The sequence below is a fragment of the Prosopis cineraria genome, unplaced genomic scaffold (genome assembly GCF_029017545.1).
Source record: "Prosopis cineraria cultivar Desert tree isolate PC_DT_omini unplaced genomic scaffold, ASM2901754v1 PC2, whole genome shotgun sequence".
NCBI lineage: Eukaryota > Viridiplantae > Streptophyta > Magnoliopsida > Fabales > Fabaceae > Prosopis > Prosopis cineraria.
This window is the reverse complement of record NW_026555333.1, coordinates 7,622,773-7,863,880: the sequence shown is the minus strand read 5'-3', so window position 1 is coordinate 7,863,880 and position 241,108 is coordinate 7,622,773. Positions and strand designations below refer to the sequence as shown.

At 33.6% G+C, this 241,108-nt stretch overlaps 19 protein-coding genes and 4 pseudogenes across 32 annotated transcripts; 12 read left to right on the top strand and 11 right to left on the bottom strand.

Moving 5' to 3' along the window:
- Nucleotides 1–9,954: 9,954 nt before the first annotated feature.
- On the bottom strand, nucleotides 9,955–10,954 carry LOC129303974 (protein PPLZ02-like). The gene is made up of 2 exons (XM_054943582.1): nucleotides 10,757–10,954; nucleotides 9,955–10,649 (listed from the first exon to the last, which is right to left on the bottom strand). The coding sequence occupies exons 1-2, from the start codon at nucleotides 10,837–10,839 to the stop codon at nucleotides 10,184–10,186; spliced, it is 549 nt and encodes a 182-aa protein (XP_054799557.1). The 5' UTR covers nucleotides 10,840–10,954; the 3' UTR covers nucleotides 9,955–10,183.
- A 5,675-nt stretch (nucleotides 10,955–16,629) lies between these two features.
- On the top strand, nucleotides 16,630–17,298 carry LOC129302378 (60S ribosomal protein L39). Its single transcript, XM_054941211.1, has 3 exons — nucleotides 16,630–16,773; nucleotides 16,863–16,966; nucleotides 17,051–17,298. Exons 1-3 carry the CDS (start codon nucleotides 16,771–16,773, stop codon nucleotides 17,097–17,099), a joined length of 156 nt encoding a protein of 51 aa, XP_054797186.1. The 5' UTR covers nucleotides 16,630–16,770; the 3' UTR covers nucleotides 17,100–17,298.
- Nucleotides 17,299–20,311: 3,013 nt separating this feature from the next.
- On the bottom strand, nucleotides 20,312–32,873 carry LOC129302377 (probable receptor-like protein kinase At1g80640; annotated as a pseudogene).
- A 2,752-nt stretch (nucleotides 32,874–35,625) lies between these two features.
- Nucleotides 35,626–41,817, bottom strand: LOC129303209 (aberrant root formation protein 4). Of its 3 annotated transcripts, none has more exons than XM_054942357.1 (14): nucleotides 41,314–41,815; nucleotides 40,629–40,805; nucleotides 40,224–40,373; nucleotides 39,715–39,787; nucleotides 38,040–38,209; nucleotides 37,876–37,935; nucleotides 37,607–37,757; nucleotides 37,412–37,471; nucleotides 37,049–37,320; nucleotides 36,857–36,928; nucleotides 36,610–36,687; nucleotides 36,325–36,516; nucleotides 36,078–36,129; nucleotides 35,626–35,949 (listed from the first exon to the last, which is right to left on the bottom strand). In XM_054942357.1, the coding sequence occupies exons 1-14, from the start codon at nucleotides 41,389–41,391 to the stop codon at nucleotides 35,729–35,731; spliced, it is 1,806 nt and encodes a 601-aa protein (XP_054798332.1). In that variant the 5' UTR covers nucleotides 41,392–41,815; the 3' UTR covers nucleotides 35,626–35,728. The 3 variants fall into 3 exon arrangements, with proteins under 3 accessions (XP_054798332.1, XP_054798333.1, XP_054798334.1); XM_054942359.1 differs by having other exon boundaries at nucleotides 35,812–35,949; nucleotides 36,333–36,516; nucleotides 41,314–41,817; XM_054942358.1 differs by lacking the exon at nucleotides 37,412–37,471.
- Nucleotides 41,818–42,516: 699 nt separating this feature from the next.
- LOC129303208 (trafficking protein particle complex II-specific subunit 120 homolog) lies at nucleotides 42,517–50,430 on the top strand. Its single transcript, XM_054942356.1, has 10 exons — nucleotides 42,517–42,990; nucleotides 43,116–43,322; nucleotides 43,457–43,639; nucleotides 44,366–44,469; nucleotides 44,605–44,664; nucleotides 44,998–45,286; nucleotides 46,451–46,746; nucleotides 47,639–48,516; nucleotides 48,923–49,882; nucleotides 49,966–50,430. The coding sequence occupies exons 1-10, from the start codon at nucleotides 42,580–42,582 to the stop codon at nucleotides 50,184–50,186; spliced, it is 3,609 nt and encodes a 1,202-aa protein (XP_054798331.1). The 5' UTR covers nucleotides 42,517–42,579; the 3' UTR covers nucleotides 50,187–50,430.
- Nucleotides 50,431–78,593: 28,163 nt separating this feature from the next.
- LOC129303573 (homeobox protein knotted-1-like 3) lies at nucleotides 78,594–82,587 on the top strand. 2 transcript variants are annotated; one of them, XM_054942971.1, is made up of 6 exons: nucleotides 78,594–79,745; nucleotides 80,528–80,648; nucleotides 81,212–81,402; nucleotides 81,508–81,639; nucleotides 81,860–81,996; nucleotides 82,072–82,587. In XM_054942971.1, the coding sequence occupies exons 1-6, from the start codon at nucleotides 78,975–78,977 to the stop codon at nucleotides 82,109–82,111; spliced, it is 1,392 nt and encodes a 463-aa protein (XP_054798946.1). In that variant the 5' UTR covers nucleotides 78,594–78,974; the 3' UTR covers nucleotides 82,112–82,587. The 2 variants fall into 2 exon arrangements, with proteins under 2 accessions (XP_054798946.1, XP_054798947.1); XM_054942972.1 differs by having other exon boundaries at nucleotides 78,596–79,745; nucleotides 82,080–82,587.
- Nucleotides 82,588–88,159: 5,572 nt separating this feature from the next.
- On the bottom strand, nucleotides 88,160–89,017 carry LOC129298667 (uncharacterized). Its single transcript, XM_054937089.1, has one exon. The coding sequence runs from the start codon at nucleotides 88,731–88,733 to the stop codon at nucleotides 88,392–88,394; it is 342 nt and encodes a 113-aa protein (XP_054793064.1). The 5' UTR covers nucleotides 88,734–89,017; the 3' UTR covers nucleotides 88,160–88,391.
- Nucleotides 89,018–98,976: 9,959 nt separating this feature from the next.
- LOC129303740 (uncharacterized) lies at nucleotides 98,977–106,578 on the top strand. The gene is made up of 18 exons (XM_054943245.1): nucleotides 98,977–99,135; nucleotides 99,209–99,395; nucleotides 99,495–99,657; nucleotides 100,342–100,478; nucleotides 100,718–100,821; nucleotides 100,968–101,063; nucleotides 101,501–101,594; nucleotides 102,445–102,565; nucleotides 102,643–102,842; nucleotides 103,549–103,640; nucleotides 103,718–103,773; nucleotides 104,153–104,242; nucleotides 104,437–104,536; nucleotides 104,811–104,915; nucleotides 105,001–105,073; nucleotides 105,521–105,684; nucleotides 106,020–106,062; nucleotides 106,278–106,578. The coding sequence occupies exons 1-18, from the start codon at nucleotides 99,133–99,135 to the stop codon at nucleotides 106,337–106,339; spliced, it is 1,890 nt and encodes a 629-aa protein (XP_054799220.1). The 5' UTR covers nucleotides 98,977–99,132; the 3' UTR covers nucleotides 106,340–106,578.
- Nucleotides 106,579–108,006: 1,428 nt separating this feature from the next.
- On the bottom strand, nucleotides 108,007–109,789 carry LOC129303741 (uncharacterized). Its single transcript, XM_054943246.1, has 4 exons — nucleotides 109,743–109,789; nucleotides 109,522–109,648; nucleotides 109,040–109,149; nucleotides 108,007–108,901 (listed from the first exon to the last, which is right to left on the bottom strand). The coding sequence occupies exons 1-4, from the start codon at nucleotides 109,784–109,786 to the stop codon at nucleotides 108,877–108,879; spliced, it is 306 nt and encodes a 101-aa protein (XP_054799221.1). The 5' UTR covers nucleotides 109,787–109,789; the 3' UTR covers nucleotides 108,007–108,876.
- A 650-nt stretch (nucleotides 109,790–110,439) lies between these two features.
- On the top strand, nucleotides 110,440–114,457 carry LOC129303553 (uncharacterized). The gene is made up of 9 exons (XM_054942932.1): nucleotides 110,440–110,788; nucleotides 111,037–111,281; nucleotides 112,282–112,463; nucleotides 112,545–112,829; nucleotides 112,915–112,973; nucleotides 113,055–113,091; nucleotides 113,194–113,265; nucleotides 113,392–113,716; nucleotides 113,806–114,457. Exons 1-9 carry the CDS (start codon nucleotides 110,665–110,667, stop codon nucleotides 114,226–114,228), a joined length of 1,752 nt encoding a protein of 583 aa, XP_054798907.1. The 5' UTR covers nucleotides 110,440–110,664; the 3' UTR covers nucleotides 114,229–114,457.
- Nucleotides 114,458–123,663: 9,206 nt separating this feature from the next.
- On the top strand, nucleotides 123,664–124,747 carry LOC129303995 (uncharacterized). The gene has a single exon (XM_054943606.1). It carries the CDS (start codon nucleotides 123,788–123,790, stop codon nucleotides 124,442–124,444), a length of 657 nt encoding a protein of 218 aa, XP_054799581.1. The 5' UTR covers nucleotides 123,664–123,787; the 3' UTR covers nucleotides 124,445–124,747.
- A 3,761-nt stretch (nucleotides 124,748–128,508) lies between these two features.
- On the top strand, nucleotides 128,509–132,688 carry LOC129303520 (protein PHOX1-like). Its single transcript, XM_054942896.1, is given in 5 exon segments — nucleotides 128,509–130,197; nucleotides 130,200–130,841; nucleotides 130,844–131,068; nucleotides 131,155–131,394; nucleotides 132,348–132,688. Coding segments are annotated over 4 exon segments (2,106 nt in total). The 5' UTR covers nucleotides 128,509–129,107; the 3' UTR covers nucleotides 131,304–131,394; nucleotides 132,348–132,688.
- A 6,741-nt stretch (nucleotides 132,689–139,429) lies between these two features.
- LOC129301854 (uncharacterized) lies at nucleotides 139,430–141,043 on the top strand. The gene is made up of 8 exons (XM_054940466.1): nucleotides 139,430–139,499; nucleotides 139,616–139,700; nucleotides 139,792–139,860; nucleotides 139,947–140,059; nucleotides 140,168–140,279; nucleotides 140,376–140,519; nucleotides 140,620–140,794; nucleotides 140,906–141,043. Exons 1-8 carry the CDS (start codon nucleotides 139,448–139,450, stop codon nucleotides 141,041–141,043), a joined length of 888 nt encoding a protein of 295 aa, XP_054796441.1. The 5' UTR covers nucleotides 139,430–139,447.
- Nucleotides 141,044–142,922: 1,879 nt separating this feature from the next.
- LOC129299493 (protein TOPLESS-like) lies at nucleotides 142,923–150,110 on the bottom strand. 4 transcript variants are annotated; one of them, XM_054937966.1, is made up of 24 exons: nucleotides 149,846–150,110; nucleotides 149,075–149,208; nucleotides 148,804–148,983; nucleotides 148,542–148,655; nucleotides 148,320–148,454; nucleotides 148,001–148,170; nucleotides 147,839–147,909; nucleotides 147,632–147,746; nucleotides 147,415–147,524; nucleotides 147,255–147,324; nucleotides 147,074–147,147; nucleotides 146,890–146,985; nucleotides 146,724–146,819; nucleotides 146,489–146,616; nucleotides 146,160–146,394; nucleotides 145,810–145,971; nucleotides 145,345–145,491; nucleotides 144,900–144,995; nucleotides 144,584–144,766; nucleotides 144,359–144,487; nucleotides 144,163–144,258; nucleotides 143,800–143,988; nucleotides 143,553–143,716; nucleotides 142,923–143,399 (listed from the first exon to the last, which is right to left on the bottom strand). In XM_054937966.1, exons 2-24 carry the CDS (start codon nucleotides 149,152–149,154, stop codon nucleotides 143,222–143,224), a joined length of 3,018 nt encoding a protein of 1,005 aa, XP_054793941.1. In that variant the 5' UTR covers nucleotides 149,155–149,208; nucleotides 149,846–150,110; the 3' UTR covers nucleotides 142,923–143,221. The 4 variants fall into 4 exon arrangements, with proteins under 4 accessions (XP_054793941.1, XP_054793953.1, XP_054793949.1 ...); XM_054937978.1 differs by having other exon boundaries at nucleotides 148,864–148,983; XM_054937974.1 differs by lacking the exon at nucleotides 149,846–150,110 and adding an exon at nucleotides 149,611–149,780.
- A 14,513-nt stretch (nucleotides 150,111–164,623) lies between these two features.
- On the top strand, nucleotides 164,624–174,168 carry LOC129303751 (topless-related protein 1-like). Its single transcript, XM_054943264.1, has 25 exons — nucleotides 164,624–164,744; nucleotides 165,322–165,431; nucleotides 165,564–165,743; nucleotides 165,885–165,998; nucleotides 166,094–166,252; nucleotides 166,512–166,689; nucleotides 166,819–166,942; nucleotides 167,030–167,100; nucleotides 167,191–167,341; nucleotides 167,469–167,578; nucleotides 167,672–167,741; nucleotides 167,831–167,904; nucleotides 167,981–168,076; nucleotides 168,151–168,246; nucleotides 168,338–168,465; nucleotides 168,559–168,793; nucleotides 168,882–168,998; nucleotides 169,161–169,304; nucleotides 171,727–171,837; nucleotides 171,924–172,103; nucleotides 172,460–172,588; nucleotides 172,667–172,762; nucleotides 172,933–173,130; nucleotides 173,450–173,619; nucleotides 173,713–174,168. The coding sequence occupies exons 2-25, from the start codon at nucleotides 165,349–165,351 to the stop codon at nucleotides 173,900–173,902; spliced, it is 3,204 nt and encodes a 1,067-aa protein (XP_054799239.1). The 5' UTR covers nucleotides 164,624–164,744; nucleotides 165,322–165,348; the 3' UTR covers nucleotides 173,903–174,168.
- Nucleotides 174,169–175,199: 1,031 nt separating this feature from the next.
- LOC129303486 (ER membrane protein complex subunit 7 homolog) lies at nucleotides 175,200–178,576 on the bottom strand. Of its 2 annotated transcripts, XR_008591502.1 has the most exons (8): nucleotides 178,338–178,576; nucleotides 178,156–178,199; nucleotides 176,797–176,905; nucleotides 176,586–176,649; nucleotides 176,367–176,483; nucleotides 176,154–176,262; nucleotides 175,926–176,084; nucleotides 175,200–175,549 (listed from the first exon to the last, which is right to left on the bottom strand). XR_008591502.1 is itself a non-coding variant. In XM_054942833.1 (7 exons), the coding sequence occupies exons 1-7, from the start codon at nucleotides 178,418–178,420 to the stop codon at nucleotides 175,455–175,457; spliced, it is 621 nt and encodes a 206-aa protein (XP_054798808.1). In that variant the 5' UTR covers nucleotides 178,421–178,576; the 3' UTR covers nucleotides 175,200–175,454. The 2 variants fall into 2 exon arrangements, 1 of the variants encoding a protein (XP_054798808.1); XM_054942833.1 differs by lacking the exon at nucleotides 175,926–176,084.
- Nucleotides 178,577–183,751: 5,175 nt separating this feature from the next.
- Nucleotides 183,752–188,398, bottom strand: LOC129303341 (uncharacterized vacuolar membrane protein YML018C). Its single transcript, XM_054942604.1, has 8 exons — nucleotides 187,952–188,398; nucleotides 186,657–187,040; nucleotides 185,467–185,681; nucleotides 184,905–184,975; nucleotides 184,712–184,813; nucleotides 184,504–184,621; nucleotides 184,284–184,419; nucleotides 183,752–184,109 (listed from the first exon to the last, which is right to left on the bottom strand). The coding sequence occupies exons 1-8, from the start codon at nucleotides 188,030–188,032 to the stop codon at nucleotides 184,047–184,049; spliced, it is 1,170 nt and encodes a 389-aa protein (XP_054798579.1). The 5' UTR covers nucleotides 188,033–188,398; the 3' UTR covers nucleotides 183,752–184,046.
- A 2,763-nt stretch (nucleotides 188,399–191,161) lies between these two features.
- LOC129298209 (synaptotagmin-4-like) lies at nucleotides 191,162–198,267 on the bottom strand. 2 transcript variants are annotated; one of them, XM_054936605.1, is made up of 13 exons: nucleotides 198,008–198,267; nucleotides 197,802–197,904; nucleotides 197,629–197,681; nucleotides 197,372–197,492; nucleotides 197,081–197,208; nucleotides 196,003–196,104; nucleotides 195,785–195,859; nucleotides 195,141–195,220; nucleotides 192,973–193,123; nucleotides 192,659–192,889; nucleotides 191,990–192,259; nucleotides 191,619–191,755; nucleotides 191,162–191,446 (listed from the first exon to the last, which is right to left on the bottom strand). In XM_054936605.1, the coding sequence occupies exons 1-13, from the start codon at nucleotides 198,110–198,112 to the stop codon at nucleotides 191,422–191,424; spliced, it is 1,581 nt and encodes a 526-aa protein (XP_054792580.1). In that variant the 5' UTR covers nucleotides 198,113–198,267; the 3' UTR covers nucleotides 191,162–191,421. The 2 variants fall into 2 exon arrangements, with proteins under 2 accessions (XP_054792580.1, XP_054792574.1); XM_054936599.1 differs by having other exon boundaries at nucleotides 191,642–191,755.
- Nucleotides 198,268–202,026: 3,759 nt separating this feature from the next.
- LOC129302101 (probable sucrose-phosphate synthase 1) lies at nucleotides 202,027–208,478 on the top strand (annotated as a pseudogene).
- A 5,068-nt stretch (nucleotides 208,479–213,546) lies between these two features.
- Nucleotides 213,547–217,003, top strand: LOC129297935 (probable glycosyltransferase At5g25310). Its single transcript, XM_054936282.1, has 4 exons — nucleotides 213,547–213,800; nucleotides 214,041–214,219; nucleotides 215,554–215,905; nucleotides 216,073–217,003. The coding sequence occupies exons 1-4, from the start codon at nucleotides 213,555–213,557 to the stop codon at nucleotides 216,736–216,738; spliced, it is 1,443 nt and encodes a 480-aa protein (XP_054792257.1). The 5' UTR covers nucleotides 213,547–213,554; the 3' UTR covers nucleotides 216,739–217,003.
- A 1,632-nt stretch (nucleotides 217,004–218,635) lies between these two features.
- Nucleotides 218,636–221,664, bottom strand: LOC129303513 (ACT domain-containing protein ACR2). 6 transcript variants are annotated; one of them, XM_054942880.1, is made up of 8 exons: nucleotides 221,508–221,664; nucleotides 220,858–221,007; nucleotides 220,703–220,778; nucleotides 220,461–220,575; nucleotides 220,312–220,379; nucleotides 219,411–220,076; nucleotides 219,219–219,323; nucleotides 218,636–219,069 (listed from the first exon to the last, which is right to left on the bottom strand). In XM_054942880.1, exons 2-8 carry the CDS (start codon nucleotides 220,926–220,928, stop codon nucleotides 218,722–218,724), a joined length of 1,449 nt encoding a protein of 482 aa, XP_054798855.1. In that variant the 5' UTR covers nucleotides 220,929–221,007; nucleotides 221,508–221,664; the 3' UTR covers nucleotides 218,636–218,721. The 6 variants fall into 6 exon arrangements, with proteins under 6 accessions (XP_054798855.1, XP_054798858.1, XP_054798857.1 ...); XM_054942883.1 differs by having other exon boundaries at nucleotides 220,703–220,754; XM_054942882.1 differs by having other exon boundaries at nucleotides 220,858–220,929; nucleotides 221,508–221,662.
- Nucleotides 221,665–224,989: 3,325 nt separating this feature from the next.
- Nucleotides 224,990–232,817, bottom strand: LOC129302107 (uncharacterized; annotated as a pseudogene).
- A 265-nt stretch (nucleotides 232,818–233,082) lies between these two features.
- Nucleotides 233,083–234,114, top strand: LOC129301819 (14 kDa proline-rich protein DC2.15-like; annotated as a pseudogene).
- Nucleotides 234,115–241,108: the final 6,994 nt, after the last annotated feature.

Here is a 241,108-nt window from a genome sequence, read left to right as displayed (position 1 = left end):
CATAAATAGGATAAGAGGAAGTATCAATGTAAATAAATACTATATGATATACCTTCTCGTTGTTCTATTGAAAATTTCATATTACACTAATATTTCATTTGTAGAGAAAAATCAAATCAAATCATATTATTGTAATTATAGTAAATAATAAAAACATTGTAGTTTACGAATTAAGAGTATTGTACATCCAATGTTAAACACTAAAAAGTGAAAAAGATCAGATCATCCTGCCATGTATTTGCATCAAGGGAGGTGAACACTCATACCGTAGGTGTAGGAATTCATACTTGACTATTAGAAATAATTGAAACTCTGATGTAAAAGACAGCTTTCATGAAGATATATTTCAACCATTTATTTGTATACTTAGAAGTTGTTGGATTATAAAGCACGAGAGTAATAGGGTTGTGATTTTGTGCCAACATCTCTAACAATCATTTGATTGAATTAATGATTTCTATTGTATAATGGGAGGCATTAACTAGACTAGATGATTTGGGACATTCACCCAATTCAAATATGTAGAGAAGAGATGTTTATGAAATTACATCACCAGTCTTGGTGTTAAAGTGGTCCTTTCAAAATTAACTTTTGTAAATCCAGTTCAAAGACAAGTGGCTTGAAAGAATTCCATGATCAACAAGTTGACAAATCCATTAGAAAGTGTAAATAACTCACTAAATTTAAGCATCAAATCCAGTAAGTATAGCAGTTAAATTATTGAATCTTTCGAACAACATAGCTTGCTTACTTGAAGTATCGTTAGTTTTTTTTTAATCATCCAAGGGATCCCCATAATCAATCATTGTCAAATTTTTAAGTAAGATATATATTATTCATTCAAGCCAAAAAAATATGATATGCGTCTGAACAACAAATTTTATGAATTATGAGTGCTTTTAAAAAAAATGACAGAAGTATATGTCAAATTAATGCCAACAAACTATTTATAGGGGAATATATATACGAGGAGGAGGAATGCTGGGGAGTTTAAACTAGTCAGATTAAGGAAATGAATGAAAATTACGTAATATCTGCCCAATCAACAAAATTGTGTTTTGGTGAGGTGGTTTGATACCTCTGTGCCATGAGATAACAAGTTAACAACACGACCTTCTTTAAAGCTAGTCCGTAACTCACAAATTAAAGTGGCCCTCCTTAATCCGGAAAAGCTATCGCTTATTGACATTCCACACCACCGCGCCCAAACCAACTCAACAGCAATATAGCAATACCAATTCCGCAGTTCTATTCGTACACAAGTATCGTTGCTGTTTCTTTAGTCAGTTGGATTTACAATATCAAGTTACAGGTAAGCCCGTGCTTCGTTTTCAACTCCAATGACGAGCGCTAGTTTGGAGTTATGAATAGCCTTGTCAAAGAAGAACTCTTTTACAGCGTTGTTTCGTCTGGGACTTGGACACTGCACGTACGGTAAATTATTGTTTTAAGGTGGGAGCGACTTGGATTCAATTCACTTGTTCGAAGATGTGGCTGCATTCTGTACTTTTAAAATGGGAATGGAATGTCCGTGTCGCGTTTTATTCAGATAGATAACAGGTGTTTCGATAAGAACATAAGTCAAAGTAAACGACGGAAATATTAAAAAGGAATTCACACACTGAATTCGTACGGACAAAAAAGACCAGGAGACAAATACTGAAAGCGAGTACCTTAGACAAGTGGAAGGCTGGAAGCGATGAGCGCGACATGGCATTTGGAATTGGATCGAAGTGAAGATTTTCTGCCCGCGTCTATAGCCTTTAATTTAATAAATCTCAATTTCATTATTGTTATTCTCGCGTTTCCAAAGCCCATGTTAAAATAGTCAAATTAAACGAACTCGGCTTCCATTAGGGAGAACTAAATGCAGTGGGCCTGGAACTGGTAATTTGGGCCGAGGCATATCCCGTCTTAGAAGCACTGGGTCACGGGGCCGAAACGGTGGGAGAATAAAGTTGAAGGGCTGTCTGTCTGGTGCTTCTCAAGGCAATGGCTGTACCCTGCACTCGTGGCCCTCAACGATTTGCGAAGCATCGTGTGCGTGTCGTCTCTGGGTAGAGTCGGGAATAAGGGTTGAGTCTGGAGGGTCAGGCCTGAAAATCCTGTTTAAATAAGGGTTCGGGCTTTAAAAATAAATTTTTTTAAAATAATCGGGCTTGAGGGCTTGACCCTGATAAGCCCTGTAAAATAGGGCTCGGGCCTGGGCTGCCCTTTAAGCCCTGTTATATTATTTTTATTATTATTATTTTAGTAAAACACGTATTTGAAATCAATGACCTGCTCACCTGATCCTACACACATTATATTATTATTAATTTTAATTTATTCTAAAATTAATTTAATCTAATTTAATAAATATCAGTGTATAGTATAAAATTTATGATATTTTTTATTTTTTTATAATTATTATGTTTGTATATTTATAAAAAAAATGAACTATTTTTTAAATGAAGATTTAAATTTTATTACTAGACTTCTAATGAATGTTATTTAATTTTTAAAAAATTATGATGATTTTAATTTTTTTAATTTTAAAATATTTTAATTTATTTATAATGTTTAATTTTATTTTAATTTTTTTATTTTTAAGAAAGGGCTTACGGGCCTGGCCCTGAGCCCTGAGTATAAGGGTTGGGCTTGAGAAATGGGGGTCAAAATAGAAAACCGGGCTTTAGGGCTCAGGCCCTAAAGGGCCGAGCCCATAAGGGCCAAGCCCTTAAGGGCCGAGCCCGCCCGTATTCCCAGCTATATCTCTGGGTTCTCGGTCCTTTCCCAATTCATCATTCTTTATCAAGGTGCGTAAAACCGAATCGATCATTAAACCGATCATGATATTGAATCACGGGTTAGTGGTTCAATCGGAGTTAAACCGGAGGTTGAATCGGTGGCAAACCGGTCATGATTAAAATAATACAATTTAAATAAAAAGACATTAATTATAAAAATATTTAACCAAATCCAACTATTCAAAAGTCTAACGATAATAAAATACTATATTTTAAAACTTAACATGCTTTGCTTCTAATTTTTCATTTTTTGACTTCAATTTCACTTTTTTTGTTATCTTATTTCTAAATTCAGAATTCTGAAAAATTAAAAATGAAAAAAAAATGATGTCGTTTTGGGGGTAAAAGTCTAAAAATATAATAACCCGGTTAACCCAGTCAACCCACCGGGTTATCCGAGTTATACCAGATTGAATACGAATTGACCGGGTTACACCAGTTCACTCCCTCATCAAATTAAGAATAAACCTAAATAAGATAAGGGATCAGGTCACTAATTTCTGGGTTGACTCGGCCGGTACAGTTTTTAATAACATGTTGTTTATCCTCGTACTTGATTGTTGAAATGATATGTCCTTTCAACTCCGCTAGCTTCGCAGACCTGAAGACGCTCGAGACCGGGGTGCAGATTCTGCGGAAGGCTGACCGATGGTCCAAGTAAACGCATATACGTAAGATATCAATTTAACTTCACATGTAAATGAATAACAGGGAAGAACCCTTGAGCGCTCATGAAGTCTTGACTCTTGACATTTCTCATCACTTGACCGCTTGTCCAACGGGCTAATATAATTCACAAAACATCCCCCCAGTCTGCTTCCGGGATCCTTCACGGCACCGCAATTTTCCCCTCGCAAATATATAAATTATTACACTCTTCTAACCTAATTATAATAAACCAAACTAACATCTTCTTCCCCCTACAAAAACGAAAAAACTGGGTTCTAGAAGTGAGGTTAGAATTCTGGAATTCGGGGATCTGAAACCGCAGTAGACAAAGATATAGAAAAACGTCTTCGGCCGGAAGAAAGGAGGAGGAAAAACTCTTCGGGAAACTCGACATTGATGAAAACCTGTTATGTGTGACTAGAGAAATCCGATTCCGTACTTGCACTTATGCTAGAAATTGATGTTCTGATGGAATTATTCGACGTAAGTCTTAGAAAATTCGTGTATTAAGTCATGTGATATCTAGTATTACCACACCATGTTAGAACACTGCAGGTCCTATTCAAGGAAATGTTAAATTTTAACTGTATAAATTCAAGCAATTTAAGGGTTTCAAAAGAAGGAGAGGTGGGCTGCTAGGCTGAACTCATATGAAAAAGACGTGAAAAGTCAACCCAAGACATTCACACCATAATACGCAGTCACCCGAGTCTAGCCAGGACGGGCTTCCACTAAACATCACCCATAAATGGGCCTTATTGGGCTCACAATCAAACCCAATCAAAATCTACTAATTTAAACCCAAGGGTTGTAAGAGATTGAGAAGCGCGACCAGATTCACTCGCTCTATCTTTCTCGCAGTCCCAAATGTCATAAAACTTTAGGCGACAGGGATATGTATGAAAAATCAGCATCTATAAGTGTCCATAGGACGCTGCAACAAACAAACGGTGCGTGGCTTATTGGTGTGGTTAGGACCATGTGGAGGAAAGAGTGGGAAGCACATGCAGGGCAGCACGAGCATGTGGAGGAAGGCAATTAAGGACCAATAGCGCACAAAAATGGAGACATGTTATCTACTCCTAAACCTACAACGTACCAAACGTTATGGACTCAAATAACCCAACCACTTTCGCTGGATTCTCCTCCCCTGATGCCTCCACAAGTATCATCTCCCACGTACGTACTCATCTATCTATTATTTATTCAAAAATAAAAAAGTTTCTCTTTTGCCCCAAAAGTATTTTCGCTTTTCATTTCACGACCCCACCAGCCTTTGCCTTTGTCCAATTTCTATCACTTCCCGACAGGGCCCTTTTTCTGCCTTTTGGATTCATGCAAGATCCACCAGATCCCACGCATCCTCTTTCATATTCTCGTTTTGTTTGTTTAGGCGTCAGAATTAGCTAGCTTGTGTGTGTTACATGTACACTTGCACTGTCTCTCCTCCCAGACCCAAACATTAATTTCAAACCGGAGATTCTATACACCATGATTGAGCACGCCATCATTGGTTTTGACCACTTTTTCTCCTAACCAACACCCTCATCTTTGACTCCTCGCTAATTCCTTTTCACTGTTGCTGACTCCGTGGAAAGGCCTTTTTGATGAAGCCTTAGCCTCGAGGCGTAATATCAAATTAACGCATCTTTTCTCATCGAAAGCTGCTGGCCATGACCTCCTTTTGTTGGTCCAGTATGAATAAATTCCCTCTACGATCGCCTCATCTTGTGCGTTCTTGTCTTTCGCGTGCTTTTTTAAGCCCAATAACTAGACAAAGCACCGGCACTAGATTACCGAGACAACAGACACCGCGAGAGTTAATTATAAGCTAGCTTGAATGGATCTTCTCTGTAATAACAATTATTCTGAATGATCTATGCTGTGACAGAGTCACTATTTGTGTGAAGAAGAACATGTACCGAGTATCAGCGCTCTCGTTGGCTCTAACTTATATATGACATATATATGTAAATCAGTAGAGATTAATTGACTGTGCCGACACTAATCATCGTCATTTAGGAACTACAGGCAAACGAGATAAAAAGTACAAGGAATATGCTCCTTCGTGGATAAGACAGCCACAATCGTTTCCTTTTCTTTTCTTTTCTTTTTTCTTAAATAATGTTTCAGATGGAGCGAACAGGACAGGAGAATGAAAGTGTAGGATAATGATTGAACCAAACATCTTCAACTGTGTTTAACCTAGAAAGATGCACTTCAGTCTTAAAACTAGAGAAATTAAACTACTCATCAGGTGAAAAGCGGTAACAATGATACAAGTCAAAATGCCAAACAAAGTGAACATCTTATCAACGCATCAGCTCGTTCTTCAGGGTAATTAGCCCGGCCAATAAATTTAGGGCAATTCCTGTAAAACAGACATAACCCGTTCTTCTTACTAGTTTTACCCTTGCTTTTTTTTTGGGGGGGGGGGGTTTACCCTTGCTTTTGTTTGTGTGTGTGTGAGAGAGAGAGAGAGAGAGAGAGAGAGAGAGAGAGAGAGAGGGTCAGCGGATAAAGTGAAAATTTTTGTGATGTTGGAGCTGGCATGTGTGTGTCTGATGGAGGAATTAATAATATATAGGTGGTGTAAAAGTTCAAGGGATTAATGATGGAAATTAAAACTCACTAACATGACATGATTTAACCAACTTTGAGGGGATGGAAAGTAAAAAAAAAAAAAAAACAAGTAAAGAGAGACTAAAAAGAACTGTATCATATGGTGGTTGTGGGGAACAAAATCAATTCCGAGTAACAGAAGAACAATGATGAAGTTTTACCGATAGGGATGGGTCACCAAAACACACTTCCACTCAGGCACCCAACTCTGCTACCTGCGCCTAACAATGATAACAAGATTAAAAACAATAATTATTGTTTAACAACAATGAAGATGTAGTGTGCATTGCATACAATTAATTTACAGTAATTGTTGGACAGAAATATATAAAAATTAATTTTCTATGAAAATATGTTTTATTTTGATTTATAAAATACCGGTACTTCAGAAAAAGTACACTGCACATATTGGATATGCAGTATGATAATTGTTCCATGCCTCTGTATGTGCATTGATTTGTACCACTTTGCATGGATCTATGTCAACTCAAATTTTGACAGCAAAATAAGACCTTTTGGGGTTTTACTCGAGGTAAGATAGAAGAAAGGGTTTCAAAGGTTTTTACAGTATTTATATAAAAAATTTTTTAAATATATTAGATACGTCATGTCATTTATAATCTATTTAATTAAAATATTTTAAATAGTTTAAATAAAATCTTATGTAATGTTATTTTAAATGCATATTTAATTTTTTTTTACTTTCTCTTTTTACCATCATTAATGTCAAAATTAATTTATATTTAATATTATATAAATATCATGTTTTTATTAAATAAATTACAAACAATGTAGCGTACTTAATCTATCTAAGAATTTATATTATATTATTTTTACGTTAAAAAGAAAGAATATAAATTTTATTTAATTTGCCAGTTGTAGCAAACATTATTTGCAAACATCAACATGGTTTGTTTAACATTTATTATGCTATAATTTTTTATTACTCAATACATTTTTCCTTCTGATGAGTTAATGTGTTAATTATACATGTAAATATTTCCACCTATACATATATGCTGTGTATCTGTATTCTAAATTTTTTAAGAAAATGATCATATTTTAACTATCATATATTCATATTTGATAAAAATACAAATATTATATATCCATATTTTAATGGAGGATCTTTAATTTTAATAAAAAATTAAAATTTAAATAAAATATAACATAATAATTTTTTTGTTGGCTAAAGTATACATTTAGTCCTTTAATTTTACACAATATTTTACTTTAATTTCTTAAATCTATAAAATATCTTTTTAGTTCTATAACCCTAATATTGTTAGTTTCATCTTAACAAATTTTTACATTGAACTTTTAAATATTGATAAAGTATTCTCAAATGTTGATATATTAAATTTATTTTTTTAAAAAAAATAATGACTGACACAAAAAATAATTATTTCAAATTAATAATGTTAGGATTGAAAGATTAAAAAAATACTTTATAAAATTAAAGGACCAAATTGAGACATAGTATATGTTAAAGGATTAAAAGTATATTTTAACCTTTTTTTTTTTGTTTAAGGAAAAGTTTGTGATTCACAAATATATATATATATATATATACAGTAAAAATAAAAAACTATATAAATGTATTAGCATTATATAGGTTTTGAATTTGGGAGAATGTTCAGAGAGGTTCAATTAATTCAAATTTATCTCAAGTGTCAAATTTAAAAATTTGTAAGTTTGACTTTTAATTTTATAATTTTATTATAATGAATTTATAACTTGTATTTTAAATTTTAATAGAGAAAATAAATTTTTTCATTTTTAACTATATTAAAATTTAAAAAATAAGTTATAAATTTATCACAATGAAATTATAAAATTAAGATATGGACTTATAAAATTTTAGAGTTTAGTACTTAAAATTTAATTTAAATTAATTGATCATCTTGACACCTAGCTATCATTCTTCCTTTGAATGACACTAATAATTGTTTAAATATGAACAGACCTTACCTTCTTTAAACATGCTGGTCTAAAATTTCAAAGATCCAATCTGAATAAAAAAAAAAAAAATGCTTGACCATTATTGAAATTGATGGCTACACCACCCTACCCATAATATCCTAGTAAATGGGATAACAGACAATAATTTTTAGATGAAAATTGACGCATAATTAGTTTATAATTTTTCCTAATAGTTTATTCTCCTGGATCCATCGGACAGTCATTGGGACAGTCAATAATAAGGTGAAAGCCATAATTATTTCGGAGAATTGTAGATTCGACAGGAATCTCGAATTGCATCATAATGGTGCTGAACTGAATAATATCTGAACTTGATAACGAAGCTGACACACAACTCTAAAACATGATTAGGTACTGGATAAACGCTAACAGCCACTCAAAGCTAAAGAAAAATCATCCCCACAATGGAAGAAGTCCCCAAAAATGGTAAAGAAAATAACAATTTTACTGCAGATTAAAAACTTGCAATAGATGCAGATATGCCCAGAAAACGACATGTTCGCTTTCCATTTACGAGAAAAAGAAAAAAATCCTCATTAGTTGAGCCCATTTATTAATCATGAATCTGTTTTCACACTCCGATGACATTGCCTCCCACTGAGGAAGATTACTAGAAATTGATTCAGTGATCCTGATAACGCCCTCGTTTTCACGTTTGCGTTCCATAAGTCCCAAAGATTCTGTTAAGAATTTTATGACCTCGCTTTCTTCTTTACAAAAAGGCAATAAGCTCATTTATTTCAGAATTCAGAGTGAATTTTTGTTGGGTCTGTTAAAAATAGAAAAAAGAAAAAAAGAACTGGGGACCATGAATATTTCTCAGAAAGAAGCTGTGAATTTCAGAAACATAATTGGGTTTGCCGCGTCCCGGAGGCCCGGGGGGGGGGGGGAGTGAAAGAGAGGAGGTTGAAAGATGAACATAGAAAGCCTTTTGGAGATTAAAATGGTAAATGGGCCCTCCAAGAAATCATTAGAACTTCCACTCAATCTCATTCAGCGTCCATTTTCTTTGGCAGTAGCAGCGATCCCTAACAAAAAGACATTCAATTTTTTAAAAGTATTCATTCCTTTTTTCCCCATGAATGATGGCCTCCAAGCACACACTATATCTATTCTGTAGCAAGTTCAAATTTTGTTGTTTCATGTGTATACTATGCCCCACGAAATTGTTATTCAGAATTAAACATGATACTTCCTCCCACTGCTCTTCACAGAGTTTTCATGTTCTTCGTCATTCCACAATGCCTATAAGAATAAATTTGTATCATCATTGACTGGTACAATTATACGTTTCACTACTCAAAAAAAAAAAAAAAAATTTTCGTTTCACTCAATTGACTCAGCCCCATATATCTGAACATAAAATGAAATTCAGTTGGTGGAGAGCTGCATAAGTAACATATTTAGATGGCGTTTCTGTTTACCAGAAGTACAGAGTCAGGCAAATCATTAACCAAGTACCACTAGGAACTGGCCATGACTTTGAATAAATCATAACCAAGTCGCAGGATGAGCGAATCTCGAAGTAGAGACTTTGGTGGGGGTTAAAACAGAGGAGGTCATTTAAATCGGGATTCTGAAGAAAAATATTAGATCACCTCAGGTGTTCAAGTGGTCAGTTTTGTATATTTTTGTGTCACAATACAAAACTAACTCGCACTTTTTTTTCTTTTTAAATTTTAACTGAATTCAAATTTTATAACTTGTGTCAGAATGAAGAGCAATCTGAGTGCCTAAAATTCTACAATGTTAGAAAAAAATGGATGTGGCCAGTTTTCTGAAAAGCTGTGCCTTTTGACAAATTTTGCCCATACGCTTCAGAGGAAAGACAGACTAATTCGCAAGTTGCATTGCAGCCGAGGCCACGATCTCAGAACAGAGGCACGACACATAATAAAGACAGTGGCTTGATAACATTACAACATCGTCGATAATGATCTGCTGTACACATAGGATTATCTAATGAGTCACTTAGAAGGTATATCTAGGACCAGAGGACGAGCCACATTACTAAAGTAGACAGAACAGGGAAGAGAAGGTTGAGAAAAATGGGTTAAATTAGCAAAATGAGCAGTGCATTGCGCAATTAAGAATGTGAGCCAGCACAACGCTGAAACTCTCTAGTCCATCACAGAGCAGCAGAGCTCAACAGAACCGTAATAAAGCAATTCCTCTATCATCTGCTCAATGTGATCTTCTTCAAGAGGTTTGAATTGCTGTGCAGTTTCCACCTTCACCTTCTTCTTCATAACCCAATTGGCCTCTGATTCTTGCTCTTCTTGGGCTCTCTTGTGTGGCAACACTGTGTCAGCAGAACTGCTTGTGGAAACGTCAACATGTGGCGAAGAAGCCACTCTCTGAGGCTCTGGTAATGAGGGTCTAGTCATCTGCAGAGAAGCCACATAGCACCTATGAAGTTTCGCCGTCAAAGTGGCCGAGAGAAGCTTGGAAGACGACTGAGACGCATTGGGGTTATACGGGAAGTTGGTTCTCGCTCTGGGCCCACACATTAGCCTCGCTGCTTCATCGTAGGCTCTGGCCGCATCTTCTGCAGTTTCGAAAGTACCAAGCCAAATCCTAGTCTTCCTGCACACAGACAAGAAAGATTCAACATCAGCATTGAAGCAAAGCATGAGAGACGAGCGTGCATGGACATGGAACCTAAGACACGCACATGACGAAGGTTCACTTACAATAGAGGGTGGCGAATTTCAGACACCCAAGAGCCCCAATGCCTTTGTCGGACGCCTCGGTATCTCTGTTGTGGCCTGCCCATGTTGGAGAACAAGGAGCGTACTCTGTTCAGGAAGCGTTTGAGAGAGTGTCTGAGAGAGAATTAAGAGGTCTTACGTCTGTGTGGTGCCGCAGGGAGGAGGAGGGGACGGTAGGTTTTTGTAGTTGGATTCTTTCACGGACATCAAGACCCTTTTTTCTAATCCATCTGGCTCCCAATTTAAGCACAGGGGACCCACAAAGGATTTTCAGGGGTTTTACACTTTTTTTCTTCCTTTACTTATTCGCCCCCAGTTGTCCATATTGTAATTTGCAAGTCATGATTATTGAATAAGTATATCCAATGACGTTTCAACTGGCCCGATTTGATTTCACATGTCTCTCCAACTATGATGGCTACTTTTGCTTGTTTATATATGTAATATAATTTATTACACCTTATTTTTGTCCTAGAAATATCTAAAATACACGACCCTTTCCTACCCATAGATTCTTCTCATGTGAATGGGGAGCAGTAGGAGATAACGACTAGATTGTAGTCCTGTCTGTTTATGAACCTTGAACTTCAAAATCTTTGAAATACATATATTAAGCTCCTGTTGCCCTAATGAAAACGATTTATATGCGATTTAATTGGAACATTTTGTGTCATTTTTCTATATCAAATTTTAGACCCTGGTTGGAACCATCCGGAGACAACAGATACAAGGACCATACTTTGCATGATGTATTTGAGAGAGATAGAGAGATTTTCTGGCAAGAAAACAAAAACAGAGAGGGGTATTAGTGGTAAAACATATATAGTAATATGGATAAAAATGGTTTAGCATTAAATACCCAAAAAAAAAAATTGTTTAGCATTAAAGTTGGTGCATCAGTATTGTGCGGTGAGGAAAATCTTATGATTGGGTCAATCCCAAGTTGAGACTGCATCAATTAAAGATCAAAGATTCTCAGACCACCATAATTAGGCTATATCATATCTTTTGATGGGTGGGGGCATGAGATGTTCTGTTCGCCCCATACACTCGAAGTCTCTGTCCTCAGGACGAACTCTATAGAAACAATTATCAAATGGGGTGTTTCCTTCGATTTAAAGCAAATTGCTGAAAAATAATATGAAGTAGCATGAAGTTGAGAGATGTGTTTTGAATTAGGGTTGATTTGTGGGGTTCTGCGAATATTGTGTGGAGAGTTGAACACTTAGGATGGTTGACAGGGAAACAAAAGCATATGGTACCTGGTATGTGTGAAGACATGAATAGTTTACAAGGTCTTTGGTAAGTGATGGGCCATCTTCTACTCACTATTCCCCCACATGTTAACACTACTATCTCCATCATACATATCACAGATTAATAATGCAACACTTATCTTAAAAAGAAAAAAAAAATCTTACACCATATGTTTATATAAGCAGGGGCAATATTATAGATGTGTGTATGTATGTGAGTATTAATCTTATATATAATGTGTTGTAGAGCCAACCTTGGGATTCATTCATATGTACCGTAGCCAGGGCTGATTTTGGTCTGTCCCACAATCTGTGTGTCCCATGTGCAAACGGCTACATTTGAATAAAAACATGGAGGCTGTCTAAATAGGATCTGCTTTCCGTGCCCATCACATTCGCGTGCTCATCAAACCACGAAGTTAATCTTAACCTTTCATTTTATCTCAAAATAATCTTCACCATTAATTTTGAATTAATTTTAAATATTTTAAATATTATAGTTTTGAAAATATAAATTATAAAAAATTGTTAGTAAATCTTGAGCATCTAAATATATCTAGATAATTAATTTATAAAAATTATAAAAATTTTAATATTACATTAGATCATTCAGATTATTTATGAACAATCTATAATATATTTGAATAATCAATTTATAAAAGATATAAAAAATTCATATTAAATTGAACTATTCAGATGAAATCTAACTAACAAGATTGATTATCAACAGACTTATTAAAAATTTGATCCTTTTTATGCATTTTTATTTTGATAAATAAAAAATGAAAATAAAAATTTAAATTTGGATTGTCTAGATTCTGTCACGAGTTATGTACATGTAATGAGCATTGAGAGCCGTTCAAATTTAATATTAAAAATGTTTATAATTTTTATTTTCACAAATATAATATTTAAAATATTTTAAAAATTAATTTAAAATCAAATTTTAAAACAAAATGAAAGGTCAAGATCAGCCTTGTGGGCTGATGAGAACGGAATGCGGCTCCGTCTAAATGCCACGTGTAACCAACATCATCGGATGATGGTCAGTAATGGAACTGTTCAATTTTTCAGATGAACAACAACTTTTCAAGAGCACTACCATTGGAGCTTCACAGGCACGAAGTGTGAGAAGGGGAGGCAGGAAATCTTTAATCTGGTTCTTTTAACTTTTGTCCCCGCGGCCCCGGGGGTGGGGGGCTGGGCTTGCGGTGAAATACACAGTCATATGAGGAGTAAAATGTAAAAGAGTGTGACATTTTCTTATTTGGGGGAGTGTTGCATGCCTACCTTTTTTTTTTTTTTTGGTTTAGGCCGAAAGAAAAGAACAAGGTAACATGATAAGCAAGAAGAAAAGAAGAGACGTGAAGAAGGAATAGAAGGGGCACAAGAGAAGAAAGAAGCATGCAGCATGTATGTATGTGGAGGATTGAGGGATTTGGATTTTAGTGTCTTTATAGTTTATACATATCTATCTTTGATTTATGTCTTGATTTCCAGCTAACAAGATTGAAGTAATATGCAGAAAAGGTCAGAAAGTGAAGGAGATATGTGGAAAAAGAGAGACGGGACCCACCCATTTATATACGCGTGAAGTGGGTCCAAGAACATAACATGGGTGACGATGGAGAACAAAAGGAAACCAGGAAGCAAAGCTTGTGTATTTGTTTAATGAATGGAATTGGGATAGTGTCATATCATGCTGAGATATATATATATATATATATATATATAAAGGGATCAGGGAGCGAAAGAAAACCTGAGCCTTCACGGTTTTGTGGGCTTTTGATGAGTCGTTTTGTCTGTGTCTGTCATGCACACACTCTCTGTCTTTCCATCACATGCAAACTTTGGCTAACACATAGCGTGCTCCATCCATTGAATTCAACCTTCTCAACCAAATAATAGTTATAATAATATTAGTCAGCTGCGTGCTTTCGGGAGATAACCCTAACATGCCATTTTCCTCCATTTAATATTCTTTCTAATAAATAAAATTGGTAGCTTGTCTTTTTCTGTGGGTTCAGTAGTTCTAACTCGTAACTTTATACACGCACATATACACGATGTATATGTAATGTAAATTAACATTCCCTGTTGTCTTGCATTTGTTTTTCTAGTCTTCCTTGCACGTATGTTACCTATAACTGGGAAAATGAGAGAGAGGAAACGGTGAGGGAAGAGGAGGTAGTGGGCAAATGAAAGTCAAAGAGAGAATAAATGAGGAAGATCAAGTTGGAAGAAGCAAAAGCAAGATGATGGTCAGTTTGGGAGTGAATATCAGCGTCCAGCGACGCGGTTTTGTTGCTATCACAAAGCTCAGCAAAAGATGGCGATGTGACTGCCTTCACTAATTACTCCCCCTTCCCCGCACTCTCTGGGATTTTGTCTCTCCACCACCCCAAAACTGAATATATCTATATATTCCAAATTCTCATTCCCTTGATGGGTTCTCATCGGGGACGGGTAAAAACTATAAAGTAATTTGAAAAATCAAGAAAAAATTCACATGCACGGTTTAATGTTGATTCCAAAGTATTGAATGAGATCTTATTCAAGGGAAATCATGTGATATATCTAACTGTCACAAGAATTGAAGTTGCATGTATCAGCTGCTTTTCATGAACAGAGCCATAATATGAATTTCAAGGTTTGTCCCCTTTTTTGGTATTATTGCTCTCAAATGACAGGCCATGGTAAATTCCAAGCATGTGCCTCTTCCTATTTTGCCTCCACCAATGAGGATTTGATAATAAGAAAAAAAGGTATCCTATTGTTCTTTACCAAACATTATGGGAGTCTAACAGCTCCACTACATTTGTTCACTGCTTCTATATTTGATATGTTTATGGTGGAATGTAATTCTATATTTTGAACCCCGGTTGATGTCACCAACTTCTCTTTAATATATGACTAAATCAAGCTTAATCATAGCAGGATCCACCTTTTGTGTGTCTATTTTTCCCATAGCCTTGCTTGAAATCACTTCGAGGGATCTCAAGTAAATAATTTTGGTCTGTCCATCTCTTAAACAAGCTACTGATCATACACTACAAACTTCCAGGAATGTCTTTTACTCAATCAGCCTGTGGAAACAAACAGAGAGGAACGCATGAGGTTTTTGATTTATTGGTGAGGATAGGGAAGCACATGCTTGGTGCTACAAACTTCCAAGATTTGGAGGGTAAGCAAGCCAACAACCACACACCCCCATGTGCTTGGGCTTTTGAAATTAATTTTGTACATAATGGTATATCCAAGTATAACGCGCGCGCGCGCTCTTCTGTTTTCTTCTACTCGAGTTCCACAGGTCAAAACCATTATCACGACATTAACTACAAACCACTACATTCCTTTCTTTCTTTTTCCTCAATCGTATGGGTTACACTACACGGCATTGGAACGCTGATGAGTAATGACTAATTCTGGCAGGTGACAGGTTGTAACTCAGTACTACTATGTGGCTTAGGAGATGGGGCAATTATATTGTTTGAATTTAGGCCTATCTGCGCGCGATAATTAAGGAACCTTAACACTCGCAAGTCGTTGTTTGGGGAGAGGAGAGCACCACAAAAAAAAAAAAAAAACTATTGTCATGTGACTGAATTGATGTGCGGAAAAGGACTGGTCTTACCCGCTAACTTATGTGGCCAATAGTTTTGCGTTCCATGGTTGCACCTTTCAACGGGCTTTTGAATATGAATTATAGGAGTGACACTTTGTCGCAAGCTGAGGATTTGAGTCGACTCACTCGTATTAAAAATACATCCATACTAGTAATACTGAAATATTACCAGCAACAAGAAAGTATATAAGTGCTATAGGATTTGCTTTGAAGACCAAAATGACGGCCATAACATGATTTCTTTCGACGTTGTGAGATATATTTCCTTTTGCTATGAACAATAGCACAAGATATTGTATTTGAGATAAATCAGATGAGTCGAAATAGGCTTGACCAATCAAGCTGACTCGTTTAATTCATCATTTGTCTTACCTGATTTCAGCTCATGAGTTGAATGATTTAAACATTTAAGATAGGCTTCAGATGTAATCTGAAGAAAAGATATCATTAATTTGATATCCTTCTTCAGCTGGTTGATGTCACTTTCTCAATTGTTAAAAATCGAGAAATTTATTTGAACGTTGAATTTAATTTTTTCACATGGTAGTTTTGATTTGAAAGATATTTATCAGTATGCTATTTTTTGTAATTTAAATGAGTCACCTAATAAATTGGATTGAAATTTTAAAATGGATAACCTTTTTAATTTTTAAAAGATAAATAGATATATTTAAGTTTAACCCAACAATCTCACAAGTCACAAACTTACAAGTTTCCCACATCCCCCCCCCCCCCCCAAAAAATTTATTCAATTAGCTCCGTTGGAAATTTTGTTGGGTGAGCTCCAGAAGCCTGCAAAATCAGGCTCCGCTCTAGTAATTGGCCCAACATAACGAGGCCTGTGAGGCTCATACTCTCATACACTTTACATTTCCCTTTGTTGCAGAGCCCATTGATTTTACATGTATTACATTACCATTTAATTAGGCCTGGCCCAATATAAATTGGTCCCCCTTCCATTTGTCAGTGTTGAGTTTAAAGGTAGGCCCATTTGGCACCAACAGATCCACTCTTTAAAAGGCGGCCATCTGATAAAAAGGCAAGTTAGGGTTTTCGTGTTCGGTGGTAGCTCCCTTCACCTCCCGGCGCCGAGAATCTCTGCAGACGAAGCTAGGATGGTAAGGATTGTAATCTCATTGTCGTGGCATCATAATCGTATTGTGTGATGGTTTTTTTATCTTCTTACTGGGTTTGAATCATGCGACAGCCGTCCCACAAGACCTTTAGAATTAAGAAGAAGCTGGCCAAGAAGATGAGGCAGAACAGGCCTATTCCCTACTGGATCCGGATGAGGACCGACAACACCATCAGGTTATTATCGATCTTTTTCTGATTTCCTATTGTGCCGTCTCAATTCTTTCCTTGTTTCTTACTGTGACAAGTTTTCTTCTCCAGGTACAACGCTAAGCGTCGACACTGGCGCCGCACCAAGCTTGGATTCTGAGCTGCTTGCCTGCGCTCTGCCCTCCATTCTTTGGGTGGTTTATTTTATTTTTCTTTTTTCTGATTTTGTTAGGCTTTAGTTTTTAAACAATGATTCGTAATATGTTGTTTTGCATCTCTTTCTAAAGGATTAGTATGTTATAGATGGCTGATTTGGTCTGCCGCCAATATATTTTTCGGTAATTTGGATATTCTTCATATATGGTCTTCTCTGACTGTAATTTTGTTTTACGAATCGTAGTTCGCTGTCACCTTTGTGCTTTGTCGTTTGAATCGAACCTCTAAGCAAGGTTGTCTGTACGATGATGAGCACGCTGCCCTACTATTGTGTTTGCTTGATATTGGCGGTTTTTTTTTTAGCCAAAAAGGTTTTGGTTGTCAGCCGAGTCTTCTATTTTACGATCTCGCCGCAATTTTCGGTGGCTTCCCTAGTCCCTACTCCTTTGCTCTTCTGCTTGTGTGGAAGCCCAGAAAGAATGTATTCAATCCATTACCCGTGAAAAGGGAAAAATAATTTCTTTTTTCCGCCCCTCTACCAGATTGTCATTCCAGCTAGCAAACACTCGAGCTTATGCACGACACGACAGAAGAATTCTATCAAAGCACTATTGTTGACAATTACTGGATCCTGATAGAACTGCAAGGGGTTGTGTTTCGATGTGTATCTAGCGAACCCTTTTTCAAAAGTCCTTGATTGCTGGATTTTGTGGTGGATAAGAAATTCATGATAACTCTAGTAACTCTGTTAGAGCGTAGCTTTGGGAAATTTGTTTTTTTGTCAACGGAAAGAAGCACGGATTTGGCTATTTGGGTTGATTCTTTGTTGTTTTTTCTCTCTACGCTTTTTCTCCTATTGCATTCCAAAACAAAAAACGCTATAATTGTTATGAGATTTTTCATGGTTTAGGCAGCCACATCTTTTGTGTTATTTTACCGACCAAAACGATGAACGTATTCCCGTACTTAGGCTTTGAGTCTAGGATGACTTTAGCTTGAGAATTGACCAGGGCAGTTGTGGGGTGCACTTGCATGCACAATGCAGTAGAAGTTGAGTATGGCCGGGAATTTCTTACGAGTTACAATGGTTTATTTTAATGGTGATAAATTTAACATTATGTTTAGGCAATTATCACCGAAGAATGGGACATGGTGATGTCTCTTGCAGAAGATATCATGGCTTCCCTTCATTCTAGGATGAGTTTTGAAATTATGATGACAATGACATTATGATGACAGGTGTGTTTGGATATCCACAAATAATCAATTATGGAGCCTTGAATCAAGGTTTTGAAAAATTATCCAGATACCCCATCTTTTTCTATACCTTCAAACTCCATTTTGATAAAAGCTATTTTTTTCTTCATTTGAGAATCAATTTTTACTATTTGAGCATTACCCCCCCCCCCAAAAAATCTTCTCCCTCTCTACATGTGCCCTGCTGCTGCAGCCTGTGCACCCTGATTCCCTCCCAATTAAATTACTATTTCTTTTTTTAATCTTTTTTTAAATATAAAAAGAAATGGCCTGGCTTATGTAATTTTTTTAAGTAAGTGGTAGTTAATTTGAATTGATTTTATCACATTAATTTTATCATTATCACAGTAAATGTTTTATGGTAATTTGTACATTTATAGTTGATTTTGAAATATTATTCAAATATCTTCAATTTTATTAAAGTTAAAATTAATTTCAAAAAATATTATTCAAACATTATCTGGTTCTGTTAATTGATTTTTTGTATAATCAGATTTTCTATCCAAAGACACCCAATATCTGTGTCTATGTCATGACCATTGGCAATGCGGTTAAATTAGACATGTATATTTAAAAGTGACTCTTACATGCATATTCATAAGCAGAAGTTCCATTGGGGATTTCTTAAATCCTTGGATTAAATTGAGCTTAACTAGAGAATCCGTCTTTGATGAGTCTCCTTGTTTATGTGGGCGAGAAAGACAATGGTAAAAATAACCTTGTCAAGAGAAACGTCACATAAGACGAAATATTAGTACATGGCTGTACTTAGTATTTACTATTGGGTACTTTTTCATCCATGCGCATTTGCCTGGTTACTGGATGTTTTTCTACGTCATGGTTGGTTATCCACGTATCTAGGAAAACGTGAAATTATCTTTAGTGAGTACATTGTAGGGTTTATCATAGAATGAGCTCTCCGTTTGGTATGAAGGATTGGAGATGGGGCTGGCATTAACGTTGGCGAATATTAGTTTTTTATGTTTGGTATGGAGCATTGAAAAATTTAATTCTAATTTCAATCTCATTTACATAGAATTAAATTACTCAATATCACCATCTCCTAATATTGAGAAATCAATTTTAGGATTGATTTTTTCTAGACCAACTTACTCTCATCCTCACACTCTCTCTCTTGTCTCTCTACCCTCACCACCAACTCAATCCCTCATCGTTCTCTCACTCAATTGTTGAGTCTGTCATGGTTGTCCCTAGCATTGGCACCGTTCTCCACCATTGACAAGTTTGTCTTCCTCCCTTCTCCCTTCATTTACCTCATGCCGTTCTCCCTTTGTCTTCCTTCGTCTCCCTTCATCTTCCACCATCGATGCTGTTCTCCCTTTGTTTTCCTCCCTTCTTCCCCTGTTTACCTCTTGTTGTCCTCCACCACTAGTTCTAATCTACTTGCCTTCTTGCCTCCGAATTTGTGTTGAATAGCGTTGCTGCATTTACCTTTGAATCTTCAATATCCATCACGAACGAGAACTGTTGCTACATTTGCTCCTAGTTTCATGTCATTGAATAGGGTGATTGATGGTAAGTGGAGGTTGGGGTCATGAGCGACAAAGAGAAGATGGGTTTTGGCAAAATTTTTTTATTAATTATAAAGAGTATTGTAGTCTTTTTATAATTTATGTTTAATTATAAAATAAAATGGAGAAAAACATTCCCTACAATTATTATTTCATATCAAATATAATTTTAAAGCTTCAATTTCACTCTCACTCCCAATTTTAATCCCATCCCAATCTCTTCAATTTCAGGCCCGTGCCAAACAAGGCCCATAGTTTTATTCAAATTTGAATCCTCCCTTTGGTTACTTTTGGAATAGATGAATACATTCATCTTCATTAATGAGTGACCTTCCCTTGAATGAGCAGTTGTTCTAAGTGATGTTTTTTCATACATTATTTAACTGCTCCAATTTTGATTGAGATTTTTTAACAAGAGAAACCGGCATTTTCTTTTGATTCAGTGGACTGACCTTTCATGAGAAGAAAATTAGAGTGAAGTTTATCTCCATCCAAATATACAACATTCTACAAAATGATCCCTCTATACAATGACAATCTATTTTTCCTCCGAGGTTTTTATGTTGTATGAAACTAGAACGAATTTCTTTACATGTGTCATGAACAAATCGATGCTGTTGTGGCCCCAATCAGACCGGCCTTTGCTCCTAAATGAGTGGAGCTCGTTGAGTTATTATAAGTTGGGACGGGTCAGTGAAGTCAATGGTTGACAATAACCAACATTGGGACGACAGCATTTGCAAACAAGGGGGCCGGAATGAAGTCAATGAAGTACATGGTTGAGTCTGAGGGTCCCTCCAAGCTCCACCGGAACCAGAGGGACGAGGGAGTGCAACACATCTGTTATCAGTGGCCTGTAACTTGGCTCTGGTTGCACGCACAGCACCGCCACAGCAGCAACCTACAATACACAATCACAACCTTCTGCCTCAACCAACCCTTCACTGTTACCTCCACTCTCATTATACCAGTGCAAGTTCGTCCAATGGGTTGAAAAATTTTACATGGTATACTTACTTTGGAATATTTAGTTCAAAGTAACCAGAAAGACCAGAAATGATCAGAAAATGGTTCGGAGACATGTTTCAGATTGAAAACCTGGGATAAATGCTTGAGGTCCATAGCGTCCTTGATCAGAGGATCTACTATGTTTGGAAGCTTTAATCTGTCGGTGAGCTGTGGCATGGCCTGCAATATTGTCATCGCCCAATGTGTCTGTCAATTTCCCGTTGAAATTGAACTCAATCGAATTTTCATAGAATCAAGCGCAAAAAAACTCATACCCATGTGACAATAGATTGGCAATGAGATGGTGACAGTTTTTCCACCGGTTTCCTTCCCAACAGTAGCTCCAGAAGCACAACCCCAAATGCATACACATCACTTTTATCAGTCAACTTACCTGTCCAATGCACCAAAAAATAAAAAAGGTCAATCTCGCCGAGAAATATTCCAACATTTACTATTTAATGTTCTCAATAATTGACAGTTGCTTCACAAACAATCGAAGTCTGGGAAATCTGCTGACGTTTCTAATCCGAGATGTAACATCCCAATTTAAATTTTAATAGTTAATTTAGGTTAATAGAAATTTTTTTTTAAAAAAAATATAATATTTAGAGGTAAGAAAATTAGTAGAAAATGATTATTAAATCTAATTTAGGATATAATTCTAAATAAAAAAAAATTTAAAAAAAAAAATAAATTTATTAAAAAAAATTAATTAAAAAAATTAATTATTAAATTATTATTATAATAAAAAAAAAAGGGAAAAAGGTATGCCAAAACAAAAAAAAAAAAAAAGGAAGAAGAAGAGAAAACGAATTTGCTTTCGGCACCGCATGAATAGTAAGTATAAAATAATAATAAAAAAAAAGGGGGGAAGAGAGAGAAAGAAGAAATAATAATAAAAAAAATGTGTGGGACCCACTGAATTTTTATAAAAACTCACCTTCCTTCATTTCCTCATTCATTCTGCGCGCGAGCTGAGGCGGAGAGAAGCGAGTTTCCGGTGCGAAATATCTAAATTTTTAAGGTAAGAGTTTTTAATAGGATATTTAGGGTGTGATTTTAAGCTTTTCAAGACTAAGTAAGTGTTCTAAAAATTTTTCTTAGTCATCCTTCTTATTTAGTTTCTGAGTTTGTAGTGGTAGAAAATTTAAGATCTGGAAGAGGGATGAATTTATGTTGAATAAATATGATTTTTGAGGTTGTCAGTAGTATAATAAATGTTCTAGAGTATAAATTTATTGATGATCTTTGAATCTGTGGCTTATGGATCAAATTCTAAACTAGATCTGAAAATATATGTTGATTTATTGAGGTTTAGATGATTATTTGGGATGAGAAATGAATTATTATGGTTATAGGATTATGATTCTAAGCTAGAGACTCAATTTTTAATTTTTGGGTATTTTAGGTACGAATTTATAAAATAAAAAGAAAATTTTGATAATAGAAATTAGTTTAAAATTTGATTTTTAGATTATTAATGTTTATTGATAATTAAAAGAGGAGTTAAAAATTTTACTTAATAGTATTAACTATAGATTTGTATTAAGATTGAGATTAGAAATTATGTTATATTTTTAATTCTATTATTAGAATTATTTTATTAGTTTCAAAAATTGAAACTAATATTTATAAATAATATGTTATTTGTAGATTGTATTACTGGTGAAGATTGTGGAGAGAGAGAAATTTTAAGGAATAATTTATTGAAAAAGCCACAAGGTAACCATGCTTTTAATTTGTGATTAGTGTTACTTCTTGTTAATTGGGTGATTATTGAGAAAATTATGAATTTTGTAATATTGTATAATTGTGCAATATTATTATGAATTTGTTTAATTATTGTGGGAGGTGTTGGGAGACTTGCTATTGTTGTTGTATTTATGTGCCACGTGGTACGCCCCTATTGGAGCTCAATAGGTGGTTTGTAAGGGCTCGGGCTAATCTACCTTTGGCCGGGTAATTTAGTACCGAGTGAGGGCTACGGCTCGAGGTTAATGGAGGGATATAAGGATGGTTGTTTGTGTTTATTATAATATTTCTTATATTTGTTGGAATTATATTATTTTTAATTCTCACTTAGTAAGCACACACTTAACTGTTTGTATACACTATCATAAATTGGCTTTGGTTACTGGGACTTTTGAGTCTCATTATGTGGTTAACAATTTTCAGGAGAAGAGCCACGAGTGACACGTAGAGGAGTCCCAGAGGCTTAGTGGTATAGATCCACTGTCTCTTTTGGATATTTAATTTATGATTTATAATGTGTTATATTGCCAATATTAGGACTTTTTTATGTTTATTGTCAATTATATGAATATATAAATGTAATCATGCCTTTCAAACTATTTCTATTTTTGGTACAATTTGGATGACTGTAATTTTAATATTTGGTTTACTTTGGATTGGTTAAAATGGCATGATTATAAGGTCAAATAACTGGCTTGTGTTGAAAATTGATTAAATTGCTTATTTTACTTGTTGGGAGTATAAGGATGGACAAATGTAATTTAGTTTACTTGTTGGGAGTATAAGGATGGACAAATGTGATTTAGCCTAATGGCATGTGGGAGGTAAAAATTTATCTGAAATGTTATAGTGTGTGAGTTGAAGCCAATTATAAAATATTTTATATCAAAATTATTGATATAAAAATGTGTTGGGTGGCTGTAACCCAACTATGGTTGAGTTAAATTATTTAAAAAAAAAAAATTTGGTGTGTTACAAATTTTGGTATCAGAGCTACATGTTTCAAATTCTTATAAATTATGAAATTGTTATACATTAACCTAGTTTATTGGCAATATACATTAGTAAATCATAATACTTCTCCATTATTTTTCTTGTCTTGAGATTAGTGTTAATTTAATTATGTGACTTCCATCCTTTAGGAGGGGAGAGATGGTGTCCAAAACTAGGAGAGGTGGCGAAATTACCGGTGATTCTATAGAGCCAATAGGAAATGACATACCTTCACTGCCACAACTGGAGTCCACACAGCAACAAATTGGGCAAGGCGAGCCCATACAGTCACAACTAAGGCAGGATGAGCCAACTATGAGGCAAATGATGGATCTACTATATAATCTTAGTGACCGTATGAAGAGACAAGAAGAAGAGTTGGCCGCTTTAAGACAATATAAGGAGAATGATAACCGAGAGGGAAATGGCCAACAAGAAGGAAGCCATACCAAGGTATTCAATGCGAGCCAATCTGCTGATGAAGGCTTACCTCCCTATTCTCACCATGAGACTAGTCCGAAGAATGTGAGTCTCCACTCTGAGCAACAGACATCCACGATCACAAAGATCTGGAGTACTTTTCGTAAGTTTAATCCTCCTACTTTCGATGGGAATCTTAAGCCGGCGGTAGTTGAAGAATGGATAGATCAATTGGAGAGTATTTTTCGTATGGTTGTGTGCACTTCTAATCAAAAGGTGCAGCTGGCAATATTCCTACTACAGAAGAGTGCTAAGAAATGGTGGGAAACATCAGGACCGAAGGATGATTCCTCTCTTACTTGGGAAGATTTTAAAGCCATATTGTTCGAGAATTATTTTCCTACTGCACTGAGAGCAGAAAAGGAGGCTGAGTTTCATGCATTCCGTCAGGGTGATTTAGATGAGGATGAATTTATTGAACAATTCTCAGAATTATCTAAATACTCTACTTACCTCCAGAAACATGAAGACACGGAGTGGATGGCTGAACGATTACTAGAGAAGGCGAGGCCTGATCTAAGGGAACAGTTAGCCCCTTTTGAGATCAAGACATTCAGTGAGATGTGCAATAAGCTTCGAATAGTTTCTCGGAGGAAGAGAGAGGCTAGATTAGAAGCTGATAGAGAGAGGAGGAAAGAACCTCATGGGAAGCCCCCTATCCACACCCGACCCATTGGTGGAGTAGAGAAGAGGAGCAGTCAAATCTTTGGAGGTTTTAGAAATCAGAAGAAGAAGGGCTACTATCATAAGGGCCAGAGCTACAGAGGGAATCAGAGTGGAAGTCAAGGGTCCTATAGGAGCCCAGCTACCTTTAATCCTACTCCTAGTGCTGCTAGTAATCAAGCATGCAGTAAGTGTGGGAAGTTTCATTCTGGTGATTGTTGGGTTTGTTACATCTGTCAGAAGCCTGGTCATATTGCTAGATTCTGCTATCAAAACCAAAATAGGGGTAATGATCAGAGACCTACAGTACCAGCACGAGTGTATGCCCTCTCTGGGCCAGAGGCTGCTAACAACCCTAATGCTATCCGAGGTATAATCCGAATCCTTGATAATGATGTTTGTGCTTTGTTTGATTCGGGTGCTACACACTCTTTTGTGTCTGATGAATGTATGAAAAGATGTAAATTGCCTGTGTGTACCTTACCTTTTGATGTGAAGATTTCTACTCCTGCTGGTTTGACTGTAAGGACTGCTAAGGCATGTCTAAATGTAGAGGTTGAGTATGAGGGTCGAAAGACCACCATAGACCTCATTTGTTTGTCTTTGTCTGGGATTGATGTTATTGTGGGGATGGATTGGTTGTCTGCAAATGGAGCTGTACTTGATTGTCAGAAAAAGAGTGTGTCACTCTCAGCTCTTACTGTAACCCCTGTAGAGTCCCAAAGTCCTATGTTGTTGTCTGCAGCTCAAGTAGAACAGTGTATAAGAAAGGGCTGTCAAGCTTTTATGATTTTCTTCTCAATCAAGGCAGAGATTGAAGAAGGTGTAGATCAGATTCCAGTAGTAAGAGAATTCCCTGACGTCTTTCCTACTGAAGTAATCGGTTTGCCTCCAGAACGAGAGGTTGAGTTCTCGATTGAACTCGCACCTGGTACGGGGCCTATTTCTAAGGCACCCTATAGGATGTCTCCATCGGAGTTAGCTGAATTGAAGAGACAAATTGAAGAGTTGTTAGAGAAGGGGTTTATCAGACCGAGTGTATCACCATGGGGGTCACCGGTACTGTTTGTGAAAAAGAAAGATGGAAGCCTTAGATTGTGTATTGATTATAGACATCTTAAAATTGTTTTGGAGATATTAAGAGAGCACAAGCTTTATGCCAAGTTGAGCAAATGTGATTTTTGGCTTAAAGAAGTTAAATTCTTAGGCCATGTTGTTTCAGAAGAAGGGGTAGCAGTGGACCCTAGTAAGATAGATGCAGTGATGAAATGGGAGCAACCTCGAAGTGTGACAGAGATTAGGAGTTTCTTGGGTCTTGCAGGCTACTATCGTCGTTTCATTAAGGGTTTTTCACAAATTGCAATGCCCTTGACTAAGTTGACCAGGAAAGATGCTCCATTTATTTGGACGAACGAGTGTGAAGTTGCCTTCCAGGAGCTGAAAAAGAGGTTGACCACCACACCGGTGCTCACCTTACCTGTTCCAACTGCTCCTTATACCTTATATACTGATGCTTCTAAGAAAGGTTTAGGTTGTGTATTGATGCAGGAGGATCGAGTAGTGGCTTATGCCTCTCGACAGTTGAGACCTCATGAGGAAAATTACCCTACTCATGACTTGGAGCTTGCTGCTGTGGTATTTGCTTTGAAGATTTGGAGGCACTATCTTTATGGTTCTTCTTTTGAGGTCTTCAGTGATCATAAAAGTTTAAAATATTTGTTTGATCAAAAGGAGCTCAACATGAGACAGCGCAGATGGATTGAGTTTTTGAAGGATTATGACTTTGAGTTGAAGTATCATCCAGGGAAAGCTAACGTAGTCGCCGACGCTCTGAGCAGGAAGCTTGTACATACTGCTCACATGATGGTCAGAGAACATGAATTATGGAGTAGTTTTCATGCAGTAAATGTAGAAGTAGTCGAAAATCGTTTGGCTGCTCTACATATTACTGAATTTGAGAATAATTTTTGGGAAGAAATTAGAATTGCGCAACAGAAGGATGATTATTTGAATAAGATTAGGGTAGAGATTGGGGCTGAAAAGGCTGAACATTTTGATGTGTCCGATGATGATGTCGTAAGATATAAAGGTAGAGTGTGTGTGCCTAATGATACTCGATTGAAAAATATCCTACTTGAGGAGGCTCATCAGAGTAAATATACCATTCACCCAGGAGCAACTAAGATGTATCATGACTTAAGACGTGGTTGGTGGTGGCCAAGGATGAAGAGAGATGTAACTGAACATGTAACTCGTTGTTTGACTTGTCAGAAAGTCAAAATTGAGCATCAGAAACCAGCCGGGATGCTACAGTCTCTTGATATTCCAGAGTGGAAATGGGACAGCATTTCTATGGACTTCATTACAGGATTGCCTAGAACATCTTCTGGTCATGACACTATATGGGTAATCGTAGATCGACTCACCAAATCAGCTCATTTTCTGGCTACTAATATCAAGTATTCTCTCGAAAAATTAACTGAAATCTACATAAGAGAAGTGGTGAGATTGCATGGAGTGCCGACAAATATTGTATCTGATCGTGATCCGAGATTCACATCAAACTTTTGGAAGTCATTACAGGAAGCCATGGGTACTCGTCTGAGTTTTAGCACTGCTTACCACCCCCAGACCGATGGGCAAACAGAACGAACTATACAAACTCTTGAAGACATGTTAAGAGCGTGTGCCATTGAGCTTAGAGGTAATTGGGATAGTCACTTGTCATTAGCTGAATTTGCCTACAATAATAGTTTTCATTCTAGCATTCAGATGGCACCTTATGAGGCATTGTATGGAAGAAAATGTAGATCGCCACTGTGTTGGACAGAATTAAGTGAGAGAACTGTTTTGGGGCCAGACATTGTTGATGAGACTACCCAAAAGATTGCTTTAATCAAGCAAAAATTACTCACAGCTCAAAGTAGACAAAAGAGTTATGCGGATAAGAGGAGAAGACCGCTTGAGTTTGAAGTAGGTGACCATGTATTTTTGAAAATCTCTCCAGTAACTGGTGTTGGAAGAGCTATTAAGGCTAAGAAGTTGACACCAAGGTTTATGGGGCCTTTTGAGATCTTAAAACGAGTTGGACCAGTAGCATACCAAGTAGCATTACCACCCCAAATTGCTGGAATACACAACGTATTCCATGTGTCACAACTGAAAAAGTATCAACCAGATCCTTCCCATATAATTGAACCCGAGGAAATTGAACTCAGGGAGAATTTAACATTCAAAGCTGAACCAGAAAGGATTGTGGATTATAAGGACAAGCAATTAAGAAACAAGACCATTAGATTGGTTAAAGTAATCTGGAAGAGCACAACTCCAGGTGATGCTACGTGGGAGACCGAGGACAGTATGCGACGTGATTATCCTCGTCTTTTTGATTAAGTGAGTAGTTAATAGTTATTAATTTTAAATTTTGAGGACAAAATTTCTAAAAGGAGGGGAGAATTGTAACATCCCAATTTAAATTTTAATAGTTAATTTAGGTTAATAGAAATTTTTTTTTAAAAAAAAAATATAATATTTAGAGGTAAGAAAATTAGTAGAAAATGATTATTAAATCTAATTTAGGATATAATTCTAAATAAAAAAAAATTAAAAAAAAAATAAATTTATTAAAAAAAATTAATTAAAAAAATTAATTATTAAATTATTATTATAATAAAAAAAAAAGGGAAAAAGGTATGCCAAAACAAAAAAAAAAAAAAAAGAAGAAGAGAAAACGAATTTGCTTTCGGCACCGCATGAATAGTAAGTATAAAATAATAATAAAAAAAAAGGGGGGAAGAGAGAGAAGAAGAAATAATAATAAAAAAAATGTGTGGGACCCACTGAATTTTTATAAAAACTCACCTTCCTTCATTTCCTCATTCATTCTGCGCGCGAGCTGAGGCGGAGAGAAGCGAGTTTCCGGTGCGAAATATCTAAATTTTTAAGGTAAGAGTTTTTAATAGGATATTTAGGGTGTGATTTTAAGCTTTTCAAGACTAAGTAAGTGTTCTAAAAATTTTTCTTAGTCATCCTTCTTATTTAGTTTCTGAGTTTGTAGTGGTAGAAAATTTAAGATCTGGAAGAGGGATGAATTTATGTTGAATAAATATGATTTTTGAGGTTGTCAGTAGTATAATAAATGTTCTAGAGTATAAATTTATTGATGATCTTTAAATCTGTGGCTTATGGATCAAATTCTAAACTAGATCTGAAAATATATGTTGATTTATTGAGGTTTAGATGATTATTTGGGATGAGAAATGAATTATTATGGTTATAGGATTATGATTCTAAGCTAGAGACTCAATTTTTAATTTTTGGGTATTTTAGGTACGAATTTATAAAATAAAAAGAAAATTTTGATAATAGAAATTAGTTTAAAATTTGATTTTTAGATTATTAATGTTTATTGATAATTAAAAGAGGAGTTAAAAATTTTACTTAATAGTATTAACTATAGATTTGTATTAAGATTGAGATTAGAAATTATGTTATATTTTTAATTCTATTATTAGAATTATTTTATTAGTTTCAAAAATTGAAACTAATATTTATAAATAATATGTTATTTGTAGATTGTATTACTGGTGAAGATTGTGGAGAGAGAGAAATTTTAAGGAATAATTTATTGAAAAAGCCACAAGGTAACCATGCTTTTAATTTGTGATTAGTGTTACTTCTTGTTAATTGGGTGATTATTGAGAAAATTATGAATTTTGTAATATTGTATAATTGTGCAATATTATTATGAATTTGTTTAATTATTGTGGGAGGTGTTGGGAGACTTGCTATTGTTGTTGTATTTATGTGCCACGTGGTACGCCCCTATTGGAGCTCAATAGGTGGTTTGTAAGGGCTCGGGCTAATCTACCTTTGGCCGGGTAATTTAGTACCGAGTGAGGGCTACGGCTCGAGGTTAATGGAGGAATATAAGGATGGTTGTTTGTGTTTATTATAATATTTCTTATATTTGTTGGAATTATATTATTTTTAATTCTCACTTAGTAAGCACACACTTAACTGTTTGTATACACTATCATAAATTGGCTTTGGTTACTGGGACTTTTGAGTCTCATTATGTGGTTAACAATTTTCAGGAGAAGAGCCACGAGTGACACGTAGAGGAGTCCCAGAGGCTTAGTGGTATAGATCCACTGTCTCTTTTGGATATTTAATTTATGATTTATAATGTGTTATATTGCCAATATTAGGACTTTTTTATGTTTATTGTCAATTATATGAATATATAAATGTAATCATGCCTTTCAAACTATTTCTATTTTTGGTACAATTTGGATGACTGTAATTTTAATATTTGGTTTACTTTGGATTGGTTAAAATGACATGATTATAAGGTCAAATAACTGGCTTGTGTTGAAAATTGATTAAATTGCTTATTTTACTTGTTGGGAGTATAAGGATGGACAAATGTAATTTAGTTTACTTGTTGGGAGTATAAGGATGGACAAATGTGATTTAGCCTAATGGCATGTGGGAGGTAAAAATTTATCTGAAATGTTATAGTGTGTGAGTTGAAGCCAATTATAAAATATTTTATATCAAAATTATTGATATAAAAATGTGTTGGGTGGCTGTAACCCAACTATGATTGAGTTAAATTATTTAAAAAAAAAAATTTGGTGTGTTACACGAGACACAGGATTCACAAAAATCAATTCCATTTTACTTGTCATGAATCCTGACAAATTAGTTGATCTCAGATTTTGGATGCTACTCCCATCATATTCTTATCAATAAATGACAAGAAGCAAGAGGAGGGAACAAGGCATTTGACACATGAGGTGGTGACCTGCCAATCTAACTCGCCATCGAATTAAATAATATAAAGTGGGGAGGTAGATGGCCAAGAAGAGCACCAGATCCACACAGGGACAGGGCAGATCATATGTTTCAAACCCATCCAAATCTCATGGCATCATTTAACTCCTTGAAGGCTCCAAAACTCCAAAAGAAACAATATCTTGGATCTGGCTTTTGCAACGTTGTCGGACAGATCAACGCATATGTCGTAAAACGATAACAATTACTGAGTGAAGCTGGCGAGCTTACCATCTAGGAGATACTCAGGGGCAACGTACCCCACTGTGCCTGACAGCTTTATGTTGCTCTTGCTTTGGGACCCATCCATTATGGCCAGCCCAAAATCAGAAAGCTGAATCCACCAGAAAGGAAGCTTTGGTTAGTTAGATACGAATACGATCAAATATCGTATGATTTTAAAATGATTAGTGATGAGAAGTTAGGTGCTCCAAAATGGTTTTACCTTAGCATTGAAGTTCGCGTCTAAAAGAATATTAGATGATTTCAGGTCTCTATGGATCACTGGAGGTTTACGGTGCTCATGAAGATATTCCAATCCCCTGGTCAACAGTCCTTAAATATGTTAAAAGATGTAGGAAACAGAGGACATTAAAATATCAGAAAATGAATGATAGAGGTTCACCTTGCTGTGTCGAGCAATTTTCATTCTCATATGCCAGGTCAATGCCGCACCATGAGAGGGTCCTTCAACGTGAGCAAAACTTGGAAAATTACAATCTCAATATTATTCTAATCCGTTTACTACAGGGGAAATAAAGCACCAGAACATGCATTCTTTTGCGTTACCGTGTAACTGAGCTTCCAGGGATCCATTTTGCATCAATTCATAGACAATGAACCTCTTGTCATCATTTTCGCTACAACCCAGTATAGAAATTATATTTGGATGCCGAATTTCACTCAACAAATTCACCTCGTTCTGCAATTTCATCTTACTAGTAAATACAAGAGAGAGAGAGAGAGAGAAGAAGAGGAAGAAGAGAAGCAATTATTAGCCGACATTAATTACCTCGAATTCTCTTCCAGCACGTTGAGTTTCACAGTGTAGTTTCTTGACGGCAACATCCAGATTATCATCCAACCGAGCCTGGTAAACACATCCAAATCCGCCCTGCCCCAAGATGTTACTTTCCCGGAAATTGTCGGTCGCTTTTTCTATTTGCTTATAATCAATGATCGGAAGAGACCCTTTTTTCCCAACCATTTTTACGGAACTGAATTTACTTAAAAATGGAGCAAGCGCAAGCCCTTTCTCGGCATCTGGAATCGAAACAGCACACAGAAGAAAAATCCCAGACATATCACGAAGCTATAAAATGTTGAAGTTTCCTATTTTTCTAACACCCACAATTGTGAATAAACAGTACTACCTGAGTTGGGAACGCTTTTCCTATTGGATTTGGGTAGATGCTTCCTACTATAAATCCAGAAGCATAAGAAGCACAGAATTACTACAACCAGTGCTGTACTAACAACGGCGAGCGCTATTACCATCTTAATGTGTAAATCCATCTGGTGTTCTTTATTCTCCACCTGAATACCTGGATGATATGGGACGTATAATGCAGGAAGCATCGTCAAAATGGAAGGAATCTCACAAATTAAACCATTCGGATTTAGCAAGTCGAGAGACCTTCGGCAGATGGGTGAGATCCAAACAAGAAAGTAAATGTTAAAAAGAGAGAGAGAGACTGTAAACGCGGAATCTACGAAATAGTTTGAGCATTAAATTGTGGAGGTTGTTTTCAAAATTCAAATTTGAAAGGAAGTCAAGAGAGTAGAATGAGAAGTGAACCTGGGGAGGAAGCGGCGTTGGAAGCAGGAAGTGGACGATTAGTCAGGAGAGGAAGTGCGGGAGCAGGAGGATCTGCTACAGCATAAACAGAAATGGGTTCGTGAACAAGAAGGTTATCATTGTGTCTGGTGAGTCCTAATGTAACCACAAATCAAGATAGAGAGATGTGTATGTGGAGAGGAGGGAACGACATATGAGAGAGACGCACACAGTCAGAGAGAGTTTCTGCAAGGCATCTGAAAAGGAAGCCGTTTTGTATCTTCTAGGCTTGACCTGCTTTTTCCTTTTTTTTAATTCATGTTTCCTTTTTGCACTATTTTTTTCCTTCCTTCCTTCGTCTCCCTCTCTCTCTCTCAAAAAAAAAAAAAAATTGTTTGGGTGCGGCGTGCTGTTCTGAAACCTCACTTTCTGGTTTTCTAGGCAGAAGGAAAAGTAGGGGACAACAATGGACTGATGAGAACGCAACAATCTATGGACTTTTGCCCCCCTTTTTTCTCACTTTTTATTATATAAATGCATCGCCCTCCCCAGTAAATAAACAATGAAAAAGACAATCCTAGCATTGACAGTTGAACTTATCAATTAAGTATTATTGAACTCTGATGGCACAAAATAAACTAAATCGCTCTTTCTTCTCGGAGAGCGGCGGCATGTTAATGATCTCTAAATATATTTAGTGCATCTCGTATTAGATACAATAATTGATGGGCTAATGGGGAAATTATTTTTTATAACCAGAAATTATTAACTCGTCGTAATGATGCGTGTGAACATGAAGAAGTCGACAGCGTGATAATCTAGCAGGTGTGTCTTTTTTTCTCATTTAACTTGGCGGGGAAGCTCCAATAGTTGGATAAGATTTCATAATTATTGATATGCCTGTCATGAATCATAAATGGTGATTTCAAAGGGAAATAAGCCAGGAATAATCTGCCAAAAAAGGCTTCCATCAGGTCGGATGAGATGATTAACTAGTACTAATTAGGGATTAGTAGGAGGTCGACGAGTGGAGTAGATACTTGATATTTCAGTCACCCAATGACGCACGGTTCCTTCCGCAATGCTTTTTGTTGTGTGTATGCCTCGAAAGGAGAAGGAAAAAGTGGTCCGCAGGGAGGGGCTTATCATATATGTGGAGAAAATGGCAGTTAGTCACGTGTTAGGTGGATTATGGATCTGAACTTTGAAAATCTGCCTAATCAGCCCCAAATCTCCAAGTTGTATGATTCATTTCCCACGTCATTACTGATTCTAAGAATTACTACATGCATATTATGCAGCGCTCCGTTCACTGTGTACTGTTTAGGATCTGCAATTCTGAACGGCATCATTGGGCAACATGCAACAATGAATTTGAGATTGGGGCAGCGTTTTAGTAAACGATCACTTACTTTACCCAAAGCTTCTGCGGCTCAGGTGATTATGCTTCCCGCCTCTAACTTCTGTTTGCCTGCTTCCCTCTCGTCCTTCGACTTTCTTAACGTAATAAGATGTTTACTTTGTTGCAGCTTTAGCCATAATAGAATGGAACAGAACCATTATTAATGAAATATAGTGAGATGAAATGTAATAGAACGGAATATTTTATTAAAAGAATAAATAATTCTATTTAATAATTTTTTAAGAATTATTATAAAAGTAATATATTTAAATCAGTTATAATTATGTTTTTCTAATTTTAAAGTGAGAAAAAGTGAAAGAATAAGGGCGAGAATTAAGGAGGATGAGGTAATTTTGTAATAATGATAAATCATCTCAAATTGAGGTTAGGGCAAAGTAAGTTTATGATGGCTAAGAATGGTGTTTTGAATAGTAATTGTAAGCCACTTTACGCCATTTTTAAAAATTCTCCTAAATAGTTGTAAAAAAAAATTTACCCATCCCATCTCATTTCATTTCATCCAGAAGAAAATCTCAAACATTGCATTAGTTTTTGTAACACAAGTTTAATATAGATCAAGAGTTTTTGGCATCAAGTAAGAATTAATTCACTGGAAAGTGTTATAAGCAGGAAAAAAAGGAGTTCAAAATAAGACGATGATTCTTACTTGATGCCAGAAAATGACATGGTTGAATTTAGCAGCCATGATTCCTTGAAAAGTGAGGATTTCCTGTTCCTCTCCTCTCTCTTTCTGGAAAACGTTACAAATTAGGAATATCAATTTCGAATTAGCTGAATAAGAGACGTTAAACACCCGCTCAGCGATACCATCATAATTAAATTGGGTCTTAAGTTTTGATGGGAAATTATGAACTGCTTATAAAACATAAAGATGATGGCAGGAGTAATACTTAATCTTGCTCGAATCACATGAACATTTAGCACTCATGTTATAATTGATGACAAGATGGGCATTAGGAAAGCAATGAATGGGGAAGGAAATGGAAGGGTTGGGGCTTAAATTATTGTTGTGATGGAGCATGTGTAGAGCAGCAATAATAGAAAGGAGCGGCTTGGGCTTGTCCTTTCAACTATTATTACTATTATCATTTCACAATTAATTTACTTGCCTCTTTTTGGTGAGCCTTGCCGTTGCTTAGTACAGTTCCATTACTAGTCCGTTTCGCAAAATATGTCTTCCTTGAGAAATTTCTGTTTCATATCAAAAATCTTTTTAAAAATTGAAGAGAATTTGCTATATGGTGTAACCGGTATCATTAATTATTGATTGAGGATACTTTGGAAGTTTTAAAAATATTGTAGCGTCATCCCATTGTAATATTTGACTAACGTTAGCCAGCCTTCGGTTGAAAAATTATGATTAGACTAGAGAGTAATTTTATCTCAGGAGTTTGCCTAAAAGAACAAATAGTATTCTAAATTTTTTAATCCACGCAATGATTTTTAATTATTAACTTTCAAACTAAAAGAATGATCTCACAACTTGTTATATCCCAAAATTATAAAAATATTTTCAATTGAATTATATTGAATACTTCTGAATCAAAATCCAGACTAGTCTAAAGTTGCCCATGGGAATGTCTGAACATATCCATATTTGCTCATAGTTAAGCCAACTCAAATAAAGACCTACTGATACATATTTGGGCCTGCTCATAGGCAAAATAAGAGCAAGTCTGAACCTTGCTTTGGGGAAAGTCAAGGAAGGGCAAAAGTGACTTAATAAATGAATGGATTATTGGCCTAGGTTATTAGGATTCTAAGCGGACACGACCAGTTCACACTAAACCGAAACACGCACACAAACAACGAAGCAGAATTCAAATAAATGTCATGGCTGTAGTGCATCTGCCAGGAAAATTACAAGTTCAGCAAATCTTTCAAAATGGACATCAAATATTACAACTCTATGAGGATTGCTTTAGCTTTTCTTCCACAAGCTCAATACAGCGGTACAAAACCAACTCAAGTGGATTCAGGGTGCATACAGTGTCAACTGCAAGCTGATCATAGTCGTTTGTATTCTCCGACATTATGCCTGCCACTAAGGTGCGTAAGGGAAGCAGCCACTGGCTGTAGGCTTTCTGCAGACTGCTCCTGGACACAACTCCAGTGTGGTTTGTGTTCCCTGTTTCATGTACACACAACCAACACTATTAGACAATGGCATTATTAGACTTTTAAATTACTTAGAAGATTTAACTCTGCCACCAAAAAATTACACTTCAAACTAATCAATGCTTTGATTCGACCTACCTGTAGATTCAGTCATCAATACAAATCTGTATAGGTTGAGGGCTGACAAAACCTGGGGGATGCACGAATTTCAGTAATTTATAACACTTTGATATTATTTTAAATTCCGAAAAAGAAATGAGACAAATAAGGATGGCCTTCTCAAACAGGTGCAGTCGAAACTATCAGGGTTGAAATATTTATAAAAAATATCTACCAAATAAAAAAAAAAAATCAACCACCAGAACCCATCAAAAACTAAGAATACCGCATCACCCTGCTCAGGGAGGGAAGGAGGTCCTCCCTGTGGTGGTCTCAGAACCAACTCCACCAACTCAAGGACACTAGGAGTCCAAAATGATGTATTTGGACGTGCTTTGCCTTCAGTTTTTTCTGTTGGTGTGGTATGGCAGACTTCCATGTGCATTTCCTTCCTGACTAGGTCAATGAGAATGGCAATCTCCAGAAAACCACCGGCCAGCATAGATTTAAACATTAGACAGTCATTTAAGTAAAGAACAAAAAGTTCAACAAAGTTGTTTTGGAGAGTTACCATGGAGGAAGAGTTAGTGACTCTAATCAACGCTTGCAAAATGTCAAACCTTTGAGAAATGTGAATATCATCAAGTACCTGGCTTTGAGTGGCACAAAAATAATGGCACTCAAGATCTCTTTAGAAAGATGTGCTTAAAGATTAAGAAATACCACATTTCTTTCTTATGAAGAATACACATCTCATATTTCATGGAAATTATCCACACATTCAACTTAAAAGGCAGGGTATAATGTCAGAAACTCACCCTTTTTAACAAATCAAAGGCTTTCTTCCTATAATCTGTGTCTGGGGCACACATGATAACCATTACGATAGCCTGCACAATAGTGTTTGATCATCAGAGATGAAATATATCAGGATTTTCTTTTTCTCATAGAGAAAGGAGTAAAAGTAAGCATTGGTACACAAAATCGACTCAGGAGTCTAAGTGAACCACCTGCAGGGCTGAGAAAACATTAGGCATATAAGTTGACCACTCATAAAGTTCGTCATCATGCTTGTCAGGTACATGTCCATCAATGACACAAAGCAAGAAGTTGATGGTATGTCTCTTCAACTCCCATGGCAGATTTACAAAGGAAAGTGCATGCTTTAATGTTCCTAATGCCTCCCACCTTTTGGTCTGAGCACTGCAAAGTTCATTCTTGATGACATCTAAATCCTCTTTAGTAGCTTCAGAAACTTCTTTTGAGACATACCCCCAAATTACTGGAAGGATGGAATTTCACTGGTCAGTGAAAAGGAAAGAGCATGAAAGAAAAGGTAATAGATCGATTACAGCAATTTTCCTTACACAAACCTGAAAGAGCAGCACCATGTTTGACATGTGATAAACAACCCGTATAGTCACCTTTATCCTCTGGATGTATATATATATATATTTTTTTTGGGGTGGAGGAATAGAATAACATTAGGAGAGGTAAAAGGTGCTTGGCTGCATGCTATATAATGGAAATAAATAAATACCAGGCATGCAATAAGCTAAGACAACTACCTCCAAATACGAAGCTAGCCACTATGTCGACATTATAACTGGTCAGGAGATACGGATAGGATAATCCACAAAATGAAATAATGTGTGATAGTTGTATAACCAATGAGTGACAAGTAGAAGATTTATAGCTTGAACTGGCTGAAAGAAGAGCCTGGGTTTTAACAGTGTATCATAACATTAATAGACAAAACCAAATGGATTCCACTAGACATGGAAGGCAAATAAATACAAATAAGAATCAAATCTTCATGCAGTAGAGAAATACTGACCATGCATTGCAAGGCATACAGACCTAGAAGAGCACGAAGCTTCTCATTCGTACCACTCTCCTGTTTTTTCATTTTAAAAAAATAACTCTAAGAAAACATTTCATATAAATTAGTAATATAGAAGCCTTCCAAAGAAAATAGGAGATTTGTTACAATTCACAAACCATCTTAGCGCAAATTGCACGTATAGAATTGGCAATCTCTACAGCTTTGCCAAATACACCCTCAAGTTCTGCATCATCTGTCTGTAAAGACATATTCTTCAAAACATTAAGAATGATAGGAATGGCTTCTTTTATTTGTTCAAACTGACGCCTCTGAATAGATGTGAAAACTGAAAAGGCAAACTGACAGTCAAAAAAATTTTACAAGCAAATTGGCTTCAAGATTTAAGATACGGTCAGACATAAGATTAAAAGAAATAGATGTGTGAAACTCATGCACCCTTTCATGCTAGAATCTCTTTTCACCCATAATCTGGATGCATGGTCAAATGCTGTGAACACGTCAGGGCATCTAACCCTTTTAAAACTTATCTTTCAAGTTGATGCTTTCATTTCTTTAGCAAGCAAGAGCACTGGAAAAACAAATTATGACTTCCATCAACTGTTCTCAACAGCTCTAAGAAATTCAATTGTTGTGGGATTAAACTGTCTGCAGTCTATTATTACATAATAATCTCAAATTGGGTGCAATTCAGGCCGTGAATTAAAAAAAAAAAAAAACAGCGATGCAGGGTTCAGAACTCAGAATAAGTGGGGAATCCTTTACAGCTACTCAGTTCCATGATAACAAATAGCAGGTTCAAGAAATTCATTCAATCAAGATTCACTCAATAACAGGATATATCAATAGAAAACCCTAAGTTGGAAGTGAACTTGCAAAGTAGCTGCTGCCCATCTTTCTATTATTGGACACAAATCACAATTTCCTTTTTCCCACCCAATTAATTTTTTTTAGAGGTGTTCAGCTTGTACCTGTCCCAATTGGCCCGGTATCGTCTCGATATTTTGTCCTGGCCTGAAAACAATCAAAACGGGAGAGGAAAGGGGTTCGAGACTGAACGGGACATGGGATTACAATCAAGACATCCCGTCCCGTCCCGAATATTATATATATACTATTTTTTTATTTTAAAAATATACATTAAATATATTAATTATATTAATCATAATTTCAATACGTGCAATTCTTATTTAAAACAAAAAATTTTTATGTTGATAATTTTAAAGACATAGAGTAAACAAGGATATCTTTCTTTATAATATATTAATATAACTTATTCTTATATACATATTTAATAACTTTTATTTATATCGTATTTCTTGCTTTATTTTTGAAAGAGTAATTAGTTTAACACATCTCAACTAAAGTAAAAAAACAATGATTTGATGTTGTGATTGACTAGCTTCTTGTTGCTGCTCTTATAGCCTAAGGATCACTTGTAATTGCTATTATAATGTGTAGGTGTGATTAATGTAATTCAACAATTGACTTTAAATTGTTGAGATTTATGTACTTGTGTTTTTTTATTTTAAACTTAATAAATCATATGATTTAGAATTTTAATGAATATTATTATCTAGATCTTTCTTCGACATTGTCCAATTTATCGGGATAGCAGGACATTCCAATTTTGTCTTAGTCCCATCCCGATTTCTAATGGGACGGGAAGACTTTCGGGAAAAGACGGGACATGGGATAAAAACTCAGTCTCAATCTTTTCTTTGGGACCGGACACAGGCCAAGGGTGTCTTGGTCCCATCCTATCCTGTGAACACCCCTAATTTTTTTTTTTTGAAAAACTCGTTGTTTGGAAATTTCACAGCAATGGATTACCTTTCGAGAGCCCACTAAAAGGAGGAACAACATAAGCAGACGCTCGGACCATCTTACTCGAGTAGCCTAATGCCTGTTACGATGAAATCAGCAGAAGAATGTGATCAAGATACAAACCCAAAAAGTTTAAGCTAGGTGGCAGTTGTAATGAACAGTGAATCTTGGCAGGCAACTTGATAATGAGAAAGTCAATATTTATGGCCATCAGGATAGAGATACATTGTTTGCATCTAAACGAAGTGGGGCTTGATCGCCTGAGGGAGGTGAAATTTGAAATATTGGTCTATGGAAATCTTGCGGGTCAGAAAACATGTCATAAAACCAGGAGGACCTCAGTCCAAGGGAAAACTATTCAGAAGAGCTGAAGAGCGTATATTTGACTGCAGCAATATATTAAAAAGCATAAGGTGACACAACTAATCTACTTCACCTCTGCCTATGTGGTCGATGAATATATCAATTGTGTAAACAAAAAACCATGTTATTTAAATAAATACATAAAAACTTACATTGCAAAGAATTGGAAGCATGTCTCTTGGACCACACACCACTATAAGCTGATTAATTATGCTAATAGCCATGTCCGATAATCTCAGTGATACAGCTGCAAACTTTGAAACAGCCTTTGGCAATTCAAATGACAGCGCATCTACAAGTGCCTGTCAACAAGCAATTTATTAAAATCATTGATCATTGTGCAGGAAGAATAACTTCAAACTGCAAGCTTCAAATAAGACATCCTATCAATAAAAATGGGTTCAAGTATGGTGTAAATATTTTGTCTCTCACTATTAGTCCATTAAAAAGCTCTCATCATAAAACAAGATCATCAAGATGCTACCAATTGATATGTCTTCTTGAGGTTCAGATAGTAACTTGCAAATCTATTTAACATAAGCCTTAAGTGAACCCACCTGATCAAGTGAAGGAGAACAGATATGTCGATAGATCTCAGAGACAACTTCAAATGCATTGCTCTCTTCCTGTTCATTGTCTGGATAAGATAGAGCAGCATCTAATACGGAATCCAGGAGCTTGACAAGCTCAGAGATTGTATTTTCATATTGGTGAAAATCTTCAGCTTCAGTAAACTGAAAGGATATAAAATTAAAATCAGGACAGTGAACAATAAGCCTTCTGTTCTTACCAGGCCAGACATCAATTTCCCACCTTCAATTTCTTGACACCTCAAGAAAGTCAATAACACACGTAAAAACATTCCAAAAATATATTAATTCTCTTTTCATGATTAGCAAATTTTTCAGGCCACTGGGCACACTTGTAAAATTTTGCAGCATAGTCCATTGGAGGTGTAACCTTAAGATAACAAGAAACATATAATCGCCCCACATACCATCGTCTTTTTAGCTGCCCACTCGCCCGAAACTTAATTCAAAGTATTCCTTTACAATCCAACGCAGCCAATATTTCAGTTGCGTTAATCAATATGTAAGCATAAATCCTTCGCATTTCTCTAGGTTCTAAAGTTATCCAGAATTACTCCCTCCAGAATATCAGAATCTATAATCTAAGAAGGGATTGATGGAAATAACTCAGTAAAAGATGGCAAAATAGTGTAGGCGAAGTGATTGATCATACATTAAAGAAGGATTCAAGAATTCCTCGAAGGTGAAGCACATCATTCCGAGCTACAGGGCTCTCTTCCTTCGCTGACATGATAGTGAAACCATTCACAGGGTAGGCGGGAAGGAAACTAAGTATTTTATTTCTTATATGTGAATGGGCAAGATGATCGGTATCAAACACCCTTCTTTTTTTCTTTTTACAGTGGCTAAGTGAACCTTAGTCGAAAAGGATCTTGGTTGGCTGACGAGGAAAGAGAGTTGCCGATGCTGTTCCTCTCTTACCTCTCATGAAGCTTGAAGCTACTCGATATAGAAACAGAGTTAAGGTACAGACTTTGGTAATTGATTCTTCAACAAAAAATCTTGATCTTGTTCTTTTCGCTTTCTCTGTTCTTGCGCTTTCTTCCTGAGTCCTGACGCCCCTAGGTTCAATTTCTTGTGTTTCAACGGCATTGTTTCTTTCCTCCCATGTAGCGAGTGCCCACTGCCCGAAGGTTCCGCATTCCGTGCTCATCTCCAAAGGTAATCTTGGCCTTCATTTTATTTTAAAATGATCACCATCATTAATTTTAAATTAATTTTTAAACATTTTAAATATTATATTTATAAAAATAAAAATTATAAAAATTATTATTAAATTTTAAATATCTAAATTTAAAATATATCTAAATATTCAATTTATAAAAAGTATAATAAAACTTTAATATTAAATTAAATTATTTAAATTATATTTAAATTATGCTGAATATATTTAGTGATTGATTTATAAAAACTGTAAAAAAGTTATATTAAATTAAATTATTTAAATTAAATTCATATTAATAAGATTGATAATCAATATATTTATTAAAAATTTAATCTTTTTTATGTATTTTTCTTTTAATAAATATAAAATAAAAATAAAAATTTAAATATGAATTATTCATATGCCGTAAGAAAGGAGTAATGTGTATGATAGCATATGATAAACATAAAAAGTAGTTCAGTTTTAATACTAAAAAATTTTATAATATTTATTTTTATAAATATAAATTTAAAATATTTAAAAATTAATTTACAATCAACTATAAAGATATTTTAGAATAAAATGAAGGGCTGAGGTCATTCTTTTAGGCAAAGAGGCGGCAGCAACCAAAGAGAGCAAGGAGGACAAATTAGTCATTTTTGCATTAGGTAAGGGTACTCGTGTCATTTCATGTCTTCGTTTCGCCTTAACGTTGATCTCGCTCACTGAAACGGCTGGAGGCTGGTTCTTCGGTTTCCATCATCCTGCATTGTCATGGAGCCGGACGTGAGCATTGAGAGCTCGTCGAGAATCCAGGTGGCGGTACTGCCGATCGGGATGGTGCCGTCGAATGTGCTGCGGGACTATTACTCTATGCTGTTTCCTCTCCATACAATACCGCTCTCGGCGATCAGCTCCTTCTACACAGAGCACCAGAAATCGCCATTCGCTCATCAACCATGGGACTCGGGATTCCTCCAGTTTAAATTTGTTCTTGGAGGGGCGCAACCAAGCCCATGGGAGGACTTCCAATCTCATCGTAAGACCCTGGTGGTCATAGGCATTTGCCATTGCCCTTCCTCGCCCGATCTCGATTTTGTCATTGAACAATTTTCTAATTCCTGCAAGTCTTACCCCTCATCGCTTGTCGATCGCTGCTTTGCATTCTGCCCAGATGATTCGCAGGTGGGGGTTTTGCATTTTACTATTTTTGGTCAGTTGGAACATAACATGGAATTTGGATCGGGAAAAAATAAATAATTTTATTGGATCTGCTTCTTTTCCTTACTTATCTTATGTTTTGATTGCAGCTTGAGGACGGAAGTAAAAAGGGCGGTAATTTAAGGTTGTTTCCCCCTGCTGATCGTCAAACACTGGAGTTCCACTTGAACACTATGATGCAAGAAGTTGCTGCTTCGTTGTTGATGGAATTTGAAAAGTGGGTGCTTCAGGTTGAATCTTCAGGCACCATACTCAAGACCCCTTTGGATTCTCAAGCGAGTCTCAGCTCAGAGGAGGTTCATGTTTAGGTCTCCTAATTATTTGCATTTTTTTTTCGTCCTCGAAGTAGCGTTCTATTTTCCATTTCTATCTGCTGTTTTCTGTCGCAATATCAACTTAATTCATCTTGAAATTTGGTTTATATATGCAGGTCATCAAGGCTAAAAAACGAAGGCTTGGGCGTGCTCAGAAGACAATAGGTGACTACTGCCTGCTGGCCGGATCGCCGGTTGATGCAAATGCCCATTATTCTACTGCATTGGAACTTGCCAGGTTGACCGGCGATTACTTCTGGTATGCCGGCGCACTGGAGGGGAGCGTTTGTGCCTTGCTGGTATTTCTCTTATTTCGTCTGTTTAAATTTCTTTTCTTTCGTTTTGGGATTTGGAATTCCCTGTTCCCTGATGAAAGGAATGGTCATATTTCTATGATAACGCATGAATTGATTGTTCGACCTTTATCTCCTTCGGTGATTAATGATTTGTTTTGAAGTTTTGAACACTAATTGAGGTTATGCAAGATGGTACCATTTAATTTTGTATTCGCCTTCTTGAATTAACGGCTTGTTACTTGTAGAATTTTCTCTCTGCAAACTTTCAAATGCTTTTTGTACAAAAACTCTATTTCAAGAATCATTTATTTTGTATATTATATAGAAAGCATCAATTAGTAGGTAGCAGTGAAAAAAGCAGGAACTAGTAGCGGAAATTTCTCATCTCTTGACTTTCACTTCTGTCAAGCGAGGTCTTGATGCTTGATGGAGAAGGGAAATTTTCGTATTAAGAATACTACCTTATGGATTTGTCTGTTGATTTTATCTTGGACTGTAGTTATATACTTATAACGGGTGGACTGCAGACTGCCACCTTTAGGAACTACTGCTAATGCTGTACGGAATTGCATGGCATTTATCACTTACCGCATAGTGAGAACATAAATGCTAGATGATTTCCATCAAAGGAGATGTAGTGGCAGAATTTGGTGGCAGTAGATGGTATCAAAATGTACATATGGTGACCAAAGTTGCCCTGGAAAATGACTTTATAATTTGTGGTTTAAGATTGATCGCATGGGCCAGAAAGATTCAATCTTGGAGGAGGAAGTTAGATACCGTTACAACAGCGTAATCTTGAATTACAAGAAGTCACAAGATAATGTTCAGAGGTAACTATGTCTTTGAGACTCTGTTAGCCCATCTTTCTTGTTGATCTGTTTCGCTTTTTCTGAATTGTAAAACTTGTTGGCATTTTTCTAATTATGAGTTGTTGATCCTTAGCATTTTTTGCTCATATTGTGCAGAGTCTCTCCCCTAAGTTTTGAACTTGAAGCTACTTTGAAATTGGCAAGGTTTCTTTGCAGGCAAGTGCTTTTCCGGTACTTCTACAAAGTGGCATGTTTGTCCTTTATGCATAGAATATTGAGCTAATTTGTGAAGCTTGTAGGTGTCACTTTATGCTTGAGCCTTTAGAAATTATGTCTCAGTTGTTTGACTTTCACAAGGCTATAGGATTTCATACATCTGTGTCATAAAAACTGGAGTTATCTGCATTGGGTGTCTCAACATTAACAAACATATGCATGTTATTCACGTAAATTTTAAAATAATTTGTTGTTTTATGTTCAGCTTCAGCAATGTGTTTACCATTCTGTTGAATTTTCATCACATTTTATTTGAGTTCTCTTAATGAGCAGGAGAGAGCTGGCCAAGGAGGTGACGGAATATTTAACCAATGCTGCAGATGGTGCTAAATCTTTAATAGATGCCAGTGATAGACTTATACTGTTTGTTGAAATAGCTCGTTTATATGGCAGTCTTGGATACGAGAGAAAGGCTGCTTTCTTTACAAGGCAGGTTGCTCAGTTATATCTGCAGCAAGATAATCGTTTGGCTGCAATTAGCGCTTTACAAGTTTTGGCACTGACTACTGAAGCATATCATGTTCAAAGTAGAGCATCAGTATTTGAGAATTCTCTACCTAACGTGAGTTTACAAGTGCCATCCTTTAGGAAACGTATTCATATAAGTGGCATGCTTCTTTAATTAGTGACCGTGAAATGGTCAGTTTTACAGTGGAGGTTTACATTTTGATTCAAATGTTACATATTCTTTCAAACTAGAGACCATTGAACACTGTGATGGTCATCATCAATCCCTCTTGCTGTCACTGCTTCTATCATATTTTGGATTTGTTAACTGAGTCTGAAACAACTACCCACTCATTAGCTTTGAGCTTAAAAATATTACTCTGGTCAAGGCTGTTGCTGGTTATCAAAATGTTCATGATACTCACTATTGCATACAACTCCAAGATGGAAGTTGGTATTGAGAAGTCTGGGCTTATTTTCTGGTGGTAAGGCATGAGGGCCATCATTAATCAGGACTTTGCATAGCAGGCAAGAATAGAAAGCCCACTATCCAACGAGAACCTTTCTATCTGTTTATTAAATGAAACTTAAAGGCAACATGCAGCATCAGAGTTTCACCTTCTTGTAACCTATCTGTTTGATTTGTGCTACTTATAGTCAAATCCACTGAAGGGTTTATCTGGAGATCCATTAGTCATTTGGAATTGCTAATTTTCATAGTTAATGTTTTAACTCTTGGCAGAGGAACTAGCCTCTACAACTTAGTGAAAAATTGTCTTAAGAATGAAAGATATGGATTGAAACATGGTGGTTTTCATCTACCTAAATGCTGCCTTACATGACTAGGCTATCATCTTTTATGATGTTATAGGTTATCATTCTTACATAATGTTAACTTTTGTAATTTCTGGAGATAAGGAAAAATCATTAGCTTAGATCTATAAATGGGAACATTTATGCAGGAAGTCGGAAGATTTCATGTCAAACCTTGGGCTGGTAGGAGAATGAATGATTTCCTTCCCAGTCAAACAGATGTTATATAAACCATGTTGTTCCGTTGCCAATGTGGTTTACTCTATTTTTCCAAGATATTTTTCCAAATACGCAAGTTTTAAAAGACAGTTTTATTCTACTAATTGTAGAGGTTAAAAGCCTAACATGAAAATAATGAATGAAGTCAGAGACTCATAAAGAAATTAATTATTTGGAGACTTCAGTTGGTTTAAATAATTCGCTCTGTTCTTATGCTTTTATTAAAAGTTGTCACATACTTTGCCAGAAGGGAATCGGATCAAGTAATGCAGATAGTGGGAAAAAGTATCCCCAATCAGCAGTCTCGCTCTTTGAGTCTCAGTGGAGTACCCTTCAGATGGTGGTATTAAGAGAAATTCTTCTTTCTGCTGTCCGTGCTGGAGATCCTCTTGCTGCATGGAGTGCAGCAGCAAGACTACTCAGATCATATTATCCTCTAATTACTCCTGTTGGGCAAAATGGTCTAGCTAGTGCACTTAAAAATTCAGCTGAAAGGCTGCCACCAGGGACTCGTTGTGCTGATCCTGCCTTACCTTTTATAAGGTGTTTACCTGTTTATGATAATTGCCTGCATTTTGCTTTATGATTAAGTATACCATTTCATTCCCATAGAAAACATAAGCCAGAATAAAGTATCAAATTTATCAGTAGAGGTAACTTGTTTTTCATACATTTACATGTAACTACTTGTGGCCATATATTATCAACTCAAAAGTTGTAGTCCATCACTTTGTAGTTTGTCCTGTTATTGTATTTTGGCTCATTCAGTTTTGTAAAATGAGTTCGTTGCCTCAATAAACAATGTTTCTCCATTTTTATTAATAATTTCTCTTATTTTGTTTTTAAAGCAGCAATTTTGTCTTCAATATTTTTTCACAAACGTCATCACATCAATTAGGTATCATAGTGGAAAGCTTATCTATTTGCACATGGGTGGAAATTTTCTATTCCCTCTGTTCCAAATTATAAAATACTTTAGAGGAGATTTACTATCCCAAAATATAAGACAGTTTGAGAAAATTAAGGTTTCATTAAGTACACTTATTCCAATATTACCATTTCTCTCTCTTTATTTAATACTAATTAAATGTAAATTTATGGTTACTAAATGAAGCATATTTTTGAAAGTTTATATTTTTGTTTTGAAAGAATATGGTTGTTAAGTGTATTTAATGAAGTTTATTGATATGTGAGATTTTGTTTAAAAGTATCTTATAATTTGGGACAGAGGGAGTATATGCAATCTACTTTTACAAACTACAGTTTTAGCTGCAGTAACTGGTTGGCAGTGGATCAGAATAACACTCTGTTGCTAGTCTTTAGAGATATTGAATACTGCTTAGTAGGGACCATATTGTACTTTTTGGCTTATGATTAATGATGCAAATTTTGGACAACATACTCAGGCAGCCATTTGATCATTGATTGCTTCCAGGTTGCATTCTTTTCCTCTCCATCCAACACAGATGGACATTGTAAAACGCAACACAGCTAGGGAAGACTGGTGGGCAGGTTCTGCTCCTTCAGGCCCTTTCATATATACACCATTTAGCAAAGGAGAGTCCAATAATGCTAAGAAGCAGGAGCTTATTTGGATTGTTGGAGAGCCTGTCCAGGTCTTGGTGGAATTGGCAAATCCATGTGGCTTTGATTTGAAGGTTGATAGCATCTATTTGTCTGTGCATTCAGGAAATTTTGATGCTTTCCCTGTGAGTGTTAGCCTTCCACCTAATTCATCAAAAGTGATCACCTTATCAGGAATCCCAACATCTGTAGGAGTAGTTACAATTCCTGGGTGCATTGTTCATTGTTTTGGTGTAATTACTGAACACCTGTTTAAAGATGTTGACAATCTCCTTCTTGGAGCAGCACAAGGACTTGTCCTCTCTGATCCGTTCCGCTGCTGTGGATCTCCGAAATTAAAAAATGTGTCTGTTCCAAATATTTCTGTTGTGCCGCCGCTTCCATTGCTGGTGTCACGTGTTGTCGGGGGTGACGGTGCCATCATTTTGTATGAAGGTGAAATTCGTGATGTATGGATATGTCTGGCTAATGCAGGCACAGTTCCAATTGAGCAAGCACATATTTCATTGTCAGGAAAAAATCAAGATTCTGTGCTTTCATATTCTTTTGAAACTTTAAAGTCTTGCCTTCCTCTAAAGCCTGGAGCAGAAGTGACATTACCAGTGACCTTGAGAGCTTGGCAGGTTGGTTTGGTGGATCCAGATACCAGTGCTGGGAAGAGTGCCTCTGGAAGCATCATGAGGCATGTTAAAGATGGAATCAGCCCTTCATTATTGATACATTATGCTGGTATTTACTTTAAAATATTACATATATTTTTCTTCCTGCATTATTAATAATTAGCACGGATCCTTGCTCTAGCATACAATCACTTTGCTGCTGCTTCTTTTTTCTTTTTCTTTTTTTTTCCTTTTTTGCCTTTGAAGGGGGGGGCTTTTTTTGCTTTTTTTCCCATATCTCTTTGTCAATGCAGTGATTTTTTTCTTTAGCTGTTACCCTGGGATGAATGGCTCTGGCGCCTTATGTTGCTTCCATCTTGGAATAAATTTAAACCCTATGCATTCACACTTGCATGCAGACTTCTTTTCTTGTGTCAGTTTGTCATTTGGTAGTCTTCTGTGCCCTGTAAGCATTATTAATCCATGCTAGTGCTTCCATGCTTGGTAATAATGCTAATTCCACTTTTTCATTTTAGGTCCACTGCAAACCTCTGGCAATCTTCAAAATAATGGATCTAATGTGCCCCCTGGTAGGCGCCTTGTCGTTCCCTTGCATATTTGTGTTTTACCAGGCTTGTGTTTTGTTAAGGCTCGGCTGCTTTCAATGGAGTTTCCTGCTCATGTTGGTGAGAATCTTCCCAAGCTGGCTGATACAAGTGGTAAATCCACTGGAGGGAATGTTGACTCTCAGACAAAAATGGACAGATTGGTGAAAATTGATCCTTTCAGAGGAAGTTGGGGGTTGCGATTTCTTGAACTTGAGCTGTCTAACCCCACTGATGTTGTGTTTGAAATTAGTGTTACTGTCAAACTGGAGAACTCTAGCGATGAGGACAATCTTTCTGGTGATCAGGATGCTGCTGAATATGGATATCCTAAAACAAGAATAGATAGAGATTGCTCCGCCAGGGTTCTAGTGCCTCTTGAGCACTTTAAACTACCAGTTCTTGATGATTCCTTCTTCATGAAGGATATTCAGGTAGACGGGGTTGCTGGAGGCAGGAATGCGATGTTCTCAGAGAAGAACACTAAAGCTGAACTTAATGCCTGTATCAAGAACCTTATATCTAGGATTAAAGTTAGATGGCATTCAGGACGCAATAGCTCTGGAGAGTTGAATATTAAGGATGCTATCCAGGCTGCTCTTCAGACCTCAATTATGGATGTCCTGCTGCCTGATCCATTGACCTTTGGCTTCAGGCTTGTCAGAAATGATTTTGAATCAGAAAAACCTGATTCTGAAAGAGAATCCAATGTTGATGATGTGCAATCTCCTGCATCAAAAGATTTTGTTTTTGCACATGAAATGACGCCAATGGAGGTTCTTGTCCGTAATAATACAAAGGATTTGATTAAAATGAATCTTAACATTACTTGCAGAGATGTAGCCGGGGAAAATTGTGTAGATGGGGCAAAGGCAACTGTTCTATGGACTGGTAATTTGGTACTTTTTTTGTGGTTTTAGCAGTTACATGAAGTTTTGTTAGTCTCTGAACCTGCCTTAATTGACCATTTTCAGGGGTTCTAAATGATATTACAATGGAGATTCCCCCACTTACAGAAGTTAAACATTGTTTCTGCTTGTATTTTCTTGTTCCGGGAGAGTATACCCTCGCGGCTGCAGCAGTGATCAGTGATGCAAATGACATTCTCAGGGCTCGAGCAAGGACCAATTCGGCTGATGAGCCAATCTTCTGCCGGGGACCACCGTATCATGTTCGTGTTCTTGGGACTGCATGACAATTTTTGCCCGTGAAAGTCCACTCATTAAGCTCCTATTTTTTTTGGTGCGACTGCTTGTAGCACCAGTTATTTCATTCGGTTATCTAGGATGATACACTGGAACGTTGCAGTTACACTCCTGGTTAAGATCAATTCCGGGAAGCTTTGTTCCAATTCAAGAATTTAGATTTTTACGTGGCTTGGTTTGTATTTGTAAATCGTCTATAATGTATATTATATTATGAGACAGGTCGCTCCGCAACCCCATCCAACCCAAAAAAAAAAACACCCTCTGGTTTTTCTCCATTTTCGCTGAGAAAACGTATGCTTCTCCCAATACGGTGACTGATAATCGTTCAGATATGAAGAGGTATCATTGTTCGCAGCTTGATCAGTGATCAAAGATGGTAAATGCGCATGCTTGCAAAATCCCTCCTATCCATGCTGAGCCATCATCGGTGGCACTCTTTAGTTCGAGCTGCGTAAGCTTTCCTTGTGAAATTTTTTAAATTGGTTTGATTTTCCCAAAGCCGGTTATTACAAAAGTAAAAGTACATTTGTGTACTTCAACTTTATGCAAAATTCTAATTTATTTATTTTTAATCTTATAAGGGGTGTTTTTAGTTCTTCAATCTTAGCATTTCATCTCTTTAACAGAAATTGTTAATAAAGAATTCTCAAATGATCTTTAAGTTTAATTTTTTTTTAGTTTTTATAAAAATAAATTTAATGCGTAAACATTTGACATTTGAAAATGTTTTATTTCTGCTAATATAATTAACAGTGTTAGAATTAAACATTTCCGAAGTTGAGGAATTAAAATGAAATTTTATATAAATTTGAAAAGTAAAGGTGCATTTTTGCTTATTATAAATTTATAACTTGCACAATTTGTTCTAAATTTTATATTTTATATCAATAAATAAAGCATTACCAAAAGTTGTTCATTTCCTTTGGACGTGTGTTGCTGAAGTTTTACCAGTGATAGAAGCCTTGTATAGAAGAAAATAGTACAAAGATCCTATTTGTTAGATATGCGGTGAGGAAGCTAAATCAATTGAACATGCAATTTTTTTTATGATTTTTGGGTCAAATCTGTATGGTTTGGTAGTGATCTGTCTTTGAGATTTGATAAAGACAATCTGGTTTCAGAAGGCAATTTTAGAAGGTAAAATGGTTGATGAATTTAGATTGCTCATTTTGTTTGGATTATGTAGCTGATTTGGAAGGAAAGAAATGGTTTCATTTTTTAGCAAAAGCAACCTGATTCGATGAGAGTTATCTATGGGTTTAGAAAAGCTATAAATGAATTCTGGAAAGTAAAAGGCTGGTTGAAAGAGGAGCGAGGCAGCAAAGGCAGAAGATAATAAGAAGATTTAGATGGGTCCGAAGAAAGGAAGGATGAAGGGGAACTGTGTTGGATCTTATGATATAATTACTAACAAGTAACAATGCTGCTATTGGTTTGATTTGCAGGAACATAAAAGGAGAAAGGCTTTGAGGATCTGGAGAGATGGCGCAAGCTGATTTTCCATTTGCGGCTAAAGTATTGGCAATTAAAAAAGCTATGGCAATACTAAATAAGCAGGATATGAAAGAAGCTAAAATAGAGATTGATTGTGCCGGTCTTCTCCAGTGCTGTAAAAAGAAATCGATAACAATGGCTGACTGGAGGGGCAGGTGGGAGATGAAGGAAGTTTTAGATGCTTTAGCTAAGTGTTATGGTTTTGTTATTTCTCTTTCATCTATAAAAGGTAATGAAGTAGCTAATTAGGTAGCTATGTCTTGTAAAGAGAGATTGTGTCCTGTTGGATGAGTTTTGTTACCAGCACTCCCTTTGGTTAATATTTTGACCAATGATTTGAGACTCTTTTCTTCCTTTTGGTTAAAGGCAGGCAGGTTGGAGATGGAGAGAAGTGGCATTGGTTAAAGTGGTGTTGCTGCTGCATAGCAGATGACTGTTTCTATGTTTTTTTTTTGTACTGTTTCTAGGTTTTGTCACCAACACTTCCTTTGGTTAATATTTTGCTGTTCATTTTGACTGTAATGACTTTTTATTCGGGTTTGTGTGTTTAGTTCTGGTTATGTAGGATCTTCAGCAGTTCCCCCCCCCCCCCTGTTGGCTTCATCTATTAGCACGTGTAGCACATTTTTTTATGATTAATAAAATTAACTTGTGTTTCGGGCAAGGAAAAAAACATAAATAAATAATGATATCCTCATAACTCAAACAGGTTTACTGTCCAGGTTTTGTGACAATAATAACTAGAAGGCGACTCTCCCACTTGAACGGGATATTGAAAATTGCACGCAATTATAAAATTTAAGATGTAATGATTACACATGGTAAACCATAAGTAACCCAAGATTCAAATTTGATTATATATTTACTGTCTTAATTAAATTTTGATCCATGAAAAATAATTCAATAAAAAATTATGAATTCATAATACCCTGGAATACAAACAACGTTTTGGAAAAATACCAGCTTACTTGTGCGGTTGTGCCCAAGTTGTTCAAACTCGACCGCCTCAGGAGAACTTATAACCATTTAAATAACTATTTAATGAGACTGAAAATGCGACAAAATGAAAGCCCATTTTGGCGTTTTGCTTCTTCCTCTGAAACGAATCACCTGGAATGTTTTGGCCCAAGAAAGAAAGAAATCTACTGAAGGTTGTGGATGAGCATATTTCTTGACAAGTTGACCTCAAAATTAGATCTGTCGCGAGTAGTCTACGTATGGATAACTCAGAAGACAAGGAATTAACGTAGCAGCAATTAAGGTACACACACACATCTACATTATAATAACTAGCTAGCAAGTAAAATCCAGGACGTCAATATCTTCCCTGGCTGTATTTGCATTGCTTGCAAGAGATGTGATTATCATTGTGAATTGACCTCGGGCAGGTTCTTAGGTGGCTCCTATCTCCTTCTTCCTATTGTAACCAGCAAGGCCCTTTTCAATGTGTACCATGTGACCTAAGCTTTCATTCTTCTCAAACACCTACTTCTTTTTGCTTATTCTCCTTCTAATTTGCCTCCTCCAACTCATTCAATTAGGTAAGAGTCTCAATTAATTCACAATCAAGATACAGTGCTGTTGTCATGATATGAGTGCAAGGTTTTGAAGGTGAAGTATAGTTATCGCTGTGTATGGCTTGAGACCATTGAGTAGTTCTTGGGTGGGTTACGGTTTGAATTAAATAACGTTCATTAATTAGCTTATTAGGATGAAAAGGTTGGAAGACGTGGCCACCTTTTCACAGATTGCATGTGAATAAAGTATCAGCAAAACGTGAGTTTGAGTCTCCATCGTCAAAAAAAACCTTGATTCGTTGAATCGGTTGCGGACAACAACGTACAACTCACTGGGAATTGAACAGTGTCCTCACATTTTTGTGCACCTTCCCACTGTGTATACATGGAATTAATTATTCCAATATTCCCGTTCTTCCTCCTCTCTCTTTAATGTCAACCCAGAATAAAACTTGCGTTATTTAATGGAGGATTTGGTAGTATTCGTAAATTGTTTGGTGTTGATGGGTCTTAAAATGGACCAATTGTTGGAGATATACAGTTCTATACTAAGTACATGTGTGCGCAGACTAGTTCTTTAAGAATCGATACACACTCTCTTTATCACACTTGACATAATCCTTCCCCACAGGGAAGGATGACCCACTCTCAAACACCTCCCATACCACTTAGGGTTTTTTCTCACAACCTCCCCATTTGAGGAGAATGTGGGATGCCATATGAGCTATAAGGCTCAAGGCAATACGTACTTTCTCTCAACGCCTCCCCTCCCCCGTCTCTCTCTCTGCAATATATATTTTATGTTTATTGAATCGTAACGATGTAATTGCTAATTATAACATTAAACTAAATATATTATTTATTTAATTACTAGTATAAACATGAGCATTATAATTTTATTTTAAAAGTATTTAAATGATGGTGATAGTAATAAATGTATACTCTTTCTGTTTAAAAATGTAAGATATTTTTTAAAAATTTATATATTTAAAAAATATAAGACATTTTTAGTCTTTTGAGATATAATCATTGTCTTTTTTAAAAAAATGCTCTTATTAATGAATGACTTTAGATATATTGTAATATGGTTAACAGGGGTCAATATGAAAAGATAGTTTTAGTTTGAAGGTAGGTAATTACTTTATTAAAAGTGATATTTTTTAACGGAAGGAGTATCTACTAAATCATATAACAAATCAAATGGCCAAATGAAATTATGTATTATGCACTAAGAGAAAATACTGAGGGGATCTAAATCTCTTTTTAACGCAATTATTAATACATCAGCAGTGACATATTTCTTCAACATAAAAAATATTTTTTACTGCACACATATGTCTTATTATTAAAAATTATCCCGTTTGAATTTGAAGCATGAATAACATTAAATGCAAGCACATTTCTCAACGAGATAAAAAAATGCATTTGAATTTGCTAGATTAATGAACAGGGCCCCTTTTTATACCAGCCCAAGAAAAAGACCTTTTATTTTCTTGGGTTTAAAACTGAGATGTGTTCCCAATTCAAATTGACCCGTTGCAAATGAAGTGAATGAGGTGGCTTTAATGTAACTGGTTGGGAGAAGGGAAACGAGGCAATATTCTACTAACATAGAAATAATGGACGGAAAGTGACCTAAAAGAATATGGGAAATATGGGTACCTAATTGAGGACGCTCTTTAAACTTGAAAGTGATTGAATACCCTGTTCTTCCCTGCGGTTAGTACTTTGTACAGAAGCCAAAAAAATAAATTCTTCAGAATTGAAAGCAAAGTGACCGCCAATAATATATCAGGTTTCATTGTAAATTTTAAATTCACATTGACCTTTCTTTTGTTTTAACTTCCCTCTTTTATCCTCTTTTTCTTTATAATATTAATTAACTTTCCCTTCTCTTTTGTCTTCACATGGCTCCATTTCATGTTTTAATTCACAACCAATTGCCCTTTGCATATCATGTGGATATACATACAATGAAGAATCTGACTTCCAAAACTGCCATAAGAATGATCAAAAGGCCACGTACAAGGGCTCAAACTAGAGTCAGAATAGCCATCAAGAATCATATTTATTTTAATCTGTTATACACAGTATGAATACGTATCTTTCACTGTCTTAGTAAACAGTACAGGTTTCCATGTTAAAAGAAAGGTACAAAACTAAGGAATTGTCATGGCAGTGTTCATGGAGGCCCTTGGTGTTGAATATTCCTCATTTGATTGCAGCGATCGATGCTGATGATTCATCTCTCGTTCACTCTCTATCTCTATCTGTATTTGTATGGTAGCGGGAATGGGAAAAGCATGCCATTCTAACGTTTAGTATGTCTGATGGCGACTTCTGAGTTTCCTTAATCAATCAAGCAACCAACAAAGAAAAATAAAAAAAGACAAGACAAGCAGATTGGTGTGACAAGACGTGAAAAATGGCACATAAAATACAAGCATCAATGCACGTTGCTGGGGCTCAAAACCTAACGCACGGCCAAAAAAAATTACAAAGAAAAAGAAGCATCGTGAAGAAGGCGTGCTTGGATCAAACATATGAATGTTCATCTCATCTCTCTCTCTCATCCCTTTTTGCCCTCATCTATCATATCACCTACATTGCCTCTTACTTATTCTGCTTCCCTCTATATTCCTCCCCCAGTCTCTCTCTGATCTTTAAACCCTACGCGCGTGCCTCTAGCTCTCTTGATTTCCTCAAACTTTTTTTTGGGACTAATTTTTCCTGAAACTTTATGAGACCATGTTTGCAATTGCGGGTATTCACTATGCAGCATATTTTGTGAAGCTAGAAACCCACTAGTGGGAAAGGTAAACAGGGAAGGCGGGGGGAGAGAAAAGGGCTAAGATAGTAATAGGGTCGAGTGGATAAGTGGTCCAACAAAGGAAACAGTCCTCTCGAAGTGCTTTAGTGGTCCTAGATTTGAAGAAAGCCTGATTTGAAGGGAAGCATATAAACCAAAGAAACAAGGGTTTGATTGAGCTGGCGGCCCTGTATAAGCCACCAGTGTACGTTACACGTTCACTGAGACAAAGTAAATTACCAACCCTTGAGCCTCTAATTAATTATGAACACAGCTCATTGCATGAAGTGGCTGTTCTGCAGATACAATTCTTTTGCTTAAACCTTTTCTGATTAAACTTGGGCGTGTGTATGATTGTGAGGAGCATTTATTCCGGATGAGAGAGAACGAGATGGACGTCCCTTTTAAGTAGAGAGCAAAGAGCATTATTTTGGGGGGGGGGGGCACAGCACATCACTTTTGAGCCAAATTCTCCCATCCATAATTGTTCCATGCTGATAGATATATATACCATTCTGCTTTTGGGTTTGGTTTGGTGTCCACAATCATTTTCAGAGACAAAGTGCTCCTCAAAGAAATAAAAAAAAAGGCATTCACTCAAAGGCTATTCCATTTTCAAGAGACGTAAATCAACAACACACCCACCCACACACACACATACAAGTAGGATGGATGGATCGTAATAGTAGTCCAAAGGATAAGGCGATCACGTCGATCCCTTGTGGGGGCTACGCCATTGTCACGCGTTTACTTGAATTGATCCATGCATTTTGGGGGGTTTCTTTTGCCTCTTACTGTGCATCTAAAGTTTGTGATTATAACTCTTGCCTCTGTTACTGTGCCTGTCTTTTTCGTTTATTTTCTTGTGGCTACAAAAGCAAAGGGTACGTACTTTGGAAAATGCCAGGACTTGATTTGCTATGATTGGTTCTTCGCCTCGGTTAGATGGCATAACCTGCGAATCAAAGGTTCTTTGCTTTTGGGTTTGAACTTTGAAGTTGAAGTGGATATTTGCTGACTGAGCTAATGTGCATTAGGGTTTTCTTTATTTGAGGCTCTATCGTGTGAAAATAATGGATTAAGAATCTTTGAATCGCATATACGATATTACACCATATTTGTCAACAGTAGATTTCACTCTAAAATTTCCATAAACCTTGATGCAACCCAAGTAGGAGTGTTGAACCTTGAACCCACCCTCGATATATCAGGACGAGGTTTTGCAAAATGAAACAAGAATAGAGTTTGAAACTGGATAAAACACGGGATAATTCTCAAGATGTCTTGTCCCATCCCGTCTCAAATATTACATATATTAATTTATTTTTAAAATATACATTAAATATATTAATATAATTTATTTTATATTAATTATAATTTTAATAGTTGTAATTCCTATTCAAAACTAAAAGTTCTTGATATTAATAAGTGGTGCATGGTAATCTTTTTTTATAATATATTAATATAATTTATTTTTATATCTATCCATTTAATAATTTGTGTGTGTGTGTGTCATATTTCTTACTTTATTTTTGAAAGAGTTAATAGCTTCAAATGTTTCAACTAAAGAAAAAGAATAACATTTAATATTGTATCTGACTTGTTTGTTGTTACTCTTATAACCTAGAAGTCATTTGTATAAAATTATTGTTATAACTAATGTGTTATGTCTTATATATGCTTGGCTTTAAGTTGTATGCTTGTTGTCATGATTAATATAATTTAATAATTTATTTTAAATTTTTGTGATTTATACACTCATGTTATGCTAGTTTTAAATTTAACAAGTTATGTAATTTAATATTCTAATAAATGTTATTTTACAAAATTTTCTCCTATATTATTTTTCGCTTTACTGAGATGTCTTGGTCTTGTTTTAGTCTCATCTTGATTTTTAATGAGACAAGTCAATTTTTGGAGCAGGATAAAATACAAATCTAAATTCAATTCCAATTATTTTTCAAGACTAAACAAGAAACAATGGTGACCCAGCCTTGTCCCATCCTATAAACACCCCAAAACCCAACCCTTCCTTGGGTATAGCTTTAATGTTGAATGGTTCAAATTTAATTTGAACAGTGGAGATTTTTTATTAATTAGTTTTTATATTTGTAATGAATTTTTATTTAAATAGATGCAAAATAAAAATTGAAGACAGCCTCTTAATTATCACTCTGTCAGAAAAACAAATTTATTGCTTAAAAAATTTTAAATTTTAAATTTTGATTTGGACCGTTTAAATTATATTTTAACTATTCGAATTGACCACAAGAGGAGTCACCATTTCTCTCTCCGATCCTGCATCCCTTGTTTTTTATCTCCTCAAAAATGATACGCCAGACAGAACTCTCGGAATGAAGAAGTTAACTACTATATATTATTGTCGACGCCCCAAATATCACTTTTTTGTTCAGACGAGTAAAATTTTACTCTCTACTGGAGGACCTGGGAGAATTTTGAGTAAAACACGTGTGAAAAGGAGCATATGCATGTTGATCGTCTTGGCGATTCGAGCTGAACTGAATTATTTATGACGAACTTCTAGAAATGCAGTCATCACGTTTGAAAACAAAATTACATGCACACAGCCTAGCTACCTTCTCTAAGAAAATAGAATTTACACGCACTCTCGAACAATCTACTTCCCTTCCTTTTGTTCTTTTCGAGTCTTGGTCAACAAACTCGATACAAAAGCATACAACAATGAGCCTGTATAGGATTGTGAATTTATGAGGTTAACGCTTATTTATTTGTTAATCATGAATGGATATGGTGATTAATGAATGTGACAGGCTATTGTGTTGTTTTCCCACCTTGTCTGCAGATTGAAAATAATGGGTACGTATAATTTAATCGAGAATTGTACTGAGAGAAAGATGCAAGAAACAGAAGATATTGATCCCCAAAACCCCAGCCGACCACGGAGCGCTGCTAATGAAGAAAAAAAGACAAAGGTTGGGGCAGGAGGATAAGGACAAACCTTATTAGCCAGTTAAAAAATTAGAGACGAGGGGGGTGGGGCCCATGGAATAAGAAGGAAAATAAACACCAGACCTACCAGAACGCAACAACATCACGATCACGATTATTAATTAATTGTAAATGTAATTGCAAAACGTGTGGGGCCCAGCCGGAGGTTGGGTAGCTCCCACGAAGTTAGCGGATGCTCCACGAAACCTATAACAACACCCTGGTCCCCCCCCCCCTCCTTTTTCCCGATCAGCGTCTGTCTCTCTCTCTCTCTCTCTCTGCGGATCAAAAGTCTCGTCTCTTGATCAACAGTCTTTCTATCGATTCCTCAATCCTCAACCCTTCGTACGTGTGGCCACCCCATCCTCTTTAATCTCATTTCTTTTCAACGCGCAATAATTGTCTCCTTCCGACTTCTTTCTTTTGAATTTTCCACTCTCTTATTCTTCTTCTCTTGCCCCATCCCATTCCCTTCTGTGTCTGTGGTACTCTGATTTGACTTCATCCCCACTTCACGTCTTCTTCCTTCTCTACAGAGTTTTTGTCTGAAAAAACTATCTTAAAAATATGAATTTTCACGACGTCTCCATCTATTATATCAAGATAACACATTTCTTTCAAAATTATCTCAAAGAACATATTTAAAAACTTTGAGAAAATATATTTTTTGAGAGAGAAAAGTTCGGCATTTGCCCCGTATTTTACCCCAAAAAAAATTGAGAAAAGCTATTTCTCTCTAAAAGAAATAAAGTGAGTAAAAATTTGTAGAAATTTTTTATCTCAAAACAAAATATTTTTTTGAGAGAAAATTATTGTTTTCTTGTAGTGGTGTACCTATCTAAAAATAAGATTTTGTAAGAAAATACTTAAGTGCCTCTAAGATTTTATGGATGCATGAACATTGATGAGTAGCCATACGTGCTTAATCCCATCCAAAAATGAACGAGTTGCAAAAACTAATAGAACATGTTTAATTGTATAAATATTGATCTGCATGACCAAGCACCCATTTAATTTTTGACAAATACACTTACATAATTAGCAGTAATTCATTCAGAATTAAAAAATAATTATAACTAATAATACATGTTTAATTGTGTATGTTGGTTTTGCATAAATAAGCATTCGCTTGGATTTTGACAAATAATAACTATAAATTACAAGACCTGTCAATAATTTAAAATTGTTAATAATAAATTAATAGATAAAATTAATAAGTTAACAACTGATGATATTATTTATTGCGATTAAATAACTAATATACAAATCTTGTACATTTATTAACGAATCAAATCATGTAACTTACAAATCATATTGATAAATTGATAAATAAAGTAAAAAAAATTAATAAATAATAATTCTATATTAAAATAAAATTAATAAATAAATGATATTTTAATTTTTTTACTGTTAAAATTATTTTTACTTCAATTCTTCTTAAATAAATTAAATTTTTTAAAATTTATTAATTATTAAATCACATTTTTTATTCTTAGAATTATTCCTTGACTTATCGTGATAATCCCATGTTGTTGCGACGGTGATAAAATTATTATAATTATCGTCCTTGGATTCATGCCATGAAATCATTGTTGCGATAGATATGGCTGAAATTTGTCACCGCCGTCATTTTTCTCTGACTGCCACGTGCGTGCGTGCAATATACTCTCACCAATTTTATATATATATAAAATTATATCACATAATTTAAAAAAATTAATCATAACAACTATACTTAAAAATAAAAAAATAAATAAAAATTTTTTATATTAATCAATATAAATATACATTAATTATTTTTTATTACTATAAATTATGAAAAATGATTTAAAAAATATATAATAAATGTTTATTAAAATGTTAGGTAATTTTATTGATATAAAAAATAAGTAAAACATAATAGTTTTTTTATAAATAAAAATAAAAAAAGTGTTTGGGTTATAATTAATGTATAGTTCCATGTATACGAGAAAAACAATGTAATTGAGAGATTCTTAAAATACCACGCACATGGCTGCATATTAAGAGTGACCTAATTAAATATGCGGCAATTTTACTCGCTCGTCCATTTGAAATGGGCGTGGGGATTTCTTTGAACTTTGTGTTTATTATGTTTGCTTTCGTATCTTCCCCATCATGTCATTCAAATTTCAAGGTCCCTGTCAAGCAAATTAAAAAAGTTTCGCTCTTAACTAAATCCCCAGCCTGAAAAAAAAAAAACAAAAAAGAAAAGGGACAGTTCATGCAGCCATCACTGGCCTTGTTTCAGAATTATATATCCTCCTGGCATTAGGACTCGTTTTCTCGTTTAAAAGTATAGAGACACCCCATTTTGCAACACTGATATGTTCTGCTGACTAGTTCGACAAAACTTTATTGACGTAAACTCGCACGTCAGAGTAAGCAAGATTGTTCTGCGAGTAGATGGAATGAAGAAAGGCATTGTCATTAATTTTATTTTCAGTACTTGATTTAATTTTTAAGCATGCAGTATATTACTATACATTAAACAATCACAGTCCCATGTTCAATGTGCAGAGAATCACGCATGGCAACTAGCAACGATTGACTCCTCAATTAGCCATCTCATTCATGCTCGCTCTATTTCCTTGATATCGTTGTTGCTTTTTAGTTTTCCTAATTCCTTTCTTTTGCGATACATGCCTTGCACCAATATAACTTTATGTTGGGGTCAAGCTTCAAAACAAAACTCACACTAGATAAATATTCCTTCCGAATTAACTATGTTATTGTTAATTAATTTACACTCACAAAAAAAAAGTTAAAATTTTGATTTTGTAAAAAATTTGACATCTTTCCAATCGTATTATTATGTAAAACAATTATAATATTTAATTTTTTTTAAATACCCTCATCAAAATAAAGTAAAAGTGTAATTGAAAAAAAAAATACAACACTTACCCAATATCCTATATTATATTGAAGCAAACAAAATTTATAAAAAATAACTTATATTGTAGTTCAAGAAGTATGTAGTAGATTAAAATTCTCATAATAAATATTTAATAAATGTCCTTGATATTTGAGATTATCTTGAACTAACATATATTGATAATTGAAGATGATTGCACGCAGAACGCACTACTTCTTTCGTCCTAAATTATAAGATATTTTTAAATAAAATTTTACATATCAATAAATTTCATTAAATATACTTACCAATCTTATCTTTTTAAAATAAAAATATAAATTTTTAAAAATACTCATTATTTAATATATTAAAAAGATAAGAGATGAAAATTAATTATAGAGAGAAAAAAAGTAATATTGAAATTGATATATTTAATAAAATCTTAATCCATTCAAAGTATTTTATATTTTAGGATGAAATTTTTTTAAAAAAAGTATTCTATAATTTAGAAAGAAAGTAGTATTTTCTATAATTAAGTCAATGAACGTGAATTGTGGGAAAAGACGAAGGATTAACAAAGGCAAAAGGGAAATGAGATTGGAGATTAATTAGGGGGGGGGATAAGATAATCCAAGAGTACAGATAAAGATGAAATCAATATCTGGACTCAAGAAGTGAGTGGGAGGGTGGGGGGAGATGGAAAAGACATGAAAGGAAGCAGCACGAGGGAGGGGAGCAAAAGAAACTAGAGACCATGTATTATGGTGTGTGTGTGGTGGTTGTGTTTCATGGCATGGGGATCGTCATTATTTATTTTATTATTTGGACAAGACCCTCTCCCTTGTCGTTTTCCAACACGCATCTCTCGCCCCCTCTTCCTCTTCTTCTTTTTTTTTAAAAATAATTCCAATTATTCGTTTAATTAATCCCCCTCTTTTACTTTTTGTCGCTTCCCAAATTTTAAAAAGCGCCTCGTCCTGTTTAATTATTAGTTATATTATCGTGGCTCTTATCATCATCGTACCTCTCTATTCCCACCTCATTGGCTCAGCTATGAAATAATTCTTTTTTTTTTTTTTTACATAGAAGATCTGCTGGTGTTTCATAAAGTGAAGTAGCATGGATTATTAAATAATATCTGATGGAGCCATCATTTGGCCATTTTGATCCCTGCCGCCAACTTATAGGACAGCCCCTTCCTCATTGCCCTTCGGAATATTCATCGTATCTCACTTATTTGACTTCAACTCTCCATAATCATTCTTTTCATTTGTTATTCCCATTACTTTTTCACGCTGCTCCTCACCAGTCTGCTTCCTCCCTTCACAGACGATAAAGAAACATTGAAATTCAGTTCCCTGCAACGCATGCACCGACGCATGATATTCAAAACAAAGAATTGCAGCTAGCGATGTAAAAAATAGAAAAATTATAATACATTCCGAAACTGAAAAAGTTTGCTAGTATATATATGCGAGTCTTTCTCCATGGATCTTTACACGAAAAGCCATTAAGCATACTAGAACGAAATGATACGTACAATAAATTAAATTCCAACACGCGTAATTCTCGATTATGTTGTCCTGATATCCATTTATTTTCCTCTTCCAAAATTTTGTTGACAATCTATATCCACGTGCAATACGCTATTCATTTCCTACCGGATCACGAGTTTAAATGCATGTCAGCTGGGTATTGTATTGGTTGTTGAAATAGTGTTTGAAAAAATAAAATAAAAAAATTAGATTGGCAAAAACAGCCTTTTACTTACATCAGAAAAGCTGAAATTTGGGGAACAGAACCCGATTTAGCAAAACAGACCAGACAAGCATTTAACAAAGACTCTGCTTCGATCTTCAAACTGATATCCAAATATACCTGGATATAAGTAATCAAATAATAGTAAACTACGGTGCATTTTGATTCGGAAAAAAAAATAAAATAATTTCATAATTGATTTTTAATCAATTATGAATGAATTTGTATTCATTATTCCCTTATTGTTTAGCGTTGCCTGTCAGTTTCACAACTATTTGAATTGTCAAAGGTTTTTTAGAGTGAGCATTGACTTCTTCCAATTTTTTTTTTTTTTAAATGTTCCCTCGTGGCAGTTGGGCCACGAAAGACATTTCATCACCTAATCAGAGTAATTCATTGGCACGGTTAAAAATAATACTTCACCCCATCTTAAATAAGGTATTTTTAAAAGAGTTACTTTGAGTAGATTAAAGTTTTATTAAATATATTAATTTTAATATTATATTTTATCTTTTTATAATTAATTTTCAATCGTTTTTTTAATATATTAAATGATGGATATTTTTAAAAATTTATATTTTTATTTTAAAAAGATAAAATTTTTAGGTGTAGTTATTGAGGTTTATTAGTAAGTAAAATTTTATCTAAAATATCTTATAATTTAAAATGAAGGGAGCATAGATATAAAAATAGCAGTGCAGTTTCACTCGGGCCTCATATACAGTAATTTCATACTTCCAATGTGTTATTTGTGGGTCTTTGCAAAAAAAAAATTAAAAGATTTTGCACATATTTTTGTAGAATTTAAATGCTTGAAGATATACCGTGATAAATTTTCTTACTTCACTGTCTGTTTCATAAATCGAATGGGCGTTGAAGAATCAAGTGACGTGAGCCGAACCGCAAGTCTTTGCCCGAAAAAAAAAATCATCACATGTAGCAAACCATTGCAATTTCGGGAAAAACGGGTATATTTTATAGAATAATTATTCATTTTGGTTTTGACGTCAACGAAACAGAAACAAGGCAATCAACAGTAAAACATTGCAATTATAGAACATCAATTAGCAACAAAATAAATAAAAACAATTATTTCATTTTTTGCTGGCCGGCCGCTAAACCAGGCACAAAGTATTTGCACTGGAGCAGAGAAAAGGCTACGCAGCATAGGAAATTACGCAAGCACCCTTTTATTAACCGGAGGAGGGGAGCGCCTTGCGCCGTAAAGTAAAAAAGATTGAAGACAAAGGAAAAAAAAAAAAAAGCCTTAACTTCTCCATGTAAGATTTACTGGCATTTGTAGTTCTATTTTTATGTCGTCCGATCAGAGAAAAAATAATTCTTAAATACCGAGTGATTTATTTTTTTTTAGAAAACTCATTGTTTTTTCTGTCAAAAATTATCATCCGCGTGTCATGATAAAACATTGATTTGAAAAGCCGGTCGCAATTTTTTGGAAGAAAGAAAATCATAAAAAATGATGTTAAATACGTATTTAACAGTAACATAAAATTACTATGATTAATGTTATGGGGCACAGGCTAATTAATTTTGGTCTTTGCACGGATAAACTGAAAATCTGAGTTTAGGAGGGAGAGCCAGGATATTCATTGAAAAGGAAAAGGAAAAGGATGAAAATTTAAAAATGAAGGAGGGAAGGGGGGACCAACGGAGGGTGGACCCCAAACAGTAAACTTTGGGGAATGGACCCCCACCCAATGTTAGCAAGTTTGTCATCCAAAAGGGGCCCAACCCAGAGCGGGGACCACAATCTACATCCCGCGTGTCCCACAGACCACATTGATTGAGCCGGCGGCTGTCAGAGAAGTCAAAATTCTCGGTGGTCCCCACGCCCCTCCACTTGGACGGACTTGATAATCATAATTCAGGCGCGTGCTCTTCTTCTGGTCCCCCCTGGACCCTGGTTGCGGTCCAAGGCATTCTCCTTCAAACGCGTGTCCTGAAGTCCCTGTCCCGCGAGTGGCCGATTCCCTCCCGACGTTACTCATGGTCCCCTCCCTCCCTCGCTCTCCTCTTTTACCGACATCTGACCGCCCGTCCCCAGTCACCCCCCGTCCCCTAAACGGCCTGGGAAACGCAGAACCAGGCGCGTCCCGCTTCAACTATTTTTGTAGCTATTGCTTCCCAGAGTTTTTCACTTTTTCTTTTTCTTCCTGGTGGTGTTCTCATTTTTTTCTCCTCTTGATCAAGGGTGAGTGAGAGACAGGCTTGATATAATAATAATTAAAAAAAATTAATTAACAAAACGGACTTGAAGTACTGTGCGAAAACTGCCCTAATTAAAATGAACAGAATGAACCTTAAATCTTTAAATTCATAATAAATTAAATCTTACTATTAACTTTTTTAAAATACCATTATTGTTCATTTATTAATTAACATCATAGACCTTAAACTATTATATAGCTAATGTTTTTTACCATAAATTTTAAAATTTTAAACATATTATCCTCACAGCTTGTATATAAAATATTAACTATTATGTATATTAAATTAACCTTAGCGTGACCCACCATAGTGAACGTATCATTGGCCATGGCAAATGAACCTTGATTTTGTAAAATAGCCCTTTTGCCCCTATTTTTTTAAACGATTGGCATCACATATTTTCATATACTTTATAACTTTAATTTAATTTTATTTTAAATATTATTTATTTATTTAGTGATTAAAATTTGGGATCCATTTGCAAAAATAATAATATTAGATGATCTTAATTAACTGATTAATTTTGATTTTAAATTTGTTGACAAAATCATCAAATTTTGTATTCATCGTTTGTAAAATTCTATAATACTTAATCTTTCTTTTAAATTAAATTTCAAATTTTTATCATTAAATAAATAAATATTATTTAAAATAAGGTTAAATTAAAGTTATAAAATATACAAAAGAATGAGACAACTATCTTTTGGAAAACATTGCAAAAAAGAGATAAAAAATGTTATTTCATAAAATTATGTACTGTTTGCCATAGCCAACAATATGTTTACCACTGCGGGCTATGTTGAGATTAATTTGATCTTTATAATAATCAATATTTTATACATAAACGTTAGAGGTAATTTGTTTGAAATTTCAAAATTGAAAGTCTAGGATACTATTCATGTAATAATATAAAATCTATGATGCTTATTAATAAATGAACAATAATGATATTAAAAAAATTATTAGTAAATTTTAGTTTATTATAAATTTAAAAATTTAAAATTTATTTTATTTATTTTAAAAGATCAGAAATCAAAATATTCTTTATATAATATTTTAAGATTCATTTTATTCATTAACCATTTAAAAAAAAGATGTGACATTTTCAATTATTCTTGAATATTTTAAAGCGGGTGACGTGGAGCGCATTTTCCAAGAGTCGAGGGATATTTATTATCCAAAATCAAACAGGTCAGTACACGTTGAAACAACCAAATCGATGTGAGCATTACCCTTCTCAATAGTCACTCCTTTAATTTTGTTTATAGGAGGGAGGGTGTGTTTATTTTGATTTTATTTATAAATTATTTCAATTATTATTATATTTATTTTTATAATTTTTATCTATTAAATCCTGTTTATTAAATTTTAAATTATTTTATTTGTAAAGTAGATATTTTAAATAGAAGTAAAGTTAAAAATTTATTAAATATTTAGATAGAGTTAATGAGATTTAAGGTTTTTCTTAATCTTAATAAAAATGCTGAAAATGACTTATAAATAGGATTATAAATAAATTACTTTTAAATTTTGTTCCAGAATAAACAAAATTGATTTGATATATTTAAAGAGTTTTCTTAAAAATTGCAATATTATATTTTAAAAAAAATTGTTAAAAAGTATTTTTGGGACTGCACCTGAAATATTACAAAAACAAAAAAACCTGTATAAATGAAAAAACAAACTTTATAAAAAAAATTGTAAAGAGTATTTATTAACCCGCAAAAGGAGGGGAGGGGACCCTTAGTCCCTTATATTATGCTTGATATGAGAGAAAAATAAGGGCAAGAAAAGTGGATGAGGGAGGAAAGTGACATGAAAATAACATGTGATCCACACATTTTTATAACTTTTCTTTTTAAATATGAAAAGATTTTGGAGATAAAATTTTATTTTTAAATTTACCCACCAAAATTTAAATTTTATATTTGTAATTTAATTACGATCATTAAACAATTATTATATTTAATTTTAAATTGATCAGACAAATGCTAATTCTAAATTTTTAGTTAAATTCCTTGTATTTAGTTGTAACTTCAAAATTTTAATATTATTATACACCTAATAATTTAATAAATAAAATTATAAATTAGACAAAATTATTTTTTGTCAGTATTGGGTAACATTTGTTATAGTTATGTTTTTAATTCAATGAATAATATATGATAGAAATTATTTTATATACACAAATACTCCCTTCATTCAAAAATATAAAATATTTTTTGAGGAGTTTGATATTAAAAAATGTAAAATATTTATAATTTTTTGAGGTGTAATCATTATTTTTTTAAAAGTATCCCTGTTAATAATGACTTTGTATTTATTATAGGGTATTTAATATAGGTGAATATAAAAAGATAAGATTAATTTAACAATAGATAATTACTTTATTAGGGTGAAATTTGATTAAAAATACCTTATATTTTTAAACAAATAGAGTATATAATATGTAAAAATATTACAGTTTATTGTATGTAAAAACTTTTATAAATAATAAGGTTATTATTATTCATACAAAATTAACAACTTCCTTCTCTTTTTTTTTTATTTAACTCAATCAAGTATAATGAGAAAAAAAGTGTATCTTCACTTTTATTTTTTTTTTATTTTTTCTCCTTCCTATTTACCTTCACGTGCCAAGCACGGCATCACTGACACTTCCAAGCTGCTCATCCGATTATCTTGTCTTAGATTTTTGGAGTTAATAGAAAATTTTGTTCTGATTTAAAATATAAAAATTCAATATATTTATTTCCCATGTTAATCAAAGTCGTACTATCTCTCGAACATAACCCTATTTGATTCCAACAGTTGATAGTTAATTTTTTTTATTTTCCAATGTGGCCATTGTTCAGTTATACTCTACTGGGTTGTAATTCACAGATACACTTTATCGTAACCATTGATTGTAGTCAAGGGTGAAATTGAAAAGTCAACATTTTTTACGAAATCAGTAATATTAAATTATTAACTATCAGTCCTAGAGAACGATCAAATTAGCGTACTTTGCTTTATAATTAGTACCGAAATGAGCACCCTTTTCCAAACCGTCCACGTTGTTGTACTGCTTGCACGTCATACTCCAAGATTAAATAATGTCATGTTAAGTATATTTTGTATATCATCCTACTTTCTTTATTATTTTCCTTTTCTTTAATAAATTAAAACTATATCAAATGAATGATATTTTAAATTTTTTTTATATTAAAAAATAAGATTATAAGTGCATTTGACAAGCTTTATCGATCTACATAATTTTGTCTAAATTTGTCTTGTAAATTAGAATGACAGAAATATCTTTCCACTTTTTTCACACATATATTTAAATATATAAGGCATTTTGGTATTTTATAGGAATAATTGACAAGGGTTTTTAAAAAATAACATAAATGAGTATTGAAAATTAATCAAATTTCCTTATTTATCTATGATTAAGTTTTCCTTTTTAAATATTGGCAGATATAAGAAGAATTTGCATAAAATGTTAATTAACGAAGGATGAAAAAATAAATTGGCCCATAAATTATCAATCCATAGGTGTTAAAAACCTTGAATTAATTTCTCATGCAATGCTACCATTTAATATTTGAAAATGGTGCAATATGGCTTTCACCATTGATAAAAGTTAATGGAAAAATTAATCTTTTAGTATTCCTCTAACTTTTAATTCATTTATAATTCAATCCCTCAACTATAACTTGCTATGGCTCAGTCTTTCAACTATGATTCGCCGATGATTCGATCCCTCAACTTTTGAATCACTTACAAATTAGTCCTTAAACTTTTATTAATTTTTTTTCATATTAACTTATATCTCACATAAATGAGCAATCGGAGGGTATTTTAGAATAATATATGAGCATTTTTTTATCCTTGTTATTTGATAAGAAATTTAAAAAATTAAAAAAAAACTGAATTATAGGTGAATCAAAAGTTAAAAGACTGAGTTGCAGCGAGTTATAGTTGAACACTGAGTCGTAACGAATTATGGTCAAGAGATTGAGTTACAAGTGAGTTAAAAGTTAAAGAATTAAAAAATTAATTTTTTAAAGTTAATTTTGACCGTTAATTAAATAAAAAATAATGAAAAAAATTTAATAAGTTACAGAAAGTTACCAATAAATTTTTTTTGATAATTTTTTGTAATTTTTTAGAGTCATTGTTTGTAATTTTTGAGTCATTAAATGTATTTTTAATCATTTTTTAAAATTTTTGATGTCATTTTGTTGTTATTTTATAGTCAACTGATGGTCAAGATTTAACATATTTTAACTATAAGGACTGGATTGCATCATTTTTAAAAATTTTTAAAAAAATATTATACTAAAAATAAATTTAAGATCCTAAATATTATAGATGTATAGTTTGTAATGCAATTTGTTAAGTTACCCTTGCAAAAATCCATCGTAATTTTGAACAGAGGAAGTAAAAGTTACATTCATGACTGTCTTATAAAAGGAAAGGTGTCCCAGGAAAGCTAACACACACTTTTGACAAATAATCAACTTAATTTTTTAAACACTCCTTCAGTTTATGGATATAATGCCTTTTTTCAGGATAGATATTTAAAAATATAAAACATCTTTAATTTTTTAATCTGTAATCAGTGAGTGTTTTTTTTTTTTCCAAAATGTCTCTGGTAAATAAAGCACCAAATCCTTCACCATTAAACAAGACATCTTATTAAATAAAGACTAATATAAAAAGATAATATTAATTTAGAAGTATTTAATTAACTTATTAGTGGTGTAATTTAATTAAAAATATCTTATATTTTCTCACTAAAAGAAGCACGTGAATTAATTAATTAACTATTATATTTAGAAGCTGATGGATTACTCCTCCGAATCTAACTCACCTCATTTCTGTTACCCAAAAGAAAAAGAAGGAGAAGGAGAAGGAGAAGGAGAAGCTGGGGGACCAATGCTTTTGGTGATTGACACATGTGCGCATGTGTATGATAAAAAGGTTGAAAACAGGTCAAATAAAACTCCAAATAAATTATACCCTCTAAATATTAAATTATAAGTTAGTTTTTTAAAAAAATTAACATCTTAAAATATAAAACACTTTGATAAAAATAAAATTTTATTAATAATATTTTTTTAATATTACTCTTCTTATATATTCTATCCTTTCAATATTATTTTATCAATAGAATATTATGAAGGTCGCTTTTCAAAGTTTATATTCTCATATTGACAAAGTAAAATTGTATGGTGTATTTATTAAGTTCCATTGACATGTAATATTTTATTTGAAAGCATGTTATAATTTGACGTGGATGGAGTATTGTTTATGATCTATAGCAACAGGCATAAACTTGTGTTTATTTGTATTCCGTATACTGATAATCTAAATTATTTAAATCGCCCCGATTTTGAATATCCTGTACATAGTAAAATGTTACTACCAGATTTATATGTTAATTAATCTAATCGATGCAGAGATGAGCATATGTGTCAGTGACGCAGTAACTAAGAGTAACATTAGTATTTTAAATATAAAATTTTATATAAAAGCATTTTTTTTTTGTTTGCCAACACATATAAATGCATTTTGCATGTGAAAGGGGTTGTTTTGTTTGCAGTTGTATTTTTTAAATAAGTTTACTTTAGCTTCATGCAGGCCGGCGTTTGCTTGTGTAAATAGATTTTGTGAGGAAAATAAAATTAGAGGTCGTCCGACAGTCAAAAACCTTATAAAAAAAGATAAAGAATATACTGATTTAAAATATTTTATATTTTTTTAAACAAAAAATAATCTTATATTCAACTACTATAATCACTCCATTAAATGTGTTTCGGAACTTGACAAGTGCAAGAACCAAGAAGCAAGCGGCGAAAAGTGTCCGCGGTACAGAAACGTATCCACGTTAATCATCACACACACACACACACACACACACACACACATCATATTTTAAAATTTCACTCAATTTTAAATTAAATTTTTATAATTTATTTTATTTTAATTAAAATTTTATTTTTTGATTAATTAAATTTTTAATCCTAAAGATTAAAATTCTCAATCTATTTTTAAAAATAAATTAAATTTTTTATAATTTTTTATAATTTTATTAAATGATTATATCACCTTAAGAATTAATTATATAATTTTTATTATCAACTTGTTTTTTAAATATATTTTTTATTCATGTAGAATTTTTATAAAAGTTAATAAAATATAAACAGTATATTGAATCATTTTTTTCATATTGGCTAAAAATATTAAATTAATTTTTTTACGAACTCCATGAGTATTTTTGTTTTGTAAAATTTAATAACTCATTATTAATTTTAACTTTTTAGGAGGTTTATATATATAATAGATAAAATTATAAAAATTTGATTACAATAAAATAAATTGTAGGGATCTTATTTAAAATTAAGTAAAATTATAAAGATCTATAGATATATTCTTTCAATTAAAAATAAGGCACATTGTAGTTTAGTTTTTTTTTTATTACAAATAGCATCAATGTCTTCCATTACCACCAAAAATTAATCTTAACGGTGGAAGATTTTACTTTTTCTATTTAAAAATATAAAATATTTTTAAAAAAATTAAATATAAAAAATATAAAAAAATAGTGTTGGAAGGGCAATTTGCCCATGATACTGCAACAAAAAAAGTTATTTATTAATATGCTATGTTTTTAAAAATATTTATCCAAATACAACAGATTTTAAAACTTAGCTTTAATGACACTGAGTTTTAATTTTTTTTTCTACATAAAAGTACAGAACTTTCATACATATTTTTTTTCCATAAAAGTATAGAACCTGGCTTCTATCAAGCCAAGTTCTATACTTATATTTGAAAAAAATAAAAAATTGATGTGACGTGTGTGACAGATTATATCTGTTATGACTCCACTTTAGTATATAATTGTATTTCATAATTTATCTTCCCTTCCTCCCTTGCCACTAAAGCCATTAATTTGGGTTAAGTTTGAAGGATCAATCTGAATTTGCTTGAAAAAATTTAGAGCCGAGCTTAAAAAAAAAAAGATGTTCATGTTTATTAGCCCAAATACCTGAATAAAAAACTTTTATTTTTTAAATATATAAAATATAATTAAATATTAATTAATTCTTTAAATTTTAGTTTATTTTACACTAAAATATTATATATTTGAATCCTATACATAATTTTAGTATCAAAAGGTATATCTTATACTTTTTACAAAATAAAAATATTATTAATTACACCAATAATTAAGAGTATTGTTTTATTTTTATTTATAAATCACTTCTAAGATTTTCATCAAAATGAAAAAAAATTTACAAATCTCATTAATTTTAAGATAATTAAGATATTTGCTTCCTCTATTTTTAGGAACTTGTGATTCAGTCTTGCACGGCCTTCTTTTGGTGTTTACATGGGTGTTCCACTTACTGGAGGCTTCCCTTCATATTCAGCGCTGCTTGCACAGGCCGAAAGAGAGTTGAGACTTTCTAAAAATATATTAGTTAAGTACTTGAACAATAAAATTTAAGACAATTAAGGTATTTCACCCCAAATACCTGAACAATAAAATATAATTAAATATTAATTAATTGTCTTAAAGTTAAAGAGATTGTAAGTTTTGTATGATTTTGATGAAAATGTTAAGAGTGATTTATAAATAAAAATAGAATAATACTCTTAATTATGGGTGCAATTAATAATATTTTTTATTTTTAAAAAATATAAAATATATTTTTTTGATACTTAAATGATGCATAGGATTTAAATATATACTATCTTAGTACAAAATAACCTAAAATTTAAATAATTAATTAATAATTAATTATAATTTATATATGTTAAAGAATAAAATTTTTTTATTTGGGTATGTGGGCTAACAGGCATGAACATAAAAAAACTATCTTTTTCTAAGTCCAATCCTAAGTTTTTTTTATACAAGTTTAGGTTGACTTGTCAAGCTTGCTTTAATTATTGACTTTATTGACATGGGAGAAAGGGAAGAAAAATTATGGAATACAATCACATATTGAGACGGAATCATAGAAAACATAATTTGCCACATATGTCACATAATTTTGTATTTTTTTTAAATATAAGTACAAAACTTGGCTTGATAGAAGCCAAGTTCTATACCTTTCTAAAAAAAAAAATTTGTTCAGAAGTTGGCTCGATATAAGCCAAGTTTTGTAATGTTGCATGAAAAAAAAAATTAAACTTGGTTTCATTGAAGTCAAGTTTTAAAATTTGTAATGTTTGAAAAAATATTTTTAAAGATATAGCATATTGATAAATAATTGTTATTGTTGTAATACTATGGTCAAATTACTTGTTTTAAGGGATAATTAATGTGCTTTTTTTAAAAATACTTGTACTAAATAAATTATTTTACATTTATTTTAAAATAAAACATATTATTAAAAAATAATTATAAAAATATAATACTAGTTTAAAAATAAATAATTATTTTATTTAGATGCAAGTTTGGGTCAAGTATAACTAAAAGGATTTTATGCTCCAATGTGTTAAAATGTCCATTAAGTTTTGCACCCTCCTCATCAATGTGTCTGCCCTTCCTGCTTTTAGATAATATAAGAGAAATTATTATATGTGTCCTTATTTTTATTTATAACTAAAACTGTAAACTTCAACAAACATTTATCATATTTTGTCAAATCCTTCCTAATAAAATTAGAGTTTATTTTTATTAAATAAATATATTTTATTAATTATAGAGATAATCCAATTCAATTTTTAAATTTCAAATATAATTATTAATTTAAATAATTTTTTAAAATTATATGAATTGATTATTTTTTATATTATTTAAAAATAAAACATAAATTTAAATTCTTACATTTTGCTCTGGCTATCAGAAATTGTGCGAACTTTATTCTAATCTCTTCCATTGGAGTAGGAATGTGAGTCCACACAATTGTTTATAACTAGAACAAAGTGTAGGATTTAAAATTATGTTTTTTTAAATAATATAAAAATAATCAATTCATATAAAGAAAAATATAATTTTAAGTTTCTAAGAGTTTTGTTACAGGGGTTCAAATATTGAAAAGCAAAAGCATAAGAATATAAAATATTTAAAGAAAATATAAAGATTTATAATAAAATTCGAGTGCAGTGTAAAAATTTAAAATTGTGTTAAAACATAATGAAGGATTAGTATTGTTTAAAATTATGAACCTCCCCATGCACCGGTGGTAAAATCTTGTTTTGACAAAATTAAATCTCGTGACACACGCACAACACAGTTTAATTTAATAGTACTCCTACTCCATTTATACTTAGCGTCAATGGAAGAGGCTAGAGAGAAGTGCGAGTCCACACAATTTCTGATCGCTAGAGCCCTATTCGTACGCTTTTAGGTTACATAGTTGCTCAGAATTGGTCAAGTAAACTCTCCTTTCCACATTCGGTGCTCGCCGCCCTATGAGGTAATTTTGGCCTTTTATTTCTTCTGATATAATTTCTATATTTGATTTTAAATTATTTTTTAAACATTTTTATATTTTGTCTATCAAAATAAGAATATATAAAAGATTTTAATACTGAATTTGAATTGTCGACAATATATCTATATAAAATTTTTTTAAAATTTATGAAAAATTTAATCTTAAATTAAACCTTTTAAATTATATCTGTGCTGTTTAAAGTATATTAAAATAATCAATAAATAAAAATTATTAAAAATTAGTATTAATTTGAATCATATAAATTAAATATTTATGGGCCAAATTGGTAATAAAAATATTTACTAAAGACCTCTGTATTTTTATTTTAATAAATATAAAATGCTTAAATTTGGATGATGATGATTATAGTGTTTATCCTGTATTAAGCATAAAAAACAGTTCAAATTTAATATTATAATATTTCAAATCTTTATATGTTTTACTTTAATAAATATAATATAAGAATATTTTAAAAACAATTGAAAATTAATAACAAGTATCATTTGAAGAGAAATGAAAAGCTAAGATGGCCGATACTGATGTGAAGTGCGGTTCCGTAAACTCTCAGTCTCAGCTTCTGCTTCACGGCATACCCATTGTACAGCTACGATGCACGACTCGGATTTCAAGCGCGCTAAATTAAAATCACCACAATTCCATTTTCTTACCTCCACAATCATATTCTCTCAAAAGTCAAGGCCAATATTACCGTAAATTTGCCTCGTGAGAGTAAGCCCCTCCTTGTTGCCCATCACGCTTCACGCGCCCGTGTGGCTCGGGACACCCAAATATATATTTTTATTCTCCAATAACAAAGAAAAGATTAAAACGTTTGGAGACTGAACAATTCATGGCCTTTGGATGACAGGGGAAGACCACGTGGTATGAATCCACGGCTCGCGTGCTTCTGTTGGCTTTTCTTTATCCCCCTCCTCCTTGTTTGGCTTTTACCATCGCCCAAACCAAAAGCAAACATCTTTTCATTCTTCCCCCTTTTTTAAAAGGAAAAAATAATAATAATGGATGAATTTAATAATGAACCCATATCTTATTTTATATGATCATCATGGGGTAAAGGTTTCATTGCATCGAGTTGTTTTATTCCACGATGTGCTACGTAAGCTGACACGTCAACGAAATGTTTTGATTAAACACACGCACGCTGTATATCAGTATGTTGTTCAACATCGCCATTCGTGTTCCATGACTTTTAATTGGACATATTTTACGCGGAATCTGAATTTGACATGAATCGGATTATAATATTTATATTGATATTAAGCCCTTTAAGTTTAACCGTTCAGTTCAGATAAACACTTGTTATTCTTCCACCTCACATGTTCTCTACTCTTTTTCATAAGTTACTTTTAATTAACTTACCAAAAGTAATGTAGGTTAATTAGAATAATAAAATTATCTTAAAAATAAATTATTTTATAATTTTATCCCTTCATTTTAAAAAATTAGTGACTTGTTGTGTGGACTTTTTTTATAAATTAAAATATTATACTTTTTTTTAGAATTTGCTGAGAATAATCATACAATTATGCGTCAAAAGTTACAAAACATCTAGAGAAAATGACTCACATAAAGAAATTTCTTTCAACGTAACACTTTTCACACTTTTTGATGAGTATAAAATAAAAAGTTACATGTGAGAGAAATGCTTTTAAAGATGATGCATTTAGTAAGGGTGAGTTGAGAAATTTCTTATTTTAAAACAATATTAATAATTTAACTTTTTTTTTTTGTTTTGGTAAAGTAACTAGAAACAACGCATAAAAAAATGTCGAAAGAAGCATGTTTTAGGGAAGACATTTTGGCTCTGGCTTGGACATTAACTAGGCCCCCCATACCTAGTTTATGATAGTTAATTCAAGCAGTCCACACAATTGTGCACCATCTATCTATGTATATTCTCCCTAATTCAAAATATAAATAACATAATTTCAACTACTCTCTCTCTTAAAAAATATAAAATATTTTTTTAAAAGTTAGACGTTAAAAATATAAAATATTTTTAATATTTTAATGTACAATTATTGTATTTTTTTTAAAAGTACTTTTATTAATAATGACTTTATATTTATTGTAAAGTGTTTAATAGAGATAAATATATAAAGATAGGGTTAGTTTAAAAGTAGGTAACTGTTGGGGGTAAAATTTGATTAAAAATACCTTATATTTTTTAACGGATGGAGTATTAAAGTATTCTATGATGGGTGAGGGATGCACTTATACAAATATTTAAGTTAATAAAAATAAAGGATAAGATGATTTTTTTTACATGTACTATGTTACTTATATTTTGAATCAAAATTAGATGAAAAAAATACTTATATTTTGAACCAGATAAAAAAATATTTTTTTAATAAGAGATTCCAAAATTGTTTGGGTTTGTTATGTACTCCTTTCATCTTAAATTATAAGACACTTTTAGGTAAAATTTTACATACCAATAAAGCTCATTAAATACACTTTACAATCTTACTTTTTTAAGATAAAAATATAAAATTTAAAAAATATCCTTTATTTAATACTCTATTGATTAAAAAAAAATGAGAATGGTAATATTAAAAAACTATCATCATGAAACCTTATTTTTATCAAAGTCTTATAGTTTGGAACACTAAATCTTTCTTAAAAGTATCTTATAATTTAAGACGGAAAGAGTATCTTGTTATTAAAAATCACTTTTCAAAATAACATGACAAACTATTTGATCATGTTAATTTAAAAATAATTCTAGAATTTAAGAAGGCCACTAGTGGCAGTAGCAAGCTGGTGCTTAATGGTTATTGCCCATTACATTGGTTATTTCACGGTTTGCCTTCAGGTAGAAGAGGTATAAAATATTTTTATTTTTTATTTTTTAAAATGATAATAAATTTATAGGTATTTAAATTTAAAAAAAAATATTCAAACGATTTTTTAAAACAAGATAACTTTTAAAAACAGAAATCATACGAACCCATGAATTAAGATTTTTTGTTGGTACAAAAACAATGAATTAAGATTAACCACTTTAAAAGTTATAAATGATGATTCATTTTAAGAGCGGAGAAAAAAAAAAGTAGTAAAGAGAGAAAAAAGCACAATGACCAAGAATTCTGCTGAAGCAATACCACATGCCGGTGTGGGGAGTGTTTTTGTTTTACATTTACCGCTCACCTGAAAGAATGAACAATAAAATCACGCACGAAGATATTAGGATGCTAAATATGAATAGAAAGACGAAATCACTCACACTTGGTTCCAGTAAAAAATGGGTATAAATAATAAACGAACCAAAAGTGGGGTTTTATGCCAAAAAGCAGTTTTCCGACCAAACACACGAGAGACATCTGAAAACCACTATCAGCAGGACAAAACCGCCTCGTCTCGGTGTCAAACAGTCCTCTCTAGTCTCTTGTAACCATTAATATTCGTTTATAGTAAGCCCCCTCGTCTCTTCCCTCCCTAATCTCTATACTCGCCTCTCTTCTTCTCCTCCGTCTGCTACTCCTTCTTATTCCTCCCTTGCCTATTATTACACGCCACTTGTGTCTCTGTATCCATCAACTGCTTCGCCAAACACTCCCATCTCTCTCGCTCTCCTTCCAATATATCTTCTCTGTGGTTCTTCATGGAGCGATGGCCTGAACTCACAGCCAAATATTGAGGTTGCCCACTCGGTCTGTGTTTCTGATATGGCGTACCACAACCACCATCTCTCTCAAGACCTACCGCTCCATCATTTCACGGAGCAATCTCATCAGCCTCCGCAGCAGCAGCAGAACCAGGCGCTGACTGACAACTCCTTGCGAACGATATTGCAGGACCCCGTCAGTAAGGCCGGCTCCGATCCCCACCAACACCATCACCCCCTTCAAACCGCTCCCAATTGGCTCAACAACGCTCTCCTCCGAACTCACTACGCCGACAACAATAACGGCAACAGCAGTAACACCACTGCTCCTAACAATACCAACGCCACCAATTTCCTCAACCTCCACACCGCCGCCTCCGACTCCACAGGAGCTGCTTCCCAATCCTCCAGCCAATGGCTGGCACGCCCGATCCTCAACCGGAATCATAGTGATGTCATTGACGACGTTACCGCCGGGGACTCTCTCATCGCGGGCGCGACTCTGTCCCCCGAGTCTGCCGATTTAAAGGCCACCGGCGACAACCTTAATAGCAAGGGCGAGGCGGTGGTAGTGGATAGCGCCGGTGCCACTGGGGACGGCTTGATGAGCTGGCAGAATGCTAGGTTCAAGGCGGAGATTCTAGGCCACCCGCTGTACGAGCAGCTGCTATCGGCACACGTGGCGTGCCTGCGGATCGCCACGCCGGTTGATCAGTTGCCGAGAATCGACGCTCAGCTGGCTCAGTCGCAGAATGTGGTTGCCAAGTACTCGGCGTTGGCGCACGGGGGCCAGAGCATGGTAGGGGACGACAAGGAACTCGATCAGTTCATGGTATGTTCTAGAATTCTGTGTCATTTATTTGACTATCTATTAATAAATTAAAATTTTCTCTGAGGATAATCCAAATTCTGTTATTGCTCTTCGCATCGATGTTTGGGAAGAACTATAAACTGGAGCTGGTTAAAAGACTCTCTCGTTTGCAGTTAAGATATTAATTCGAAATTGCTTGCTTTGGAGAATTTGAATTTGATGTCTTTTTGGATGATTGTTCGAGCTTGATGGATTGAAGGCTAGTATATGAGGCTACTCGTTCGATTAATGGAAAATAAATAAATAACTTCAAAATATTGAACATTTTTAAACCCAAATTGGGAACTGGATGTAAAACAGGGTTTCTTGCTCAGCATGAAAATGCAGCAGGAGTAAAATTTTGTATTAATGCGTCGGAGAGATTACTGAACGATGTCAATGGATAGTAAATTGTTGGAATTTGACTTGGATCATCTTTAATCTCCATCTTAGGCGGAGTATACCTTTGAGAGGATTGCCTTTGATTTATGAATAATTGAGCAGTCAATTTTCTTAGATTTGGTTTCTGTTTCCATTCTTCTACCACAGGCTTTCAATATTTAACTTCCAATTTTGAATCTAGTGATCCTGGAGACTGTGGTAGAAAAAAGGAAACAGAAACCAAATATATTATTATTTAATATGATTATTAGGCTTGTCATTCCGGCCATAATAGGCAAAGCTGGTGGGCGTTAAAGAAGATTATTTAATTTGATATCTATAGATGGTTACAAAGTTTGATATGTACTCTGTCGATGCTGCAGTCGCACTACGTCTTGTTGCTCTGTTCATTCAAAGAACAGCTTCAACAGCATGTCAGAGTCCATGCAATGGAAGCAGTGATGGCTTGTTGGGAGATAGAGCAATCCTTACAAAGTCTAACAGGTTCGAAAGATCTCTTTTTGGTATTTTTGTTTCGTCCCAGAGTAGCTCTAATCTGGCTGTTGCATGCTAGAAGTAGAAGGAAATTAACCAGTTCCATTGTAATTTTTTTAGTCATCTGGCTTGTCACGTATCACATTTTCCCACAATTATGTTTGCTGCATACTCTTAAATTTTTTGTGGCTTAGTAGTTCCAGCTTCCGAGGAACAACCAGCAAATTTTAATGCAGCTAATTTTTTAGTCACTAATGAGCAAATCGCTGGAGAAAAAACGAAGGGGTCAGATAACTGTGAATTGTCTGTAGGGGGTATAAAAGGAGTAATCGATGCATTTTGCCCGCTTTTTTCTGGCCTTAAATGAGCACTGACGTCTGACGGTTTGTTGCCTCCAAGACAAAACAGAGTGATGATACAGTTTTGAGCACGTATTACGAGTAGTATAGTAATACTTGGAACGAACAGCGAAGCTTTCACCCTTAGATCATCCTTCAACTTGATAGCTCATACTAGTATTTGAAATAGATGAGTGGTGAGGTTATAAATGCTGGCACATGGTGCATGAACAGGAGTTTCACCAGGAGAAGGCACAGGGGCAACAATGTCAGACGATGAAGACGACCAGGTAGACAGTGATGCCAACTTGTTTGATGGTAGCTTGGATGGTTCGGACATGGGATTTGGCCCCCTTATTCCAACGGAGAATGAGAGGTCCCTCATGGAGCGTGTGAGGCAGGAATTAAAGCATGAACTCAAACAGGTAATAAATGCTGTGCTGATTCCCATCTTCTTTTCAATCTCTTCCCATGTGACTCTTTGGCCCAACTTCTTCCCTTTTTGTTTTTTTTCAATTTTTGAAATTTAGGGTTACAAGGAGAAAATTGTCGACATAAGAGAGGAAATTTTGCGCAAGAGACGAGCTGGGAAGCTTCCCGGTGACACAACCTCTGTTCTTAAAGCTTGGTGGCAATCACATTCTAAGTGGCCTTACCCAACGGTAGGTTTGTCTAATCAGACCCCAACTACATACATCGTACACATTTGTCCCAGAATGTAAACGACAGCATAAGCTACCCACAATTTAGCACAAATATTAGTTTCCAAATTGGGAGCTTCATGGGAGTTTGACGGGCGACTTTTTATAATATTTGACGCGTCTCACAAATTGACTCAAGAAAATTTTTTCTGATGAAAAATCAATTGGGTGCTCTGTTCAGGAGGAAGATAAGGCAAGGTTGGTTCAGGAAACTGGTTTGCAATTGAAGCAGATTAACAATTGGTTCATCAACCAAAGGAAGAGAAACTGGCACAGCAATCCCTCCACCTCTACGGTTTTGAAGAGCAAGCGCAAGAGGTATATCTTGTCAAAACAAACCCTTAATTTCTCCAATATTCTCGAGCTTTGTCTCAACCTTAATTTGAAAATAAGTAATGCAGGTGATAACAGTAACGCGGATCGTTACATTTAAATGAGGGAAATCTCGAAGGATCCCGGAGTATGCCCCGTATATTCTTTCTCCTGGATCAGTCATGGTGCCTGGAAATGAAGTGAGAAAGGAGTAGATTTGTGATTGGTTTGATTGGAGTACCAGAGTAAGGATCTATATCGAGATCTTCATCAGCCATTTTAAAGTATGAATCCTAGTCTGCAGAGTGTAGATTAGTTTAAGCAGTGCATTGGGGTGGGTTGGAGGAGGGCGCAACATACTTAGGAAGTTGGATTACAAATTATATACTTCGCGGGATTATGATTTTTGTTCACGTGTTATATAATGCTTGTGGGATATAATATTATATAAACACGATTAGTGGTCCGGGGTTGTGCGTGTACAGTAATAATCTGTGCATTTTTCCTTTACAATCATACTGTTTTTAGTTTTCGAGTTGTAGTCAAATTGTCATACAGTATACAGTAAGTATTTAATATTTGCAGTTTTCGAGTTTATGGGGTGATGATACTTTATAATTTGAGCCGCAAATTCGAGTCAAATCTAAAAATAAATTAGCGCTCAGCTTAGATAAGTTGTAATTTTTTGAATATTCAGTCTTGGGCTTGGGCTTGGCTCTAATGAATCTTTTTTGGTTTATACATAATATATGTTAAGTATTTATTAATTTCTTAAGAATTAGTTTGTTATTATTTCTATTAAGAGATCATATGTACATTTAAGTGTATTGTTATAGATATTTTTTGACAAAAAAATATTTATTGTTTAAGTTTTAAAATACGGTAAAATGATTTTAAAGATGTATTTTAATCTTGATTAATAAAAGTGTAATCTTTACTTTGTAAAAATTAAAATGTATTTGTTAAGTGTATCAAAATATATATTGCTTATATTTTTTGTAATAACTACGAAAATAAATTTTATGATAAATATTGAAATTGGATTAGAAATTGAAAAGGAAAGAAAAGAGAAAAAAGGTTTCACCCCACCTTAATAACACCCTTCATTGCCATGGTTTTTTTTTTAAAAAAATTATTTGAAAATCAATTAAGGAATACATAATTTCAAGGTTATTTTCATTCTCGGTCTCGGACAGTTAAATTTGATTCAGATATATTTTTGTGGACTGCTCGTTTCACGTTGTCAAGATTGCTTATTTGTCCAGAAGGTTTGATTCTTTCAAGATTCATCAAATATTCAACAGGAGTTTCTTTAAAAAAAAAAAAAAAACAGAGAGAGGCTTGTTAATCAATGTTCTTAAAATATGAGATAAGAGATTTCAGTTAAAGAAACTGCTCGTGAAATTTTGTGTGTGTAGATGGGAGATATCATTTTTATAGGGAAGAAATTTACCCAATTACCCTTAGTATAAAAATTGGAATCTGAGTTCCAAATTAGAATTAATGCCTGGATTTGTAATTCCCAAATGTTGTGATCCTAAATTGGAATCAATTTTATCTTTGGTCCTCAAATATCATCCCCTTATAATAATATACTGGCATACTGATGGATAATGAAATTATAACTTTACAAGGGTATTATTTGTATCAAGGGCGAAAGAATCTTGCTATAAATGTCAATCTTGGTACATGGCGTGAATATGAATAGAATATCATCTATCTAGCTATATCACACATACCATATTTAAATTTAAGGATCTGGATTTGTATCCTTTTAATATATCTCTCTATACTCAATCTCATTCATTCATTTAAATATTGTCTTGATTTAATGGTTTAAAATTGCCAATAATAATATTAAAATAAATAGATTATTCACTATTATCACTTAAATATTTTTAAAAATAAGTTCATAATGCTTATTTATGAAAATCATTAAATTAATAGTGTATTTATTTTAATCTCATAATTATTAATCTCACACCATTAAACCAAATTAATTATTAAATGGATGAATGTGATTGGATATGGAGGGTCCTTAAATTCAGTTCAATAAAAAAATGCCATTCAAAAATTACGAGATTTTCATATGAAACTTATTTGAGTTAAACTAGACATTGGAAAACTTATCATAAGTCAGAGTTATTCTCAACTCTTCACTTTTACCAGCGGTGCAATTTCTTCGTTGATCATCACTTAACCTATTTCAAAGCTAATATTCGTTCAGTCAAATGCCCATAAATGGTGTGTCAAACCAAAACTTAAGAAATTTGTATCAAGAATGATATATACACATGACGTGGGTAAATGGCCAGATAATGAAAGGGACTAGCGAAATAAATAGTTCCAGAAGAATCAGATCTAAAAACTGATGTTAAGCTCAAGTACGTACGCACATGATAAATTGCATGAATTGTCAGCATCCAAAATTATTGAGGACAGCAGGATTTGAGAATAAATCGAGCTGAGAAAGTAACAAAAGCAGCATCACTAGCGTTGTGCGAGCCATCATCAAAATTAAGAGCATAGCTCTCAGGATCATATTGAAGCTGTAGCGTCCTGGATTTCTTATTCATTCTCATGAACCTGAGCCTGCATTGCAGAAAATTCTTCCACTCCAATGACCCTCGTCCCAAAACCTTCATCTGCTTCACTTTCATTGGCCACCGCTTGTGTTTCACTTGCTGTTCCTTTTCTTCCTTTTTTTCCTTGTTCATGGGTGTTGATAAATTATAATTTGCTTCTTCTTGCTTTGTCACGAATCCAAGTACGAGTCAACCTCCAAATAAAAGGAAATGTATATATACCGGTGCTCTGCCCTCTCCCTCTTTTATGTGTGTGTGTGTGTGAATTTCCGCTGATGAGATTGGGATGAAATTTAAACAGTTCGAATTCATTATTTTTTATACGAAGTATTGGCTATTTTTAAAGAAATCAGAATGTGAACGTTCCCAGTAGATTTTATGTATATATATATATATATGTTATCAAAATGGATATTTAGATTGGCATGAAAAAGATAAATAGATTTTGGATAAAAAGTTAATTTATCGGTTTTTATATGGATAGTGATAGTATTTATTAATTCATATTTCTATTTTATTTCCTTTTACATCTCAATTAAAAGTAGATCGAAAAGTAATTACTAACATTCAAAATCCAATCAAGTTGTATGTATACATATATGTTAGAAGGGTGTGAAATATATAGACAACTGACCCCCCCTCTCTTTCACTCTCATTTATCCAAGCAAATATATTCATGAAATTCCATTTTTATTCGAATCTGATTATAATAGTACATTGGAAAAATTCGCTCAGTCAGAAAGGCCTTATCCAAAAAAATGCTGCTTGAATTTTTGTATAAGAGATATGTCCTATTTTATTTATTTATTGCTGTTTTATTTTTATCCTTACATTTTAACTCTGTCTTAGAAGGAGTGCTATTTTTATTTATAATAATTTGTTTCTGTAATTCAAAATGGACTTACGGGGCATTAAAACATTATAGGATAAAATCCGGGTTTTGATGGATAAATAAGGGGAAAATTATAAAAGTTTATAAAACTTTTGACACGTGGGAGAATAGTTTCCCTACATTTAAAATTAATGATAAACCCCCTCAAAGAATTTAAAAGTGTGCCGGTAATTCCTTGCCATCAATCAGTCAATTATTTTATCAACGGAAGTGGGGATGGACTCACGTTTTATAATAGAGGGCAATTGCCCCATTAATTTAAGGAGAAAATACTTAAGATGATGCAAAATAATTTTAGTTGTTTCTCTTAAAAAATTTCAATTGCTTCCTCACTTTAAAAAATTTCACTTATCCCCTTATAAAAATTTACTCATCCCATTATCTAAAATTATACGTGTTTATGAAAAGCAAAAGTTTAGAAAAAATTTGTTTATGAAAAATTTTATCACAAAAAATTATCAACAATATAAAAGAGGTATGTCAGTTTTATTTAATGAAATTTTAAAATATGATTATAATAGATACTCCTTTTATTAAAAAATATAAAATATTTTTAACCGAATCTCTTCCCTTAATAAAGTAATTATCTACTTTTAAATTAATTTTATCTTTTTGTATTTATCCTTATTAAACACCCTATAATAAATATAAAGTCACTATTAATAGGTACATTTTTGAAAAAAATGATGATTACGTCTCAAAATATTAAAAATGTCTTACATTTTTTAATATCTAACTCTTCAAAAAATGCTTTATATTTTTAAACGGAGGGAGTATAAAATTATTTATATAAAGAGAATATTTTATGTCATTATAATGTTATGTTTTATGTATTTTTTAATATCTAATTTTATTAACTCATACCATTAATATAGTTTAATAGATATCTAAAATTATTTATTTTATAAACATATTAATATTTATTTTAAGTATAAATTTTGCCTTTATTGATTAATGTTTCTTGGTCCGTCATTGCATGGAAGGCAATATTTTATTATTAACCATCCACCCCCATAAACTTTTTTTGGTTTTTTAAACAGATAGCTAATAGCATGCTTAAACTTTGTGGTATAGAGTATTCGTATATGACAATAATTTCTCTGAACTTATATGCGCAGATAGATCAATACCTTTGGGGGAGATTTGTTACCCCAAAATATAACATACTTTGAGAAAATTAAAATTTTATTAAATATGCTTATTTCAATACTATTCATTTTCTCTCTATTTAATACTAATTAGGTGTAGATTTAAGGTTATTAAATGAATGATATTTTTGAAAGTTTATATTTTTATTTTAAAAAAATAAAGTTGTTAAGTGTATTTAATAAGAGTTATTGGTATGTAAAATTTTATCCAAAAATATTTTATAATTTAAGATGAAGGGAGTATTACGTTATATCAGTGAAATAATTGATGAGTTAAAAGTCTAACTGGATTTTTTCTTGTTTTAAAAGTCATAAAGATTACACGTGATCTAGAGTTGAATTAATGATATTATGTATAATATTAAGTGTATATTAAAATAAATAAAAATATTTACTGTTTTTTAAAAAATAAGATTATATACAGATAGTTAGTGTTTGGCAAAGAACAAATTAAAGATGTTAGTCAAATTGAAGGTAACTAAAATTACGGTAAGCCAATTGCAACTACTTCAAACATGGGGTGAGATGTCAGCAAGGATTTAATCGCTCCTAATTTATAAGGAAAACGTAAGTTACTGGTGACATGGTATATGCAAAAGAAATAAAATTATATACAAATAAACATTCCCAGATACTAGTGATCAAAGAGATTAAAGGAGAAGAATGTTTATGTTTATGCAGATTACCTAGCAAAGAATTCTCACTGTTTTGATGATATATATATTAGGGTCGTATTCTATGGTTATGATTTTATCATATATGTCTTTTTCATTTCATCGAAAATTGATTTTACGATATAGATGCTTATGACCTCCCCCTCTATGCCCTGCGGTAATGATTCCTCTGGCATTACGACCTTTACCACAACGATGCTGTCCATAGATCAAATTATTTCATGGATTGGATTTCACTTGATTGTCTACGGCTACATTGTGTGCTCGGGGTAGAAGTTTTGTATAAATGTATCGCCATGCTATTAAGTATTTTGATTTAAGTTCTTTTCTTTCTAAGAGGTGGAATAGAATAACCCGGTTGAAGCGTAATGATCATACGTCTGTAATGCATTGTATGTCCCATAATAGGTCCCATTCTTCTACCCTTTACCGGGAGTCGATGACTATTCATAGCTATTATCTTGACACCAAAAAAGAGTTCGATCCAATGCTTTATTTCTATCCTAGTTGATCCTGATTCGACATTAAAAGTATATTAATTTTTTCTCAATAACCGAATACTTTTGTCTGTAAATACTGCATATTTGATTCCATCCATAAATCTATTTTCTTCCCTATGAGTTCTAGTCTCAATAAAAATGCTAGTTCTTACTGTTCATATGTTATGTTATGAATATACTACACTAATTCGTTATATACACCAATTCGTTATATATATATATATATATCTTTTATCTTTAATTTCATCACCCTCTAAATTATATACAAATAAACATTCCCATACAAGGTTCGAAAGGTGATGAGGGATGTTTCCCTCCTGTTAACATAATCGATTTTTAGTTTTTTGCCGCTAATATAATTTCAGTATGATTGGAAAAAAAAGGGAGAGATAATTAAATTAAATCTCAATGATAGCATGATACATAAAATAATTGAAGTTATATGCAAATATTTCTGGGGACAAAAAGTTACATGAAAATTAATGTTTGATCTCTCGAAATAAGGAAAATTAATTACAAGAGAAACATAGACCTGAACCCGGCCACCAACGACGCCATATCATTCTGGAGTGTCGACAGGACCGGCGAAGCGAGCTGAAAAATCAACAAGCCTCATCAAAGTTGAGTGCATAACTCTTTGGATCATACTGAAACTGCATTCTCTTCATCTTTTGGCTCGTTCTGACTCTGAACCTGTGTCGCAGAATGTTCTTCCACTTTGGCCCTCCCAATAACTCTGATAATACCTTCACCTTCTTCATCTTCTTCTCCCACCACTTCTCTTTCACCACTTCTCCTCCTGCTTCCTCCTTCTGACACAACACATATCCGCCTGAACGCCGCCACGAAGAACATATCATTCCCCTGAAGCAGCCACAAGAAACACCGCACGTCCCCACGTCTTCTTCGTAGTCGTTACCCTGCTCTGATAAATCTTCAACCATGGCCGCCGTGCTTTCTGATTTAATTTTTTTTTCTTTGGGCTGTCACTAATGAAATGCAAGCCTCGAAGAAGAGCACTGAGGCTATTTAAGTTGTATAAAAATGTAGGAGTTCGTCTTCCTGAACTCCTTTTCACGTTGCTGCCAGTTTTAAATGAATCCCAAAACTAGATCGGTGCTTCCGGAAATCAGATGGGCCAATGCTAAAGCGCCACATGACGTTAGTAGTTTTGGTATTGTGGTATCGGGTGAGGTGTCAAGCTGTGGTTGGGCTGTCTGTGGACTTCTGTGACAGGCGCGGGTGAAGTTGAGCACTAGTTTTCTGGAAAGATGGACTTGGCACGTTAGGAAGACTACGTGTGCCGGCCAGAGCTGAGGGTTATGTGGCGCCTGTTAATCTACAGATTGGATCCAAACACGTCCTTTGTCCTCCTACTGATATTTGATAATGATAACAACCACCTTTTTCTCAAGAAAAGAAAAAAATTCTTTGATTTTTCTGTTGAGTACTATATTAACTTTTTTATTTTAATATTGTCCTGTTTAGATCTGCTTATTTGTCCTTAAGTAGTTGTTAGAGTAGGATGGACGAAATTGGCTTCCTGCAGAGCTGGATTCCCTTAGGACTTTTATTTGTATAAATATTTTTCAGATTAAATTTATCCAGTGCAGATATTGAGATGTTTCAGGATAATCCTCAAAGACTAAAAACATGATAAATGACACTTAATTAACAGAAATTTTTCTAAATAAAATAATTAATTTAATAGGAAAATAACAATTATTCTGCAATCAATATTTAAAAAGCGATGAATACCGGTCTTTATTTTTTTTTTCTTTCACAGCTATAAAATTATTTTACAGTGTTACTTTTTATATTTTGATAATTATTCAGAAAGCACCTTAATGTTTGCTTAAGCTTAAAAAACAATCCATTTTCAAATAATATAATAATTTTACAGGAAATGATTTTTATTCTGGCCAAATAAGCGTAAAATTCTATCAAAACCTCTTTATTTCATAAAGCTTTAAAAAAAAACACAAAATATTTTACGCTTAGCACAAAAAACATTTATTAGTTATTAATTTTCATATTTTAAGATATTCTTGTATATCTAGTAAAATATTGAATTTCTTTTTTATTTTTAAATTTTAAGATATTTTTATATAGTTTCGTATTTTTATAAATATTCCCTGGAAAAAAAATACTCGAACAAATGGGACCTGGTCCACCTGGACATTCATGTATAGGACTCAATCCTAATAGGACAGGATCCTTCTGGCCTAAAACAAGAACAAGATAGGATCCAATTTCTTTTTTAAAACAATAAATGGGCCAGCCCATCCTAACGTTGTCCATCTAATTCAAATCTGATTATGTTTCGTACACCAACTTAAAATGCATGCGTTTTTCAGGCCGTACATGCATGGTTCCAAGGGCTTAGGAAAATAGTGAAATCCTGAATTATTATAACTATTTTGCCAACGAAATCCTGAATTGAAAGAATAGCTTTATTTGGTATCAAATAATACTATTCTCTTAATTTTTCTTTACAATAAATTTTATAATTTTTTTTTTGATTTAAATAATTTTCTTATTGAGAGAAATCGTAATTATTATTTATTAAACTAGATACGAAGCTTATATATATATATATATAATTATAAAGCCGTATTATTCACAATTTGTAAAATGAGAACTTGTTCATAAATTTTATGTTGGTATTACGGGATGAATAAATTCAAGCGTCCAATTTGAAGACTATAATTATTCATGCGCCAAATCCTTTCAAAATACCATTATCCTGATGGTGCTTGACTTTGCAAATTGCCTAAACGACACTGTTGCAGCGTTGAGTAGCTTAGGACAATATATCTAACGCGTTTCTTGAACTGAAAGTTGAAACAGAATTAGTGGGTATTCACCAATTACTTATCCCATGACTAATCCTTATTATGGACGCTCTTAACTTATTTTTTAAATTTTAAATTTACTTATTTTGATTTAATTAAAAATAAAAATAATTACAGCATGCCTATGCGCCTGAACACCCGAGACTTTTTGCAAAATCATAAAACCAGAAACAAAATAGTGTGCAGTAAAAAACGCAAAAAAAAAACGGCCCAATTTTTTTTTCCAGTTAGAGTAACACTTTCTCTGTTTTTAAATATGATTATCATATTTTTTCTTTTTTTTATTTATAAACAAAATTATAAATTTTAAAAAATATTTACTACATTTTTTAAAATTATCACTTATAAAGTTAATATTTTTTCACTAAACACATTTGTTTCATTAATTATATGGATAATTCAATCCAAATTTTTTAATTTTTGACACAATTATTACATTTAGCCAACTTGATTACACTGTATGAATTAATTATTTTTTTATTGAAAAATGGAGGGAGCATGCTGGTACTGAGAAAATTAAAAGGAAAAAAAAATAAAAAACCGTATCAGAGTATGAGATGGTGGAATGGAGGAGGAGGGAGGGTGAGTGAAAGTAAAGCAGAATTCTGAAATAATCACAATCACATTCGTAGAGGGGGCGGTGCCGAGGATGAGGGCGTGTGAGGGAAGACCGAGAACCTGGACGGAAAATTACGATCATGGAGGCCAGTGTCATCGTCCTGGAAATTCAGGGCATAGCTTGAAGGGTCGTACGTAAAATCTGCAGATCGAAACCGGCGATGATGCTGCTTCCGCCACTTCATGCTTCGGCTTTTCGGGTCGGATCTCTTGCGCCATGCTGCAGGTGAGGCTCTTCCTGGGCTCTTGATCTCTTCTAGGTGCTTGTACTCCTGATGCCTCTCAACCATGCCGCCACACAAACAACACACCCTCAGCCTCAATTTTAGCTTATGCCTCAACCACCATTCTCGCCGACTCGCCTTTTCCATTCTCATGATTCCTGTTTTGCTCCTTTTTCCTATCATTTGGATCGCACCATCTTGATCCTCCTTCAATATGTGATCCAGGTTCAGTGCGGGGAAGAGAATGGGATAAGTTATGTGTATTTGGGTTTAGAACGTCTAAGTTTAGTCGGCACCAACAACTTTCTCTAACGTTCTCGTCACCTTGTTGCTATTTTGTCACTGCATCGCTAAAATCTTGTTGTGAATAGCTATTACTTCATCGGATGTGAACATTAACGATCGTTATCGTTTGATTCTCATCAACTTTGTAGCTGTAGATTGATGGAATTTATAACTATTTTTGGAAATTGTATATTGCATAACAGTTACGTCCTGTGCTGTCAATCAATTCAGGGCGATGTCCAATTATGGATTGTAACTATCTCAGTTCAGAGTCTGTTTTTCTTGTTTCTCTCCCCATTCTTTCTGGTTTAATGTTCATGGGCCAATGTAAGCAAAGTAAAAATAAAAAATAAAAAACAGAAAAATATGGGCGGTCTATGTGTGTCATTTGGTAAGAATCGAGCTTGATTATATTGGGCTCTGAGATTAACACGTAACGGTCCTTTCAGAAGTTCACAGCCCAGAGTTGTGCGGGACAAAACAAGTACACCAACAGCTACAAAGGGATCACAGCTGATTTGCCTTTTTTATTTTCCAACAATGATAGCTAGTTGACCTGACCAACCCGAGCCGGGGGAATCCATGCAGGTGGTGGCTTGAGAATAATTATATAGCAGGCAATAATTAAAATAGTATTTGATTGGAGGGAAGGGGTAAAAAAAACCTTACCAAATAAGGAAAGGAAAAATTATAGCCTCTTCTCAAATTGGATGGATCCTTCCCTCCTCTCCCCTTCTCTCCAATCAAATAAAACTTAACTCACATTAAGCTCTTATCAACATCTTATATATATATATATATATATATATAAATTAATTACTTTTTCAATTTTTTTAACCTTTTTTTGGTTATGCCCCCTTCTTTTTATCTTGTCAGGAAAATTAAAGCGCATGTGACGTTGATGACTAATATTAAAAAATTATTTTTATTATCTCATATTAACATATTTTTTTACTTGTGTAATTTTCAAATTACCCTTTAATTTTTTCATGAATATTAACATAATATGTCTATCAATTTTATTTTCTATAGTTGGCTAACTAATAGGATCTACATGAGGGCAACGACTTACCCTCCAGATTTTTTTTTCCTTTAAAAATTTTTGTTTTTTCTTATAAAAAATTTTAAAGTTCATTTTAGCCCTTCATTGTAAAAAATTTTAAATTTTAAACTTTCACTTTGGCCCCCGTGTGTACAGTTCTGGATCCGTCCTTGATCATCGGCCAACATAGTATCAATCAATACATTTTTTATAGGAATCAATTGGTACTTTATACATAACTAAAACGAGAAAATTTCACATATGATGTACGGGGTTAAAAAAAAAAATCACCCATTTTTTCCTCTCTCTCTTTTTTTTGACATCATGTGAGCGTGTGTTTGTGAGAAGTTCTAGTTTAATGCTTGATAGCACGTGATTTTCATGTTATATTCAATGTATGGTGAATAACACATTATAATTGTTTTTTTTTTTTTCATTTTGCAAACTACACCAGTGCATAAAATACGATCAAAACAGTTGAGTAAAGATAATGGAGAGTAGATTTTCGTATTTGTTGCTTGGGAATCTCTTCTAGAATAAGAGCACGTGCATTAAAAATGGAGAAAATGACACTTATATTTTTGACAATTTTTTTAAATAAGTTGTAATTATCGATTTAAACAGTTATAAATAAAAATATCCATTACAATCTAAAAATTATATTTAATATTTAAATATTTATTCGTAATTAAAAATTTTAATTTTTAATTATTTGGATTGATATTTTCAACCTATTTTTCAAAAACAGAAAGAAAAGATTTTAGCATTGCATAAATAAGTGAATTTTAAATTCAACAATATAACTATATCTCTTACACTTGTATTAGTATTTTGACCCTGTTAATACTTAATCAAATTTACACACACATTTCAATAATCAAAATACATTCCAAAATCACAAATAATAATAAGTACAAGCGTATACATAATGCGCCCTAGTTGGTAATATTTTACCTATTACATAAAATAAATGGAAGTAAAAGGTTTTATAGTATGAATTCAACATTTCTAAGCTCTAGAGCTTTTTCCTTTTTAGCACTGAAGCTAGAGCTATAAATTTTTGAAAGGAATGAGTAAGTACAATCACTTAATAATTAAAGTATATCTACCTTATGCAATTACATATCAATTGATAAAAACACATAAAAGGAAGTTAATTACTCAAAAATATGTGGTTATACAAAAAACAAGTTGGAGTTTCACAATTAAATTTATTTTCATAATTCACATTTCAAATCTCAAGATATATTACCATAATACCCACTAACAGTTACTCGAATTCACAATTTCAATGCACATTACCACAATATAGATAATCATATAACAATGGCGTATTCATTGTCATGATTTGTCACAAATTTAAAAATCATGTGGCACGTTGGATACGCATACAAATGCATAATTAATTCCTCCATATATCTTATGACTGAAACTGTGAGCTATGATATTAATCAGGGCTCTGTCTGCATGATCGGACTATCCAAACTCATCAATTATGAGGTGTTATTTGGTCAAAGATTACCAACATTTATTCTCAAACCACGGCTTCCCCCGCTTTTTGAATCTCCAGGGTGTCGTATACCATGACATAATTCCCCCAACAAGCAGGTGGAGACAGTTAAGTTTTTGTCCCTTAACAAATTATGAAATAGTCCCTCAACAAACAATAGGACAAAGCTAACTTTTGTACACCAAAAGATAGCTATAAATATCATATGAATTTTATACTCCTCCTCGTAGGCAAATTCCTGCCAAATGATCATGCAATATCCATGCTCACTTATTTCACAATTTAATTTATCTTTTATCAACACGTTGGGCTTACAATATTACACTACTCAAGCAAGCATCAATTTATCTTAATAAATATTCTCCTATTCAATTCTAAATTTCACAACACACCTTAAATTTTCATTTAGTCATACAATATTCATAAGTTAACACAAGTACACTAACAGCACGTCACCTATCATATACTTCTCATTCTAATGCACGTTTATAGTTTGAAAATTATTTTGTATTCATATTTCATGATAAAATCAATGTTAATATGTTTTCATATAGTTCATGGTATGCTTTCACATTCACAGTTTCAAATATACATGCACATATACTCATTTTCATGATATAACACAATTAACAAATAACTACTCAATATAGGGTTCTTTCGATTACCTTGAACCTTTGAGGGATCAAAGATTTACCTCTTAATATACGCTTCCAAGCTTACTTTTTCAAGCCAAATATGATGCCCGAATGATTAATCTATAATTAATCAAATCCAAACTCATCAACATTGTCCAACACACAATTCCAACTCTAATTTTTCCCTTCTCAAATACCTAAGGTTCTTATTTCCTACATTCATGCTTATTCATTGAGTATATTAACTCTCTTTAGTTCCTAATAGCTTCGTTAAACTCTCACACTGTTATCAATGGCCTCCCAACCAAATCTAGCAACTACAGTAAATGACATTTTTGACCATTAATATACCCATAAACACCAAAATGTGTAAACCATTATTTTCAAGTTTAAATACCTCAAATAACTCTCATTAATTCCATTTAAGTTAATAAATTTAAACATATAATTTATATGGACCAAGTATCAATTCCCATACACAAACCTTAGATCAAAACTTAAAGAAAATGGGTGGGAAGGAAAAGAAGCAAGTTAGGAGATTTACTTTTGGGGTTCAGTAGCTTAGAAACACCTTCACTTTTTTTAAAATTGAAGCCCCAGCAGAGCTCTCTATGCCCTCCTCATTTTCTATTTCATTTCCTCTATTTTTTTACACGAGTTTTGTGTCTTATTTTTGTAAAAAATGAATTATGTGCCGCGACACGTGTACCACGCACCACGATGCCTATATTGCACGCCGCGGCATATGGTAATAAAGTCATTTTTCATTGGTTTTTTTTTTACTTTTTAATGTTCAGATGACCTAACTTCACTTCAAACTTAATTTTAAGGTTGAAATCACAACTCAAAACATTTATTAACTTTTTGTAACTACATAGCACATAAATCTTAGTTATTCACTAACTTTAATTAGCAATTTAACCTTGATTATCTTGTTAATTAATAAAGAATTAAAATTGGAAATGTTATATCTTCTATGCCTAACGTCCAAGAAAAAAGAAAGAAGAAGAAACCATAGGTAAAGAAAAAAGAGGAGGGAAGAAAATCATAAACGGAGGATGGGAAAGAAGAATAAAACACAGTACCTAGTTTTCAGGCGTGCGCAACTGAACTTCAAAAGCGTGATCTAGAAATAGGTGATATATGGACAAAAAGCTTGCGACATGTGCGTTGCCTTTTTATTATAGTTGACGTGAAATGATCGAATGGAGGAGCTGTGCAAGTGAGATGCTTGTAGGATATAGATACTGGTTAGCTGAGTCCATGTACTTTTGTCATCAGGTTTTTTTCTTTATTTTTTTGATCAATTTTGTTATCAGTTTTTTTTTTAAATAATATCTTTACTTATTTGCATACCTTAATATTTTGTTTATATTCTTTATAAATAAATTATTTTACAAATATCAATTTATTTGGAATGCTAATTTTTTTATAATTATTATTTCATTTATTATAATACACATATTATGTTTGACTATTTCAGTTTAATTTAATTTCATTATCGTAAACCACCTAAAAATACATTTTGGTATATCATTTTTATTTATAATGTGTAATATTTAACTAAAATATATTGTTATTGTATTTGATTCAACCTTGGTTAACCACAATTAATGTTCAATCATAGTCAATCACAGATGAACCATGAATTGACATTTTAACAAATTCAATGATCGATTTAATTTTTAAAATATCTTTTTTGAGGCAATATAGTTACAATTATAATGACATAATTAAATCGTTCCTAAATGTTTGAGCATATCTACTCTCCCTCCTCGTCATCTTCATCAATTCAGATCACAGACTCCTCCCTCTTCCTCTAATTAAATTGCATCAAATCAATTCCATAAACCCCTCACTCCACTCTCTCACTTGTTCTTCTCATGTTGGTTATGCCCCACTGCATGCTTGTTTAAGATGGGAATAACTGGTAATAAGAAGGAAGATTTTCTCATAAAAAAAGAAGAGGAATGGCAGACTCCATGACTAAATATGCACAAATAATGCCAGAATATGACTACAACTTTAGCCATCCTCCTTCTTGGCTTAGAGAGGGGTAGGAAGGTGGAAGAAATCAGCTCTGTTATACTTCCACTCTTTGATTGTTGGTATTAATGGTTTCATTTCTATTCTAATTTTTTCTTTTTGAATGTGACCACGTGTAATTTGGAATTGCAACAAGCTGTAACATGGCAAAAACAAACAAACAACAACAACAAGCCTTTATCCCACTAGGTGGGGTCGGCTACATGGATTGCAAAACGCATTGTGCTCTATCGTTTATCAAGCTTTTAAGAATATTATTAATTAAGATATCGCGTTCAACAACTTCCAAGAGTGTTCTCTTAGGCCTTCCTCTACCTCTCTTAATCGGACTCAAAATTATATGTTTCACTCTTTTCATTGGTGCCTCCCTTGGTCTTCTTTGTACATGATCAAACTATCTCAATCGATTTTCTACCATTTTTTCTTTAATAGGTGCCACCCTCACTTTTTCGCGTACGTGCTCATTTCGAATTTTATCTTTACGTGTATGTCCGCACATCCATCATAACATTCTCATCTCTGCTACTCCAACTTTATGCTCTTGCTGTCCCGTTAGAACCCAGCATTCACTACTATATAACATTGCCAGTCTGATAGCAGTGCGATAAAACTTTCCTTTAAGTTTATTAGGCACCTTACGGTCACAAATAACTCCTTTAGCTTTTAATTAAACCACCCAACTTGAATTCTATGTGAAATATCTCCACTGATTTTGCCATCATTTTGAATAATGGCTCTCAAATATTTAAACTTTTCCACTTGAGGTATAATTTGATCTCCCAATTTCACTTCCAAATTATTGTCGAATAGTCCTTTACCAAATTTACAATATAAATATTCCGTCTTACTTCTACTCAGACGAAAACCTTTCGACTCTAATATCCTCATCTATAACTCAAGTTTGCAATTAACCTCTTCTCTTGTCTCTGCTATAAGAACTATATCATCCGCAAAGAGCATACATTTCGGGATTTCCTCTTGAATATGTTCCGTCAAAACATTTAAAATCAAGTTAAACAAATAAGGACTCAGAGATGATCCCTGATGTAGTCCAATCTTTATAGGAAAATCATTTGTTTGACCACTAGGCATTCTTATACTAGTTTTTACCCCCTCATACATATCTTGTATGGCTTTAATATAAGCAATCCGTACTTCCTTTTTTTCCAACGTTTTCCAAAGCACTTCTCTTGGTATACGGTCATAATCTTTTTCCAAATCAATAAAAACCATGTATAGATCTTTATCTTTACAACGATACTTTCCATTAATCCCATTAGTAGATAAATCACCTCTGTAGTTGATCTACCTGGCATAAAACTAAATTGATTCTCAGAAATACTTGTCTCCAATCTCAACCTGTGCTCAATTAATTTCTCCCACAATTTTATTGTGTGGCTCATGAGTTTAATCCCTTTATAGTTAGTACAATTCTGAATATCTCCTTTATTTTTATAAATAGGAATTAATGTACTTCTCCTCCACTCATCAGGCATTTTCTTGGACCGTAAAATCACATTAAATAACTTAGTTAACTATCTCATCCCTTCTTCACCTAAACATTTCCACGCTTCGATAGATATACAATCAGGTTCGTTGGCTCTACCATTTATGACAAAAACAAACACTGGAACTTTTTTTCTTTTTGAATAAAACAATCATTTTCAATGATTTAGAAGATGAGAGAGAGAAATATACATATACTAAAGCTCTGTTTGGTTTAAGGAAAGGGGAGGGAGGAGGGGCATTCCCCCAAATTGGGAGGAAGTTTTGGAGGGAAGGAGAGGGGAGATTTTAAATCCTCTAACCAAATAGGCCCTGAAATGAGGGCAGCTGGAATGCTGCACTTTTTGTGAGTTGTAAGTTGTAACACCGTTTTGGGGGAGAACGTGTTTTGTTGGATGGGATGTGGGTGTTGTTTGATTTCAGCGTCTGCAAAAATTGATTTCGACATCTTAACGGCGTTTTGAGTCGTTCCACAGCTCATCCAAACATGCACTTCTCAATTAAGCGGCAAACAGGTTTTCGAGAAGTCTCCGATAGGCGATAGTCTCTGGGCTCCTTGCGGAGCGTGGGAACTGAAATAGTCGCCAACCTTACACTCTCAATACTTGAGCAATCTGCATCCATGGTGAACGCTCTCACTTACTCTGCCTCGCCTCCATCGCTGCCCTCCCTCTAAAGTATGGTTTCGTTTCATGCAGGAAACACCGCCAGAGCAGAGTCCGAGTCTTGAAGACTGCTTGAAGCTATTGAAAGGAGATCGAGACGAACAGCGCCTTGCCGGCCTTCTTCTTGTCACCAAGTTTTGCAAAGGTGATGACCTCTCCTCCCTTCGCAGGGTTTACGATGCAGTGGGACCTCTCTTTCTCGACCGACTACTTAGGACTGGTACGTTCATTCTTGTACTTGTTGCTACCTGAATTATTATTTTTGCAGGCCTTTCTGTCTTGGCGCTTATCATTGAATTATAACCATGACTTCTCTTAGGAATGGGAAAAGGAACTATTACCAGTGGCCGAGAAGATGATCGGGATGCGTATTTACAGCTATCAGTTACAGTTCTCGCTGCTTTTTGTCGTGTTCCAGAGGTTGGTTCCTTGGAAGATATGGTTTTGAAGATCCCACTTATATTGGAAGTAATGTCCACGGGGTATGATTTTCATTTTTAGTTGTTTGTACTATTTATTTATTTTTAAATCATTGTCCAGTTTGCTTTCATTGACATAATAACTGTGCTAATTAAATTTCAATTAGCTATGGCTACTATGTTATGGACTAACAAAGAAGCAAGGGTATTAAAAGGAATAGATGTGGCACAAAGTGTCAAATAGTTTTTTAAGTGATAAGTAGTCCAATTGAGCATGCATTTTGGAACACAATATTTTGGTTTCTATTCATCCTCTCCACTCAATGATTTTAGATGATGGGATTCTGAAACTATTACCTCTCAGGAATTGATTTTGCGAAGTTAATAAATGATTAACAAGGGCCTCACTATCTGCCGTTTCAAAGTTCTTTTGTTATCGATGGATATTCTTGTTGGTCTTCATCAGGAGTTTATGTGGCATTTTTTATGTTTTTGTTGTGGTCAGGGTATGCCCCTATGATATGTGCTTATTGAATAAGTTTTCAAGACGGGTTCAATTTATTACTTATCATGCATGGAGTGAATGAGAAAACAAACCGTGTTGCATTAGGTCTTTTCAGTGTCTGTTATATTGAGGGTAAAAGAAGATAGCAGTCTAGTTCCATTTTCCATTCTTTATTTTTTTACTTTGTTTTTAGGAGTAATTGTTGATTTTTTATTTATTTATTTTTTAAATCACTTGTTTAGACCAGGTTCATCTGTCCTTGAAGAATGCTTTGAATTTTTGTACTTAGTATCCACTGCTTCTGGGAATGGTATTATGAAGTTTTATGAATCTGGTGGTATCAAGATGTTAGCTTCTCAGATATCTTCTTTGCGAGATGGTAAGTTTTTCTTGTGATTTGCTTGAAGGCATGCTTCTTGGTTTCTAGGCAAAAGGAACATAATTAAATTGTTGTGGTTGATAATTCTTTATTTAGGATTAGTAACATTAGAAATTTCACTTTTCTGAGTGGCTATCCTCTTGCAGCATATACATGAAGAAACATTGTCTTTGATGGCTTATATTGCTTTATTTGCATCTCACTTCTGCCTTGGAATTGATGAGCCAAACATTATGCAGGTTCTCATCTCATGGACATCTCTCTCAAACTTGTGCAATTAATTCTGAGCAGGATATCCTTGGACATTATTATGAAGGACTGCTTATCTGAGCTTGCAGTCATCGTGAGTAGACATTTTAAAAATTTGCTCATTTCAGTGCTAATCCTCTCTCTCTGTCTGGCTCTCTAGTTTTGCAGTATTGCTGCATGGCTAGTACACTTTAAACATGATTCTTAATCTGTTGCGTGTTTATGTGTGTGTCTCTACAGGTGGCAGCAATGGCAAGGCAGTTTGCTGTCTTACACAACTCCTTGAAATTTGAAGCTCTCCATGTGCTTTGTGCTATCATTTCTTCAAAAGATGTAGTGCGTATCTTAGTCTTTTGTTTTAATACGTTAGTTTTTATGATTTAAAATCCCATTATTTACTAAAGAAAACTCTTAAAATTTACTATATATGGGGTTCATGTTGAAGCAATAATATTGACCCAGTGTGTTTGGATATAAAGTTGGAATTAATGTTCACTGTATTTGTTAGCCAGCTACTTTGCAGTGCAAGTTTAGAACATTGTTTAATAAAATGCAATCAGTATAATTTTAATTTTAAATCTCCACACCAAAGGTTCATATTTGATATTTTTTTGGTTAATGGTTCATATTCCTTGCAAGAATAACTTCTGTATTCTGCCACTTGGAAGACACACGAACCAAACTGTTGTTATTTTGGGGTAAAAAATTTCTGTTTTGTGCATAAGCATAATACATGTGACTTGGGATTAACTGAAAGTTCATGGCATTTTTAGGCACCACTTTTCAATGCCCTCCGTTTACTTCCTAATGATAGTTGGTCACATGATATGCGCACTGGTATTGTGGCCATTTTGCAGAATCGTGTTGGTATGTAGAATAACTTTGCCAGATCCTATTTGCTATTACAGTTTGCCTTTTACCCTGTTATCATCTCTTTGTATCCCAACTGGGATCTTTAGGTTTTATCAATGCCTTTCCCCTGAGAAATGCAGTTCCTTGATACTGATATTGCACATTGAAAGCTCTCTGCCTGCAAGCTGCTTGTGCAACAAAGATTGTGGAAGAGTTTCTCTGTTCATATTTTATGCTCATTGAAAAATAATTTTGGGCTGGCTGTAAATATGACTAAGAAAAACTCAAAGAAGCAGAAACATAAGGGACAGGTTTCATATCTCCTGAACTATGGTAGGGAATAACTGAATAAGTAGTAAAGATCATCAGGATAAATTTTAGTGTTCCATAGACTCTGGAAATAATTTGATACCATAGATTTGGTTTTGATATGAATAATATTATACTTAGGAGGGGCAGTAATTTATGGAGCAAAATTAAAAAATAATGCATGTAAGCTGATGTCTGGAGTATAGCCATGAATGAAATCTCTGACAATAAGTGCTTATAATCTCTTCTCTGACTTTGTGGCACTAGTTGCAAAGTTTATCTTGTGGACTATCTCCTCTTCTCAAGTCTAGGAAATTATTTCTGGCAGATGATTTGCATGTAAGATGGTTGCTGAAAACATACTTCTACGCATTTGTGAAAATACATTCAGATAATCAGTGAGGGATTTTAGAGCTGACTAACTTGTGAACAAATCATTTTACTTTTTTGAATCTGTGCCTTTTCATTTTGGATTTTTAATTAAATGAAGAAAACACTACAGAAAATAGATGGGTTTGTTCGACAATTTGGTTTTTTACTTGTAATTCATCTGCAGCTCCTGCTGTAAGGCTTCAGGCTCTCATGTTGGCAGAGTCTATCATTTCCAATTCTGGAGAGGGTTGGTTGATCAACCACGGGAGCATGAGTGATGCCCAAGATAGCCCTTCAGCTGACATGTCAGTTGCACTATTAAATATAAGCCATCTACAATGAGTGAGCCATCATATCTTTTCTCACCTTTTCCTTTATATAGGTGTCTATTGCTTGTCTTGGAGCAGTCAAGGGTTGAAGTTGCTGTTCTTCTGAATGAGCTGGCCTATTTAAAATATGAAGCACCCAAGGATACTTCAACCACTGCTGAGGCAATTCTCTTGAAGCGACGAAATGTGGCTATTGCCTACTCATTGATTGAGAAAATAGTAAAATTAATGTCAAATGTTGATGGAAATGATGGTATATCATTAGACCTTCAATTTCTTTCAAATTTATATTCTGTTTCTATCCTGGAAAAAAGGTTATACAGTAGTTTTCATTCTTATTTTGAACCAAATTACGCTAATGTAGGTTAAATCTACATTCACGTGCGATCATATACTGTTCATGCTGTGTCATTGGTTTGAAAGGCCATCTGGTATCTAGTACTACAAACAATCAAGTATGCTCCAAATATGCTTGTCAAAAGACTGACTTATAGCACCATGATGAGCTATTGCCACTATTAGATATTTAGCCAATTTTAATTTTACAACATTATGTGAATGATTAAAATCATAAACAGCACCTAGCCTTATTCGTATGACACATTAAGGCTCTTTATTTCCACTAAGTGATGAGGTGCGCCTTGGTCATGATTTTTTTAAAAATGGCTTTCGACTAAGCAAGCACATCTATTCTTGGAGTCTTGAATGCTTGAGGATGTGAAACTCTTGTAACTTCTGATGTTGACATGATTGAAAACTTCTATTTTTCTTGGGTCAACTAATGCATTTCTGATTTTCATCATCATAGTTATCTGTGTTGATGTCTGCATTTGTTTTTCATTTTGGAGTTCGTGTAGCATAGTCCAGATTTCAGACATATTTGGTGTTCAGTGGCCTAAACTATTTTGGATCTGCTGATGTTCTCTGTAATGTCATTCATATCTTTGATAATCTTTTAGGTAACTTCATTGATGAGGCCACGTTAACAAAGTTGATCTGTCAGCTGAACGATACTGTTGGTGTCATTCTAGAGTATCTGGAAGATGCAAAGGTATTGCTAATGACTGGTAATTATTAGATAGTGTCTTGACATTTATCTGCTGACTCAGTATAAGTGTAATTATGCAGGAACATGGACAGAATAATGGGGATGATTTGCTTGCTTCAGTGCGGATAATTGGGAGGTATGGTCTCATGCCACTTGTCCATCATAGTTGGAGTTTGTGTTACATTTGACAATATTGACACTTTGTCAGTTCCTTTAACCCAATTATTTCTATTCTAGTCATGCTTGACATCTTTCATACTATTCATTAATTATTTTTTCTTGCAGTTTTAAATAGCTGGACCTTTATTTTGTCTCAACCAATGGATGGTTTTCTTGGTTTTCCATCCTCCTAAGATGTATTCAGTGCTTGTAGCTATTGTTATTACATTCTCTGTACAGTAGTTAATATGAAATACAATAGTAACTAAGCTTAATGTCTGGTTCAGCTTATTGACTACTTTATAAAGTTTGGATTTGAAGAGGAAAGGTGTTGAACTCTTTTTCATGTGTTTCAGCTACCTGGCTGAAGCGCCCTTTGCATGCAAGGAGAAGGTCCAGGAACTTCTAGGGTATATGCTTTTTGTTCAAGGTGAAGATGAAAAGAGGTAGACCTGGATATATAATTGTTTGGAAGACTTTTTTCTGGCAATATTTTTGCTTCTCCCGTTTAGTATTTGGATGGCACACCTGACTTAAATTGAATACTCTATATATTATTCTGATTCATATATCCCTTTTCTTGGTGGAGTCTCGAATTTGAATAATGGTCTTTGCTTAAATTTATTACATATTTTTGCAGCCCTTTCTACTCTGTGTGCTTTTTACTTCCGATGCTGTGCCAAATTACAATGAAGGTTGAAGGGTGTAATGTTCTGGCTTCTTGTGGAGGACTAAATGCTGTAAGTTATACTTTCTTTTCTATTCTCCCTGGCCTTTATTAATTTCCTTCCCTCTCTTGTTTCTTCTATTCTGTCTCTTATGCTACTGTTATGATTTAAAAGCATGAAGGCTGGCCTTTATATATAGGTAGTTTTTGTGTGAATCATTGTCCACGTGTTCCTTTTGTCCTTCTTATTCTATAAGAACTAATGAGTTCAGATTTCTTACCACAGCATCGTCCAATAGCATCTGTAACCAGGTTTTTTCTATCTGCAAATACGTTGGGTCATGCAGGTTCTGGATTGCTTTACTAAATTAGTAGGGTCAAAAAATTATATGGTTGAGGATAATGGCTGCGTCTTCTTGGCATGTGATACAATCATGAATCTCCTGCTAAAGGTGATGTTCTTACCATCATAACCATACTTCGGATATCACCCTGGTTATGCGAAATCTTGACAGAAGTGCATCTTTTTCACTGTAGAAGGACAAATTGCAATTGGTGTTAGAGGAATCTGCTATTGTCAATATCCTAAAGGCATTGGCATATTGGGCAGGTACCTGTCTCTAAGTAACGACCTTTAAACTTTCTGCTCCACTATCACATAATATGTTATAACTGCAGGGTAGATCCTCTTCCAAAAGATTGACTTGTTAAGAAGTTTGAGCCTTTAGACCTATAAGCCAACTCAGGCATCTCATGCTAATGACTTGTTTGAATTGAATTCTAGACATCTCATGCTAATGACTTATTTGTATTTGGTTGATGTAACTATGCTTTAGAATAATAAATATTTTCTGTTAATTAACTTTTATGTTTCATAATCAATTAGAATATTAGATTATGAGCACGCGTTTTTGCGATATGTGTTGCACTATTCATGACGTCTAAATATATTTTATATTGATATATTAATGTTGATGTCAGCAATTAATATTTTTTCTTTCGAAAGAATGAAGCAAAGGATTTATAATTGATTTAGTTACTGAAACTTGGTCTGCAGAAAACACTGGAGACACATCAAGTATGATGATGGCTTCAAGCATATGCGCGCTGATATTTGATTACACATCCGAGGAGTCTCTCTTGAATCATCCTGATTTCAACCACAGTGCTCTTCTCAGTCTTTATCAGCTGATTGCTAGATGTCAGGCTTCATCTAGACAGGTGATTTCTAGATTACCTTGCATTCACACCCTGTTCCTTTATTTTAATTTTTAATTTTTTTTTATACTCATCAATCTGTCTACTTTGTGCCGTTTTTTTTTCCCCAAGTCTGGATATTTGTATCTCTTGCAAGAGAACGCATAACCATCAAAATCTGCCCTTTGATTACATGTGTACTTAATGCTGCTCATCATTGTGAATCACGAGTCCAGCATTCAAATTCCTGCTTATATCCTCCTCAATCTCCTTAGTAGTGGTTCCCCTCTCTTTTAATTTCTCTGCCATTTAACAGTGACCGTATAAACTTTTAAATCAATTGTTATTACTCACTGCAGGATACTAAAGCGGACATGGATCTTGTAGAGATTGTTGCTGCAGGTACACACCACTCATCTGCGTTTCTCAGGGGATCAAATGACGCAAAGCACCCTAGACTTACATTCCATAGAAACTAAAATAAAACCAAGATGGGGAAAGATGACGACTTTGGTTGAGGGGCGAATGGGGGGGATTGTTTTATTAATTTATTCTCATTTCTCATACATTACATAGACTTTCTGATTTATGGCTCGCTGCAACTCAATGTTGTGCAGGTTACTCTCGGTGGGCTCATCGATACCCTCACATAGGGGAGGTCATCAAAAACATGACTTGATGCGATACTTGGTACCGTGTTGATGCTTCCGAGTCTCGACGTGGCAGGACGATGTGGTGTTTACCCAATATTTGTGATTTGTGATTGCGTTTTCTTATTGCTATTTGTTGTTTAAAGTGGCTAGTTGTTGAGACTTGTGGGGCTAGGCTAAGCAACTGGTATGCCCCCGTTTTCAAAGTGGCCACAGCTGCCTTGTAGTAGTTTATTATCATATTAATTCAGAAGGTAGGGTTTTATCATTTATGTCATGTTACTGAAGGGTTATCAAATTAAATTTATTAGTTTAGTTAATTCGAAAACTAGGGTTTCTATTAAACTAGCAGAATTTCCGTGCGATGCATTGATTTTACAAATAATTTATGTTTTTATATTAAACGAAGTGTATGCAAGCGCCATGTCTCACCTCAATGCAATCTCTAAAACTGGTTCAAGTTCGACCGGCAGCAGCTCCATTTCTTCGTTTGTTCATGAAAGCTGGGAAACCCTTGTCCCTATATTGGCACAAAAATAAAAAAGTGATTTATTCCTTTAAATTATAAATTAAAAAGTCATTTGCTAAAGAAATTAATGTGCAACGTTGCTGGCTTGATAGCGGATGGGTCATGAAGCTGGTGCAAGACGAGTAGACCACTGAGGATGAAAATTGTTAAGAAGACCAGGACGTGGCGTTTCGTTCCACAAAAAATGTTCCTAAGAGATTCAACAATGACCTCAAAATGCACGACTCGATCAACCACATTGGCCCACACGATCTTTGAGCCTGCGCTGGCTATCACGGCTACTTCAACCCGTGCTTGTTTGAGAACCTTCAAGTCTGATTTATTCTGTTGTTACAAGTTGTGAAGGCTCTCCTACCAGAAGAACTACTAATTAAAGAGCGTGCTAGGAAAATCAGGCCCATTTGATAGACCTTGCACGCCATTATATTCTGAGGGATGTTATAGTATTGGGTATCAAGCCCCTCTCTTCTTGGTTAAACAGCCAAAACCTTGATGCATACAAATATATATTTATCATCAGTGTACCATTCGTAATTAGTAAGTGGTAAATCAAGGTTGATTTTATAAGAAATCAAGTTAATTGATAATTAGGTAATAAAGTCTCCATTTTCATTTAAGTTGAGCAAAGCAAAATATGGATTTGATTTTTTTTTTTTTGCAAAATAAGGATTGAAATTAGAAAAATATGATAAAATTAAAATTCCAACAGCCACAAACAATGAATGCAACCTAGGGTGGTTAATCCCTTATTCAATTCATAGAGCATGTAATTACCCAAATAAATTCACTTAATATTAATTTGTTAATCTAGAGTGTTAATAGAAATAATTATCTTCTGATTAATTACACCCTCTCTTGAATTAATATGCTATTCCTAACATAATTATCCAAGAGGCAAAAATGCATAAATCCACTCTAATGTAATTATATAGGTTCAATAGGTATATTCCTATCAATATATTTTAATCTCACATTACTTAATTTAATAGTCTAATTCAAATTTTTCTCTTTCAAGGCAAAATCTAAACTCCCAAATTCACACTTAATGGTAATCAAACATTAAGTAGACAAATAAGTATAAGATTAAGTAAACAAAATTAATATTAAACTCAAATAAATGGTTCAAATATGCTCTAATCTAAAAATCAGTTTATAGCTACCTAAACTAAGAGAAAATCAGCCACACATGGCTTCCATGACAGTAAAATCAACAATATATACAGTAAAGTAAAGAGAAGAAAGAAAAGAAAAGCTTAATCGAAGCAATTTTAAGCAAAACCTTTAATTTTTCACTAAATTTAAGCTTCTTCAATCCTTCTTTGACTCTTTCTCCTCTTCCTAGACGTTCTGTAGTTGTTGAAGGTGAAGAATGCACGAAAATGATGTGTCCAAGTTTTAAAAATTCATCGAGAGTCAAAATTATGTATTTTATTAAAATCGCGTTTTACTGCAATGAAATGCATTTTTGTTGCAACGAACATGAACTGTTTAGATTTTTTTTCAGATTTAATTCTTTTGACTTAGGCTCTAAAATTTTCTTCTTTGAGCCCTAAATTAGGCCTCCCTATATGCATAAAACTCAGAATAAATGATAGAATTGGTCCATTAACTTTTAACATATTTTCAAGCCCATTTTCACATACATTTATCCACTTAATTATATTTTTGTTAACAAAATTCAAATGAATGACTTTCAATTACATTAAAAACACTAATAAATTTAATAAAATATTGAACGTCATCACAGGTTCACTGGTTTTTTACGAGCAAGAGAATAATCAGAATAAGAAGGATAAGGTATGGCTGGCATGGCCACGATCGAGCACTTGATAACATTTTCGCAAAAGCTCATTTTCTGGAGCTTTTGCATTACTCATTTGTTGTCACCAACGTGGATGTTACTATCTTAGCACATGAGAGGCGCTTGGTGGCCTAATCTACTTATATGCCCATTAACATGCGCACCTATGCACATTACCTGATCGAAATTTGCAAGCCCGAGTTCGTGATACTGTTTAGTTACCATCCCATGGAAGATCATTGGTGGAAGAGACTACAGTCCCTGCCGTCAAAGAATTCTCAGTGATGGGCGTAAAATTTTGTCCCACTAACATTAATGGTGGTTTAAGCACAATCTAATTCCCGCTATTCATTTAAACGACATTTCAGATGTGAACAAATTAGAGGTGTAAATGCTTACTGTTGGGCGAGTTGGAGCTTGGAAGGTGAAGCCCAAAACTTTATGTGAAGTGGGATATGGTTCCGTGCACAAAATGTTCTCCAGATGGCTTCAGTTTCATCTTCGATAGACTTCATCAAATAATTGCAAAAGTAGAATAGCTGAGTGACAGGACACTACTGGACTTATTGATGTAACTACAGAAACAACTACATATATAGTTTCTCTTCAATTAAAACCCAACTCAGTTTGAATTCAAACAGGAAGATCTCACCAAATATAGATTATTTGTATAATTTGCAAAAAAAAAAAAATATCTGGCATGATTTTATGTGGAAAAGAAAGAAAATGATGATGGATTGAAAACGATTTAAGAGCATTTCCCTTTGGATGAAACTAAGAAGGACCCATGCTGGCAATCGACTTTTGTAATAATTGCATGTAATATTCAGAAATTAGAATTGGAAGTACCAAGGTCATCGAGAAGCAAAAGAAAAATCAACCTTAACATTATCTGCAGCATCATGCATGTGCATCTTCGCAGTGACTGATAAACAGTATTGTGAACCGTTCCATTTTTCCCGTTGTTTCTCCCTCCTTTCTTCTTGGTCTACGTACGTATTCTCTGTTCTGGGCACCCAACATATGATTGATCATCATTCATCATGAATTTGCTTAATACTATATAGCATGTCAATGTTTAAAGAGACTTGAAAACATTTACAGAAAATATCCAGCAATGACATATACTATAACACTATACAGCATGTGAAGGGGAAGTTAAGCAAACCATTTGTTTTGGTATTTCTCGTAATTGAAAAGGGCGGGAAAGAGAATGGGGCAGAAAAACCGGCAGAAATGTTGGATGTATAAAGTCAAAAAGTGTGTCAGTGTAAGAGTTCAGAGAGGCACAACGTTGGGGAATGAACCCCCAATCCAATTACTCACACGCTGTCTGGGCCCTCCCCCTCTTTCACTTTTGACCTTTCTCCCACATGGGTCCACCTCCACCCTTAACCCAAAACAATGCTTGATTTACGATCACCACCGATATATTAATATAGAAAAATGCTGCATCATATTATCTTCACTGTAATTAGAGGCGGACGACATCATTCATAGAACAAACATCAGTCTTTACCTTCTTTTACATTACCATGCCACCATATATTCGTAAATAGTAAACACTGGATAAGGGGAAAAAAATACTGGAGAGATGGTTTACATTACACGAGTTAAGATGACATGACAATGAAATGGTTTACAGCTCTAGATTGTCTTTTTAGATGATTTGTCAGTATAATAATAAAAAAGCTACTTTTTTTGCCGGAAAAAAAAAAAAGCTACTTGCTCGTTTGCAAGAGCACATCCCTAGATTAATTAATCTACAACAATACGATTTTCATGGCCTGATTGATTTTCCGGGCATAGACTAGTGGTGGGGTATCCTCAAGCCTGAAACATTGCGAGCATCCAACGCTCTGAGCCCATACCATCATTACCGTTAACTCTTTCTCGAGCTTCCTTCCCCGTTTCTGTGTGACTGTCTCCGTCACCCTCTCACACAGGCAGAGGCAGAGAGGTTGCTAGAGGCAGTGAATAGGGCATTACTAGCGTCGTCTCTTTCTCTGTTTCTCTAAAACACGATGCTTTATCCCCGGCCACCGCTCCATTTTTCTTTTCTCGCCATCTTTCTCTTCCTTACCCTCCCACACGCAGCTTCTCACTCTCACTTTTCCTTTTCACTCCTCCGAGATCAACCCATTCCAGGTATTTCCCTAACATCCTCCCTCTTTCTGGTGGATTTCTCACTGTTTATAGCTCAGAAAGTCTTAGAATAGTGGGAAACTCGTAATGCATTGCAGAGTAATAGTAATATTTCCAGTGTTTGTTGATAGCTTCACTCCATCAAATCTCACTTTTGCATTTTACTTGCTGGACCGAAAAGATTTACATGTCAAGGTCTGCTTAGATGTTCTGGTAGTCTCTAATTTCCTTTGTTTTTTTTTTTTTTTCAGTGGGAGAAAGCGAGGACAGTATTGTGGGTTTTTACCAGAAGACTTTGCCAGAAAGGTCCCTCCTCTTAGATGATATAGCGGCCGAACCATTTGAGAACTCGCCCATTCCATTTGAGAACTCCCCCATCCCATTTGAGAATTCACCCATTCCATTAGCTGCTGAGAGAACACGAAGAAATGACCCTCTTAATGGGTTCAAAAAGTACACCAACGGATGGAACATCAGAGACCGCCATTACTGGGCTGTAAGTTCTCTGATTTGTGCGATATTAATTTGTTACTGATTAGTGTTTCACCTATTATGACTTAAGTTCAGAAGTTAGCACCTGATTTTCGTTTCTGGACCTTAAAAAAATATTGGAATATTTCTTTTTTCCCCCTTGTTTTTAAGAAAAAAAGGGGAGAAACACTTGTGTAATATTCCAAGCTCAATGACAGAAGGGCATTACTGGATAGCGTTAGGTGTAATAAATAAATTCAGTCCTTGGTCTACACCTAACAACTTAAAGCTTTTAGGATGAGTGCTTCGTTGAGACAATGAATTGATGGAGTATGAAAGGATAATTCTTGCTTTAGAAGCATAGGGAATAAGTTAACGGTAATGTCGGTACCTGAAGTACAATTGGTAGGATTAAGCAAAGCGTGGCTGTGTAGAACGTGTATCCATAAAATTAATTTATCAGCTTCAGAAGATGCTTCCATGTGGCTGTTGTTTTGAGGTGATGATAGTTATAAGTGGGGCCTGCAGCTTTCGGAGCAGAGAACCATGGCATTCTGTGATTTCTTTGTGATAGAGCTACTTGTGTTTGGAAAAGCAAGCTGATATAGGAAGGTGATCGGTCTTTGGTTCGAGGTTGTCAATATTATAATTTTAACTCGTGAAAAGTTTCATGGAAAAGTTCGAGATAGAAATAGAACTGCTATAAATAGGAAATTAAATCAAAAATTTTTAGGAAGCATCAATGAAGTTGTGTAGATAAATATTTGTCCAACCAGTGTTCTTTCTTTCTTTCTTTCTTCCCCCCATTTGGTGGGGTAGGTTGTCTTACATAAGCTTTTTAAGCCAGTTTGTTAGTAAGCTCGATTGATAATTTCTAAGTTCTGACTGAATGACATCTATGTACATATTCTAGTTGTTTTGAGGTTTTGTTTTCTAAATTCAATACTGTTATCCAATGCATGGCCTTAAATCCTGGTTATCTATAAACACAGTCTACTAATTGCTTTTGTTCTTGTTGACTGCAGTCTGTAGCATCTACTGCCGTTCCTGTATTTGTTGTCGCTGCAATCTGGTTCCTGGGCTTTGGCGTGTGCTTATTGCTCATATGTCTCTGTTGCTGCTTTCCTAAAAGAGAGCCTTATGGTTATTCTCCAGCATGTTATGCTGCTTCCCTCATTCTCCTCATATTATTCTCGTTTGTAGCAATGTACATATCTCTCTCTCTGGCTGGTTTCTGGTAGATTGGATCTTGTATCGCAAATTGATATTATTTGTTCATACTTGACAGGATTGGATGTTTCATTCTCTATGTTGGTCAGGGAAGCTTTCATCATAGTACCACAACAACATTGGAGTATGTTGTAGGTCAGGCTGATTCTGCTGTGGGTAAACTCAGAAATGTATCTGACTATCTTGCTCAAGCTAAACAGGTTGGAATTGATAGAGTTTTTCTCCCCACTAATGTTCAAACTGATATCGATGACATCCAAGCGAAGATCAATGCTTCTGCTGGCACACTCGCTGATCAAACTGAGAAAAATGCAGATGACATCCAAGATCTCTTAGATTCTGTGTAATGATCATGTGTCCTGCTCCATTTTTATTTTACCTTTACTTTTTCCCCCATTCTGTGACATAAATATGGTGACACTTAACAGAAGGGTGGCGCTTATCATAATAGCTGCTGTTATGCTACTCTTGACATTTCTCGGATTTTGTAAGTCCCTTCAATGTCCAAATTATAATGCTGAATTTATTAATTCTTAAGGTGGTATTCATTTATGGTTTGTTACTTCAGTGTTCTCCATCTTTGGACTACAGGTTCTCGTGTACATGTAAGTGGAATATTCTTTGAATCTCATTTTTCTATCTGCCGCAGACACAATGCATTTAAAATTATTTTCTCTCATAAAATGCTTTGACATGAATAATTGCAGCTTGGTGATCGCAGGATGGATTTTGGTTACAGGTACCTTTATTTTATGTGGCTTCTTCCTCCTTCTCCACAAGTAAGTTCCGTTCCTCACCTTTCTATAAGTTCTGAGATATAAATTCCTTCAACTCTCTGAGAGGATACTGCTACATCTTCATGCATTAATTCTTAATAACGAATCAAATTCTTGGATTGTCGTCAGTGTGACAGCAGACACTTGTGTAGCTATAGATCAATGGACTCAGTTTCCCACTGAACATACAACGATGGATGAAATTCTGCCATGTTTGGACAATACCACCGCGCAAGAAACCTTGTCAAGAAGCAAAGAAGTAACCTCTGAACTAGTCAACTTGGTTAACCAGGTCATCACCAACGTATCGAACATAAATTTCGCCCCCAACTTCACCCCACTCTACTATAATCAATCTGGCCCCCTCATGCCTCTCCTCTGCAACCCTTTTCACCCTGACATGACAGATCGCCAATGCGACCCTGGTGAAGTTACCTTAAGCAATGCAACTCAGGTACTTTACCAACGACCCTTGAGCAAATGGCCCATTTTTGTCCTTATGAAGATAATCCAAGTGCTCATTTTGGGTTTGACGAAATGCAGGTGTACAGTAACTTCGTGTGTCAGGTCTCGCCAAATGAGATATGCATGACACAAGGGCGTTTGACCCCTTCATTCTATAACCAAGTATCTGCTGGAATCAACACAGGGAATGCATTGTATAACTATGCTCCATCCCTGGTCGACCTTCAAAACTGTAACTTTGTTCGAGAAACAGTCGGTGAGATATCTCAGGATCACTGTCCTGATCTACGACGGTACAGCAAATGGGTGTATGCTGGGTTGGTAATGGTGGCCACCGCGGTGATGTTGTCGCTAGTGTTCTGGGTTATTTTTGGGAGGGAGCGTCGCCATCGCCTGCAGTCAAAAGAGTTAACGCCTGCACCACCACCGGCACGACCCCGACCCCGACCACGAATTCCTCGAGAGGACAAAAATAATATGGCACTAGTACCTAGTACTTGACCTCTTTCCACAAGAACAAATAGATGTGAACAAACCCAGTTTAGCTTCAATTTCACGGCTTTTCTTGTCTTTTTCGTTAGGCCCGAAATTCTGTCAAGTACTTTTTCACGTCAGCGTAGAGGCCCTACTTGGAATACCGTCTCCGCCATGTTTGGGGTAAGCAATTCATTGAGCCCGGCCCACAATTGACACTGTTGAATTCGAATCAATTAACGAATCTGTTGTTCCATGGAGAAGTCTGTGGCAGACTGCTACCTATATTAACACACCCATATGACTAGATATGGACCTCGAGGATGAAAAGAAAGCAGAGATATGGGCAGACACAATATTCGGAATCTAATAAAATAAGTCACGTTATTAATATGGTTTATATGATTTCTATAATTCACTAATTATAATTATGATGATAATATATTAGATTCTCCCACTTCCCAGCCCTACCTACTGGCACGGCACGAAATAAAAGTCTTCGCTACTTCTACATCTTGTTCCGTGGTGCTATTGCAAGAGAATGCTAAGATTTTATGATAATTATACACGTAAATCGAGAAACTTTTATTTTTTTAGTGTAACAAGCAACATTGTCGAAGTCATGAGAGTTTAAATATAGTAGGGAATGTAAATTTGGATAGTAAATTTATAAGAATATACATTAATTAATAAATAGCTATTAAAAATATATGATTAAATAATTAATATAAAATATGACTCTAATTTGTTTAAGTATATTTTAAACATAAAAAATGAAATTAAATTAATTTATATTGATAGATTATCATACTCAACAAAAAAATTTTAAAATAAGCTAACTTATTTTTTGTATTTATTGATTCCTTTTTTATTAATATTAGTTTTTATTTTTTGAGTTTTTTTTTTGAACTAGGTCCTATTAGTTTTATAATCTGAATTTTATACTATATATACCTAGCTCCCTCAACTTGCTAAAAAATTTGAGGTTATTAAATTTGTATCTAATCTGAGTTTATAAATGAATTTACACAATTTTGTAAGCTAAAAACACAAAAACAATAGACTTAAAGAGTCAATTCATGAGTTTAATTGATGTTGCATTTAATCTTAATTTATGAACGAGTTGACACAATTTTATAAGTTAAAAATATAAATTTAATAAACTCTAAAAATTAACCTGAGAGTTTGACACCTGATGATAATGAGTAACAAACTTTTGTCATTTGACGGTGAAAATTATTGCGAGTTTGATAGTAAGGCGTGGCCGCACCTTCACCTTCACTAGGAAATCACGTAAGATTCTCAGTGTGCAAATAATTTTTTTAAAAAAAAATGGGTGGCAAGATTATTAGAGATAAAAAAGTGAGGGTTTCGTAAAAGCCAGACACATGGAAGCATAGGTTAGACAGTAATTTTATCAACGGAAAAGGATATGAAGTTTAAGAGACAAGCTTTGTATATAATAGTGATATTGAGAATCCTAATCGCAAGGTGGGAAGCACCCATGTGAAGGGAAAAGCACTATGTCTATGGAGCTGCAACAAACACAGCCTAATCATGCGGGAGAGACTTTGCCACCATTATCCTAAGTTCCTAACTAATCCATGCTTTCTTGCTAATTTGATGCCAAAAATATCTCCACATGATTGGCCACTAGATCATGAGTTGATGACACCGATGCATAGAGGGCCAAAAAGAAACATTTGTAGGTGGACTGTGATTCGCGTAATTTGGTGCTGCTCTGTAAATTGATGTCAGAAAAAAAATCAAAGAATTGAAAAGGCAGCGCTTTTGATATTAGGAGCAACCCTTGTTGAACGTCCTTGCGTCCACCAGTTATGATTTCTGAACCAAAAATGGGGCCCCACAACAACCTAGAAGATAGATTTGAACACTACATTAGCGCCTCATTGTTAGACAGGCCTCTGTTTTTCCCGTGCTGCGAAAAGAGGACCAGTCTGAGCAGCAGAAAAGTCATTTACCAGTTTTGATTTTTGAACACCTCAACTCAAGTTTAGGTGGCCTGCAATTTAGTTTAAGTAACATCATTAAGCCCGGCACATTTATTTTCTGAACTGCACCGGGAAGAATGGGTTTTGAATTTCTTTTCTGAATTTGGTACATGCTCTGCGCATGACACTTGCATATTTCACATACTCTTGTCTGATTAAATCAAAATAAGTTCATAATATTAATAAAAATAGTTTGACATCAAAATAAATTTACATGTCTTGATTTAATTTCAAAAAAATATTTAAGTACATGCTGCAAAAAACACCTTAGGTGTATATATAAAGCTCAGCACCAAAATTATTTTTATATAATTCTCCATCAATCTTTAATATGCTACACTTTTAACTATTGCACACTGGTTGAGGAAAAATGATTTACGACCGAGTAGTTTGTATCATTAAAATGGTTAAAAGTATTAGTTCTAAGATTACAGTCCAATTAAAATCAACATGCCTTAATTATCTTCAATTTCTTTTTTATATTATCTGTTTGCAACGCAATTAAATTAATAAAGACATTTATGGAAATAAAACATTAATATTACTGATTTTTTTTTTTTGGTAAAGTGTCTTGTCTTTGAAATCATTTGCAAAACTTCTAATGCGTGTTTAGTATTTTGAATACCGATAGGCAAGAGAGAAAGATTGTCTAGAAACAGGGAAAAGATGCATGCAGGTGTAGATAATTAGAAAGTGAAGCGTGTGAAAGGTGTTGCTCCCAGACTCCTGGGGGCTGGGTCCGTAACGTAACTCTTGTTCAAAGTCAAAAGATTTGTAACATGTGCTTTTTAATTCCGTGTATTCATAATCAACAGTAGACCGCAGCTTAGATGTTTGGGTTTGCCGTGCTTTTTGGATGCTGCTTGTTCTATTATTGGGTCTACATTATTCAGTAAATACTTTGTTTTATACTTTTATATAATATTTTTTAATAAAAGCGAGTCTCGTGTGCAATTATATTAACTTGTTAATTATAAATTCTTATGCTGATTATATTATTATAAATGATCTGAAAGTGTTATTTATTTCTTCCTTTCCAATGGCCGTTACTTGCCATCTTTGAACCCTGCTGCACACTTGAACCGGTGCCCGACTTTTGCTCGCCTTTTTCCGATTTATGAAACAGCCTCCTTCGCTTTCATATTTACTGTACACTTGAAGCTTGCGCGTCTTTTCCTCATTAACTGACTTTGATGTTCTTCCAATCACCCATTCTTCCCACAAGAAAGAAAGGCCAGTGTCTTCATGTATCTACATCATTACTCAACATGCCCTGCTTGTTTTGATATTAAAAGCATTTTACTTTGCTGCGTGAAAATTTTAGAAGCCTGACCTTGTTCCCCGAATTATCATGCATTATTCAAACCCAGAACGTGGCTATAACACCCCACTATAATCAACTTGTTCCTCTTGCTCGCAGCCTATCCTCCAGGTCGACGACCACAAAAACTTCAAAATTATTTTTCTTCAGGATAAGGCTCTCCCGGCTTGCTTTTTTTTTTTTTTTCTTTTTTTGGGGGGGTGGGTGTTTCGATACAGGATTGATGTATACGGATGGTTTACTCCATTAAATAAAAATGCAGGACAAGCTAAGAACAAGACCGCGCAGGAAAACTTGCTTGGTCAGATCCAAACAATGAAATACTTATGCAACTGTGTCGGAATCAATCGGAGTCAATTGTTATCGATGGAATCAAGAATCCCCTGTTTTATATTGAGAAGTAGCGTTTTGCACATTTCTGGTCCTTTTCACCTTCACGTGCCCCTGCTTTCTTGTGCATTGTTGGACACCACATGTATTTGAGGTAAGGATGTCCGTAGGACAGGACAGGATCAAAACAGTCTCATCTTGTATTCCATCTCAAAAAAAAAAAAATTAAAATTAAAATTAAATTTTCATCTGGTGTCTCATCTCATTCTCAAGATAGTCCCTCTTGTTAGGAGTTGAAATGAATTGGGACATCTCACAGTCCCAATAAATTTGACATTATAAAAAAAAGATCTAGATAATAATAATAATAATAATATTAAAATTTTAAATCACATAATTTATTAAATTAAAAATTAAAATAATACAAGTATATAAATTATAACAATTTATTGAATTATATCAATTACAATTACAAGTATATAATGTATTATAATAACAATTATAAGTTATCTTTAGGCTATAATAACAACAGACAAGCTAAGTACAATATTAAGTCATTGTTATTCTTCTTTATTTGAGACATGTTAAGTTAATTACTCTTTTAAAGATAAAATAAGAAATACCCTGTAAACAAGAGTTATTAAATATATATGTATATATTGTATTAATATAATTAATATATTATAAATAAAGATATCGCCCTGTACTGCTTATTCTGTGTCATTAAAATTATTAATATAAAAATTATTAATTTTAAATAAGAATTACCCGTGTTGAAATTATAATTAATATAAACATAAAATATATTGATATAATTAATAAATTTAATATATATTGATATATTTAAAATTATATAATATTCGGGATGAGAGGGGATGTTTTGAGGACAATCTCACGTCTTGTCCCATCCTTAACTCCTTTCTTATCCTGATTATTTTCAAGTTGAAATGAGACCTGTCCTGATATGATTAAGACAAATACAAGTTAAACACTCATAATTTGAGGAAGGGCATTGGGGAAAATGACATGCATGGGTATGTATTGTTATATTTTACAATTTGTACCCCCTCTTTCTTATACTTTGCACTCTTTTATTTTAATATTTTAAACTTTAAATTCATTTTAATCTTATTTTGTAGCCTAGATCTATTTAATTTTTTAAACACAAAGACTAGTAAATATTATCTCATAATTTCACTATATCTAAATACTTATATTATTAATTAATCTTTTAAATACTAGAAAAAAACTTAATTGATTAAAACTAGAGCCATGTCGTCCTTATTTTGAATGTTAATCAAGGACCAATTAGAAAAGGGCAATAGAAAATGAAAATTGAAAGCTTAAAAATAAACTTATTGAATGTTTTTTGTTGGCCGTTGTATTTATTTTTTTTTTTTGAATAAAAGGCTATGATAGAATCGTATATTTATAAGTTTTTAATTGAAGATTGAACTTAAAAATAAAGAGAAAGAAAGAAAGTGAAGGGATGAATTTGAAGTAGACAAACAAATTTTTCTTTATGTTTATGATTTTGGCTTTATCACTGCCCCTTCACACAAGATTCCGGCTCTGCCATCGCCCATCAGTTGGATTTCCCCTGCCATCTATTTGATTTCCCGTTGGCGTCCACCGATCTTCTTCGTCTTCTGGACCATTGATCGGAGATATTCGAGCTCCTGTCTAGTCGAAGGACAACGAGGAGATAGGAGGTTATAATAAACTGTTTTTTAAAAGAATAGATAAATAAGGTTATGAAATTTTAATAAAAATATCATGTTAATTAAAAGAGTAAATAAAATTAAGGGAAGGGCAAAGCGGCTACTGTCCATGACATAAAAACAAATTTATCAAGTTTGCGTGCTTCTATCAACATCAAGCTCCCCTAGCCGCCAGTGGACAATGCCACCCTCATATTTGGAAAAGATCTCGGACGTAATCTTGACATTAACACGTTTAATTTGCACTCAGCCTGATATATATGAAGGAAGAAAGGTCATTGTCATATATATTTTTTGAACGATGAACCTGATTGCTCATAGGTTTTACTCCCAATAACAGGGTTTAATCTTGAGTATGCTATTCACGTGTGTCTCAGCCAATCTCTACTTCCAAGTTATCATTTTTAAGATGTACGCTGAAATATCTATCCAAATATCTCCTCTAGATAGAAGTAGAGCCAGTATTTTTTTTAGAATGTTATGATCTCGGGGATCAGAAGAAACGAGTGCTTACCTTTTGAATTGCTTTGTTATGGAAACCATACAAACCATTGGGTTTTAATTGGGCGCTATTAATCAGGAGAAGTTTGACACGTCACAATTATAAATTTAAAAATTTTAATTGCAAATAATTTATTTTAATTTCACACATAACTCTTATATTGTAATTAATATTTTTGCCTCTAACCATGTGAATAGATATCTGTAACTTAATTTTTTTAATTTCTTTTTTCAAGAGCCTGCCGATCATTAAGTCAATCTTATGAGAACTGAACATATATTTGTCTTTGATTTTTACATTTTCTTCAAACCACTTGCAAAATCAAGGTGCCAGATGTAGATGCGTTTTTTTTTTTTTTTTGGGTTAAAGAACAGTGATAGAGTATAGGTGTTACATGTCCAACAAGCCAAAAAATACCAAAAAGTTCAATGTAAAGGCAATGAAACAAAGTCAAGAGGCTATCAATCAACCTGTGGTCTAAGAATATAAAAGAATTACATGAATGGTTGCATGAATGATAATGCTTTCCTTGATTGCAGTAGATTGATTAGCTTAATAATTTAAATATTAGTTTAATATTCTGCTTAAACTTTGTTTCCTATTTCTAGATTAAAATTTTATCTAATAATATAATCCCATAATATTAAAAGATACAATTCCTAAATTATGCGGCTAAATTTTATTATTTAATTAGCATTTTCATCTAAATTAGAATTTCTAAATTAGAGTTTTTGAGTTTTATCGAGTTGCGTATATTTTAAGTGTGCATTTCTACATTGTAACCTAAATTGAATTTGAATAATAAAATTATTCTTATTTTTTAAAGTTTATAATTTTTATGAGCTTTGGTGCTTGTGGTAGGCATTCATGACTAAGCTTTTGATCAACTTTTATGGTGTTTTCAAAAGTTAGAATTACTAGAAGTAGGTGTTTTGGATAATCTCCTCCTCAATCTCTATTTTTCTTTTGCTACTTCATTTCCTTCCTTTATTTTTTTTTTCTCCATATTTTTGTTCCTTTCTTTTGTATTTCTTGTGTTTACTTTGTGTTTTTAATATTTCTTTATTTTTTAATGTATTTTCACAGTCAATAGTCACAAAACTGATTTTTTGAAGAATTTGATCACTATTTAACGAGTTTCTCTTAAATGATACTCAACATGTATATTTTTAAGAATCAAAATTTAAAATGGCACTTAAGGTGTCCATAACGTTATCATACATGCCACGTTCACTTGATTTTATACATTACATTTTTTGGCCAACTATTGTTTTTAATAAATTGGCACCAAACATTTCCACTGGCTTACAACAAAAAAAAACAAACAAACAAACAAACAAGGGGTGACGAAGCTCGACGCCAATGTGAAACAGTGGTAGTGGAATGTGAAAGGCACGCGATTCGCTCCATGAAAAATTCCCGCGCAACCGCAACTGCAAATTTGCTGCGGCGGCAACCTGCGGTTACTGTTATTTGGCTTTGACCTCCAACCCTTTTACTAAGTAAGAAAAAAGTAATTTTCACGACACTTTATCGACAAATAATATTTTTTTATCAATGTCTCGCACAAAAAATGATGTTTTTTTATGTGCGGAATTTTTTGATTGCAAATAATCATGTTCAAGATATAATAAGCATTAGAAATAGTAGACACAGTTATAGGCCTTAACAAAAATTCAAACATTAATTTTTGTATTACGAGATACTAGCTTGTTTTACTAGATCTAAACCTCTAAATAATCTATATTAATTCATTGTTTATAAATAATTAATAAGGTGATTTGTTTTAAATTTAATGTAGATAAATCAAACCACTCTAATCTGTGTCATTGATCTATGTTTCGTCACTGTTTCATCCATTTAGCTCAACCATCCATTTTTCGGATTAAAACATGATGAAAAAAATATCGATGTCATGCTTATATATCAAGGCTATTTTTGGCCAAAAATTGAATTAATATCATAAAATCATTTTATTACAGAATCATGTTAAAATCTTGAGAATGATTACGTTTATTAATAGTATTCACACGTTGTGGCGTATGAGAAATATTATTAAGGTTAAATTATGCAAAACTTATCTAAACTTAAAACCATGTATAAATAACCTTCATAACACTTAAAATTTAATAATAAACATTTTTAAACTTTGAGGTTTGTGTAAATAACTTCCAGTCGTTAATTATATAACTCTGTAAACTTTATTTTTATATATATTTAAGCCCTCAAACTTTGATTGATATATAGATAATCCTAAAATTTAAGTTATATATAATAATTAATCATATAGAATTATTTGTATAAATATAAAGTTAATAGGGGTTTATTATAAAATTTTAAAAGTTAGAAAGATTATGTGTATGTAACTTAAAATTTATGGGAGTAATGCGTAATTTATCCTGTTATTAATTATTATACTTTATTCTGGTTCTAAATAAAGAAAAATTTATTGTCAAGTTAAATAAGCAACTTCCAAAGTCAACTGATTGAGTTGAATTGGCAGACTAGTGCAGGTGAACGAGTCCAACAAATCCGCTACCACCCTACCCAGTTCCATAGTCCACAGGCTCCTCCTTTCATTAATTTTCTGTATCTTCAACCTCTCATCTCATACCCTGACTACCCCGCCTTCGCATCTCCCGCGATTTTTTTGTTTAATCAATTAAAAAAACTCTTTGTTAGTAATCTGCTGTATATTTACGTATAATATAAAAGCTGCAACAAATTACGTTTCAAGTCACAAACAGTATTACGTCTCGTTTTTCAAATGCACCTTGGTTCTACTTGTATTAGCTTTACAAATGTACATACAACTTTCAACACCACAATTGAAAATGACTGGGTTTTACAATTCTCCCCGTACGATCATTTAATAAAAAATATATATAATTATATTCACTTACCCGAAACCTCCCTGCTAATCTTGTTCACCTGTCCACGTTATTAAAACAGGGCCGTTGAGGCGTTGAAGATATCAATGGCATTTTCTTTTTTAGGGCAAAATATAAGTAATTTAGCATGTAGCATAATATTGTGAGGAAGTTTTTAGTTTTTTTAGATGGCCTAAGCATTGTTCCGTTAAGAACTTAAAATGTTGGGAAAAAATGGGTAAAAGCATACGAGGAGAATGTAGATGTTCGGTGGTCCGGGAGACGACACAGCAGTTATTTCCCTAAATTTTCAAGGCAAATCACAGAAAGTGTGGAGGAAAGTTATGTATAGGTGGCGTGTTGTTATTACTGATCGACAATGTGGCATCTCGCGCATTCCCGTCCCCCTCAGCGGGTTCTTGAACAATACGAGTACAGTAAATAATCTTATACGTGGCAGCCTTTGGGTCTCCCCTGGGAACGCTGTTCCATCGACGTCCTTTTGTGCAGTCTATCTCGCTCCAGCCGTTGGATCATAATCCACACCACTCCCCCGATCTCCTTATTTAACAAACCCTTCTTTAACTATGGTTGAGTTAGTTAACGCCGACTCTCTAAGTCCTTAACGCCCCTGTATTCTCCGGGATATTACCGTTCACCCTTTTCCGCAGACCGCTATATAAACCGCCTCCGAGACTCGCTAGGTTTGCCAAACCAACTTCCCTCGAGGGATCTTTGAGGAAGTAGATATTCCACCATTCTTCTTCTTCTTCTTCTTCTTTTTTAATATTTTTCTAATTTTGCTTTCTTTTATTTCTTCTGCCCAGAAAATGGCTACCTCATCTTCCAGAACAAGATCGAGCGGACCGGTGCTTCGATCGTCCTCACCCTCTGGAAGATTCTGCTCTTACTCCACCTCTAATACACCCTTTCATACGCCATCATCTGCTTTCGCTTCCTCTTCGAGTTCTGCTTTCTCATCCCCCTGTTCCACTTTCTTCACAAAAACCCAACACCATCAGCATCACATCCATCATCGCTCCGCTTCTCCTACGCGGGTCAATTTGTATACCTCTACGTCTCCGTCTTCTGCCGTTCGATTCTCAATCGATCAGCGCTCCATCTCTCCCAATCGATCCATCTCCAATCATGTCATCAGTAAGAATAACCATCCCATCTCGCTCCAGAAAAAGACTTGTATGTGTTCGCCCACGTCACATCCGGGTTCGTTTAGATGCAGCCTTCACAGGAATATGGCAAACCATAACGGCAGCAATCACGCCGACTCATACCCGTCTAATCGGCTGAACATGCGCAGATCGGCGATGAAGAACTCCTTGGTGAGAATAGGTGGAGTGGAAGGCGAGTGGGTTAAAAGAGCATTGACCGCTTTGATTCGGCCTTCTTCCCATCAGCTGAGAAGGAGAGCGGCGTTTGAGCCCCGATCCAGTCGTCTTTCGATCATGTCCAAGACAGAGGATCTCTGATTTTTAACTTGACAGGTTCATTCGTGTTTGTCCGCTTTGACATACGCCGTCGGAGATCAAATCGGATGGTGGTATTACATGGCGAGACATTGTCGCGCGAGTTCTCTCCGGCGAGTTTTGCTTTCGTCGTCCCGAGCATTGTCGGGTGAAGTCAACGTTCGGGTCGTTCTCGGAATTCCCAAAGGGTTCCGCAATAGATCTTTGGGACTGGACCCAGATAGATCCTTTTTGTACATACCATTAGCTATGGAAGGAGTTTTGTGGACTCTTTTTCTCTTTCACTAAATCGAAGTTCAAATATAACTTTAAGTCGCATTTCAGTTAACTTGGGGTCAATTCTTCGATCCCAGTAATAAAAACTAGAACCTAAAGATTGTTTGGCATGATAAAATTTAAAATCGCAAACATCGTAGCTGATGCTTGGTATGATAAAATTTAAAATCGTAAACATCTTTGTTGAAGTGCGTGATCCATTTCGTTATTCTTTGCAGCGCAGCGATTCCGTTATGTTTGCCGTTCCGTCTGGTGGCTCTGTCGCTCGTATCCCCGTATTCGGGTCCTGTTTTCCGTATCGCCGATGAATCTCCGTCATTGTTTGTTGCGTGCAGATGCTATTTGTGACAGGTAAGCATCTTTTGCAGTATTTTCTTTAATTTTGGCTTGAAATTGTTTAATTCTTTAATTGCATTTATTTTTTAGCAAGCGGTGCAGCAGCTGGAGATCGGCTTCGTGTTCGGCACGGGAAATGGATTCCATCTATTCGACACCATCTTGATCTTGAAGGCGACATATTACAAATAACCAAAAAAAAAAGAAAAAAGGGAAAATTCAGATGGCAGTATCAAACGAAATAAAAGATATTAGTAAAATATGGAATTAGTGATGGTATTACTATTAACTTCCAAATGAAAAAAAAAAAGAAAAAGTTTGGTTAAATAAAAAATAGAACAAGAAAAAGGTTAATGTAATGGTTTGAATTGTAAATTGGCCATTCACGGAAAAAGAATTCGAAGTGGGAAACGAGGGAGGGAATAACAAATTGAGATTTGAGAATATTCGAGTGGAAAAGTTGACGCAGAGAGTGAAATGACACAAAACCAGGCCAGCTGGCTCGTATTGTGGTTTTGATTACTGAGCTCTGAGCATGATGAAAAATCATTTTACCACAGATGTCATAAATAATGAAGCGATGCGAGGGGAGGGACACTGAGCAGCACACGAAATTCAGGGCGAAAAAGCTGAATGGTCTGTAAACGTGATAATGTATTCGTTGATTATATTTCCATCCAAACCATAAAAAGAAATGGGAAGTGGCATGAATTTTGGGAGGGGAAAGTCAGGTGAAAGTTGACGAAATTGAGAAGGCAGTGCAAGTGAGTGACTGTTGAACGGTAAGGTGGTGAAAATTTGGAATGAGTAATGAGACGCATGTAGCATGTTGGATCACACGTTCGCTGGCCACTACAATTTGCCAACGGAAAGTGGCGTGGGACGTGTGGCGGTTTGAAAAATAAAAGGTGGACCCTAGAAGACTCGTCTTGAAGTCACCCTCCATACATATGGCGTGGTTACCAGAATGGTATCCCGTATCCTATTCCTTGCTGTCATTTTTTTTTTTGACTAAATACAAAAACCTGAATTTGCAAAGAAAAGCCACCACACATATAACATAAATCCCTATCCCACAATGCACACGTTGACACATCAATTTCTATTTTCTAGAATGTAAATCTTAGCAGCATAACAAGGGAATGGCAAGGAAGGAGAAATTTCTGCTCTGAATGAGAGGCAAGAAGGGTGAGGAATTGAGGAGGAGAGAAGGCACCAAATAATTCGAGAGAGGCGGCGACGAGTAACGTGAGGATTGTGGTCCTTCCATTCCATTATTGGGCACGGTGGTCAGTGTGGAGGTGGACACACATCTTATCCACTCCTCCTCTACTCTCATCTTTGTTTCTAGTCACAGTGTTTTATGCACATACTGTTTCTTCTCTTTTTTATCTCTTAGGTAAACAAAACACAAATCAGATTCTCGGGTACTTAAAGCTCTCTGGTGATATTCCCTGTACCCACCGACTCACGGGACAACCAGCGTGGACATGTGGCTGGCTAATTATATCGGAAACAGTCAAGATTAAATCTAAGGTATATAGTTGTCCTTTGGAATGCTTGCACTCGCGGGCCCCTTTCGACCGCTGGCGGCGTTGTGGCCATCCGAAAGGTTCCTCTTCTCGTACATATTGGGCTTTTTTAGGCTTTCAGGTTTGGACAGTTGTAACTCCACCTTCAACATTGTGATTTCAACCTCAGTCCTTCATTACATTCCACCTACTTCAAAAATAACATTGAAGTCTCTTCCCTCCTGGTTACGAATATGAGAACTACACAGAGTATGATGCAGATGGCTCAGTTTTACACCGTTAATTTGTGGCAGTGTGAGAGATGTAATGCCAATTGGTCATGGTATCTAACAGAAGAGGGAAAATGACAAGGATAGAAGTCTGTGTAGCAACTAACTTTTCCCTTTCTGATGATTTATCCTATGTGTTTGAACTTACTCTCCTTTATCTCCCCTCAGGCAGCTAAACAGTAGCATTAACCTAGGTACCATTCATGACAATTGCAAACACAATTCCTCTTGAATTTTCATTTCACACGCACACGGACAGGAACTCTGATGCTGTTTGCTTCTGCCGACATGAATGAGAATGAAGAGGTTGGTGAACTGATTAATTTATGATGGTGGTTATTTGAAGGGTGGAAACATGACGTTGCAGGACTTCAAAAACATGTTGCCTTCCTATTCCTTAAGTTAATTAGGTTGGCCTTCATGTTTGAACAGACACATGCGCGCGTGTGCCTGTTCATAGCCCATTCCTTCAACACTAAGAGGTGTGAGGCTTGAATGTAAAGCAGAAGGATGCTACGGTGTCAATTAAGAAAAAAAGAAGAAGACGACAGATCTGGATTCTGGAGAGTGAGCAGCTTGCACAAGAATATTTGGTAACCAGTGGTGGCTTCCTGGTTAAGTCTAGAGATGATGGGGACAATCGGATTGAGTTTCTTGCAAATTGCTATTGTAAATTTCAGCTTGTCACTCTCTACTCAAATCCAACCCCCCTATCTCATCGGATTTTTGCCAGGGGACCAAATTCCCCTGCACAATCAACAAATTTAACACACAATTACTTTTTCCTTCGCAGGTTTCGAATCAATTTTATATTTTTTTCACACGAATCTGTGTGTATTAATTTATCAATTTTATTGTGTTAGATAAAAATATCATGTTTTCATAATCTAATTATCACATATTAATTAAGAATGGGCTATTTCTGCAGTTATTTAGATGTCAGTACTAATAAGAAAAACAATTAAATTAAGCTTTTGTAAAAGTTAAAAAATCTGTTTTTTTTTTTTGCTATCAAAAAAATAAAAATAAAACTGAATACAAAAAGTTGTTGAACCAAAAAAAAAAAAACTGAATACAAATCAAGGATACGATGCCGAAATTTTACGGAGACCATGTTTCTGTCTTTTACCATTTCCGTAGACCTCCTTCCTGGGGAATCTTGTTGGGACCCACTATCTTTCTCTTTTGACGCCATATTATGTTTTACATTTTTTATTGCTCACATTTGTTCCAAACTTTCAATGCACTTAGACATGGGAGAGTTTTAATAGAATTAAAATTAAAATTAAAATAGAATTGAAGTTTTAAAAGTGTATTTAAGGTATGAAGATAAAATTTTAACTATAATATTAATTTTATATGTACTTAAAATAGAAAAAAGCTAAATTACTTTTTTTTTTAAATTAAAAAGATCTATCTTTTATAAATAAATAAAAAAGATGAAAATAATAGGACTCACAAATTGAATTTTCAAGAAAATTAAAACTCAATTCCATGATCAATATGATGAAATTGAATTCTTATTTCAATAAAATTTTTTTAAAAATAGCTCTTACATATCAATTATATTTAAATTAAAATTTTATTTTTAATTTTATTTTTATCTTATCAATTCAATGCTACGATGGCCTTGCAGTTACACGCGCCTTCGGGGCAAAGTAGAATTCTTCGTTCGTCTGCCAGCGTTGACTTGTGCAAAAGCAAACCCTAGCACGAAGGCGGAGTACCTGGACATTCTTTCGCATTTACTCCCCAACCCAGACACCATTGACGCTTTCTCTCCTCTCTCCTTGTAATAAAGATTACACCAATATAACACTTCCAAACTTTTCATTTTGTTGCGATTTTCTTCTTTGATTCTTTCTGGATTAGTCTAGCTGAACTGATTCGGACAAAGGAGATAAAACAGGCCCGAAGCTCGAAACAGAGTGTCATTCCCCATCCCCCCATCCGGGGGTTCTTTCCTTCCCAATAATAAACTCCTGTCCTGTGATAAGTTTTTCTGTCTATTTCTTGATTGATTAAAGTAGTTCGAGGTTAGAATATAAGAGTATTTGTTCCATTTTTTTTCCTTCTACTTTTTCGTGTTATTGGCTCTTCGCTACTTTCTGTTGTATTCAGTTTTGGGATTTCATATATTTTTTTTTCTGTGTGGTTTGGCCGAAAGAGTCAGGGTTGTGATTATAATCAGAACTTGTAGGACTTTGATATTGGGGGATACTTTCGTTTTGTTTGTTTTTTTGGTAACTATCAATGGGGAAGCCCACCGGTAAGAAGAAGGATCCTGCAACACAGAAGGCTGCAAATGCGAGCGGCAAGCCGAGCAAGCCCGCTGAGAGGACTTCCAAAGCTTTCGACGAAGACACAGCAATCTTCATCAACATGTCACAAGATCTCAAGGAAGAAGGCAATAGACTCTTTCAGAAGAGGGACCACGAAGGGGCTATGTTGAAGTATGAAAAGGCCCTCAAGCTTCTTCCCGGAAACCACATAGACGTGGCACACTTGCGCACCAATATGGCTGCGTGTTATATGCAGCTCGGTCTTGGAGAGTACCCGCGAGCAATTACTGAATGTAATTTAGCTCTCGAAGTATCACCCAGATATAGCAAGGCTCTATTGAGAAGAGCAAAGTGCTATGAAGCATTGAATCGATTCGATTATGCACTTGGAGATGTTAACTTTGTTTTGAGCGTGGAGCCTAATAATCTTAATGCATTGGAGATTCTCGGGAGTTTGAAAAAGACCATGGAAGAAAAGGGCATCACTATTGATGACAAAGATTTGGCAAGTTTAGAGCAGCCTACCACTGCTCCTATGCGTAAAGTGGTACGAGAAAAACTAAAGAAAAAGAAAAGCAAAAAAAGTGAGGGCAAGGCAAAGGATAAGGTGATTCTTGAGGATAATGCGAATGCAGTTAAAGATAAAGAAGTGGTGACAAAGACAATAGCGAAAAAAGAAGTGGATCTGGCGCCTGTTAAGGAAGAAAAAGTAGTCGCAAGGACGGTGAAGTTGGTATTTGGAGAGGATATAAGGTGGGCGCAGTTGCCATTGAATTGTAGCATGAGATTGGTGAGGGATATAATTAAGGATCGATTCCCTGGATTGAAGGGTGTTCTTGTTAAGTATAGGGATCAAGAAGGTGATTTGGTTACTATCACGACTACCGATGAATTAAGATTAGCTGAATCTTCAGGTGATGTCTTGGGTTCTCTTCGACTCTATATTGCTGAAGTCAATCCAGAGGAGGAACCAACTTACGATGGAATAACCAATGGGGATGAGATGCTAGGTGATGGTATTGAGCATGGGCCAACAGAAGCAGGCAAGGATTAGCAAATAAACTGACTAGTGTGGAGGATTGGATAATCCAGTTTGCTAGGATGTTCAAGAACCATGTCGGGTTTGACTCTGATTCATATTTGGATATGCATGAGGTTGGAATGAAGCTATATTCAGAAGCCTTGGAGGATGTGGTAACAAGTGACGATGCTCAAGAGCTTTTTCAAATCGCTGCAGATAAATTTCAAGAGATGGCAGCTTTAGCATTATTTAATTGGGGGAATGTTCACATGTCCAGGGCAAGGAGACGTGTTTCCATCTCAGAGGACGGGTCAAAAGAATCTGCTTATGAGGGTTTTAAAGCTGCATATGAGTGGGCAAGAAAGGAGTACAAGAAAGCAGAGATGAGATATGAAGAAGCCTTGAAAATCAAACCAGACTTCTATGAGGGATTTCTGGCACTTGGGCACCAGCAATTTGAGCAAGCAAAGCTCTGCTGGTATTATGCAACGGCATGCAAAATGAATTTAGAGGATGGCCCTTCCAGTGAGGTTTTACAACTATACAACAAGGCAGAGGACAGCATGGATAGAGGCATGCTGATGTGGGAAGAGATTGAAGAGCAGCGCTTAAATGGGCTATCCAAATTAGATAAATATAAAGTGCAGTTGGAAAAAATGGGTTTAGGAGATCTCCTCAAGGATATTTTTCTGATGAAGCTGCAGAGCAGGCTGCAAGCGTGAAGTCACAAATATATATTTTATGGGGCACTATATTGTATGAGCGTTCTGTTGTGGAATATAAGATAGGCTTGCCATCATGGGAGGAATGTTTGGAGGTTGCAGTTGAGAAGTTTGAACTTGCCGGAGCTTCTCCAACGGACATAGGGGTCATGGTAAAGAATCATTGTTCCAATCACACAGCACTAGAAGGTATGGGATGTGGAAAATGATTGTGTATATTTCACTTATTGTTCTTCAGGATTGGAAAATAGAACTGACAATTTTCACAACTACAGGCTTGGGGTTCAAAATTGATGAAATAGTACAGGCATGGAATGAAATGTATGATGCCCAGAGGTGGCACTTTGGTGTACCATCATTTCGTCTCGAACCAATGTTCCGGCGGCGTGTTCCGAAACTTCTTCACATCTTGGAGCATTTTTGAGTTTTCTTCTTGAGCTTGAAATTCTTTAGAGGCATAATTAATGCTTCTGTTTCTTGATATTTGTGAAGGCCTTTCATCCCATTTAAAACAGGTAAATGAGACTGCCTCTTATTCCTAACTTCGCAGTTGTTCCCAAAAGGTATTTGGAGTTAGTAGCATTCATGAAAGGAGTAGTGATGGTAACTGAAATTGTGTTTTCATGGACAATTGAACGTTTGAAATTTTGAGATGCATTTCCTGTTCTGAAATATTTCTGTATATCCTTCTGGTGAACTCAATAGGATCTGTTGGATTCCCAAAGATAAAATCACAGAATGTTGTTGAGAAATTGCATTACGATAGAAGTTAAATAACTCTTCATTTTCGTGCATTGGCAATTAGGCAATTCGTGAATTGCTCATACATCATAATGTCAACTCAATTGCATTCTGTTGATCTTAATCCTGTGGAACCTGTTCAGAATCTTGTTTTAGTTATTTTAAGACCGTGATGTTGTCACGTCAAGGTTCTGTCAAGAGTTGCCCTCGGGTGTGGGAGAAGTTCAAATGTCCTGTTTGTGATCTGATTTTTCAGGCTGCTATGAAAAGTTTTTCTATCTACCAATTAGTTTAAGTTGACAGGCTTTTGTGCGTTCATGGATTAATCATCTTTTGAAACATCATTGGAAAAATATGTTGCATCTGAAGTCGTGAGCTTTTATACTTTTGGCAATGCAAGAGGAAGTGCATTGTGTTGATTAACAACATTTGTGGGAACCACGTCGATGCTCTGTTTTCTAGGGTAATACAGAAACATAGTGGAGTTATGGTCTTTAATTTGTGTGCTTGTGCAATGTACAGATAATTTGTTAACACATGGTCCGTTTTCATTGGAATGTTGTTGCTGAGCTTAAGTCTTTCTAGTCTTTTATCGCAAAGAACACCAGCTTTTTAACTTATGAAGAACAACTCGCTTTTCCTTATTCTGTGTTTTTCAATTTTAGCGCTGTTAAAATCATGAGATGTGTGCTGAATACTGAATGGATTGCTTGTCTTTTAATTGCAGGTTTTTTCTTTTTTTGGTTCTTGTCAAGAGTGCTTTGTGTAGCCCAATGGTTGGAGCTATGATTGTATTTTGTTCTCGTGTTGGTTGTGTTGTGTACTTGAGGGAAGGCTTGCTGCGAGGTTGCTATTCCTTAAACAGGTAAACTTGTAGTGTCGGTGCGCAATGATTTCATTTGTCGTTTTGAGATAGCGGGTGAACGATTTGCTTTGTCAGTTTGCCGCATAATTGGGGTCAAGATTGTTTGGTAAATTGTAACTATCTATGGGTGGTATATGGCAGGATTGAGAATACTGTATGTTTTTTTAGAAGAATGAGAATAAATACTTCTCTTATTAAGGTTATCGATATCATCAAATATATGTTCATAAGTTATACTCTCCTCATTTCAAATTATAAGATACTTTTTGAAAAGATTCAGCATTTTAAAATGTAAAATACTTTAATAAAAATAAAATTTTATTAAATGATACTTTTTTAATATTATACTTTTCATATATTATTTTTTTTAATATTCTTTCATCAATTAAGTATTAAATGAATGACATTTTTAAAAGTTTATATTTTTATTGTGAAAGAGTAAGATTGTAAAGTATATTTAATGAACTTTGTTGGTGTGTGAGATTTTATTTAAAAATATCTTATAATTTAAGATGGAAGGCATACTATGTTTTATTTTTTGGCTGGAATACAACATACTATTCATCTAACCCTGGTTTTGGAGATCGCTTCGTAGTTCGTACAGTCAGTCAGGAGAAAGATTATATTGAAAATTGTTTTTAACCTTAAGGATAGATTATTACTTCTTGATTAAGTATTTTCACTTTATGTATATATTTTTGGTAAATAATTTTATTCTATATTTTAGATGTGCTGTTGAAAATAATTATTTGTCATTATTATTTTGTTCAAAAATACCCAAAGCTTAAGAAGAGAACGCGAATCTTACCAAAATTTTTATGATTGAAATTGATTTTATTTAATATTAAAGACAAAAATGGAAAACATTTTTTTAATTGATTATCCCCATATCATCTTTGCCTAACCTAATGACCAGTTATAAACTCCCAATCGAGTCTATGAATTCTATAATAATAATAATATCCAATTTTATTTGGTTTATCCCAATATGCAATTAAGACAAGGAAAGTGTAAGGAAGAGAATGAAGTGATTTTCAATTTTTTAGATTTTATAAAAACTTAGTGTGTAACTCATGCGATGCACCGGGTGAGACTATTGGATGTGATTAGCAATAATGCTATATTAAATAATTAGCTTGTAGATCAATGTGAATTTTATAAGTTATTGCATGATATATAAGCAAAAGAACATGCATTTTTGTACAATAAAGGAGAATTATATTGAAATCTCACACAAAAAAATTAATTACTGTAAAGTTTATTGACAACTAAACTAAACTGTATTAACAACATAATCAGTTGTCAATGCAGTTTAATTCAATTACTAATGAACCTTATAATAATTAATTTTCTTATGTAGGACCTGGTTGTAATTCTCCCTAAAAATAATGACATTTCTTCTTAGTTTGGAGTGATTGAATTATATTCTAAATGTATTTATTTTGATTCCAAATTTGATTTGAATGATCCACATTATATTAAAGGTGATTAGAATCAATTGAATGATTTATAGAATTATGGAAGTTAAATAGAAACAAGTAACATGATAAGAAAAAAAATATAAGAGACTTTATATGAGGCAATACATGGCTAAAATAACTTCATTTTGCCATGTAAAATCAAAAATATATCTAAAATCAAAGAGATGGTACACAATACACGTGAGTTTTTGTTAAAAAAAAAAAAGAATGGACAAAGTGAGTTTTGAAGAGGGAAGTAAGTGATGCATAATGTCAAGGTTTGTAGAAGTGAATAATTAAAAACTTCAAATTAAAGTTGGACAATAACAACATGATTACATAAAGCAGATAACATTATAACTCCAAATGCTAAACAAAAAATAAAATAAAATTTAACATAAAAAATTATCGTCCATTCTTAATCATCACACTCCACCTTTATTTTCTTTTTCAAAGAAAATCTCTTAGCTTCAGTTGTTAGCCCCTCTTTCTCTACTTCATTTGAAGACCCATCTTCAACCATGTCAATGGAAGTGAGACTTGATGAAGTTATTTTCTTCTTCAAAGGACATCTATTAGCTTTAGGAGTCGGATTGTCTTGTTTTAATTCATTTGAGGATTAACTTCGGCCATACCAATGGGAGTAAGATTTGCTAAGTTATTTTCTTTTTCAAAGAACATCTATTAGCTTTAGGTACTGGCTTATCTTCTACTTCATTTGAAGATTCAGCTTTGATCATATCAATGAGAGTGCGATTTGATAAAGTTTCACATTCAAATCTTTCATAGACAACTCTAGCTCTTGCAAATAAAATGCCATAACATAATATCAATAAAAATGAATAGCAGTGAACATAACAAAGAACTTAAGAATTTGCATGTATTAAAAAGACTAATTCCTTTTCAAAAGCCACATCTTTGGTAGGGTATCTTAGCTTTCCCAATTCTTGAAGATATAATTTAATGATATTCTCATTATCAGTCATCCCAATTACCACACACCCACAAACTGATCCATTAAGAAAGTCTTCTGATAACTATCACCAGTAACCTTATAAGAAAAGGTAATATGAGTAATCTATTAGAATTGAACACACAGCTCAAAGAAGAAATATAAGGACATCAAAAAGAAGTTTCAAAGCACAATAACATGACTCACATTTTCAACTTTATCTATAAGATCTTTAGTTGAGATTTTCAAAAATTCAAAAACTTCGTGATCAAATATCACTAAATCAATTGACCCAGAAGAATTTAAGACATGACAAGGTTAATGGTATCTTGAAAAAATATAGGCAAAGTAATGCTAAATCAAAATTACATACATTTCCATCAATGTATGAAATAAAATTTAATATATGCTACATATATATTGAGGAATCACATGAGAAATCTTTTTCTGACATTTATCACAAAAAAAAGAGAGTCTCCATCAGGAAGAGCTTTCTTAACATAGGTGATGTATCCATTATAATACAATCCACATTCTAGGTCCACACTGGCTATAGTAGCCAATGTTACAACTTTAGCATCCTAGAATCACGTATTTAAATAAAACAATGTTGTAACATTTTTATCTAATTAGAAGACTAATAAATGATGTCCAATTTATAATGGGACCATCTTGAAGGTCATCCATATTTCTCCTATCTTCACATTTCAAAATGTCGTCCTTGTTTTTTAAGATTGTCTTGTTAGACAAATGGGAGGGTTCTTCACCCATATCAATGTTCATGGCCTGCAACCTATATGTATCCAAAAATATATTATTAATGGTTAGAGACCCACATGATAAGAAATAAAATAAATGAACTCATTTGCATGAGTGAGAATAAAGAAATAAATGTTCTTTTGAATTGATTACAAATAGTGAAATAAAATTGAAATAAATGGATGTGAAAGGAAACATACGCTGACATTAAAAACAGAGAAAATGACATACTCATATGTAGTCCTTTGCGTGCACAACAATAAAGGAAGCTAGTGGGTTGGAATGAAGGAATGAAGAATTGAAACGATAGTAATTTTTGACAAAAAGTACATTTTTAATATTAATATTAATTATGATATATTAATATTAATTAATATTGATATATCACAATATTTTTTAGTCAATATATATATATATATATATATAATATTCATAAATAGATAAAGCATATACCGATCCATCTTGGAAAATCATATCAATGGTAGAATCATCATTTTGCATCTTAGCAGCAGTCAGAGACTATAATTGGACTATTCAAACTTTGATTTTCATTATTTACGAGTGCTATCAATATCTCGCACAATGAAAGGTTTCCATGTGAGACATTGAAGTTTTGAATGCAACAATAGAAGGCCAACATAGAAATAAGATTGCCTGTTTGTGTGCAATATATCAATGCAAAAAGCTAAACTCATGATAACCTCTCATGTCTTGGGTTCATTGGAGATAACTTTAATAGGTAAGTTGCGAGTTGAGGGGGATAACCATATTAAGGGAAGGTATAGGAGGCAAATGGCAATCACATGGCATATGTTTAAATGACTAATTTTAAAAAATATATATTATCTAATAATTGAAGTAAAATTTAGATGGCATAACTGTAGTTTAAACATATTTTATTTAAATGAGCTAAATTCAATATTTAAATAGTTATTATACTCTATAAATTTGTTAATCATTATATCTTTTTCAAAAATAAAATATTAATTAAATATATATATGATCTAATTAGATTGTTAGTCATATACCAAGAACAAACCTGGAAGTAGGTGCAACAAAAGGGGGGATGGTTTCTCTTCTGCTTCATCACAATATAGGAGGGTCTTTGCTTCATCAGTGTCATCTCTCCGGTCAAGTGGCATGTCTTCGACAATGGTAGGCAACAGTAACGGCAGGATGCAGCATGAAGGCTCGGGAGAATCATCTACAAGGTTTGTCATTCTTGTGGTGAAATTGAGCTTCTGAATGTAAATTGAGGGGCAATCAGAATCTGATGTGATTTAGGGTTTTCCCCCTTTTTAAGCTTCTTCTTGTATTAAGGGAATCGGCATTTATAACTGGAGTAAATTGAATTGTTTTAGGCCAAACAATTTCCATATGTTTATTTATTTTTGATAAAATTTCCATTAGTTTCTAGTACATGCTAACATCCACGCTGACAGTAAACTGAAAACTTGCCATTTTAACTTTGGGCTTGATGGTAAAGAGTATCTTAGTCTCCTCATTCAAGTCTTGAGCTGAAGAATGCTAAAAAAAAAAAAAAAAAAAACATTCTTAAGCTAAAATGACCCGAGCAAAAAGGAAAAAAAAAAAAAAATCTCACAATACCATAAGAATGATTAGAAGCTTTCTAAAGAAATGAATAAATATTAGCTTTCCTTTTATCTCTATTTTTTAATACTGAGCTTAGTTGATTCTGACCGAGTCAAATATATATATATATATATATATATTCATTTATTTATTTATATGCCATTTGGGTAGTTTAAAAATATCTATTTAAATATGCTCATTTAAATAGTTATATGGCATACGGTGAGTAGTAATATTTGACACATAAGTTTTAAATTTTAAATTTTGTAACAATTAAAGATTTAAACATTTAAACTTTAAATGACTAATTTTAAAAATATATATTATTTAATAATGAAAGTAAAAATTATGAGGGATTTAGATGACATAGCCATAGTTTAAACAAATTTTATTTAAATGAGCTAAATTCAATATTAAAACAGTTATTATATTGGCAAATTTGTTAATTATTGTATTTTTTAAAATAAAATATTAATTGAATATAATTTATGATAATTTCAAGACCCATGACCATTTTCCATCTTGTGGGTGGTTATTTTAAATTTTTATTTAAATTTATGTATTTTGTAAACTAAATATAATTTTAAAAATTATATTTAAAATTATAATTTAAATTTACATATTTGTAAAATAAATAAAACTTTAGAAACTTAAACTTTAAATGCCAGATTTTTATTATGAAAATGAAATTAATTTAAATACATTGATTTTTTTTAAATTTGAATTAATTCCATGAAATTAATTTATTTGGATAACTGCTAATGCTAATAATAATCATTTCTTTTTATTTTTGTTATCTTTTTAATATTAAGCTTAGTTAATTATGATGAGGCACTTGGGTAGTTATAAAAATATCTATTTAAATATGTTCATTTAAAAATTACAAAAGCTATTGAGGAATATAAAGCTATATATAATGAAAAGTCATTATGATCATGGGTGATTGTAAAATCTAAAAATATGAAAACAATATTAGAAACATTTGAAAACATATTAAATTTTAAATTTTTTATATAAAATTTAAAATTTTATGGGTCCATTTAAAATTTGAGAGGTTAGTTATTTTTGAATGAAACAAAAAGTAAAAGAAAATAAAGGACACATGGCGCCTCCAAACATAAGAACACATGGCACCTTCAAACATAAACTTGCAGTTCTACTTATATATATATATATATATACTCCTTTCATTTTAAATTATAAGATATTTTTTAGGAAGATTTAGCATCTTAAAATATAAAATATTTTTAAAAATTAAATTTTTATTCAATAATCTTATTCCAATACTACCCTTTTTCTTTCTATAATTAATTTTTATCTTTTCTCTTTTCAATATATTAAATGATGGATGTTTTTAAAATTTTATATTTTTGTTTGAAAAAATAATGTTATTAAGTGTATTTAATGAGATTTATTGATATATAAGATTTTGTTTAAAAGTGTCTTATAATTTGAGACGGAAGGAGTATAAATTATTATGTTTAGTAATTTTTAAATTAAAAAAATAATCTTTTAATCCTTCAACTTTTAATTCATTTGTAACTCAGTCCTTTAACTATACTTATTGCAATTCAGTCCTTTAACTTTTGACTCATTTATAACTTGATCCTTATTTTTCAAAAATTTTAAAAAAATTATCCTTATCAAATAAGAGAGATAAAAAAAGATCATATATTGCACTAAAATATCCTTCTCTTGCTCTTTGATATGAGATATAAATTAATATGAAAAAAAATTAACAAAATTTGTGAAACTTAATTATAAATGAGTTAAAAGTTGAAAAACTGAGTCACAACTAGTTATAATTGAGAAATTAATTATAAGTAAGTTAAAAGTTGAAGAATTAAAAAAAAATTTCTTTTAAATTTTATAATATCTTGGATATCATTAAAGTTTTGCTGATATTCTCTCTTATTTATTAGATTTGATTATTTCCATAAGATACTTAAGATAGGTCCATAAAATAATAAAAAATCTAATTCTTTTGGATCGGGAGCAAATATTTTGAAAGTGTTTTCCTTCCTTAAAAAAAAAAAAAAAAAAACTGAAACAAACTCGAGTAGAAGAGGAAGAGTTACAGTTGGAGTAGGAAAGAGATGGAAGAATTCCACAGGGTCTATATATATATATATATAAAAACATCCACTTATTTCACCTCTGTTACTATTTGGTTCCTTCTGAAACACAAATCTCCAATCATGCAACGCATCAGAAAAGCAACCCATAGCGGTTCTTGGTACACCCACAATCGTAAGTCTCCACATTTATGATCACTTCACAAATTCACAACGAACCGACAAAAATAATTTTTGTGACAACTTAAAAATCGTTAATTTGACACGGACAAGTTGATTATTTTGGTGTAGCCAAAGAACTATCAGAGCAACTGGAGGGATGGATGAGATCAAGTGGTGCGACCAAGTCTCCAAAAGCACGGGCAGTAATTGCTCCGTGAGTTCAATAACACTCTCCGTTTCTGGTTTTTAACAATGATTCAGTGAATCTAATGTTAATGTATTTATATGCGTTGCAACCTTCACAGACACGCGGGTTACACCTACGCAGGACGAACGGCTGCCTCTGCTTTTGCAAGCATTCATCCTTCAAACATGTCTGTTCCTCTCCTTTCTGTCCTTCCTCCTTCGACTATTTCATGATCCAACAGTTAATTATTTGAGTCTGCTGCAAATATTGCAGAAGGAGGGTGTTCGTTCTGGGTCCTTCTCACCATTACTTCACCGAACAATGTGCTCTCTCAACTGCTACACTCTACAACACACCCTTCGGCGACCTCCCTCTTGATTTGCAAGGTATCTAATCACATCACATGTTATGTTATGTTATCTTCACTTGTCATCAGAACTCAAACTGTATCAGATTTGCAAGGTACTCATTTGTGTTCTTTAATTGATTTCCAGTGAATGAGGAGCTTAGAGCCACTGGGAAATTCCAACTGATGAACATGAACATTGATGAGACAGAGCATAGCCTGGAAATGCTCATGCCATTTCTTGCCAAAGTATTTGAGGGGTACACTCACCACACACACACACATTTCTGCTTCAAATAAGGAACTTAAACTTGGCCTCACGTCCATCTCTCAACCCCAAAGCTATATTCTGGCAGGCATCAGATCAAAATTGTACCCATTCTGGTGGGTTGTCTGAGTGCTGAAGATGAAGCCATGTACGGGCACACGCTAGCCAAATATGCAGATGACCCAAACAATTTTTTCTGTGTTTCATCAGATTTCTGTCACTGGGGAATTCGGTATTCCATGTTCAATCTTTATATTAGCATTACTTTCCGGGTCTTGAATACATCTCAGATCCACATGCCTTACTGTTTTTATTGTTTCATTCGGTACCAGATTTGATTACACGTACTATGACAAGGAGCATGGGCCTATATACAAATCTATAGAGGCCTTAGACAAGAAGGGCATGGAAGCCATAGAAACTGGAGGTCCAGATGCATTCCTACAGTACAGGATGCAGTATGATAATACAATCTGTGGAAGATATGCAATTGCTGTTTATCTCAATGTAAGTGCTTTGTGCAAATAGCCATGCCATATATAACTGAACCTACAATTTGTTTTATGTAAATGCATGGTCCATCTAAATTTGACTGTGAATGTGATGGAGTTGAAACAGATGCTAAAAAGTTGTGAGAGCAGGGTTAAAATCGAATTCCTTCAGTATGAGCAGTCGGGTCAGTGCAGAAGCTTATGGGATAGTAGTGTCAGTTATGCATCTGCTGTGGCAATGATTGATGATTCTACCTCTGCTTGAAGATCTTCATTGTCCTCTCCCGCTCTCTCTCTCTCTCTCTCTCTCTCTCATGAGGCATCAGTTCTTAGTTAGCAACTTTTATAATTTTATTGTCGTTTTTAAAGCTGTTATGATTAACAGTCGTATAGATTGCGGTGATTAACTTATAAATACTGGTATTTATTTGTAAAGAGCGAAGACCTTTGAATAATATCAACATCTTCACTTGCGATTGTAGTTTATGTAGAGATGAAGAGCGCGTTAGAAGAATAATGAGAGGATGGAGTAATACATTAAAATGAAACTTTCCCATATCGAGGACTCGTCAAACTTTGCACCCATTTAGATTTTAGACCGGTATTGGATAAAAGTGTTTTAAAAATTGATTTTAATAAAAAAAAAACCAGCTTCATAAACCGTGATGATTTTTTCTAATCCATTTTTTGGATATTATTGATTTTGCTTGCGTGTTATTTATCATAATCACTTTTAGATATACAATTGCCAAGAAGAACATAATTGCTAGATTTTAATGATAGTAGGAAATATTTGATGAGATTTTAATGATAGTTAGAGATATTGGGTTAGATTTTATTTGGAATGTGAAGAAGTATAATAAAGACGATAGCTTGAGAGATTTAGTTAGATTTTACAATAGTATTAAAAATTTGAATTCAAATTATAATAAATATATCTATACTAAATAATAACGAAATTAACAAGAGAGAATTCGACACCTTTCTACCTTTTTTAATTCGCAGTTAGTTATTCTTATTTTCTTTCTGTATTTTAAAAAAAAATCGACGCCTTTTATTTAATTTCTCAATGCCTTTAATTGGTTTTGAAATATGGACCAACAATTTCTACCCAAAACAAAAAGAAATATGGAACTACAATCAACATAACATATAATATCTATAATGTTAAAAAGATTAATACAATCTTTCAGAAAATTCTGGTTATTATCTCTTTATAGGGAAAAATCTTGTTTATTTAACAAATAGGAGAGTGTAGCCACAAAAACAAAAAAACAAGCAAACAGGAGAGGCAGGCCCAATAACATCATGTCATCATTTTTTTTTTAAATAAGTTGTGAACTTTAAAAAATTGGATCTAGTAAAAGAAGTTAATCTTTCACAAAGCGACAAATTAAATTTTAAATTTTCACTAAGAAAATTATTTACATATAATGCCCAACAATCTCTCGAATACAATTGCTTTTAATGGGAGGATATATGTAGGTAATAAAAAAGGTTGTGAGCTTTGATTTAGTTAGCCCAACAAATGCAGTCCAGCTACTTAATTCGGACTCGGCTGAGCCAGACTGGCCAATTCTTGAAATGGCACAAAGGGAAGGCGCTCCAAGCCCACAGCGCTAAATACGCAAGAAATTAGAATACATCACTTCATTAAATTTAGATTAGTTTAAATCAACTTTATTTGCTGTTGAAGAGTTTGATTGTTAGGAGATAAATGGAGCATTTGTGAGGTTCCGATGGATAGTTTGTTGATGAAAGCTATTTATTTTATCTTCAGTTCTCTTCATATTCTCCGTTCTATGCATTGGCTGTACTTTTTGAGTGTAGTATTTGCTGAGTAATAGTCTTTTTCTTCCCTTTTTCTCTCATTGAGCTTCGATATCTAAACCATTAAGTCCCCGCGCAATTTTTACGGAAACTGTTGGGGATTGAATTTACATGGGTCTTAAAAGAAAAAAGGTCTTCAGCAAGAAACCATATTCATGGATTTTAATTTTTAAGTAGTATATTGACAAGGAATTTTTAGGACGTTAGATCTATGAACTTTTATGTTTGTGTTTTTCACCAAGTCAAACAACTATTGGTCTGAAAATTCTCCCCTCATTAAATTTTCAACATTAATTAATGTTGCACGCTGTTCCAAGACAAAATGATGATCCAAATTAAAATTAAGACATGAAAGGCATTATAAAGACAAAGGAAGAGAGGGAGAGAATTAAAGCGCATGGACATACATTAGAAACAGATATAAAGGATGGATAATGAAATCGACAAATTTAGCAAGGGACATCACTTAAGGACCATATTTTTTCGGGGTTAAGGGCTTTGGGCCTTGACAAAGCCCCAGGGAGATTTCTCTTAAACTAATGCAATTACTTTGGGGACTTCTTGTCCCCTGGATAACCATGCACAAGTCTTCATCTCCTCAGTTCGCATCAGACTAAGCGACTCCCATGCCACTGGCTTCTGCTGCCTGCTTGTCATCGCGTGAAAGTGTGGACCATTTAAGTCCTGGCTCAGGAGGCTCCATCACATAGACATTACCATCTGAGAGCCCCACAGTAAACTGGCCTGCCTTCACTGGATTTGCAGCTACAGCAAGTAGGCAGATGCTCTCACTGCCACCACCGAATACATTATATTAATATTAATTGCATAAAGTCTCAGAATACTTGGCAATCTATCTCGAACTGTGATGAATGTGGTATTGTAATGCAAATATCACTTGTTCTGGCTTATCTCAACATTGATCAGATTATGAAACAACATACCTTGAAGCGGGGGAAAGGTAAGAAGTGGGGTTTATCCTGCAAAGAGGTTGAAGATTTAAAGCATCAAATATTATGATAGTCCCATCCGCAAAACCGGCATATATGTCCATGCCATCAGATGAGAAAACTGCCTGGGAAATAACCACAGGAAGTACTGGAACCCACTGTTATGAGACGAGCTATATTTAGTCATTTCATATCATACATGTAGAGAAGTTGATCACATAGGACGGGAAGAATAAGGAACCTGTATGACACAAGTTAATTCCTGTGCTTCATAAATTGCAAGATGACTATTTTGTACAGCGAGGAAGTTTATCTGTTCTGGGTGAAACTGAATATGAGTATCAGATGGAACTTCTGGCTTCCTCTGAGCAGGTATCTGCAAGTACCTTCCTTTCAGTTTTTCCCACCCCTCAATATTCCATAAGAAAATCTGCAAGAAGTCAGAAAGATAAGAAGTTCATATTCCCAGCTTTTTGTGGATGCTCATCCCATAATGTCTTTGAAGTATTAAAATGAGAAAAAGTAGCCAACGGAAACAGATCCATGTTGGTCAAAACTAATTTCAAAAATAGTAGCAGTGGTTGTTTGAGTATTAAACACTAACCTGACTATTAACCTCAGCAGAAACAAGAACATTTAAAGTGTTTGAGAAGGCAAGGGAAGTAACTCTTGTGGTGTGACCCTTCAGCTTTCTTATAATCTGCATAAACAAAAGTCATGAACAACTAGCTTCAATTTCCTCTAAGCATGAAGTGTTGCACACTTGCACATTTTTCTCAGATCGGCCAAAAGACAAATACCTTGCTTGTACGGACATTATATATAAAGATGCTAGAATCATCAAAGCCTACAGCAAGTACATTATTATCTCGAGGGCAGAAGGAAATAGATGTTGCCATAGGTGGTGGAGACATGAAAGTTGTCATAGTCTGTTATTAACAGGCAATGAGTAGTGTCAGGTTGATTCAATCCTAGTACCATTATAAACAACTAGCAAAGGGAAACATGCTATATCTTAAGGTCACCTTGAATGACAACATGTTGAACAAGGAGATTACACCGCCAGATGTTGAAATGAGATATGAATCATTTTTTGATATAGCAAAACAGCCTATTGATTCTTCGGGTTTGATGTTTGCAAGATTATTGCTCATACACTGCAAGCCATTCCTTGGTTGCCATAATTGAGGGGAAACCTTGGACGTTTCCTGCATGTGATATCTCATCCTTTATTGTACAATCAATTAAGAATCAATTCAACTCTAGGAGAAGCAAAAAAAAACAGAAGGTGGAAAATAGAAATAATAAAAATCAAAAAGTAATATGAAAGCCTCTACTAACTTGCTCATTCTCTGGCCATTTCCAAAGTATATTTATACCATCTGATGCCAATGCTAGGATGGCATTTCCCGCGTTGGTGTAAATCAGTCTGACAATCTGTGTTTCATCAGAAGGAAATTGATAAGAGCATTTTGTTTGGAGAAACCTAGTTTCCTAGTTGCTTTCTAACTTGTTTATCCACCAAAAATCCTGTAACTTGGTGCATTACAAAATTTCCAGCCTTCTAAATTCCATTTGAATATATTTAATCGAGTCCTCAACGCAAATACAAAGCGCTATTGGGAACCAGACCTATAATCGGCTATCATTATTGTGATAAAGAATCTAGTGATAGCTATAACACAATCATAGCATGTAGCTAAACGTAAAATGCAAATATTGTTAACACTAATGATGCTACATCTAGTTATTACCAATGATTCCAATAAAGCAAAAAAGGCCAAACCTTATTGACTCTCGGGTGAACAGGGAGCTGCAAGAACTGGCACTGAGATGGTTCGGAAATTTTGAAGATATTCCAAAACTTTGATGAGCTATCATCTTCTTCGGCTAAATTAGTGTCCATGCCTTCCAAGACTTCCGTGTTCTCATTCTGAAAATAAACAAATTATGATGAGATGTTAATTACATGTAAATCAAACATCATTAAAGAATATCAGTTGTAAGATTATACAAAATAGATAATCAGGATCACACATTCGTATGTATCATGCTTAAGCAGGTAACAAACCAATTAACAATGAACCTCAAATTTCCTAATCCACGTCTAGTAAAAAAACATATTTCAAAACTTATTACAAGCCATGAAAATGCCTCCATTTCTGGCATTAGCAATAGCAATGGCATCCACCAAAGATGGACAAGATGCTAGAAACTAGAAGGTCAGGGGTTGAGATGCAAATATTCTTACCCCTGCTGTGGTTCCAGAGAGAACAGTAGGGGGATGAATAGAACAAGCTTCGTTTTGCATCAGTAAAACGTCATAATCAAACTCTAAGATTTTGATTTTATTTTCTCTTGCAGCAACAGCCAGCAATCTGCCCTCTTTGTTGAAGCGAATGCAAGGATATTCCTGCACAAATGAAGCTCAACTGAGAGTGATTTTTCCATGTCAAACATTTCCTCATTCATACTTCACTCATATTATGATCCATTACCAAGCCACTCAAGCATTTGCAATCTTCAGTCACATGATGTTAAACTTATGGCATCAGTCAAATCATTAACATGATTTTCAGAAAAGGCCATTGAAGAACTTACTAACAAGCCTCCATTGGCATCAATGCTTGCCAATAGCTGTACATTGTCCATATCCCAATATTTAATCATACGATCATCAGCAGCAACCAAAAATTGGTTCCTTGTCGTGTCAAACTGGATTTTGGAAAAGCATGGAGCCTTAAGTCCCTTGTAGACTCTTTTTATGTACCCTTCACTTTCATCCCATTCCACAAGAAATGGCTCTCCATCCTTACCAACACCACATGAAAATAGCCTACAAAAGTTTTTAACAGTTACACAATAATCACATATTCATTACTATGCAGAAGCCAATAGTTCAACAAAAACAAGGTCCAATTGCTCACAACCTTTGGTCATTAGTACTGTAAGCCAATTTAGTGTATCCACAACCAGGGGCATCATAATCAACTCTCGGGCCCATAGTATCATATAACCATGCCTTAATCTTACCATCAATTGAAGTTGAAAATATAAACTGAGGTGTAGGAGAACAAAGATCACAATATACAAAAAATTAGTAATACACCAATTACAAAATCAATAAGTTTGCGTTCAATTGTAAATAATCCAAAGCATTCTCACATGAACATTTTCCTTCACATGAGGACAGATGGAACAAACTGGAGCACTATGGGCACCAAAAGTATAACATTTCTCACTGGTATCCACATCCCACACCTTAAAAACAGTAACAAACGCATCAGTCTCTTTAATATTAATACATTAATCATCTGTCCAGTGAATTGACCTTTACTGCCTTGTCATCACCACATGTTATGACCAATAATTGCTCACGAACAAAAGAAAAGGCTATATCATTGACACTGCCATCATGAGCTTCAATCTGAGAAGAAAGTATTTAGTATTACATCCAGAAAGCACATATATCACTTCTATGCAACAAGGGATTCGGAGGGTTAAAAAAGCAATACTTCTGAATGCTGGCAAATGTCTCCCCCACCATTATAGGAATATAACTGAACTAGATGTTTTGAAAATGCAACCCCTAATCAAAATGGGAAAAGTTAGTTAGAAGCAAGAAAGAAATGGGAGGAAAAGATAGTTTCACATCATTAATTATTAGACGTACTCCAAGTAGCTTAACATCCTTACCAAAAAATGAACCATCAAAGCTCCAAATGACTTTGGTAACAGAGATCCACAAATCTTTTTCTATGGCTTCCTGGACATGTTGACAATGGTTCAAACATTAAATAGTTTACAGTATTATACCGATTCGCTAAAGTACAACTTGGAATGGAAACAGACATACTTTGAAATTGGTTGAACATGCTCCAATGTCCCAAACCTCAAAATTTACGAAAAGCAACTTCTCACCAGAGGTAACATCCCAAATTCCTATATTGCCAACTTCAGTTCCAACTGAAGTTAGTATAGCATTGGTCATATGTTAGCAGTTTTCACAAAATCTTGCACCAAATTATATAGAGAAGAAAATAATCGTCAAATAACATCATGTACAAAACAACCTAGAAGAATAGCATGCCAAGTAGGATGAAAATCCATGCTAGTAGGAGGCGAATTATCATTCAGTGTCAGAACAACCTTCTGGGGCAGGCAACTTTCTGTGGCCGATGATGTTACCTACACAAAAGGCACCCCATGTATTTCATTCTTCAAGTACAATATAAGAAATGTTAGGAGAGGTTGAAGAAAAAAAGTTTCATCTAGTTGACCTCATCCAAAGCTTGGCAGGATTTTCCCTTGAATATTCGATTTGGATCCCCAAGAACCTTCACAGACGTTTCTAAAGGAAGGCCATCAAAGATCACCATCAACTCCCAGCATTAAAATGAATGTCTTAAAAAGGAACCAATGCAATAATCAAAACCCGATACCTGAGCTTTCTTTAGCAGCAGGGAAGAGTAAGGAATCTGTTACAGTAGATGGGCCGCAGTCATCACTGTTAACAGGATTTGAGCACAGCTTAAAAATATGGTCCACAAAGAGGGTTTGCATGACAGGCTCAGGAATAAGACGTTTGCAAAGCATATGCTGCCAATTTAAGCTGAAAAAATTGGAAGATAAATTAGTTTTCTGCAAGTCTTATGATGTTAATAATAGTACTAAAGGAGGACATGAATGCAAATGACGCGTATCTAGTATCAACTTCCACTAAAGGTAGAGTGAAATCTTTCGTTTAGGAGACTACTTAACCTCTGAGATTTTATGGCAGGAAACTTGAGCTTTCCATTAAACAGTGGATTTTCTTCAATGATTGTTTTAAGATCCTCTACAACAATCTTCCTCACAGAATTTGTGTCTTGGTAGTTTGAAAGTGATTCATGCTCCCTGTTGAGGCCCAGAAAGAAGTTATGCTTATCTGAAGGAATTTGCCAACCATGTAAAAAATAGTAGATAGATATCCATGATTCAGACCTTATATTATTTATCGTCAACAGCAGAGTCATTTCTTCGAGAAGTTCTTCGTGTCCTGGGGAAAAAACTTTGAGATCCTTTATCAGGATATCTAGAGCCTTGGAACGATCATTTCTGATGAATAAAAGTCAAAATGAGTACAGATAGGAACAAACTATGAACAATACAGCTTAATAAGAACAATTAATGTGAATGGAAAATATGATGGCCAGAAGAAAAAGTGCTAGGACCAACAAGCTCTGTGTGAGACTGAAAAGCTTACCTGTCCAATGCCTCGAGGAATTTCTGTTTCCTCAATTCAAAATATATTTTGGTGGAGTACCTATTGTCATCAACAGTTGTGAAACAGGATAGATAAGTCTCAGCGTCGTCAAATTTCCCAGCAAGCACCATGTCCTCAAAATGTTTCACGTCAAAGTAGCACCCACTTTCACGCTCGAGCCTATGATTGCAAGATAAAAGAACATTGAGAGCCATTACAAAAAAGGAGCAATGAAATTAAAGCCACGACGTCAAAATGGAGAGAAACATACATATGTGCGGTTTCCTTAAAACCTTCCTCTTCACAAAACTGTAAAATTAAGAAGACAATCTCATTTTTGAGGCTGGACATAACCACAAGCCCTGTTCGTCTTATGGATTACCAGTTCAGAATATAGGTATATATCTGATAAAGAAAAAAATCGAACATTTTAGCAAAATCGTGCAATCGCTCTAAATCGAAACAAGAATAAATGCAACAGGTGTCTTGGGGAAAGTATTTCAGCGTTGCTTAAAGAATAAAAGATCAATTGGCTAAAGAAAATGAGAAATCAATTATTGAAGGGGTTTCAATTTGAAAACTCGGGGTTCTTCAAGATGGCCTCCTTTCGATTCTTTGAAATTCTGAATTCCAGAAGAACCAGGCCAGGCTTTTGATTGTGCAGATAGTTCCCAAAATTAGCCAACTGGAAAAAAGTAGGGGCAATGAGAAAGCTCCGATTGGATCCCGAAACTTTAAGAACGAAGTTTTGGGGTAAACATCAGTGCTAACAACAACTGGAAATGAACAGAAAAATCAACAACTGACTCTGATCAAGGTATCTTCTTCACTAGGCTACAACGATCACCATAATAATTATTGCTCATGTTTAAAAATACGAACTAAAAAGGCTCTCTGGTTGGAAGAATTGAAGAGGACGATAAACGTTCATAAAGGAAAAGAGTGGGGGAATAGAAGGAAAGAAGAGGAACATTCAGAAAAAGTTCCGCGAAGTTCAGCCAAAAGATGAAGAGAAACTAATTAAGAAGAAATTGATGATTACATTAACAAAGGAAGCCTTGGTAAGGAAAATGAGACTGAAGGATTTTAGTATAGCTTTCAGAAGTCCTTTTCCAGCTCCGATTCTCTGAACGAACTGGTGGTCATAACAGCAGGGGCAGGCTGACGGATTTATAGTCGGCACTGTAGGCGAATTATGATAAGCACAGCGTCACCCCTCTTACATGAATGATAAGACCACGGAGCTATCAATCAGGGTCTGTTGTGATAGGCGTCAGCGTCTGGTCGCATGCCGTTGTGCTGCCCGCAAGGACAGATGGTTTGTTGAATGATCGACGCCTCACCACTCACCAGATCACGTCATTTTCACACGAAAAGAGTCAATAATACTTTTTTTTTATAAATAAATAGTCAATAATACTTTTAAATATGGAATCTCTCGTCACGGTTCTTTCTGCCCTTTCTGGAAAAACAAAACCGCGCCCTCAATTTATGTTTTATTTGCAAAAATTATGCGATTCAATTAACTGCTCAATTAATTTCCTAATCACGGAAGAAAGGACAGGGATTCTGGACGTTTCTTATGTTTGTTTTTTTATGTTTAAGAAAAGAAAAAACGTCGTTTCATTCAGTTTCTTCATCAATCTCATAGACCCAGACTGTGCAAGCAAATCCCATTCATTAATTAGCCCACAGAAACCTTAACAAGGGAACCCCGCGATTCCCTTATACTCGTATTATATCCATTTCGAACAATCTGGGCTTGCAGATTAATTAATTTATTAGTCAACTCAGATTCCCAATTTGCAAAGCTTCATCATCAAAGAAACAATTAATTAAACACATGTAAAGCCGACTTCTAGGCAGAAGTTTTTTAAAACTCGATTATACCCCTACAATCTTTGTTTTAGTCATATTTATAAGGCATATTTCTATGCTTATTGAGTCGTATTCTCTTACTCTTACTAAATGCTAGAAATATTATTAAACATTGGAGTATTTTATTTTTAAAATACATTTAATATAAATAAAGTTAAAAACTTGTTGAATTTTTAAATTTGAGAGTTTTTTTTTTCCCAGTAAAACATGTCAGGAGCGGCTAGGGAGCAATCAACAAAGAGCACTCTGATTTTATAAGCATAGTCTGGCTTCATTGATCTTAATACTATATTAACTTACGCACATATGATGTGCTCATGAGTACACAGGTAGAAACTGGATATTGAAAGCAAAGAAACAGAAAGCAGGAAAGACTATATATACACAGGCACACCTGCTTAATTTCCATTGACACTGAACCTTATATTATATATATAGCACCGAAATTGAAAAGGCAGAAAACTAGCAAGCTGGGTAGAATTTAAAAAAAAAAAAAAACACGCGCGCGCGATTAACTAGGTGCTTCATTTTCATTGCTTGAGCCAGACATGCAGAGACCAGCAGGAGAATTGTTCTAATTGTTTCCACCGGGAGTCCAGATCTCATGAAACAGTGGGAAAAATACGCCCATGACACCGTGATCATCTCTCAGCGTAATCAGACTCCGAACAACAGTCTCCAACGTTGGAGGCTCAAGCTTGCCCTTAATCGCTGGGTTCGCTCTGACGCATTTATTCAACTCCTCCACCACAAGTCTCCTTGTTCCTGGACGCTCGTACCTCATCATCTCTTGATAAGTCCTGCACATGCACACCTACGCAGTTATATATATATATAATCTCCACTTTCACTGTATAGAGTTTATACATGGTTATCTCATAATATTGCACCAGCAGTTCTCCATGGAAACCAGCTCCATTCCTAGATCATAGATTAACTTAGGGAACTCGATCGTGGGCGCGATGTCTCTATTGTAGCGTCTTGCTCCGCTGTGGATATATCGAATCAACAAATTAATTTGTGTGTGTCGGAGAGAATAAGTATTACCTGATCCGAAAAGCCCTTTTTTTCCCATTAAAAGAGAAGGTATTTAATTTTATGCGTGTGTAAAGCTTCCAGGAGCCGGAGCTTCTTGACGTCGAAGATTAGCTTAGCAGAGAATCTGTTTTCTTTGACGGCAGTGAATCCCGTGAGGTAATCCTAAGCCTCATCGTAACAACTACTCATAATCATCTCCTCGGAGTGCTTCATGTCGAAAGAAATACCAGTTTCATACCCAAGGCTACAAAAGACGCAAAATAAAAAATGACCACGTTAGCACTTTATCTTTGACCCAGGGGAGACCAAAAAAACAATTTTTAAATGTTTTATATTGAAAAAATCGAAGGAGATGACGAGGAAAACCCACCATCGAGCAGTCTCATTGAAGTCGCTTTGAGCCAAACTTCGCATCACAAAGACGAGCATGACATCGTCATGAATATAGGCGTTGATAGCCATTGTCGCAGTTATCCTTTCTTTGGTCCCAACACCCCAGCGAAACCAGAAATAAATCCAGATTAATTTGTACAAAGATGATACACGCGCACACAGCATATGCGGGGAAGCGGGGGAGGGAGAAAGTAGACATATATACATAGAAGACCAATGGAAGCTGAGGGAAATAGATATGTCATAACGAAAGGTGCGTTTGATTATTAGAAAGAATATAATGAAATGAATTGAAAAAATTAAGATCAAAATAAACCAAATCACCCTTCTTCCCATGATAAGTATTGATAAGTATGATAAAATTTATTAATATATACTATAAATATGAAAATTATCACTCTTTAAAAATCTCATAAATCATTACTCTCAACCCCATAAATTAAATAACTCAAATCCGATGGCATGCATGTAGATATTGAAGAAAATAAATTGAGATTTATATCCTCAAAGGGCCCAACCAACAAAAAAGATGGATGAGCTAGAAAAGAAAAGGAAATAATTTATGTTTAGGCAGGGCAAAGAGAGGGGAACCTGGTGTAATATCATGGTTTTTAATTCTCCTAATTTACTAAGCTTAATTATAATAATTGTATAAATTGTAGTGGTGTATGGCTAAGGAGGTATAATAATCATATTCAATTGTACTTCAGCCCTAATTGTGGGTCTGATATCAAATCAGGCCACCCAGGCATTAAAATGAGAAGAAAATGAAGGGTTAGTATTGTTGTGTCACACGCCATAGTGTGAAGTGCATCCACTACGGCACACAAACACTTCAATGCAGAATAGGGACATCTCTTTGCCACGCATCGTAGTGCATTAAGCATCCGCCACGGCGCATGATTATTTTTTGTAATTTATCAGTTGCGAAACTGAGACAGAAATAAAGGAGAAAATGAAGAGGCATTCCAAGATCTATTAGGGTTTGTTCTTAGACAACATTAAGAGTGTTTTGAAAACTACAAACACCCAAGGTAAGTATCATACCTTAGTTAGAGTTTGATATTGGAAGATACTTTTTTATCCATATAGGTTATGGGTCTGAATTTATTAACTTAAATAGAGTTAATAGGAGTAAATTAAAGTATTTAAATCTAAGCATAATGAATTTTAGTGTCTTGGGTGGTTGGGCTTCATAAATATGTGAAAATTGCATTAAGGTGGGTTGTTGGAAGAATGTGATGCCATCAATAAGAGTTTAATGGCTTATTAATATTAATAGGGACTAAAGATCATTAATAAATTCAATGGATAAGCTCAAACTCATGTAAAGTGGGTATTGGGTAATTTAAAAGTGGAGAAATGAGAGATAAATGCTTGAGTTTGGCAATATTAATGAAGATTAATTTGGTAAAATGTAGATTAAGCTCTTGGACACCTATTTAGCTTGGAAATTAAGCTTGAAAGCTATTATATTAAGAGGTAAACCTTTGACCTATCAAAGGTTTGAAGTAACCGAGAGAACCCTGCTTTGAATAGTTATGTATTAATTATAATGTGGTGTTAATTATACGTGTTTATTATGCAAATTATGACTTGTGAATGAGTACATCATGCAATGAAACTTTATATTTATCTAATCACTTTTTATATACATTAAACATGCTAAACTGATTGCAAAATGAGTTTTAAGTTGCAAAAGTGATATTCAAGTTGAATTTCATGTTTATAATGTGTTTAAATAAGTAGTTGATAATGGACTTGATAAAGATGAGAAACTGAGATTGAAAATATTGTGTTTATGTGCTATAAGGAAAGTGAAACTTGATGCTTACTTGGGTAGCGCTCGGTCATAAGCCTAACATGTTAACTTTGATGTGAAATAAATAAAAATGTGAAAATGAGTGAGCATTGTAAATGGCATGATCAGTGGGTGAGAGTTCATCTAAGGTTTGGGAGTAGAGAAAAATTCATATGGTATTTAGGCTGTCCTCCAATACATAGGGATATAACCTCATCCCACAGTTTGTTAAAGGGACTATCTCATAGTTTATCGAGAAACTATAACCTAGCTTTCTCCATCAATTTAATGAGGATAATAGTTTAAGGTATGAGACACCTTAGAGATTCGAGAGTGGGAGAAGTTATGATTTGAGAATGAGTTATGTGATCTTTGGTCGAGTCACATCTCATGATTGGTGAGCCTGGATAGTTTAATCACACGGATGGAGCCCTATTTAATGTTATAACCCACGATTTCAGTATAAGAAAAACAAGAAAGATATAAGGTTGGTTGATCATTACTTATGAAAAATATATGCATGTCACATATGTTAAGTTGTGGCAAATCGTGTGAATAATAGGTCATGATCACATATCTAAATATATTGTGACAACGCACCTAGTGTATGTGAGATAAAGATGGTATAAAATAAGTAATAATAAGTTATGATGTGGGTGTAGCATGTTTTAAGAATTTAATTTCATGTGCATGTGTGATTTATAATTAATATATAACTTCATAGGGTAGGTTTTACCTTAGTTACTAAGTGGCTAAACCCATCCTTCTTTTTTAACATTTTTCAGGCTCTAGCTCTAGTACTGAGAGAGACAAAACTATTGAAGCTTAGGAATCTGTGTATTCTTTTAGTATGCCTCTTGTATCTATTTATTTTGTGTAATAACATATGATTGCCAATTTTGGATTGCATATAATTACACTTGCACTATTTGTTATTGTAAAATGTTTGAATTGTATTTTAGGCTTTGACTATTTGTGTATGGAGAGAAATATATGTTGATAGGGCCAAAATACTAGTGCAAGTATAAAAATAATGTTTTAAATATGTTACAAATGTTTTTGATGCAATGCAATGAAAATTGCCTCTCCCTTTTGTTTTTGGTGAAAAGGGATTGAGGAATGATTTTGTGTTATACAGATATTTAAGCGCATGTAACGTGTTGTACTGATAGTTCTAGGTCTAATAAATATGGTAGGTGTCAGGAAAGAATTTTTGGCAATTGTTGTGGGTTTTGGACCCTTTATAATGAAAAGTTGAGAAAGTAGTCAAAATGTGTTTGGATGTCCAACTTCTGGTGTGATCTGTTTTAGAAGTGAAACTCGTGCCATTAGCTAGTGTATGAAAAGAACTTTTTATAGACATCTAGATCACGTCATTCGGACGTCGAATGGAGAATTGAGACGTGTCAAAATTTCCCTAATTTTGCTGTCAAATGATAATAGAATCTATTGATATTTTCATGTAACACGCCGCAATGCATTGCTCTGTTTTACAATAAATAAGTTGTCTTTCAATTGTTTTCATTACTTTTTACTCCTCTGAAGTATCTCATATTTGTGTAACTTATCTTTACTCTGAATTGCCGGTATGAGTACTGCGCCCAACATGAAACTTGTGATTGGTTTACACTCATTTTAATTTTAAATACTTGAGATGCCTTAATTTTGAGTTAAAACTGGGTAATCGCCTTGATAGGTTAATCCTTAATTACAATGAGTTTGTTTGATTAATTGTGGTTAATATAGTGAGATATTACACTTGGCCCCTTAACTTGTTAATTTTTTTAATAAAATATAAGGGTTATATATTTTCAACTCCCTTGAGTTGGCACATTATAAAAACCTTGAGATACTAGCTAGATGGAATTATCAATATTTCAATTTTATAGTATTTTTTTATGCATGTATAGTTCAACTGTTTAAGTAGTTCGAAGATATAGTTATCATATGATCTACTTATTTTTAACAAAATAATATTGTATTTACTCTTAAAGAATTGATGTCATTTGATTTTGCTTTTATTTTATATTTGATGAAAAAATTATGAAAATTATGACTAACAAATTTTGTCAAGTACTGCAATAAAAATCCTGAAATAGATTAAATTCTATGTGCATAGTATCCATCATAAAAATGTGAAGAGGTTATGGTTAAGATATGTTCTTCTAAAAAAAATACTTTTTCTGTAATAACTAAGGTAGTGAAATTTATTATATGAATGATTTTTATTATAATATACTTATTATATCAATTCGACATAAAGAATTTGAAACAATTAAGTATCATTATCATGTTGATATATTTATTTACTATAATTATTAATTAAAATAATTAAATAGTAAATTCAGTAAACAAGTAATGAAATTTTTTAAATTGAACTGAACTTTAAATTCTCAAGATATATTTAAATTATTTAATGCTTAATTTGATGATAGTTTCCATCGAAAAGAAAATTGTTAAAAATTTTATCATAGACATGATAATTAATTATTTTTATATCATAAAAAATTGATGAACAAAACTTAAAAAATAAAAATATATATTTATTTTTGTTATATACATGTAAAATTAAATATAAATATATACATTAAAATATTTATATCATGTTAGTAATATATATATATATATATTTAATTATCATGTATGTTTTGTCATTTTGGCCTTCCAAATAAAATTTTATGACTTTGCCCCTGTGTCTGGGCAAAATGTTAGCTAGAGAAGAACAAGCCGAGAGAAATGAAGAGAGCAGAGATACAGAGGTGGAAAGAGAAGCTCACAGGAGAAGCTAGATTTGAGGAAGAAGGTGTGAGAGATTCTGTTGAGAGGAAGTGGGTATTCATAGGGAGGGCCTCAGTGAGAAACGACCATTGATAAGTGATCAACAAGGGGACAAGAAAAGCCGCTTTTTGCCGAGCAAGGACACAGAATATGAAGCGCATCCATTTGATCACCAAGCCTCACCTGAGGCGTTTGCTATTCACGCGCGCCCCATTTACAGGTTACAACACCCACCTCTCTAAACCGAATGAAAGGGGAAAAAAAATGCAGACAGGATTGCTTGCTTCGTTTTCCATCAAATTTGAGCATGTAATTTTCAAGGTTTTCTTTTAAAATTAGTAAGAATAAATATTAATTAATTATCGTGTATTTTTTTACCTTAATTATCATGTATTTTATTGTATTCATTATGATAAGAATTGCTGTGTATATTTAAATTTATGATAATTAGTTCTTTAATTAATATCATATACAAACGTGAAACAATGTAAACATCTAAAAGGCGCGTAAGAATAAACGTTATGTATGACAAAATGTATGTAAAGTTAGTTTAACTACTTTTAACAAACTGACCATATACCATGCAAAAAGTTAAATTCGTTCATTTTGTTGTCTACTAGTGAACTTAATAAATTTATGTTTCAATCAATCAAATATATATTTCTTTTAAGAGTTGTAAATTTCACAAGTGACTATAAGCATATTTTGGTTTGGATTTTTTTCCCTCTACAGTAATACTTAAGTGAAATAACTCAATAGATAAATAAAATTGACATATATGGGGAAGCTGCGTATGTTTTATGATATTTTTGAAGAAAAAATCGTAGTTATGAATACCAAGCCTTTTTTTTGTGTGCATTACACAAAATATTAAAAATAATCATATTATGACTCGCAAAGAATATTGATAACATGTTACATGTTAGAGATTTCATATGTTGTATTAGTGCTCATGAATAGTCTGGATTTTCCGATAACCACACCTAAAAAAAGTAACCTAAATTATTAGAGAATATAAATTTCCACGATTATGGTATCATAAATACACCTTTGAATCATCCGTATGCCATAGACTTTAAATGGTCCATGATATTACGTCTCAATAAGAATTAACATTTTGACTCTTAGAATTGGATTCTGACATTAATTGTCGAAGTAATAATTAATAAAATTTTGATCACGTTAATGTTATGTGTTAATAGCCTGGTAATTTTATTTTTTTTTGGCTAGACGGGTAAATTTTCCACTAATAACAGATATTAATCCCTATTGAAACATAGAACATTAAAAATCAGACCCTTTATGATTAGCCAGTTTCATAATTTATTATTTATTCGTGTAGTTATTAATTAATTAATTATTTTAAAAGCTAAAATATTTTTCAATTTCCATGTATTTTTTAAAAAATTTGAATTCCATGGTTAAGCTAAGGAGTATGGCAAACAAATTAAAGAGCACTTACAAATTAAAATAAAGGTTAATTTAAACCGGGGTCTGACTAGGTGATGATAATAAAAACCGAGAATTAGTCTAGAAAAATGTTGTGATCTGAAAATCTCCAAAACAACCCTTGGCCGTTCCCTATCTCAAGCCAACAAAGTCCGGCCTAGAAGATTGTGACCAAGTTGTAAGGAACAAAAAGGTAGGACCCACTCTACGTCATGCTGAAACGGACTTTGGAAACGCTCTCGCCTCAGCCCCCTACCTCACGTGCTGCGACGCTCCAAACACCAAACTAGCACCTTGCTTTCTCGTGAGTCGTGACCTCCACAGAAGCCCTCCTGTAATTGGAATTTTGCAATTAACTGTATTTAATCACTCATTAATTTTATTGGCCAAATCTCTTTTATTAAATGAGCATTCATTGCATTTCATTCCACTAAAACCAATAAAGGAATTGCATTATACTCCTTTGGTTTTCTTTTATTGCTCAGGTATTTTTTTAAAATTAAAATCAATCATGTTTAAGATACAATTAGACATTAAATAAGTAATTACCTTTTTTAATAAGAATTTAAATTTTGATTTGCTGTATTGTGAGAGACTAGTCCTTTGAGTTTTTATTAGAAGACACTTACTGCTTTATCAAAATTAATAAAATGTGGTTAAATTATTAACTTTGTTTGAAAATATAATAAACCTCTAATTCTATTCATATTTCAATGAAAAAAAATGAAACAAGCATTACATTCTCTTTCATAATTAATAAATTTAAATATGAATAATATTAAAAAAATATAATTAACACCATGTCAGTTGCCTTACATTAAGGACTAAACAATCATTCTAGAAGGTGCCCTATCCATCTAGTCCAAAATTCAAATACTCCATTCAGATTACAATATACATTGCTTTTTAGAAGCACTCCTTAACCCAAAATATACAACATCGAGTAAATTTTATATTTGCTTACCCTTTTTACTCTTGCTTTTTTTTTATCCTCTGTCTTTAAACGCTCCATATTTAAAGACCATGCATGTATTATTAGGAAAACTTAATAGTATAAATATAAAAATGTGGACATTTTTATGAGAATAGTGTTTCAATTAATATTTGTGGGTAAAACATGAATTAGTTATTAATAATATATATTGTGGTTCAAATGGAGTATTTTTTAATAATATTTTGAATATCAATAAAATTTTTATTTTCATGAAAAAATATATTTTTTATCCTTGGTTCCAATTTATGATGAGTGAGAAAAAGATCATGAATTCACGTGCATTAGAATCCAAGTTAATTAATACTACTCTAATTCTATTTATAGAGCAAAGAGAGAAAAAAATTTGGTCCTATTTATGGGACACCTGACAATTTTTAATGCTGTTCTTTATATTTTTGTTCTTATTAAATGCTTTAAATGAAAATATAAATAATGTGATTTAAGAATATTTATTATAAGCAAAGATGAAAACTTATTAAATTTTAAGACAAATTTAATGTGGTTTGAAGTTTTTTTTTGGTCTAGTAAAACATGTTGAAAATGACTTATAATCAAGATTAGAGAAAGTATAAGGGATAAAATGAGAATTTTCTTTTTTTCTTGTTTTTACAAATGCTAAGTTCTTTATATTTTAGGCCAATATTTCCTCTCCTCAAAACTAGAGGGCGTTTTTTTCAGAGACACTACTGGATTTAAAAAATACAAAGTCTTTTGGTATTTTCTAAAAATAATTAATGATTTTTTTAAAATGCGATTAATGAATGTTTGAGATTAATGATGCTTTTATATTCACTTGAGATCAAGTTACCCATTAAACAAGGGTTTCAAATAAATAACGGTGGGTGATTCTTAATGATATTAAATATTGTCATTAAATGTAAAAAGTTAGTTAAAAATATATTATCTTCATCCCAAATTATAGGATACTTTTAAGAAAAATTTGACATTTTAAAATATAAGATATTTTAAAAGATTAAAGTTTTATTAAATAGCTTTATTTCAATATTACTCTATCTCTCTGTCTATTTAATATTAATTAGGTATGAATTTAAAGTTATCAAATAAAGGGTATTTTTGAAAGTTTGCATCTTTATTTTAAAAAAATAAAATATTAAGTATATTTAGAATATTTCATTATCTTGAACAAAGTGAGTGGGCAAGCAGATAATACTGTTTTTGGTGTTGAAGGGAGAGTTTCTGGTTTTTTTTTTTTGCTAGCAAATTTCTTAAATTAGTGATAAATAGAAGCATTAAATATTTGAGTGGTCAAACCAGCAACAAGGAAGGGTTGGGGGTTCAGTTCCGATTGTTCAATGTATGTATTAATTAATCCCACAACTTGTTAAATGCACCTCGCGACATTATACTATGTTTCAGTTTGTGTCAAGGTGCATGAATCAGGTAATCTCGGTCTCTTACGAGATCCAGAAATACTCTTGGCCAGGAATGTATTAATACATTTTTTTAATTAAAATATCCTGTCAAATAAAGATAAATATAAAAATATATATGATTTTAAAAGCAATTAAATAATTTATTAAATAAATAATTTGATTAAAAATACTTTATAATATTAAAGAGAAAGTAATGAAGAATGTAAGGAGAGAAAGGGGTGCTTGCCCCCTCACAATTTCATTGCTCCTTAATTTTTTTTAAAAACATGTTTGTAAAAAATGAAAAATCAGCTTTAATCCTCTCATATTTTAAGTTATTTTTAAATTTCGCTCCCCACATACACATCCCTAAATTCATTATAAAAGAAAGATCATACATTTAAGTTTAAAGAGTGTTTAATGAAATATTTATAAATTGTTCGTTAATAAAAGTTTATAAAAAATGAAAATATAAATAGTTTATATCTAATAAATTTTATATACATAATTTTATTAAAAAATATCTTATAAATTGACAAAGCGAGTCAAATGACAAATAAATATTTATTAAATTATATCACAAGACAATATTTACTCCCTTAGTTTAAAATTATAAAATACTTTTAAATAAAATTTCATAAATTAATAAATTTTATTAAATATATTTTATAATTTTATATTTTTAAAATAAAATATAAATTTTTAAAATATTTTTCATTTAATACCTAATGTATAAACAATATTAAAAAAATAATATAATAGAATGGATAACATTAAAAAAATAACATCAATAAAATTTTATTTTTATCAAAATATTTTATATTTTAAAATATTACTCTCTCTATTAAAAAATATAAAATATTTTTTAAATAATTAATTATTAAAAAATTGCAAGACATTTTTAATCTTTTAAGGTATAGTCATTTTTTTAAGTATTGTTATTGATAATAATTTTATATTTATTATAGGGTATTTAATAGGAGTGAATATAAAAATATATAATTAATTAATAAATAGATAATTATTTTATTAAGAGATAAAATTTAATTAAAAATATAAATAAATGAAAGGAGTATTTTTTAAAAAAATATTTTATAATTTAATATTAAGGTAATATAGTGATTTGAAATAAAAAATACGAGAGAGAGAGAGGGGAATGGGTTGGGGGAAGCCTGGGCAGGGGAGTTGCGGGATTCTGTGGGCCCATCGTCCAGGAAGCCATTGCTGCGAGAAGCGTAAGCACCGTGTGGTGCGTCATGTGTATGGGACCCACCTTTTATGTTTTCAGTTTCACTTCTGTTCTTTGACCTTCCTCTCTCCTCACACTCCCCACCCCACCCCCTCCTCGGTCCTCGCGCGCGCACATTTCTCAATTCTCACTCGGTAACGTTTTTCTTAGACCCACCCCCACCTCAGTCCCTACTCACAACTTCAGAGTAGATTCTCTTCTCTTTTCTTCCTATATTCTTTCATTCCTTTCCTTTTATAATTATTAGATGAAGATCTGAACGATTTGAATTTAATTTTTTATAAAATCATTATTTAAATGTTAAATTATGAGAAAAGATAAATAATCAAACTTAAGTTACCAAAATTTAATTTCAGTAGTTTAAAACTGCAATAAAACCAAATAAAAAGATATATTTTATAGAAGATACAATTCAATTCAAACCATCCAAAATGTTAATTTTCACGGTTAAAAAATGAAGAGGAGGAGGATGAGATGGGAAGGGAAGATGTGAGAATGCTCATCCTTACAGCTCACATCATCTCTCGCATCTCCTGTTTATTGTTCCAGTAAAATATATGGTCCATCACCTACTTTGTTTTTATAAAAAGTTATACTAAATTGAAAACTACCAAGGGAAAATGATAAAGGATTGGGGTTTTTATAGATATTGCTCACATTATATAACTAAATCAAATAAATAGTTTAATATTTATTATATTTTGCATTATAACTTATTTATTATATCTGTTAATAATAAACCTTTTATAAATTTTAAATTTTTAATAATAAATTATTGTATATCAATTATAAACTCTTTATATATTAATATGAAATTTAGTTTATATGTCTTAGGCACAAAACTTTTTTGGCTAGTGGGTGAATTTATCCTTAAAGATTCTATAAGGCCATTAATTACAATAAAGGATCTTGAATTGTTGAAGTAAATTCCAATAATGGACCACGGTCCTTGTTTGAAATTAAAAACATGAGTTTAAAAATAAGAAAAAGACACTACTAAAATTACTATAACGAGTTGAGACTATTGTTATTTTGAGCTGGGAAAACCAAGAACCACACCTAAAAATGTGTCATTTCCCAATATGAAGCTAAAATTTACTTGTAAAACTTTTAAAAGATACTTGTAAATGTATATAGTCATTTAAAAATTTATCAAAATCACTTTTGAATGCGAAACTAATAATTTATAAATTTTTATGTTGTCAATATATATGTAAGCCACTTGTAAAATGAAGAAAAACACTTTTAAAATTACTATCATAGGTCAAGATTATCATTAGTCTCAATTAAAAAATCAAGATTTCAAGTGTTACGGGTTGGAACTATTAAAATTACTATTATGAGTTAAGATTATTGTCAATCTCATTTTCAAACGTGGATTATGATTTTTTCAACTGAGATTAATAATAGTCTAAAGTCATACTAGTAATTTTAGTAGTGTTTTTCTTAATTTTAAACTTATATATTTTTAATTATAAATGAAAACAATATTTATTATTGAAATTTTAATAATTCAAGATTGTTAATTGTAATTAATGGTTTAATGAGGTCTTTAATTGTCATATTCCCAACTGCCAGAGTGATGACAAGTCTGTTCCAATTTTTTAAAGATAATGAAAAGTATATTTATTTTACGACAATTTTCTCATAGTATGCTTTGTTCCGCTATCGCTTATTAGTGAAGAAATATATGATTGTCTTGGATTCTTCTCTTTTATTGCTTTCGATGTTAGGCGCTCCTGTTTGATATTTCCTTTTTCCTATGATGGGTTACACTCCACAGGTTTCTCGTGACAACATTTCAATGGGCCCCACGTTCAAGCGGCAAAATTTGAATGAATTCTCTACAATTATAAGCTGAAGAAATATTTTTCATACACTCCCTAGGTTTCCGCTCGTATGATAAAATTTTCTAATTCTCACGTAACAATTATATCAATTCATCTCTTAATTTTTTAGCTCTTCCCTATTTAATGATCACAATATTTTTTAAAAGAACAGACAACATTTATAGCAAGTCATTTCATACATTAAATACAGACATATTGAGAAAAAGTATTAAATATTTATCAAATTTTATAATTTCTCTTCTAAATAGCAACAAATGAAATATAATTATAACAAACCAATATATATATATAAATCATATTTTCGTCATTACCATTATCTACTGGCTACAAAACAATTCATCTAATTTTAGACTCACATATAATTTCGCTTATAAAAATTTAAAATACAAAGACAATTTTTTGATGTCCGCATCCAAATCATAAAGCTTTCACACCCATCAATTAAACCTAAGTTGTGGGTAGATAGCCCTCACAAGGAGACAAAAAATACTCTCTTCATCCTAAATTATAGAATACTTTTAAAAAAATTTTTATTTTAAAATATAAAATATTTTAGATAAATTAAGATTTTATTAAATGTATTAATTTTAATATTATTCTTTCTCTCTTTATAATTAATTTAAAAAAATAAATTTATTAAGTGTATTTAATAAAATTTATTAATATATAAAATTTTAGTTAAAAATATTTTATAATTTAAGATGAAAGAGTATAACAGACTGTTGCATTCACCCACTTAGGAACCCAGAGCGTCTTGCCCACTCCCTTTGGGATCGAGTGGGGGAACAAAGTTCAACCATCACTGTCATCTTTTCCAAAGTTGAGACACCTGTCGGAGTATACTTTTCCTATGTGGGGCCCCACTGCATTACGACTTATCTCATAAGTACGGGTACTTATTATATTCAACTATTCCGCTTTTTTGATAAGTCACTTGGGTTATCCTCGTCGTTGGTGCCGCCTGCGCGCCTATATATTTCTGCCTTGGTACCTCGACAGTGCTTCTGGGAGAGCGAGCTCCAATATGCTGCTATAAAGTCAGAGAAAGAGAAGAAAATATACTTGTTTTTGAGTGTTCAGGTCTAGCTCTGCAGTCCCCCCCCCCCACCCCGGGGTTTATTGCCTCCCTGTTTTTCAGGCAAGTCCGGACTTGCGTCTTTTTTCAATCGGGTTGCTTTTGTTCTATTCCGCCATGTTCTTTTTCTTCTGTATTTCTGGTCCTGGTTCGGCTTTTCGCAGATTCAAACTTTAAGTTAACTTTACTATTTTTGTGTTTATTAAAACCCTAATTTCATTCGTTTACTCTTTTTCATGAACGAGCAGTATAAATTCTCAGGTAAATTATCTTACCTCATTTATGCAATAATTTTGAATTTTCTTTTTTCCCGGATAAATTACTTTTCTGTCTCAATTGATTCACGGTATTTCATTATTTAATTATTTGAGTGTTCGGGTTCTGTGACTCTGTCTGTTTCTAAGCGGCTCTGTGTTTCTGACTGTTCTGACAGTTAGTCAGGATTCGAGAGCTGTGGAATGCGGTGCCTGGCTTGTTAAAACCAGATAATTTAATGTTCGTCATAAATGTTCAACCAGAATAGGATGAATATTTCTTTTCTTTCTGGGGCCATTATTGGGATGAACATAATATCTTTTGAACAGAGAACCTTTCTGGGTTTGCGCACTTAACAATCTCACTGATAGTATTTGATTTGCAGGCTGCAGATATAACAAGGGGAAAGTTAATGGCGACTTCGCTAGGCAAGGACCTTATCTTCTTGATCCTGCAGTTCCTTGACGAGGAAAAATTCAAAGATACCCTTCACACGTATGTACTTTGCGATCTCTCTCCCCCCTTTTTTTTTGGGTGAATCAATCTCTCTTCCCTTCTATTTACTCTTCAATCGAATTGTTTCGGAGATACTTGTCCGAACTAACATTTGGCCATTTTTGTAAAAAGCTTGGAACAAGAATCGGCATTGTTCTTCAACTTCAAGTATTTCGAAGAGCAGGTGCTCAATGGAAACTTGGATGAAGCTGAAAAGTATCTTCAGGGATTCACCAAATTTGATGACAACAAGTTTTCGATGAAGGCATTTTTTGAGCTTCGGAAGCAGAAATACCTCGAGGCCTTGGATAAGTAATTCATAGTTTCAAAATCTAGGCTTCCCAATGTGTTTTCTTTAATCCTTCCTAATATTTTGGCCAAAAATAAAAATCTTTCTTTCGGTCGTTACTTGAAAAAAAAAAAACTTCACCTGCTCAATCCCTAAATTTTCAGGCTTGATCGTGCGAGTGCTGTGGATATCCTAGTGAAGGATCTGAGGGTCTTTTCCTCTTTTGATGAAAACTTATTCAAGGAAATCACCCACCTTATAGCTTTAGACAATTTTAGGTATGTTTTCTTCAGAAACATTGGTTTTTGTCGACATTGTGTATTCAGATTGTCGGTTGCTTAATGCAATGTGGGTGTGAGTGGGTGTTTTGCAGGGAAAATAGCTCCCTCTCTAATTACAGAGATATAAAGACTGCAAGAACTATCATGATGGGGGAACTCAAAAGGCTTATTGACGCGAATCCTCTTCTTTGTGATAAAATAGAGTTCCCTCTCATAAGAACTTCAAGACTGAGAAGTCTCATTAATCAAAGGTAGAATCCCGGCAATGATAAATTTTACCTCGCCCTCGATAAAACATTATGTATTTTCTGATAATTTTTATTTTAATATTTTAAACTTACTTGTTCCCTTTATTTTCCCCCAAAGCTAAATGGAGTTCTTGAATTATGCTTCAATAAAATGAAAATCTAACGGCATTTAAGTGTAGATAACATATTATAATCTCTTTTATCCTAGCTTGCTGTCCTTATATCGATGTGTAACTAACTAGCTTTAATCTTGGCATCACAGTTTAAATTGGCAACATTCACTTTGCGAAAATCCTGTACAAAATCCTGAAATAGGAACCCTCTTTGTGGATCATAATTGTAGAAATTCAAGTGATTTAGCACAGCGGTCCACAAGCAGTCAACTTGCAGCTTCTAATCCAAGACTCGAGGGCTTTCATCCAATAGGTGGAGCCACTGGGGTGAGTGACTTAGTATGAGTGATTGATTACGTACCTGGTTAATGGTTCTTGTACTGAAGTTTCTTAAAAAAAAAAAAGAAGAAAAAAAGAAAAAGAAATTAACTTTTATTGTTTATTTTCACATGAAAGCTTCCGTTTCATCCCCCATCAACATCACTTCAAACCCCTACCACAACATGGACGCCTAATTCCTCAAACATTCTGGGTCCAGTAGTTCTGGGAAGCGTCAATTATGGTGGCCTGACATATCCGGGTAAGACTCTGTGTTGTTCGTTATATTATATGTAATGTGAAAAGAGTTGCCTTTTTCAATTTTATTCCTTTTCGTTGCCTGATATAGGAGCAATAGCAAAGAGTCTTGGGGGTCCTGATGAGATGTGCAGGATGAGGATGCCTGGGATTCCAGACAAGGTTAGTTAATTCCAATGCCATAGTGAAGTGAACTTGGTTAAATATAAAGTCGTCAAGCATTTTTATGTGATATTTCTGAAATTTCTGTAGGTCATTCCTTCTGCTGCCTGTCATGCTCAAAGCCATACCTCAGCAGTTTTCCAAACCCATGATTTGCCAAAGACTGTTGTAAGGACTCTGACTCTGTGGTCAAACCCCACAAGCATGGATTTTCATCCATTCCACCAAATGCTACTTTTAGGTTGGCTCGAATTAGATTTTTCTTCCTGAATCTTGGCTAGTTACAATGAATGATTAGTATGAACATATTTTTATTTTTATTTTGATAATTTTGGCCTATCTGGTTCGTTTTCAATGTGACTTTTTAGTTGGAACAATCTTGGGAGACATAAGTTTGTGGGATGTTCGTTCGATGGAGAGGTTGTTTGCAAGAAATTTTCAAGTATGGGATATTGGAACAAGTTCAATGACATTAAAAGTGAGGATCCTCTTGCTTCTTTCAGCTCTAATTATGTAGGCATGTTTTTGTGATAAAAACTTCTGATAGTCAAATTGCTCCAATGAAATTCAGGCTACACTAGTTAAAGATCCGTCTATCTCTGTAAGACGTATATTGTGGAACTCTAAAGGTTCATTATTCGGTATGCCTGTTACCTTATCAAGGAAATGCTTGGAAACATTTGAATTTCTGTTCGGAGAAATTATTATAATTTTTTAAATTTTGGGGCAGGAGTTGCATATTCCAAACACATGATTCAGTTATACTCCTATCATGGTACTAACGACATACGACCACATTTGGAGGTGTATTTTTAATCCTTACAAGTGCATGTTTTTGCTAATAAATTGTTACTTATCTTCTATTATTTTATAATTTCAGATTGAAGCTCACGCTGGAAGTGTTAATGATCTGGCATTTTGCAACCCCACAACAAAACTCTGTTTGCTAACTTGTGGAGATGATAAAACTATCAAGGTTGGTTGTGAAAATTAATTAGGATGCTAGTGAAAGAGGCATAATTACTCATTTGCATGCTTGTATAAATTTAGCTTTGGGATGCTACCACTGGTGTTAGAGTTCGCAATTTTGAAGGCCATGATGGTGCTGTATATTCTGTCTGTCCGCATTACAAGGAAAATATTCATGTAAGGTTTATCTTTGTGTGAATGATTTCATATCCCTTGCCTACACAAATGGTTTGGTTTTGGTTATTAATATTTACCCATTATTCCTTAGTTTCTATTTTCCACATCAGTGGACGGAAAAATTAAAGCATGGTTATATGACATGATGAACTCAAGGGTTGACTTTGACGCTCCTGGTCAATCCTGCACATCAATGGGTTATAGTGCTGATGGGAGCAGGTTGATTCTTGACTTGATTATTTACACCGATGAAATGGTTAACTTTCGTGATTCAATTGCTTATCGAACATGTCACATTGGTTATCTTTGCAGGCTATTTTCCTGTGGAACCACTAAAGAAGGGCAGTCGCATATTGTTGAGTGGAATGAAAAAGAAGGCATCATCAAAAGATCTTACCAAGGACTTCATAAACATTCTCTAGGTATCATTCAATTTGACACGACCAAGAATCAGTTCTTGGCGGTTGGTCATGACTATTCAATAAAATTCTGGGATATGGATAACATCAATCTTTTGACAAGTACTGATGCTGAAGGGGGACTACCAGTGAGTTCTATTAATGGATTGTTCAAACTCTTAGAATGCCCTTGCCCCACCTAAATTCTGATATTTATACATCTTCTCCACTTTGAAGGCTAGTCCTCGAATCCGATTCAACAAGGATGGCACCTTATTAGCTGTTACTGCTAATGAGAACAAAATAAAGGTGCTAGCAACCGCTAATGGTCAGCATTTGATGCGTCAGATGAAGGTGTGCAAGATTCACATGTTCCTTTGATGTTCTGCATTAGTCTTGTAATGCTATTTAGATTAACTTTAGCTATTTTGCTAGTTGCTTTGCACTAACAGTTGCTCGCATGCAGCTATACTGCTTAAAAATGTATTAAATTACTTTCATTATACTTAATTACAGAATGGTGAGGCAAGAACTTTTGAAGATGTAAAACCTAAATTGAACAAGGCATTGGTCCCACCAAAGACCTGGAAGTTCACTGAAATCAATGAAGCTTCCCAATTTAGGTCACTAAGACTTGCAACCAGCATCAGGATAGAAAAGGTACATGTATGCTATCATAGTGCGGAAATACTCTTTCGTTACACTTTGCCACTGCCCATTTGTGACATCATTTGTTTGCGTAAGAAATTTCATGACAGTAAGATGTGGCAGTGGAAGAGATTATTAGGCCATTCTATCTCGAGCCGTAGCATAATAGTTTCCATAAATTTTATTATAGTATCATGCCAGCTGTGAACACCGTATTTTGTCCGGACTTCCAGATGTAAATTAAAAATAAATAAAAATCCCAATAGAATTGAGTAAATTAAATAAATACAATAAAAAGGAAAAATAGGATTTTATAAAAAATTTAAAATAAAATAATATCTTCATAATTTAAAAGGAGTTTCTTTCCTTTTTTGTGGCCTCTAAATCCCCACAATTATGGTCCTATCAAATTAAATGAGATAATTTGAATATGAAATAATGAAGAGAAGTGAAACTAGGATTTGCCTTGATATGCTTGATTTTGTCTTTAAGAGGAAAAACCCTAGTTGGTGTCTATAAAAAGAATAGCAAAGAAAAAAAAATTTTGGGGGAGGTAGGGAGGAAGAGGCCGAGCATATCAGTGAAATTCTGAAAAGTAGGTAATGCTTTTTATATCATTTCCATGATCCTCTGACCTTAGGTGTGTGTTGGATGACATACTCATTGGTTCGTTACCACTCTTGTCCTCGTGCGTGATAGCAATATGGGGTTCGTGTTTTAGGCTTCATATAATTGTTTACTGTTCAAAGTTGCTACTGCTAGTGATTGACACAATGAATTCTCATGTTGATACAATATAAATGCCTCATGACTCCTATGCTAATTCTCAGTGTGATCAACTTGTTGAATTCAAAATGATTATGCCTTGCCTACATCCTCAAATTCCACATCCTTTTATCTATTTTGTTTATTAATATGGTTGATATGTGTCTTGTGTTTGTAGCAAATGGTGTACGATGAATGGATAACCATTGCTATTAATTTGTGTGTGAGATAATGACACCAAGTCTTGGGTTTTGAATTGACACTTCTATTTTTATTTTATTCATTGAAATTGCATGCATAATGTTTAGCGAATGAGTTTTTGAGTTTGTGGGTGATATTTCTTTATTCAGACTAACAAATCATTATTTTTTTTAAAAGGGTGGTCTTGATGAAAAAATATTTCTATAACTTTTTTATACTTTTTTTTTTTGTAAAAAGAGGATCCATGAGTGATACTAAATCATATTGAATATTTGATACATTGATGAAGTGAGTGATGCTAAGTTACCACGAATATCAAGTGTCAAATTCTAGAAAATATTAAAATTTATTGGTATGTTTTTAGGATCCACGAGTGATGCTAAATCACTGTGAATCAAATAGAAATAAGATATCGTGAGTGGTACTAAGTCATCATAGATATCAATTTTTACACCAAAAGTTTATAATTAAATTATTTAATAGGAATTTCATCTTAGAGTTTGCCATGAGTGATATTAAATCACTGTGTGCATTTAGAGCGTTAACCAATGGACTGTAAGTGATACTAAATCATCGCAAGTTTCAATATTGGTTAAATTTCCCTCTCTTGTGCATTATTAAAAATAATAAAATTTTAGCATATTTTAGGTTACCCCATGAGTGATACTAAATCACCGTGGATTCTTAAAAATATCAAATGAGATACAATGAATGACACTAAATCATCGCAAGTATCTAATTTTATGTTTAAAGTTTCAAAATTAACTTATTTTATAGCAAATTTACCTTAAATTTCTTTTAGGGTTTGCCATGAGTGATATTGAATCACTGTGTGCACTTAGAGTGTCAACCAGCGAACTGTGAGTGATACTAAATCACCGCAAGTTTCAATACTGGTTATTTTCCTTTTATCCAAAGGTACTTCCTTATGACAATTTTTTTTATTTAAAAATAAATATAATTATGTAATACAAAATAACCCTCTCTTCATAAAATAAATTAATAAATAATTAAAAGAAAACCTAAATAATAATATTTCGAACTACGTGGACTTTGATTCTCATCACAGGGTACGTAGGCCTTAGGTTTCAATCCTAAATCAAGTTCTTTCATGTAAATAAATAATTTATTTTCTTTTATTTTTTTATCTTTATTTTTCATGTACAATAAATGATAACTAAGATATTATTAAAAGGTCAATTAATTTTACGCAATCAACTTAAGGTAACTGTTCTTATGAACGGGTGTCGTGGGGTGCCTAATACTTTTCTCACGCACAACCGACTCCTGAATCCTATTTTGGTTATTATAAACCATTTTATTTTTAAAAGGTTTCCAAAATTATCCTTTTAAATTTTGGTGACGACTCCTATATTTATTGATTTTTTTCCTTTTCGGGATGATCAAGATCTGGGCATGACACCAGCCACAAGTTAATAATTACTGAATTCCGTTCTTACAATTGCAGATCTCAAGATTGATGTACACTAGCACAGGAAGTGGAATTTTGGCATTGGCATCAAATGCTATCCATTTATTTTGGAAGTGGCCGCGCAATGATCTTAATCCAAGTGGCAAGGTTAACTTTTTTTCTCCACGTGTTTCTCTCTAGGTAATTTGCATCATGTATGGTTATTGAAAAAAAAAAATTCTTTCATTGCTTAGGGAACTACCAAGGTTGCTCCTCAGGTTGTTCAGCCAACGCCAGGCATGGTAATGATCAATGACTTAACCGACAGTATAGCCAGAGAAGCTGTGCCGTGCTTTGCTTTGTCCAAGAATGATTCCTATCTCATGTCAGCATCTGGAGGAAAGGTTTCTTTGTTTAATATGCTGACATTCAAGGTAATTTTATCCCGCTGTCATGAAACTTTTTGGTTACGGTGGTTGGTCTCCTAAACTGTGAAAGTTAGCTTATGAAAATTTGCTTTCTATAGGTATTGCAAGGTTGAAACTCGAGTTTTCAGAAATATATTTGATAGAAATATTTACCTCATTTCATGGTCTTCATAGATACAGATTTGAGCTTCTTTGTTTCCTTGACAGCCAAGAAATAGTTAGAAATAGAATTTCAACTGAAATATTTAAATCAGTCGTAACTCATGTATAGTTATCTCACCACAGGAACATGCAAAAGATGCATGGGCTAAATTTTCAATCGATTAACATTCAGCGATTAAGTGTTCTCTGATAAATTACAGATAATGACAAGTTGCATGTCCCCACCGCCAGCAGCAACATCTCTTGCTTTCCATCCTATGGACAATAACACTATTGCTGTTGGTACAGATGACAATTCAATCCATATATATAATGTTCGCTCAGATGAGGTACAATGTAGCATATATGCTTGTCTCTGATGCTCAGTGAATCAAGATACACAGAATTCTCATATTTTCACATTACAGGTAAGCCATCGGTTAAAGGGTCACTCCAAAAAAGTTACTGGCCTTGCTTTCTCTCATGCTCAGAATCTACTTATTTCTTTTGGGGAAGATTCTCAGGTTGATTGTCTATTTTTACTGCAATTCCTTATTCTTTATTTGCCTGTTACACACACACACACACACACAGAGGACAGCAGATTGTTGTATCAGCTCTTCTAAGTCTGGCGCAACTTCATACATTAACTGACCTTTCTTTTCTTCATCCTTTTCTTTTTCTCCCTTACAAGATTATAAGATGGAACTCAAATACTTGGGAAAAGGAGAATAGTGCGTTCTTGCAGATTCCAGAAAGAAGGACACCCAGGACAAACCCTGCTATGTCGAACGTCTTTCTTCAGTTTCATCAGGACCAGACACATTTCCTTGTTGCACATGAGAGTCAGATAGCTATATATGAGACATCTAAGCTTCAATGTGTGAAACAAGTAAGTTCTGTGGCATTTAACTTCGTCGAGATTTTAGATGCATTTCCAAATTTCAAGTAATAAACTAATGTGGTTACGGTAACTTGTTTTACCTACACTGATCACATTACAGTACAGAGACTTCACTGTGCTAGCTTTTCACAGCTAACTTGAAACCGTGATCCGTCCTTGTTCCAAGATACCTACTATCTAAATGTACAGCATGCTCCTTATAACCATTGGCCTGCTTCCCTCGAAAGTATTATGCATGAAGCACTTGGTGTTTGTTTTTGTTCTTGTCCTTCGTGCACTAATTACTATCTCGTGGTTTCGGTTTTAGTGGACTGTTGGAGAAATCATGGCTCCAATTTCCCATGCAACGTTCTCGTCCAACTGCCAGCTAATCTATACCAGCTTCATAGATGGAGTAATACTAATATTTAGCACTTCAAATCTCCAGCTGCAATGCCAGATTAATCCCAATGCTTATCTTGGCTCTTCTTATGTCAGGTATGTCGCATAACTTGTAATCCCTCTGCCCAATATATATCTAGCGGTAAGCGGTAACAATTCCCTTATGTAATATACTTGTTCCTTTTGCAGAAATTCTGGCCTGTACCCTTACGTGATAGCTGCGAATCCGCAAGAACCATGCCAGTTTGCCCTAGGACTAACCGATGGTGGGGTTCAAGTTATTGAGCCACTTGAATCTGAAGGCAAATGGGGAGTGCACTCACCAGTTGAGAATGGATCTTCCAACAATACGATGACTTCCTGCATCTCAATTGGTTGACCTCGTAATGGGTAGACTGGGGACTCAAAGCAGGGACACTTCCCTAACTTATATATATAAATATATATATATTTTGGGATAAACTCCCTAACCTATATTTTACTTGGATTAGTAATTTAGCAATTATTGTAGTTTCTGTTGCCAGATAGATTGTACATAGTAGAATGCTCACAGGTATATCTGCTTTTGAATATACCCCATCCCTGAAAAAGATTGTTATATGGAATTTATGCAATATGGAATATACCCATTCTTGAGCTTGACTATATTTGTTTCAAGCATAAAAGGAAAAAAAAAAAATCGAGATGATTCAGGAGAATGCCATATTACTAAGGGTGGTTGACTTAAATTGCACACTTGCGACTTGCGGGCATCTCACTCTAGTTAGATAATGCTGTGACTCCTCTATTTGATTCCAACACAATTCTATAGGCAATTGGGTAGAAAACCAAAAACTAAAGCTCCAAGCATGAATAAGGGGTCCATTTGGATAATAGTTGAATAAAATTAATTATGAAAAGACTCGGTTAATAAGACTAATTTTGAATATAATTGATGTTAGATTATGTGATATAACTGGTTAATTATAAATTTAAGATCATGATTTTTTTAAAAATTTTCAAACACCTCCCTGTTACTTGTTAAAATCAATTTTGAATTTGAAAACCGTGATTTTCATAAAATATCCAAACATTTTTTTTATAAACTCAAAATCCTGATTATCTTGTAAGCTATTACTGCTTTCTTTTCAATTCAACTTTTTAATTATACTTCTCTCAAAATTTATCAAAAACCATATAGATTTTATTTTTTTGAATTAGAAGAACAAGCACCAACAACTTAAAGTTACAAACAAGATATAACTTGTAACCTCTCATTTATAAAAAAGTTTACATACTGCTAGATTACAAAACCATGATTTTTTTTGGTTTCATATTTAATTTTGACATGTATAAAAATGCTTGAATATTTTTTTTAAACTATTCCTTTCCTTTAAAAATGTAAAACATTTTTAATCGAATTTCGCCCTCCAACAAAGTAGTTACTTACTTTTCAACTAACTTTATCTTTTTATATTTATCCCTATTAAACACCCTATAATAAATATAAAGTTATTATTAATAAGGATACTTTAAAAAAAACGATGATTGTACCTCAAAAAACTTTAAAAAATATCTTATATTTTTTAATAAAATTTTAAATTCATAATTAATTTTAATATATAATAATGAAAATGTGTTTCAAAAATGATTATTTTATGTATCCAGATATGCACAAGAAATGATGACTCCAGCACTGCAGGCACAAAAATCCGCTACATAGTAAAAAATGTCACCTCAAGCATACCACAAATGGCAAAACGGTAGTGCATGATTGCTAGTGTTGACAAGAAAGTGAGTAGATTTACAAAAAAGCCCCAAGTTCTAAAAAATACGCTAAGATCTCCATCTAGAAGAAATTTCAAACTACTACATAAAAGTATAAAAATATAGATTTCTTTGGGCATCTTTTCGTCATAACGGAATTCTTCAGACATTAGGTCATTCACCATCTAGCTGCTGCCGCCAGAACCAGGTAACAAGCTTGCCAAGGATGGAACTCCTTGATTTCTCATTTCTTCTTGGGCACGCCTCATTTCTTCTGGATCTGTAGCCACCAAAATATAACGGAACCATCAGCAGCGGTTATGCAAAATTATACATTCTGCTTCAATTCTAAAATGATCAAATAATTTCCCTTGAACAGACTGTTCAAGAAAAGAACACAACATCGCACCATATCACATAAAGGTGTAGAGCAACAAGAAAGCAAACATGAGACAAGACACTCAACGCTTGGCAGCATAAATATGATGCAGTTCACTCAGAAAAGGCAAGAGCAAATTGTATAATGGAAAACACTCCAGCATGAACATGGTGCAGAGAAAACTGAATAAGAGCTTTTAATTTAATAAGATCTGACAATGAAATCCTAGGGGGTTCTGTGCAGCCTGAAGGAAATATATCTCTTGAAAATATAGCACCTGAAAGGAAAAGTTTCCTGCACTTCCGTTTCAATAGTCTCTGTTCATTTGATGTGTGCTTAGAAATTATCCTTGAAAAACAATCACTAGCCTCAAGAAATTATCCAGAAGGAAACAAACAATACGTCACCCTTCCAAGGCACAGCAAGTACAGCCATTCTGACATGCAAATGAGTCAGAAACTCAAAGAAATGAAATAAGTTTACAATGCAAGTTTATGAACCATACCCATATTCTCCATTAATTTGGGCATGACGAACACAACAAGCAGCATAAATCCCATCATCAGACCCATTGGGCTTTTCACAACGGACAAAATAGAAAAGGGTTCCCTAATCTGTAATGAAAAAAAGATAGGATGAGATAGATATTCTAATGATAATTTGAAGGGGAGATGAGAGAATTATGAAGAACAAATTGAAACATGTAGTCTGAATCAACCTCGTAATATACTTCCTCCCTCAATGGCTCCAAGACAAACTCGCTGAGCCCTCTCCTATTCTCTGTCAGAGCCGCATGAATTTTGCCTGGGTTTCTGGCACTAACATCAACTCGTACCTATTTTATTGTAAATAGAATTTAATAGTGAACACGGAGAAAAGAGAATATCAATAAATTAATAAGGAAAAATTTAAGATGAAATTGCAGTTGAGAATCAACCGGAGAAAAGAAATAGCCAATTGCAGCAACTTCAATCAGGTGAGTCCCTGCTGTGACGTTGTGGCTATGAGCAGGCAAGTTAAGGAATTATCTCAGCACTAGCTACAGCTTATCAAATCAAGAAGGAAAGAAGAGGGAAGGAGATTGATTACTATCCTCTCATCATGCAAATTCAAAAAGAGGTGTTGCTAAAGTTAAAATCAAAGGATACAATGAGAAATATCCATCAGGTCTCAGAAATGTTACTCTTTGACCACCATTGAGTATGACTTTGACATTTGAAACTTTTCCAGGAAGACCAAATTCCTTTGTTCCCAAACCTGCCAAAAAGATGTAGTAAAGAAAGAAGATTGAGAGAAGATTTGGAGAGAGAGAGAGAGAGAGAGAAGAACAACTGAATTATTTAACAACTGCCTTATTATAAGATTTCATATATGGAGAAGTAGCTAATTTTGCAGCTGTCAGATTTGGTTAATGGTTACTAACAGTCTGAATAAACTCACCTTTACCTTATATTTTGCAATAAATAGATTTATTTGCAAAAGAATGCAGTGCTAAAAATCACCAATATACAACCAATTTATATAGCAAAAGTGCAAGATGGGATGATAGATGTGTGGCAAGCAATATGCAATATGGACAACGAGTAGTTATCAACACCCCAAAAACCTCTCAAATCTGAGGCTGGGACAATATCAGCTAGATTTAACGCAACCCTCAGTCCATGATTATCAGATATAACCTCTTAGTGACAGGGCACCCTGAAAGGTTCTGGAAACCCTTGCCTTATGAATCTATTCAAAGTCATCTCATCCTTTTCTAGACGAGATGCAGCAGCAAGCAACACATACTTTTCTTTTGAACACAATGCATCAAAAAATGAATAAGAACCGGACCCAAATGCCTCAAAAATAAAATGAATAAGAGCAACATATAAGTGTAATATCCATGTCCTTAATAAAATTTGATACTCTAAAGGTCTAATGTGATCAAATTTAATTAATCTTAGTATTCATAAGTTATAGATGCACGAATGATAAAAGTCCAATCAATCTTTACGAAGTGCAAACTGATTCTATTGTTTCTTTCTTTAAATCATTTGAGGTTTGAACCGTAATCACTACCCACATCCCACCTCACCCATACCAGTTACCACCTGATAATTAAATCAAAAGTTTATCATGTTGTATGCCACAGCATTAGTTCGGTATTCAATGTTTCCGGGAAACTTCTCATCTTAATAGTAGAATCTAATATGAATTAATACTCAATTTAAAGGTCACAACTTAAACATAATGACCTAGATCTAGATGTCCAAGTTCAATACATTCCGTTTAAAGCATTAGTAAAATTATGGTCGCTCCTGACATAGAGCAACAGGCCCTCCAGATGTACTCCGCGTAACACTACCTCGATCCCAGCGCCCAGATATTTTCTAATCTTATATTGGTCCAAGAGTAAAGAAAGGTCGCCATAATCAAACAGAATCGGGACATAAACTCACAAGAAACAGCTATCTAAAATTTGAGTTCAAGTTATAAGAAGTCAGCAAATGTGAGATAAAACATACTTGGAATCTTCACTCGGCCATTAATAGGGTAACCCTCAGCAGACCTGCAAAAGTGACATTTATCAGACGATTATATCAATGCCAATATTCCAAAACCAACCTTCCTAGGTTTGAATTGGGAAATAGTAGATAAAGTACATCAAATTTAAGAAAAAGTGCAATAAAAGAAGAAAAAATCGGACCCAGAAGCGTGAACGAAGGATGAGGAGAAAAGCGAGAAGCATAGCTGCAGGAAAAGAGCAAGGAAGAGTGATTTGGAAGGCATGGCCGCCTCCAGAATGGGACAGTGAGTTATGGAGTGTTCTTAAGAGCCGATCGAAACCAAAGCTATATGTCTTCGAGTTTCGTCTGCGGAAGAAGCTGATATTTGCAAGATTGGCAGGCTGAAGAGAAGATGCTCGTTTGAGATCGGAGAGTAATTTTTTTTAATAATGATTATGAACATCACGTTTATCATCATCGTATAACAATTTTTATTTTCTATATTTGTTAAATATTTATTATTTTATAATTTAATTCCCCCCCCCCTACTTCACATTTAAATTCATAAATGTTATATTGCCTAAATTCGTTCCGAAAATATTAAGAAAGTATTTTAGATTTTTTTTTGCTTGAATTGAAAGCTTATATTGATATATATATGTATATGTGTGTGTGTGTGTGTGTGTGTGTGTATAAGAAGCTTCCTGCTTAGATTCTCATACGAAATCTAATGGTATGGAATGATTCAGGCAAACAAATAGATTATTTTATTTATTAAAAAACAAAAAAAAATTTGAAATAATGATAAAAAAATTTGAAATAATGATAATTAAATTTTAAAAGAATGAATTAATGATAGTTAAATCCTAACCAGATTTTCTATAAAATAAATTATTATCTAAAAGTTATATTTAATATTTAAATATTTATTTGTAATTGAAATTTTTGAATTTGTAATAATCTGGCTCAATATTTTCAGTTTATTTTTTGAAAAAAGATTATCAACAATTTAATTATTATTAATTTAATATTTTGAGATCTAACTCTCATTCTTTCAAAAGTTTTTCGTATATAAGCTCTTATATAGTTTTGAAGATTAAATTCTTGATTTACTAATTATATTTTTGGCATGAAGATTAGGCAAAATGTGGTCTTTCTTTTTCCCCTGATCAAGGCTGGAGATGGCCTTTTCGTACGGTGGAAATATTTGCGAACTTGGTTTGGGCGCACAATCTGAAATTTTAATGAACAGGCTCGTTAAGTATGCCATGATCGTAAATTGTCAAAAAGCTTAATCAGCAAAAGTAAGCTTTCTGGCATTGGTTAGGAAGTGCATGGTAAGCCAAGTCCAATAATCTGGATTGCAAATGGACATGAATATATATTTAAAACAAGGAAAAATCACTGTTAAGAACCTATGAGATTATTAATTATAATTAAGGATATTGAATTATTGAAATTCTAATAATAAATTATGACCCTTATTTAGAATTTAAAACACATGTGAATTTATAAAATTGCCATCAAATAAATGTAAAAAATTGTTTATTGAGTCTCACTTGTAAAAAAAAAAAAACACTACTGAAATTATTATTATTATATATTAAAATTATTGTTAATCTCAATTGAAAAAATTAGAGTTCGCATTTTGGAATAGAATTAATAATAGTTACAACCTATAACAATAATTTTAATAGTTTCAACCCATAATACTTGATATTCTGATTTTCTCACTTAAGATTAATAACAGTTTTAACCTATAATAATAATTTTAATAATATTTTTTCTTAATTTTTAATTGATTTACTTATATATTAACAAGTATAAAAATTCATAAACGATTAGTTTCATATTCAAAAATGGCTTTGATAAGTTTTAAGTGACTATCGTAAATTCACAAGCTCCATTTAAAAGTTTTATAAGTAAATTTTAATTTTATACTAAAAAATAACACATCTCCAAATATAGACTTTAAACTACCACTAACAATAATTTCAATTCATAATATTAATTTAGAAGTGTTTTTTCATAATTTTTCAAATGAAACTCGACCAATTGTTTTCCCGTTTAGTTGACGGCAATTTTGTAAACTAAAAAGTATTTTTAATTTCCATTAAGAAGCATGGTCCATTATTAGAATTTAAAAAATGCAGGGTTTTTAATTGCAATTAATAAGAATAGAATCTTTAATCGTCATTTTCCCTTGAAACAAACACGCTGTTCTATAAAACCCAGCTCCTTGGGTGGTTTCAGTCTCGTCACACGACGGTGCTGAACATTATTTATCATCGTCATATACTGTCTCTATTTGTTTTTTTAAGTTGGAAGCATCATATATTGCTTCAGAGAGTATTTATAATGAAAGTGAGTTTTTTTTTTTCCAGAAAATTTTTCCTTTTTTTTTTCTAATTCAGTTAAGCACCTTGCACTTCTCTTACAGAGAAGCTCACACAGTCACACAGGCACATTTTCACTATTTACCCAAACTTTATTTAGTTCGTACTTGCAACCTCTCTCATTTATAGACGTCTTAATGCCAGTAGGCGGTATATGATATGATAATACATCCTAGGAGCAACGAAATCTTTTTTTTTTTCTTCCTCCAACCAACTAGAAGCAACGAAATCTAATGGGAAATTATTTTGGGAAGTTATAAATTTCTCATTAAAATTAGGTGTTATCCCAAAAGATAAAATCCACTGGAAGCCATGAAATCTATTAGGAAATTACTCTGGGAAGTACTTCTCAAAATTCCACTTTTCCAAGAACTTAAAAAGTTATATATTTGTTATAAGGAAAATGACAAAAAAATTATTTAAATTATATAAATGACATATTGATTTTATAAAATGGCATAATTTTTCTGAAGTCTCATTGAATTTTTCTGTTATTAGGGAATTAAAAAAATAATTAAATTACCCTTAAATAAAATAAAATCCCAAATATCAATGCAGAGTCATTCTTGCACCTTCTTGCCTCTGCTTCATTTTCTTGTTCTCCTCTTCTTCTCTCCTTCATGCTCTTCTTCTGGTGCATTTGCTTCTCCTTCTCATCTACCTTCACCTCTACTTTAATTTCTTTCAGGCCATGTTTGGTAGGTTGAAATTGTGAAGGTGGAAATAAAATTATGATAAGAATCTGAATAAAGTGATGTTTGGTAGATATGAATTACAATTCTTGAAAATCCTGATTCCATGAAAAGAGATTGAATTAAATTTCTTATTTAAAGCTATGAAATTGGGAGCAATTCTATAGAATTGTAACATTTAAAACACTCTTGCCCTCATACAAATTCTAGAAAGACAAATTTACCCTCAAAAAATATAAAACCCTCACCTCACTCCTGGTTCCTAATATTTTTGCTCATTATATATAAAACGTTATAATATATATATATATATATATATAAGATAGTATTATATATAATATTTGTATATAATTTATATATATATAATATTTTTTGTAAAATATTTTACTGGATTTTTTATTATTTAGGAAGGAAAACTTTTGATTTTCTTGTATTTCCTTGCTACCTTTATTAAATATTTTTATTGGTACACAATTAAGTTTTTATTATGTTTTATTTTAATTTTTATATAGGGATATTTTTGTCTTTTAAGTATAATTTCATTTTCGTTTCTTGCATGCCAAACAAAAGTAATGCAAGGATTTCATTTAATTTTTCTGATATACCAAACATACTTTTATAATTCAATTCTATTTCAATTCTTATTTCAATTTTGATTTCAATTTCAATTTCAATTTCATTAAAAACTATTTAGTCATACCAAACAGGGCCTCAGGTATTAAACTCATATCCACTTACTTCCCTCTCGTTTCTTCTTCTGCTTTCCTGTAATATGGTTTAGGAATTCCATTATTAGGTTATCATTAGATGGTGTGTTTATAGTCATGGAGATCGATTTGAGCTTAAATTGATCTTTTAAAATTGATATGGCTAATAGTTAATATTAGAGTTTAGCTTCAATTCCTTTTTCCCTTTCTTTTTAACACTATGACGACCTTACCATTAACATATGTTTTTCTTGCTTTTCTAATTTATCACTGTGCTGTTAAAATTGAGACTAAAAAATGACTTTTTAAAATAGAAAAAAATAATACGGTATCAAAATTGTTTTTCCCCAACATAGTGAGAGGCAAAGCCTTTAGTGTTGTATTTTTGTTATTTTCTCTTCATGATTGAAATCTTCATTTTCTTTACTATATTTGGTTATGGATGCTTACTTATGGATAAGTGGTATATAATTTTTAGTTATGTTGTAAATATATAAATCAAAGTTATGAATATAAGAAAAATAGTTGTTTTTGGATAAAAGATAAAAAATATGTGATTATGATATTTGAAAAATAGACATGTTGATGAATGACTATTTCATTGTTTCAGGTTGACATGAGAAATGGCTTCTTTTGCTTCTAATTTTGGAAAAAAATTATTTTGTTATTTTCACATTTGGGAGCATTTAGTAAAAAATATTAAAGGTAAAATACAATATGATAGGGGGAATGTGAAGATAAAAATGATAAGAGAATAAATAATACTAAAAGATTTAACCCTTCATATATTTTTGTCAAAAGAGTTGTAAGGTATTCTGATACAAGTTGTAGATTATATAATTGATAACAAAACCTTAGTTGTCACTTTTTAAAGTTTCTTGTCATTTAAACTAATGAAAGTTATTTTTTTTGAATTAGAGCGGTAATTCATTTTTACGAATTCAGTCAATTTACAGAGGGTGCTGATAAATTATAATTTCTTATTACATTGTTGCGAATATAGGGACAAAATTTATAAATATAGAAACAAAAGTTATGAATAGAAATTTGCAAATTTTTAACATTTAATGCATATCAGGACTTGTATATGCGAAGTTACGAATGACTATTGAATTGTTGTGAATTTAAAAATAAAAGTTATTAATATAGAAATAAAAGTTGTGGATGAAAAGTTATGAATTTTCAACACTTAATATATATTAGGACCTGCATATATAGAATTGTGAATAACTATTAAATTATTATGAATTTAAAAATAAAAGTTGTAAATAAAAAATTACAAATTTGTTTAATTTAAATAAAAGGCAAAAGTATCATTTCTTTTAATTTTCTAGTAACAAAAACATCTCATCCCATGAGAGTGTAGGAAAATTATGCCATTTTGTAAACTTAATCTATTATTTATATAATTTAAATAAATTTTTCTGTTATTTTCCCTTTGTTATATTTGACTGCTTTTTGATTCAAAAACTTAATGACAAAAATATAAAAATTATATATATAATCTTTATATATGATCTTTTGACAACAGGATTACATCGTCTGTTCACGAAGACATGAATACTGTGTTCGGATGACACTAAAAGACTGAAAGTACTCTCTTGGAGAAAGCACGTTTTTCCAATTAGCTAAACATGGCACTCAAAAATACATTAAATAGTATAAATTCCAACCTCGTTCTATTCCAATAATTCTGATAATATGTATCAAACAAAAAAAAAAAAACCAAAAAGAAGACGAATTCTATTCCCGCTCACAAAATCGCATTACGGAATGGGTGCCTGATTGATCGGCAGCTTGTGGTATCAACAGCAAAAAATAAAACGTAAAATTGAAGTTCATGAATTATGTAAAAATGATAAACAGTTGCTGACAGCGTGACCTAACCATGTTCACATAAGTCACAGCAAATACATCCTCACTCTAGAATTATATGCACAGCCAACGAATACAGTATGAAATATACACCCTCTTGTCCTCTTCTTTTTATTTCTTTCATAAGGATGCCAAACCAGGATCGAGGCATTTGTGGCACAGCACCCGACCAGGACAGTGAACCGCCCAGTAAAAGAATAATGTTTAAGAGAGATCATGACATGGTTAGGCACAAAATGCTACAATCCCAACTTCTTTGTGAACCAGCCTGAAAGATTAGCTATCACAAACCCGGCAAACACCTGCCAAAACAGTTCTGATTTTAATATGTAAAAGGGGAAAAACCATATATGAGATCTTAGATGGTAGAAAATGTTTTAGACATGAGACCCATTTTCCTGGCACATGAAAACGTTGTTTTAACATCCAAAACGAACAGGAGAACGTTGAAGGTATCTTGAGAGATTACAAAGTACCTGAGCTGAGCCAAGTACATATATTGCTGAATAATGCCGACCATGGATGACCATGTCAGCCACCATGGCAAGAGGAATGGTCAGTGACATGCCCAAGGTGGCCACAAGTGGGGTTGTCCATACAACGCTGAGTGCCCTGCGTGGATAAACAAAATTTTAACATTAGATTGTGAATACCTGCGAGCACATGAATTATTCAAATTGATCTCATCTCATGTACCAGAGATAGTCTGAGAGTACGCTTCCAACAAATCCATTAGCGAGAACCACTTCTTCCAATTTTGCAGAGTGGGGAATCGTAAATTTAGGTTCTATTCCTAAGGCCGTCAGTGGCCAGACTGAGAGAATATAAATCCAAGAATTAGTTAGCTATCTAGCAAAGCCATGTAATGATTAAAGCACAGAAGCATCGCTAATAGAAGACTTACTAAGCCACCACAGGGCAACAAGTGTAAACAATCCGATGTATCCAAATAGCTTTTGCACGTCAACCCTTTCTCCCTCTTCACCAGAAAATTTTTTCAGAAGAACTGTAACATTAACAATTAAGAAATGACTGTGATTCATCAAAACTATCAGAACAAAGAACTTACACAATTAACAGCTGAGACATTGCCTAACCAGTAAAGAGACCATATGCCATGGCTGAGAGAAGGCCAAAAAGATCTCCAACCAGAGAGCGTTTGTCATTGCTGAACACAAATATCAACTGTCAACGCCCCAAAAAACAGCATTACAAAGAGCAAGGTAAAGTCTACAAAAATGTGAATATCTACTGAAATGACAATTGGCTCTATAACAAATGACACTCTTCAGCGTAATTTAATGATCTTGAGAAATAATTGTTGGCTAAGCTTTCATATGATTTGTGATGACCCTACTGAGCATTAATGGATAATGGTTTTAAAGATCCCATTTTATCCTCGTCTTGGTCTCACATGCAGACATGGTTTTTTCCTGTCATTTCGGAGGAATGCATTTCTGCCTTGTTTTAAATCACAGACAGAAGCATTTCAAAATTAAAATGTCTATGCATAATTTCACTACTTCTCATCCAGCTTAGAGCATGAAGCGAGTAAAAAAATTCAATGACATTAATATCAGTTTGGTTGAGCTCTAATTAATCAGTTAAAATCAGATCAGAATATAAGCAATGTAATTATGAAAATAGAGAAAGGCTTACTGAGCACTGTATTGTGACTCATCTGCAGCCCAAGTTTTCCCCATAGTTGTCATGACAACCCCAGCCATACTGACAAACACAGCAGCTACTTTGGCAACATTTAAAGAGTCTTGTCCCATAGATGCACCAATGAAAAGAGTGAAAAGCCCTGAAGTAGATGATAATACTGTTGTACTCGCAACGCTTGTACGTGCAAGGGCAGCATTTGATAGATACTGAAAGCAACCAGAACAAAAGTTAATAAAACTTAAATTTCCGTTCCATAATGTCATGGAACAATAGTAAAGTCATAGTTAACCGTGGATGACTAGAGAAACAAAGAAATTAATGGCAGACAATAGGCCCCCATACAAATACGATAAAAGTAGACTGATTTATAGAATCAGTATGTGTAATTTAGCAAATAACAGAAGTTCAGGTATAAGAAAGACACGGAAAGAATATCTGCTTTACCAATATAATGTCAATACAAATTAACTGCACTAAGCACTCAGACAAATAAAAGAAAAAAAGTGCACTAAGAACAAGTAAACCTCAGCTTCTCAAATTTGTCTAGCTTCCAAATTATTGGGCTGTCACAGTTATCTATCCAGTGGTCTAACCATTTGAGGCAGTATTCACTCAAGTTACTTTATACAACAACAACAACAGGTCTTATCCCACTAAGTGAAGTCGGCTATATGGATTATACGACGCCATTATACTCTATCATTTATTAAGTTTTTAGAAATATTGTTAATTAAGAGGTTTCGATCAAGTTACTTTATAGAACATAAAAAATGTGAATTGTGATGAAGTGTTACATGCTAGATTTATTGCATAAAATACAATCATAGATATGAAGAATAGCTTATTCTTAGTGTGTTGAAGACATACAATAATGCGTCTGTTTGTGTATTGCATGGCATGGTTCAATGACACCCTGATTAATGACTTGTCAGATAATGAGAAAAAACCATAAATTCTAACGACTAGGAGTCTTCAATCATGTAAGAAATCAGTTATACTGCAGTAAATGTGGTGCACATGCAATATAATGCTGATATATTTTTAGTAGTCATCATTATGGGCTTTAATGAACAGCATATTCAAACAAGTCAAAACTGACGGAAGCAGTTTTAATATATGACTGTAAATATATGAATCTAAAATCATTTCCATACGTGAAGATATCATCCAAAGTAACTCACCTCTGTCAAAAACCAGATAGGGGCAATGAAAAAACCATAACTAGCAATTTCCCAAGAAGTAAGTTCTTTCTCTGCCTTTAGCACATGCTTATCACTGTGTCTAGCTGCCAATGGCTTTCCTTCTGCAAGAGCTGAAAGGTCTAAATCGCTATCTTTTAAAATTTGCAGTTCAATGTTTTTCTGCACTCCATTGCCTTTGAGAGGCGAGCTGAGCCCAGAAGAAGGCTTATCCATGCTTTCTGCGTTTTTACCAGTTTTAGAGGAGTGGTGTTTAAGTAGATTACACAGCCAATCCTTAATGAATGCTAGTGGTAGGTAAACTATCATGAGAGAAGCTCCCAGATATGTCACTGCAAATGGTTGTTTATAATCTGTAAAAATATCCTGTCAAGAAAGATAATGTTCAGAATAGCATTGCCGAATGCCAAAACACCTAACACTGTTAAGAATTATATGCTTTTTTTTTTTTTAGTTCAATCATAATTATATACTTTTTTTATAACAAGAATTATACATTTTTAATAGGAATTTATATATCAAGACATAAAGCTTAGATGCTACCACACTGTGATGATGCCTACTACAAAAAGATGCCCCCGGAGCAAAATTTCAATATATTAGAGAATTTTTATGAAATACATCACGGGTGGATCGGGATTCTGAGGAGACAAACTAAAAAGCAGGGGCGAAATGCCATGTTTCACGAGAACTCGATAACTTGCAACTATGAAATTTCAAGCACAATGTCTTGCGGTTCTGGAATAATATAACAGCACGAGATTCAGCAGCAGGTGTATCTTTCATCTCCTTACAGTATCCACGAGACACGTCAGTAATATGTAGCCCGCTTTCCATTGTTACAATAACAGAACTTTGATCTTTAATAGAGCGTTTTGTGATTGAAATATGAAGTTTCAAAATGGTTGATTGATAGAAATCTTAGTTCTCGGGAAGCTTTAACGTCAAGTCACACTGAGCCAAAAGATCAGCTTGCATCCATCTCTCAAGCACACAGCCTCCTAAATGAATTGTGTGATTAATAGGCTGTGCAACGCTATGACCTAAAGATGTAAACCCTGGAATCATTTAATCCTATTTAATAGGTATCAAAGAAGCCCCGAATATTTAAAAGAATAAAGAAATCAGGAATCAAAGAAAAAGAAAGCAGGTTTCAACAGAATTAGCACGCGAATAGAAACATGAGCAAGAGCACATTCACAAAATATATCCCACAGAAACTCCCAGAATAGCTCGAGAAGAGTTTTATTCAGCACATAAAAGTGTTAAAAAGTGACCTGAGTGACTTCAGCCGAGGTGACCCAGATCAGAACGACGGCGGCTATAAGGAACAAACCAGCCCTGTATCTCCAACTCATTATTGACCAAACTACGCCCAGTCGAAGAAACCTCTAGAATTGCAAAGATCTGCAAGGTTCTGCTAGATCTCTGAAACTCGCTTCAAGACGTCACTTCAGCGACATAAGTGGTCGAGATCTTCGTAAGCAAAAGCCCAAATCCAGCGTGCTTCCTAATTCTAGCCAGAGTGAAAGAATAAGAAGGGGGGGAATATAAAATCAAGCTCCTCTTTGCGGCAAATCCGAAGCAATGCAGCGAAGGGAAGGAATAGAAGATGGGAACGAGTATTCTTGCAAAAGAAAAAGGTCAGAGTAATGTGGGTGAAAGAGAGAGGGAAGTGTTAAAATTAAGTTTCGGTTGTCAAATTGTCATTCCTTAGCACTTCCATATCTCTCACACGTTGTTACCACCAGAACATAAATACAGTTAATATAGCTTTTTTTTTTTTTTTTGGGGCCAATACAGTTGATCCTCGATACAGCCTTCGAAGTCACCATTAGTTATTAAATGATGTTTCCTTTTTTTTTTTCTTTTTTTAATTCATCACAGCGTCCTAGTTCTTTTTCTTCGTCGTCGGTCTTTCACCCATCGATATTAAATATTTAATTTTGTATTTTTTTTATTTGGTAAGACAAAATAGATTTGTATTTAATCCTTAAAATAGATATATACATGCACATGTCGATATCTGTGTTTGCCTCTCCTAGTTCCTCCAAGAGCAGAGCTTATTATCAGAATTATGGTATATCACATTGGGAAATAAATTATGCAGAGCGACCACCAAAAGATGAAGTGGAATTTTCCAGGCATAATTGTGTTAGTTGATAGGTCATTGAGGCACTGACAAATCAGACATTAAAAATATGATAACAACAAAATAGGGGTATCATAAAATGTTTTGTCAGGTCAGATACCCATTAGATCATCGTGGTGTCATTCAAAGACAGTGAACTTGTGCCTTGTGACGGAGAAAGCCGGCATTTTTTATGTTGAATTTTAGAGAGAGTATTTATGCTTCAACAAAATAGGGAGATGAGTCAACATATTGTTATTAATGGCATTTGTTGGGAAGATAGCGCTAATAGTTTGCACGAGCTTAGCATTTCTGTTAATCTGGACTCGCTATTCTTTAATGCAAGATTATGATAAAAAGACTAAAGACTAAAGACTAAACGTAAAAATTAACGAAACAGATGGCAATACCTAGAAATGTAGGAATAATCAATAATGGAGTTCCTTTTTTTGGTCAACGAGCAATGCAATGGAGTTAAAATTAAAATATTGTAATCAAAAACCAGGAAGCAAGCGACCTTAATTAATTATATTTAAACCAATTTCTTAACTAGAAGAAAGAGGTTCATCTTACATTTCATGTATGATGTATCAGGTTCCTTTGAATCTAAAATATATAAAGAATGGGCTGACGTTGAAGCTGAGACGTGGGATCCGTGTTAGGGCTGGAGTGGAAATTTAATCTCACAATCAAAGGCAAAGATCGGGTTAAGCGACTTATAATTTTGATACGCAGAGGATAATGGAAAAAATTACATAACACCATACTCGTACCAAATAACTCATGAATGTGTAAATTATATTATATACTACATTTATAAAAGTTTGTTAATTAATTAATTCAATTGGTCTAAATACCTCCAATTATCACAGATAAATATTTTCATTGAATATACTGCCTTTTATTCAAGAGCAGAGGAGAGTTGATGAAGTTCAGGTGATAAGAAAATATAATTTTTTAGAGCCAATATTTAACGAAAACTAATGTCAGAGATATATATACATATATATATATATATATATATATTTTGCCAAAACTAATCTTGGAGATTTGGTTATGGTCGAACTAAATCTGAACGAATATACAAATAGGCATAAAAAAAAAAAAAACATCTTCCCTTGATGCGTAAGGCATGTCCAAGCTACTGCTCGGTGGTTGATAAATAGTGATAAATTTAAAGCTGTGTTAACTTTAATTTAAAAATAAACTTTTTAGTTTTACTTGTCTTGAGCGGGGAAACAACACGAACTCTAACTTTTGTTGATTGATCCTTTTAGTAAATAGGCGCAAAGATAGTGAAGTCAATGAACGACGTTCCATGCAAGGAACCAGACAAGAGGGAGTTCAAAATACACACATATATATTAAAGACAGTAAATAGGCAAATAATTTGTGCAAGTTATAAAATGGAAGGTGGGACGGGAATTTGAGCGGGAAGGATGTGCTGGTGTGGAACCGGAAACTGAATGAGGAAGTGCAAATGGATTTGCACCAGCAATGCTAACTAACTTTAGGAATGCAGTGACACTTTCATCCAAGTTCAAATTTCATTATAGTCAACAAACTCATACGGACGTCCAGTGTCAGAAGGGAACCACCACGACCACCGTCTACGAATTACGAAACATTTCAGCTCCTCTTCCTATAATGGAGCTACTAGAGTAGATCCGTAGAGACTTGGCATTTGGGAAGTGGTCTAAGTCAGCCTCCACTTACATGGTTGACCACTTTAACTACCCCTCATCGGCCTCAGCTCTTGTTTCCCCCAAATCTCATTTTATTATTTACCACGGAAACGTCATCTCATTCCTATTTTTCACGAAAACTATTCTAAACGTGGAGAGAATAAAAAATATACCTTGGACATGTTTTCCTTCCCCTATCTCTATGTTGAAGATTCAATATCAAAACCAACAAGTTAAAGAGATTCTCGATATTAAAGTTTAGAACGCGAAAAACTTAATGCTTCAAATTAGTAGAAGCATTTCTCTCCTGAAGTTACAAATCTATGAAACTCAAAATGCATATAAAATCCTCAACTTTTGATGTCCTCTTGTAAAAATAACAAAACGTATTTATAGTTCATAGTTCCTAACTCTTTTTTTTTTTAAAAAAATAACAATCATTGCATTATAATTGATTTTAGCCCGACAATACTGAAAATTAAAATCATTATAGTTCTTTTGAAGAAGAAAGATTTTTAATATTATACAGCAGGAAAAAAATATTATTATTTTATTGTTCATGAGAATTTTTTATAGGAGACAATCTTGTAATAGTTTATTCATATATTTATGTTGATCCCTAGGCCGAAAAAAAATTCATGCTTGATATATAAAAGAAATATTATCCAGAAGCTTTGAAGACAAACTAATTACCCAACCAGACGCGTGCCATGTGTCAACTGCTGGGTCAGAGTGACCAAAACGAGCAGAGGCAAGAAAAATGAAATAATTGTGCGCGTTGCTTTATTTTGCAAAATATCAAGAGTCTATGATTGATCCCGCTTCTTATGCTGCGGTTTCCATCTAAAATGCAGTGTGATCTTTCCAGATGGAGAACCATTCAAGGCAAACGTGTCCTGAAATTCGCCTTTTAAGATAATCCTAGTGAATGTTAAGATGACTCTTCCAATTTTCTCCTGCAAGATCCATACATTCCAATGAATATCTCTATACGTGATTTTGATTTTAAGAAATTAGCAGCATAAGATGAAGATGGTAAACTGATGATTCTAGGAGTCTTGTGGCAGGCAACTTATATATAATCCTGAAAAACGCAAGTGATGATGGGGATCCAGTTAGAACAATAACCTGACAGAGTCAAGAGAAGTCACCTTTCCAAAAGTATCATGATCCCAGACTTCAATAATTAACAAGTCATGTAGCGCATCCTCCACAACAAAGTCAAACGTTTGATTCCACACTGGGTTTAGACATTCGTTTACAACCTGAAAGTACGGCAGTAAATATACTGTGAACTACTGCACAGAAACTATATTATCTTAATTTACAGATGAAATCAATCTAAACGTGACACAATATCCTTGTTTCGATACAAAATGAAAAAAAAAAATGAGTAACCCTTTTGATAACCGATTTACGTTGATTCAAAACTTGCTTCAAAGTTGGGTGTTTAACAAGTTAACTATTCTTAATTTGCTGTCGAATGAGCTGAGTCATACCCTAGTTTTGTGTTTTCTGTCTGATTTTTTCAACATAAGAACTACAAAAGGGTCAGCCTTCCCCAATAGGTCCACTACTGGCAAGTCTTCCGCCGATATAACAGTCACAGAAAGTACCCCTCTGACAAAAACATTTTTCTTCGGTACAGCATCGTCGTCAACCCTATCCTTAAGGGTCTTCTCATAAGCGGTTAATGAGTAATCTGGGTTGAAAGGGTTGTTAAAGTGGTTCTCCAGGCCAATTGGGATGTACAAGAGCTCCAAGTGCACCTGTGGAAGTCGAGAATGATGTAAGAGGACTAGAAACTCAAGAATATTATGCGAAATATTACTGTACGACTCGCAAATTTACGCATGCTATTACATGATAATAACATGAAAGAATTAAATCAATATATCACTAATATCAATTTCAATATCAATATATCTAGTTACAGATGTCTAACTATACAATACGACTTATTTTAAGTTCTGTGTAAATGTGCAGGGTCCATACTAACTCATGTAAAAATGACATCAGATTAGATCAGATATTGATTTTAAGCGATCTGCTTCTCGATTCCTATAGCATGCCACTGAGACCAAGTTACATACAAATGTGATATCTATTGATTAGCTCGATGTCTAGACGAAGATGTCACGAAGACGCTAGTGAGATGTAATTCTTACCTCACCCCTGTACTTGTTATCTCTTTGGACCCCCAATTCCTTAACCAGCTTTAGCCATACTTCCTTGACTTTGCCAGGTTCAAGTTCCCTTATCTGCACTTGGGCTGCGCCTAAAAATTCCGCATTTTGAATGCCGTCATCATCAAAAACTCGCACCGTGAAGCTCTGTGAATTAGGATCTTCAACAATGAACTCGAAGTGCTCGTTCCAAACTGGATTCAAGTCATTATTCTGAAAATGTCCAAACGTTCGTTAATGAACAACCAAAATTAATTAATTAATGTATCAATGTAGCTTCCACAAAGTTGACTTACGATCGTTTTACTCTGTTTGGTTCTGTCGCGAAGCGGACGTACAAATAATAGAGCAAAAGGATCGGATTTGCCTATCAGTTCTTTATTTGTTAGCCCCTTCGCTTGGACCAGTCTTACTTCTAGTGTTCCTTGCGGTTTCAACTCCAGGTGACTGACAAAAAAGAAGCAACTCATAAGCACCGGAATGTAAAAAAAATAACAAAAACCTTTTCCAAGTTGAGCTCAACAGAAAAATATATCAAATTATCTTCAAGAAGCTGAAGGGATATGCAGGGTACCTGTGATGAGATTACAAAACAAATAGATAAAAATAAAGATGAAATAAAAAATTTAAAAAGCAACCCTACATAGCGTTTTTTGTGTCTCGGTTGAGTGATATGCAGTGCATTCTGCAACCGAGGAAGATATTCTCCAGGTTGAGAGGGATTTCATTTGACTTCAATATATAAATGAAAAAGGACCCACACATGTCTTCCTTGGAGACATCCCCAAAGACAAACACAATGATTAATAATAATACTGGAGCGGTGCTCAAGATGAAGTTGCATTTAACTGATTCCCTTTCTGTTTTAAAAGTTCTATGAAATCCATTTAGGCTGGACATAGTTATATAGATATCTGCCGATAAGTATTCATGGAACACACTGAGAGAAGATTAATATTTGTGAAAAAGGACTTTCCTACATACAAATCAAGATTCAAATGGAATAGATTATATCCAAATAATATCTGATAAATGCCCACATTAATAAGTTGCACAAAAAAATTAATGCGCACAAAGTAGACTTGTGAAAAAACAAATTTAACTTTTTTTTTGAATAAAATTGAAAACTATATTAACAACAAAAAATAGCAATCATATAAGGTCAACATGTCTAAGCTTTATCCTCTCAACATCCACCAGCTCCCAACATGGAAGTGGAGAATAATTAAAGGTACAAAAAATATTATTAAGCCTAGCTAGCCTGGTTGGTCCAAGTTTTGAAAAAGCAATCCTTGCACCAAATCGACTTGTATCCTTTGTTATTAATGAATTTGCTTTTATTGTTGACCTTGGAGAAAATTAACATGAAACCGCAGTTTTGATTTAAATTTTTGATTCAAATAGAACTAACTAACGCAACTATAATGGTGGATAGAATTGTAATTATTGTACATAGTATCATTTAAGAGAGGGAATATCGGGTAGAAAAGTCAAATATATCATATTTATTGTTTTTTATTTTTTCCAATATCCTAGGCCTCTTTATGGGATTCGATTGATTCCCGACTCTGTAGTATCTTCTCGGTTATGTGAATAATATTCATCAGAGCATTCTAAACCACAATAATGTTGAAGAAATAATCGCAAGTCAAAACCCCACAAAATTCCACCTTATCATGGATAATTATGTAGTATCTCACTTCACTGCTCACAGTAAGGACAAAAGTTATATTGACATACTGTGATGGCTTTAGTATTTTTATATCACAACTCTACCGGCTGGCATTGATTCTAGTGAAAGAAGCTATAACCGCTTAAATATAAGATCTTGAGTTTAAGTCAGTGTAAATATAGAAATACTTTTAAGAGAGCTACTTTCAATTAGACCTAAGCTCACAATGCTCAAATTTAACACAGTGAAATGGCTATATCCAGAAAACTACAATTTTGTGATTGCCATATTAAGGAACTCTAGAGAGATTATACTAAAAAAATTTTCCCATTGGTTTCTCATGCCTTGCTCTGCTAGTTTTACTCCCACCCGCCCTCCCTCAAGGCGTCACTCTGTCTTCTCGAGCTATTGTACTTGGCTTTTTGTCTCTAACGCAGAATTGAAGAAATTTTAACATCTATTCATAAAGGTTCTTCACCAAAGAAAAGCTAATTCTCAAATTGTACTGAAATCCTACCAATCTGATAGCTTGCAAATGGCTTTGAAAAGCCTATCCATATGGAGCTAGAAGAAATTTATTTTCCCATAATTATTTCTCACCATCCCTTCATGTTTTTCTTCAAGTGATGGACCCTACAATATCTGGAACAAGCATATTATGCTCACTTTGAACGCAGGAGAGTAACATGATTACATGAAAGGTCCTGGTTGGGATAGCAGGGAACTTACTCAAAATTGCTCCCAACATTTTATACATCATTTTCCGCTCTTGAAAAATAAGTTTTCACATACCTATAATCTCCTTGTATAATTGGTACAATATTGCGTACTGGCCAAGTTATAGAATCTTCAATAGCATCCTTAATTGTCTCCTGAATAGATAAACGACAGAAAATGCTGTTACATACTCAACAGTATTGTATGAGTTAATTAAAGGGTCATTGACAATGCAATGCAAGATTCACCTGCCTAACTTTCATAATTGATTAACAAAAACCTTAGGGTATTGGGATTGAACTGCCCCTGTATATATTAATATCTTCGGATCTTATTACTTTTAGTTGGCAATAGGTTCGGTCAAGAGATTAATTTTAGAGGTCTTAATTCACCAAGCTTCAGTTCTGCTTGCAGCACAAACATTTTAGGAGTCAAACTTCACAACATTTAAATGCGTTCATATAATGAAATAAATATTTAGGTAACTTAAAGAACCAGCAGAGGAAATTTTCTGAAAAAAAAAAAAATAAAGCAGAGAAATAAGTAGTATCTTGATTGAAATTAGATAAATGAAGAGGGTTTTTAGTAATTCAAGCGACACTAAAAATTTAAAATTTATCAAACCCTTGAAATCTTTCTAGATTGATAAAATAGAGGGGGTAAATCACAATGCCTTATTATTGAAAGACACAAACCATGAATATGTATTTGGCTTATACCTCTATAGCATCAGCCACCCCTGGGATACTTGAGATATCACCACCAATAACCTTGAGAGTGAAATCTAGATCTTTCTGGTGGCAAAGAAAGAAATCAATTTAAAATTTAAATCAATTGCACTAGTTTTAAATTTCTCACATTTCAATTAACTCTCATTAGCTGTAGTGTTTTTTCAATTCCTCCTGAAGGAATTAAGTTCCAAAGTTATACGGCTCACCTTTTGAAACAAGGAATAACAAACAGCTCCAAATGCAGGAAACTCATCTACTAGCGGGCTGAAGATCAACCTGAAAACTCCAGTGAATGCAATATCTTTTACCTATATGAACACGTTGCCAGCAAAGAGCAAGCAAAGAATAAGGAATGTCTTACAAGAAATGCTGATCGATGCAACATCTTTAAAGATCTCACCGGAAGACTGAATTTCACAGTCCAACACATCAATCAATGAAAAGCATGCATATTTTTTTTCTGATAAAGATTACAGTATGAAGATGCCTACATATAGGGATGAGCAAACAGGGACAAAAACTCATGAATGTGTTTGTGTGTTTATATATAAACATTTCTCTCCACCTAAGGATACAAACTTGTCTATGAGCTAAGTAATGAATGTTAAATAGGTATGGAAGACCTCACCATAGTGGACTTATTCCTATTAGGCCCTTGATGTGAAGTCCTTTAACATGTGTTATCTGTTAGTATTTTCCTTCTCCACTCCTACAATAATAAATTTGAGGATACTTCTGGCCACAGAAAAGAAAGACTTGAGGATACAGGTAGCTTGCCCAATCTAACATCTTTGTCTTGTGAGGAAGTTATTGGGGAAGGACTCATCTGAACTTCTGAGACAACTATTCAGACAGCATGTTCCTATCTAACTATGTTAATTGTTGCTTTGGACCAATATGTTCCTTTTTTTTCCCCACTACATCATTGAACAGAGGTTTGAATCTAAAACTATTTACTAATTACCCGCAACCCCTCATCACAAAACCCCGCCTAGTAGATGTATCGAGTTTTATCTTACGTGCAATAAAATATGACTATGGATATCAATAATTTAATTTGAAGTGCGAGATGAAAAAGATGCATTTGGTTAATAACCATAAAAATTTAAATACATTATAGTTATAACTGTGATAAATTTCAAAAGATAAGATTTAATTAGTTATTGTCTTAGGATTGGCTTTCATCCCTTTCACTCTACAGCAAAAAGATAATAAATGAAACCTTTACACAAAATAATCAGCATGTAGAAAAAAACCTGCAGTTAGCAAAAACATATTAATTACCTGCACTGGTAGTGCAACCCCTATATGAGTATTAATGTCAAGTACAATATTTGGATTACCATCCCACTTCATCTCTAACTCCATGGTCACTTTATCAGGTCCGCTTTCTTCTTCAAGAATCGCAATTCCTACATATTTCCAGTAACTTACATCAGCAGTAGAATATTTGAAAAGAATAAATCAAACCAACTTCTTAACACGTTCGCTCTGTTTAGCTTGATCATAAGTACTTCATCGGACCTATATTATAACATAAAAGAACAGATTCAATGATATCAAGGACCAACCAACCTGTAAATTGCGGAGCAACAGTACCAAGGGTCAATTTAGAGAACGTAAGTGAATCTAATATAGCTGGCGTGTGTTGTTCAAGAATGGGTTCCACGTTGGATCTTATCAACTCCGATGCTGCCTATGCCATATTACCATAAATACATAATTTGAAATTTTGAAAGCGATATTTTCCCCACACACAAATTCAATTATTCAACAACTCAAGTGATTGATCGAATTAGATTCCTCGTGATGAAAATATAAAATGAAAATACCTCATCAACAAAGGGCCACATTTTTGCGAGTTGGGTATTAAGCCAATCTAACTGCATTTGATGAAGAAACAATATCAGAGCCCAGATTATTGGCAAAAAAATTATCAGAGGCCAGATGAAAATGTAAGGCGCAGTGAATGATATTATATATAGACATTAAGATGAATTTAACTTCTGTCGCTGAGTGAAAACCACCCATGGTGGATAGAACTGAGGAGGCAGAATTTTTCTGGAATCCTCCACTGTCATTCTTGCAAAAGCGGCGACCGTCTTCGCCTGAAAGCGTTCAAAAGGAAGAAAAAAAAAGAGTCAGAAAACATCCTTGAAGCCAAAAAAAGGTGATGATTCAAAATCATTTAAACATGGTACAGGAAAATACCAAATCAGAGCGACGCTTTGATCGGCTAGCTTCGTAACGAGCGAAAGCGACGATAATTCCAACGCCAAATAAGATGCCAAAGAACATGCCGCTGAAGAAGCCCATTTTAAAAATGTTATAGAGCGGCTAGCAAGTCCGGGAACCACAGATCGTGTTTCTGCGTCGAGCTATTGTACTTCTTCAGCTCAAATATATGGTCTAGTGGGTGGTGAAGAGAGTTCACGTTGGAAAAACGAGCGTTTACTTGCCAGGCATTTTGCTCGAACAGATGGGGAACGGGTAGGGAGAGAGAGTCGCGAAGTTCTCTTTGTTTTTGGCTTGCAAAGTTAGTTATGCTGTGCGAGTGTTCTGGCGGGAGGTTCTGGAATGATGGCTTGAAATGGTGGACTGTAGGGTACTTTTTTTTTTTTTTTTGGCCAAATGGAGTGTATGGTACTTAAAAACCTTTTTGTTTCCTGGGTCCCATATGGTATCAATTTTTTAATGTAAAAAAATTTCTTTAAGTGACAAACATAATATATATATATAATACAATTAATCTTAATCTAAATCTAAATTTAAATTGGATGTCATATGTAAGGAATCACATGAAACCAATCAAACCATAGTAAAAATGGTACATAGCTAAATCATGGATCAAGTATTTATTACATTTATGCATAATATAAACATTTTAACAAGTCACCTATCATCCCACTCTGCCTATTTTTTATAAGTTGTAATTTTTTTATATATTTTATAAATGCATGAAATTTATAGTTTTATAAAACTTCATGTTGATTTTACTATTGCTCATACAAATCAAACTAGTAAAATGCATCATCAACCTAGCTATTGAAGTTTCTCACAAATGTATAGATCAGAGGCAAGCAAATACTACTTGCTAGTAAAAAAAAAAAAGGGGACCCTCTCTCTGGCTCCCATTGAAAAGGGCAAGCAAAAGCTCATGTAATGTCTGTCTATGGATTTGAGTAATCTTTTTTCAACAAAAAAATTGCACCACTTTTCTTTTTCTAAAGTTTGTTGAGTATGGGGTATATTATTTCGTAGGCAGTTTTTTTTATTTATTTTTTTGTTAGTTTGGTCTGATTTGCTAATTAGTTAATCTTAATAGTTTTTATATTTTTAATTTTCTTAAGTCTTGGTATTATTTAATAGTTGTAGTCACTATTATTAGTAAACTATATTTAATCTCCGTGCATCGCATGGAAATATTTTAGTATATAAAAGATAAAAATAAAAATAACTACAAAAATTAAAAATTATTTTAGAATTTTAGAATACTTATAGTTTAAAGTAAAATATGTCGTCTTTTCCCTAATTTATCTTAATGGTAGATATTTTTTTTTATTTTTAGAGTCTATATAAATCTCTCTTGAAATTAATAGATACAAAATACAAATATTTCTTTTATTTTTATTTATCTAATCATTAATTGATAATTAAGTCATCTATATTGGATCAAAATAATTTTTTAAAAATAAATATTATCTAAAACTATTCATGTTACACCCAAAAAATCTAAATGATACTCCCTCCGTTAAAAAATATGGTATTTTTAAATAAATTTTACTCTCTAATAAAGTAGTTACATACTTTTAAAATAACGCTATCTTTTCATATTTATCCATATTAAACACTCTATAAGAAATATAAAGTCACTATCAATATGGACATTTAAAAAAAAATAATAATTACATCTTAAAAGATTAAAAATATCTTATATTTTTTAACATCCAACTTTTTAAAAAATATCTTATATTTTTGAACGAAGAAAGTATATTTTTTTAAATTTTTAATCATTTGTTAAATTTAATAGTTATAAAATTATTTATTTATTATTTTAAAAAATTTAAATATATAAGTTTGCTAAAATAATATTTCAAACATGTACGTAAAAAAAAACTTAATGGGATATGATTTTTTTTGTTAATTAATGATATATGATTTTAATATAATAGGAGATTGATTAGTCAACATAATTTATGTTTATTTTTATTTAAAATTTATATTTTTAATAAAATAATTTTTAATTATTTTCAAAACACTTACCTTTATATTTTATTCTACAATTGATTATCTTATACATATAAAAATAATGAATCTATTTATTTATAATTTGTTATTTTGAATAAATTAAATTTTGAAATAAAAGTATAAAACTCATCATGTTACACCTACGTACTTTTCATACTTTATCTAAATAAATTTTTAAATTTTATTGTATACATAACACTTAGATATTATTTTTACTCAATTTTTATTGAGAATTCTACGTTGTCTTTCAGAATATAAAAAAAGCTTATTATTTTTTATATATTGTCTAAATTTTTAAAATTTACAAATAAAAATATATAAAAAATTTTTGGTTAAAGTACACTTTTGGTCTTCTAATTTTATGTAAAATTTTATTTTTATCTTTTAATTTTATAAAGTGTATTTTTAGTCTTTTAACTTTAACACTGTTAATTTTAAATGATTATTTCTATGTTCATCATTGTTATTTTAAAAAATAAAATTTAATAATTCAATATTTAAAAATATTTATCAATATTTAAAAGTTTAGTGTAAATTTTTTTGGTGATGGAACTAATGGTGTTAGATTAAAGGATTAAAAATATGCTTTTTAAAATTAAAAAACTAAAATAAGATCTTGTATAGAATTAAATGACTAAAAATATAATTTAATCAAAAAACTTTCTCCATATGTAAATAAATTTTATTAGTTAAATTACAAATTCTACATTCATCCCATATTTTTTTAAGACTAAAATGTATAAAACTCTCTTGAATTTTGAGACAGTTGCATATACCTTCCTTACTTTTAAAAGTTTAAAATTAACTCTCCTAACTTTTAATTTTATTTTTTAAAACCCTCTATTGTTAATTATGTTATTTTTCATGAGGGTTAAAATGTTATTCAACTAAAAAATATTATTAAATAAAAGTATTATATTGTATAAATATTTATAATAAATTTCTTACATTTTTTTAGATAGTTGAAGCATTGATAGTAAAAAAAATTATTATCACTATTTAAAATTTTAAATATTTAAGATTATTTTAGTTTTATACATGTTTTTTTGTTAATTTTATTTTTTTAAAAGATAATTTTTTATTTATATTTTCATGTTAGATTAATATAATGCACATGACAAATATATTTAAAATTTTAAGTATTACTATGTAAGATTAATTTATCTTTTAATACTAAAAAACTATGCACCATTGATAATAAAAAAATAGATAAAATTAATACAAAATTAAATATTTAAATTTTTATATGGTGATAATAATATTTGTTTTGACTATTATTAATACTTCAACTATTCAAAAAATATAAGAAATTAATTAGTTATAGTTCTACAATATAATATCTTGTTTAATAATATTTTTTAGTTGAATGACATTTTGACCCTCATGAAAAAATAATATAATCAATAATAGAAGGTTTTGGAAAATAAACTTAAAGATTAAGGGGTTCATTTTAAAATTTTAAAAATAAGGGATGTTATATGTAATTGTTTCAAAATTTAGGGATGTTTTATATATTTTAACCTTTATTTAATGGCACGTTTCAAACTCACTTTTCTTTACTATTAATCTCACGTTAGACTCACCTTTCGTTGAGTATGGGTTATAGCATTTCTTAGGCAGATTTTTATTTTTGTTAGTTTGGTCTAATTTGCTAATTAGTTAATCTTAATATTTTTTATATTTTTAATTTTCTTAAGTGTTGGTACTATTTTAATAGTTGTAGTCACTATTATTAATAACTTATAAACAATGCAGTTCTATTGTTTTGTTTTTTAAAGAAAAAAGAGGCTTGGAATCATGCTAGAAGACACAGCCGGTCAATGGTTCTAATAAAAAAGGTAATGGCATGTTTATCAATAAAGGAAATAAAGAGACGAGAGGCCAACACTATAAATGGAGGCAGGATCTTAGCATAGAAGCAGTAAAATAGGAGCGATCCACGAGACAGCTACAAATATAGCACACGCACACCCCCAAACCCCGTCCGGGGAAGTCGCAGAGCTTGGAATGTGGTCGTTCTCGAAGATCATCCATGCCACATCGATCCGCCCTCACTTCCTTTCGCATCACTTATCACCATTCTCGTGCATCCGTGTTCTATGTGCTAGTGAAACAGCTCAGTTTTGGTTTTGTCATCTACTTGTTACTCCATTGTATCGGTTCAGTTGTACGTGAATACTTCTGTTCTGGCATCTAATGGCGGGAAACGATTGGATAAATAGCTACTTGGAGGCAATTCTTGACGTTGGGCCTGGGATCGATCATGACAAAGCAAAATCATCTTTGCTTCTCCGAGAAAGAGGTCGCTTCAACCCCACCTGTTACTTCGTCGAGGAGGTTATCACTGGATTCAATGAGACCGATCTTCATCGTTCGTGGCTTCGAGTACGTTCACTTTACTAGTTCCCTCTATTCAGTCAAGCCATATATGCATGCTCATAGTACATGTCTTACTCTCTTTTATTAATTTATTTTCTTAATTTTTGTTAAGGCTTCATCGATAGGCGGGACTGAGGAGAGGAATACCAGAATGGAGAACATGAGCTGGAGGATTTGGAATTTGGCGTGCAAGAAGAACCAGGTTCTTTGTCCTTTTGTATGTTTAATTAAATGCTACCATAGTCTTCACTTGCCAACTAGGCCACCCAGTATCTGATGTGATAAATTCAATATCAGAATGGAGCTTCACGTTTCCTCTATTTTCTTGTCAAATTATCACAACCCAAGATAAATTGATGAGGTTGCTGTCATCCATTCCTCTTATTTCTCTACCAGGTTGAAGCAGATGAGGCCCAATATTGTGCTAAGCGTCGTCTTGAAAGGGAAAGAGCACATAGAGAGACAGCTGCTGACATGTCAGAAGACCTATCAGAAGGAGAGAAAGGGGATACTTTAGGTGAACTTCCAGCTTGTGGTAATAGCATTAGAGGAAGAATGCCTAGGGTCAGTTCTATTGATGCGATAAAGAATTGGGCTAGTCAACACAAGGAGAAGAAACTCTATATCGTTCTAATCAGGCACGAACACGAACTCTTCCTCTTGCAGTAGCTCCTCATGGGATTATATATATATATATAGTGATCTACAGTGGGCGAAATCACTAGCTTATTCATAAGTGCAAACAAAATATTTATATTGATGCCCGATTCCATGGAGCCTATTGTATATTTCACAATAACAGTTGTATTTATTGATATCTAATGAGTGTGATTCAAATATTCATCATACAGCCTTCATGGCTTGATACGAGGGAAAATATGGAATTAGGTCGGGATTTTGATATTGGAGGTCAGGTAACTATTAGTTATGGATGTTATTTTTTCGTAGTTAGTTTCCTTGTTTTCTATGATATTGATTGCTAACTAATTTTAAACTTTTTATCTTAAATTCAGGTTAAGTGCGTCGTAGAACTTGTAAGGGCATTAGGAATGATGCCAGGTGTCTATAGGGTAGACTTGCTAACTAGGCAAGTATCAGCTCCTGATGTAGATTGTAGCTACAGTAAACTAACAGAAATGCTGAATCCAAGAGGCTCAGACTACTCAGCTAAGGAGTGTGGGGAGTATAGCGGGGCTTATATAATCCGCATACCATTTGGCCCAAAAGATAAGTATATAGCAAAAGAATGCCTTTGGCCTTATATACCTGAGTTTGTTGACGATGCAATGAAGCACATTATCCAAATGTCCAAAGTTCTGAGTGAACAGGTTGGTGGGGGTGATCCAATCTGGTCAGCTACTATTCATGGACATTATGCTGATGCGGGTGACTCTGCTGCTCTTCTATCTGGATCTTTGAATGTTTCTATGATCTTCACTGGCCACTCACTCGGACGAGATAAGCTTGACCAACTTTTAAAACAAGGAAGGTACTCGAGAGAAGAGATTAATGCCACCTATAAAATTATGCGGAGAATAGAAGCAGAGGATGTAACCCTCGATGTCTCTAAAATTGTCATAACCAGCACAAGAAAAGAGATTGAGGAGCAATGGTATCTTTATGATGGCTTTGATCCCGTCCTAGAAGGAAAATTGAGAGCCAGGATGAAAAGGGGTGTAAGCTGTCATGGAAGGTTTATGCCTCGTATGGTTGTAAGTATCAAGATGAACCTCCTCTTTCGTCATCTTCACAATTGGATATACTTCCTTAATTAAAGCTACATATTCTAAACTAAATTATCATATGCGCCAAGGTGATTCCTCCTGGAATGGAATTCAATCATATCATTCCACCTGATTTGGATGAAGGGGAAAAGAACGAAGATAAGTATGCCCATGACCCACAAATTTAGTCTGAGGTCAAAGCTACTTCTTTATTTTGGTTTTCTAATAACATGTACCTAATTTTTTAACAATTGAAAAAACACTCATATATAAGTTGTTTTATATATATATATATATATATATATTACCATTGATTTCTTTACCAGATCATGCGTTTTTTCTCGAATCCTCGAAAGCCTATGATACTCGCACTTGCCCGGCCAGACCCTAAAAAAAATCTAACTACTTTAGTCAAAGCATTTGGAGAATGTCGCCCTCTCAGGGAGTTAGCAAACCTTGTACGTTTAATTCCTTGAGCTACCACTGCTTATTCTGTATTTTCCCATTCATAGTTGTTCATTTTTAATTCTACGCTCTTCTTCTGTTCCAGATATTGATAATGGGAAATCGGGATGATATTGAAGAAATGTCCGCAACAAATGCTTCTGTGCTCTTTTCAATCCTCAGGCTAATTGACAAATATGATCTATATGGTCAAGTGGCATACCCTAAACACCACAAGCAGTCAGAGGTGCCTAATATCTATCGTCTAGCTGCAATATCCAAGGTTGCTTACTTAGACTATTCATCAAATAGTGTTTAGATGTGAATGAATGCATATTCTATGGTCACTGATGTATAATCAATAATAGCTTCTCAAGTTCTAATAATTCTGCATAGATGTCCCCATTAGCTGATTACCAACGCCCAATTTATTATGCTTGTGACAGACTGCCAAGGTGTTGGTAATTCTGCTAGGACAATCCTATTAACTGTTACAAATGCATTATATTGTTAATTAAGTGTTACTAGTACGTTGTAGAGCATTATCAACATATTGCCTAGTGTTACTAATTATACCAATAATTCACCATAATTAATTATTTTCATTTTTATAAAATCCTACATTATTCAGCCACGATCCTCCAACAAGTTGCTATATACCTTGACAGCTTTCACTAATTTTTCACATAATGTATTTATTCTACTCTTCATATATATATATATATATATATATTGTAGGGTGTTTTCATCAATCTAGCTTTTATTGAGCCATTCGGGCTAACTTTGATTGAGGTGCTTCTCTCATCCTTCATTGTAGTCTCTGTTTTTTTTTTCTTTTTTTTGAAAGAAAGAAGTGAACAAGTAGAAAATTCTAATTCAAGGCTCTTATTCCCAGGCAGTAGCTCATGGTTTGCCTATTGTGGTGACTAAAAACGGTGGCCCTGTTGATATTCATTAGGTTTGTCATTCTGCTGTAACCTTTCCAGAGTTTAGAAAATACAAATTACCTCGAGATGAATTGAAGCTTTTTAATAACTTCTTGTTGTTAATAAATAATGACTGATTTATTTGATCATTTTAGGTTCTCGATAATGGTCTTCTGGTCAACCCCCATGATCAACAAGCCATCGCTGATGCTCTTTTTAGGCTTGTCTCTGATAAACAACTTTGGGCAAAGTGCCGGCAGAATGGGCTAAAAAATATTCACCTTTTTTCTTAGCCAGAGCACTGTAAGACTTACTTATCTCAGATAGCTACTTTGAGACTAAAGAAGCCAAAATGGCAGCGAAGTAATGTTGAAGATGAAGATTCAAAATTAGATTCACCTAGTGATTCCTTGAGAGATGTACAGGATCTATCGCTGGACCTAAAGCTTTCACTTGATAGTTGAAAAACTGAAGAAAATGTAAACCTTGATAATGCTTTAGATATCTCCAAACAAAATACTGTTAGTGGAAAGAGCAAGACAGAACATGCTGCATTGACATTGTCAAAGAATGTCATTGACAGCATTCCAAAAGTAGGGTCAATAAACAAAGAAGATAGCACTGTATTCAGAAAGTCTATGCCATTGAGAAGGAGGAAATACATTTTTGTAATTTCTTGTGATGACATCTCAGAGTTTCTTGAAATTCTCAATAAAATTATCAAGACAGTGCAGAAGGATAAGAATGCTGGCTCGATTGGATTCATATTGTCAACTTCCTTAACAATAACTAAGATAAATTCTCTTATAGCTTTAGGAAATTTCAAGCTAACAGATTTTGATGCTTTGATATGTAACAGTGGTAGTGAACTCTATTATCCATCTGCGACCTCAGAGAAGAGTTCTACTGGACTTCCTTTTGTTATAGATTCAGATTATCAATCTCACGTTGAATACCAATGGGGAGGGGAGGATCTGAGAAAGACTTTGGTTTGTTGGGTTGCTTCAATCAATGATAAAAGGAAAGAAGGACCTATAATCTCTGAAGATGAAGCGAGATCAATGGCACATTGCTATTCTTTTAAAGTGGAAGACCCAATATTGGTAACTTTCCTTATTCTTTGGCATTTGTGCTTTGTCATATGATGATGCACTACTACTTAAGCATATCTATCCTTATTAAATATTTGTTAACAGTTTGACAAGTTTGGTTCCTATTCTAAAATGATAGCTTCGTCCAGTTAGGGAACTTCAGAAACTAATGAGGATCCAAGCTCTTCGTTGCCATGTTATTTATTGTCAAAATGGGACAAGGTTGAACGTCATCCCAGTCTTAACTTCCAGATGCCAAGCACTCAGGTATAGATGTGAAATCAGTCGGTCAGTCTTGCCTTCCCTCCCCCCAATCTACTTTATTGATGTTCTATCTATTATAGTGGCTACCTAAGTTAATGAAAGTGAGAGTCAAGCTATGTATAGAGGATAATACAGCCTCCCTATTAAAGATTTCAGCCATTCAACAACTAATTGAGAACCCTTTGCTGTTTGATTTCCTAAGAGTACAATTTAAAATGAGAATACTGCCTAGAAACTTCATCCCGTAAATGTATCACTTCAGAACACTTCTGTTCAAAATATTTGTGGATCTCTGGGTTAGAACTTAGTTACTCGTCTTAATTGAACTTTTTGTTTCCAGCAGTAGTTGCTTAGTTTGAAAATGGTAGTCCTAGCTAAAAGGATCAGGATGTTTATCAATTGATTTGTAGGTAAATAATGCAGAAAAAATAGGCATAGCTGACATGTAGAGGAACAGAAAATTGTATTACTACCTTTTTATGATTTAGACAAGAGTTACCATCAGACAAAGTGGACAACTATTAATGAAAAAAAGTATTTTTATATGATCATACTCATGTTGGTCACGAAAACATCTTGTTTGTTACATGATGTAGCGAACCTATAACCATAAATTTGCATGAATAAGAAACCCAACTTTATCTAGCCTCTTTCTTGAGCATGTCATCTTAACATTTTATGTATGTATACATGAATACATATCGGATTACCAATTTATAAATGACTGTGTATTTGTGTCTTTGATAATCGCGATTATTATTCATTATCCTCTACAGGTACCTCCATGTCCGTTGGGGAATGGATTTGTCTAATATCGTGGTATTTGTGGGAGAATGTGGAGATACCGATTATGAAGGATTGGTTGGAGGGATCCATAAAACTGTGATACTAAAGGGATGTGGTAGTGGTTCGCATAAGCTTCATAACAACAGAAGTTATCCACTCGAAGATGTTCTGCCTTTAGAAAATGCTAGTGTCGTGCAGGCTGAAAGAAGGGATATCGATGACATACGTGCATCACTAAAGAAACTTGGGATCATTTGCTAGTAAACCACATCTTTCTCTTATCACTTACTTTAGCAAGTACTCAAATAATAATCAGCGTTAAAATTTGTGTTCACGTATAAAGATGGCTTGGCTTTAGAAATTGCTAGAAACTTGAAGAGAACAGGAGTATCACATTCACAGGCAAAGCTCAAATTATAATACTCCAAGTCAAACTTGATGCAAATGGCTAAGTTTCTTCTCAAACTTGATCCAACAACGAGTGTGTACTCGTATGGCCTACTAGTGATAGGCCTTTCTGGCCCAATATACATTCTATTATAAAAAGCTTGTACTAAGCAGTAACTTCCTTCAAAGCCATGTTCCTTTACTAGAAAGTTCCGTCATTCATTGTGCACTGCTAGTCGCTGATGCTGTTTCTTAACCATCCCTCTTGCTTCCTCCTTTAATAATGATTCTACAGCTAGAACAGTTACTTTGTTCCTCAGCTCTCTTCTCTCGTCTTTCCTTTCAATTTTGTACAAATGTTATAGTACAGATTTCTATCACTGAAGATAATTTTCCCTTTTATCAATAACAAAAAGGTCAACCCCAGTCTGGCCTTCCATAGCCTAATTGTGCTTGTCGTCGTACCAATTTATTTTCTTTTTCATTTTCCAAATTACAATATTGAGAGATGAGCCTCGATCACTTTTGCTTGGTCATTCAAAAATAAATATAAGAGGGTCGTGCGCAATTTTAATGAAGTGTTATGTTGAACAAACTAATTTCAATGCACATCAGCCTAGTGCTTATCAGATTGATTCTATTTGAATTGTTCAGATTTAAAAGTTTATTTTATTTTTACTAAAATTACATATTTAATTTGAATAGCTTAATTTAATATTAAAATTTTTTAAAATTGTTATTAGTCAACTATTTAAAAGTATATTTTGAACAATCTAAATTTAAAATTTTTAAATTACAATTTTTTTTCTTTTTTTTAAAGTGCCAGTTTTGATATTATTTTCATTACATTTACCAAAGTCAAAATTTATAAAAATTCTAAAAAAATTAATATTAAATCTAGACTATTAAGAATATATTTGGACAATCAATGTAAAAAATTTTAAAAAATTTTAATGTTTAGCTGTACTATCCAAGTTATATCTGTATTGTTCAAATCGATAATAAAGTAAATTTATTAAAATTTTTATAATTTTATTTTAATAAATAAAAATAAAAATAAAAATAAAATGTTTAAATGTGATGCTAAATTGCTGATGAGCACTAAAATTGATTAATATTTATGTTGGAAAGAAATTAATTAACGTCTACACTTTCTATTAAGAAAATTCTATCCTAATCCAGTTCCACTGCCCTACCATACTCCCAATGGTGGATTAAGGATAACAGGCGTCCTGATGATTGGCAGATCATATTAAGGTTAGTGGGAAATTGCAGCTTGTTTAAAAAATAAAATCAAATAAACAATGCAATCAAAAAACAGGCGAGGCCTAAAGCTACTCCAGTTGAGATCCTCGTCCCTGAACTCGGGGAACTGGAACGCAAGAGGGAAAAAGAAACCATACAATATAATCAGCCTTGAATTTCGGGGTAAGGAATCATACTCTTTTCTATTAATCTTAAACCTACTCTTCCTTCCCCCAAGACATTCATAAGGACGGTTCTGATATAAAACCAATCATTGATAAAAGTCACTACAAATATACTTTAAAACGGGACCATTCTTCTAATTTGGAAGTTGGTATTGAGGAGAATGATTGCCTCCACTTTGGTATGATGCATGTACTAAGTGTTTCCCAATTTTGGTGTTCACAAGGGAACTGGGAGATCCACCTTTTTTCTTCCCATTATTCACCAGGGACTAATGCCTTATCAGCTAATTCAAGCATGTTCGCCTGTTGTTTTTCTCTCTGTTCCCCCACACCCACCATTCTTCATTCATCAATTATTTATGCCCTCAAACTTCTTAGAGTTTAGTGATATAGATATAAGTGTATATGTGTACAAATTTTTTTCCCCTTTTTGGATTTTATTATAAAATATATTCTAAAAACACTTTGTTCCTTTCTTATATCACACTCAAATTTCTTGTTACTCATATATATAAAGTTTGGGATAAATTAATGGCACGTGTAGGTTAGAAAGTTAGTAAGAGAGACCAAATCTCTTTTTGGTACAACAAGCGGTCTCCTCTTCTGGAACCTCTTATTAAGTATGCTTTTCCCAGTGTCGAGCACATCCTCCGTGCAAGAGTTTCTAATCTTTATAACCCCATAGGATGATAGAATTTTATCCTCCTGAATCATCATCTCTATCTTGAGGTGCTAAAACATATTATGCTTGTTCAACCACCCAATCCTTATGGAGATGAAGATGCGCTAGTTTAGAGACCTTCCACTGATAGAAACTTCTCTGTCAAATCTGTTTACAAGACTATGGTCTCTCATAAGAAACAAACTAATGCCAACATTTGGTCTAGAATTTGAAAGTGACCCACTTATAAAAAAATTAAGTACTTCCTTTTAAAAGCTGCTTGGGACAGACTCCAAATCAACTCCATTCATCTCAAAGGGAGTACTCTTTTTCAATGAATTTGCACTTTTGGATGCAATTCTCCTGACTCTCCTATTCATATTCTGAGAGATTGCAAAGAAGCTCACAATATTTGAATTAAACTTGTGAAACCTTCAAAACTTAACACTTTCTTTTCCCTTTTTATATAAGATTGGATAATTTGAAATGTAAAAGTCAAGGCAAGAAACCTAAACACAAGAAGGATCCCTTGGCAAAAGATTTTTGCTCAAGTCTGTTGGAACATTTGGAAGGCATATTGTAGAAAGATATACTTAGAGGATTTCACCCAAGACATTGATATTGCTTTTTCTAGTAACACAAAGGACACAGCATATGAAAATAACACAAGAAAACATATTTTTTCCTAAAATAATAATAATCTATTAGCCTAGGTTTCTTCAAAATATATTAATTCTTATATTTTATCATTCTCCCCTGCTTGATGGAACTCTCCTCTAGAGGAAGAAAAAAAAAAGTTGATGTAATTTCACTAGAGTGCGATCTAGGGAATTCCTCCCAATAACAACTAATCTAGAGATACTTTCGAACATGCACACTCACACACACTCATTCAAACATAAACAGTGAGGAAATGGGAGAGGGAAGCAGAACAGAAAAGGATATAAAGGAGAACGAGGGACAGGGAAGGAGAGATTAGAGGGGGAAATTTGAAATAGAGAGGAAGAGAGGGAAGAACAAGAAACAGAGGGAGGGTTGGGGGGGGGAGATAGAACTGAAGGGGGAGAGAGCTTTCAGAAGTTAACCCATAATATTCATTTATTCAGCCAAAAGTCCCCTTACAAGAGCAAAGCCTAGTCTATTTAAACTAAAGTTGCCTGCCTATTAAGGAAACCTTAATCACTCATCCATATAAAGCCACTTTTCTGATTTCCTTTTACAAAATATTAAAATAACACAAAGGACACAGCATATTAAAATAACACAAGAAAACATATTTCTTCCTAAAATAATAATAATCTACTAGCCTAGGTTTCTTCAAAATATATTAATTCTTATACTTCATCTACGCGACTCTCTAATATCAATATACATTTTGACTCAATGAAAGCTTTCTCTCTTATTCAACATAATTTCTCTGATAATCATACTCTCTCTGAAACCATCAATAAAATCAGAGATTTGTCATGAAAGACTGGATTATTACTTTTGACCACACGTTCAAGGAAGCAAACAAATGTGCTGACTTTCTTGCTTATTAGGCCTCTCAAGAAAATTTAGATCCTATAATTTTTTATCATCTACCCTTAGGATGTAGATCCTTTATAGAATCTGACATAACCTGATTTATGTACATCTTCAACATGGGTTTTCTGTGGCCTTATGTTCAAAAAAAAAAACCTACTCCCTTTGTTTCTATATATAAGAGGTTTTCTAAAACCTTTTTCCCCCTAAATATAAGAGTTTGTTAACATATTTTTTAATGAATGGATCATTATACCCTTATTAAATTGAAAAAAATAGATAAGTACTCTCATTAATTTACTTTAAAAAAAGATATTCATCTTTTATTTATAATACGCAGGAACAAAATTGAAATGTTACCGTACTTTTAATTATATAACTAGCTTTTATTGGTTTGTGAGAATTGGAAAATAAGCAAGTTAATTATAAAACTATAATATTTAGAAGGCACGGATTTCTTTTGGTCCCTTCCATTTAATCTCTTCTGAAACATAAATATTATCAGAGCGAGATTTTCCTCCACCATATCGTATAATTTTTACTATACACGATGAGGGTTTGCTTTCATGTTGTTGTATTATTTAGATTAAGCACACCTCATATATACTCTCCATTACTTTTAAATTTTTAACAAAACAAACTAAATTTTCTTTATATAAGGATTTGAAATTCATTGTCTTTTGGACAATTTGACCAGATCTGTTATTTCGTTAAATATTTAAATTTGGTCGTGAAAATAAAAAAGAAAGAAATTTTCATTTTATACGTTTTTTAATATTTTAAAGCCAATTATATATTAATACTAAATTTGATTCGATTGAAAAGGAAAGAGGAAGAGAAACCTGTGTATTTAAAGTCATGTATTTAATACCTTTTTTTTTTTGGAAAAAGGAAGCCAATATATAGACCCTCCCGTTCATGCTTGAGTACAATGCTATAACAGCATAACATAACGTATAGACAACAATTGAATTAAGTAAGGTATTAAATTTAACCTTTGTAAATGGAAATAATTATATTGGGAGAGATTTAATAATCGAGGCTCAAACTTGGCTTGAGTTCAAATTAATCAATAATAGTAAATATCATATTAGTTAAAGAACAATGAAATTAAAAATGATTGATTCTTAAGGTGGTTTTCTTTGGATTGACATTTTTAACAGAGCTTTGATACACAATAAAATTGATACAAAAAAATTTAGATGGAAAATAATATTCTTGTATTTACTTGAAAACAATAAATATTTTTTTAAAAAAAGCCTATGATCAAATAATATTTCATCATCACCGGTACAAAAGCTAGTAATAATTTTTCTCTCCATGGAAACCGAAGGGGAAAAAAAAAAGTCTAAATAGGATTTTTTTTTTGTGGTAATTTTTTTTTGGCCAGACATGTTTTGGCATATTAATTACAAGACTTCGTGCCCCCCTCCAAAAAAAAAAAACCAAAGAAAACTATTTTGTTGGCGAAACAGCAGAAGGCTTGTGTTTTTTTGTAAAATTAAATTTTAAAATGAGTTCGAATAAATAATAACACTTGACAAGACGACTTCAAAACGGCCAAAGTTTGGAGTTATAATATCGGCGGGAATGGAGGTTATCTCTTTAAAAAACAAACAGGAACTGCAAATCTGATCACGTTTCTAGTTCACTCACAGGGACAAGATTGTCATTCAAGACGGCATCCAGAAGGTGAAATCCGTCATTTCGTGTGACACTAGTTCACACTTTCCATTCCACCCTCGTAATAGAGTTTGAGTGTGCCTGAAACACAGAGATAGCTCCATGCCGGTCTTCATCATTACACTTCCCATGCTTTATATTTCTCCACATTCATCGCTCCTCATTTTCCCCAGACAACCAAACACTGCCAACTTATTCAGAAAGAAACACAATGACAATTACTTATAGACTCTTTTTCTTTGTAATTTACTGGCTGCTCGCGGTATCCTTCGTCGGAGTTAAGCTTCTTCCAGCCCAGTTCTTTGATCTAATCACGTTCAACGGCTCATATCAAAGTAAAGTGCAGATAGGTCAAGTTCAATTCTCGGTTTCCGGTGAAAAAGTACTCCAAGCTGTTGTTCTCGACCAACATGGCGATGATCTGCACGGGAACAAATCTAGTTACCCTATAGTAGCTGTATGTTTCACTCACTTTCTCCGTTGGAGTTAGTTTTTATTTACGCATTGATTATTGCTCTCTCTCTCTCTCTCTGGTTTTTATTCTCCCTTTCTTTTTGCTTTGATTTAGTTTTCAATTTTCTTAGTAGCTAATTTTTATTCATGAACTATCTATCAGTACTTATGGTGGAATTAGTTGCTTATATTGTCTGGATCTCCGTCTCTGATTACATGATGATCGATGAAAAATATATGACAGAATACGAAAAAAATCCTAAGCAGAGAACAACAGCTCGAAAGAGAGCTCGCGGGAGCAAGAGCCTCGATTCGCAGGGCATTAGCTGATAGAAGTAATCTCTCTTCGGTGTCCACGGACAACGGCGGTGACGATTACATTTTCTCCGGAGACATTTATCGCAACCCGCGCTTATTTCATCAGTAAGCCCTCCAGACCATTTTTTCCTTTTAACCTTTTGGTTTTGCTTTTTTATTCCTTCTATGATTCACCAAAATAATAATGTATACCATTCAGTAGAAATAGCTAGCATAGCTAATTTTTCAAATTAAAACTAATATTAAAAAAAAAACTATCAAGGACTCTGCACTTTCTTGTTTCAGATATAACTATAACTGGTTAAATGAAGAAAAAGGCTTATTCACTGTTTTAATTTGCTAATAAGTACCGCCCCTCAAAATTTTTTATCCAAGGGTGTCTCACTTTTTGAGTTTTTTTAAGGTTGAATTATGTTGAAGTCTAACATATAAAAAAATTAATTATTATAAAATTCATTAATAACTAACATAAAGTTGTTGACATAAGGCCATTTACAATAGCCTTATATCAATTGTTAATAAACTTTATAATAATTAATTTTTTTATGTAAGATCTGTATGTAATTTTTTCTTTTTCTTTTTTTTTTATAAATTTTATCTCTTATGATGGCATAATTCCTTTTCTTCTACAAGACGTTAGGGGTGCCAGCCAAGTGCTGAAGTGTACTTGCATTCATCCATTCGAGAGTTCGAAGTTCAAATAATAGAGCTTCTGTTAAAAGCCTCTTTGCTACATGTACTCATTAAAACAATAGGATGGCGTGACAAGCGCATATCACTTATTAAAACTCTGCTGTGGTCATTTCATCACACCCGTTCATCCCCATGATTCCTATCACGAGAACCACCATAATAAGTACTTTGCACGTAACTGCAATCTTGATCTTATATCATTATGGTTGCCTTCAAAGATTAGCTATCCTTTCTCTCAATCACAGTTTATCACTTTCAATGTCCAATCGCCAACTTTAATGATGCAAATGTGATGGTCTATGTCAGTATGGTCTTATATATGGTTTAGTGGCATAAAGTTCACCCTTGATGATGGTAGGTTATGATTTGTTCAATCCTACTATAGCTCCAGGCTTTTAATTAATTTTCCCTATATACTAAAAAAATGTGATAGTCATCTCCGAGCAACATAAAGTACTCCCTCCAAGTCCTAAAACGTCATATGAGCTATTTGAGGTTCTTACAATAACAAATTTTCTTTCTAGAAATTAATTATCTTTTTCCTATGTTTAGGATCGCATAGAGGTCAAATCCAAAAGAAAATCCCTCAATATGTTACATATCTGTAAAAAAATATTAATTAATTAAACAAAGTGATTGGCCATTCTGTCTGAGATTTTTGAGATTTATTTTGAAAGGAATTAACGAATTGTCAGGGGATGACTGATTCTTTACATGAAGGAGTTTCTACTTGAAAAATATTGCAGGAGCTATTTGGAGATGGAGAAAAGATTCAAGGTGTACGTTTACCAAGAAGGGGAACCACCATTTGTTCACTACGGTCCGTGTAAGGACATATACTCAATCGAAGGCAGGTTCCTCCATGAGATGGAGGACGGAGTCGGGATGTTCAGGACCAATGATCCCGATGGGGCTCACGTGTACTTCCTGCCATTTAGTGTGACCTGGATGGTTAAGTACCTCTATACTCCGCCCACGAAAGATCTCAATCCTTTAAGGCGGTTTGTATCCGATTATGTGAGAGTGATTTCTACGAGGTACCCCTACTGGAATGGATCTCATGGTGCTGACCACTTCATGCTTGCCTGTCATGATTGGGTTAGTTTAATTCCTTTTATATATTTTGTCTATTTTCCTACTCAGGAGTTGCCGAATAGTAATGAAGCTGTCATCAAAATTAATCATATAATTTACTCAAAAAAAAAAATCATATAAGGTGTAATATACTTTTGTTCAGCTTGCTTGTTTTCTGGATGTTTCTGCAGGGTCCTCATGCATCAGAGGGCGACCCTTTCCTCTACAATACCTCCATCAGGGTCTTATGCAACGCCAACACTACCGAAGGGTTCAACCCTAAAAAAGATGTAAGCTTGCCAGAAATCCACCTTTACGGAGGCAAAGTATCTCCTAAACTCCTTTCACCCCCACCGGACAGTGCTGAGCGTCCCCATCTAGCCTTTTTCGCCGGTGGACTTCACGGCCCAATCCGTCCCATCCTCCTCCGTCTCTGGAAGAACCGTGACAAGGATCTTCGAGTCTACGAATACCTTCCCAAAGGCCTGGATTACTATTCCTTCATGCTCGGCTCCAAGTTTTGCCTTTGTCCAAGTGGATATGAAGTAGCTAGCCCAAGAATCGTGGAGGCAATTTATGCCGAATGCGTGCCGGTGATCCTATCGCAATATTATGTGTTACCGTTTAGTGATGTACTGAAGTGGGAATCATTTTCAGTGCAGATGGATGTTTCAGATATTCCAAGGTTGAAGGAGATTCTCAGTGCAATTCCAGAGAGCAAATACCGGAAGCTCAAGGAGGGGGTAAGGGCTGTGAGAAGGCATTTTACTTTGAATCACCCGGCCCAAAGATATGACGTCTTTCACATGATCCTGCATTCAATATGGCTAAGGAGATTGAATGTCGGACTCGCATAGATTATTTTTCCACGTTTACCCATTAAGTTTGGTAGAGTAATTTAGCTCTCACTTTTTTCTGTCCTCGATCCATCGGTCTCAAATAGCACCCACTAATTTTTCATGTAGAAGCGAATACTAGTTTGGTACTTGTGAAGTTCACGACCAGTTCTCATAGAACAGAAATTTTTAGGATTAATAGTACGTAAATAACATGTACGGCTTGAACGTGCACATTTATTTTGAAGCATTCTCCGAATCTTCAATTCCAAATTAATGCAATATATGCCCGCTGGAATATGTTGAGAGATGTCTCTGGTCTAAGAATGTAAATTTATCATAAAAATTATTCCATTAGATTCTTCAATACACTTCGTTAAAAAAAAAAAGATTCTTCAATACACGTAGATTAAGTACCCTAATAATCAATTAAAAAAAGTGTTCTGCAAGAGAGGTGCACCACTTTTTTATTAAAAAAAAAAACAATGATTTCATTGTTGATGGAAAGCAAGCTTTCATATGAGAAGTCTTACTTCAAAGTATTGTTACTAGTTACGTGAGTTTGACGTTTAAAAATTTTGAAAAAAAAATATTACACCAAAAGCATACCGCATATTGTTTTAATCTGCAAGTTGAATATATATATTCCTTCCATTTAAAAATATAAGGTACTTTTTGAGGAGTTGGATGTTAAAAAATTTAGGACATTTTTAATCTTTCGAGGTGTAATCATTACTTTTTTTTAAAAGTATCCCTATTAATAATGATTTTATATTTATTGTAAGTGTTTAATAAGAATAAATATAAAAAAAATAAGGTTGGTTTGAAACTTTATTAAAAAAAGTTAATTAAAAATGCTTTATATTTTTTAACGAATGCAGCGTGTGTGTATATATATAGTATAGAATTACCAGCTGACTGGTATGGACCAAATGGAGATCAGAAAGTTAGTTCTTCAGAGACTAATTAAAGTCCCTTCTCTAATAATGTTGGCCACCTGGGCGAACCGCAACTTAGTGGCGAGCGGGGTTTCTAGAACCTCCAATCATGTATCGTATCACCTTAAATCATTCAAGTGCGCAACTTTGACTTGGAGATTAGCAGCTAAATAATTAATTTATATTTAGGCCAAAAAAATAATCAATTTATTTCTTTAAAAATGAATGGCCAATATATGTTTGATCATGCTTCAAAGGTGGGTCCATTTTCAGTACTTATGGGTGATGAGAACCCTAATGAGATGTGTACCATATCCAGATTTTCCATTTTGATGGCCCATATTTAACATTTTTATATTTTTATTTATATTTTATATTTTTTTAAAAAAATATATTTATCACAAAGGCTAGATAGTGTAAGTTTAATTTGGATTGTTTAATTTAATATTAAAATTTTTTATAATTTTTATAAATTAAATTGACTATGCAAATCTATCACAAATAGTTCAGATTTAATATTAAATTTTTTATTGGTAAATTATTTAAGATATAGATAATATCCTAATTAGCACTTTTAATTTTTTTTTAGACAAATGTAAGTTGAAAGTTTTAAATTTAGATTGTTTAGAGCAAATCTGGATAGTTAATTTACAAAAAATTTTAATATTAAATTTAAAACATTCAAATTAAATCCATTCTGTCCCAGTTGATGATAAGTCCATATATAAAATTTTTTAAATAAATTTTACAATTTCTTATTTTAATAAATATAAAATAACATATAAATTTAAAACATTAAATCTGCACTGTTTATTTGGATGGTCCTGGGTGACCGAAAAGGAATTCGCTTCAGAGCATACGAGTGAACGCCGCCCACTCACAAATTGGACGTAACATACATATGCACAGTAGTATATATTGATGATGCAATGGGACATTTTTTTGGCTTTCTGACAAATGAGGTTTAATTTTGAATAATCTAGAGACAGAAACGTATAAAGTTGGTATATTATTTACAAAGGAATAATACAATTGAAGCAAAGAAGATCGAGAAGATGCGTAGCTGCTAGTCATGAGCTGATAAGATGAGTAAGGCATGAGAAAGACGATCAATGTGAGATCTGAGCTTGTGTCCGAAGGAGATGGGGGTGGTGTTGGCATCGTCAGCAGTACGAATGTTATGGTTGATGTGAAGCACGGTAGGACCCATCTCCCTCTTGACAGACTGAACGAAGTAATCAATGTCCACTTCATAATTCCCAGATACATCTCTCACATAAAAAGCATTCACAGACTTCTCTCCATGCGTCTCTACGTCCGCTCTAACCACAGCTAACCCATTCTCTCTCAGCATCCTCGTTATGTCCGATAGCATCCCAACTCTGTTCTCTGCGCGCAACTCCACCCGAACTCCCTAATTAGTAATTTCCCAATCAATATCAGTATATCACAACCACAACACATACCTTATTATCAACACACACACACACACACACACATACAAATCTAGTTAGTTTTAAACGGCAGTGAGAATTTTGCTGGCTAGCCGAGCAATGTTCCAACCTCACAAACACGGCGTTCTATTGCTGCCTCCAAGCATTTGGCCACTCTTTCCTTCTCGCTTTCTGTACTCAAAGCATACCCGTCTATATGCCGAATGAAATACTCCTGCACATATATGACCCATTTGACAGTTCGTAAAATCATACATCAAGTTGAATGGCATGGATATTTGGAGTGTGAGAATATGTATACCTGAAAGGCATAACCTCTATGGGCGCTGATAGAAGCGTGGAAAATGACGTACTGCATGTCGGTGAGAGTGCAGACAGCATCAAACATGAGCCTGGGTCGATCTTTACACTCTATACTTACTATAGAATACCCCTTTTGCTTGCAGCTTTCAATTCTCACCATTCTTTTCCTTCTCATCTCTTCCCCACCGCTCGGCATCTCTGCCGTCGTTGGACCTGAAGGCGCTTCGAAATCCCTAACGGAAAGCATGAGCTGGTGCAGCCTCCGCTCCACGGTGGTCATGGTGCCTTCTCGGCCGTGGAGTTCCACCATCTTCACCTCTTGCTGGTTGCCTCTCGGACTATTAGGGTTGGTGGTGGCGCGGAGGACAGTGGTGAGGCGATCTTCGATGTAGGCGAGGCGGCAAGGGTCTTCGATCGGGGAATGTGTGGATTGGTCTGTGATGTAGGCGACGCAAGCTAATCTGGCATTGTGGGTCCAAGCGTGAGCCTCGTCGATGTTACAATGGAGGTCGGCGAGGGCGGCAGAGATCTCGGAGAAGAGACCGGGGTGGTCGGCCCCGGTCATCTCGATGGCGGTGTGCTCGTTTGGATGAAGATAGTTAGGGAAAACCTTGCTGGAATAGGCCTTTATGGAATGTGGAGACCCTCTTGACCTTCCTATGGCCTGCATCGGCAAACTCAGAAAGACAAAGTGAGAAAAAAAAGAGTCCGTACGCACTCTCCGATAAGATTGATGACATATATATATATATATATGCAAAGATCTCCGTGTTTTTTATACCGTGATAAGTCATTAATTATAACTTAAGAAAGAAATCTAGAGGCTGGATGATAGAGAATTCTAAGTATGATGAGTGCATTTCAAATAAAGCCCCAGAGGAAGGGGGGAATTGCAATACCTGCTGGATATAGTTAATGACTTTCTGGTCCGTTAGTTTGTTGCCATGTTCATCTATAACATGAAACACTGCAAATTTTGCCATGAACTACAAATTAGAAGTAAAGCCATTGAAGCTTTGACAAGAGATCATTAAAGTATAGTGAGTACCATCCATAAACCAGCCAGCATCAGATGAAATATAGCTTTTGCAGATTTGAAGGTTCATGTCCGTTAAAACTTGCACCACTTCTAGAAGGAGACCCTGCTTGTTTACGCTATCCACCTGACATGATTCCACACATAATTTATTTCTTAATCATAGTACTGCTGTTAGCTAGCTATCTGAACCAGAGATTCATTAGAGAATATCATTGACTTCTGTGTTTTTCACAATCATCTCTTTTACTTACCTTTACTACGGTACAATCCTCTGTGTTCTCATTGTCGATGGTGACTCTGCAACTGCGAGGAAAATAGAGTAACACACTTGCGTATGATTTAATTATCTGTTTTTGGAGCCAAGCTAGATTGAAATTTGAAGGGTTGAAGAAGAAGAAACACTTACGTGGGACCATTTATCCTTTCTGGGAGAGTATCAAACTCAGGATCAAAGTAAGGCCAACAAACCTTCTTCATGCTGCAATTCAATTAGAGATACGAAACAGCATTGTGAACAATATATCTCTTCTTTTATTGTGTAGAGATTATGTGGAATCTGCGGAAAAGAATGAAAAGGACATAATGGGAATATACAGATTGATCCATGAGTTTACCAAGGTCATGAAAAGATATTATCTCGGAGTCTTTCTGATTCTGATGTAATCTATATGGGCAAGAAGACGTCAATGAAGAGTCTTCTTCTGCCATGTCAAAACTTACAAGCTTTTTTGCTGCTTTTACCCTAACAATGTGGATAATATGCTAGTTTCTCTCTCAGCTTCAATTCTGTTCTACTCAAATATTAATGTGGGACGATTGTCAAGAATGAATGCATTAGATTACTAGCTTGGGGCATGCCTTTGCGTTAAAAATATGTAGAAAAAGCATTGAATTATTGGCATGAACATCTGAACTAGGTTTTCAAAAATAGACAATCGAACGAAGAAGATTAATGACTATGGCGAAAGGATCAAAAGGAATATCAAGATCACAAAGAAGAAAGAAAAATAGTTAATGAGGATGTGATAAAAGACTCAAAAACTGGGATGAGCTTACGTAGAAGGTGAGGATTGAGGAGCCCAGATTACAATACCAACCCAGCAATGCCAAGAAAGAAAAATGCGGATGAGATCGATGTGGGATGAGAGAGAAGAATCAAAATGTGAGTTCTCTCTCTCGAAATAGAAAGAAAAATATGTATCTCAATAAACAATGCCAACAATTTTAGTCTGTCAATATATTTATAACAAGAGGGAGAAAGAGAAGATGATGATCACCATGATTAGGTTAAATCAAGTGACCCCAAATTTGTGGAAGAGAATGGATCGAAGAAAAATTTGAGACCAAGTTGGGAACGGCAAGAAACGGACACGTATACAAAGTCAAATGAGACAAATCATTAATTCCACCAGGTTTTGGAATTATTTCCTTCTTCCCACGATTTTCTCCATGCATATCCATTTCACTTACAGTTAATATATGAAGCCGTCCGCCCCAAAATATTACGCTAATCCACGTTAACTATAAAATGAAAAGTCACAATAATTTTTGATAAATTTTATTAATGTAAACAATTTGAAGTTATTAATTTTTATCTCCAGTAGAATTTAAATGTTCGAAATGAATCAGACCATTAAATCTACCTGAGATTATCATTCTTTTTTTTTTTTGCCAGCATATAAATTTCTTTCCGTAGCGTGGCGTCCCATTAATTTGAATAGTACATAAATCACGGGACGGTCTTGTGGTAGTTTCTTCTTTCTTCTCAGTTTGAAAAAGTACCGTCGAGCACTTCAAATCCAAATCCCTTTAGGCCATGTTTGGTATGATAAAAATTTTTTTAATAGAATCGAAATCGAAATCGAAATTGAAATTGAAACTGGAATTGGAATAGAATTGGATTTAAAAGTGTGTTTGGTATGATGATGGAATCCTGATATAATTTTAATAAAATATCAGTATTTAAAATAAGAAAAGACTAAAGTGTCCTTTTTAAAATAAAAAAAATTATATTGAAGGAGGGAGAAGGGGCAAATTGGAGAAAGGAAACCATAGAATCGGATTCATGATGCATGTAATGGAATTGAATTCTGCCAAATTTTCTTAAATTCAGATTCCAAAGAATCATAATTATTGCATACCAAACACACATGTTAACAGATTTTATGTCCAATTTCATTTCTTTCTCCATAATTTCAAGCTACCAAACGGGGCCTTAGTCTTTCTCATTTCTTCAATTGGCATAAAGAGCCTTTCCGAAACGGGATGCCTTTTAATTTTCATTGGGAATTTTATTTTTTTTGCTTTTGCATATATAACTCATATTATAAAATGAAACCAAACAAACAATATAACATTTATTATATTTTGTATTATATTTGATTTATTATATTTGTTATTGATATGGCGTTACATATCAATGATAAATCTCTTATAAATTTTTAAATTTTTAATAATAAATTTTTATATATTAATATAAATTGGTCATACTTTCAAATTGTCAAAAATTTAATTTATATTTTCTGGGTACAAGAATTTTTTTTTTAAGTCAGTTAGCCAATTTATCCTCTTTTTTTTCGTTGAATTTTCATTGGAAAGCCTTTGATAACAGATGAGAATGAAGGGGTCTTCTGTTTTGGGAAATTTCTAGATAGCTATTGTCTATCATAATTTATCACGACTTTCAAAAACGCCACATTATTTATGGCCGAAAGGGGCAAAAAAAAAAAAAACGCCATATTATTTCAAGAAACGCGTTGATCCTACGGTTTTGTCATGGTTTGTAATTATCCAATATATGTAATTATCCAATGGCTAGCTGAATTAGTATTCAGGCATAGTTGACCCCAAAAAATAATAAAAAAAAAAAAAAAAGAGGTTCAGGCGCGAGCTGCTTGGTTGTAATGGCCTGCAAGTTGAGGGCAGGTTTTGACAGTGGAAAATTTGAAGTCTTCAGACCTAAGCTTTGTTAGGTCCTAGCTATAGCTCAGTTGATGGTAAGTGCAAACCTAAAAGCTGGCAACCTCACCTGGTACAAAGAAGGGCAAGAGCTCGTCTAGATTCATCAACTACAAAAATTTCGGACCTGGTCAGCAGCAATTATTAATTAGAAGAGAAGATGATTTACGTTAATCTGAACATATCATATTTGAAATTGAAGTGGGAACCAATGGGAGCGCATCTGTGAGAATCACTGCGATTGTATTTCCTTTTCTTCTCTTCTTTAATGAAATTAAGATTTTCCTTCTTTGTGAAGAATCCCACGCACAGCCAAGATTTGAATCTTCCATTGAGGATCCTAACTTCCAAGAAACGCAATATGGAGCCCACTTGCGAAAAAAAACTAGAGGGAAGCAATTGACTTTATACAAAGAAGAAAAATTATACTTGGTTCAAGATATATTAATCTCTTCTGATAATAATATAAGACATTGATGTCATTTAAAATTCTTACTTAATTCAACATATAAAATATTAGGTAATTTTTATAATTATTTTTTTAATTATACATTCTTATTTTATTTATTATTACTCTTTTTGAAAAAAAAAATGATACATTGATCATTGGAATTGTAATTGTCATTATCAAAACATTTATATGGGTTATCTAACGATGGTAATTGAAAAAAATGTAATGTTTTTAAAAGATTAAGCTTTAAATTAACTTTTTTGGATAATGATGAAGTAGTTATTACAAACATCCTATATTGTGATTCGGCGAAGTGCATTATTCAAGTTTGCCCAAATTAATCATTTTAATATAAAGGTAACATTGAAATTGAAGGTCATAATGGCTAAGTAAATTAAAATTATTTAAACAATAAATATGAAAGTATAAAGTTTTATCTTAAAACCAACTTGGCAAACTTGTAATTTGGATTCCATGCCAATTCAATTCAATTTGGGTGATAGGAAGAATTTTAGTTAAGGATTAGAGAAGGGACTTAATTTCATGTGAGTCCAAAAAAATTTTAAAATTTCAATTCAGTCTAAAGGAGAAAAATCAAAAAGAATTTTGATAATAAAAAAATCAAAATACCCTTCACCTATTATATAGAATTATTAATTATTAATTTTCTTACTCTACTTGTTAATTTAGGAATATGAGTAGTAAATTGCACGAGTTGATATGTCAGTAATTATATAAAACTTGATATGAGTTGTTAAATTGCTAATCTTACTTGTTAATTTACTGATATCAATATTGTATGTTACTTACAGGTCTTATAACTTACTAACATCAATTATAAATTACTAATAGGTCTTATAATTTGCAACTAATGTTAGTAAATTAATAAGTAAAGTTACTAAATTAATAACTAATATTACTGACTGTCTGACAAACGAATGTAATTTACAAGTGATATTGGTAAATTAATAAATATAATAAAAAATTAATAATCAGTGATTCTGCATAACATGTTAAAACTATTTTGGTCTTTTCACCTTCAAGATTCTTTTGACTTTTATCTCCTAGACTCAACTAAAATTTTGAAATATTTTTGAATCCAAATGAAATTAAATCTCTTCCCTAATACTTAATTGAAATTCTCCCTTTCTTGTAATTATTTCGATAGCTCCTTTTTTTCTCGAGCAAACCTATCCATCTCTGCCCTCATTTCAGACTGTCAATTCAAGAAGAACACCATGCATTAATTCGCAATGCACAATCAACATGAGATAACGCCAACACACTATTAACTATGACAAAGAGTACCTTTAGACGATTGGCGATAGCCTCAGATTCGCTCAGCTTTTGTGACATATTAGATTTTTCCCCAATCAAATTAGACACCTCAGCTTTTCCTTGTTCACGAATGTGAATAATTTCATCTTCATTGGCACATAACTAGTGGCGCCATAGAGCAGCACAATTAACATTTGCAAGTTCAGCAACTTCACTCATCATGCTCAAAACAGGTCTTATAACTTCCTGCTCCTCATAGGCCACAGTAACCAGGATATCCAAATCCAAGTCCACGTCATCCGTATTGCCAGTAGCACGATCAACAAGCCTCTTCAGCATCTTTCCCCGATAAGATTCATTGGCATGCCATCTAAACAATGTTGTGTAGAGCAATTTCATAAATTCTCTTACACATGTATCTCTAGAAAGGGCCAATAATATTTCAGCAAGACCAAGAACTGAAGCAAAATCATCCCCTTAAACTCCCAAGTGCTCATTACCATCTTAATCTCCACCTACTAAAGAATTTGAATGTTTAAAATTCTCAGCACTACATCTAGCACTATTATTAAGTCTCTGAGAGAGGGGCCTTTCCAATGCCAAGGCTACAGACTGAGCAACAATTGTGTCTCGAGCTACATGTCACAACCTCTGTTCAAAAACAAAAAAGAAGCCACGAGGTTGCTGTGCTTTTAGAGATGTTCAAGATGATGTAAAGAATTCCAAGAGAGTCCAAAATGTTTAAGAAGAATTTAGTACATTCTAAAATGTTCTAAAAGCATCTAGAATAATCTAAAAATATTTAAAAAACTTAAAAGTTTCTAGAAGATTCTAGAAACTTAGAAAGAAATATGAAAATGTTTAGAATATTCTAGAATGTTCTAGAACATTCTACACATATTTTAAAGATTAGTCTAAAAATATCCTTATGAATGTCTAGATATTTGTTGTAAATATTTTTATAGAATATTCTAGAAAATAAATGTACACCATTAAATTAGATTGATCTCCACTGTCTATTAAGGAGGTGGGATAGCTCTAGAATAAGGAAGAAGTTTATAAATATCCCCACATCCCTCTTTTGTAACTAACAAGAAAAGCAAGCAAAGTTCTAAGCTTCCAAATTCTCTCATCTAAACTCTCTTCTTTCTTGTATTTGAATTTCCTAGTTTTTTTGTCTACAATCTGAGGGTTCGGCCAATTTAGCAAAGATCAAGAGGTTGATTAAGCTAAAGTCGGCACAATTCAAGGATAAGGAAGTTTCAAGACTATAACATATAGCTCTCTCATATATTTGACAAGCTTCAACGGCAAGACAAGGTATAGAGAGCATCTCAATCAACACACACACACATATATCAGAAAAATGATGACTCCCTTGGAGAGCCTGCACATGCAATCCAGTGGGAGTACTTTCGTGTTCACAAATAGGAAATGCCCACAAGGCATCCCTGAGCAATTATCACCATAATCATCATTGCAATCAATGTCCCTCATCACTCATCAGTATGGTTTCAGGAAACCCCCCTGCTACTCTTACTCAAAATGTTCAAGGCCTAATATTTTTAGCCTGACGCGAACAGATCTAACCTACATAAATGTTAAAATATTAAGGTTAGAAATGCTTCATAAAACATCCTGCAAAAAAGACACAATATGAAGAGCACAGTAAAGTTTCCAACTATCATCATTCTTACTACTTCAGGGAGATACTGACACTGTGATTCTGCTTTGAATAAAAAATCTATGGTTTTCGTGAGGAGTTCATCATTTGAATCTGTTAAAAGCTCAAATGACTAGGACAGAACCTGTTCCCACACTTTACTACCACGTCCAGCTGACTGAGAGCTGCAAAAACCTGTGAAATGAACAGGGCTGTCAACAAAAGAAAATAATGTAATGAAGATCAAGATATGGTGTAGTGGAAAGAGACATCATTCTATCTTACAAGTATCCGTAAATCAGGTTCTACTTCAGGCATTTGAAGTCGCTCAATAAGAGAAAAGGCTGCCAGTGGATGTTCAGAATGCTCAACCAATTTTAGTACAAGAGAAACTAGGTCTGCTTGCCAGTGCTCGGGAGCCTTGTCCAGTACAAGTTTGATTTTCTGTGCAGATCGAGGCCGTCGTCTTGGCTTTGGATAGCCTTATGGAACAGCCATCCAAGGTTCTTAGTGAATTTACAATCAAACTTAAGAGCTCTTCAGACTGTTCTGGCCATGTGGTCTAACATTTCAAATCACAAAGTTAATACCATTTATACATGTCTAATGATTTGAAAATTGCCTCTTAGGAATACAGATTTGTACCTTTATCCGAAAGGATGCATTGTCTGAATGAGAAGCAACTGTTTTTGGAGGACTAATAAGCTGTCCAGAAAAAGTTTTAAGCTGACTAGCATCACTCCTTAAATCAGAGCTTTGGACAGCAGATGTGCTGCTATTTTCATCAACAACAGAATCCAGTCTCTCATAAACAGGAATTTGTGCAGATTCCTTCGCTCCATTTTCTCTATCACAGTCCAGAGGACTAGCAGCTCCATTACTGTCTACAGAAGGTTTCGATGCATCAAGAGAATCAGAAACAGAACCCCTTTTAGAAGGTTGGCAACACTAAATCATTGTATCCAAAAGCAAATCAATGAATTCCTGCTGCAACACTCTAACTCCCATCAGCAAGTTCATCAAACTGGGGTTAGGCTCATTGGCCTTGGCGACCTTCTTCCCATCATAACTACCAGAAAGTTTGGCTGTAAGAAGCAAAATATCGATCATCAAGATAAACCCAGAGTCCAATTAAAAACCCAACAATTGCACAAGCATCCATTAAAAGTTTTTCTCTTAAAGTAACCTATGGCTGTGAAGGACTATCTCCATATGTTAGGTGAAACCCAGCTCGTGAAAGAAGATTTCTGAAAATATCATCTTCATCTTCGCTTATTCCTTCACTGTCCTCAGAGTCAATGGGTTCATCAGGATCTGTTGTCAAAGCATGCTGATCACCCTCCGAAGCTCAAACCTGGCACGATAAAAAAAATGTAAAAGAGGGCACAAACAATCATGCAATGAGTGCAACGAGAATTTAATACCACAGGTCTTTGACAAAAATTCATTATGAAACTTTTATTGAACGTAAAAAATCACAAACATTAAGGAGCTAAAAGGTAGATATAATCATAATAATATAACTAACGCCTAGACCTATTGACGCATCAAGAGATGATGCTTCGTAAATTTAACATGTAAACCTGGCATCTGTCACCAGGAATTTGGGATAATTTGATATTTGTTTACCAGCATGTCAGGATTTTACTAAAGGTTTCCAGGGCTAGGGATGTCCTGCTCCATAGTGGTGTCTTGTCTGGAGTCCTGAAGTGCACCTTCACAAACTTAGGATTATTTGAATTAAAATCTAGTTCAATTGAATTTGTCTACCAAACCAATATATAGACATGTTGTCTTCTTATTAGAATTAATTTACGATATTGAATGAAAGGTTGGCTCACAAAAAAAACAAAAGAATGAAAGGAATGAATGGGTTTTTGTTGGTATTTTTATAATTATTTTCCTGGTTTCCCTCTGTCACTTATATATATATATATATATATACATATCTATATCATATGGCTCGAGAATGGAATACATGTATGCTTTCTAGTTTTAATTTTAAATAAATAAGGAAAACTAAAGCAATGCAAGATTGAGGGGGGAAATAATGTTGTTCCAATAATAATTGGTGGCAAGAAACTCTTTTGTTGCTTCTATCATAGAATATATATATATATATATATCATGTTGAGTTTATTAAAAAAATAAAATATATCCTGTTACATGTATTTTTTATAAAAAAATATAAAACATAAATGAAGATTGATTAAAAAAATCTTGAGGAAGATGATTATTTCGTCATGCTAAACACTTGTATAAGTTCTGAGTTTCTGCTTTCACCCTACCAATAAAGGAAGAGGTCCCATTTCCATAGATTCTTGTTCCAATTTTACCCTAGCAGTTGGGCCATTGAATTTCGGCCTACATCGTTTGAAACAAAGAGTGTCGGTTACAATCCAGACCCGTGGCCAGCGACGAATGACCAGACGAGCAGTGGATTTGAGCACTGCTTCAGTTTTCCTTACTTTCTATTTTTGGGGCCTTTGTGTTGACGCTATCAATGATCTGAACTAAATCTACCAAACACGTGGGTTCTTGCAGGGAATGTGTGAATTGACCTGCACAATTCACCACCTTTGAATATCATGTTTCTGTAAATTTTGAAATGTATACTACATTGATTGATGAATTATAATTATAAATTATAATTGCAGTGTTTTAATTTCTCAGTAATGCCGCCTGGTAGTATTCAATAATATGTCAAAAATTTAAATTTAGGTTTAATAAAAAAATTTAGTATTGTATTAATGTTGATGAGAAATTATTGTACAAACCCGTTGCACGATATCATCCATGCTCTATTCAATAAAAATATATCATGTCATACTAATTTAATCAAATAAAATCTTATATATTATTATTCTTAATGAACTTACTAGTATTTTTTGAATATGGTACCTCTTTAATTTTTTTTATACTTTTGCTCTATCATCATCTGACAAAATTAATTTATATTTATAACTATATGATATAATATATTTTTATTAAATAAAACATAAATAGAAAGATAAATTTCACCACTTCCTTTAAACAATGCACAATAACCAAGGCATATTTAGGATACACGCATATATATCAGTTTTTTTCCAATGGAATATAAAGTGTTGTAGGTTTTGAATTTAAATATATGCCGGTTATGCAGCTAATTAATGGAAAAAATGTAAATATACCGTGTGAGTAAAGATTAAAAATTTAAATGTAAAATATAATCAAACAGCAGCTGACCGACCGAGGCTGCAGGTTATGCGCGCACCCAAACCTTCATGGTACCTAAAAACAAAGTAGTTTTGTTTTTAGTAAAAAAATATAGTACTTTTTTCATATTAGCTTTTTTATAACATAAATATAGGTTTTCTATATTTGGCCAAAAAAATATATAGTTTTTCTATAAGCGTGATAAATACAGTTTTATTATTGTAAAAGTACCGAGAAAGAAGAGTAATTGACTATATCAAAGCATTTTCAAGCGATAATCGAGTAAACATGATATTTCTTGCCACATGATGGCTCCCTATTTTGTATTTTAATTGATATATTTTTTGTTATATTTTGAAAGTCATCGATAAAAAAAATATTTTCTTACTTTTAAAAAAAAAATTTAACTAAGTGTCTCATATAGATTTATTTTAATATTTTTAAAGAAAATTTTTAAAAATGATGGAAATTAAAGTAATCAAATATTTCACTCATATTTATTAATTATAGATAGGTGGGGCATAAAAAAAATTAAAGCGAGAAAGGTAAAGGAGACAAGGAAAAATGTGGTTCTAATTCCAAGACACAAAAGCAAAAGTATTTGTACACTCTCAAAGTTTTTATCAAAATTGTTCACTGGTGCCATGACATCAGATGAAAATACAAAAAAAAATACGGTTTCATTTTCTACGAGAAAATGCCCTACAAAACCTATTTTTTTTTTGAATTTGAGGAGCAATGTTTCAATTGCTACAACTGGAGAAAACCCTAGGAGAGTAAGAGGAGAAGTCTTGAAAATTAGGATCAAGAAGAAATAGAGTGAATACTCATTCTACCTCATTTTATCAATATTTTCTACTCTTCTTTTTCTCTATATTGATGGATCTGAATATTTTCTTTGTTGTTATTGTACTTATATATTGTGTTTATATCAACTGTGTGTGGCTAAATTTTTTTGTTCTAGATAACTATAAACCTATTTGTGTAAATAACATTTGATTTACCATTTAGTTGTTAAGAAATAAAGTTTTGATTACTTATTTTTGAGTCATTTTGATCTTTAGTGTCTGGCCACTACTAGGTAAGATTTGGATATTTGAGTTAAACCTTGAAAGAAAAAACTCAAATTGAATCTTGAAAACTAATAGCCTAAGATTAGTTTAGCTAATTTTTAGCACAAGAATATATTTAATGGACCTAAGTAATCCTTATGGGTTAGGGTCTCCAATGCAATTAATTAATTAAGGTAATATTTTGCTTTAATTGAATTAATTAGGATTCTTAATAATTGAAAGATACTTTAAATTAATTTAAATTCTCAAATTATCAAAAGTGAGTTTCAAGATAATTAATATAATAATGAGAGGGTTAGGAAGCAAATAGGAGATTAGGATTCTAAAACGCTCTTCTCTTAGTTGACTTTAGCTTGTTTGTGAATTGAAAGTTATTTTAAGTTATCACTTTTAATATTTTTATTTTAATTGTTTTAAAATTAATTAAATTTTATTAGCTTAATGTGAATGAATTTTAAAATTTAATGACTGATCGGCATTTTAATTAATTCTCTAAGAGATCGAATTTAATTTACTACTAACTTCAATTACGACCCATATACTTGCACTCATCACTGCAACAGTAAGATGCTCTGTTTTGTTAATTACGCGCATTGGCTGGTTTTTTACATGAGAGCCTTCTGGGCTCTTGAATCCCTCCTCAGCTGTGGCAACTATCTCCCTTAAATTGAAGGTAAAAATAACTAACTCCTTAATTAAATTTAAGGTAACATTGCCGTATTTTCTATATCACTTCATTTGATATAGATATATATATATATATATATATATATATATATGTGGGCGCACGCGAAGTAAAACCCAATTTCAGTCCATGAATATCAACGAATCAGACGTATTATAGAGTACGATAAGGAAGAGTGGGTAACACCGATCAAGATAGCTATGCGTCCTCTTAGTGATTAGGAAAAGATAGAAAATGAAGGGTTTGAATGGTACGTATGTAGCTGATTTAGTTGTAATGAGAAATCATTTTCCACGGGGAAAAAGGTCGACTAATCCCGAGGCTCCATCACCTTCCATGGATGCCGACCTCTCAACTCGCAGGCCGCAGCCAACCTCGCAGCGCCAGATCACGCACGTATACATACATAGACATACAAGCATGCATCCATGTGGTGGCCTCAATACATGCTCATTCATCTTAATAATTCATACAACATGCGCTCCTAGTTACGTGGACATACCAAACAGGACAAACCATTTTAAAGTCGCTTCATATAAATATATCTTTGGTACCGCGCACCTAGCTATTCTGATAATTACAGATTAAACCGCTAGTTTAATTCGGAATTCCCCTTTCTGTCTTCCAACTTCTTGAATGCCCATATTTAATTCTCCAATTTCATTACCCAGGACGCTTTTTCTTGGTATTATACTGATACGCTCTCGATTGTTGACACAGACTAAGATCTGCGTCGTCCAAGTTATGCATGCCAATTTTTTCCTTGCCGTGGATTTTAAATTCTACGTTGCAGTAGTTCCTGTTTTTAACTGTCCATATACACCAATCGAAGCATATAAGCCAAAGCTGCCGTTTTCTGCAGAGCTGTACCCTAATCTGCAAGCGTGAGTCCTGGTTCTTCTGAGAAGGATCAGCCTTGGGAAGGTTATCACTTCCCGAGGAACGAGAACCTGTAAGTGTTAGAATGTAAATCTTGTCCACAACTTATTTTACCCGACTTCAGATCAGAATTATGAATATATCTGAATGTATATACGTGCCCATATAAAACCAAACGCATTTAATTGATCTCTTTTTTTTTTTTTTTGGGTGTTGTAAAAGTATGATCAAGAAGAGGTGAAGAAATATCGGAGTCGGCGAGGGAGGGATATAATGAGCAATGGAAAAAGACGAGGGGGCCTGGTATTTCTTGATTTCAGAAGCGTACAAAAAACTCCAACTGGAACGTTATCAGTTATCACGTCCTTCGCTCTCTTCCACTCAAATCAGATTCCCATATCATTAACCTAATATTTTGTCATTATAAACGGACCACCTTCGCCATTCTTCTTTCCATAATTCAAACCAAACCATTGTCCCTGTTCCCAACAACAATGGCTTCCCGCAAGCTCTGCGCAATCATTTTCCTTCTCTCTCTCCTCGCCCACTCAACATTCACCCATGCCCACGGCCATCCCAGTCCCTGTCCGCCCACCCCAAAGCCGGTGACTCCACCGACCCCGAAGCCCAATCCTCCGACTCCCATGCCCACTCCGCCGACCCCGAAGCCTACCCACCGAAGCCCACTCCGCCGACCCCAAAGCCTTGTCCTACACCGCCGGCGCCGGGGATGGAGCATTGCCCGAAGGATACGCTGAAGCTGTCGGTGTGTGCGGACGTTCTGGGGCTGGTTAACATTGTTGTGGGAACTCCTTTGTCGGCGAAATGTTGTGCATTGCTTGATGGCTTGGTGGACTTGGAGGCAGCACTATGTCTGTGCACCGCAATTAAGGCCAACGTGCTTGGGATCAACTTGAATGTGCCCGTCGCTCTTAGCTTAATCCTTAGTGCTTGTCAGAAAACTGTTCCTCCTGGTTTCCAATGCCCTTAGAATAGAATGAAGAGTAGGTCAATTGTTTTGTCCTATATATATATATATATAGATAGTACTGTTTGATGTTGTGTTTTGATTATGAACTCACTCGGAAGTGCCACTTCTCACATTTTTAAGCGTGAAAATGAAGACTTGAGTAAATTTTGGTCATTTGCATATTAATTGATCAATATGAATGACTAAATTTTGTTAAAAATCATTGTCTTCAATGAATGTGAAATTTAAATGCTTCACATCGATTTGTTATGTGATAAGAATTTATTTAAAATAATCATTTTCACGCTTAAAAAAAAATCTCTGAACTTCGTTTGTGTGTGTATGATCAGTGTCAGTACTCTGTGTGTCCGAGTATACTCTGGTTGTTGCTGTTTGTGAAGGTTTCTTATTGTTTGTCTTACGTTCGTTAACCATCGGGCAAGCCTGTTTGCCTTGATTTGTATCATCCTCGTGATTTCTAGCTGAATATGATATTTATGTCTTTTTATCTGTTTCGTCAGTAGGCCTTAAAATCGTCGTCGTCGTCGTCGTCGTCATTGTAGAGGGCCTTGAAATCTTTTTTAATACTGCTTCAACACACATACTAGCTAGTAACGGCAAGATTGGGTCGTATTTTCTGGGTGCAGCGCCATGTCGATATATATATCTATTAGATTTGGAAGACGATACCACGCAACTTACAAGTAAGGAAACAAGCTTTCAATTAGTTCTTTTGACAGTAAGTAAATAGAAAAGTAAGTACATATAGCACATATATTTATATATATTAGTATCGAGAATACATACTCTAATGGACATATTATAATTTGATAGTGATTTCTATTCATATATTTAGAACACTAATCTGTGCACAGAAGCTTTTCCCAATAAAAAATCACGTGTTTGTTTGGCATAATGTGACTCGCTTTTGTTTCAGTTTAGTTTTTAAAAAATCAGATCATGTTAATTAGATTAATAAGGTTAATATAAATTAATAATTAAAGAATATCAGTTAATCAGTGCAATTAATTTATCAAATAATTAAAAACACATCTTGTGTATTGAGCAAACCTGATTGGGATGATGTATATGTATCATTTGCCTTTCATAACCCACTAAAAAAGAAAAAATTGTTTTGGGCAACTTAAAAATTCCGTTGACAGCTATCCTATTAAAGCTGATAACGAATGTTATTGTAGCAAATTTATGACTATATCATAACAAGTTTACAACAAGGTTATAAGTATTATTTTAAAATTCACAGCTATCTCTCTAAAAGTTTACAACTTTTGTTGATGACTTTGGAGACTAGTGAATTTGTTTTTGTGTGTGTGTGTGTAATATTTTTTGTGTAATGCAGTAATGAAATTCATTAGTGAACATAAACATGGTGAACCAAGAAATCATACGTTCGCCAGTTTAAGTAAGTCTCCCACCTTAATTACTTTGAGAACATTTCATTTGTCGCTGATACTATAGCTCTTTGATAGCCGGCGAGTCAGCGACTAAGGTTCAGTGGCTGGCGCTGATAGCAAGCTCCATATGGAGGACGGAGACAATTTTTTGTTTCCTTTTTTATATAAATTGAAGGCATTTTGGCAAATAAACTTTTAAAACCTTTTTTTTTTTTCGGTTGTTAGCTTTTAAAACTTATTTACTACATATCAAAGACTACGGGGCTGTTGTGTAATTTCACTATGACAAGGAACTTTAGAATAATGAAACCGTCTGCAGGGACTTGAGAGCAATTCCTTTTTTTTAAAAAAAAATAGAATGACATTTAAGTCCAAAACAATAAATTTATGAGTTAGGGCTTTAACAAATTTTTTTAAAAAAATTAATTGTCAATACTGATTTAAGCAGTTATCGTTTGTTTAAGATTAAAAAAAGTAATTTTTATATAATTTAAAGATTTTACAAAAAAATATTTTTATAGAGATTTTATAAAAGGCATATATGATTTTATGTTTGGTTATAATACTAAAAAAAATCATTTTTTTTATAAAAATGAATTATAATTTAATTGTTTTAAAATTCTATTTTATTTTCTTGCACCATATTTTTTTTAAATATTCTCTCTCTTCTACCATATTATTTTCAAAAATTTCTTAAAATAAATTCTTAAAATAATCATATATTTGATTTTTTATACTTGAATTATTTTCAAAAATTTAAATAAAAATCATAAAACTAAAAAATATATTTTAAGAAAGTAGGTAATTTTCTCATTAAAAAAAGCTGAAACAAATTGGCCTACAAATTCAATATTTTTAATTAAAAAATATTTAAATTTTAAATATAAATTTCATTATTTATAATTGTTTAAATTAATATTTGTAATTTATGTTTTAAATTTTTTTATCAATTTAATAGTATAGATTACTTGTCATAGGATTTTATTGTTATTCATAGGGAAATTTAGCTTGCACCCATCTCGATTGGCTCGATATCATCCTGATCATATTGGGATGAGTCTCGTCTTGACTCAAAAACAATCGAGACAAAATTTTACAGGACATGATAGGAAAGGTGTTCGGGATGAGATGGGATATGAGATTATTATCAGGACACCACGTCCCATCTCATCCTAAAATTTATATATATATATATATATATATTATTTTTTATTTTAAAAATATATATTAAATATATTAATTATATTAATATAATTTATATTTATATTAATTATATCAATTATAACTTTAATACTTGCAATTCTTATATAAAATTAAAATTTTTTATATTAATAATTTTAATGACATAGAGTAAATAGGGCAATATCTTTCTTTAGAATATATTAATTATATTAATATAATTTATTTTTATATGTATCTATTTAATAATTTTTTATTTATATTATATTTCTTATTTTATTTTTAAAAGAGTAATTAGCTTAGCACATCTCAACTAAAGCAGAAAATTAATGAATTTGATATTGTGCTTGACTTAATTATTATTGGTGTTCTTATAATCTAAAGATCGCTTGTAATTACTATCATAATGTGTAGTTTTGATTAATGTAATTTAATAAATAATTTTAAATTATTGTGATTTATATACTTGTGTTACGTTGATTTTAAATTTAATAAGTTATATGATTTAAAATTTTAATGAATGTTATTATTTATATCTTTTTTTGATATTATTTGATTTATCAAAAAGGTAGAACATTCCGTTCTCATTTTGATCCAATCTCAATTACTAACAAGACATAATGACTTTTAAAATAAAACAAGATAGAAAATAAAAATTTAATTTTGATATTTTTTGGGACAAGAACACAAGATGAGTGTGTCTCAACGCCGTCTCGTTTTGTAAACACCACTAATCATTTCCCTTGTTTTCTTTTCGTCACCCATGATGTGTCACCTGATTGTTTTTGTCTCGAAATGGAGAATTCTGTTAAGATTGTTAGAAACACGTCATATATTTGACAGTTTATTAGTACTTTATTCGAACACCGCCCTTGAACTGCGCTGTCCGTTTCCATTATTATTATTACTATTTTTACTTTTTTTTTTTTGCCAGTACACTATTTAGTTGGAAACACGTTAAAGTTTGACTCTAAAATTTAAACTGCCTCTTGTCTTCATTTTCACGTGACTACCTTTTTTTTTTTTTGGGTAATACACGTGACTGCCCTTTTCTTTTAAAAAGGATGTTTTGCTACCTCATGTTTTAAATATAAATTTTAAGCAAGTATCTCATAAAATACTTATTAGAAAAATGGTTAGAAGCAGTTTAATCTAACTTTTAAATTCGTTCAAAATGGCTATTAAAAGTAACAAAAATTTTCTTACAAAAAAAAAAGTAACATAAATTTAATTATGTAAACTTTTTTCTCTCATTGATTAACAATGAAAGTATTTATTAAAAAAATTCAATTATACATATTTTTAACAGTGTCTGTAATTTTTTTAAAAAAAAGACTCTCTATTAAGTAATTAATAATGGAAACAAATGTTAATGTACTCAATGTTAATTGTCAAGGATGCCGCACTTATTTTTCTACCCTTTCTCCATTCATGCGTGTGTACTATTTCCTTAAAAAATGTTTTTACTAACATTCAAATGTTAAAAATAATTAGTGGATAGATTAATTGAGATAATAGAGAGCCTTTATTATCTCCGGGCCTTACAAATCATTAAAAAGTAAATAGATAGATAGATAGATAAAATAATTATTAAAAAATATCAGGTATTCCCTCCGTTAAAAAACATAAGATATTTTTTTAAAAGTTAGATATTAAAAAATATAAAATATTTTTAATCTTTTGAGATTTAATCATTATCTTTTTTCTAAAAATATCTCTATTGATAATGACTTTATATTTATTGTAAAGTGTTTAATAAGAATAAATATAAAAAGATAATATTAGTTTAAAAATAGATAATTATTTTATTAAGAGATAAAATTTAATTAAAAATATTTTATATTTTGTCAGTGAAAGGGGCATATTTTATTTATAATTTTGGTTAGCATCTCGGAAAACAGGATCCTAGCCCCACCTATCATCACCATTAAGGTCGCAACATCTAGACCTTTGGACTATATATACATGAGCAAGCAACCTTGATAGTGCGCTGTAATCAGCAGTTCACACAGAACCCCCATTGCTCACCTCGCTTTCACTCCCCAGTTCTCTCACAAGGCGGGTGGGCTTAGAAGATGAGTTTTTCTGTTCAGAGTGATTGCGCATCTTCTTGAATGGTCTTCCCTGTGATCTTCCACGGCTTTCTTGAACTGTAATTTGCAACGCTTATGGATTCCGCAACTGAATTCTCGCGAACACAGTTCAAGAATCCTGTGGAAAATCACCGGGATGATCTGTATCGTCTCTGATTATCGTTTCACACTTCAAGCATCTACTCGTCTTTCTCGTACAATCTTCGCAATTTTAGTTTTCGGTCACCTGAATTATATATTCAAGGCTCTTTGTCTTCTGTACCATTCACTCTTTCATCTTGCAAAGATCACAGCACATACATTAAGATGCAGATTAGAGAACCTAGTTTGCTCCGGTGGCAGCTATATCATCTAATCAAGCGAAATATTTTTTGGTTATACATATTACATGAACTCTCTGTGTTTGTTCTCTGAATTTGAATGTTTGTTTTCTTATGGAAGGCATCCTTGAAATTGAATTGTCCCCGTTGTGAGTAATTTACCTTCGTCGTCAACGCCCACGTACGTACAAGCAGGCTCAGGTCGATACTCTCCTCTTCGCCATCGACTTCTCTCTTTCTGGCTCTTCTAATTAAATAACATAATAAAACTTTTGTGTTTGAATGACTTGCTCATCGAGAGGAGGTTTTCTTTTCTTTTCTTTTCTTTTTTTGTTTTTGTTTTTTTTTTTTTTGCCTTATAGACTATAAAGAAAGATGGAGAATACTTGCAATGGTCCAGAGAAGAAACACAGGGCCATCCCTCCAGAAGAGCGCACAAATGCATATGGTTTCATTTTTCTATAATGGCAGGCTGCTAGCTAGTGATGACAGGGCAGGGTAGCACTTGCGGGATCGATGCGAGGAACGTGGGGCTCAAGTGCATGACAACTCCAACACACACATGTGGTCTCCGTCCTGTAACTGGCTTCTTATCAGGATCGCAATCCTCGAATCAGAAGTCTTGTTTGGTTTTTACAGAACAATAAATGGAAACCAAAGCTGTGCGTGTGTCGTGTTTTTGGAGGTTGCTGGTAAATGGGCCTGTCGTCAACAAGGGAAGACCGACAGACTGAATATCTCTTGCCATACTGAAACGATAAGGATAAAGCGAGAACCGTGTGTGTGATATTTGTATTCATTACAGAATTTTACAGTGTCATATCCCAGTCTTATTTAGCCTCGCAGCGAATGCTTGGAGTTTATAAAAGCACATCTTCTTCCATATATGGTCATGATCATTTGCTTGAAAAGCTGACAACTTTTGGAAGATAATTGGTTTCTTATTTATTCAGAAATGAAAGATGGGCAGTAAAAGAGTGGAATCCAGCGGAGAAGTGTCAGATGTGAGAGGGAGGGCGAGATGAGGTTGGATGAGATTCTTGGGTGCAGGACGCCATTGGCAAGGGGATGTGGCATTCGTTCCAAAACGAATTCGTCTCATCAAACAAATCATGGTTTAGTATTTTGTTGGACTTGGACCACTGCCAGAAATGACTCATTACATTCTTCCCTGTCTCTCTCTCGTTTCTCTCAGCTCAGTTTTCGTGCCTCGTTCCCCTTCAACTCTCTGCCTCTTTCAACAAGCACTTCAACTCCCATCCATCAACATTAATTGAATTTTTTTTTAATGCATGAGATAAATAGTATTACTTCCTCATTCCTAGTTTATAAGACATTTTTTAAATAACTTGGTGTACCAAAATATAAGATACTCTCTCTGTATCACAATACAAGACATCCTCTAGGAGCATTGTTTGGTTTAAAATATAAGGTATTGAGTAATTTTTATAATTATTTTTCAACTATATACCTATTTCATTTATAACTCTTTTTGAAAAAAATAATACATTAGAATTTTAATTGTTATTATCAAGACACTTATATAAGATATTTAATGAGAGCACAACTGAAAAAAATATAATTTTTTTAAAAAAATTAAGGTTTTGACAGACTTTTTTGAACAATGATTTAGCTATCAATATCCTATATTATGGTTCAAATGGAGTATTTTAACAAAAATAATGTTTCATTAATTATACTTATTCCTAAATTTCAATATTGCCCTCTCCCTCCTTATTATATTTTCTCTCTTTATTAAATGTTTTACAAATAAGATTATATTAAATGAAAGATATTTTAAAAAATTTATATTTTTATTTTAAAAAGATAAGATTATAAAGTACTCCCTTTAGTGATTGGTCCCTAATCCCTAGGGCACCTCTAAATATCTTATTGGAAACAAGGATAAATAAAATAAACTTTTAATTTTATCATTGGTCCCTAATCCCTAAGGCCCCTCTAAATATCTTATTGGAAATAAGGATAAATGAAATAAAATTTTAATTTTATCCTATTTAAATAAAAAATTGAATTTGCATTGCATTTTCTCTCACAAATAATGACTTTACACAGGGATACTATTGAAAAAACATGATTAATATCCCATCAAATATTTTATATTAAAGGACAAAAAATCTTTTTAGAATGCACCTTAAATAAGAGAGACTAGAATGAGTACAATTAATGAACTTTATTGACATATACATAATTTCATAAAAAATATCTTATAAAGTGGGATAGTTGAGGGAGTAGCTTTCAAATTTTTAAAAGATTTTATTCATTATTATAACAATTAATTTATAAATGGACTAAGAAGTTAAGAAAAAAAGAACACAATGAGAAAATAATCTAGAGAAAGTTTCATATAGGCAACGCAAGGCAGTAATTGGCCAACGTATCCACTTAAATCTTTTCGCACAGTCCTGCAGGCGCACTCTAACTTTTCTCCTAACAATTTTTTGTTTTCGCAATAGTTATCCAATATCTAATGATTA

Bases quoted from the DNA above. Each gene is read 5' to 3' on its own strand.
- LOC129298209 (XM_054936599.1), bottom strand. From the start codon at position 198,112: ATGGGCTTCTTCAGCGGCATGTTCTTTGGCATCTTATTTGGCGTTGGA. The intron at 195,221-195,784 runs GTATAAGCCAAA...TTATCTATTCAG, and splicing joins GGGTGGCTGATGCTATAGAG to GAGACAATTAAGGATGCTAT. The intron at 191,447-191,641 runs GTGACTTCTCTT...TGGATCTTGCAG, and splicing joins ATCATGATACTTTTGGAAAG to GAGAAAATTGGAAGAGTCAT.
- LOC129303208 (XM_054942356.1), top strand. From the start codon at position 42,580: ATGGAGCCGGACGTGAGCATTGAGAGCTCGTCGAGAATCCAGGTGGCG. The intron at 42,991-43,115 runs GTGGGGGTTTTG...TTTTGATTGCAG, and splicing joins TCTGCCCAGATGATTCGCAG to CTTGAGGACGGAAGTAAAAA. The intron at 44,665-44,997 runs GCAAGTGCTTTT...CTTAATGAGCAG, and splicing joins TTGGCAAGGTTTCTTTGCAG to GAGAGAGCTGGCCAAGGAGG.
- LOC129303740 (XM_054943245.1), top strand. The intron at 102,566-102,642 runs GTCAGTTGCACT...TCCTTTATATAG, and splicing joins GATAGCCCTTCAGCTGACAT to GTGTCTATTGCTTGTCTTGG. The intron at 106,063-106,277 runs GTACACACCACT...AATGTTGTGCAG, and splicing joins TGTAGAGATTGTTGCTGCAG to GTTACTCTCGGTGGGCTCAT.
- LOC129297935 (XM_054936282.1), top strand. From the start codon at position 213,555: ATGACAATTACTTATAGACTCTTTTTCTTTGTAATTTACTGGCTGCTC. The intron at 213,801-214,040 runs GTATGTTTCACT...AATATATGACAG, and splicing joins CTAGTTACCCTATAGTAGCT to AATACGAAAAAAATCCTAAG. The intron at 214,220-215,553 runs GTAAGCCCTCCA...AAAATATTGCAG, and splicing joins AACCCGCGCTTATTTCATCA to GAGCTATTTGGAGATGGAGA.
- LOC129299493 (XM_054937966.1), bottom strand. From the start codon at position 149,154: ATGTCCAGCCTCAAAAATGAGATTGTCTTCTTAATTTTACAGTTTTGT. The intron at 148,656-148,803 runs GTAAGCTTTTCA...TTTATTCATCAG, and splicing joins TTCCTCGAGGCATTGGACAG to AAATGATCGTTCCAAGGCTC. The intron at 146,986-147,073 runs GTATTGCTTTTT...CTTTCTTCTCAG, and splicing joins ACATTTGCCAGCATTCAGAA to ATTGAAGCTCATGATGGCAG.
- LOC129301854 (XM_054940466.1), top strand. From the start codon at position 139,448: ATGCAACGCATCAGAAAAGCAACCCATAGCGGTTCTTGGTACACCCAC. The intron at 139,701-139,791 runs GTGAGTTCAATA...CAACCTTCACAG, and splicing joins GCACGGGCAGTAATTGCTCC to ACACGCGGGTTACACCTACG. The intron at 139,861-139,946 runs GTCTGTTCCTCT...CAAATATTGCAG, and splicing joins AGCATTCATCCTTCAAACAT to AAGGAGGGTGTTCGTTCTGG.
- LOC129303573 (XM_054942971.1), top strand. From the start codon at position 78,975: ATGGCGTACCACAACCACCATCTCTCTCAAGACCTACCGCTCCATCAT. The intron at 79,746-80,527 runs GTATGTTCTAGA...TCGATGCTGCAG, and splicing joins AGGAACTCGATCAGTTCATG to TCGCACTACGTCTTGTTGCT. The intron at 81,997-82,071 runs GTATATCTTGTC...TTTGAAAATAAG, and splicing joins TTGAAGAGCAAGCGCAAGAG to TAATGCAGGTGATAACAGTA.
- LOC129303553 (XM_054942932.1), top strand. From the start codon at position 110,665: ATGCTTTATCCCCGGCCACCGCTCCATTTTTCTTTTCTCGCCATCTTT. The intron at 112,464-112,544 runs GTACATATCTCT...CATACTTGACAG, and splicing joins TTATTCTCGTTTGTAGCAAT to GATTGGATGTTTCATTCTCT. The intron at 112,974-113,054 runs GTAAGTCCCTTC...TTGTTACTTCAG, and splicing joins CTTGACATTTCTCGGATTTT to TGTTCTCCATCTTTGGACTA.
- LOC129303995 (XM_054943606.1), top strand. From the start codon at position 123,788: ATGGCTACCTCATCTTCCAGAACAAGATCGAGCGGACCGGTGCTTCGA.
- LOC129303513 (XM_054942880.1), bottom strand. From the start codon at position 220,928: ATGAAGAAGGTTTGTTGGCCTTACTTTGATCCTGAGTTTGATACTCTC. The intron at 220,779-220,857 runs GTAAGTGTTTCT...ATCATACGCAAG, and splicing joins GAAAGGATAAATGGTCCCAC to TGTGTTACTCTATTTTCCTC. The intron at 219,324-219,410 runs GTATACATATTC...ATATATGTGCAG, and splicing joins ATAGAGGTTATGCCTTTCAG to GAGTATTTCATTCGGCATAT.
- LOC129303751 (XM_054943264.1), top strand. From the start codon at position 165,349: ATGGCGACTTCGCTAGGCAAGGACCTTATCTTCTTGATCCTGCAGTTC. The intron at 165,744-165,884 runs GTAATTCATAGT...CTAAATTTTCAG, and splicing joins TACCTCGAGGCCTTGGATAA to GCTTGATCGTGCGAGTGCTG. The intron at 168,999-169,160 runs GTGTGCAAGATT...ACTTAATTACAG, and splicing joins ATTTGATGCGTCAGATGAAG to AATGGTGAGGCAAGAACTTT.
- LOC129303209 (XM_054942357.1), bottom strand. From the start codon at position 41,391: ATGTCAGCGAAGGAAGAGAGCCCTGTAGCTCGGAATGATGTGCTTCAC. The intron at 40,806-41,313 runs GTATGATCAATC...ATATCCTTTCAG, and splicing joins TTCTTGAATCCTTCTTTAAT to TTTACTGAAGCTGAAGATTT. The intron at 36,929-37,048 runs GTGGTTCACTTA...ACTATTGTGCAG, and splicing joins ATGTTTTCTCAGCCCTGCAG to GCTATCGTAATGGTTATCAT.
- LOC129302378 (XM_054941211.1), top strand. The intron at 16,967-17,050 runs GTTATTATCGAT...TTTCTTCTCCAG, and splicing joins AGGACCGACAACACCATCAG to GTACAACGCTAAGCGTCGAC.
- LOC129303486 (XM_054942833.1), bottom strand. From the start codon at position 178,420: ATGCCTTCCAAATCACTCTTCCTTGCTCTTTTCCTGCAGCTATGCTTC. The intron at 176,650-176,796 runs GTATCCTTTGAT...GCCTGCTCATAG, and splicing joins CCTGATGGATATTTCTCATT to CCACAACGTCACAGCAGGGA. The intron at 176,484-176,585 runs GTTGATTCTCAA...ACAATAAAATAG, and splicing joins TTGGCTATTTCTTTTCTCCG to GTACGAGTTGATGTTAGTGC.
- LOC129303974 (XM_054943582.1), bottom strand. From the start codon at position 10,839: ATGGGCAGGCCACAACAGAGATACCGAGGCGTCCGACAAAGGCATTGG. The intron at 10,650-10,756 runs GTAAGTGAACCT...GTCTGTGTGCAG, and splicing joins GAAATTCGCCACCCTCTATT to GAAGACTAGGATTTGGCTTG.
- LOC129303741 (XM_054943246.1), bottom strand. From the start codon at position 109,786: ATGCTGTATAGTGTTATAGTATATGTCATTGCTGGATATTTTCT. The intron at 109,150-109,521 runs GTTGATTTTTCT...TATTTGATGAAG, and splicing joins ATGCTGCAGATAATGTTAAG to TCTATCGAAGATGAAACTGA. The intron at 108,902-109,039 runs GTAAGCATTTAC...CTTTGACGGCAG, and splicing joins AAGCTCCAACTCGCCCAACA to GGACTGTAGTCTCTTCCACC.
- LOC129303341 (XM_054942604.1), bottom strand. From the start codon at position 188,032: ATGAGTTGGAGATACAGGGCTGGTTTGTTCCTTATAGCCGCCGTCGTT. The intron at 187,041-187,951 runs GTCACTTTTTAA...CTTTCTTGACAG, and splicing joins CCTCGGCTGAAGTCACTCAG to GATATTTTTACAGATTATAA. The intron at 184,622-184,711 runs GTAAGTCTTCTA...ATATTCTCTCAG, and splicing joins TGTTGCCCTGTGGTGGCTTA to TCTGGCCACTGACGGCCTTA.
- LOC129298667 (XM_054937089.1), bottom strand. From the start codon at position 88,733: ATGGTTGAAGATTTATCAGAGCAGGGTAACGACTACGAAGAAGACGTG.